Raw genomic sequence first — 222,101 nt, 5'->3', positions numbered from 1 at the left:
GTTAAACATATTTGATGGTACTACACGTTTTAAATGCCTCTTAAAATGTCTTTTAAAAGATTACACTATGATTTGGCACTTAAGGAAAAATTATTTTACTCTTTTATGTATGCACAAGAGTGATATGTGAGAAAAGTTTATGCAATAAGCAAGCACTGGTTAAATAGCAGCATTTTTTCTTAGTGATCCATAAAATAATGGTACAGCCTATAGTTGTTGACATCTTAGATTTGGTAAATAAGCATATAAAATTTAATTTAAAAATTTTTTATTGCTTTTATCATTTTATTTTATCATTTTTATTACTGGATCAGAAGATCCCTGAGAAATAATCAAAGTCCTGTGGCTTTTCAGGGGGTATCAGGTTTTCTACATATGAAGACTAAGGAGGCCTGGCAGGTCCAAGCTGCAGCAAATATCCAGACTACCCACAGCAACCTTACCCTGGCTTCCTCCAGGCCTCTGAGTCAAGCATCAAAGGCAGCACCATCACTGAGAGAATCCCCCCATGTGCCTCTTGTTGGGCCTGCATGCCCAGAACTCAGTACCAAACCTAGAAAAAGGCACTGTTCAAAGTGCACTTGTTCTCTGTCTAAATGTAGAATTTCAGAATTCACAAGGTATTTGGGGAAGGAGATGAGAAGAGAAGAAAAAAAGCAGAATGGGAAAGGACCCATTCCTTTGCCAAAGCCAACTTACAATTCATAAGTGCTTTCATAGGCTCAGAACTCTCATAGTGTGTGTGTTAAGTAACATAACCTCATCCAAAATGGAAGCGAGAGAAAAGTCCTGGTTGTGGCATCAATGCTTACCTGCTACGTAACCAGGGTTATATTGCTTCATTTACTTAGGCCTCATCTACAAAATTAAGTGACTATGTGAGAGTATTTTTTAAGGTCTTTTCTAGTCCTATCACTGTTTAAATGATCAAATATTAACAAGCATCTCATTCACCAGCTGGGTATTGCTCTGCAATTGAGCAGAGCTCTCTAATGGGGCAGTCTGAAAGGACTGCCAAAAAATTTCTGGCGCTTCACTCACCTTAAATAGAAAGAAAGTGGGATTAGAACTACTATGATTCAAGTAACAGGCTGGAAAGATATTTGCAACTTATATTACAGACAAAAGGCTAATTTTCCTGGAATACAAAGAACTACTACAAATCAATAGGAAAATTATAACTAAATAGAAAAATGGGCAGATACATAGTTCACTAAAAAGAACATCAAATGGCTCTTACAAACAAAAAAGATGTTCAACGTCAAAATGCAATTTCAAACAAACACTAAGAACATATTTTACCTAACAAGCAGGAAAAGATGTTTTAAAAAAGCTAATATGCTGCACTGGTGAGGGTATAGGGAAAAAGGTTCTATCTTGCATTGCTGGTGGGAAGGTAAATTGGTAAAACCTCTACGAAAGGCATTTTGTCAATATCAGCCAAAATTGCAAAAGCACCAATTCTGTTCCCAGAATTTATCCTACAGATACACTCACACGTGAAAAAATGATTTTTGTATTAGATTATTTATCATAGCATTAACCATAACAGCAAAAGACTGGAAACAACCTGAATGTCTATAAGCAGAGGACTGGTAAATAAATTATAACATATTCACATAAGGAATATAATGCAGCAATAAAAAGGACAAAGGCAAGGTGGTAATGGTTGTACAATAATATCAATGTACTTAATGCCACTGAACTACATACTTAAAAATTATTGAAATGGTTTTCCATTATATATATATTTTACCACAGTTAAACAAAACATGATATTGTCATAAAGACAGACATATAGGCCAAATATATATATTCACACACACACACACAGACACACACACACAGTAATAAGTCTTTCGAAGAAAAAGAACAGAGTATTATTAAATAACATAACAAAGGAACCAAATTGAGAAAGGGGAGGGGGTCAAGGAAAGCCTTGCTTATGTTAACTAGCCTGATTTAAATCATTCCACAATGATTTAAATCAGATATATTTAAATCAGATGATTTAAATCACATGTATCAAAACATCACATTGTACCCCATAAATATATACAATTATTATTTGTCAATTAAAAATTAAGTTAAATTAAAAAAAAAAAAAAAAGGAAAGCCTCACTGAGGAATTAACCTTTAGGCTGAGACCTGAAATTTAACCAGAAAGAGTCAAGCAAAAAAGTGGGGGGAAAAGTATTCCAGACCCAGAAAAATAGCACGTGCAAAGACATCAAGGAAAGAAAGTGCCTCATGTGTATAAGGTACACAAAGAACTCCAGTGTTGCTGAAGCACAGTAAGAAAGGGAGAGAGCAGGAGATAAGGCTGGAAGACAGGCACAGTTCACACTGGGCTTTGCAGGCCATGCTAGGGATTTCGAATTTAATGCTAGGTATAGCAAATGATTATGGATCCAATTAATGTTTTCAAAAGAGTGCTCTGGAGTATGAAGAATGAACTGGAGGAGGCTGAGAATGGAGATGGCATTAGTAAGAGATAATGCTGGTTTCCTGAGAGTGGTGGCACTGGAAATAAAGTGAACTGATTTGAGATATATTTCAGAGGTAGAATCAACAGGTTGATAATGAGGGGAAAGTGAAGAGGGAAGGCGAAGTCAAGAATGACGACCAAGTTTCTGGCAGCTGAGTCAAGGGAAGTAATGTTTACTGGGATGGGAATTCTGAAAAAGGAGTAAATTTGGGGATGAAGAAGATTAAGAGTTTAGAGTTAGCCACGTTAACTAAAAACATGCATTTGGTGGTGGCAGTGATTAGACACATGCATCTAGAGCTCAGAGGAGAGTTCTGAGGTGGTCAAACAAATTTAGAAGTTGTCTACCACAGATGGTATTAAAGCCATGGGAGTAGATGATATCATCTACAAAGAGGGTGTAGTGTGAGAAAATGCCCAGAACTCGGTCCTAGAGACACCAACATTTAGCAGTCAGAAGAGGAAGAAGAGGTATAACAAAGAATGACAAGGAATAGACAGAGTGGCAGAAAGAAAACCAGGAGACGGCCAGAAGCCAAGGGAAGAACACATTTGGTAAGGAAGAAGTGGTGAGAGGTCATGTAAGATGAAGGCTAAGAAACATCCCCTCAATTTAGCAACACAGAAGTCTTTGGTAATCTTGGTGATCCTATTCCATTATAAATATAATTAATTCACCCATACGCCTTGCTATGATTTGAATGTGTCCCCCAAAATTCAAAACTTCCAAAATTGTGGAAAGTTAATCCCCAATGCAACAGTGTTGGGAGATGGGGCCTAATCAAAGGTAATTGGGTCATGAAGAAAGAGTCCTCATGAATGGATTAAAGTTACCATCATGGGAGTGGGTTCATTATCACGGGAATGGCTTTGTTATAAAATCGAGCTCTCAGGGCTGGCTGGTTAGGTTCAGTTGGTTACAGCGTGGTTCTGATAACACCAAGGTCCAGGGTTCACACCCTGTACCAGCCAGCAGCAAAAAAAAAAAAAAAAAAAAAAATTGAATTTTCTTTGACATGCATGCTCTTGCCCTCTCGCCATGTGATGCCCTCTGCCAGTTACAATGCAGCAAGATAGCCTTCATCACATGCCAGAACCATGCTCTTTGACTTCCTAGCCTCCGGAACTGAGAGGTAAATATATTTATAAATTACCCAGACTGTGATATTGAGTTATAGCAACAGAAAACAGACTAAGACACTCCTTTAGTGGACATCTGGATTGTTGTTTGTTTTTTGTGGTGGGGGCTGGCGCTGGGGGGGGGGGCATTTGGACTGTTTCTGGTTTTTCACCATTGCAAATAATGCTTTGGTGAATGTCCCTGTACAGACATTTTTTCCCACTTTTATCCATCTGAGAGATTTCCCTAAAAGTGTGAATTCAGAAACACAGTGGATTATGGCTATAAAGGAATTCAGAACTAGCCTTGAACTTGGATAATCATCTGCAGTATATTACGGCAATAGCACAATAATACATGGAAGCCAGAGCCAATGAGCAGACAGGTTTATACTTAAGTCAATTATGCTCCAAGGCAAGGTATTACACTGTTAGTTCAATACATAAGCTCAGAGGTTCCCTTCCCTTTACTGTCCTAAAAGAAACATAGATTTAAAAAGATCAAACTAATTTTCATCTTAAGCCCTATCCTTTTAGCACTGAGGCATCGGTAAGACCAGGTGTATACAGCAATGACTGTCTTGAATCTTGTTTTGAAACTCCTAGTCAAATGTCCCCACCCTTTAACGGTAATGAGGTACTTGCTAAAGAGTAGATACACAGGGTGAAAGGCTCTACACCACTGCTTTCTTCCAAGTTAGGTCCTTGGTATTTTTACATTTTGTACTCAAAATACTAAGGAACTCTGAGGCTCAATACTTCTAAGTTCAGTGTTTGACCAGGAGTTAGAGCCCTTGCTTTCCTCAAAGGCACTTAGAGCAACTAGCATTATTCTAACACAAAATGTCAAGGTCACCTATGTGGGGGGGGGAGGCATTTTGAAGATACAAATTTGATTATGGCTTTTTTTTTTTTTTTTGGCAGCTGGCCAGCCCAAACGGGGATCCAAACCTGTGACCTTGGTGTTACAAGGCTGTGCTCTAACCGATTGTGCAACCGGCCAGCCCAGAAGATACAAATTTGAGGAAAAAAATATTTAAATGAAATTTCTGTAATTAAAATCTCATCCCTCTTCCCTTCCCAGATTTCCTTGTGGTCCAGTCTCCTTTTCTTCACATAACGAAATTTAATCTTGCAAATGCTCATTAATGCTCAGCTGTGAGGCAGGCAGCTGATGGAGGATGCTAAAATTATCTGGGGAGCAATAACAGACTCAAATTTTTCTAAGACCAGAAAACAGAGTTCCTGAGCCATGACTCTTGCTTACATGCCCTCAAATAGAGCAAAGGGAACACTGAGCCAAAAAAGGGAAAATGGAAACTCCCAAGGTTTAGGCAGTGTATTTTCTTCTGGTAACTATTTCACCACTAAAATGTTACAGAGAAGCAAAAGAAGAGGAAGTTAACCAGGGAGATCTGAAGGTCAATTTTTTCTTCATAAAAGAATAGTCACAGAAAACTAAATATGAACGCTTTTCTTTCCTAGGACTCCTAATAGGTAAAGTTATAACAAAAGTAGGAAGAGCTGTGATAAGGTGGAGCCATGCTGGTGGGTGGGTGGGTGTGGGGATCTGCTTGCTGTGCTCATCAATTCCACTATTTTGGTGTGTGACATTTAGTTATAATTGCTTGACCTCAAGTTCCTTATCTATCAAAGGAATGGGACAAAGATTAGCCACATCAGTGGGTTTCAGTGGGCTTCAAACTCTTATAGCTACAGAATCCTCTTTTCAGACACTGTCTTATTTACAGCCTAAGATATAAAAGGGATCAAAGCAGGACAGCTGGGGTTGAAGGTCCTGGTCTCAGCCATTTGGATCTTCCCATATTTCCAGAACTGGCCCCTGGGGTTCCTCTGAATAACTCAATGAAGTCAGTTTGAATACTACCAGGGGGCTAGATTCCCTTTAATTCCAAAAATATGTGAATCAAAGAGGAACCTTTGGCAAAGAAACCAAATTCTATCTAAAGAGTCAACTTTTATCAAGTAAAGGATCATGTTATGGTTAAGTCACTGGTAAGTGAACCAAAGCTAGCTGTTCAATTTGATCCATCAATAGGACCTTCCTTGCTGCAAATTTGATGATTTAAAAAGTATAGAGGTCTAGTCAAAGAAATAAGTCTGGAGCTACAGAAGACCTGTGAGACACAGCTCTGATGCCAGAAAAATTGCTCTTTTGTACATATAAACATAAAATGTACTGTTAACAATTAGAAAGGAAAGCCCAACTAATCTACAAACATTGACCAGATTAAGCTTCCTCCAAAAACCACTGTTATATTAGTCTCTGATCAGAAACCTCCTAAGGTTTCTACAGCCTCTCAACTAGACTTGTATGGGATTTATTAATTCAAACCCCACAACGGAGAGTATCTCAAAATAAGAGAAAACAGATCACTAGGTGTTGGAAATAGAAATTAACACAGTCATGTGTTGCTTAATAACGGGGATACGTTCTGAGAAATGCATCGTTCCATGATTTTGTTGTTGTGTGGACATCATAGAGTATACCTACACAAATCTAGATAGTATAACCTACTACACACCTATGCTATATGGTATAGCCTATTGCTCCTATGTAAGTAATGTGTTGTGCTATGTTAGATGGCTACGATGTCACTAGGCAACAGGAATTTTTCATGTCCGTTATAATCTTATGGGACCACCATCACATATGCGGTCCATGTTTGCCTGAAATGTCGTTATGCAGCACATGACTACATATACTTTGTGAAAAAGAGTCTGGTAATTTTCTTTGGGAACCTATAGTAAGTGAACCCTAAAATTTTTAAGCAATATTAATAACATGTCTCCACTGAATATGAAACCTGAAAAAGAAATACAGGCTGATTCCCTGGTGTGATGTTGGCTTTCATCCACAGTTCCTGGCTCCCCAAGGCAGTACTCTAATCTTCCCCTGCCTTTCTGTCTTGAAGCTGGTCATAAAGAAATCCTCTGAGCTACCCAGTCTGATTGTAGGTGATAAGACCCCATTTCAGGAGGAGTCCTGCCCCACACCTGGGAGAAGGAATGCTGCACAGAGAGGTCAAGAAGAATCTGAACAAACAGGCCTTGCTGGGTTTCCCTGCTCAGTCTATTAGTATTAGATCATACCCTTTTTGTCCAATCACATTTCTACATGGTTGTCCATGCTTCAATTATGTCTATGTAATGAAGCTTCCATAAAGACCCAAGATGATGGGGTATGGGAATCTTCTGGATAACTGAATGCATTTGTATTCTGGGAGGGTACCACACCCCAACTCCACAGGAATGTAAGCTCCTGCACTTGAGAACCTTCCAGACCTTGCTCTATGTATCTGTTCATTTGTATCCTTTAAAATATCCTTTATAATAAACCAGTAAATGTAAGTGGTTCCCTGAGTTCTCTGAACCACTCTAGCAAATTAATCGAACCCAAGGAGGAGGTTGTGAGAACCCTGATTTATAGCTGGTTGGTCAGAAGTTCCAGAGGCCTGAACTTACAACTGGCATTTGAAGTGGGGGCAGTCTTGGGCACTGATCCCTTCACTTGTGGATCTGATGCTATCTCTAGGTAGACATACTGAATTAAATTGGATGGCACCCAGCTTGTGTCCACTGTAGAACTGCTTGCTTGCTTGCTGGTGGGGAGAAACCCCTGCACATCTGGTGTAAGAGGTATGTTGTGAGAGTATACTGGGAGAAATTGAGTGTGTTTTTTCCACACTGGTTTTCACTTTTTTTCCCCCACTTTTATTTATTTACTTTTCATTAGTTTAAATCCTTGAGGGGTACAGCATCACACGGATTCTATGTCCAATGACCTTAGCAGAAAGGTTGCTTTGGAATTTGGTATTAACCATGCCTCTCTTTCTATGGGAACAAGTTACCTTTCCCCAAATTACTCTGGTTTTGTTTGGTTTCCCACCAGGAGTCATCTCGTGCCCAAGTAGAATTGAGTTTCATCTCGGGCATAAACACCAACAATTTTAAGAAGAGTTGTGTGCTCACTTTGGTTCTGGAGACTGCACTTACAGCCAGCAAAAATGTCCTTGGACTACAGCCTTCCAGACATACTGCCTTTTAGAAGACCTGTTCCCAGCAGGCCTCCACAGGCTCCAAGATGGCAGAGAGAGAAAGACCTCACTGTCTTAAGTATACAACATTACCTGTCTCACTTCTGTGTCTTTACCTTCTACTCCTCTGGAGGAATGTCTCCATCATTCTCCCAGCCTACGAAATAAAACTCTATCTTTTAAAACCAGTTCAACATATGTATTAGTCAGTTTTCTGTCACTTATAACAGAATACCTGAAACTGGGTAATTTATTAAGAAATGAAATTTATTTCTTACAGAAATAAATGGAGGCTAGAAAGTCCAAGGTCCAGGGGGTGCATCTGGTGAGGACCTTCTTCTGGGTGGGGACTCTACAGAGTCCTATGATGACACAGGGTATCACATAGCAAAAGCTAAGCGAGAGCACCCTAACATGCTTCTTCCTTTCCTTATAAAGCCACCAGAGCCACTTTCTGAGAGCCCATTAAACCATTAACCTATTAATCCATGAATGGATTAATCCACTCATGAGGGAATAGCCCTCACAATCCAATCACCTCCCAAAGGCCCCACCTTTCCAATACCATATTGGGAATTAAGTTCCAACATGAACGTGGGGAGGACATTCAAACCATGTTAAGACAAACTCACCAGAAGAAAAATACTACACAGAAACACACCCAAATATTAACTTGGGCAGGTTACTCTTACATCTCAGTTTTCTTAACTATAAAATGGGGATAATGCCCTTCCTTTTTTTTTTTTTTTTTTTGTTAGGATTAGAAATAGTATATATTTCTATCAATAGTCTAGCATGGTGCTGACACACTGATTGCTGATTAATGGGTTTAGGATTTATTACAGTTTTGCATAATTGCCATCTGCCCACATAACCTTCACGGAGAAAAGACAGTTAGCCCATTGAACTATGTATGAGAAGGTGACCTCTAAGGTCCCTTTGCACTTTTTCTCTGCAAGATTAAGAAGGCCCCTAAGATGAACAGCCTTTTCCAACTTCCCTAACTCTTATGAGTGCTACAAGACCCAAATCCTCCAGAGAACTGGCTGGGCTGAATCACAGAATAAAGAGGTGAGAAAGGCAGTCAGGACAAGGTGAGAGCTTCACTGAAGTGACTGACTAGGTCAGACAGGGAAGAAAGAGAAAGGGGACTGACATCCCGGGCCTGAATATCCTGGTGAGGTCAAAGTGTAGGATCAGTGGGAATGAGAGAATTGAACAAGTGGAAGAACAGGAGGCTCTAATCAGAGTAGGTTTTCCAAATGCACCATTTCAGAGAAGGATTCTGGGTGATGACAAGATTGAGATTGGAGGTAGGGGCACAGGAGACAATGTGCAGGTTGAAGTAGAGAGAATATCAAGAAGTTATGAGTCCCAAGTATCAGGCAGGACATTGATATGGACCAGTGTTTCTTTACTGGGGGCACCATAGCACTGGGAGACATTTGGAAATGTGTGAGTATCTTGTTGGGTTTTCTCCCCCACCACTTTTTATTTTTTGGTTGTCACAATGCCATGGGGTGCCACTAGCATTTGGAGGAAGGCAAGATGAATATTCTGCACAAGGAAGATCTACCTCACCCAAAATGCCAACAGCACCCCCAGTGAGAAACACTGAAAAGAAAATGACACTGAAAGCTAGTGTCCCCCGTGTTTCAGAGGCTGGCACACCAATGAAACAAAGGGGAAGATAAAAAAGAGGGAGGTATAGTTAGATGTAAGCCTCAAAGAACAAGTTCAGAACTAGGCACTAAAAACAATGGATGGGAAACAGTATTGGAGACGTAGGAAAGTAACAACCTTGACTCCTGGCTCCAGAATATTTCAGGGAAGCAAGTGCAGTAAGAGCAAGCAGCCACTGCTCAAAGACAGAATGCCTGTCAAGGGAAAGCCAAGTTTAGTTAAAGACAGGTGGGGCTAAGTAGGGTGAAAAGGGTAGGAATTTGGAGAAGTTTCTCTGCAGAACAGGGAGTTTCCAACTCCCATTAATCACATCTCAACACCATCTCATATCCTTTTCTTCTTTCCATCCCTGTTGCCCCCCACCCTCAACAGATTTTACTTGGGTTCCCAAAAGAGTCTCATAAGTCGTCTCCATGCTATGAATCTCTCACCTTTCCAATGTACCTTTCACACTGTCAGAGCATCTTTCTAAGTTACAAGTCTCATCATGTTGCTTTCCGTGAACAAAAGCCTTCAACTGCATTCACTGTTTATATAGCAAAAGTGATAGTGTATGACTTCCGAGGTTAGGTCATAAGAGGCAACACAACTTGTAACCCCCTTGGTCCTTTGTTCCCTCCCTCCTTCTGTCTCTGGATGCTTGCCCTTACAACCTAGATACCAGGCCAAATAGCCACATGGAATGGCTGTGTGTAGTGTTGCAACCATGGCCCCAGCTGAGATCCCAGATGACAGCCAGATCAACTGCCTGTCTTGTGAGTGAGTGAGCCTTTAGATGACTGTGGACCCAGCCTATCTACCCTGGCTGATACTGAATAGAGTAGAGGTAATGTAAAAGGGCTATGTAGTCTCACCCTCCAACTTCCACTCCACCTTAGCAATAACCACGGTCTATAGTTCGGAAGGGCAGTGTTTTCCACAGAGCAGGTGTTTGATGGATTTGTTATTGAAGAAAAGGTGACACTGTAGATTACAGAAACCTCTCACTGGTATTTAGCTGTGCCCTACATATAGCTCCTAGAATCACTTTCTTTAAATCTTTACCATCTTTCTTCTCATAAATGTGCAATAGCTTCCTATTAATTAACAAACTCCACCAGTGAGGTAAGCCTACCACCTGCCCTGGGCTCCTCCCTACAGTGGCATCTTTATTTGAGTGAAGTCAATGTTTTTGCCTTCTCTGGTGTATTACTTACATTTACCATTCCTTGAACATTCGTTGAGTGCCTACTGTGTTCCAGTCACTGTGTTACACACCGGGGATTTAAAATAAATAGGAAAGGGGCCCTCATATCAAAGAACTCATGGTCCAGAGTAGGGGTCAGCAACATTTTTCTTAAAGGGCCAAATAGTAACATTTTAGACTTTGAGGGTGATATGGGTTGTAGCACAAAAGCAGCCACAGACAATACACAAATGGGAGCTGGCCAGTTAGCTCACTTCGAAGAGCATGGTGCTGATAACACCAAGGTCAAGGGTATAGATCCCCTTACCCACCAGTCACCAAATAATAATAATAATGATGATGATAATAATAATAATAATAATAATAATAGTAGTAAGTCTTTATTTACTAAACAGGCAGCCAATGCGCTGTAGTTTTGTAGTTTTGTAGTTTGCACTATTCAGCAGAACTTCGTATAATGATGAAATGTTTCTGTGCTGTTCAATACAGTAACCACCAGCTACAAGTAGTTAATGGGCACTTGAAATGTAATAAGTGCAGCTGATTAATTGAATTTTAAATGTTAATTAATTATTTTGGGTGGCTGGCCAATTAAGGGATCTGAACCCTTGACCTTGGTGTTATAATACCGCATTCTAACCAACTGAACTAACTGGCCAGCCCTTAATTAATTTAAATTTAAATAGCTACATATATAGTGGCTACCATGTTGGAAAATGCTGGTCTAGAATGCACCTAACACTCTCTTCGACCAAATCAAAACTTGCCTTAAAACTCATCTCAACCAGACAGTCTTCCTGATTAGCACCTGCCCATGATAGTCACTTTCTATCTTATTCTGTATCCAGTCCTCAATCCTATTCATTTTGGACTTGCTGACATTTTGCTCTATAATTACATGTTTTATAACTATCTTTTGTATTTGAAACTTTTTCTTTCCCCAACTAAACAAAAATTCAAAGACAAAGAATGTGTCATCTGGTTATTATTACCATCCTCTTTCTTCACAGTGCCTTGTATAGTGCTCAATAAAGCCATTTTACATCACATACTTCCTTCACTGATTTCCCTCACAGGTGGTAACGTGTGCTCAAGACAGATGGTCCTTTTGGACCAGGATCAATACTTACTTGGAGAATATTTCTACAATAGCTGACGACTTGTTCTTGTTGACAAGAGAAAGTTCTTTGGCTGTTACCCTCAATGACTGTGAAGTCCATTGCTGTCTATTAAATGGAGTTGATTCCATCTTGTCTACAGATACTGAAATACCTATGCAATAAAGAAAGTCAGAATATTAGACATAGAAGTGGATTCTCCAGCATCCAAGAATTGGCAGCCATATGGTGTAAAGTGAGAGAGGAGAGAGCCCTAAACTAGCACACCACACTCCTATAACAGTTCTCCAAAAACTGTATAATCTTGGTCAAACAGTTCAATATCTTTGGGTTGTAGTTTCCTGTAAAAGGAGAGGTTACACCAGATGATCTCTAAAGTCCCTTCAGTTCCATCATTTTATGACTGACCCCACTGTGTGAACATCGATTGGCCTTTTCCTGAACTTAAGTCTGTTCCAAAGTCACATTTGGAGTAAAATGTTCCACTCTTCTGAATTACATCCCAGGTACGATCTACATCTCAGTAAAGCCAGGTTCAAGTTAGGTTCTACCTACATCCAACTTTCTTTTGGCTACCCTCTCTCCCCAAGCTCTGTGGCACTGGCCACTTGGTATTGCAGAGAGAGATGGAAACACAACATGGTATAACAGAAGGAGCAAGGGATTTATTTATTTATTTTTAAAGATGACCAGTAAGGGGATCTTAACCCTTGACTTGGTGTTGTCAGCACCACGTTCTCCCAAGTGAGCTAACCGGCCATCCCTATATAGGGATCCAAACCCGTGGCCTAGGTGTTATCAGCACCGCACTCTCCCAAGTGAGCCACAGGCCGGCCCTTTTATAGGGTTTTGATGTAGATCTAAGGACATAATATATTTAAAATACTAGGCACATTACAGTAATATTAAGAGCATTTGAAGTATATTAGCATTGGCTCTTGTTATAATTCTTATTGTTTTAAAGCCTTTTAACAATTAGGGGAAGTATAATATACTTTAAATACAGGGGATAAAACCTCTACACTGAAATTTTTTTCTGAAATCCCTTCAAGCCAAAGAATTCTTAAACTCATACCCTAGATATCACCTCGTCCCCACCCATTAACCTAGATTATTTGGTTATTGTGCTCCCGTAATTACCAAAGGAGTTCCAACCTTTGTTCACAAGAGGTGAGATTAGAAATGAGTCAATAGTTTCCTTATTTGAAGAGTGAAAAATATAGATTAAAGTACTTCTTGCAGCTCTCTTGACAACTGCAGAGCATAACTGGATCTGGTAGAGCGTATGGCTCATACTGTTCCAACAACCTTGGCAACAGTAGAACACTCAGTGTGCTTACCCAAGCAGCTGCATTTCACACTAAAAGTCCTGTGATGCAAAGTGACAGTTACAAGTCCTAGTTCTTCCAACTAAAGCCTTGTCTGAAAATAATACCAGTTTTGTTGTTTTTGTTGATTTGTTTTACTACCCATGTTGGAGACAACATAGTATCCTCCAATTAGCTCTGGCATTAGAGACGGATATATCTAAGTGTGAGCTAAGTGTGAGCACTGGCATCATCACTTAAAGCTAACTTTCTCTAAAACTTAGATTTCTCATCCACATAATAGTACTTACTTCATAGTATTCTTATGAGGAGTAAAAAAGATAAAGGAGAAAAGACCCTGATACAGAACAAGTGAGCAATAAATGTTATTTTTTTATATTATCTCTCCTTCTTGGACAAAATAAATTTAATGCTACATATGTTCTTTGAAATAAACCGGAATATACCAAATAATATATGATATCTATTTGTCTCTCTGCTTTTCAGTTTGTAACTGACAGCCTGCCAAACATTGTCAGCCCTTTCTCTAAGGAGAAAAAGACTTGAAAGCAACAAACAATTCAGCCAAGCCTAATTAGGTAAAACCACAATATGACCCTTTAAGCCAAGTTTAGAAAGTGCTGACCAGCACTTTAAGTCCTTATCTGGGGGGCTGGCCAGTTAGCTCAGTACCTTGTTGGGTACAATTATGCTTCCAATGTAGGTGTGGGTAAAAATATTGTCAGTTCTTCTACAGCAACAATTCTGGATCAAGGGGGAAAAATACAGAAGATATGTTCATAAATATGTTTGTAAAAAAGGAAAAGCCTTAATTATTTTAAGGGACTGAGTGTGATGAAGAAAAAAGAATTAATTTCCAAGTCTAAGTCCATGATTTTGATTACTCTCAGCCAGAAAGCCAAGAAAAGTCAGAACAGTTATTTTGTTTTAAGGCTAGGGTTTGCCAAATACTCATTCCTTGAGTATAAGGAATGAGGTGGCTCTCACCCTGAAGGCCCTTCTCTTCACAGAAGCATACTGTTATCTCTAAGCCATGTGATTAGCACCTATGAAACAGGTAAAGGTGGGAATTGGTACATGATTTTTGATAGACTCTGGTACCAGGTTACTAAATACTTACTCCAAAAAGATGTAGGGAGAGGCCTCTGCCTGAATGATGTGCATATTCTACTGGGCTTGCTAATGGGTACAAAAATAATTATAGCACAAGGTAGAATGTGGTTAGAGGCAGTGCATGGTCTAGGAGTACAGAACCTGATTTTCTGGCTTGGTGAGAGGGAAAGGAAAAGACACTGAATTGATTTGGGTCTTGCAAAATGGGCAGAACTTCAATAAACTGAGGTCAGGAGGAGGAAAGCACATTAGCAACTTTAGGGAGCGAGTTAGACTCTAGGTACGAGAAGTTGAAGATAAGGTAGGAAAAAAACAGAATGAGGTCAGACTGGGAAGAGCTTTGAAAACCATGCTAAGGAGTTTGGGCCATATTCCAATAGTGGAAAGAACTAGCCTGCAAGTGAGCAGAGATGAGGTCTAGTCTTAACGTGCTATTCCTCAGCACATGCATGACCTTTACAGCCAATTTATTTACTTATTTTTTCTAGCAGCTAACCAGTGCAGGGATCTGAACCTGTGACTTTCGTGTTATAAGGGTGAGCTCTAATGAACTAAGTTAACCAGACAGCCCTAAAAACTGATTATTCTTTTTTGGGCAGGGCAGGGGGGACCTGCTAGCTGGTACAGGAATCTGATGGGGGGGGGTTTCCTGAAGCTCAATATCCACATCTGTAAAATAAGAGCTCTGTAGTGGATTACCCACAGTCTCTATGGTGAAACACAGAAAGTTTCTGAAAAAGCAAGTGACATAATGAACACAAGTCTAATCCATTAGCTCAGTTGGTTAGAGTGCAGTGTTGATAACACTAAGGTCTAAGGTTCAATCCCTGTTACCGGCTAGCTACCAAAAAACAAACAGAACAAAAAAACCAAATACTAATGAACACAATGTTTTATTTTTTTTTTAATTTTTTTATTTTTTTTTGTCTTTTTCGTGACCGGCACTCAGCCAGTGAGTGCACCGGCCATTCCTATATAGGATCCGAACCCGCGGCGGGAGCGTCGCCCCGCTGTTAGCGCAGCACGCTACCGAGTGCGCCACGGGCTCGGCCCTGAACACAATGTTTTAAAAGATTATTTGCAGCAGTGTGCAACTTGCTAAGAGGAGAAAAGACTAGAGTCTAAATTACTACTCTAGAAGATTCTAAAACTAAGTGAAAGGTAATCAAGTTTTAAATTAGAGTAGGTGCGAATAGAAAGGTCGGAAGAATAAACTGACAGTTCTTAGAATAAAATGGACTTAAGTTAAGAGAAGGAATCAAAGATAGCATCATCAAACCTGAATGATTAGAAGGCAGTTAACACCATTAGTAAAGAAAGTAAGTATAGAAAGAAGAGGACAATGATGTTGTGCTTTACACATGTTGAGATATACACATCAGAAAGAAAAATCCAAGGGGTATACAACAGAAAACTACAAATTCAAAGCTAAGGTTAGAAATCAGACTCTTGGAAGGAAACAAACATTTTTAAACACCTACTTTATGCACTTAATCCTTACCACCACTCTACAAGATTGGTTTTATTATCTTATGTTACAAAGATCACCTTGATACAAAGAAGCAGGGCTGGCCGGTTAGCTCAGTTGGTTAGAGTGCAACCTTATAACACCAAGGTCATGGGTGTGGATCCCTGTACTGGCCAGCTGCAAAAAAAAATAAAGAAAGAAGCAGAGCTGAGATTCAAACCCATATTCTGCTTGATTCCAAAGACCATTTTCTTTGCACTATAAGTAATGAATAATGATTAAAACCATCACTTTTAGCCAAGGTAGAAAAGTGGGTAGAAAAATCCCTTAACCACCTACCTGCAAACCCATACAAATTATCTTTCAGTAAGAGTAGTGTGGCAAGTATTTTCCCAGAATGGTGACCATCACAGATAATCATTCAAGGAAGCTTAAAGTTACCCTGGGCATACCTGAAATACTCTCCATTGTAAATGACTATGTCAGTATTCATGGGCTTACATTAAAGGTATGGTAGCTCTCTCAGATAAAAGTCCTATTTTCAGACTTTCAGACTCCAAAACCCATCCTCTTAGCTTGTATGCATTCTACTAGCACTTCAACTTGAAGAACTGCTGGATTGGTAGATAGTGGTGTGCAAGAGTTAAAAGAAAAAAACAGAACAAAAATAACTCTAAGATTTTTAGCCTCAGAGACTGGAAGAATAGTGGTAAAACAAATAATGGGATACACACAAAGAAGAACTGTTTGCTAAGAAAGAAGATGCTTTCTTTTAGATATATACTGCAGATTTTTATATCGATAGAAAGAAGCTTAGGGGCTGGCTGGTTAGATAAGTTGGTCAGAGTGTGGTGCTGGTAACACCAAGGTCCAGGATTAGATCCCTGTACTGTCCGACCGCCAAAAAGAGAGAGAGAGAGAGGTGAGAAGCTTAGAAATCAAATAACCAACCCCCCCACCTTTTTTTTTTTAACAGTGAGAGAACTTAGCCACTTAAAGGCTTGATAATTTTCCCAAAGTCACCAGCTAGTTACTATTAGAGATGGAATTCTAACTCTCAGTTCAAAGTTATTTTATCAAACCAAGTAGCTTCAAGTGGGACAGCTAAACCGTCCTAGGGTGAGCTGTGGTCTGGAGATAAAGATCTCTTGAACAAAGGTCCTTGAAAAGTTTAAGGGTTGGGCAGTGACTCACTGGGAATTTTGGCCCCAGGCATCTGCTTCCTCAAGCTATTGCTTAGGGTGAGGCCTGTGGAAACCTACTTTAATAAATTCATTTGCAGACACACCTGACCCAGGGAACTGTCTCTCAGAAACCAGGCTGGGACAAAAGCAACTGAGCCACCACCACATCAGCCACCCTAGAAGCCACCACTAAAATCTTGTTCTTATAAATCCAATCTCAGTCTTTTTTCTTTTGCTCCTGAGATGTTTACTTGTGCAAGAAATAAAGCTACCTGAACACAGCCTCAAAAAATTAGAGAGAACATGAACCGGCTCCGTGGCTCAGTTGGGAGAGTGCGGCGCTGGGAGCGCCGAGGCCGCAGGTTCGGATCCTATACAGGGATGGCCGGTGAGCGTGGTGCTGACCACACTGGGCCGAGGGTTGTGATCCCCTTACCGGTCAAAAAAGAAAAAAGAAAAAAAAAATAGAACAAAATACAAACTGTATAAGTATTTATTAAGAGAAAATGTTATTTTTTAGAAATAGATTGTAGAGTTTTAAAGTTTTTCTACCAACTACTCTTCCTAATTTGAATGTCAAAAGGTAAAAGGGGGCTGGCCTGTTCACTCAGTTGGTTAGAGGGTGGTGCTGATGACACCAAGGTCCAAGGCTCCATCTCTGAACTGGCCAGCCACCAAAAAAAAAAAGGTAAAAGGGAGCAATTAATTAAAAGAAAAAAATATACCTAAGAAACTTTAAAGTACAAAAGGGAATTTTAACTAAAAGCAAGATTAAATATGTTCCCACATAATGTTTTTTCAGAATGTAAATTACATTGATTTCTAAGGTTATATTTTTGGACAAAAAGTAGTGACTAAGTTAGCATTCTCGAAAAAATTTTGAAAGTTAATAGTTCTTTAACCTTTTACTTTGAAATAATTTTACATTTACACAAGAATTGCAAAGAGAGAGTTCCCATATACCTTTCATCTAGCTTTATCTTACATTACCATAGTACAACTACAAAAAGTAAGAAATTAACATTGGTACAATACTATTAATTATAGACTTCATTTAAATTCCATCGGTTTTTCCACTAATGTCTTTTTTCTTTTTTTTTTTTTCTTTTTTCTTTTTTTTTAAAAGATGACCGGTAAGGGGATCTTAACCCTTGACTTGGTGTTGTCAGCACCACGCTCAGCCAGTGAGCGAACCGGCCATCCGTATATGGGATCCGAACCCGGGGCCTTGGCGCTATCAGCACCGCACTCTACCGAGTGAGCCACGGGCCGGCCCACTAATGTCTTTTTTCTGTTCCAGGATCATACACTACACTTGGTCGTCACGTCGTCTTAAGTCTCCTCCAATCTATGACATTTCTGTTTTTTTGTGTCTTTCATGAGCCTGACACTGTTGAAGAATACTGTTCAGGATGTTCTGGTATTTGGGTTTCTTGATTTGAATGTTCCTCAGTTTGGGTTTCTTGGTTTGTCCAATAAAAAGAACCAAGGCTCCATGCAGAAGTGGTTGGTTCTAGAGCTGGAAAAGGGCAAATACAACATGAGCCTGGTATATCTTGCAATGCTCAAAAAATATATATATATTTTTTTTTAAAAACATGTTTTCTCAGACTAGTTTGAGGTTAATGGATTTTTGAGAAGAATAATACAGAGCTTATGTACCTTCCTCAGTGCATCATATCAGAGGGTACTTGATGTTGATGTCTTATTACTCATGATGTTAACCTTGACCACTTGGTTAAGGTGCTATCTGACAGTTTTCTCCACTATAAAGTTACTATTTTTTTCCATTTGTAATTCACAAATATCTGGGGGGAGACACTTCGATCCTGTTTCTCCTTAAGCTTTTTCCCCACTAACTTTAGCATTCATGGGTGGATCTTGCCTACAGCAATTATTACTGTGGTGTTTTAGTAGTGATTTTCTATTGCCCTCATTTCTTCTACATTTAGTAATTAGAATTCTTCTATTAGGAAGATTTGTCCTTCCTCCTCCATTTATTCAACCATTTATTTATTTAGTATGGACTCATTGATGTTTATTTTATTCCCTGGGCTACAACCCAATACCATCATTGTTTTGTCGCTCTAATTGTTCCATCTTTGGCTATTTGGAGCTCTTTCAGCTTCGATGCAGTGTTCTTTCAACATGGCCCTCCCCCCTACCCCCCTTTTTTAAAAAACACTTTCTTACTTTCTAGTACTATGAGACATTCCAGGCTTATTTTGTATTTGCCATGCCCCGCTCTGGAATCAACCACTTCTCCAAAGAGTCCTGTTTCCTTTTATTGGAGAAACCAAGATTTGGGCACTAGGTATGCTCACTGCTACTGACATGTCACTACTTCTAGGCTCTGTTAGTGGAAAACCAGGAAATACATGTATGTATACTAACCCATGTATATATACATTTCTTTATCTCTGTATCTATCTGTATATAAGTTATAAATTAATATTGATACTTCTGACTCCAACCCAGCATCACAAGATTCATTCTAGTATTCCCTTTGTTTATTTGTAACTTCTTTCTCTGATAGTACAAATCCTAGCCCTGCAGAACTGTGATGTCTGAAAAGAGATCTAGGGTCTCTAAAATTATGTATTACTGGTTTCTCCTCCCTTGACACATCATGTATTTTTCATTCCACCTGGAATGCTGTCACCTACTCAACCTATTCACCTGTAAAGACTCAATTGAAAAACTACCTCCTCAAAGAATCCTTTTCCTGAACTGTCCCAGCCCTATTCTTACTCAGCATAGGTCACTTCCCCTGCCTCACTATAATTTTATAAATCCCACTCAATAGAAAGATTCTTGAGGTCAGGGGACAGATCTACTTGTATACTTGCAGTATATTGCTCTCTAAACAGAAAGAACTCTATAAATGTCTTGAATGACACTGCACTAAGATTTAAATTTTATCCAAAGCACAATTAGTATAGACAATGAATGCTTTTTCCAAAGTCTCTAGACTAGTTGTTGAGAAAGTACATATTTTTCAGAACTGTGAATTATTCATTAATTTTAGCTTATTCAAACTCTGGTATGCACTTAAGTAATTTGAATAAAATGGAACCACTAAATAATTTAAAATACTGGGCATAAAATGCCCATTACTCTATTATTCAGAAACATGATGATAGACAAGTCTGTAGGCAGGTTAGAATAACCATTGCTACTGCTCTTGGAACAGGTTCAGCCAGTTATCTGTAGAAACAAGTATCTAGAAAATAGGATAACTGTAACACTGACCAAATTTCCAGGGGTCAATAAGGACAGAGATGTTTACAACAGGAAAGAGTTAACTCAATAACATCTACTCTCTCTCTCTCTCTCTCTCTCTTAATCTCCTTTCTGTGCCTTAAAAAAATACTAAGATCCAGAGCAAGGGCAACAAAAAGAGGTTGTGTAACTGAAGCAATTTCATTTCTCAGTTTTTTTCACAACATCCTCCTTTTCTCCCTCCATTTGCCTGTCCCCAGGCATTACTCAGGGACCAAGGGCATTTCTCTCCTGTCTCTGAGCAAACCCACCTTCTCTCAAGTCATCAAAGATCACTTATACCAGATGATTCCCAAAGCTGAATCATAAGCCCTAACTTTCCTGACTTTCAGTCCTAGATTTTCCACTGCAGGCTGGATAGCTTCATATGTCCCATAAATACACAACATAACTCGGCCCAAATCACTTGCATTATCCTCTTAAACTCTACCCCTCAAATTCAGTTTATTTAACCACAAATAATTTTTCTCCAAAGATGAGTTGGCATATGAATTTTAGCTTATATCAAACAAAATAACATAACATGGATGATAACATGATGTAGCAAAATGTATATAAGGGTTGAAGTTAAAAAGAGGACTTATAGGTTCTCACTTTGTCTCTTTCTAATCATGGTGACCATGTGCAAATTTCTTTGTCTCTCTGAGATGTATACCCCATCACCTACCTCAACTAGTCAAAAATTCTATATAAAATGCTTAACACAGCGACACATAGTGAGAGAGAGTGGTAAGAAACTAAGAGCATAGACCATGAATTCGAAGCTACCTGTTTGAATCTCATACCACTTACTAGCTGTATGATCTTGGGCAAGTTATTAAATTCTGAGTTTTCTCATCTGTAAATTGGGGATAAAATAACCTACCTCAATGTTGTAAGAATTAGACAAGTTCTTAAATGTAAAGTATGTACATACAATACTACCTATCACCTAGTAAGTGTTCAATAAATCTTTAGTATTATTACTAGTCAATAAATATTATTTTATCCCCACCCACCTCTAACCCCTCTTTATTATTTTTCACATACAGACTTCACACAAGTATTTCCTAACATCTTTAGGCAGGCCCAACTTCTCTCTTAATCTGGACCTTCCTCTGAACATTTACTCCCTCTGAGCATACTGCTACCCTGTGTCTGAAATGCTGTAGCCCCTGCCGGGCCTTATGCTACTGGTCTCAGCTTACTTTCTTCCCAATGTCTTCCCTGACCCCCCAAGACTGGGCTAGGAGGTTCCTACAGTACTAGACCTACCCTTAACACTAATCACACATTGTCGTTTTTTGATCACACTGTATTTTAAACTCTCAAAATAATGCCTGACACATGGTGGTCCCTCAAGTATTTGTTAATAAAGAGAGGGATCCCAGGTATCTGAAATCATTTGCTAGAGTCAGCTGTTTTATAGACTAGTGCTTTTTGGGGGGGGAAATTAAACAATATAGTAGGTTATGTTTATTTACTCCAAAATAAATTTTTCCAAATTATGAGAAACCAGTGGACAGCCAACAAAAAATGGTCTCCAGTACTAAACTCAGGTAGAATAAAACTGAACCCCATCAGTACAGATTGTTTTAGTTAACTCCCTCTGTTGATATAAGTCACATGTTTTCTTACAAATGCTAATGAATAACTATTTGGCTCTACAGATAACAAAGCCAAACGGTAGAAACTGAAAGAGAGTTAAGATGAGAAATAAAATAGGGGGGAAGAAGGGGACGGAGCTTAATTCCGTACATCCCAAACTTGAGAGTACATAAGAATCACCTAGGAAACTTGTTTAAAATACTATCCCATGATTCTGATTCACTAGATCTGGAGTAGGGCTCAGGAAGACCACATTTTAACAAGATCCTTGAAGTGATTCCAAGTGTCAGAGGTTTCCCTATCATACGTTGGAAAACACTGAATTAAAGGGTTTAAGACCTATATATGTATTCCAAGAAAAATGGAAGAATAGCAACATAAAATAGTTTTATATTACTCACTTCAAATTTTATATTGCCATTCAAATTCAGCAGTGTAACAAAAATGGCTACCCTTTGAAAGTAGGCTGAAGTTTGTACAAAAATGAATTTGGGACACTGAACTGATAAATATGATCGGCTGAATTTGATGCCTGCCATCTAGGTTCACCTAGAACTTCCCTGCCCAGATGGCACAAAATCCTTATGTAGACCAATGAATCACGATGATAAAACTGAGTTCTTTCCATTTTCTAGCCTGGTTTGCTGCTGAATCTAAAATGCTGCTTGAGAAAAATACACAAAGGTTAAAAAAAAATGGTGTCTGAACAGAAACTCCATTTTATTTTTATCTATTGAATATGAGGGCATCTATAATTTATCAAGATGTCAAAGTTAAAGCAGGGAGCCAACAGGCTTGGGCTCTAATCTTGAATCTGACACTAATTAGTGGTATGATCCTGAACAAGCCACCTCTCTAGGCCTCGCTTTCCTCTTGAATAAAATGAAGGCATTAAAATAGCCTAGTGTTTTTCCAATTGCAGGTCACAAAACAGTGAGTTGTGAAATCAGTTTTAGAAGGTCAGAATCAGCATGTTTGTTTTAATGAAAAAGAACAGAATGCAATAGAGAATGTCAGAACATGACACATAGTACTTACAGGTAAATATTCTTTTATAAAGCTTTTAGTTCAGTTATTTGTGAATATGTCAACTGAGTAGGTATGTAAAATATTTCTTACCATTGGGTGTGATTAAAAGAATTACACAGAGGATGTAGAGAAACTAGAACCCTCATAGACTGCTGGTGGGAATGTAAAATGGTGCAGCAGCTCTAGAAAACAGTCTGGCAGTTCCTCAAAAGGTTAACACAAAGTTACCATCTGGCCCAGCAATTCCACTTCTACATGTGTGTTTATATGTGTGTGTGAGTGTGTGTGTGTGTGTGTGTGTGTGTGTGTGTACATACACACATGAGGGGTCTTCAAAAAGTTCATGAAAAGATTTGCAGTATCTTTTAGGGCCGGCCCATGGCTCACTCGGGAGAGTACGGTGCTGATAACACCAAGGCCACAGGTTTGGATCCTATATAGGGATGGTGGGTTAGCTCACTTGGTGAGCGTGGTGCTGACAACACCAAGTCAAGGGTTAAGATCCCCTTCCCGGTCATCTTTAAAAAAAAAAAAGATTTGCAGTATCTTTTAATTCAGTTTTTCCATGAACATTTTGAAGTGCCCTTGTATACGTATATATACTCAAGAGAAATGAAAACACACATGTCCACACAAAAACTTGTACAGGAATGTTCATGGCAGCATTATTCATATAACGAAAAAGTGAAAATAATCCAAATGTGCATCAACTGATGGATAAACAAAATGTAGTATAACTATGTGAAGGAATATTATTTGGCCATAAAAAGGAATGAAGTCCTGATACATGTTACAATATGAATGAACCTTGAAAATATTAAGCTAAGTGAATGCAGCCAGTCACAAAAGATCACATATTGTATGATTTCACTTATATGAAATGTCCAGAATAGGCAAATCTTTAGAGACATAAAGAGGATTAGTGGTTGCCTAGGACTGGGCGTGGAGGAAAGAGGACTGACTGCTAATGGGTATGGGTTTTTTCTGGGAGATGATGAAAATGTTTTAAAATTGCTTATGGTGATGGCTTCACAACTGTGTGAATATACTAAAAACCACTAACTGCACACTTTAAATAAGTGAATTGTATGGTATATGAATTATATTTCAATGAAATTATTATTTAAAAAATTATAGTTTGAAAGTCACTAGACTAGATGGTAGGTAATCACTGAGGTCCCCGAGAATTCTCAGTGTGCCTTACACACAGGACTCATATCACCCACCCCCACACCAGGATTATCTGGATGCAGGGCAGTACAATGGAAACACCAGCTGGTTCCAGTTCTGATCCCAGTGTTTATCTGATGCATGGCAACCTGTCTATACTTCACTTTCCTTCTACGTAAAATGAGGATGATAAACCTGTCCTCCAGGGTTGTTTTAAACATAAAAGGAGATAATAAATGCAAAACAGTGCCTGGCACATTGCTTGAGGTCAGAGCCAGCTCTTGTCCGTCTTTGTATGCATCAGTGTCTAAGACATTCAATAAACATTATTCTAAAGGTTTAGTTAACAGTACACATACAGAGTACTTCAAAAAGTTGGTGGAAAAATAGAATTGAAAGGTAATACACATCTTTCCATGAACTTTTTTGGAAGAACCTTTGTATTTGAGCTTAGTATTCTATCTTACGTGTCATATTGTCTCAAGAAGGCCTATATTATAAGGCTCAGACTAAAAATAACTCATAAATTTTACATTTGCTTCAGCTGTTTGACTTTTTTAGTACAAAATTTGCTCTCTTTATAATATTATATAATGAAGGTAGTAACACTAGTTGAAGAGAAGTTAGTGGTCTCTTTAAAACAACAAAACTTATATTTCATAATTATTAGAAAAAGCTACCCATTTCTTTTTAAATGTTTGTTTTGGGCACTTTGAGCAATTACTTCCTGTAGTTTTTAATCAAAAGTCAAATTAACATAAATTGCTTTTTTAGTATAAATGTAACTTAATATAAAAAGGGTAAGCCCAGATAAACACTGGCCTTCATAAGGTTCTTATACCATTTAACATTTTAAATCTTTAATAAAGTCAGTGGTAGACTATGAGTTCTGCAAGGGGTAAAAAGAAAAGAGTAAAAAAAAAAAAAAATTAGGTCAATGGGTTTTCAAAAAGAGCTTTGGCTGCCATGGTGGACTCCATGTGCATGGTTCCCATCTCCCCATACCACTGCCTTTCTATACCTTCCTCCTCCCCTTTAGGGAACTGCTCTTCTGCAGGTCTCAACCAGCCCGCCAAGCCGGAGCTGCCATTTTCTTCACTGTCTACACTCATTGGTCACAGGAACTGGTCAAGGAATGGATCTGCTTATTACAATCAATTATATGGAAATATACAATATAAAAAATAGAAGTCCCTGCCTGCTCTTACCTGCCCCTCTCCTAAACCAATTCTACTTCTCAAAGGTAACCTCTGTCAGTATGGAGTACAAACTTTCTGATACTACCTATACTATATAATGATAATAATAGCAAACACATAGCACTATATGTTGGTCACTGTTCTAAGCACTATACGTATGTTATCTCATTTTATTTTCGTAACAGTTCATGAGGTAGACACCATTTTTACAGATGAAAAAATGGAGGCACAGAGAAGTAACACACATCTCACATTAAGACACACACTTTTTAAAAGGACAATGGTTTTATGATAATGTGCTGTTCAGCAATTATTTATTTCCTCTTGGTCAATTTCCCACCTCAGACATAAAAATCTATCTTAATCTTTCAGTACCACATAATATTTCACTCTATAATACATTAATTGTATTTAACCAGGCTCGTGTCAATGAAAATTTAGATTGCTTTAGTTTCTTCATTATCATGAACAAGACCGCTACGAACATGCCTGTACTACTGCCTACTTGGAAGTATGCATCTGTGTATAAATTCCTAGAAGCAGCATTTCTAGTTCAAAAGGTCTAAGCATTACAATTTTTAATAGATATTCCAAAATTTCCTTCAAAAAGAGTTAAGGGAATTTCTATATGTAATACATATTTATAATTGTATGTATTATATATTTATTAATTCATTGATACATACAATTATAAACATATATATTATATAATTATATATATAAATTTTCATATATTTATATGTATAAATATATATGCATATTTATGCAATTTATATATATATGCATCAATTTATATGTGAACCATTCACAACCTTGTCAAAATTGATCATTATTAATTATTATTTTTTTTTAGAAAATGTAATTTTATTAATATTATTTTTTACATTGTAGTATGTTGTCACAGAGCAGTTAGGAGGGAAGGAGAGAGGGGAAAGGGGAAGGAAATGGGATGGAAGGAGGACCGAAGGAGAAGGTGTGGGATTGAGGCCTGTGGCAACCCCCTCATTCCCACATGGAAGACTGGGGGGCTTCCAGCAGTGGCTTGGTCATTGCCAGGCTGGGTGCAGATGTCAGGGGGGTGTGGCAAAAGCCCTTGCCCCTCACCATCCCAGCTCAGGAACCTGAGGCCCTTCTTGCTGCAGCTGGTGGTCGTTGCTGGTCTGGTGGGGGGGGGGGGGCATGGCCTGGGGCGCTTCCAATCTAATAGGAGACGTGTGAAAAATGGTACATTATTGTTTTCATTCCTTTGATCATGAGCAAAGTTGAACATATTTTCAAGGGAGTATTGGCCACTCAACACATTTACTTTTTGAAACTACATTTATTTTTTAAATGTCATTTATAAATTGTTTATTATCTCTACAACTTAATTACTTGTTTTAATTGCACAAGGACTTTCTGAATATCATGTGTAACTCCTTGTACAATGAAAATTGCCTCTCACAGCAGCTGTCTTTTCCTGGTGTCTGATTCTTATCCACATCTCATTAATATTCTTTCCAAATAGAAATGTTAGTTGAGTATATAGATGAGAGCCTCGTTTCTGTAGAGTTCCCTTTTGCAGGGCACACACCCCTTGACTGCTCATTAATATTCCCACCAGAGCATGGCCCGGCGAGAAGCCTGATACTACATGACAACCCAGGCATTAAGAGCAGATCACTGTTTTGGGTTGTGCTTCAGCTGCTACTCTCTACTGCAGTCCAGTGCTTCTCAGTTGAGCAGGAGGACTCTGAATATCAGAACCATCTACGGAATCTAAATCTCACGTGGAGTCCAAACATGTCTAATTTTCTAAAGAGGATCCTCTGGGACTCCAATGCAAAAAAGAGCTTTGGGAGTTCAGTGTTAGCTTGATCCTAGGGTTATTAGGCCAGAGCAAGGAGGCAGACATAGACCCTAATTGCCCACCATCCAGATAGACTATGTCAGAATCAGGTAAAAGTTTGGGCCCCTTTAGCATAAACCTGGGGACTGGTTATTGAGGGCTGGCCATATGCCAGGTGCTTTACATATGTCATCTCATTCCATTTGATCTTATTCATTTAATCCTTATAATACCATGAAGCAAATATTATTATTCTCATCTCACAGAGGAAGAAGCTGAGGCTCAGAAAATTTCAATGACCTGCTCAAGGTCACATAGCTAGTAAGTGGCAGAACTAGTCTGATAGACCCTAATGTCCATGTTCTAACGACATACTGCAAACCACGTCTATCCGATATCTAAGGGTGGTCTGGGTTAGTCTTATCCTCTAATGGTCTCGAAACTAGAAATGGTAAGCCAACTCAGCCCAAGACTCCTTTCAGCTCAGGCCTACATATTGAGTCTACTATTTACTGGGTAACGTTAGAAAAATTAAGCCTTAGTCTCATATCTCTAAAATGTTCTTTTAGCTCATTGCTAAAATAAGTGCTTAAGAAACATGATAGTGATGGTGGAAATAAAAATACCTAACATTTTTTGAACATTTACTATGTGTCACATACATTTTAATTGCTTTGCATATGGGCCGGCCCGTGGCTCACTTGGGAGAGTGTGGTGCTGATAACACCAAGGCCCCGGGTTCGGATCCCATATAGGGATGGCCGGTTAGCTCACTGGGTGAGCATGGTGCTAACAACACCAAATCAAGGGTTAAGATCCCCTTACCGGTCATCTTTAAAAAAAAAAAAAAAAAAATGCTTTGCATATAAACTTATTTAATCCTCATAATAACATACTCAGAAGTAATAATATTGTCCTTCTTTATTTGTGTCACTAAATAATAGTCAGATGAAGAAACTAAGACCCAGTGAGGTTAAATAAATGTTAGCTCTTATTCATTTTTTAGGAGGCTGGGCTGGAAACAAAACGAACTCCAGCGCAGAGAATAAACCAGAAAAGCAGTTCTAGTGTATGAGGTATTTAAGGGTCAACTTATTTCTGCTAAATAATCAATAAAAAGAGAGCATCTCTAATGTCATCTTTGAGAAGCTGGCAGTTACCACCAGGAACACAAGACCTGCTCAAAACCCTGACACACTTTCTCTCGACCAGAGAAAAGTCTAAATCTGTTAAAATACCTTGTAAAGGCCAAATTTTAGGTGTTATCAACACCTCCATATGAACTCTAAGTTGAAGATAATAAATATAACCTATCTGTATGGCTTCTATTACCCTGTTCATTCATTTGAATATCTTATCTTCTTGTACTTTTGAAACCCAAATTAGCTTTTTACATAATTGTAATCTTCACATATCTTATTTAGACAGGTAAAAGATTAACCCTGATGATAGCCTTTAAAAACTGACTGGTCTAAAATTTGTAGGTCATAAAGAACCACCTAAGAAACACATAAATTTTTTCTTTCTCTAAATTAAGAAAGAAAAAAACTTGGCTCTAAGCCAAGTTTAACTCCACCTCCCTCCCAATTAATCAAATTTGTTATTTATTCATTTGGTTCTTCCCGATGCCTTTCTTCCTTTCCCGGCCTCCAGTTGGTAATTAACTCATTTTAAGAGCAGATATAATCCAAAGGAATTTTTTTTCCAGTAGTTTTTTTTACACACAGCAAGGAAAATCTCTTTCAGTAAGTAGAAAAACAAATCATTACATCAGTAACTCCAAATTTAAGGTGAAAAGTAGAGAAAAGCATAGTTAATTAGGAAAAAAATGTGAAAATTTACAGTTGACCAAGGCCATTACACAAAGCATTGATTTTCTCTGAACAGCTTGTTTCTCCTTTAACCTCTGTACCTTTCCATACTTTAACGTCAGATGTATCAAATATCAGTGCCTGGTACAGTGTAGGGGTTCAATAAATATCTGCTATATGAATCAAAAACAGTGTTATGCTAATACTTAGTTGCCACATATTTCAACAAAGGCCCATCTACATAATTGAATATCTGCCTAGAAACTACATGCTCACAGCTCTTGCCAATTACATGCTTAATTAAGACAGAATAGCTAATTAATGCGTCCTTCTTACAATCTCAAAGCAGAGGAAATATATACAATTATTTTAGGAAGGCTGCTTCTGTTAAAGATATAACCTTCTTATACTAGTCCTTTGTCCTTAATAATTAACCAAGTTTTCTCCCAATACAGGGCTTCTTAGTTTCACTTCTGGCCATTTCCAGGAAGGGCCTGGCTTCCATTCTTCTTATCTGAAATTTTAGATGATGTGTTTTTTTCAGGACTTACTCAATCTGAAGAGCCAGTTCAGATCAATTTAACTAATCCCTTCAAGCAGGAGAATTAAAACAGGTTTACTGAAAAGTGACTCCTTTCTAGGCAAGTTTTCTAATCTTTCCTTTCTGTAAAAATCTGACAAGCTAACACAGAACAACGCTTTAATCAAGGACAAACGTAGCCAAGACCAGTCACATAAAAAATTACCAAATCACACAGACACAGAAGTAATAAAATTTTGCTACTTATCTGGACCAATGCTATGCATCTTATTTCTTAAGGATTGGTAATGTCTTAATTGAATTTTAATGTTTTTGGTTTTGTTTTTTGGTTTTGGCAACTGGCCCGCAAGGGGATCTGAACCCTTGACCTTGGTGTTATCAGGGCCATGCTCTCCCAAGTGAGGAATTTAAATGCTTACCTTCTAAAAACTACATCAAATTATGGGACTGCAAAAAAGTTACTAAGAAGCATTTACTGGGTAGTCGGCATGGGAAAGTCAATCAAGTTCTTTGGGTCTCAGGTTCTTCATCTCAAAAACAAATATTAATCCACATGGAATGGTAATGAGGATTAAATGAGAAGATAAAAGCAAAAGTACTTTGAAGATTATAAGCCACTGTAAAAAGTATTATTTTTAAATAAAATTTCAAGCCAATATTAAGAAAAAAATAAAGGAATTAAAAAATAAGGCTATTAAATGAACATAAATAGGAAGAAATTAGAACTAATTAGTTTAATGTCTGGTTCAACGAGATGTTAATAAGAAACTCCTTGTTTAAAGCTGTTGCTGAAAATCTTTCTAATCAGTACACTGTCCTATTTCATGGCACGTATTAAGTATACTGAAAATCACTGCATCTTTCCTTGAGGGATTCTAGATAGCATTCTTATTTTTCTCCTAAAGAAGGAAAGCAGAAGAAAACTTCTGAGTGTTTGAGAAGTCTGGTCAGTTGGATTCTAGTTTTGCTATACGTGCTTTTAAAAATGTAATTAGAGCTTATAGACTAGTATTGTCCAGCAGTAACAACCCTGGAAGTCAATGCCTATAGTGGTAGTAAAATAGTGGCCTGGATCCTGGGAACACCTTGGAAAACCTGCACTCAGGTGGAACTAAATCCTGGTTGTCACAGTATCCAAACCTTTGTGTTGCTACCTTCAGAAGTCCTCAGAGACTGCTACCTGATTTGAACCCAAATGGAACCACCTCGGCTATTGTCCATTAAACAACAACAATAACAACAAAAACCAATACCACCACTTTGGATTGCAAACCCAAACAAGACTTGTTAAAATGAGAAGTCTATCTTCAAGGCTTATTCATTCATTCAACAAATATTTATTGAGCTCTTAACACGTGTTGAACAGCACTCTAAGTGCTAAGGATATAACATTAACAATGACAGACAAGGTCTCTGTTTTCATGAAATTTCCATTCTACAGGGGAAGCAGGACAGTTAAAGACTGTGATTAAAGTTATAAAGGATATACAAAAAGAGTAATTGGAGTGGTGGTAGGAAAGCGGGTAGCTACTTCAGATAGTGGTCAGGGAAGGCCTCTTCAAGTGAATGACATTTGAGCTGAAACCCAGATGATGGAAGGATATAGGCATCCAGCCAGGTGAACAGAAGAGATGGGGGAGTTTTCCTGGTAGAGGAAATAGCAAATGCAAAGGCCCTGAGGCAGGAATAATACAGCTAGGGAGTAGTGAGAGAGAAGTATGAGATGACATAGGGATGAGTGTAGCCAGATTAAACAAGGACTTATTAGAAATGGTGAAGGGTTTTAATTTTATCCTAAGTGTGATGTAAAGCCAAAAATTGTTATATAATAGTGTTTGCAAGATCAGGTATGTCTCATATACTATATAAGTATTTAATAGCTTATTATACACATAATGGCTACAAAATGAAAAGGAAAAGGAAAGTTCTCACAGTTGCAAGGCTTATGATCCCACAAGTTAGCAATAATTCATAGTGACAACATTATGGTGAGAAACGAAGTAAAAATATGGGCTGACCAGTTACTAAGTTGGTTAGAGTGTGCGAGGTGACACGAATGTCAAGGGTTGGTAGCCCATTACCAGCCAGCCACCAAAAAAAAAAAGAAGTAAAAATGAAGTGGTAAGTGAAGACTGGGGAGGAAGCCACTAATTCAAATAGAAAAAAATTAGAAAAGGACTTTTTGTTTTTATTAAAAAAAAAAAAAAGTAGCATTAGATTTGGGATCTTAAGGAAAAGGATTTGAAAGGGGGTGGGGGGAGGGGAAGGAGCATGAGGCTGTGGGAACTGTATGAGCAAAGGCACAGAGGCAGGAAAGGACAGGGTGGGTCCAGGAAACAGTGAATCATTGTATGGTTACAGTGCCAGGTGGGTGTGTAGTGTTGTGGAGATAAGCATGGAAATTTAGGCTGGGGGATGCATCTTGAAGGGCATGCACAGAAATTTAGACTTAATTTACTTGGGCATTGGTTCCCCTTAAGTGTATATATGACTCTCTTGAGGTGCCTGTTAAAACTTCATATTCACAGGCTCAGCCCCCAGATATACTGATTTGCAGGTCTAGGTGGGACCTGAGAGTCTACCTTTTAAACCAGCACCCCCAGTGATTCTGATACAAGCAATTGAGAGAACCATACTTTGAAAATCAGTGCTATGTTTTTTATGACAACTCTGGACTGAGAGGGAAAAACAAAAGCCAACTCTAATGATTGCTCAAGGACTGATTAAAAAGGCATTTTCACTGTTGGGGTAGAATCAACAAAACTTGGTGTTTTACTCCATTTTGTGTTGCTCTAACAGAAATACCTGAGACTGGGTAATTTATAAAGAAAAGAGGTTTATTTGGCTTACAATTCTGGGACAGCTGCATCTGGCATGGGCCTCAAGCTGCTTATACTCATGGTGGAAAGTGGCAGGCAGCCGGTGGGCACAAGCAGATCACATGGCAAGAGGAAGCAAGAGAGAGAGAGAGAAGGTGCCAGGGTCTTTTTAAGCAACAAGCTCTTGAGGGAACTAATCAAGTGAGAACTCACTCATTAATCCCCCTTCCCCCAGGGAGAACATTAATCCATTCATGAGGTATCCGCCCCCATGACTCAATCAGTTTCCAACACTGCCACATTGGAGATCAAATTTCCACATGAGTTTTGGAGGGGACAACACATCCAAACTCCATCACTTGGTGATTGATTAAATGTGGGAGAAGAGAAGAAATGAAGTGTTAAAGACAACTTCAAGCTTTCTCCCTAGGGAAACTAGGTGGATGCAAATACATGGTGCATAGATAGGGACTATCCACATGGTCTAACAGGTATTTGGAAATTCAGATCTGGAGCTCAGGAGATATGCAAAGGCACTAAACATATTGGTTTGGTACTCCAATGTAAATTCAAGACAAATTAATTAAAGAGTTAAATATAAAAAGTAAAGCCATCACAATTAGAAGGAAATGAAAGTGAATATTTAACCTATCTCTGGATGGTAAAGCCCTTCTAAACATAAATTCAACAGAAGAAAGTCCAAATAGAAAGATCTATAGATTATTAATAATACGCCATATACAAAATTAAAAAACAAACAACTGATTAAATATTTGACCACAGGACATATAAGTAATATCCCTAAAAATGAAGAGCTTATGCAAAGCACAAAGGGAAACACTAAGAATAGTTTCTATAATGGAAGTTGTTAAATAACTTGGCTTGGCAACATAAACCTTCTTGTCATAAAATGAGACCTGCTTCACATCCACTACAGATGATGGAGTTTTGTGGCATGGATCAGCAAGATTCTTATGACTTATTTTACCAGGTTCCCAAGTGTCAGTCTATGGAGTGCCTAAAAAATACAGATCTTTTTTGCTTCTATTGTCCTAAAAGTTAAAGCGCACAAACAAGTTAAATTGCCCCCAGTCTGCAGTAAACCTTGCCACTCCAGTGGAAATGGCCTTTACTGCACTCCGTCTTTCCTCAGGCTCTATATACCTAAAATAGGTGAAGGATTAGGTATGGGACAGAAATTAATTCCAGAATGTCTAGTGAACAGTAGCAGCTCTAAAGTCATCCTTTCAGCACAGAGGTTGTCTGGACTTTGGGATCAATAGCCCAACCCTCTCATTCTACAGATGAGGCTGAGTCAACGAATGACTTGTCTAAGATCACCTAATTGGGTGTTGACAACACCAAGCAAGGAATCTGGACTCAAGCAGCACCCTTTTCACTTTACAGTGCTGTTTCACTGATCACAAGCTCTGGTCCCTCATAAGACTGGGCATTTATAACACCAGAATTTCAACTTCTCTATACTTTCCACTTTATCACTCCACTCATTCAAATTTGGTCTAATAAAAACATGTGCTTCCCTCAAAAATGCTCCAGATAAGTGAAAGAACCCCAAATGAAAAAACAACATAATTGAAGCATTAAGACCCAAATAAAAATGGAAATGGGATTAACCAATCCCCAAATGGGATTAACCAAGTCACAGAAGAACAAGAGAAATGGAAATAAATGTATGAAAAATGTTCACTCTCACTCGTAATAAAACACAAATTAAATCGATTTTGCTTATCAAATTAGTGAAGATTAAAAAATAATATTGTGTTACCAAGGATGCATTAAGATGGACACTCAAAATCACTGCAGGGGGAGAATGCTAATCAATCTAGCCTTTATGAAAAGCAATTTGGGAACAGGTTTTAATATTTTTAAATTTTCATGTCCTTTGACCCAGTAATTCAACTTCTGGGAATCTATCCTAAGGAAATAATGGGTGATTCGCACAAAGATTTACGCATAAATTTGTTCTCAAGTGTTTCACTTAATAATGTTGTAACAATCAAAACACACAAATACACAGTTAAATTATGCAACATTAATACAATAAGGTATTAAAGATTAATTAAAACTGTTTTCAAATAATTTTGATGCCATAAAAAATAATGACATAAAGTGAAAAAAGCAGATACAAAACTATAGCTACTGTCACAGTATGAGCCAAATTACCTGTGCGTTTGCCTGCATGTGTGTATGTGTGTATCAAAGAAAAAACGGACTGAAAGGAAACTCTGGAACAGATTATGGAATATGGGTTATTTCATCTTCTTATAACTTCTTTTATCCAGATTTGTTATAATGAACATATATATTTTTATTTTAAAAATGTGTATGTATGTGTTTTTATATGTGAAAATAAAACAAGAATTATATATAATATGAAAAAACTTTTTAAAAAGATAAATTTGCAAGTCACTCACATGGGGGTGACAGTTAAAGCCATGGAAATAGATCAGATTGCATAGGAATAGATCAGATTGTATAGTGAGAACAGGAGGCTGGACAGGGATATAGAAAACATCCATATTTAAAGGGCAAAAAACTGAGTTAATGAAGGAATATGGGAGTTAGTGGTCAGATTAGAAGATGGAGAACCAGGTAGTCATGTCAAGAAAACCAAATCAAAGGAAGATCCATAAAAGTTGTTCACTTGGTTAAATGTTGCCAAATGATAGGAGGAGGACAGCTATGGGCCAGTAGAGGGAAATCACTGGATATTAGGCATGGACATACGGTTTTCCTCTAATATGTAGGTGGAAGCCAAATTTGAGCAAATGTTACCTGTTTGGTAAGACTGACTATGAAGAAAAGAAGTCCTGGGGCACTAGCTCAAATTTCAGTTTATGAAAAAAAATGAAAAAGAAACAAAAAAAGAAAAAAAATTATTGTGGAAATCTAAAACCAAGTCCATATGAGGACTACAAATTTATGGATAATGAAACAAAAATTAGCAATACTTTGGCTTGCAAGACAAAACATGTTTGAAGGATTGTAAAGTTTTCCATAGCATAAGCTTTGTTTTAGTACAAGGGGAAAAAAATAGCTCCACACTTGTTATCAGAAGTACAAAAAACTTGCATCTTTTCTTCCTAAAAATCAGATTTTAGTTTTAGGGTAGCATAATTATGAAATTCTTTAAAAGGAAATCAAAGGAATGTAAATTTTCATGGTAGCAGGTTAACTTCTTATGAGTGGACATGTGAAGTCTCTAGAAATATTTTCAAGTGTCAAGAAATTGTTTAATGTGCTTTAAAAAAGTCTTTTCTTATGGAAATTATGACTCAGAAACCAAGTTACACATTTTTCTATCTGCAGGTAGGGTATAATTCCAACCTAAATGAAAGCCATCTATCTTGTAGTGTAGAGAATTAAGCATATCTGAAAAGCAGTTTTGTTATCAACTTATATAACAACAAATTCTCCCAATTGTGGCTAGGTGGCCTTTTATGGCAAAGATGTCTAATGATGTCCCATACTCTCAACATTCTTTTGTGTCTGTGAGTGTACGTCTTTGATGAAACTTTCTGGTATAGAGGCTCTAAGTTAATTATAGTTGATTGGTGAAAAATACCAGAGGAAAGCCAAGAACCTGAAACCCTAAGAGAAACAATAATTAAAATTATACTTGAAAACATTCTAAAAAAACAACATAATCATTGTAGAACCCCAAATACATGCTAATATACCTGTTGCCTTTCCAAAAATTTCTGGTGGAGACCACTTTCCTGAAGTTTAAACAGAAAGAAAGGAGATAAGCAATGTCAAAGAAATGTGCTCATCAAGTGCCATAGCTCAAATTACCAAATGAAACAACCACCATCTATATTAGTAACTGAAAACCTCTATTTAAAGAGTGAAAATCATAATCATATAGAAGGGACCATTTCATGTTCAACATCCCTATGTATACTAGAATACTGGCACAGAATAGGCACTTAATAAAAGCCTGTAGTTTTATGAAGAGCACTCAAGACTACTATAGACTTCAGATCATAAAAGCTCTGCAAAGAATCTTCAAACACTCTGACCCTTTCCTTCCCACCCACCTACCTACCCTGTCTCCCCCATCTAAGAAAAAAAGAAAGAAAAAGACATTTTGAAGGCATTTTAGCAGGAAAAAATATTTTCTGTCCCCACGTGTGCTGTTAATTTAACAGCTTTCATTTTTGAAGCTTTCTCTTCTTAGAATTATTAGGTTGAAATTTGGCCCCACCTTTAACCAGAGTCTGTAACAAAGTCTGAGAATACCAAGTTAAACAAAGTTAAACAAAGAGCTAATTTTAAAATGGCACTGGTTTGGTAATGTTGCCAATATACCGTTCTCTCCCCAGATGCTCTACAGTTCAGGGATTACTTGATAACACTTCCGGGCCCAATACAAAACAGTGCAAACAGCTCCACTATTTACTGAATTGAATTAACGACAGGATCTAATTCCATCTTCAAAAGGTCATAGAGTTGGAGGAAGGTAAGGTAAGAAATACATGAGTGATACAAATACATGGACCAAGGAGAATCACTATTACTCAGAGGTTTTTGTTATCGTTGTTGTTTATGTGTTTTTGTTTTGTTTTTAAGGAAAAGCAGGAGAGAACAATTTTTTTAAAAAACCTATATTCTGTGTGCTCCTACAGCAACCCTGGGCTGACCTTTAGTATAGAAGTGACCTCACTAATACTATAAGTTGTATCTATGGATCTACCTAACCCATTTGATTTGAAGCTCATTTCCAGTGGGGACGTTTGGAACTTCGAACCCACAGTAGGACTGATACAACAAAATGCATTCAAAAGTTTGTCCAAAGAATGAAATAAGTTCCTAAAGTAATTATCTAGTAACAAGTACGTGTTGTTCTATCAATGCAAAACAAAAAACACATATGGACACAATTTTTTTTTTTTTTTTTAAACTTCTCTATAGCCAACTCTAACTTCTAAGGTCTACCTAAAACATGGTCATCCTTCATTCAGGCTCTAACGCCACAGGAACTTAGAAAATGTTGAGGGTCATCTTCTTTTGTGGCTACATCAGACTTCAAAAGAAAGTGTCCTTTCACGGTTCCTGAAATACTTATCATTTGTGAATAGTATTTGTAACTATGTAGATAAAAAGCATTCTGTTTAACCACTTAAATCAAGAGCAAAATAAAGAATACCTAAGGCAAAAGATCTCTCACCAAGAGAAGCATTGTCTTAAAAACTGCTAAATTCCTAAGTACCTTTCACACCTTGAAAAGTCGTCAATAGAATCACTTGGATTAGGCATGCTTGCGAAAACTGGAATTAGGTGCAAGAAAATAGTGGTTCAAATATCTCTCACCAGGATCAACTAAACTCGTTGTTTTAAGCACCAACAGGGAGGCTAGGAACAATGCCAGATGGTTTGCTCCTAGCACTTACAACTTCAAGCTTTACTATGTGTAGCCAGAGGCATACAGTTACCGTATATTAATACCTACGTATGTTGGTGACAGGTGCCAGCGACATATATATGATAGCTTTTCGGGGATGACACATTGAGCTGCAAGGACTGCTATATTTCAACATACCTCAAGAGGGTGTATGTAAAGTGTCTTAAAACAGTTTAGTTGGCGAAATGGAAGGAGAGAAAAATCGAAGAGAGAGGGAATGGCTGAAAGTGAAGAAGGAAAAGGAGCAGTTGAATACTGGAATATTTCCCTGGGAGGGTATTTTGAATTTTTATGAGCTGCCACCTTCCTTCACCGCATCAAAAAAGTATGTAGTTAGAAAGGAGTGTTCCCGATGGAAGAGGAGGGGGGGTCCTATCGACTGCCGCCCTCGGGCAGCAAAGGCTCAGCCCTATATAATCATTCCCAACCCCAGCGCAGTACCCAGAAGTAAAAAAAGAGCAGAGGATCAGTGGTTCTTCGACCCCCTAACTCGAGAGGAGGGGCTCACGCTCCTTGTACTCCCCAGAAATCGCGGGAGAAAGAGGGTGTGGAGGGAAGCTGGGGTCTCCGTGCACTCTCAGGCTGTGGAGGATGTGGAGAAAAAAGGCCCTTACCTGGCTAAAAGCCGGCTTTCCTCTGCGATGCTACCAGCCCAACCACGGGTCCCGGGCTGTCTGCCTCGCGCACCTGTCGCGACCAAGCTGCTGCACCTACAGCTCCCGCGGCCCCGCCCCGGGCAGGCTCAGAGCCCCGCCCAGGACCCCGCCCACCTCGGGGCGAGCGTGCGCGCCGCCGGCTGCGTGCGCTGCACTCGCGGCGCTGGGCTCTGGCGTTGCGAGGGGCGTGGCTCCTTCCCGGGTCCTCGACGGTAACTCTACGCAGCTCTCAGAAGAATCCACACATCCTTACGACCTCTTTTTTGGCCTTATCCCTCCTGACTCAAAGTTACCGCAGTCTGACTCAGGAGCCGCTTTTAGGTTTGGCCTAACCTCAGCTGTAGGCCAGCTAGGTTCCTGGTGCTTTCGGGGTAAGTTCTGTGCGGGGAGGGTGTTTTAGAGGAGGCCCTGTGGTGTAGGGAAAGAGCTATAAATTCATCCTGGGCCCAAGCACTTGACTTCAGTACAGTCGCTTCACCTCACTGGAGCTGAGTTTCCTCATGAATGAAGAGTTGGACGAGGACCGATACCTCCAAGTTCTCCAAGAGTTCTAGGTTTTTATTACTACACTCAGAATACGAGATGTGCGAAAAGTCTAGAGATTGTCAAGAGGCCTAGCACTTAACTATCCTGCCCTCAAATTCTTGTCCCATTTCTTTGCGGCTGCATGATGCCTTTTGATAGTCTACTTCTTTTCTGTACCCCAAGTACAGCAGGGTTTCAGACCACAACTTTTCTGAAGCTTTTCACAATTCATGCATCTTGGTAAGTGTTAGAAGGGGCCGATGGTGGTAAACGCTTGTATTGACACTTCCTAAAGCAGTTAATGAAAATATTTGAGGAGAAAAGAATTTTCCAGCAGCGGATAATGAGTAGGCCAACCAGTGGTTCCCTTCTTCCCTCAAATATTCAGCTTCGACTGATTTCTGGATAGGTGTTGTTAAAAGAAAAAACTTTAGACAAAATAAATTTAACAAAGTTTATTTGAGCATTAAAAGATTCTTGAATCAGGCAGCACTCAAAACCAGAAGAGGTTCAGAGACCTCTGCTAAAGCATCTTAGGCGGCAAGCTTTAGAGGCTAACCACAGAAGTGAAGAAGTTGCTTGAATGGCTACAGCTAGACGTTTGTCCTGTTTGGGTATGGTCATGTGAGTGGTCCCTAGTTATACAAAAAGCTGATTGGCTATCTGAAATTGGCTGAAGCTCGATTCAAAATTAGTCAGTTACAAGGAATACCTCTAAGTGTCTTTCTATTTTTTTTTTTTTTTCCTTTGGCAGCTGGCGGGTAAGGGCATCTGAGCCCGTCACCTTGGGGCCATAAGGCTGCTCTCTGACTGAACTAACCAGCCAGCCTTAATGCCCCTAAGTTTCGATTTGCTTTCTGGGTACAAAAACAACCCCAGCTAATGGTCTGATGCTTATTTTGTTATAGCAGTATCAAACATCAATACTCTACCAAAACTAGCAGGCAGCATGGGAATATTAAAGAGCATGCCATATCAGTATAGGACAGTAGTCCAGAAAACATATTCCCTTGCATATGGAGTTCCTTCAATGTATGTCCCCCCCAAAAAATCTTTTTTTAAATCAAGCCAGTAAGATTCCTTATTCTCTACTAAGAAGACTAAGAAGCCTAATCTGGGTCAGAGTTTTGGACCTAGATTTGAATCTTGATTCAGCCACTTATCAAATACACAAATTACTTGCTCTCTCAAAGCTTCCTTTTGAAATAGAGCTAGTAGTACACCACAGCTGGCTTTTAACAATTTAGAAGGCTGACTGCTATATTTTCAGGGATTTTATGGGCCAGTTGTTAAGCACAACTATTCCTAAAAATCAAATTATATAAGCTTGCAATTAAATAAATTATGTTAAAAATAAAGATAATGAATACTCAAAACTCATCACTTTGTGTTTTTTTTTAAACTCCATTTTACTAATAATTCAGCTCTTGAGATTATTTGTCCATTGTATCCCTGCAAATACTGTATAATATTGTATGCATCTCTTCCCAACTCTATGTTCAGGGATGTCACATTGGTAGCTTTAAATTGTCTGTAATGGGAATATTTACACCATGGAAATTGAAGAATGCTACAGATCAGGACTTGATTTCTTGTTTAGTTGATTTTTCTAGACCAAGCATCAGCAAACATTTTGTGTAAACAGCCAAAATAGTAAATACTTTAGGCTTTACAGGACATTTGGTCTCTGTCACAACTACTCAACCCTTTCATTGTAGTGCAAGAGTAGCCATAGTAAGAGTGGGTATTTGGTTAGAGTGTGGTGTAATAACCCCATGGTGGAGGGTTCTGATCCCCATACCAGCCAGCTGCCAAAAAAAAAAAAAGAATGGGCATGACCATGATCCTGTTAGCTTAATGTACAAAAACAGGCAACAGGCTGGTGGAAAAAATATTAATAATGCAGAATCAAACTTAAAGATGTAGCCTCACTGTGGCTTTTACACAAGAAATTGTAGCACAAGAAATTAAGGAAGTATTAGAAACTTATTATCCTATTTAACAAAGAGTTGCTGAGGTCATTGATAAGTGAGTGAAGTTTCAAAATACCTCTTCATTGTTTCACCTTTGTCTTATTAGTTACCTTAAAAATATCAACCAGTATCCATTTATACTCCTTTGGCAGTGAGGTGAGCAACTTCTTTGCTGAATCAAATAGTAATCAAGAATTCATTCAGCCTGATTTTGTGAAATATTGTTGGTAAAAGAATTATCAAAACTTTCAGATTTTCAAGAAATAGCAAGTCATACTGAAGATATAGGTGTGGACTGAAAAGCAAGTGTTTAAACTTTATGGTTTTTTTATTTCAACTTACACGTTGTAATTGTACACACTTATGGGGTACAGTCTGATGTGTTGTTTTTGTTTTGGTGGCTGGTCTGTATGGGGATCTGAACATTGACCTTGGTGTTATCAGCACCATGCTTTACTGAGTGAGCTAACCAGCCAGCCCAATTTGATGTTTTGCTACATATATAGATTGTATAATAGTTGTGGCAGAGTAGTTAATATATCAGTCACCTCATACATTTGTCATTTCTTTGTGGCATAAACATTCAGAAGCCTCTCCTCTAGCTATTACATAATATACAAAACTTAGCTGTTAACCATAGTCACCCTACTGTGCAATAGGACGTCAGAACGTATTCCTCCTATCTAATTGTAATTTTGTACCTGTTGGCCAACTTCTCCCTGTTTTCTCTTCCTCCCGCCTGCCCTCCCCAGTCTCTGGTAACCACTATTCTATTGTCTCCCTTTGTAATATTAACTTTTTTTTTTTTTCTCTAAGATTCCACATGAGTGAAGTCATGTAGTATGTGTCTTTCTATGCCTGGCTTACTTTACGTAGCCTAATGTCCTTCAAGGCCATCCATGTTGCCGCAAATGACAGGATTTCATTCTTTTTTATGGCTGAATAGTATTCCATTGTGTATATATTCCACTTTTTTTATCCATTCATCTGTTGTTGGACACTTAGGTTGATCCCATATCTTGGCTACTGCAATAAACATGGGAGTGCAGATATCTCTTTGACATACTGACTTCGTTTCCTTTGGGTATATACCCAGTAGTGGGATTGATGGATCAAATGGTAGTTCTATTTTTATTTTTTGAGGGACCTCCACACTGTTTTCCAAAATGGCTTTACTAGTTTACATTCCCACTAACAGTGTGCAACTGTTCCCTTCTCTCTACATCCTTGCCAATATTTGTCTTCTTTTGTCTTTTTGATAATAGCTTTTCTAACTGGGGTGAAGTGGTATCTCATCGTTGTTTTGATTTGCATTTCCCTGATGATTAGTGATGTTGAGCATTTTTTCATATGCCTGTTGGCCATTTGTATGTCTTCTTCTGAGAATGTCTGTTAAGATCCTTAGCCTATTTTTCAATTGAGTTATTTGTTTTTTTGCTAAGTTCCTTATATATTCTTGATATTAACCCCTTGTCAGATGTATAGTTTGCAAATATTTTCTCCCATTCTGTACATTGTCTCTCCACTATGTTAACAGTTTCCTTTTATGTGCAAAAGCTTTTTAGTTTGATGTAATCCCACTTGTCTAATTTTGCTTTTATTGCTTGTGCTTTTGAAGTCTTATTATTTTTAAAAAACCCTTGCTCAGCTCCATGTCATGGATCATTTCCCCTGTTTTCTTCTAGTAGTTTCATAGTTTCAGGTTTTACATTTAAATCCTTAATTCATTTTGATTTGGTTTTTGTAAATGGCAAGAAGTAGGGGTCTAATCTCATTCTTCTGCATGTTGATATCCCGTTTTCCCAGCACCATTTATTGAAGAAATTCTCTTTTCCCCATGTGTATTCTTGGCACCTTTGTCAAAGATCAGTTGGATGTAGGCGCAAGAATTTATTTCTGAGCTCTCTATTCTGTTCCATTGGTCTATGTGTCTGTTTTTATGCCAGTACCATGCAGTATCAGTCACTACAGCTTTGTAGTATAATGTCAGGTAGTGTGATGCCTCCAGCTTTGTTGGTTTTTTTCAGGATTTCTTTGGTGATTTGGGGTCTTTTTTTTTTCGGTTCCATATAAATTTTAGGATTGTTTTTTCTGTTTCAGTGAAGAATGCCATTGGTATTTTGATAGGGATTGCATTAAATCTAGATCACTTTGAGTAGAACAGCCATTTTAACTATATTAATTGTTGCAATCTATGAACATGGAATATCTTTCCATTTATGTCTTCAATGTTTAGTTTCCATTATAGAGGTCTTTCACCTCCTTGGTTAAGTTTATTCCCAGGTATTTAATTTTTTTTGTAGTTATCATAAAAGAATTTGTTTCCTTGATTTCTTTTTCAGATAGTTTGCTATTATTGGATAGAAATGCTATTGACTTGTGTGTGTTGATTTTGTATACTGCAGCTATACTGAATTCATTTATTAGTTCTAACAGTTTTGTTTGTTTGTTTGTTGTTGTTGATGTTGTTGTTGGAGTCTTTAGGTTGCAGATCTTGTCATCTGCAAACAAGCACAGTTTGGATACCTTTTGTTTCTTTCTCTTGTCTAATTGCTCTGGCTAGGGCTTCCAGTACTATGTTGACTAGAAGTGGTGAAAGTGGGCATCCTTGTCTTGTTCTTGATCTAAGAAGAAAAGTTTTCAGTTTTTTCCCCATTCAATATGATGTTAGCTGTGGGTTTGTCATATATGGCCTTCTTTATTGTATTGAAGTACATACCTTCAATACCTAGTTTGTTAAGAGTTTTTATCATGAAGGAATGTTGAATTTTGTCAAATCCTTTTTCTGCATAAATTGAAATGATCATTTTTTTTCTTTTTTTTTCTTTTTGTTGATTGCATGGTTTTTGTTTTTATTTCTGTTAATGTGGTGTATCCCATTTATTGATTTGCATATGTTAAACCATCCTTGTATCCCTGAAATAAATCCCACTTGATCATAATTAATGATCTTATTATTGTTGTTGGATTTGGTTTGCTATTGTATCCTTGAGAATTTTCATGTCTATGTTCATCAGATATATTGACCTATAATTTTCTTTCTTTATTATGTCCTTTTCTGGCTTTGGAATCAGAGTAATTCTGGCTTCATAAAATAAGTTGGGAAGTATTCCCTCCTCCTCAGTTTCCTGAAATAATTAGAAGAGAATTGGTATTGGTTCTTCTTTAAATGTTTGGTAGAATTCAGCAGGGAAGCCATCGGATTCTGGGCTTTCCTTTAATGGAAGATTTTTACTGATTTAATATCCTCGCTTGTTATTGGTCTGTTCAGAGTTTCTATTTGTTCAGAATTTAATCTTGGTGGAATGTATTTTTTTAGGAATTTATACATTTCTTCTGTGTTATCAAATTTGTTGGTATTAGGGACCGGCCCGTGGCTCACTCGGGAGAGTACGGTGCTGATAACAACAAGGCCCCGGGTTCGGATCCCATATACGGATGGCCGGTTCGTTCACTGGCTGAGCATGGTGCTGACAAATTTGTTGGTATTTAGTAGTTCATAATAGACTCTTATGATCCTTTATTTCTGTGGCATCAGTTATAATGGCTCCTTTTTCATTTGTAATTTTATTTATTTGAATCATCTCTTTTTTTCTTGGCTACTCTGTTTAAAGGTTTGTCAGTTTTGTTTACCTTTTCAGAAAACCAACTCTTTGTTTTGTCAGTCTTTTCATTTTTGTTTTGTTTTGTTTTGTTTTTATTTCATTTATTTCTGCTCTGAGCTTTATTATTTCTTTCCTTCTGCAATTTTGGGCTTAGTTTTTTTGTTTTTGTTTTTTTCCCCTTGTTCCTTTAGGTGCAATGTTAGATTGTTTATTAGAAGTCTTTCTTCTTTTTTGATGTAGGCATTTATTGCTATAAACTTTCCTCTTAGAACTACTTTTGCCATGTCCCATAGGTTTTGTTATGAAGGGCCTTCATTCTCATTTGTGTCTCAGAAATTTTAATATTCATTTTAATTTCTTCATTAACCCATTGATTGTTTAGGAGCATATTGTTTAATTTCCATTTATTTGTATAGTTTCCAAAGTTTTTCTTGTTGTTGAGTTCTAGTTTTATACCATTGTTGTCAGAAAAGATACTTGGTATGATCTCTGTCTTTTAAAAATTGTTTTGACTTGATTTGGGACCTAATATATGATCTAGGAAATGTTTCATGTGAAGCTGAGATAAATGTGTATTCTGTAGCTGTTGGATGGAGTGTTTGGTGAATGTCTGTAAGGTTCATTTGGTCTATGGTGCAGTTTAAGTCAGAGGTTTCTTTATTTTCTATTTAGATGATTAGTCCATTGTTGAAAGTGGGGTATGAAGTCCCCTACTATTACTGAATTACAGTCAATTTCTCCCCTTAAGTCTAATAATGTTTGCTTTATTTATCTGGGTGCCCTGGTGTTGGGTGAAGAATTTATGTTATTTCTAAAATCATATTAAAATCATTAACAAAAATTTTACATTAACCCTCAAATAGTATTATGAATTTTACTAACATAACATAAAATTATTTTTCCGATTCTGATCAATTTTAGGACAGAATGATTTATTACATTTTCTAAAAATCTGAGAACATGAAAACATGCAGAAAATACTGGTAGGGATAAAAATTGTAGGGCATCAAAGCCAATGGAAACAAATTTCAGAATTGTTGAATGACCAGTCATTGAAGAAAAACTATCATATTCATCAAAGGATGAAATAGACAACCTTGTGCCTCCACATTGTTGGAATGAAAAACAAGTGTTTATGTTTTCAGAACAGTACAAATGGCTTGAAATAAAAGGATATAAATTAGGATGTAAGGTTTGCTTTATAGTTTAGCATTTAGGAGTGACACTAGAAAAGCATGTTCATGGGTCAAAAGAAGGGAGGGCATATTTAGTAACTCCAAAAGGAACTAATAAAACTAATAAGCAAATTTTTCTACCAAAAAGAAAAAAATTAGAGAATATGATGTTTCTAAAGTCAGTACTAAAATTCAATATTTGTTAAAAGAATCATTAAATGACTCAATTTTCAATTAGTATATGAACTAAATAAAAATATTGATATTATCATGGAAGTTTTAATACTCTTTATAGTTTAGTAAAACATAATAGGCCTTTTTCTGATAGTGAGGGGAGCAATAGAATTAAAAGAGAAAAATGGAGTAGATATAGGTGATTATTTACATACATGATACAGTGCAACAAAAACAGCAGAACATACTGCAAAAGAAATAATATGAAGGTATTTAAGAATATTAGAAATGAATGCCAGATATGTGCTATAATAGATGAGGCATCTACACTTTGGAAGAAAAGCACCTAGTGATTTACCCAGTACACAGGTGTATCAGCTTCTGTGCTGGTAAAGGTACTTGTTGCTATAAAATAATTGGTGTGATATGGAGACATACAAATTAGTTGATATTTTCATATGAAACACTCAATTTTAGGTTCCCATTCATTTCTCTGAATAAAATGATTTTATTATCTTTTTCTTTCTTTTTTTTAAAGAAAATGTAATTTTATTAATACTAATTTTTTTTACATTCTAGGATGTTGCTGTGGAGCAGTTGGGAGGGAGGGAGAGAGAGGAAAGGGGAAGGAAATGTGATGGAAGAAGAAGGAAGGAGGAGGGGTGGGATTGACACCTGTGGCACCCCCCACATTTCCACAGGGGAGACCAGGGGGCTTCCACCAGTAGCTTGGTCATTGCCAGGCTGGGTGCAGATGTCAGGGGTGTGTGGCAAAAGCCCTCACCCCCCACCACCCCAGCTCGGGAACCCAGAGCCCTTCTTGCTGTGGTTTGGTGGTCATTGCTGGGCTGGCTGTGGGTGTCAGGGGATGTGGCTGAGGCCCAAGGCCCCCACTGCCCTGGCTTGGGAGAGCCCAGGGCGCTTCCTGCGGTAGCTCAGTGGTCATTGCTGGGGTGGTTGCATGTATCAGAGGGATGTGGGCAAGGCCCTTGTCCCCGACCCTTGGGACTGGTTGTGGGTGTCTGGGGGCAGTACAGAGGCCCCCAGCCCTCCCCTCTTTCTGGCTTAGTAGCCCAGGGGACTTCTGGTCCTTCTAGGTGTAATAGGTGTTTTTTGGTGAAATAAGACCTTTACTAGTTAATATCAAACTTTTTCTCTGGTTGTGGGAACTTTGTTTTTTCTTTCAGTTCTGTGTTGGATTATTTGCTGTTCCTACCAGTTAAACTCTGTACTGGAACCAATTTGTTGTCCTTTGCTTACTTCTAAAAATGGGGGAACTTCCTGTGGGGACCACTACTTGAGCTGTGTGGTTGAGCTAAATTACTTCTTTGCTGTTGATTCCCTAGGGAAGCCTTTTTGTGCAGCTCAGGTTTTAGTGGTTGACTTTATAGTTATTTCTGGGTCTAGTGAAATCCGGTGCGCCAGGGGTGTGTAGAAACTGTAGTCTGAGCCTGAGTTTTTTCATCAAACTGCACCCCGTGCAATTCTATATTCCTGACCAATCTCCTCTGAGTGGTCTTACACTGATTGGGGTGCAGATCAGCTGTCCTTGCTGTGCTCCAATGTTCTCTCGGTGGGCCCCTCTCCCTCACCACCCGTGGTGCAAACACTTCACATGGTTGTGATGACTCACTGGCCTCTGAGTGGCTCCTTTTTTTCAGTTGTTGTGGCTCCTCACTCCCATGTGGGTCCACAGGAACCCTATCAGTGGTCTTGCTGACCTGCGGGCCACTAAGGCCTTCTTCTTCCCTCCTGCCTCCAAGTAACTTCATTTGAAGGGCACAGCTGTGGCTTTTGTCAGCTCCTGCTCCACGCGCTCAGCAGTTGCAGCTTGGAAGTGGCTGTGGTTTGAAACGGTCAGAGCAGTTCTTTCTTTCTCTCATCATAGCTTCTCCCACTTTCATGCTCTCCGTAGGTCTCTCCTCTTCCCCTGAGCTCTAGCGGCCCCAGCTTGGCTGTTGTTGCTCTTTTAATAGTTGTAAATTGGTTGATTTGTGGGAGAGAGTGACGCTGGGGACTGTCTATTCCACCATCTTGACTGGAAGTCCCAAATGACTTTATTTTCTTGCTAACATCAGTTCTCAAGGTACCTATTATATAATGTAGTAATTTTAGATTAAAAGCTTACTAATTTATATTCAAGCTTCTATTGACCAGATGGACAAGTTTTAATTCTAAGTTTTCATTGTATATACTCAGTTTTGCTTCTTTCATCATTAAATAATTAAAACCAGTATTTGAAAAGTCCCTTCTAGTTGCTTGGGTAATTTAAACAAAAATAAATTAATTTAAAAATGCATAAATTGTTTAAAAATCTTTTTAAAAATTAATTAAGTAAGTAAATAATCGGTGTGACCCTCACCAGCCAACTGCCAAACAAACAAACAAAAATTTGTATCAGCCCCAACAGATTGTATTTCTAATACATTATTCTCTATTATAAATGATTGTGGCTTTAACAATGAATATTTGAAATTTAATAATGAATATTTGAAAATGAACTTAATTGCATCTTCTAATGGTGCCTGTACAATAGTGGGAAGGAAGACTAGGGTGGCTCCAAATTTGTTGGAAAATTTTTCTAACGTCATCTTTTGGCACTATTTATTGATTGCAATTCAACCCCAGTTTCCTAATGGGATTTAAATGTTCATTCCTAATTAATTGACTTTTGGGGATTCAATGAAATGGTGTTTCTTATTTAGCTGACAACTCAGGAGCTTAAATGGCTATTTCTCCCTCTCCCTTTAGTATATAAAGGTTTAATCCATTAAGCATTTGGTAAAATGAAATTATTCCCATGTTCTTAGGAATAATACAAAGAAAAGTGTTCCAAAAATTATCTATAGTGAATAATCCTGTGTATTAAATTATTTATCTGGATGTAGTCTACGTACTAACCTTTTTAAATTTCAGTTTATATTTATAGCTGATCAGGTGTCTTTTGTTGTTGTTGTTATATAAACATTCACAAGTAAATATTGTTTTCCTTAGAAGACTGTAAACTTGAAAACAAGATTTGTCTAACCATACCTCCTTCTTGCCTCCCATAATTGAAGAAATTCAGACAACCAAATAGTACCAATCTACTTCCAAATCATTTCCTATTCTACACATACCAAAGTCTGAACTTCTAAACCTCTTACCAAAACACAACAGAAATACTTAGGTGTTTGGAGGAAAGGAATGGGAATGTTGTTTTATATTCTTGCCATTTCACTTTTCCAAATTGTTTTTGTTTGCTAATTTATTGTAATGAAATAGAACTCTAAATATGCTTTATATCTATCACCTGTAGGTTAAGAATTTGATTTAATCAATATGCTCTTTGTAATGAAATTCTTGATATAGAATTTATGCATAGTTTTACCAAAATGGCATCCTATTTCTGAATTTTTTGGTTTTAGGCATTATTGACTTAGTACCTCTACCACACATAAGCAAATTTGTTTTATCCCCCATACTTCCAACATAGTTATAATATAATTTGGGGGTTTTTGTTTTTTGTTTTGGTGGCTAGCCTGTATGGGAATCTAAAATTATAACTTTGGTTAGGTTAGTATTTACTGTTTTTTCTTTTTTATACTCTGCTCTGAGATCTGGCAGAGGAAAGTAGTGTTTGTATTTTTTTGAATATGTAAATGCTATTCAGCTGATCAATGCAGAACCTTAATGTAGTTTTTCTCTTCTGCACAAATTTTTTACAATTTTTTTTGTATTCCCTGGAGTTACTTTTCTCATTTGTGTTGATTTGTTAGTTTCTACCTACTTATTATTAACTGAACCCAAAATGTCTGCCAGTTGACTAAATTTTCTCTCAAAACATTCAGATACATCAGGTATTCTGTCATATTTGTTTGTAATTTGAGAGCAAAGGCTCCCAAAGCCTTTGCATGCTCCACATTTTTGTGCCCTCTATAATTGGTATATTTCTGTCATTTTAGGATCTCCTTGTACCATCACCCTTTGCTTTTCTCCTGTGTTGGGCCCTTTGTTTCTTTGCTCCAGGTTTCCCAGCACTGATATAATTTTTTATTCTTTATTGTGGGGGACTAAACTTATTTGTATATGTAGATCTAATTTTTTGTGTGTGTGTGTGACTTGTCATAGAGGAATTGAACCCTGAATCTTGGTGTTATCAGTACCACACTCGTAACTAACTGAGCCAACCAGCCAGCCGCTAATTCACTTTGAAATGCTTTGAAGTATTCCTATTTTCATTATTTTCACTGTTACACAGTGTTGAAAGGACATCTAGAGTTTCCATGCTAGAGTTTCTAGGCCTACATCTAAATGTGGATATTGACAAATTGTCTTTCAGTTTGCCCTTCCATCCACAGTGTGAGATCTCATTTCTCTACATCCTTGCCAAAAGTTGGCATCATCAGACTTAAATCTTTGCCTATTTGATGAATATGGAACAATAATTTCATTGGTTTAATTTGCATTTGTCTGATTGATAGTGAGAATAAACTTTTTTTTTGATGCTTATTGGCCATTTGGATTTCTTTGACGTGAATTGCTTGTTCAGATTCTTTGTTCACTTTCTTGCTAGTTTGTTTGCTGTGATTATTTTTCTATAGTCCCTCCTGCTTCTTGTTCATTGATATACATATTTTCCATAGCATAAATACAATTTTTTATCCCACTTCCCTTACTTCATACTTCTTCTAAGTAAAAGTCATTCGTTTTCTCATTCAATAGATATTTATTGAGTGTCTACAATATGCCAGGTACAGTGCTAAACACTGTAGGTTCATTGGAGAATAAGACAGTGATGGATAATTAAATAAATTTAGAATACTTTAGATAAGTGCTGTGATAGGGGAAATACAGGAGGCTGTGGTAGCCCTTAGAAGATGTACTTACCCCAGACTTGGGAATCATGGAAGTCTTCCTAGAAGAATTGATGTCTAAACTGAATGGAAAATAGGTATCAGCAAGACAGAGGTGTGTGTCTGTGTGTTTGTGTATTTGGTTGGCTCACACTGGAAGGGATAGGTGGAGTAGGATCAACAGGGAAGAACAAAGCTTAGTAGGGCTAAGTTTACTTCGAATCTGGGAAAAAATACAGTGTAGCTTAAGCCTAAGGTGAGGAGGTGGTAGTCACTGATGAGGCTGAAAAGCTAAGCAGGGCCAGATCTTACAAGGCATTGGAAGACATGTTAAAGAGTTTGAGCTCTATCGTAGGGGAACTCGGAGCTATTAATTCTGTGCCTTAAAATATCAAGTACCTACATCAGAATCACCTAGAGGCCTTGTTAAAAATGCCGATTCCTATATTCTACTCCAAACCTATTGAATCTAAATGACTGGGTTGAAGTCCCAAAATCTGTATTTTTAACAACACTACCAGGTAATTTCTTCTGCTTTTTGAGGTGGTAATAAAGTATATTCAAATGTTTGAGGTCAGAGAATGACATGATCAGATATGCATTCTAGAGAGATTTCTTTGGCTGCAGTGTGAATAATAGTTTCGAAGGTGGCCAGGAAACCCAGTTGGTGGCTGTTGGAATAATCTAGGTGAAGATGTTGATGGCCTGAAATAGAGTAGGATTAGGGTTGGAGAAAAGTAGATGAACCATAGAAAAGAGATTGTCAAATTATTTGGAAGGTGGATTGTCAAGACATGCTGGTTTGGTTGTATATGGACATAACTTCCCAGGTGTCTGGCTTCTGCAACTGGATGAATGAATGCTGGTGCTATTTACTGAACTGAAGAATGCAGGAAAACTAGCTGGTGGTGGAAGAATAGGAAGGGGAGATACTTAGTTCAGCTTTGGGCATGTTAGTTTTATTTATTTATTAGGTGGCTAGCTGGTACAGGGATCCAAACCTGTGACCTTGGTGTTCCAGGACTGTGCTCTAACCACCTGAACTCACCATCCAGGCTCAGGACATGTTAATTTAAAGGTGGGATTTAAGTGAAGATATCCAGTAAGCAACTGGAAGATAGTTCTGGAGTCTAAGAGGAGTATCTGGGTTTATTTATTTATTTGTGTGTGTGTAGCTGGCCAGTAAGGGGATCTGAACCCTTGACCTTGGTGTTATCAACATTGCACTCTAACCAGGTGAGCTAACTGGCGAGCCTGAAGTGTCTGGGTTTAAAATACAGCTATAGCAGTGTCAGGTTTGTTGTGAAGCTGATGAAGCTTTATCTAAACATCTCTCTTGCAAAGGCCCTTTTCAAGTCCCTGGTATGGCTCATAACAATTTTATATTTGAGGAGCTGTATTAATTTTCTGAAGAGCACTTCCCCAATTGTGTAAGCTTCAGGCCTCAGAAAACCTTGGATCTGCCTTTGAGCTATAGGTCAAAATCATCAGCATTTAGATGGTAACTAAGACCCCTGAAGTAGATAAGATTGCCTTGGGAGAATGTGTAGAGTAAAAGCAAGAGACTTTATTATGTTATACATAATTTTACAGGCAGGGCAGAACAGTTATTTTAAACTAGGATAGAGAGAAATAAGGAAAAAAAAATCTTAAAAACAAGGTAAGAAAGAGTTTATGATAATATGCTGAGATTTAGTTGAAATTATAAGCTTTATGTATGCATATAACATTGGGTTATATAAACTTGCCTTTTTAGGTGGGCCAATAGCAGTCATTTAGATAACTGTATATGGAAAAATTAAACCCTGTGTAACTCTAAATCTTAAAAGAGGGATGAAGATTTAAATTGAGAAGCTTTGTGGTTTTTATCTAAATACATTTAGAATCAGATAAATATATATTATATAACATATTTATATATGTCGTATATAATGCATAGACAAATGTTTAATTTACTCTGCCTCAAAAATCTATTCTAGTTCAATTAGTGGCCTTTTATTCATTCTTAAAAATTGTCAGTGAAAGAGAATATTTAATAATGCCACATGACCAGAAATCTCATAAAGGAAGAGGACTATTTTTAAAAAATCTGCTTTATTGAATATGCTTTACATACATTGATTCATCAATTTTTAGTATACATTTCGATGTGCTTTTGACAAATGTATATACAGCAGTGTAACCATCACCATCCAGATAGAGAATATTTTTGTCATGTCCGAACTTTCTTTATGCCTCTTTGCCATCAATCTTCCCCAATTCCTCACCCCCACCCCAATCTGCTTTCTGTTGTTACTATTTTGACTTTACTAGAATTTCATATAAATGTATATAGTCTGGCTCTGGCTTCTTTCACTTAGCATAGTGCTTTTTGAGGTTATCCTTGTCTGTATCAATAATTCATCCCTTTTTAACGCTATAGTGTATTCCATTGTACAGATATATCACAATCTATGGGTTTACCAGTTGATGGACATTTGGGTTGTTTCTAGTTTGGAGCTATTTATGAATAAAGCTGCTATGAACATTTACATACCAGCCTTCATATGGACATGTGTTTTCATTTCTCTTGGGTAAATACTTAGGAGTGGGATTGCTGAGTTGTATGGTAATGTGCATTTAACTTTTTAAAAAACTGCCAAATTTTCTGAAGTGGGTGTACTCCTTTGCATTCCTACCAGCAGTGTATGAGAGTTCTAGTTGCTCTCTGTCCTCCACTGTAGTTGGTATTGCTGGTCTTTTTAATTTTAGTCATTCTACTGAGTACCATGATATCTCATTGTGATTAATTTCCATTTCCCTAATAACTAATGATTTTGTGCATCTTTTCATGTGCTTATTTGCCTTTCATATATCTTCTTTAGTGGAGTATCTTTTCAGATTTTTTTTCCCATTTATTAATTGAATTATTTGTCTTTTATAGGGTTGCAAAAATTGTTTTTCTGTTGTTTTTTTAAAAAGATGGCCAGTAAGGGGATCTTAACCCATGACTTGGTGTTGTCAGCACCACGCTCTCCCAAGGGCCTAACCGGCCATCCCTATATAGGGATCCAAACCTGGGGCTTTGGTGTTATCAGCACCACACTCTCCCAAGTGAGCCACAGGCCAGCCCAAGGGTTTTAAAAGTTGTTATTTATTTTGCATACAAGTTGTTTACCAGATACATGCTTTGAAAGTATTTTCTCCCAGACTGTGACATGTTTCTTAATTTTTTTTAACAGTGTCTTTCAAAAAGCAGAAGCTTTAAATTTTGATGAAGTACAATTTATCACTTTTTTGGCTTGTGCTTTTTGTATCCTATCTAAGAAATCTTTGTCTAACCCAAGATAACAAAGATTTTTTTCCCTGTGTTCTACAGTTTTATCTTTTACCTGTAGGTCTGTGATCCACTTCAGGTTATTTTTTTGGTACATGGTGTGAGGTAAGGATCAAGGTTTTTCCATATGGATATCCAGTTGCTACATCACCACTTGTTGAAAAGGCTACCCTTTCCCCCATTGAGTTACACTAGCCCCTTTGTTGAAAATTAAATATATTCATATAGGTCTATTTTGGGACATTGTATTCTCTTCCATTTAGCTATATGTCTATGATAACCTTTTTAGTAATGAAAATAACTTATTTTACTTTGGTGAAAAGAACTCTGAAATTATTCTTGAATATTAAGAAAAAGGGATATTCTTAGATATTATGCAAAGGGGATGAATCCAGCACATGTGAACAATTTGTATTCTTCCCAAACATCTGTCACTCTAATTGGAAATACATGTGTGTATTAATGGTGTTTTCTCTAAGTAATTTCTAGTATAGTAAGTTATCATTGTAGTGAGTATACATTTTTTATGTAAAGGAAATCATTAGGCATTATTTGCTTATAGCTTCATTTTCTCTGAATATAGAAAAGGGAATAAAATAAACTTATGTCATGTGGAAGTCTTTAAAATAAACTAAACTATGTTCTATTAAAGAAGAATGAAAAAATACCAAAAATTTCAAAGGGTAAAGCAGAGTAAATTCTGTTCTTTGGGAACAACAGTTAGCCACATAAATACCAGAAATCAAGGAAGGGGATTTCCTGACTTCTGTTTCCAAGAAGTTCCAATAAATGAAGGAGGAAGTGATTTTCCTTTTTTAAAAACTTATTGTTAGCATGATTGGTGTACTTCCTTTCACTCTTTTAGGATTTTAAACACATGTACACTAATATTCCTGCACTTCATAAACCTCTGGGATTTTTGTCAGCTTCTGAGTATGCAGAACATTAAATTGTTTCAGTAAAAAGTCACTCTGTTGTAAGGATGTTACAGAGCCAGGGAGATGATCCATTAGTAAGAGGGTGGGAAACATCCAGGCATAAACACTTATTGGGAGGGATTCCCTGGTGGAATAAGCATCGGCTTTAGAGTCAGAATTCATTTGTGTTCCATTTTTTTGACCATGAGTCAGGGACAAGTTTCTTAGCTTCTCTAAGCTTCTGCTTCTTCCTTTGCAACAATAATACTTGGGTGATAGTGTTATGAAGATTAAATTAAATGACACCTAGTGCTGTGCTTAGTACATAGTACACATTCAGTAAATATAGATTCCTTTCTCGCTTCTTCCAGGCTGAGAAGTTTTCTGGAAGTAAATTGCATACCGTACAGCAATAGCTGATTTGTTGGTTCTTCCTCATTACAGTAGCAGAATGATAGAAGTTTGAAAAGTACTAGAGAATAGATCACCTGAGCTCAGGGCTCAGACTCTAGGATAAGAAACTAGTTCAGCAGGAAGTATGCACTGTCAGCCCCTTAAGGATCATATGCTCAAGGTGTCCAATCCCATCTCACATGTTTAATACCTCAAATGTCACTTGATGGTAGATGACTCTCTAGGGAATTCTGTGAGAACAGTACCCAGCTGTAGTGGAAGGCTGACCTGAGAGCACCTTTTAGTCTTTCTCTATCCCTCTTTGTCTTCCTGTAATTTAATTATGCCCTCTCTTGCTGCAGCTTTTAAATTCAAAGACACTTATTATTAGTTTTGTCACCTTGAGTTACCTGATTCTAGTCCACTTCACCTCCTTCTACCTTTATATTGTGAAAGAGACAGTGGCACTGCCTAATTTAAGTTGCGTCTGGTTCCTCCTGCCATCCCCCGAACACACCTGCCCTTTCACAATTAATTTTATTCCAAAAGACAGGGGAAATTTTTTCAAAATGCTTTGGCTATTTATTGGGAAGATCTCCACATCCCTATTAGCAAACAACATATTCTCAGTTATGTGTGCAAACATCTTAACGTACTTTTGGGGTCATGCAGAAAAATTGTCAATTTTTATTTTCAGAATATCAGCCAAAACATAAAATGTTTCAGTTAGACTGGTCTTAATAACTTACAGTTATATCTATATCACTATTCCCATTTTATTGATGAATAAAATGAAGATTAGACTTTTAATATATTGTTTGTATGTACCACTTATGTACTATATACTATATACTGTTTATGCCCTGAGAATATAAAAAGTACAAGATTTGGACCTTATACCTAAGTTGCAAGGAAAGCAAGCTAAGGTAAAACTCAAAGTTCCTAATTCTGTTTTTTTTTGCATGTACAAAAATTTTGTTGTATAGTGCATTGGATCTACCTCAGGCATAAAAATATACAGACCTCCTTCTCTGATTCTATATATAAATATATTCATATGTATGTATATTCAACTTAGACTATAATACCTATCAATAATATTTCATTGATTGATTTCCAAAAGCTCATTCTTTATCTGCTCCTTTTGTTCATGTAATATTGTTCATGTAAATTTGAGCCTGCTCAGATTTATAGGACAAACTTTTTTTACACTTTCTGTTATAGTATCACACAGATGCAACACCATCAATAGTAAGAAGAACATTGAGGCATTAACACTCCTTCTGGAGAGACTTCTTGTTAGGAGAGATAATTAAATGTCTTTATTGATTAAGCTATCATTAGATGAATATTCTGCTATTTGTTGCTGAAAGTACCATTAAAGAAATTTAGTCTGTGGTTACAACACCTGACCTGGATGGCTTTTATTTAGCTGTTCTTCCAGATTTTGAAAGATCAGATTATTTTTCAGAGCAAAAAAGTAGGAATATTCTACAACTTTTTTCATAAAGCCACAATAACCTTGAGACCAAAACCAGACAGGGAGAGAAAGAAAATCAAAGGCCAATCTCACTGATTATTATAGACACAAAAATTCTAAATAAATTGTTAGTAAACTGAATCTGGCAGTGTACTGAATGGATAATATGCATGATCTAGTTAGATTTATTCCAGGAATGCAAGGGTGGTTTAACATTAAAAACCAAGAAACTGTCAATATAAGTCACCTATTAACAGATTAGTGGGTGAAAAAAACTATCATCATCTCAATAGATGTAGAACAAGCATTTAAATTTAGTACCAATTCATAATGAAAGCTCTTAGCAAACTGAAAAGGAAACTTTCCTAATTTGTTAAAGGGAATCTACAAAAACTTAAGTTGAACATCATTCCCAACATTAAAACTTTAGAAAATTCTCTGTAAAACCAGGAACAGGATAAGGATGTCTACTATTACCACTTCTATTTAGCATATTACAGGAAGTCTTAGACAGGGCAGTAAGTCAAGAAAAAGAAATAAGAAATATAAGAACAGGTAAGGAAGAAACGTTGACAGATAATATTCTTGTCTTCATAGGAAACTCCAAAATATATAATCATAAATTATTAGAAATAATAATTGAGTTTTAACAAGCTGGCTGCATATAAGATCAATACACAAGGTAAAAAACATTTCTATACTTTAGCTGCAAATGGTGAGAAATCTTGATTTTAAATATCATTTACAATAACATTAAAAATAATGTAGGAATAAATCTAACAAAATATGTATATTTATGAGGAAAAATTTTAAATTTTCTCAAAAAACATTGAAGAAGATCTAAAGGAATGGAGAAATATACCATATTCATGTGTAAGACTCAGTATTAAAAAATTCATTTTCCTGAATTGATCTATAAGTTCAGTGCAATCCTCCAAGGTCCAGGGTTCAATCCCTGTACCAGCCAGCACCCCCGCCCCCCCCAAAAAACAATCCAATCAAAATCCCAATAGTTTTTTTCTAGGAACTTGACAAGCTGATTTAAAAAGTCCTAGTAATTAGCACACAATATGATATTGGCACCAGAATAGGTAAATCAATGAAACAGAACATAGGGCTTAGAAACAGATCCTCACAAACAAAGATTAATTTGATATGTGATATGTGATTAAAGATGACATTTCAGATCACTGGGTGATGAGTTGTTCTGTTGGGAAAATTCAAAATTAATTCTTTCAGTAGCTTGTTTTGCTTTAAAACAGAACCTGCTTATTGTATCAGCTTTACTGATAATCAACTGCTCTGCACTCCCACTTCTGTAAACGTGCTTGCTTATCGCAATGGCTACTGCACTGGCTACATGAATGCTGAGAAAATGAAACATATTACTGCACTAGCTACATGAATGCTGAGAAAGCAAAACTTAAAAAAATCCAGAAGAGTCTGCCTGTATAAACCCTGTAAGACCTAAACTCAGGGCTCAGATCTTGGAGCTCTAGCTCATCTTGGCCTGCCAGCATAATAAAAATACCCGATTTTCCAACCCTCTGAGTGCCTACCCCTTCTTTGTTGAGTCCATTCCATAACACTTCAATAAAGGGTGTTGGGAAAATTGGCTATTAATATGAAAAAAATAGGGAATACCATCCCTATCTCACATCAAAATAAATTCCAGATATAGTAAAATCCTAATATAAACAATACCACAAAGCAGTATATAGAAAGATTTGGAGGTGATTATTCACTGTTACATCACCACTACTTAGCATATTATTGGGTAAGTATTCAAATATTTATTAAATGAATGATTTCTCATGCAATTTCCTCATTACTTTTCTCCCTTAACTGCCTGTAATATGGCTTTGAAGTATATAAATTTTTGTTATTATATTTATTGAAAAATATTTCTAGTAATGTTTTTGTGATAGCTAAATCCCCTAGAACATGGCTTAGCAAACTATTTCTATAAAGGGCTAGTTAGTAAATATTCTGTGTAGTAGACCTCCAGACTTGTTATTCTTTCATGTCATGTGTTTTAAATTGGCCTTCAAATATTCTATCTTTTAAATAAACTGGGAAAAATAGAATAAAAGTAACTAAAAGTTTTGGTTATTTTAATTGTCAGAAACATTATTAACATTTTCCAGATCCTAACATTAAAAGAACACCCAAGAACTGGGTCCATTGGATTAGAGGATTATGTGGAACATTGGATTGTATTAAAACTTGTTGGTGTCAATATGTTTAATGCCTTCCCAAGAAGTGAGAAAAGGTCAGCAATCTCATCCAGGCCATATCCTTGTGGGAACTGACCTCATCTGGAAGGCAAACTGTTTATTCCAGTCAGAAATGAAGACCCATCACTTCTCGGCCTTTTGGCTAAGGTCAAGTGCAGAAATGAAAACCCAAAGAAACAGGGAAACTTGTGTGTTTTTATACTTAGTTTGACGAACTATGGACAGTTATGGGGAAGTATGATTGGAGGACAAATGGGTATGATTTAATGGGAATAAACTGCCTGGAACTTAGCAAGGCCCGTTTGTTCAGATTTTTTTCTGTGTTCCCATATGTCTTCAGAGATAAGGATGTCCCTTTCGTCTGGGAATATGGAGGGTGCCTCTCAAATGAGGGTTTTATGACCTACTTCAGGGGTGAAGGGTTGGGGGAACGTAAGAGTAACCTTCCCACTTTTGTTGTTTTCTTAAATGCCAAGCTGCCATATTTTGAGGTAGTGTGTCCTGAACCCCATCACAATTCTTACCTCTGATTTTATTTTAGATATACTGCTAAATGTATTCAACACTCACCACCAGTCTCTTTGCTGGTTTTCTTAGTCCTCTCTTGGTTGGGTGCAGTTTGTCCTCATGAAGGACTCGTGAGTGTAATAGTCCCTGATATTTAGCATACTGAAAACTTTTTTTTATAGCTTTGCTATTTGTAGGACAGTTTTTTGGCATTTAAAATCCTTGGTGCACATTTTTTCCCTTGGATATGTTGTAGATGTTGCTTTACTATTTTCTGGCTTTGAATGTTGTTGAGAACTCTGTTGCCAAACTGGTTTGTATCCTTAGAAAGTGACTTGGTCTTTCTGCCGGGAAGCACAGGCAATTTTTTTCTTTGTATTATAGTACTTTTCTAAGATATATCTAAGAGTTGACCAATCTGGGTTTATTTAACTTGGTACATAGTATGCCCGTTCAATAGGTAGATTCAGGGCTTATTTTTTTCCCTCCAAGAAGATTGGATTATAGTTGTAAATATTAATTCTGTTCCATTATTTTGGTGTTTTTCTTTGAGGCATTCAGAAATATGTATGTTGGATCTTGTTTGATTTCTGTATTTATCAATTTGTTTTTGATACTTTTTTTGTTTGTTTGTTTTGTTTTTCTGACCAGTAAGGGGATCGCAACCCTCGGCATGGTGTGGTCTGCGCCACATTCAGCCAGTGAGCCACCGGCCATCCCTATATAGGATCTGAGCCCTCGGTGCTACCAGCGCTGCACTCTCCCAGGTGAGCCACGGGGCTGGCCCTTGTTTTTGATCCTTTTAATGTCTTTAATTTTTCTTGGCTTTTCTTATTTCTATCCTTCATATCTTGTACTATACATTTTGTCCTAGCTGTTCTTTTTTGTTGTTTCAGGTCACATTCCCTGGGACACAAACTCAGACAGAGATTTGTATATGTGAAGTTTATTGGGGAGTACCGTTGGGATCAACACTTGTGACAAAGTGAAGAAAGGAGAATTGGACAGGAGGAGCAACTGAACTGCAGTTAGTGATGTGCTGGTGAATGTTTAACAACCAGTTCTGGGGGGGCAGGGGAAGCTTTGATTTGTAACATTTAACAATTTCCAGTGTGTAAATACTTCCATTATGGCTAATTTAAAGCTAGGAAAATGATGTCACTGAACATGGAGCTAGGAAGAAATGCATATTAACACTTGTTTAGATAAAATAGACATAACCTCTAGAGCACAGATAATAGTTTATATAGTAAAATAATCAGGAAGTAATGAGTGTTTATTACCTTGGGTTTGAATATAATTTATTTAATTTTGAGTTTATATAATTTAAATTTTAATAGTGGTTGTGTTTAAAAACTTGCTTGCAACATTCCTAAAAATATAACAATTAGCTCTCACAGGACAGTGGGAGCCAATTCTAGCACACCACTGGCCATGATGCAGTTGCAAGAAAGGTCTTAGCCAATCCTACGAGGAGCTTTGGAGTTGAGATGGATCTTCAGAGTTGTCCCACCTTGAGGCAAGGGCTTCTATATTCTGGCATGGATTAGTCTGCATGCAGGCTTACCTTGGGAAGAGGGTGTGACCTTGGGTGAGGGGGTTCTCTTTGGCTAAAGGAAATTCCCATAGAAGGACTCGGCCACCAGCATTATCAGCAACTTGGTGTATAAGTGCCTCAGTCCTGAAGTGGGTATCTGGGGAGCACACTACAGCATCCACTACACTTATGAACCTTGTAGTTTAGTTTCTGCTTTGGGTAGCATATTTTCTGGTATGCTTTTATCTGTAATAACTTGTGATTCTTGTTTCTGTGGGGGGGGGGTTCTTACAGTAACTTTGTATGGATACTGAATTTTTGTTATTGTTATTTATGTTTGATTCATGTATGCTGGATTTTTCTGGACCAGCTTTTAACTGATGGATGTTTTGGAGAGAGTGGGGAGGGTTTTGAGGGTCTCTCCTGGTTTTTTCAGCTCAAGAGCTCCCTCTTCTGTTGTTACATCAAAGAACAGTTTTCTTAGTTAAAGTGTGCTTTTCTGGCAGTCAGACATCCTCTGATTCTATTCTTTTTTCCAGTGGAGCGCTTACTATCAGGAACAATTATTTTATTTTCCAAAGTGCCTCTTTATCCCAAGAGAGGCACTTTCCCAAGACTGCCGCCACTATTCCTAGGAATTTTCCAACCTCTTATGATTCCTGTTGCCAGTGCTTATGTGCCAAGTTTCAGACCAGTTCTCAGCTGTTTCCCTGTAAATGTTGGGCACCTTCCTAATGGGAATGAACTCTTTTTGATGTTATCAGGTTCCACCAGTTCTAAAACCCTCCATATTCCCTAGTTTTTCAAGCAGCTGTAGTGATCTCCACATACTTGTGGGGTTCTGGAGGGTCTCCAGTGTATTTTTCCCAACTTGCATTGGGAAAGAATTGGAGATTATGGATTTTTTTTTCTGCATTTCATATTGGCTGTAGGAATTTTTATTTGCTTTCCCTTTTGCTGTGTATTGTTTTTAGAAGGGGGTGTGGGAAGATACATAGGAATCCAGAATGTATATTTGTTTTTAATGTGCATAAATAATATTGTGCTTTAAATATCCTTTTTTCCCACTTAACATTTGTGTTTAAAATCTATCTGTGCCCTATATGTACATCCAGTTTGTTGATTTTAGTTGCTACATTTCTTCTACAGTCTGCATCCATCCTATTTTATGTACCTGTACCCCTGGTTAAGGTACAGGGTTACTTTACTCCCTTACTATCATGGACAGAGCTGGGTGAACACTTGTGTATGTTCTCGTAGTAAGCCACATAACAGTTTTTCTGAGAAATATACCCAGGAGATGAGATCTTGGGGTCGCAGGCACACAAACACTTTACCAAATTATTTCTGAGGTGCTTTCCAGAATGGGTAATACAGTTTAAAGTTCCATCTGCTATGCACAGGATGTAAGTCTCCTCACATATTCATGCCAAGATTTTGTATTGACTACATCTTAAATTTTGCCATGCTGTTAAATAATCCATCAACTTTTGGTCTTAAGTTTTGTATTTTTGTATCTTATTTAAGAAGCCTTTTACCATCCTAAGTCACAAAGATATTCCACATTTTCTTCCACTGGCTTCATAGTTTTACTTTTTCATTTATATCTTTAATCCATTTGAAGTTCACCTTTGTATTTAGTGTAATGTAGGGATCTAACTTAATTTTTCTTCATATTATAAACCAGTTTTGTCAATATAAACTCTAAACAATCTCACCTTTCCTTGTAAAGATGCCTTTGCCACCTTTAAGGTGCTACCTTTTTCATATGTCAAGTTCTGTGTATCATGGATTCCTGAGCTTTCTATTTGTTCTACTGGTTTGTTTATTTGTTCTTGTCTCTATCTTGCTGTTTTTGGGGGTTTTTTAAAATTACTCTAGTTTGTTAGGTTAATAGTTGGCATTATCCCCTTATAAGTTTCTTTTCCAAAATTGGCTTATCTTTTAATTGACTACTATTTCATATACATCTTAGAATGAATTTGTCAACTTTCTAAAAAAAATTTAGCTAACATTTTTTAATTTAATTTTTAAAAACATTTTCTATACATTTAATTGATTTGAACCTATAGATTAATTTGGGAAGAATTGACATTGTTACTAAGATAAATTGTTTTATCTGACAACATAGTTTATCTTTCTTTTTTTTTTTTTTCTTTTTTGTCTTTTTCGTGACCGGCACTCAGCCAGTGAGCGCACCGGCCATTCCTATGTAGGATCCGAACCCGCGGCGAGAGCGTCGCCGCGCTCCCAGTGCCGCACTCTCCCGAGTGCGCCATGGGCTCGGCCCTATCTTTCTTTTTAGATCTTCTTTTATGTCCTTTTTTTTTAGATCTTTTGTGTCCTTTAACAGTTTAAAATTTTTTAGGATAAGTTATTCGGTCATATTTGTGGATTCTTTCTTTCTTTTTTGCTGGCTGGTAAAGGGATCAAAACCTGGACCTTGGTGTTATCGGCCCTATGCTCTAACTGACTCACTCGGCCAGCCACATTTGTGAATTAATTGCCAGATACTTTATAGATTTTGGTGCTGTTGTGAATGGTAGCTTGCCATTTGTTGTTCATTATTGCTAATGCAGAGAAATAATATTTCTGTTTTTCTGAAGAATTTTTAAATATAAATGTTTAACTTTATCAGGTGCTTTATTCAACAACTCTTGAGATGATCGTGCGATTTTTCTCCTTTAAATCATAGATATGGTTAATTATATTGATAATTTCCTCATGTTAAGCCATTCTTATATTCCTAGAAGACAATCCTGATTGTTTAGTTCAGTTGGATAATATTTATTTGCATCTATTTTTTAAAATCCATTTTCATCAGTAACATGGGTTTATAATTCTCTTTTCTTGTACTGTCTTTATCTGATTTTGCAATAAAGATTTAGGTAGCTTTTCCTTTTTTCCTGTTTTCTGTAACAATTTAATTGATAAAGGGATTATCTGTTTGTTGAAGGCTTGATAAAACTCATTGTAAAACCTTATAAACCTAAAGTTCTTTCTGTAGATGAGGCCTTAATTACCAACTTACTTATAGGTATTTGGTATATTCATACTTAATTTCTTCTGCCAATTTTGGCATTTTATAATTTTCTAAAAATCACCTACTTCGTTTAATATTATTAAATGTATTAGCTTATAATTAGCCATAATGTTGTTTTCTATCTCTATTGTATCTGTCGCTAGTTCCCTTGAAATATTTTGATTATTTGCATCTTCTTTCTTTCTTAATCAGCTTATTGGAGATTTGTCCATCTTACTCATCTTTATAAATAAAATGACAAAAATAAGTCTTAATAACTGAACTGAAAATAAATGTTAATTAGTTAAATACACCAGTGAGAAGGCAGAAACTCAGGTTGGATCTCACACTGTATTTAAAAATTGAGGTCTAGCCGAGCCCGTGGCGCACTCAGGAGAGTGCGGCGCTGGGAGCACAGCGACGCTCCCGCCGCGGGTTCGGATCCTATATAGGAATGGCCGGTGCACTCACTGGCTGAGTACTGGTCACGAAAAAGATAAAAATTGAGGTCTAGCAATATATCATCTATAAGAGATACACTTGAAATGAAAGAATATGGACAAGTTGAAGGTAAAGGGGTTTACATAGATATTCCAAGCTAATATGAACACACACACACACATACTAGGAACAAACCAGGTATTATTTCATGTCAGACATATTCAAGCTAGAATTCAAGGCAAAAAGTATCATTAGGGACAAAGCATAAGTAGGGTTGGTGCTGACTATCAGGAACTCAGCCAAGCAGAGATATCAAGTAGATAGTTGGATATACAGGACTAGAATTTGGGGCAAAGTTCGAAGGCAAAGTCAAAGCTGAGATATTAATTTGGAGTCATCAGCATATATATGGTACTTAAAGCCGTAAAACTGGGAGAGAACTTCAAGGGAATCTAGATAAAAAAAGAAGTCCAAGGAATAAACTGGTATTCTTCAATATTTTGAGGTCAGAGACCTGAGGAGAAATCATAAAAAAGATGTAGAAGAAGTGGGCAGAAAGACAGGAAGCAAACCAGGAGAATATGATGTTCTGGAAGCCATATGAAAAAACTGTTTCTAAGAAAGTGACCAGCAGTTTCAAAAGTTGCTGATAGGTCAAGAAAGACAAGGACTGAAAATTGACCATTGTATATAACAACGTGGAGATTGTTAGTGATCTTGCTAGGAGCAGTTTCAGTGGTGGAGCAGGGGCAAAAACCGGTTTAGAGTGGGTTCAGGAGAGAAGAGAAATAGGAGACAGTGAGTTTATACAATAAAAAAAAAAAATATATATATATATATTTTTTTTTTTTTTTTTTTTGCTGTAAAGGTAAGGAGAGAAATGGAGCTGTAGCTGGCAGAGGAAATGGGTCCTAGGGAGTTGCTTATTAATTTTTCACAGCTGAGGGAAAAAATTGATAGGACAGAGGGAGACAGGAGAATTACTGAAGCAGTGTCCTTGTAGACAAGAGATGGGATCTGGTGTACAAGTGGAGGGGCTGGCATTAGATAGGAGTCAGACAATTTATCCACAGGCAATAAGAGAGAAAGAATATATGGGTACAGGTACAGATAGGTTAGGGAGATATGGTGGAAGTGTGTGGAGTTAACCATTGCTTCTGGTGCAATCAGGAGCTAAGTTATCAGCCAAGAATGAAGATGGAAGAGAAGGTCTTAGAGGTTTGAGGAGACAGGAGAAAATACAAAACTGTTGTTTAGAAAAGCCAAAGTGAATGGATTGGGGCAATATAGTCTGTTTGCCAGGCAGCATTCTGGGGCCACTTGAGGTTAATGATTGTTTAAAATAAGGCCAGTCAGCAGGTTAGAATGTTTTCCTGAAGCCACATTCAGCTGCCAGGGTTCAAGTATGGAGTAGGCAGACAAAACTGTATTTAAGCTGGGCCGTGGTCAGCCAAGGAGTACTTCAGCACCGCACTCTACCTTTTTTTTTTTTTTCTTAAAGATGACCGGTAAGGGGATCTTAACCCTTAACTAGGTGTTGTCAGCACCACGGTCAGCCAGTGAACTAACCGGCCATCCCTATATGAGATCCGAACCCATGGCCTTGGTGTTATCAGCACCTCACTCTATCGAGTGAGCCACGGGCCAGTTCCAACCAACAAGTACTTCAAAGCAAGAGAGGAGCTACTGAATTGGAGTTGGAGTACTAGAGAGAGTGAGGTATAAAGAGGTGATATTTGGAGAATGAAATATTTGAAACAGATTATGGAAGGGTTGTAGGTTTTTTTGGGTTTTTTTGTAATGACAAGGACAAGGGTATGACCGATGGCTAGAGGACTAAATCACTGGAGAAGAACAGATCAAAAAACAAAACCAGGTGTTGGAAAGATCTACCTGGAAATTGAAATTGTTAGGAATTATGACAGAAGTACTGGATAGAGTGACAATGAGCAAGGAGGAGGTAGATGCCCACAGCAAGGAGGGTAAAGGGTGGTATATACCCCAATAAACAGGAGATTTAAAGTTGGGTATTATTAGGGAGTAGGGGAGAATGATCCGAAATAGTATTGAGTGTAAGGAAGACTTTCATGTCATTTCCAGGCCAAGTGATAAAGGGGGATGTAGAAGTTATAGGCATCATTTGAGAGAGCTGCAGGTGAGGCAGTATTATCAGTGGGGAGCCAGAGGTCAGTTATTGCTTTATATATTGTGAGGCTATATTGTTAAAAGCATCTGTATTAATGATCATTACATATTTTTGATCTACTGTCCCCCTTGCCCCTCATGATGCCTTTTGACTTGAAATCTGTTTTTGTCCGATGTTAGATGTCTGCTTGGCTTTCTTTTGGTTCATATTTGTCTTTTCCCATACCTTTATTTTAACTTGTTCTATCCTGTCTTTTAAGTGTGTCTTTTATGGACAATATATTGGTAGATCTTGTTTTTTAATTCAGTCTGAGAATTTCATCTTTTCTTTGGTGAATTTAATACATTAAATTATATTTATATTAGAGCTTTTATCCCATCTTAGTTTGTATATTCTTTCATTTTTTTCTTTGCTTCTTGCTCATTTCTTTGGATAAATCATTTTTTTCCTATGTGTTTGAAAGGCATGCATTTCATATTGTTTTTTCCAGTGGTTATCCCTGTGGACGTTGCTCCCTGTTCCCTACTTTGTTACATTTGGATTATTTTGGTATTTGTACGCTGGTATCACGCTTTTTCAGACAACAAACTTTACGAAGTTATTTTCTCATTCTTACTTCCTTATATTTTATGGCATTTTCTAAATTTTTCTCTTTGGTAGATTACTTCTCCAGGAGTGTTTTCAAAGAGTATCTTTATGATAATCTGTGAGATCTTGAAGGTCTGAGAGTATGTTTATTGTACCCTCACATTTAAATGATAGCTTATCTAAATATAACATTTTAGAGTCAAAGTTTCTTTTTTAATACTTTGAAAATACTGCTTTGTTTTCTGGCTTCTAATGTGGCTTTTAAGAAGCCTGATATTCTGATTCCTTTTCTTTGTGGGTGAACTGCTTTTCTTCTCAAAACATTTTTAGAATTTTCTCTTTGCTTTTGTTAAGACGATTAGGTATTCATCTTAAATTTCATTAAATTATCACTAAGTATTCATTTTTCCATATCAACCCTAATTATCACTTCATAAGCCACTTCAATATCAATTTTTATTTGGAAGTTTTGACTTGCTTTTAAATATATCAGCTTTCCTCTATTTTTTTCTCTCCTGTTAGGAGTCCTGTTATATTAGAAGTGTTGTCATTTCTATGTCTACCTACCATATTTCTTAACTTTTGTATTTTTCATCTCTTATTTCCTCCCAATGTCTTTTGAAAAGTTCCTTGACCAGATCTTGGGCCATGTCCATTTTCCTGTTATCTCATCTAATGAGTTTATTTCAACTATGGTTTGAATATACAATAAACCTATCTGGTTCTTTATAATTGTTTGTTTCGGCATCATTATGAATATCATCGTTTTTTCTTTGAAGACATTTATTTGGCTTGTCTTCTATTAATTCTTGTCATCTGGAATAGGTTATTCAGTTTATTGCCTTTCTAGTTGTCTAGTTATTTTTACCTGTGAGGACATTTTCCTTCATGGGGATCAGGTATCTTGATGTGTAATGGATGGAGAAAGGGGTGGGAAGAATCAAAGCCAAGGTGTTAGCTTGTTCCACTCTGGATAAGATGAGGGTCCAACTTTGAATATCCTCATTTGCGTTGTTGTCATCAGTAGGGCTTTGCCCCTTATGGGCCCTCTCTATACCTTCCCTTTCTATATCTCAGGCTTTGCTCATTTGTCTAGCCCTCTGGGCCAAAGGAAGGCCTAGAGGGGGAAGGTAGGAGGAAACCCTTAAATGCTTATTGGTTGAGCCAACGTTTGCTTTCTTTTTTTTTTTTTTGAACCCTGCATCCCAGTAGTGTTCTCCTGTGAGCTTCTTGGCATTGCTCAAGTCTCTCCTGCTCTTTGGTATGGCAGTAGGACTGATGGGGAAGGCACTATGGTAGATAGAAAAGAGCCCAACTCAAAATTTCTCCCCAAATCTACCCCCATGTTGGAAGCTTGGCCCTTTTCTGCACAGGATTACTATTTCCCTTCTTTACCAAATTATAACTACCTTCTGATTTTCTAGGGGGTTCTGCTGGTTTTTCTTTTCTTTCTTTATACCCATTAATTTCTTACTTCTGATGTATCTTTGGGTTTGGGCTGAGGGAGGTAGACTGTGCCACTTGGCCATCATGTCAGGGGCCCATAATAATGTCCTTTTACCCTAGGGTTTGTTGAATCTTTGTGTTTCCAGTAATCTAGAGTGGAAGATATTCTTTCTTGAGTGGTCATAGCAGTAGTCTGAAAATAAAGATGTTTGTCTTTTTTGTCTTTTTCGTGACCGGCACTCAGCCAGTGAGTACACCGGCCATTCCTATATAGGATCTGAACCCGTGGCGGGAGCGTCGCCGCGCTCCCAGCGCCACACTCTCCCGAGTGCACCACGGGCTCGGCCCTAAAGATGTTTGTCTTGAAGAACTACAGGCAGAATATAAAAGCAAAAGATAGACAAAGCAATGTATATACATGAAAGGAGCAAAATAGGTGTTTTACTAAAACATATTGAAATTTCATTTCAACATGCTTGTATTTAATTTTATAGTTACTTGGAAATCTTCTTACACCTGGAAATGAGACAAAAAAAAATTAATCATTTTACAGATTGCTTTAAACACATTTGTGGGCATGTGGGTGAAAATAAGAGTGTCTCCAGAACTCACAGAGATAAACTAGTAAAGTCAGTATGTAATCCATATTTCTAAAAGTCTTGTCAAGAAGGAATGTCTCCCAGGACCAAAATCAGGAAGAGCAGGGGTTGGCAATAGCTTATTATTAGACATTATTTTTACACCTAAAGTTAGAACATGGCTTAAATATTGACAGTGGTTGTTATTTCTGGGGATAGGCTTGCCTGTATATTCCAAATGTTCTACAATGAACAGAATTACTTTTGTAATTATAAAAAACTAAATATCATTATTGTAATGGAATTTTCATAGAGAAATAATCATATAAATATACAAACTTGTGCAAGGATATTTGGTACAGCATTGTTTGTAATGTTAATAAATATCCATATTTCTGTCAGCAGGAGCATTCAATAAATTGTGACACATCTATACAATGAATATCATGCAACCAATAAAATGATGACGTAGGTCTATATTTATTAATATATAAAAATTTCAAAGATATACTGTTAAGTGAAACACAAAGAAGGTTTAAAAACATGCCCAATATGAGCTCGTTTTTGCAACAAAAAAAGTGTATAAAAATTACAATGTGTATATATATATATACGTATATATATATGTGAGAATTGCCTCCATCCTATCAAGTAAAAAGCTAAAAAACTGAAAAATCAACAAATCTTCTTAGATCTGATAGATAAGTGAGGTCACAGGGCAAACTGCTACTCCCAAAATTGGAAACAGACAGATAGATACAGAGAATTACAACTTAACAGAGCAGAAACCCACGAGCAGAAACGCACAAGCGGAAGGAAACCTTAGTAGGTACTGGTGCTGGAGTAGGGAAACCTGAATTGTAATTGAAGAATTGCTGGAGGCTCAGTGTGGACAACTCTGAGAGATTAAAAACTACAGGGGGGTCGAGTCATAGGGGAGCCCCCATGCTTTTGTGAGTTTTACTTCCATGGACTCTACCAGGTCCTCACAGAGAAGATTGGAGGAAAAAATCCCTTGTGCACTGGCAGGGGAAGGGGAAAAGTAACCACTTTGAAATATGCCAGAGCATTCTGTTCTTAACAAGGCCTGCCCTCAAGAGAAACTATTTTACCAGAGTCTAACCTGCTGAGGTTTTACCAGAGCCTACTACCTGAGGAAGGGTAATTCCCAACTCTAGCTCCCTCTAGCCATCTTGTCCCACCTAAGGGGAGGGGAAAAAACTGAGAAGCACTGGTGAGTTTCACAGACCAGGCACTGAGGCTCACCAGATGACTGAGATCTAATCATGGGACTGTAGAACACTTCTCCTGCACCCTCACACCTTACCACCACACCACACCACCACACCACTAAGGGCTTATTTACTGGAGTTCCTTCCATCTGGGACATTATGTCCAGATTTTGACAAGAAAACTGCAAGCCATACTAAAAGGTAAAAACACTGAAGAGACTGAACAAGGATCAGAACCAGAGTCAGATATGGAAGGGATGTTGGAATGAGCAGACCAGTAATTTAAAACAACTATGATTAATGTGCTGAGGGTTCTAATATAAAAAAGTAGACAGTCCACAAGAACAGATAGATAATGTAAGCAGAGAGATGGAAATTTTAAGAAAAAATAAAAAATAAAAAAAAAACACTGTAATGGAAATGAAGAATGCCTTTGATGGGCTCATTAGTAGATTGAACATAGCTAAAAGAATCTCTGAGCTTGAGAATATGATAATAGAAACTTCCAAAACAGGGGGAAACATACTGAAAAAACAGAACAGAATATCCAGGAACTGTGGGACAGCTTCAAAAGATATAGCATATGCATATGGGAATTCCAGAAGAAGAAAGAAAGGAACAGAAATATTTGAAGCAATAATGACTGAGAATTTCCCCCAAATTAATGTCAGACACCAAACCACAGATCCAGGAAGCTCAGGGAACATTAAGCAGGATAAATTCCAAAAAACTACACGTAGGCATATTATATTCAAACTACAGAAAATCAAAGATAAAGAAAAAATCCTGAAAGAAGTCAGAAGAAAAAACCACTTTACTTATATAGAGAGGCAAAGATACGAATTACATCTGACTTCTCTTCAGAAACTATTCAAGCAAGAAGAGTGTAGTGAGATATCTAGTATTGAGAGAACAAAACCACCAACCTAGAATTCTGTACACTGTGAAATTATCCTTCAGAAGAGAAGGAGAGCCAATGCAATTAGGCAACAAAAAGAAATAAAAGGCAACAACAAACTATGTGAAAAAGAAATTAAGAAAACAATCCTATTTACAATGGCATTTAAAAAAATAAAATACTTAAGAATAAATTTTACCAAGAAGGTGAAATATCTGTACACTAAAAACTATAAAACATTGAAGAAAAAAACTGAAGACACATGTAAATGGAAAGATATCCTGTGTTCATGGATTGGAAGAATTAATATTGTTAAAATATCCATACTACCCAAAGTTACTATGGATTCAGTGTAATCCCTATCAAAATTCCAAAGTCATTCTTCACAGAAATAAAAAAAGCAATCCTAAAATTCATATAAAACCACAGAAGACCCTGACTAGCCAAAGCAAAATTGAGCAAAAAAGAACAAAGCTGGAGGTATCATGCTAAATGATTTCAAAATATATTACAAAGTTATAGTAATCAAAACAGCAGAGTACTGGCATAAAAATAGACGCCTTGGCCAATGGAACAGGATAGAGAGCCGAGAAATAAACCCACACCATCTTATGATCAATGGATTTTCGACAAAGGTGCCAAGAACACACAATGGGGAAAGGACAGTCTCTTCAATAAATGGTGTTGGGAAAACTGGCTACCCACATGAAGAAGAATGAAATCAGGCTCTTATCTCATCCCTTGTAAGAATCAAATAATAGTGGATTAAAGACTTAATCATAAGACCTGAAAGTGTAGAACTACTAGAAGAGAGCATAGGGAAAAAGTTCCATGACATGGTCTGGGCAGTGATATAACCCCAGAAGCACAGGCAACAAGAGCAAAAATAGATAGATGGGATTGCATCAAACTGAAAAGCTTCTGTGCAGCAAAGGAAACAATTAACAGAGTGAAGAAGCTACCCACAGATTGGAAAAAAATATCTGCAAATCATACATCAAATAAGGAGCTAATATCCAAAATATACAAGGAACTCAAACTACTCAATAACAAGAAAACAAATAACCCTATTAAAAATGGTCAAAGGACCTGAATAGACATTTGTCAAAAGAAAACATACAAATGGGCAACATATATGAAAAAATGCTGAACATTACTAATCAGGGAAATGCAAATTAAAACCGCAATGAAATATCACCTCACACCTATTAGAATGGCTCATTCATCAAAAAGACGAAGGATAACAAGTGTTGGCAAGGATGTGAGGAAAAGGGAACCTTTGTGCACTGTTGGTGGGAATGTGAATTAGTACAGCCATTTTGGAAAACAGTATGAGGATTCCTCAAAAGACTAAAGATAGAATTACTATATGATCCAACAATCCCACTTCTAGGTATATATCCATAGGAATTGAAATCAGTATGTTGAGTTGGCCAGCTAGCTCAGTTGGTTATGGCATGGTGCTGATAGCACCAAAATTCAGGATTTGATCCCCATACCAGCCAGCTGCCAAAAATAACAAAAAAAAAAAAGAAGAAGAAGAAGAAGAAGAAGAGGAAGAAGAAATCAGTATGTTGAAGGGCTGTGTGTACTTCCATTTTCATTGCAGCATTATTCACAATAGCCAAGATATGGAAACAACCTAAGTGTCCATCAACAGATGAATGAATAAAACAAAATTGGTATATGTACATAGTCATATACTAGTCTGCCTTAAAACAGAGGACATTCTGTCATTTACAACAACATGGATAAATCTACAGGACATTATGCTAAGAGAAATAAGCTTAGCGCAGAAAGACAAATACTACATGATCTCACATATATGGAATCTAAAGTCAAACATATAGAAGTAGGGGGTAGAATGGTGACCATCAGAAACTGTGGTTGGGAGGAGTGGACAAGGAAAGAGGAGATGGTGGTCCAAGGGTACAAAGTTTCAGTTAGACAAGGAGGAGTAAGTTCTGGTGCTCTATTGCACAGCATGGTGATTATAGTTAATAATAATGTATTGTACATTTCAAAATTATTAAAAAAGAGGATTTTAAATGTTCTCACCACAAAGAAATGATATGTAAGATGATGGATATATTAATTAGCTTGATTTGAACATTCCACAATGCATATGTGTATTGAAACATCACATTGTACCCCATAAATACATACAATTATTATTTGTCAATTAAAAATGAAATTAAATTTTTTAAAAAGAGGAGACAAAACAACAGTGGACACCACTGCACACCTAATATAATGGCACAAACCCAGAACACTAACAACACCAGGTGCTCGTGAGGATATAGAGCTCTCTTTCTTTGCTGGTAGGAATGCAAATGATAACAGCCACTTTGGAAGACAGTTTGGCAGTTTCTTACAAAAGTCAACATGTTCTTACTATATGGTCCTTGATGTTTTTCCAAAGGAGTTGTAAAATTATGTCCACAGAAGAACCTGCATATGTATGTTTATAGCAGCTTTATTCATAATTGCAAATTGGGAGCAACCAAGATGCCTTTCAGTACATGAATGGATAAATAAACTATGGTACACCTAGAAAATGGAATATTATTCAGCACTATCAAGAAATGAATGATCAAGTCATGAAAAGACATGGAGGAAACTTAAATGCATAGTACTAAGTGAATGAAGCCAATGTGAAAAGGCTACATAACATATGATTCCTACTATATGACATTCTGGAAAAGACAAAACTATGGAGACAGTAAAAAGATTCAGTGATTACCAGGGGTTGGGGGAAGAGAGGGATGAATAGGTGGACCACAGAGGATTTTTAGGGCAGAGAAAGTACTATGTATGATACTATGATAGTAGATACATGTCATTATATATTTGTCCAAACCCGTAGAATTTACAACACCAAGAGTGAACCTAATGTAAACTGTGGACTTTGGGTGATAATGATGTGTCAATGTAGGTTCATCAATTGTAACAAATGTTGCACTCTGGTGGGGTATGTTGATAATGGAGGAGACTGTGCATGTGTGGAGGCAGGGGGCATACAGGATATCTCTGTACCTTCCACTCAACTTTGTTGTGAACCTAAAATGGCTCTAAAAAAATAAAACATTTAAAAGAAAAAAAGTGAAGGAGAAATAAAAGGCTTTCTCAGATAAACAAAAATTGAGGAAATTTGTTGCCAACGGACCTGCCTTGCAAAAAATGTTAAAAGAAATTAGAAAGAAGGAAAATTACAAAGGTTAACAACTCAGGTCTACATAAAGAATTCAAGAGCATTGGAGAAGGAATAACAAGGTAAAATAAAACCATATTTTTCTCATTCTTAATTGATCTAACAGATAACAGTTCGTTCAAAATAATTTAATCAAAAATGTATTCAATTACATATGCTTATGTATAATATATATGTGTGTATATATTTACATATGTATTTATATGCTTAGGTATAAGTGAAATGAATGACTGCAATGACACAGAGACAGAAGGAAGGAACTAGGATTATCTTGTCATCATAAAGTATTTGCATAACTTGTGAAGTGGTATAGAATTATTTGAAAGTGGACTTGAATTAGTTATAAATGTATATTGCAAACTCTAGGGTAACCACTAAAAAGGTTAAAAAAAAAAAAGTATAACTGATATGCCAGGAAGGGAGAAAAAAATGGAATCATATATAATGCTCAATTAAAACAACAAAAGGCTAAAAAAGAAAAGAAGACAAAAACAGGAACAAAGGACAAGAGCAACAAATAGAAAATAATAACAAGTATGGTAGATATTAATCTATCAATATTGACTTTGAATATCAGTGATCTAAATCCACCAATTAAAAGGCAGAGACTGTTAGAGTGGATCAAAAAAAAAAAAAAATACCAAGTATATTTTATCTACAAGAAACCCATTTTTAAATATAAAGACACATATAGATTAAAAGATGGAGAAAGATGTAGCATGATAACACTAATCAAAAGAAAGCAGGAGTAGCTATATTTCAGACAATGCAGACTTCAAAGCAAGGGAAGTTATTAGGGATAAGGAGGGGAATTACATAATGAAAAAGGGGCCTAATTCTCCAAGAAGATATGACAATCCTTAACAAGTTTACACCTAACAGAGAGTCAAAATACAGGAGGCAAAAACTAATAAACCTGCAAGGAGAAATAGAAGAATCCAATATTACAGTTGGGTGACTTTAACACCCTCTATCAGAAGTGGACAGATCCAGCAGACAGAAAATCAGTAAGGATATCGTTGAACTCAACAGCACCATTAATCAGCTGGATGTAAATGGCATCTATAGACTACCATAGGATTATGATGTATCACATTATGTGCCAGGTTCTCTATCTTTTGAACAAAGATTTGAATGGTGAAAGGCAAAAAGGCAATAGTTATATGTGTGTGCTTGTTTGTGACACATAGGGAGTGACAGTCAGAGAGACATGGCGTGAATGACAAAGGGAAATGGCAGATGATATCATTCTGAGTCACTCTAGCCTTTGCCTGATATTTGTTAAGATTTTTCACATCAGATTAAATACTTAGGCTGGTCTGATGGTAGTGGGTTATTAGAACTTATTAACATTAGTGTCACTAAAGTTAGTATACAACCCTCCATTGCTAAATTCAACTGGCTTAAAAATAAAGATTAAATACTTAAACCATTTAGTTTAAGGTAACTTTCAGGTGTCTATAAGTGTGGCATAGAAAACTTGTTTGAAATTCTGGTTCTGCCTCAGTTTCCTATCCTCTAAAATGCTTATTCTATCTATCTTACCAGGATGGTTGTGAGGTTTAAATTTGCAAATAGAATCACTATTTGAGAAAAGCACTACACAAGCATGAAATGTTCCTGTTGTTACTACTACTTGTCAGGTAGTAGTATTTCCCTCACTTAATACACATTCCAGCATACATCCTACAACTTCCAAAGCTTCTTCTGCCCCAAGAGAGTCCTTCTGATAGTTATTATCTTTTGTAATTCCTCAGTATTTTCTTACCCCCTGCTTTGATAATTACCTCTTTGGGGACACAGAAACATAGACTTATTCTTCACTGAACTTGGAACATTTTTGAATAACTCTTATGGGCCAGGCAAAGTGCCAGACCTCTGAGGATACAAAGAGGCAGATGCATAAACAGATAATTACAATACATGTAAATACAATGATAGAGTAATAACCTTAGGATATTATGGGAGTATGGAGGGATGGCACTTAGGGCAACAGAGATGGTCAGGAAGGCCTCTCCAGAGGGAAAAAAGTATAAACCAAGTAAATCAGTAATATTTTTGGCTTCAAGTAACAGAATCACACTAAGAACTGTTCAAACTATAAGGCCATTTATTGCTCACTTAAGTGAACAACAGACCCAGAGACATGTGTACTCAGGGTTGTTCTAGCAACTCAATGATGTCATCAAAGACAGGATTTTTCTTATCTTTCCCTCCCCGCCCCCCCGAAGTTCCTGGTGTATTGTCTTATTGTTCTCATAGTTGTCACCTCAGGGTTGTCAAAGATGACAATAGCTCCAAGCATCACAAATACATCCAGGTAGGAAGAAGGGAGGCATTTTGGTTCTAGTCACCTTTGTTGGAAACAAGAAGAAAGGGAACCAGGGAGTTGGAAGTTTTGGGTTTTTTTTTTTTTTTCAATTGTACTGATTTTATTTTAGGTAAAAAAAAATTACAGTACATTTAATTAAAAATTGGTAAAATTCACCACATTACTAAAATGCAGAAAAATCATTGATTAACTCATTAGATTTAGAAAGGCACTGGATACTATACAGCACTGATTCATGCAAAAAATAACAACGACCCCTATGTTCATCTACAGTGGAAAGAAAAATACATTTGTGGTATACACACTTATGAAAAAAAAGCAACATTGCTATAAGCAAGTACATTGATGTATCTCACAGAAAGAAGCAAGACAGAAAAGATTAAATACTGAATGATACAATTTCTATGAAGTTCAAAATAGGCAAAACTATTTATGGTGATAGGATTCTGAATAGTATTTATCTTGGAACTGGGAGTATTAACTGGCAAGGGGTATGTGGGAGACTTCTGGGGTTTTTGAATGTTCTTTTTTTAAAATCTGGGAAGTGAGTACTCAAAAATATATGGATGGATGGATAGATGATGATAGACTTTTTTAAAAACAATTTTTAATGGCTTTATTAAGGTGTAATTGACATAATATACTGTGTGTATTTAAGTATACAATTTAATAAGTTTTGACACATGTATACATCCATGTAACCACCACAATAATGATAATGAATATATAGTATCCATTACCCCCAGAAGTTTCCTCATGCTCCTTTGTAATCTCTTCTACATCCCTCCCAGTCCACAGGCAGCCACTGATCTTCTTTCTGTCATTCTACATTAGTTTTCATCTCCTGGAATTTTATATAGATAAAATCATATGGCATATGCTATTTTGTCTGGTTTCTTTCACTCGGAATAATTCTTTAGAATTCATCATGTTATAACATGTATCAATAGTTCATTCTGTTTATTGCTGAATAACATTCCATTGTATGTACCACAGTTTCTTTATCTAGTCACCTGTTGATGGACATTTGAGTTATTTCCAGTTTTTTCACTGTTACAAATATAGCTGCTATGAGCTTTCATATACACATCTTTGCATAGATTTGTGCTTTCATTTCTTTCAGGTAAATAAATACCTGGAAGTATAATAGTTAGGCTGTATTGCAGGTATATTATTACCTTTTTAAGTAACTGCCAAACTGTTTTCCAAAGTGGATGTACTAATTTACATCCCCACCAGGAATGTATGAGAGTTCCTTTACACCTTTGGCAGTGTTTGGTATGTCAGTCTTTCATATTGTTCATATTCTAGTAGATGAATAATAATATCTCCTTGGAGTATTTTTATTTTTCCTAGTGATCAATAATGTTGAAAATTTTTCATGTGCTCTTTGCCATTTAACTGTCTATTGTGAATTATCTTTTCAAACTTTTTGCCCATTTTTATTGGGTTGGTTGTTTTCTTATTGAGTTTCAAGAGTTCTTTGTAAAAACAACTCCTTTACTATATGTTTTGCAAATTTTTATTCTACTCCATGGATTGTCTTTTCATTCTCTTAGCAGTGTTGTTTGAAGAACAGACATTTTTAGTTTGGGGAGAGTTTTTATTTTTTAAGAGATAAAGCAAAAGATGCAATATTCTACTGGTCCTGGATCTTGGCAAATGTTCATCCTTTTGCTTGGCATCCATGATCTCTTAGAACTTTCCCACATTTTATATCTCAGTGCCTAGTTATAATACCTGACACATAGTAAGTAAGGTAAGTAAGCAATAAATATTTGTGAAATGAAAGCAGGTGGAACAAAAGAAAAGACAGGTGAACACCGCAGGCAGCTCAGAAAGAATGATTGGTTAAGCTGAGACCAAAAGAATGATAATAATAACTAAACTTAGAGGGAAAGATATCTCTTGGTTTGCCCTTTAACTGCCACAAAGTAAAATAAATATCATCCTTTTTAGGGGGAAGAGCTTGAAGAGATTCTAGTCAGAAGAAAAGGGGGAGAATGGTAAATAGTGATTGATCATATAGTGCCCATTATTACTAATTTGTGTAAAAATTGTATTTCCAGTATTTACTGTATTCTATTTTTAATGAATATAAAACATTTTTTAGAGCTAGCAAAAATTCAAGACTTCAATTTCCCCAACTATTTCCTATAATGTCTTAAAATTTTTCATTGTTTTTGGTGTCTCTTACTCTAATGAAAGTTTTCAGGCACCTAATCTCCAAGTTAGAAACTCCTAGTACATATTTCATATATTATAGCACAGCAAAAATTGCTCTACTATGCCACTGCTTTATTTCTGATTTTAGTAATTTCTGTCTTCTCTCTTTATTTCTTGGTCAGTGTAGGTAAAGTTTTGCAAATTTTGTTGAACTTTGCAACCTTTTATTGATCAAAGAATAAAAAAAAACCAGACTATTAAGCAGTCTACAGAGCACCATTGATGTAAATATTTTAATCAATCAATCTATAAATAAAATCTACTGTGTCTGAAAAAAACAAAACAAAAAAACTAAAAAAAAGTAAACTGGAAGTAAAGGTCTCACTAAGTCTGCAGGGATTTAGCATGAGTAAGAAGTGGAAAGTTAGGTCAGGAAGATATCTAACAGCTGAACCTAGCAATGGAATTGTGGTAAGAGAAATGTTATTCAAAGAAAAATGTATATATCTTATCCCAAGCACTATAACCATCAAATTAGCAGTGTTATTCCTAAAAGTAACCTATATTAGGTTCATCACTCTAAAAAATGTAAGGGAAAATGGAAGATGACCTATAACTTATGCTTGTTCAACTTAACGGTTACATTTAGTTTGATAACTTTTTTTCATGGACACATGTGCTCATGATATATGGTTTTATATTTTATACATTATATAGTAATATTTTTGCTATTATTTTGCTGTATTATAGAATTTTAAATGTCTTATTTCATGGTGTCTGTAGCCTCAAGCAATTTGTGAGTTAACACCACTACTTACTTTAGGACTTGGATTTCACCGAAAGAGATCAGACTGCTCCTGAACATTTTCAGGTTAACAAAAGTTCAATTTTCTAAATTCTTTGTTTAAAATATTAAATAATTCCCTGCCCTGAAAAAGGTAATGCAGACTCCAAAGCTCTTTACTTCCACTATAATGACTTCCAATTATTTAAGTGAGAACCTGGTTCAACAGAATTTGGAAATGTGGAACCACATGATCACCTTACCTATTCTTTCCAAGTCTCTTCAGTGTGGGGACATAAGCACCTAATTTACCTCAAATTGGGTCTGGATTGACAACTGCATTTAAGGTTATGTTACTGAACCATTATGTGAACAAAAGTATTTTACTATGGTCTTTCTGGTACTTCCATTAACAAATCCCTAAGGGTGGAATTCAAGGTAGATCTATCTAGTGGTAGATTAGGTTCATGGTATTATAACTGGTTTTTGCTTGTTTGTTTGTTTGTTTGTTTGTTTTATACTATTCAATAGTGACATCTACAGGCCTATGAAGAGAAACTCTAACAGACTAATAATTAATTGATTTATACTATTTTGACTGGTGTGAGTCTAGCCTCACAACAGATACTTACTTTTGGTAACTCCCTGTTGCTGCAGGAGAAAATCAAATTAGAGAAGCAAAAGGTATATGACCAAACGCCCAGTTACCAGAGTGCTTCCAATCCTTAACTTACCGTGATTGCATGGATGCAAGAGATTTTCTGAAGGTAGACTGAACATCTAACTGGAGCAGCCTAGGAACGTCTGGGTACCCACCAAGCTTGGCCCAATGTGAATGTATTGATGTCTTTTCTGCTATTGGATAACTTGAAGTGGACAGATCAGCATTCCAGATTGCCTCCGTCTGGTCTTCTTGTCTACAGAATCAGAGAGCATTAATTGGAAGCAAAAAACTCTCCTGAGCTCCACAGCCAATCAAAATAAATGAGTGTGATGAGTTTGCTCCCCTCTTCTGTTCACCACCACCTTGTCCTATAATGCCCTCCCCTTGCACTGAGGAGCATTAATTATGCCCAGTTTGATGGAGAGATGCATGAAAAAAGTAGAATTTGCTGAAATTTTCATGATTCACCTAGCAATCCATTTTTAAAACTACCTTCTTAGCTTCATAGAGTTTATTGACCATATATCTTCTCCCCTTCCTTCTCGAAGCTCCTGCTTTCTTAAAAAAAAAAAAGAGAGAGACAGAGGGAGAGAAAAGAGGGGTTAATTATTCTAAGTTTCTTTATTATATATTCTTAAAACAATTTGTTTCTTAGGAAGAATCAGCTTCACTTTTGTTAAAGGAACTCAAAATCAGATGTTAAATATTTAAGTAGAATTATATATAAATAAACCTCTCACTAGATTAGCTAAGGACATTAATACTCCCTTAGACTCTTCACTGCACCATATCATAATTATGGGGAAGGGGAAGAAGATTTTGGGCAGAAAAAGAAAGCATTCGGTCTTGTATATCATCCAAACAAAGTTTAATGTCAGTCTTTATACCACATACCTAGATTTCTTGAATATGTCAGATTTTCTGTCCTCTAGGAGTGGCCATTGAACAAATTTGGTAGAGGCAGGTGTATGTTTTTTGTCGATGATCAAGGGGATAGGTTGACTAAGATTCAATTTATACATCTCTTGGAGCTAAGAAAAAAAAAAGTTAAATCTGTAAAAGGCAACCGTGGAAAGAAAGGGCCAAAATCTTTAGGAAGATCTTCTGAGCTGGCCCTAGACTAAACTGATCCCTCCTTTTCCACGGATTTGCAAATCCTCTTCCTCCTCCTGCCTCCAACAAGCACAATTTCAGAGGTGACCACTATGATATATAAAAACCTTGGTCCTACTTAAGCTCCAGTTCTAGTCCTCTTATTTCCTAGCAATGAGACTTTGGGTTAGTTGCTTAATTTATCTGAACCTCCTTCTCCTCATTTTAAAAACAGGGATAAATAACACAGAGTTGTTGTGAGAATTGTTTAAGATAATATATATGGAAGCACTTTGTAAATTGTGAAGCACTATGCAAATGTAATGACAGCTAACATTTACTGAGTACTTACTGAATGCCAGACTGAGCTAAGCACTTTCCATATGTCAGCTCATTTGGTATTTATAACAACCTCATGAAGTAGGTACTATTATTATCCTTGTCTTACATATGGGGAATCTGAGGCTCAGAAAACTTAAGTGGTTAGCCCAAGGTCACTCAGCCAGTATGTGGCAAAGTTGATTTGAACCCAGACAATTTGGTCGCAGAATCAACCCTGTTGACCACCACCCTGATTCAGTGTAAGGTATTTATTCCTATTTACCCTCTTATTCCTTTTGCTTTTTCCTCCCCCTTCCTTATGCCTTGATAGTCATAACTCATTATCTGGATTCTAGCTTCCCTGACCACAGACCCTTAATCATTTTAGACATTGTGATTCCTGTTAAACAGCACTGTCACTGCCAACTCATCTTGCTTTATTCTATCTACATTGGCCATATTTGTGGGATCAAAAGCTGGGGTATATTTATTTTTTTGACAAAAAGCTATAATATTTAAAATGTAACTGTTCTGAAAAATTCATAATATATGTTTGATTTGGGTCAGGCTATGATGAGAAGTCTCTCTGTACTTTCCAAAGTAGCCAGTAAATTAATATTATAAATTAATCAATGTTAATGAAAGAAAAGGATATATAGATATAAAATGTTCCTGGAACTACACCTTGTGCTAGGCATTCCGGAGCACATAATCCCAGAGCAAAGAACTGTAATCTCAGCTCTGTAACCTTTTGGAAGGTCAGTTATGACTCTCAAAAACATATTGATGGTAATCTCAGAGGGTGCTCTGAGACATATTGAATGGATGTCAGAGTTTAACAGGATCTTTTGTGCCTGGTGTTATGTAGGCCAGTTAGACAAACTCTCACCTCTTTCGTTTAAACTCATGATGTTAATGCTAGCTTCCTGAGAGTTTTGAGGAGAGAAATAACCACCCGGATTCAGTTAGAGAGCACTGACTTCTAGAAGTTTCACATCTGAAGGCTGGTAGATGTAAGTTGACTAGGAAGGAGTTGAGCATTTCTGGAAGTCTCTCCTATTCTTGTCTTTTTCTCATCTAGAGATCTAGCAAGTAAGTATTCCTGTTGCCAATTGAGGAGTTTCACTGAAGTCATGGTATAGTGGGTTGAATGCCTGTCAGAAGATATGTCCACCTAGATCCTCTGAGTGTGTCCTTATTTGAAAAAACTTTGCAGATATAATTAAGTCAAGGATCTCAACATGAAATCATCCTGGGTTAACCAGGTTGTTCCTAAATCCAGTGACATGTGGCCTCATAAGAGACAGAAGAGGGGACAGAAGACACAGTGGGAAGAAGGCCATGTGAAGGACAGAGGAAGAGATTAGAGTTATGCGGCTACAAGCTAAGGAATGCCAAGGATTGCCAACAGCAATTTAGGAGAGTCATGAAACACATTTCTCCCTCAGAGCCTCCAGAAGGAACCAACCCTATGAACACCATGATTTCATGAACTTCCAGCCTCTAGAACTGTAAGAGAGTAAATTTCTGTTGTATTAAGTGGTCAAGTTTGTGTTAATTTGTTACAGTAGCCCTAGGAAACAAATACACATGGTCTCTCCCGGTAAATGTTATTTTCAAAGCTTACCACTTTCTCTTTTTTTACAACACACTGGAGAAAGGGAATGGAAAACAGGTTACCTGGCTAAATAAGTGTGTTATTTTCCTCAGGCACTGGTTCCGTTTCTGCTCTAAAGACTTCTGCTTCTCAGTCCAGACCTGCATCACCTTTTTCTGGTAGTTGTCAATTCTGCTCAGCATTATGTAGAGGTTCTGGGTCTCATAACCTTTACCCGTGTTTTCAATGGCTTTTATTCGTTTGATTATGTTGTTTCTTGAAAAAATTAACAATAATTAAATTGATATGGTTACTGACCCTAACTCAGTAAACCAGTTCTCAGTTTCTTTCAATTCTCATCTCATCCCTAGTAAATAGAGAGGGATGGGATGGGGATGGGAGGCTTGTTTAACAAGACCTTTATCTAGTTCCCTATATGAATAAACTTTCAAAAATTCATATGTATATCAAATTTTTATTAACTTTTCATGGAGTTATTTAGTGTTACAATAGTGTTGCCTAGAGGCTGGCTAGTTAGCTCAGCTGGTTAGAGCATGATGCTGATAACACCAAGGTGCAACGTTCCATCCCTGTACTGGCCAGCCGGTTCCCTGCCTCCTTCAAAAAAAAAAAAGAAATCAGTTGGGGCTGGCTGGTTAGATTAGTCGATTAGAGCATGGTGTTGTGACACCAAGGGCAAGGGTTTGGATCCCTGTACCAGCCACCCATCAAAAAAAAACCCCAAAAGGTGCCTAGTGTTATTTTATTAAAAGTTTAAATATGCCTATTTGTAATAAAAATTACCTCAGGGGACAAAGTACTATTTTTTAGTACACATTGCACATTGATATATGTAAGACACACAGAAGGTACTTAATACAATTATGAAAAAGACAGTATCCTTGCCTTCAGAGAACTTACAATGCGGTATAGGAGACTAATAAATTAACTATATCAAAGATAGAATGAAATAAATGATAAAAAGAAATATAAACATGCCACATGAGCAAAAAGGGAAGCATAATTAATTCTAACAAGAATTAATAAAGAAGACTTTATAGGAAGGTGTGGAATAGAATCTTGAACAGTCGTGAAAATATTCTCCCTTCCTCTCCCTCCTTCATCCCCCACGCATAATGTATACCACATTTGGTGGTCCTAAACAGAGTTTTGCCATGCCATTCTATAGGAGAGAAAACTTAACTTACAGCAAAGTTAAGTAATTTTTCTATAGTCACATAAATAATCAATAGCAGATTTGGGAAGCAAACACAGATCTCTCTTTCCATGATACTAATATTTCTCAAAGTGTGGACCCTGATCACCTGGACTGAATCATTTGGGGTGCTTATTAAAAATGCAGATTCCGGGATGCTTCCCCAAACCTTTTGAATCAAAATCTTGATAGTGGGCTTCAGGAATCTGCATTTTTTATAAAATCTGAGACAAATCTTAGTTTACTAAAATTTGAGAACTATTGTACTTACCAGCAGAACAGGGAAAAAGGGGATGGGGAATTCCAGGATGAGGGAATACTATACGTAAATTTAAGAAAATGAAAGTTATATTTTTGGGAGTGGTGAGTACCCTGTGATTGTTTTAGACCACAGATACATGAAAATATAAGTGGGGGATGAGACTGGAATGGCTGGATTATGAAAGGCATTAAAAGGTATTTTCATCCCTGTATCAGCCAGCTGCAAAAAAAAAAAAAAAAGTATTTTAAGGAGTTTGGATTTTTTTTGCTATGTGATGGGGACTCACTGAAGATATTTTTCTGAATATAAGCATTTAAATATATGTTTTTTCACTCAGGTGAATCAGTAAGATTTATCTGAGATTTTGTTTAAAAATATCTATCTATCTATCTGTCCACCTAGAGAGGAAGAGAATAACTCTTAGCACTTAGGTCTCTTTTGTGGGTCATAATTAATACCTTAGAACTTACTGTATATATGGATCATTTAATACATAAATGCATTAACTTTCTGAGTTTTCCAATAAGCCTCTTTCCACACCAGATCTTTTCTGCCATTTTTCTGCCTATTTATGCAGCCTTTTGAGATATTCCCCATACTTTTTCATTATTGAAATCGTATTTCACTATTTGGAAAAGTTTAGTTTATTTAAAACTTAGGAATTTTATTGTTCATGCATTTTTAGAGATAACTTATCTTGATATTCTGAATCCTTCATTCAGTAGTAAACACTAAGGTATCTCAGTATTTAAACGTCTTTATCTAGAAACATGGCCATTTATCCTCCTTACCTTTTGTTTCTACTCTCTTAGCCAATCCCATTTATATTGATAAAACATTGCCCTCATACTAAGGAATATCTTTTATTTCAAAAATTTCTTTCCTGGTGGCAGCTGGTATAGGGATCAAAACCCTAGGAATATTTTTTAATGTGGAAGATGATTTCCATTTACTGAATATATTAGTTCATTTCTGTTGCTTATAACAAAATACCTGGAACTGGGTAATTTTTAAGAAAACAAAATTTATTGCTTACAGTTTTGGAAGCTGGGGAGTCCAAAGTCCAGGGAACACATCTGGTGAAGGCCTTGATGGTGGCTTTACAGCAATGTAGGAGTCTCACATGGCAAAAAATGGTGGAGCAGAAACTAACCTCTCGTGCTCATTTTTTAAAGCCTTCAGAACCATGCCCCTGACCACCATTTTTAATCCATTCATTATGTCATGATCCTACAATCTAATCACCTCTTCAAGGGCCCTTTCAATTACCATAATAGGATTTCCCACCCTCAACAGTTACAGTGGGAATTAAGTTTGGAGGGGACATTCAACCCAAGGCACTGAACATCTACTATTGGGTCTGTCATTGTGCTAGAAACATTAATATGTTATTTAACCTTCTCAGCCATCCTTTAAAGTAAATATTATATCTATTTTATAAACAATGCATTTAAGTCTCAGAGAGACTCAGAACTGGAAATTTGAGCCAAGGTCTGCCTGGCTTCAAAGTATGTTTAAGAAAAAGCAGGATTAGGATTTACTTGTAAAACTATTACTGTTTTCTACTTCAAGGCAACATAATACGGTATGTAGCATAGTATAGTATGGGCTTTGGAAATAAGTTTTTTGAATTCAGTTCTACCACTTACTAGCTGTATGATTTGGGCAAATAGGATGAGCTTTCTGAACCTGATTTCCCATCTGCAAGTTAAATTTAATAATATGTCTAAAGTTCCTGTTTGTTGTAGATGCTTTATAGCCCTCTGTATATACATAATCAAATTTAAATAATCTTATCTATGCAGTGTTTCCTCAAACAATTCTAGATTAGACAAGTTTGATTCTCCCAGAAAATTTATATTTACTTTATTAATTTTTACTATTCAAGAGTTTAGTGATTCTGCTTCCTATTGCAGACCCACCAGCTTGCCTGCCATGAATGCCCTTCTTTAATAGGAGTTGAAATATCCTGTTAAAATATCACCCTGGCATAGAATCTCTTTAGGACAACAGGAAATTTTGATTAGTAATTCCACTCTCACCCTTACATTCCTCCAAGACTTTTAGATGGATGCCATCTGGTTCTAACTTATGACTCTGCATGAAGCTTTACTCTTCTTAAATCCATCTTCCACATTATTGGCATTTCACTTCCCTTGCTAAGAATTCTTTGATTATCCTCTATCACGTACAGAGTGAAATACAAGTTTCTTAGCATACCATTTAGTATTCTCTTTTATCTGCCCTATCTTTCCAGTCTCATCTCTTGCCACATCTTGCTTATTCTTTGTGTGCTATCAGCAGCAAAGTAGTTTACACACATGTACACATGCACACGCACCCACAGATGCACACAGCTTCTTCCTCCTGTCCTCCTTTGTTCTGCTGCACTTTCTGACTTCTCCATCTTACTGACTTTTACTGATTCTTTGAGACACAGATCACAGGTCTGAATTACGAGAAGCTTTACCTAACTCTCCCTTCCCCTCAGTCCTCTTCTATACACTTTGTACATACACCATCATTGTTCTTTCCACATCATACTGTATAATCATCTCTCTGTGTGACTGTCTCTCTGAGTAGACTTTGAATGTCTTGAAGACAGGGGTAGGACTTATCCATCTTTATATCCTTCTATCCTTCCACCCCCTTGGGCCCAACAAAGTTGCTGTGAGTATTGGATATTCAAAAAATGTCGATGAATTAAATGATCCTATCTAACTACCACAGCATTTAGTACCTTTGAGGAATTTCTTCAATATGTATGAAGATAAAATGCCTCATTATCATGATCTGGTCTAATTTTACATACCATCATCCTTTCTCAGATATGCTTCACTAATTGTGGTAATACAACTCTAAAGCTATATTTTAGTATTTAAGTATGAAATCTTCATTTATAGAGGTTCTACAGAACTTTGTTTATTCAAAAATAGTTTATATTACTGTAATATTTTCTGTCACATATATTAGAATTTTCTTGACCCAGCCATCTTTGTTACAGAATCTTTATTTGTCAATATTTTATTCCTTGTTACTTGTATTATTTTATTATTATAACATTAAATATTAAAGAAGAGCTTTCTTAAAACATGAATTGATCTTTGATAGATGCTGTGAGATAAATGTGTCCCTCAAAAGTTCATGTATTGGAAACTTGATCCCTGTTGTAAGTGTTAAGAGGGTAAGAAACCCAATTATGGTCATTGAAAGGTGGGGCCTTTGAGATGTGATTAGATTGTGAGAACTATGCCCTGGTGAGTGGACTGATCCATTCATGGAGTAATGGGTGTGGCTCTGATGGCTTTAAAATGAGAGCAAGTGAGCAGGCTAGCTCTCTTTCTCAGCCCATTCTCACCATGTGATACCTTGTTCACCGTGGGGCTCTATAGAGTTGCCATCAAGAAGGGCCTCACCAGATGTGCCCCCCTGGACTGTGGACTTCCCAGCCTCCAAAACTGTAAGAAATAAGTTATATTTATTTATAAATTACCCAGTTTTGGATATTCTGTTATAAACAACAGAAACGGACTAATAGAGAAAGTTGGTACCCAAGAAGTGGGGTGTTGCTTATAACCAATACTCAACAATATGGAAGCAGCTTTGAAACTGGGTGAAGGGCAGAGGCCTGGAAGAATTTTGAGGAGGAGGCTAGAGAAAGTGTAGGTTCTGGTGAGAGCTTAGAAGACCAGAAAGCCAGGGAAAGTTTGGAACATCTTAGAGGTTGCTTAATTGGTGGTGACCAGAATGCTGATAGAAATATGGACAGTAAGGGCCATTCTGAGGTTTTAGGTAAATGAGAAGCAAGAGAATGGAAGAAAGACCCCAAAGGCATTTCAGAGATCTTTGAGGCATTCGCTTCCATCACAAGCCCCTTTCATCACAGGACCAATGCTGAGCTGAAATGTGGGGTTGGAGTTGCAACAGAGAACCCCCAAAAGGTCTATGCCTGCTGGCCTGTGGGAGTGGGACAGCCATGGAGACCCCAGAATTGTAGAGCTACCAGTGTGCAACACCACCCTGGGAGAACTGAAGCATGGGCTGAGACCAGGCAAACCACAGGAGTGGGGCTACCCAAGGACTTGGAGGCCCAACCCCCATACTAGTGTGCAGAGGATACCAGACAAGGAGTCAAGGTAGATTATTTGCCACTTTCAAGATCTGATGCCTGCCCTACTGGATTTTGGACTTGTTTAGCACCTGTTTCCCATTTCTTTTGGCTTATTTCTCTATCTTGGAATGCAAATTTCTGTCTTATGTCTGTCCCTCCATTGTATCTTGAGAATAAATAACTTGTTTGATTTCACAGATGAGACTTTGGAATTTCAAGCTGAAAGAAGATTTGTAGGATGGAATAAATGTGTTTACCAGTGAGAAGGACATGACCTTTGGGGCCAGGGGTGAATGCTGTGGGTTAAATGTGTCCTCCAAAAGTTCATGTATTGGAAACTCAATCCCCCTTGGAGCAGTGTTAAGAAGGTGGGAAATCCAATTATGGTAATTGAAAGGTAAGTTAAGAGGTGATTAGATTGTGAGGACTGTTCCCTGGTGAATGGATTAATCCATTCATGGAGTAATGGGTGTTGTTCTGGTGGCTTTAAAAGGAGAGCAAGTAAGTGAGCAGGTTAGCTCTCTTGCTCAGCCCATTTTTGCCATGTGACACCCTGCCTTGCTGTAGAAGGTGGCCTTCACCAGATGTGTTCCCTGGACTTTGGACTTCTCAGCCTCTAAAACTGTAAGGAATAAATTTTATTTCCTCATAAATTACCCAGTTTGGGGTATTCTGTCATAAGTATCAGAAGACAGACTAATACAATGGGATTAGAGTTATAACTTTATAAAGTTAAATATTGTTATGAAATGTTGATCCATTTATTTCAATTTTAAATGATTTTACTGAAACAGGCCAGAACATGTCACTTAGATCTTCAAAATCTTCAGTAAATCTAAACAAACTGATTGTTATATAAAAATCGAGAAAGTTGTTAAAGAACTTTCCCCAAATAAACCAAGCCCATATAGTATCATAGGTGAAATCTGCCAAACCTTAAGAGAACAGCTAATTTTACTATTACTTAAACTGTTCCAGAGCATAGAAAAAGATAAGTTTTTACATTTTTTAATGATGCAAGCTTAAAATGATACCAAAACTTGACAAAGATAATACAATAAGAAATAAACCACCTGCCAAACTTACTAATGAATATTAATGCAAAAAATCCTTAATACTACGAATGCCACAATACATTCAAAGAAGGATACACTAAGGTCAAATAGGATTTATGCCAGGAATGTGATGATGGTTTAATATAATTAATCATACTAATAGATCTAAGGAGAAAAATTATATTTTCTTAATCCATGTGAAAATGAACTGCTGGAATCACACTTAACAAAATGTTATTTAACAAGTTTAACAAAATTTGACATCTATTCTTGATTTTAAAAGAACATAATAAAACAGGAACAGATGGATTCTTCTTTAGCAATATAAAATGTATTTCAACCCATAAGTCAGCATTCTTCTTAATGACAAATACTGGAAAGATGTCTGCTATCACCACTAGTTTCTTAAACCAATTTCTAATTATATTGTAATAATGAGCAATGAAAGAACAAATCACATTTTGGCAATCTGAGTTACACAGGAATGGAGAAAATAACAAAAATTTGAAATTGATTAAGATTAAGAATGTTTTGCAACTTTTCAGAAATGAGAATATAAATGTAAGTCATACTTTTAAACACTCTTGAAGATGAAATTTTCCTGGGAAAAAAATAACATGGGGCCATGGAAAGACACTCCTGGCTGTTACTCAGGGCAAGTCAAATGAACAAAGACGGCCTCATAGCCATGTTACCACTATTTTTAACATTTTTCTGGAGGTCCTAACCAACTCATAGGCAAGAGACAGAAATTAGATGTTTAAAAATTGGAAAATCTAGGTGTAAAAAATTATTGTTTTGCAGGCAAGATGATTTATATACCTGAAAAATTCAAGAAAATCAACTGAGAAACTTTTATATGCTTGAATATAGTAAGATGGCTGCATACAAAGTTGATACATTTGTACAAATAACAACCACTTCTAATTGATACATTTATACAAATAATAACCAGTTCCACAATATCAGAGGAAAAGAGCACATTTACAATAACAACAACAGCAAAAATAAAAGAATACCGGGATATACACTTATGGAAGAATATGCAAGAGCTAGATGAAGACTGTAAAATGCTCCTGAAGGACACACAGACATAAACCTGAACAAAAAGGAAAGTATACCATTTTCTTGGATAGGAAGACTATATTAGTGAACAAAAGCTGGGTTTTACTGTTTTAACAAATAACTCCCAAATCTCATTGGCTTAAAAGAATAAAAGTTTACTTGTTGCTCATACTATGAATCATGGCTTGGCAGGGTATGAGCTTCGTTGTATTCTCTCAGGGACACAGACTAAAAGAACCGCCATGACCTTGAACATTGTCGGTTATCATGCCAGATGAAAAGGAAACTCTGGAGGGTCTCAAACAATGACAAGGTCAGCACAGAAATGACACACATCAATTCTGCTCACATTTTATTTACAAGTGCTGGCAAATAACACTAATAACTACCACAAAGACTCAGCATCATAAATATAAAACTACAATAAATAACACAGAATGAAAGTGTCTCATCAATAGACAGATCAATAGAAAATAATAAAAAGTCCAAATATGGACCCAAATGATACAAGAATTTATGATAAAGTGCATTCAAATCAGTAGGGGGAAAAGTGGATTATTTTGTAAATAGTGATGGGGCAACTGGGTAGCCATGTGGGAAAAAAATGTCAGGTCCATATCTCACAACAGAAAGTTGTGAGTCAAAGACTTAAGTGTAAAACAAACTAAAAAATTAATAACCAACCTTAAAATTACTAAAAGAAATCTGGAAAGAATTTTTTAATGTATCTTATTGTGGAGAGGGCCTTTATAACTAAATCACAAAACATTACTAAAAATATTGATGTCTTTAAACATAGAAAAATCAAAATTTTCTACAAAGCAAAAATCACCAAAAGCAGAGTCAAACAAGTGTGGGAAATTTGGCAATTTATATCACAGACAGAGAACTAGTTTTCCAAATATTTGAATATGTCACACAAATCAATTTTAAAAACCTTGGCAACCTAGTTGAAAAGTGGGCGAAGTATTTGAATAAGGTCTTCACAGCAAACAAAATACAGATGGCTCTTAAGTCTGTGAAAAGATGCTTAACCTCAGCCATAATAAAAGATATGAAAATTAAAGCAATGACATGCCATATTTCGTCTATCATGTTAGCAATGAACAAAAATGTTTAATAATACGCAGTACTAGTCTTGATGTGGGAAAATACTCTTTTATATTGCTGATCAATATGTGAATTATCACAACCTCTTTTGAGAATAATTTGACAAAAATCTATCAAAATGACAAAAGGACTTACCTTTTGATCCAGAAAGTCTAAATTCTACTTCTAGGGCTATACATATACACACATACATACACAATTATTCATTGAAGTCTATTTTATAATAGCAAAATATTGAAAAAAACATAAATGTCCATCAGAAGTTAAATAAATTCTGGTAAATCTAGACTTTGGAATACTATGCAGCCATAAAATGAATAAGTAAGCTCTTTAGATGCTAGTACCTAAGTTATCCAACACCTAATATCTAAGTTATGAAAAAAAATCAAGTGTCTGAACTGTTTAAAATATGTAAAAAGGGGGATAAAGGAGCATATGTACCTTCCTACATATGTAGAAACTATTTCTGGATGGACATAACTTTACTAGCTTTGTGGAAAGAGTCAGAGAGAGGGCTATTAGAGAAACTTTCACTTTTCCATTTGTATTTTTTGAATATTGTATCAGATGAATGTACTACTTTTTAAAAAAAATTTAAATATAACAAAGAGGGGCCAGCCTGTAGCTCACTTGGGAGAGTGTGGTGCTGATAACACCAAGGCCACAGGTTCGGGTCCCTATATAGGGATGGCCGGTTAGTTCACTTGGGAGAGCGTGGTGCTGACAACACCAAGTCAAGGGTTAAGATCCCCTTACCAGTCATCTTTTAAAAATATGAAAATAATAATAATAAATCAATAAATATAACAAAGGATAAAACATATGAGGGAACTGAGGAATGACCAGAAATATGTTATTGTAAATTCTCAAGTGGATGAAAGTGTTCACAAGGAAAGACAGATTTAAAAGACTAGGGCTACTCAGTCGGGAAAGAAAATACTAAAGACAGGTATAGAGTAAAACATTTTTCAACAAATCTCAAATGACTTAAGCTTTGAGATTAAAAGTCCTGATAATATCCTGAAAATGTCTTCCTTTTGTGCTTTGCTCCAATTCTTAGTTCCCAAATGAATTTGGTCCCCCAAAACGATAAGTTTCACTAGAACAGGGGACTTTGTTTTGTTCATTCCCTAGAACATAGAACAATCCTTGGTACATAATAGGCATTTAATAAATACTTATTGAATAAATTACATAAGTTATTTCTATTATTAATGGTAACTTTTTCTGTTATTATTTTTTAGTTTGGCATCCTGTAATTTTGGATTTAAAATTTTCCACTAAACCAATAGGTTGGTAACCTCAAACACAATTGTTAGGGATGGCAGGACAATTGTCACTTGCCCTGACCCATTTCTGATATTTGCAATTGTTAAAAATCAGGACCAGGACCTGCTGCCTCTAGATCACTACAGCAGCAAAGTTGCCATGGCACACCTTATACATACCTGCCCTCTTCATTTTAAAAACCATACATCTTCTGGCGAACTGAAGACAATGAAAGAAATTCACAATAACTGGCAAGCATCTCTAAACTTTTGTAGTTGATGTTTTAGAGATTGACCATAATCCACAAAATATACCTTAGCATCTCTGCTAGAGCTATAAATGGATCATGTGATATATCCTTTCTTATTTTCTAAAAAATATATCTCCTTTTGCATTCTTACACAGGCTTCTATAAATGGATCATGTGATATGTCCTTTCTTATTTTCTAAAAAATATATCTCCTTTTGCATTCTTACACAGGCTTCTATCCCACAGACCTTCTGTAAGAGAATCTTTTAGAACACATGATCTTACAAATATGAATATACTTCCAGGGCGATGAAGGAGGATATTTGAAATTAGAACTATACCAGAAAACTGGACATATAATAATTACAATCTACCTGGCATGCTGGATCAACCTAAAGGCAATGTACTTGTGGAATAGGTACCCCAGTCGAATTGTGTCCATGTGAAGTGTCTCGATTATGAGATTTCTAGCTGTTGTATGTAGCTGTGAAGGGAGTCCAAAAGTTTTTGTGGCCCAATTTAATAGTATCAGGTTATTCCTCTGAGCCTGAACATCAACAAGATACCTCTTCTCTTCAAGATCTTGGAGAGAGATAGGGGGCACCATCATCTTGGGTTTCTTGATACCTGAAACTGAAGTCAATATCCAGGGCTTCCCTATAGGGGGGAATCGGGATATCTGGTCCCATTCAGAGGGTGAGATTTGTGATGTTTGGGGTAGTTGAGTAGTAAGAGAAGGTAATGATGTTATAGGCTTCATGAGAGTGGAAAGGGCCCCTTCATCAATATAAGGGGTTTGTAATGTTGGTGTCCTGTAATCCATGAGATGGGGCTGAAGTGTTTTAAATGCTTCCATGGCAAAAGTTTCTCGTAGCAGCTTGGTTTCTTCAGAAGTGTCAGAGACCCCTGGCATTTGAAACTTCTTAGTGGTGAAAGGAGCTTGAGATACCTCAAAATCTGGAGCTCTGGGATGGGCCAATGCTGATTTAGATTTCTGGGAAATAACTGCCAATCTTTTGCTGGTGATGGAAGAGGACAAACCTTTCTGGGGCTTTCCAGAGACTGGGGAGGCCCATAGTATGGGGGAATGCATAGGGATAGGAGGGATCCATAATGAGGAAGCTTGCCTGGGAAGGGTCCGCGGTGCCAGATGCTGCTTAAAGATAGAAGGAGCCTGCAGATAGGGAGATTGCTCAGGGGTGGCAGGAGGCTGGAATGCCTGGGACTGCTCAGAGAAGGTTGAGAGTCCAGATTCTAGGAGCTCTCCAGGGATGGAAGAGGCTCCAGGAACCAAGGGCTGCCCAGGAGAGAGAGGAGCCCAGAGACTGGGAATCTGTCCGGAGATGGATGGGACTCCAGATATGAGAGGCTGCCTGGGGGCAAGAGGGACCTTTGATATCAGAGGTGGCTGGGGAGTCAGAGAGCCCCTAGTTATGAAGAACTGTCTAGACTTAAGGGCCTCCAGTTTAAGGGGCTGCACTAGCGTGGGAGTAGCCCCAGATATTGGGAGCTGCCCAGGGGTGGGAGGGACCTCTGTTGCTAGAAACTGCTCATGAGTGGATCGACCTCTATAGACCACAGTCTGTCTAGAAGAAGGAAGGGTCTGTGGTACCAGGAGCTTCCCAGAGTCAGAAGGAATCCCCAATCCCAGGGATATTTCAGGGGCAAAGGGGGCTTGGGTGAGAGAAGGCCTTGATATCTGCAAAGGAGTAGAAGAGACCCCAAATATAGAGGACTTAGCAGTAGGAGCAGATGGAGATAATCTTGATGTAATGGATTGCCCAGTGGGGAGAGAAGCCTTCACTTTCTGAAATTGTCTAAGAGTGGAAGGAACCAACGCAGTGGTCTGCTTAGGAATGTGAGGAGCACTTGATGTCATGGATTTATCAGGAACAGGAAAGATCCCAACATCTGGGGTATGCCCTGAAGGAGGACCTGCCCAAAGTCGTGAGTGCTTCTCATTAGTGAGAGGAGCTCTTGATTTCAGGTCCTGCTTAGAAATGAGAGTAATACCCCCAGAGCGAGGCTGTTCTGGGATGCGGACGCCCAAAGGTTGGACGTGCTCAAGAGTGAGGGGAGATCCCAAAGAATGGGCTTTATCTGGGGAGACAGGGACACCTAATTTCCAGAGCTGTTCTTGAGAGAAAGGAACTCCCAGTGCTTGAGCCTGTTCTAAGGTGATAGGGGACCCCAAAGCCTGGGTTTGCTCAGGTGTTATAGTGGCAGCGGACAACCAGGCATTTTTTGGGGTGATAGAGACTCCCATTGCTTGAACCCATTCCGGGATGAGAGGAGTGCCAAATGCCTGAGTCTGCTGATGAAGGGAAGTGACTTCCAGTGCTTGGAACCGCTTTAGAGTAATAGTGTTTGATGCTTCTTGAAGCTGTTCTGGAGTGATAGGAGCATCCACTTTCCAGGCCTGCTCTTCAGTGAGAGGAAACTGTAATGCCTGGGCCTGGACAGGAGTGACAGGGGCCCCCAGTACCTGTGCCTGCTCAGGTGTGAGGGTGATACCCATTGCCTGGGCTTGTTGAGGGGAAAGAGTGAATCCCACATCCTGGACCTCCTGAGGGATGAGAGTGATCCCCAGTTCCTCGGCCTGCTGAGGGGTGAGGGTAATCTCCTGAGCCTGAATCCGCTGAGGGGTGAGAGTGATCCCCAGGTCCTGGGCCTGCTGAGGGGTGAGAGTGACCCCCTGAGCCTGAATCTGCTGAGGGGTGAGAGTGATCCCCAGGTCCTGGGCCTGCTGAGGGGTAAGAGTGACCCCCTGAGCCTGAATCTGCTGGGGGGTGAAAGTGATCCCCAGTTCCTGGGCCTGCTGAGGGGTGAGGGTGATCTCCTGAGCCTGAATCTGCTTAGGAGTGAGAGTGATCCCCAGTTCCTGGGCCTGCTGAGGGGTGAGGGTGATCTCCTGAGCCTGAATCTGCAGAGGGGTGAGAGTGATCCCCAGTTCCTGGGCCTGCTGAGGGGTGAGAATGACCCCCTGAGCCTGAATCTGCTGAGGGGTGAGAGTGACCCCCTGAGCCTGAATCTGCTTAGGAGTGAGAGTGATCCCCAGGTCCTGGGCCTGCTGAGGGGTGAGAGTGACCCCCTGAGCCTGAATCTGCTGAGGGGTGAGAGTGATCCCCAGGTCCTGGGCCTGCTGAGGGGTAAGAGTGACCCCCTGAGCCTGAATCTGCTGGGGGGTGAAAGTGATCCCCAGGTCCTGGGCCTGCTGAGGGGTGAGGGTGATCTCCTGAGCCTGAATCTGCTTAGGAGTGAGAGTGATCCCCAGTTCCTGGGCCTGCTGAGGGGTGAGGGTGATCTCCTGAGCCTGAATCCGCTGAGGGGTGAGAGTGATCCCCAGGTCCTGGGCCTGCTGAGGGGTAAGAGTGACCCCCTGAGCCTGAATCTGCTGGGGTGTGAGAGTGATACCCAGGTCCTGGGCCGGCTGAGGGGTGAGAGTGACCCCCTGAGCCTGAATCTGCTGAGGGGTGAGAGTGACCCCCTGAGCCTGAATCTGCTGAGGGGTGAGAGTGATCCCCAGGTCCTGGGCCTGCTGAGGGTTGAGAGTGACCCCCTGAGCCTGAATCTGCTGAGGGGTGAGAGTGATACCCAGGTCCTGGGCCTGATGAGGGGTGAGAGTAACCCCCTGAGCCTTAATCTGCTGAGGGGTGAGAGTGATACCCAGGTCCTGGGCCTGCTGAGGGGTGAGAGTGATCCCCAGGTCCTGGGCCTGCTGAGGGTTGAGAGTGACTCCCTGAGCCTGAATCTGCTGAGGGGTGAGAGTGACACCCAGGTCCTGAGCCTGCTGAGGGGTGAGAGTGACCACCTGAGCCTGAATCTGCTTAGGAGTGAGAGTGATCCCCAGAGCCTGGGCCTGCTGAGGGGTGAGGGTGATCTCCTGAGCCTTAATCTCCTGAGGAGTGAGAGTGACCCCCTGAGCCTTAATCTGCTGAGGGGTAAGAGTGATCACCTCAGCCTGAATCTGCTGGGGGGTGAGAGTGACACCCAGGTCCTGAGCCTGCTGAGGGGTGAGAGTGACCCCCTGAGCCTTAATCTGCTGAGGGGTGAGAGTGACACCCAGGTCCTGGGCCTGTTGAGGGGTGAGAGTGACCTCCTGAGCCTTAATCTGATGAGGGGTGAGAGTAATACCCAGGTCCTGGGCCTGCTGAGGGTTGAGAGTGACCCCCTGAGCCTGAATCTGCTGAGGGGTGAGAGTGATCCCCTGAGCCTGAATCTGCTTAGGAGTGAGAGTGATCCCCAGGTCCTGGGCCTGCTGAGGGGTAAGAGTGATCACCTCAGCCTGAATCTGCTGAGGGGTGAGAGTGATCACCTCAGCCTGAATCTGCAGAGGGTTGAGAGTGACCCCCTGAGCCTGAATCTGCTGAGGGGCGACAGTGATCCCCAGGTCCTGGGCCTGCTGAGGAGTGAGAGTGACCCCCTGAGCCTGAATCTGCTGAGGGGTGAGAGTGATCCCCAGGTCCTGGGCCTGCTGAGGGGTGAGAGTGAACCCCTGAGCCTGAATCTGCTGAGGGGTGAGAGTGATCCCCAGGTCCTGGGCCTGCTGAGGGGTGAGAGTAATACCCAGGTCCTGGGCATGCTGAGGGGTGAGAGTGACACCCAGGTCCTGAGCCTGCTGAGGGGTGAGAGTGACCCCCTGAGCCTGAATCTGCTGCGGGGTGTGAGTGATACCCAGGTCCTGGGCCTGCTGAGGTGTGAGAGTGACCCCCTGAGCCTTAATCTGCTGAGGGGTGAGAGTGATACCCAGGTCCTGGACCTGCTGAGGGGTGAGAGTTACCCCCTGAGCCTTAATCTGCTGCGGGGTGTGAGTGATACCCAGGTCCTGGATCTGCTGCGGGGTGTGAGTGATACCCAGGTCCTGGACCTGCTGAGGGGTGAGAGTGATCACCTCAGCCTGAGTCTGCTGGAGGGTGAGAGTGATACCCAGGTCCTGAGCTTGCTGAGGGGTGAGACTGATCCTCTGAGCCTGAATTTGCTGAGGGGTAAGAGTGATTCCCAGTTCCTGGGCCTGCTGAGGGGTGAGACTGATCCCCTGAGCCTGTATCTGATTAGGGGTAAGAGAGATCCCCAGGTCCTGGGCCTGCTGAGGGGTAAGGGTGATCCCCTGAGCCTCAATTTGCTGAGAGGTGAGAGTTATCCCTTGTTCCTGGGCCTGCTGAGGAGAAAGAATGATCTCCTGAGCCTGTAGCTGCTCAGGGGTGAGAGTAATGCCCAGTTCCTGGGCCTGCTGAGGGGTGAGAGTGACCCCCTGAGCCTGAATCTGCTGAGAGGTGGGAGTGATCCCCAGATCCTGGGCCTGCTGAGGGGTGAGAGTGACCCCCTGAGCCTGAATCTGCTGAGAGGTGGGAGTGATCCCCAGATCCTGGGCCTGCTGAGGGGTGAGAGTGACCCCCTGAGCCTGAATTTGCTGAGAGGTGAGAGTAATACCCAGGTCCTGGGCCTGCTGAGGGGTGAGAGTGATCACCTCAGCCTGAATCTGCTGGGGGGTGAGAGTGATACCCAGGTCCTGAGCTTGCTGAGGGGTGAGACTGATCCTCTGAGCCTGAATTTGCTGAGGGGTAAGAGAGATCCCCAGGTCCTGGGCCTGCTGAGGAGAAAGAATGATCCCCTGAGCTTGAATCTGCTGAGGGGGGAGAGTGATCCCCTGAGCCTGAATCTGCTGAGTAGTGGGAGTGATCCCCAAGTCTTGGACCTGCTGAGGAGTAAGGGTGATCCCCTGAGCCTGTAGCTGCTCAGGGGTGAGAGTAATTCCCAGTTCCTGGGCCTGCTGAGGGGTGAGAGTGACTCCTTGTGCCTGAATCTGCTGAGGGATGAGAGTGATCCCCATGTCCTGGGCCTGCTCAGGAGTGTGAGTGAGGTACTTTGTGAAAGGCTGTCTAGGTATAGGAAGGGCCCCAGTTGGGGACAGTTGTGTGGACGTGGGAGGGGAAATTGGTATGGACTGCCTTCCATCCTGAAGAATCTCTAATGTCTTCAGATTCCTATGAAATTTTTCCCCTTGGTATAACTGGACTATGTCTTTTGATATTGTCTTCCACCTGGGAGTTAATGTCATTGTAGTTTGGGTGACCGGTTTTGCTAGTTCTTCAAGGTTTTTCTCTTCAATCTCTGTCTGTTTCTTTGCTTTGTCCTGTTGCTGCTTTGTGAGGTCCTCTTCCTCTCTCCTTGTCCTGGGCTTCTCCTCTTCTTTCTCCCATCTCAGGTTCTGCTCCAGATGTGTCACCTCCTCCTGAACCTGCCTCATCTTCTCTCTGTTCTCCTTCTCCAAAAGCACCCCTTGCTCTTTCATGTTTTGCTCCCATGCCTCTAGCTGCTGCTTTGGCTTCTGATGCTCTTCTTCCTCCTTCTCCATTTGCTTTTGCATCTTATCCTGCTCGATCCAGTTTGGAATCCTCTGTTTTTGCTGTTCCTTCCACACCTCTTCTTCCTGCCACTGTTTCTGCTCCTGTTGTTCTTGCTCTCCCTCCTTCATCTGGAGCCAGACTGTTTTCTTCCCCATATGCTTATTTCTCATTTTATAGGTCTTCTTCAAGAGATTTTTTTCTTTTTGCAACTGGTGTTTGATACTCATGCCAGACATTTTTTCTTCACCCTCTTTCAAATATTCCTCTTGCTGTTCTCTTTCCTTTTCCTCATCGTCTTTCTCTAGTATCGAGACTGTTGGAACATCTGTTTCATTTTCTATTTCAGCCAAGATCATTTGTGTTAAATTATTAATTATTGGATCTGTGCTCTCAGATGAGAGGAAGGTGCTAATTTCAGACTTTGAACTAATGGGTGACTTCTGAAAATGCAATCCTGGCGTAAATGGGACTACCTTTTTTGTTTTCATAGGTTTCTCTCCAACTTGTCCTTCCTTTTTTATATATTTGTATTTCTTCAATGTTTTAGTCACAGTTTCAGCCACTTTTTGGAAATATTCCTCCATTTTTGCCTTTATGGTTCTTAATTTTTCAACCTCTGCTCTTTTTAACAATTCCTCCTCCTTCAGCACAGTCTTTTTATCAAAAGGTTTTCCTACGTTATCAATTTTCTCCTTTAGGAAAGCCATTATGGCATTCTGAAATTCTTCTAAGTTACTCTGTTCACTTTTGCCATCTGGACTTTCAGGACCTCTGGTAGATTCTGAAGTCTCTTTAGCTATCCTTGACTGTGATTTAACAAGTTGATGAGACTTGACTTGTTTGGTGAAGGATAATATTTCCTTCTCTTTAATTTTTCTTTCTTTGCTTGTGGTAGTTCCTGAAGAGATTTGGTATTTCTGTCCTTTAATTTTTACTTTTTGAGGCTTAGAGGTAGAATCAAATTGGATCATTCTACTCGTTTCACTTTTTCTCTCCTTGTCCATTGACTCAGTGATGGGTTCCACTTTAGTTTCTGATGGAATTGGGCTTTTGACCAATGCATATTCAGTTTTGAGCTTCCTGAGTTGCTCCCACATACTACTTGTTCCACTTTTGCCACCTTGGCTCTTTGTTTCAGGAGAAGGGAAATGTTGGCTTTTTGATTCAGTGAATAACTTCAATTGGTCTTCAGAAGACAACTTTATTTCTTTTCTCTTCTTTTCCAGGGCTTGTAGTTCAGGGTATTGATTAAGTTTGGCCTCTGAGACTTTCCATTCACCTTTATTATCACTCAGATTTGATCCAGAACTCTCATGTACATATGGGTGCCTTCTTTTCTGTGATTGATAGTGGAAGACATCACCTTTCTTCAGTGATATGTTAGCTTCAGTGATATCTTCAGTAGTATCTTCAGAAGGCCTTTTCCGTTTTTTTTCAGGTAGTGGGTATTGCTGTTCAGTTAAATCTGGAGCCATTTCCACTTGAGTTCTATATGAAATAGCTGAGTCCCACTTTATCCCAGAGACTTTGATCCCTCTTTGGGGGACTTCATCTTCAATATTTTCAAATTCTTTGGCTAACATACTGTCCACACTGTCCTCTGTGTCACCATCTTTGGTAATGGGCATAGATGACTGTGAAGAAAGCCCAGGTAACACTTTCAAGTCTGATGATGTGGAATATGCTGTAACAACTTTTGATTGAATAAGTTTTTCACATTTTTCTTCTGCATCTTGAAGTTTCCTCTGAAGCATTTCATTTTCTTCACTGAGATCTTGTATTATCCTCAGGAAGAGCTCTTTTTCTGTTTCACGTGTATCATCTGCATCCATATTGACACTTTGAAAGTTAGTAACTTTTAATTCATCATTTAGCACACTCAAAGCTTTAGAAAGGTTTATTATTGTTGATGATATATATTTAATAGCATGGTTTTCCAATTTAGTGAACATTGCAGTACCTATGAGTTCCTGTAGCATATCTTGGATTTCTGAAACCTTTTTATCTGTTGCAAATTGATCACTAATCATCTGATCTGGTCTTAAAGCACGGGCTGTTGCAGGTCGCTTTATAACTCTTTCTTTCCAAGATTTCCATAGAGTACTTCTAGATACTGGAAGAAAAAAACATAAAACATAAAACAATGAGATTGCATTTTTTATTTTGTGTCGTTCTCTATGTATGTTTAAGCCTAAACTATTTAGCCTAAATTAACAGAAAACTATAGGATAAATATCCTAAATATGATAATTTATTAGAAAACTTTAGCTCCAAAATAAACAGTATTAGACTTCCAGTCAAGATGGCAGAATAGACGGTCCCCAGCATCACTCTCTCCCACAAATCAACCAATTTATAACTATAAAAAAGCAATGACAGCCAAGCTGGGGCCACTAGAGCTCAGGGGAAGAGGAGGAGGGACCTATGGAGTGTACGAAGGCAGGAGAAGCCACGATGAGAGAAAGAAAAAACTGCTCAGACTGTTTCGAGCCCCGGGCTGTGTCCAGGCTGGAGCTGCTGAGTGCATGGAGCAGGAGCCAGCAAAAGCTGCATCTATGCCCTCTCGATGAAGAGCTTGGAGGTGGCAGGGCCTTGGTGACCCCCAGGCCAGCAAGACCACTAATAGGGTTCCCGTGGACTCACATAGGAGTGAAGAGCCACAACAACTGAAGAAAAGTAGCCACTCAGAGGCCGGTGAGTCATCACAAGAGACCAGCACATGGCCCATCCCATGGGAAGTGTTTGTGGCATGGGTGGTGGGGTGATGGGCCCACCGAGAGAACACTGGGGCACAGCAAGGACAGCTGATCTGCACCCTGATCAGAGAAGGACCACTCAGAGGAGACTGGTCAGGAATATAGAATTGCATAGGGTGCAGTTTGATGAAAAGACTCAGGCCCAGACCAGAGTTTCGGATCTCTCAAGAGCTGGAAGTACCTATAAAGTCAACCATTTAAAACCTGAGCTGCACAAAAGCCTTCCCTAGGGAATCAGCAGCACAGCAGAAATTTAGCTCAACCACAGAGCTCAAGTACTGGTCCCCACAGGAAGTTCCCCCATTTTAGAAGTAAGCAAAGGACAAAAAATTAGTTCCAGCACAGAGTTTAAATGGTGGGAACAGCAAATAATCCAATACAGAACTGAAAGAAAAAATAAAGTACCCGCTACCAAAATTTCAAATTAACTAGTAAAGGTCTCATGTCACCAAAGAATACCTATAACACCTAGAAGGACTGGAAGTCCCCTGGGATACCAAGCCAGAAAGGGGGGAGGGCTGGGGGCCTCAGCAATGACCACCGACACCCAAAACCAGTCCCAAGGGTGGGGGATGAGGGCCTTGGCCACACCTCTCTGATGCACAGCCAGCCCAGCAGTGACCAGTGAGCTGCCATGGGAAGCACCCCAGGCTCTCCCAAGCTGGAGCAGTGGGGGCCTTGGCCATGCCCTCTGCCAACACGCACAGCCAGCTCAGTGGCAACCACTGAGCTGCCATAGGAAATGCCCCAGGCTCTCCCAAGCTGGGGCACTGGGGGGCCGAGGGACTCAGCCACACCCCTCCAACACATACACCCAGCCCAGTGATGACCACCAAGCCACTGAAGGAAGTGCTCCAGGCTCTCCCAAGCAGGGGCAGTGGGGGGCCTTGGGCCTCAGCCACGCCCTGCTGACTTGTGCAGTGAGCCCAGCAATGACCACAAAGCCAAAGCAAGAAGGGCCCTGGGTTCCTCCTGGTGGGGGGTGAGGGCTTTTCTGCACCCCCCTGACATCTGCCCCCAGCCTGGCAATGACCAAGCCACTTCTGGAAGCCCCCCGGTCTCCCCTTTGGGAATGAGGGGGGTGCCACAGGCATCAATCCTTCCCCTCCTCCTCCTTCCTTCTTCCATCCCATTTCCTTCCCCCTTCCCCTCTCTCCCTCCCTCCCAACTGCTCCACAACAACATCTTGGAATGTAAAAAATAATGTTAATAAAATTTCATTTTCTTTAAAAGAAAAAATAAAATAAAAATAAACAGCATTATTTTTAAAAGAATTACTCTTTTTCCACAATCACCTAGAACTTATGCTTCCAGAGTTTAGGATATGAACTCACCTGTGTTCTCAATTTACTTTCAGTTACAAGTTTGGGACTAGATATAGTATAATCCAAAACTCTCCTCTGGCTTTGGTTATGCTTAGTGCTTTCCATTTTCTTTCTTGGGTTCCTATCTGTCTTATTTTTTCTTTTGACAGATGGCCAGTACAGGGATAGAACCCTGGATCTTGTTGTTATCAATACCACATTCTAACCAGCTGAGCCAACTGACTAGCCCTGGGGTCCTATTTCTTTTTTCTCTCTTTTCTGAATCAAAACTAACCTTGGTTTTTTCAAAAGGGTCATAAATCAAAAGACAAAAGACAAACATTTAGAAGGATTTCCAGAATGGCTGAATGAGAAACTCAGCATTATTTTCCCACAAAAGCATGATAAAACTGGAAAAAAAAAAAAAAAAAAAAAAACCAGCCCAAACAACCATTTTAAGACTTTGGAAACTGACAAAAGGCATACAGCAAATTTAGAAGCATTTATTCAAGAAAAACTACTGAACCTCAGTAAAAAAAAGAGTGTGTAAATCTGTTAAGCTGGAGCTGCTTCCATCCCCAACCCCCAGATCCATGGTCTAGAAGTTCTACCAGAATGAGAGAGGTTGTGATAAATTGATAGCTCTATTGCCTGAGGGGGATGACTTGATTTGGAGGAAAGCGCAGAAAAACCCACGCCCTGGGGCATTGTCAAAAAACCATATTTTCTTAACCCCCACACACATCCATTAGTAAAGAATGGAAGCCTTACTGGATCAATCAATGATCCTCCAAAAGTTGACTGACCACTAAGCTATACTTACCCAAGGGTGACTCCTATGAATTCAGGCTTTAAAAATAAGAAAGAGCTGAGCAGAGCTATTAGCAGCTTCACACTGTGGGAAAGACAGACTCCATAGAATTAGTCCCGGCAAGTCACTAAGAAAACGAACAGAAAGCAGCAAAAACAAACCTTGGAGGGACAAGGGGAGTCAGAATTCGAAGTTGCTACAATATATTATCTAAAACATCCAGTTTTCAACCTAAAAGAAACAAGCAAAGAAACAGGAAAGTGTGACCTATACACAGGGGGAAAAAAGCAGCAACAGGAATGGTCTCTGAGGGGGCCCAGACACTGGCCTTATCAGAAAAACGACTTCAAAAGAAGCAGTGACAAATACGTCCAAAGAACTAAAGGAAACCGTATTTAAAAATAAAGGGGAAGTATGATGACAGTTACTCATCAAACAGAACATATTTGCAAATTAGAAAAACTAAGTTGAAAATTTCAAGTTTAAAAGTACATTAACTAAAATAAAAATTTTACCAGAAAGGTTCAACAGCAGATTACAGCTGACAGAAGAAAATAATCAGTAAACTTGATGACTAGAGATCATATTTGATTAATAGACAGAGATCATCCAATCTGAAGAAGGGGGAGGAAAAAGAATAATGAAAAATGACCAAATCCTTAGAGACTTGTTAGACACTGTCTTAGTTTGCTCAGGCTGCTACAACAAAATACGATAAACTGGGTAGCTTATAAACAACAAAAATTTATTTCTCATGGTTCTGGAGGCTGGGAAGTGCTAGATCAAGGCAGATTTGGTGTCTGGTGAGGGCCTGCTTCCTCATAGAGAGCTATATTCTCACACTAACGTCACATAGTGGAAGGAATGAAAGGTCTCTCTTGGGCCTCTTTTATCAGGGCTCTAATCCCATTCATGACCTTATGACCCTAATCACCTCTTCAAAGGACCCACCTCCTAATTCTATCACCTTGGGGGTTGAGATTTCAACATATGAATATGGGGGAGGGAGAGGGACACACACATTCAATGTAGACACCATTAAGCATGCCAATGAACAAATAATGGAAGTCCCAGAAGAAGAGGAGAGAGAGGGGACTCACAAAAAATATTTGGAGAAATAATGGCCAAAGCATTTCAAATTTGATGAAAAATGTTAATCTACATATTTAAGAATCAAAGTGAACTCGAAGTAGGATAAATACAAAAAAATACATACCTAGACACATCATAGTCAACTCTTGAAAGCCAAACAAAGAGAACATCTATAAAGTAGAAAGGGGAAAAATGACTCATCATGGTCAAGAGAGACTCATCAAGTACAAGGAAACCACAGTAAATTTAGCAGCTCACTTCTTATCAGAAACAGTGGAGATCAGAAGATAGTGAAAAGGCATATTCAAAGTGCCAAAAGAAGAAACTTTTAACCAAGAATTCTATATCTAGCAAAACTATTCCTTAAATAATGAAGGTGAGAAATGAGATATACAGAATGCAAATAAGCATACAAAGGATGCTCAACATCTGTCAGGGAACTGCAAATTACAGTAATGAGATACTATTACACACCTGTTAGAATAGCTAAGATCCAAAAATCTGACAATATCAAATGCTGGCAAGGAACTCTTGTTCATTTGATGGTAGGAATGAAAAATGGTAAAGTTACTTTGGAATACAGTTTGGCAATTTCTTAGAGTTATTTCTGAAGCAACATAGTCTTGCTGTATAATCCAGAAACTGTGCTCCTAGGTATTTATTCAATTGATTTGAAAACTTATATCCACATACATACACAAAAACATGCAAACATTGATATCAGTTGTATTCTTTATCGCTAAAACCTGGAAGCAACTAAGACGTCCTTCAATAGGTAGATGAACAAACTGTGATATACCTATACAATGGAAAATTATTCAGCAATGAAAGGAAATGAGCTATTAAGCCACAAAAAGATATGGAGGAACCTTCAAGGTATATTGCTAAGTGATAGAAACCAGTTTAAAAACACTACATACTGCATGATTCCAATTACATGACATTCTGGAAAAGTCAAAACTATAGAGACATTTAAAAAATCAGTGGTTGCCAGGCACTCAGGAAGAAAGGGTAAGGATGAATAGTTGAAATACAAAGGATTTTAAGGACAGAGAAATATTCTGTATGATACTTTGATGCGGGGTACATGACAGTATGCATTTGTCAAAACCTATGGAACCTATGGATGAATAGTTGAAACACAAAGGATTTTAAGGACAGAGAAATATTCTGTATGATACTTTGATGCGGGGTACATGACAGTATGCATTTGTCAAAACCAACAGCACAAAAAATGAACCTCAATATATGTAAATTAAAAAAATAATAATAACGATTTAGGAGATCAGGTGATCCCAGGAAGGAATGCAGACAGATAACCTAACTATATTAGAAGTGTATCACACAACCTCAATGAAGGGGTCGGATTGGAGGAAGGTGCTGATCTAAGTAATTTGGAAGTGAAAGGAGCCTGTAAAACTAAAGGCAAAAGGAACTGCACATAAGTACTGTACTCTAGTTGATACAGTTGTTTCCCACAGGGATATGGATTAACAATTCTGATACTCCTATACATTTATACAGGGATTGAGTAATTAACTAAATGGATGGCAGACAGTGGAAATCAGGCTTCTTTCTGTTTGAGTGGGAGTTTACACATTAGTAAAGAGAGGAAGCTAGAACAATCCATGTGGTGATGGATTAGAGTTGAAGACATCAGTAAAAACTCATATTTAGCTGAATACAATTACAGATTGTTACATAAAGAAATATTTCTAGATATCTGTATATTCATGGATTAGTATACACACATATATTTCTTTTCTCTGTCAGCTGAGAGGGCCTAAAATAAATGAAACTCCAATGGCAATAATCACATCTAGCACCCAGGCCTTGGTTTTTAACACCACTCTCCAATAAAAAGAATTAGAAATCCATGGAGAAATGGTTGATTCCAGGACTGGGGCAAGAAATATGCAAGATGAGTCTGAATCATCTTGCAGTGCAGAAAGTAAGGAAGTGCTAAAAAACAAAATCCTCATTGATAGGAATATGTCAGAGAAGCACAGGAACCTATTGGAAGAGCTCCCAGTGGTCAAAGTTGTAACAACTTGAGCAAGAAAATAAAATGGTATTGGATTATAACCCAAAGTATAAAATAAATATTCATGAGCCCATTTTGATATAAATAATTGAATAAATTAATAATTGGGGAGAAGAGACAAATCTCTCATGTGTAATAATTTCAAATAATTTATGTAGATACTCCACTCTAAAGGAAGGGGAGCGTAACTCCTCATTCCTTACATGTGGGCTGCACACATAGACTTTCCTCCAAAGAGTACAGTATGGAAAAGGGAAGGGAAGAAAAGAGTAATTCTGCAGTAGAGAAACCTGACAAACACTACTTTAGCCAGGCAATCAAGGTCAACATCAATCATCAATCATTTGATAGTATCTACTCTTGATATGACATGATGAAAATGGCACTTTACCTCTGTGATCTTTCTCCCAAAAACCTATAAGTCAAGGCTAACATGAGAAAAACATCAAATTCTGGTAGAGGGATAGCCTACAATATAAGTGACCAGTACTCCTCAAAACTGTTGAGGACATCAAACAAAAGGAAAAGTCTTAGAAACTGTCAGAGTCAGGAGGAGCCTAAGCAGACACTACAACTAAAATGTAATGTGGTACCCTGATGGGATCTCGAAACAGAAAAAGAGCATTAGGTAAATATAAGGAATTCTGAATACATTATGGAATTTAGTTAATAATAATGTACTAATTTGTTAATTGTTTGTTAATTGTAACAAGAGTAGGTACTAATGTAAAGTACTAATAGTACAAGAAACTGTGGGGAGATATATGGGAACTCTATTTTTTTCTCAAATTTTCTCTAAATCTAAAACCACTATGAAAATTCAAATCTTTAAAAAATGATGGTTAAATAAAGACATTACTGGATAAACAAAGACCGAAATTTTGTTGCTAACATACCTGCCTTATAAGAAATTCCAAAGTTCTGGTCAAGATGGCAGAATAGACGGTTCCCAGCATCACTCTTTCCCACAAATCAACCAATTTACAGCTATAAAAATGTAACGTCAGCCAAGCTGGGACCACTGGAACTCAGGGGAAGAGGAGGAGAGACTTACAGAGTTCATGAAGGCAGGAGAAACCATGATGAGAGAAAGAAAAAACTGCTCTGAGCGCTTTGGGCCGTGACCACTTTAAGGCTGCAACTGCTGAGTGCACGGAGCAGGAGCCAGCAGAAGCCACAGCTGTACCTTTCAGATGAAGTTACTTGGAGGTGGCAGGGGAGAAGAGGGCCTTGGCAGCCCCCAGGACAGCAAGACCACTAATAGGGTTCCCGTGGACTCACGCAGGAGCGAGGAGCCTGAACAACTGAAAAAAGGGAGCCATTCAGAGGCTGGTGAGTCATCACAAGGAACCAGCGCAGGGCCGATCCCATGGGAAGTGTTTGGAGCACGGGCGGTGGGGGAGACAGGCCCACCAGGAGAAAACTGGGACACAGCAAGGACAGCTGATCTGCCCCCCAATCAGGGCAGGACCACTCAGAGGAGACTGGTCCAGAATGCAGAATTGCATGGGGTGCAGTTTGATAAAAAACTCAGGTCCAGATCAGAGATTCTACACAACATAGATTCACTGGGTCTCTGGCAAGCCAGAAGTACCTATAAGGTCAACCATTAAACCCTGAGCTGCACAAACAGCAGCAAAGCAGCAATTTAACTCAACCACACAGCTCAAGTACTGTTTCCCACAGGAAGTTCCCCCGTTTTAGAAGTAAGCAAAGGACAAAAAATTAATTCTGGCCCAGACACACCACCAGCACCTTGGGGCCTGCCTGGGAAACAGAGGCTTGGAGCTGGGGACCGGACCCCCCTCCCACAACCAGGCACACTGCGCCAGCGCCTCGGGGACCCCTGGGGACCAGAGGCATGGAGAAGGGGACCAGACCCACCCCACAACCACGCACGTTGCTAGCTCCAAGGAGCATGCCAAAAACATCACCTCCATATGGGAGGCCCACCACAGCCACCCCAATAACCATGGCTGCCGTGAAAGTGGCTAGACACCACAACCACCATGCAGATGGTCCGCCAACCACTCGAGTGCATTGACACAAGAAGAGTCATCAGCAGAGATAAAAAAAAGAAGAGGATGTCTCTCTCCACAAAGCCCATTTCAGAGTGACAGAAGAAGCATCTGCTCTATGAAAATATTGGAGGTCCTGATCACAACTTTCAGCATTGGACAGATCATATAGGCAACAAATCAACAGAGTAACCATTATTCTTTCAGAAGGAGAGAAGAAACCTAGGGTAATTAGGGGAGGAGGAGGGAGTGGATGATGGGGAGAGATTGGACAAGGGGCATAAAGAATAATTATGATTTGTAGCAATATATATGGTAGTAATATTGATTTGATCAACATATCTCAATGTTGAACCCCAAAAATATGTATAATCAATTTTGATTCAATAAGTAAAATAAATTTTTAAAAAATTCCATATAAGAGGCCGGCCCGTGGCGCACTCGGGAGAGTGCGGCGCTGGGAGCGCGGTAGTGCTCCGGCCGCGGGTTCGGATCCTATATAGGGATGGCTGGTTCGCTCACTGGCTGAGCGAGGTGCGGCCGGTCACAAAAAGACAAAAAAATAATAATAATAATAATAATAAAATAATTTTAAAAAAATAAATAAAAAATAAAAAAAATAAAAAATTCCAAATAAGTCCAAAGTAATACCAAAGGATAATTCAAATTCACATGAAGAAATAAAGAGCACCAGTAAATGTAAGTAAATATAAAAGATAGTAAAAATATTTTTTCTTTTTCCTCTCTTAACTGATTTAAAAGACAATGTATCTTAGTCCATTTGGGCTGCTCTACACCAAAATACCATATTTATTTCTCACAGTTCTGGAGGCTGGGAAGTCCAAGATTATGGTGCCCACAGATTCAGCATCTGGTGAGGGCCTGCTTCCTAGTTCATAGATGGCCATTTTTTCACTGTTGTCCTCACGTGGCACAAGGAGTAACAAGCTCTCTGAAGTCTTTTATAAGATTGAATGGCACTAATCTCATTCATGAGGGATCCACCCTCATAACTTAATCACCTTCCAGAAGCCCATTCCTAATACTCACATTGGTGATTAGGTTCCAACATATGAATTTGGGGGGAAGAGGCATTCATTTCATAGCAACATAAAACAGTAATTATAAAATGATATTGTTGGGCTTATAAATATGTAATATATATGACAATGATAGCACAAAGTGGGGGAAAGGAATGGAGCTATTGGAGCAAAGATTCTGTATTTTACTAGAATCCAGGTAGTACTAATCTGAAGCAGATTATGATAATTTAAGATATAAACTGCAATCCCTAGAGCAACCACTAAGAAAATTACTCCAAAAATATGGAGAAAAAATGGAATTAAAATGGGATGCTAATAAATATCTGTTTCGCACAGAAGGCAGCAAAAGTAGAACAGAGGAACTAAAAAAGATATGTGACATACAGAAAACAAACAGCAAAATGGCAGGTATAAATCCAACCATATCAATAATTACATTAAAGGTTAATGATTTAAATCTTCAATCAAAAGTCAGAGATTGGACTCCATCCCCAGCCTAGCCGAGTGCGCCACAGATCAGGGAGGCATCCAGCCAGAGAAGTGGAAGACCTGCAGAGACCACGTGCCCTGTGGTGCCAGTGCACAACCCAGCAGGTAGGCCTTGCCACCACCACCTGACTCCATCCCCAGCCCGACTAAGTGTGTGTGGATCAGGGAGGCATCCAGCTGGAGAAGCAGAAGACCTGAAGAGACCATGCGCCCTGCGGTGCTAGCATGTGACCCAACAGGTAGGCCTCACCACTACCGCCCAACTCCATCCCCAGCCCAGCCAAGTGCATGCTGACCAGAGAGGCACCTCCCAGGAGAGGCCCAAGACCACACTGCTGCCGCGCGATCCAGCAACCCGGCCCAATGCATACGGAGCACAGAGATGTCCAGCAAGGGAGATAGAAGCTCCATAGAGTACACACACCCTGTGGGGGGGCCGCCGCCATGCGATCCAGCAGCAGGTAGGCTTCACCGCCACCACCTGGCTCCATCCCGAGCCCGGCCTAGAGTGCATAGAGCAGGGAGACATCCTGCAGGGGAAGGGGAAGTTCTGCAGAGACCACATGCTCTGCAGTGCCCCCACGCATACCAGCAGCCCAGGCCAGAGTGCACGGAACAGGGAGAAGTCCAGCACGGGAGGTGGAAGCTCAGCAGAGACCACACACCCTCCGGTACTGCCCCGTGATCCAGCAGCCTGGCAGAGTCCAAGCTGACCAGAGAGGTGGCCTCCCTGGAGAGGCCCAAGACCCGAGGTGACCACGCACCCAAGGCACTAGTGGCCAACCGAGCAGACACTGAGGCAACCATACCAAACTGGCAGCCCCAGCAGCATCCTAGCCAGACTATAGTGTAAAACCAGTGGACCATGAAATCCCCTGCCACAATGACTAAACATCAAAGGAAAGATACCAGAAATATGAAAAATCAGGAAAGTACACCACCAAAGGGTAATAACTCTCAAACTCTAGATCCTATAGAACAAGAAGCCCTTGAAATGTCTGACAAGGAATTTTGAGTGATAATTCTAAGGAAACTAAATTAGATACAAGAAAACTCAGCTAGACAACACAATTAAATGAGGAAAAGTATACAGGACCTGAAAGAAGTAATGTACAAGGAAATCAATGCCCTGAAAAAGAATGTAGCAGAGCTTGTCAAGCTGAAGAATTCATTCAATGAAATAAAAAACACAACAGAGAGTTTAACCAGCAGGTTTGCAGAAGCAGAAGAGAGAACTTCTGACCTTGAAGATGAGCTGTTTGAAATAACACAAGCAGACAAAAAAAAAAAAAAAAGAACTAAAAATATTGAAGAAAACTAAGAGAGATATCTGACAACCTTAAGCACTCAAATATCCAAGTCATCAGTATTCCAGAAGGGGAGGAAAAAGGAAATTGCATTGAAAACGTATTCAACAAAATAGTGGCAGAAAACTTCCCAGGTATAGGAAAAGACACAGATCTTCTGATTCAGGAAGCTCAAAGATCCCAAAACGTATTCAACCCAAAAAGGTCTTCTCCAAGACATGTTATAGTCAAATTGGCAAAACTCAAAGAAAAAGAGAGAGTCTTAAAAGCTGCAAGAGAGAAGCATCAAATCACCTATAAGGGAGTGCCAATTGGCTAACATCAGACTTTTCATCACAAAGCCTAAAAGCCAGAAAGGAGTGGGATGATATATTCAAAATACTAAAAGACAGAGATTGCCAGCCAAGAATACTCTACCCCACAAGGTTATCCTTCTGAAATGAAGAGCAAATAGTATATTTCTCAGACAAACAAAAACTGCAGGAGTTCACCACCACACGGCCACCCTTACAAGAAATTCTCAAGGGAGTACTGAGTTTGGTACTTGGAAAACAACTACCACTGCCATAAAAACCCAAGAAAAATCAAAACCCACTAGTAAAATAAAAATGGAAACAATGAAGAGAAAACAACAAAAAAAGTTTATCTACAACCCAAGGAACCAACAAATACAGAAAACAAACAGTAAATCATAAAGAAAGGAACAAAAGACACTTAAGACATCCAAACAAAAATTAATAAAACGCTAAGAGTAAATCAACACTTTTCAATAACAACTCTTAATGTGAAAGGATTAAATTCCCCAATCAAAAGACACAGACTGGCTGACTGGATTAAAAAGGAGGACCCAACTATATGCTGCCTTCAAGAGACCTACCTCACCCATAAAGACTCACATAGACTAAGAGTGAAAGGATAGAAAAGATTTACCATGCAAACAGAAATGAAAAACGAGCTGGAGTAGCTATTCTTATATATGATAAATAGACTTTAAACTAAAAACTATAAAAAGAGGTAATGAGGGCCCCTACATAATGATAAAAGGATTAATCCATCAAGAAGACATAACAATCGTAAATACATATGCACCCAGTGTCAGAGCAGCCAGATTTATAAAGCAAACTCTATTAGACCTAAAGAAGGAAATAGACACTAAATACCATAATAGCAGGGGACCTGAACACCCACTGTCAATATTGGACAGATCATCTAGGCAAAGAATCAGCAGAGAAACACAAGATCTAAACAACATTCTAGATCAATTGGACTTGGCAGGAATCTACAGGACATTCCATCCAACAACCTCGGAATATTCATTCTTCTCATCAGCACATGGATTATTCTCCAGGACAGATCACATATTAGGTCACAAATCAAGTCTCAACAAATTCAAAAAAATTGGAATTATCCCGTGTATTTTTTCAGACCACAGTGGATTAAAATTAGAAATCAATAGCCAATGAAATTCTGGAAACTATACAAACACATGGAAATGAAACAGCATTCTACTTAATGACATATGGGTCCAAGAGGAAATCAAACAGGAAATCAAAAAATTTATTGAAATTAGTGAAAATAATGATACATCATACCAAAACCTGTGGGATACTGCAAAAGCAGTACTAAGGAGGAAATTTATCGCATTAAATGCTTACTTCAGAAGAATGGAAAGGTGGCAAGCGAACAACCTAACACTTCACCTTAAAGAACTAGAAAAACAAGAACAATCCAAACCCAAAATTAGCAGATGGAAAGAAATCATTAAGATCAGAGCAGAACTTAATGAAATTGAAACCCCCCCAAAAATACAAAAGATCAACAAATCAAAAAGTTGGTTTTTTGAAAAGATAAATAAAATCGAGAATCTATTAGCATGGCTAACTAAAAAAAGAAGAGAGAAGATCCAAATAACAAAAATTAGAAATGAAAAAGGTGATATTACAACTGATACATCTGAAATACAAGGAATCAATTGAGACTATTATAAACAACTATATGCCAACAAATTTGAAAATCTGGAGGAAATGGATTAATTTCTGGACACACACAACCTACCCAAACTGAGCCAAGAAGATGTGGAAAATCTGAACAGACCAATAAGAATAAAAGAGATTGAAGCTGTTATCAGAAAGCTCCCAACAAAGAAAAACCCAGGACCAGATGGATTCACAGCAGAATTTTACCAAACATTCAAAGAGGAATTGATACCAATTCTCTACAAACTATTCCAAAACATTGAAGCAGAGGCAATTCTCCCAAACTCATGAAGCAAACATCATCCTGATACCAAAACCAGGTAAAGGTACACTAAAAAAGAAAACTACAGGCCAATATCCTTGAATATAGATGCAAAAATCCTCAATAAAATACTAGCTAACAGAATACCGCAACGCATATGCAAAATTATACACCATGATCAAGTGGGATTCATCCCAGGGATGCAAGGTTGGTTCTACATACGCAAATCAGTTAATGTGATACACCATATTAATAAAATCAAACACAAGGACAACATGATCATCTCTATAGACGCTGAAAAACCATTTGATAAAATTCAACACATTCATGACAAAGACCTCTATAAGTTAGGTATAGATGGAAAGTATCTCAACATAATTAAAGCCATATATACCAAACCCACTGCCAATATCATCCTGAATGGGGAAAAGCTGAAAGCTTTTCCTTTAAGAACAGGAACTAGACAAGGATGCCCACTCTCACCACTCCTATTCAAGTGTTGGAAGTACTAGCCAGAGCAATCAGAGAAGAGAAGGAAATAAAGGGCCTCCAGATTGGAAAAGGTGAAGTCAAACTGTCCCTGTTTGCAAATGACATGATCCTATATATCGAACAGCCTAAAGCCTCTACAAAAAAACTCTTGGAGTTGATAAATGATTTCAGCACTGTAGCAGGATACAAAATCAACACACAAAAATCAGTAGCATTTCTATTCTCCAATAGTGAACATGCAGAAAGAGAAATCAAGAAAGCCTGCCCATTTACAATAGCCACCAAAAAAATAAAATATTTAGGAATTGAGTTAACCAAGGATGTGAAAAATCTCTATAATGAGAACTACAAACCACTGCTGAGAGAAATTAGAGAGGATACAAGAAGATGGAAAGATATCCCATGCTCTTGGATTGGAAGAATCAACATAGTGAAAATGTCCACACTACCCAAAGTGATATACAAATTCAATGCAATCTCCATCAAAATTCCAATGACATTTTTCTCAGAAATGGAAAAAACTATCCAGACATTTATATGGAATAACAAAAGACCACGCATAGCCAAAGCAACACTGAGCAAAAAAAATAAAGCTGGAGGCATAGCACTACCTGACTTTAAACTATACTACAAAGCTATAATAACCAAAACAGTATGGTACTGGCATAAAAACAGACACGCTGATTAATGGAATAGGATAGAGAGTCCAGAAATCAACCCACACACCTACAGTCATCTGATCTTTGACAAAGGCACCAAGCCTATACACTGGGGAAGAGACTGCCTCTTCTGCAAATGGTGCTGGGAGAACTGGATATCAATATGCAGGAGAATGAAACTAGACCCATACCTCTCACTATGTACTAAAATACACCCTGAAACAATAAAACTTCTTAAAGAAAACATAGGAGAAACACTTCAAGAAGTAGGACTGGACACAGACTTCATGAATACAACCCCAAAAGAATGGGCAACCAAAGGAAAAATAAACAACTGGGATTATATCAAACTAAAGAGCTTCTGCACAGCAAAAGAAACAATTAACAGAGTTAAAAGACCACCAACGGAGTGGGAGAAAATATTTGCAAAATATACACCTGACAAATAATTAATATCCAGAATATACAAGGAACTGAAACAACTTTGCAAGAAAAAAACAAGTGGCCCAATTAAAGAATGGGCAAAAGAGCTAAATAGGCATTTCTCTAAGGAAGATATACGAATGGCCAACAGACATATGAAAAAATGCTCAACATCACTCAGCATTCAGGAAATGCAAATCAAAATCAGACTGAGATACCATCTCACCCCAGTTAGGATGGCTAATATCCAAAAGACTGTGAATGATGAATGCTGGCGAGGTTGTGGAGAAAAAGGAACTCTCATACATTGTTGGTGAGACTGCAAAATGGTGCAGCCTCTATGGAAAATGGTATGGAGGTTCCTCAAACAATTGCAGATAGATCTACCATATGACCCAGCTATCCCACTGCTGGGAATATACCCAGAGGAATGGAAATCATCAAGTCTAAGGTATACGTGTTCTCCAGTGTTCATCGCAGCACTCTTTTCAATAGCTAAGAGTTGGTACCAGCCCAAATGTCCATCATCATGAGTGGATATGGAAAATGTGGTATATCTACACAATGGAATACTACTCAGCTATAAAAAAGAATGAAATACTGCCATTTGCAATGACATGGATGGACCTACAGAGAATTATATTAAGTGAAACAAGTCAGGCACAGAAAGAGAAATATCACGTTCTCACTTATTTGTGGGAGCTAAAAATAAATAAATAAGTAAATACACAAACAACCGGGGTAGGGAGTGAGGGAAGAAGATACAACAATTACAATTCCTTGAAGTTGATACGACAAGCAAACAGAGAGGACATTGTTGTGGGGGGGAGCTGGAGGAGGGAGGGAGGTTTCGGTAATTGGCCACAATAATCAACCACATTGTATATTGACAAAATAAAATTAAATTAAAAAAAAATAAAACCTAATTGAGAGAATAAGCCTTAGATTATAAATAAATGCACAGATACTTTAAAGTGACATAATGATTAGAGTTTAATATTATAGTTTGCCTTAAATGTGGATCATGGTGAGTATCATTCCAGACAAACCGGACTTCTAAAATGTTTTTCTGATATTTGAAGGGATAATAAAATAAAAAATACTTCTTACCAAAACAAAAACAAAAGTCAGAGATTATCAGATTGGTATTAAAAGAAAAATCCACAAGAGCCAACTACAAGTGACACATGTTAGATTCAAAGACACAAATAGGTTAGAAGTAAAATGATAGAAAAAGATATACCTTGAGCACAGTAACCACAGGGAAACTGAATAGACTATACTGGTATCAGATGAAATAGACTTTAAGACAAAAAAAAAAAATGGTTCTAGAGACAAGGGACTCTTATCATGATAAAGGGTCAATTCTTCAGGAAACTGTAACAATTCTAAACATACATTTAGCTGACAGTCAAGCCCAAAACACATGAAGCAAAACTGACAGAATTGAAGGGAAAAATAGACAACTCAACAATAATAATTGGAGAATACAATATCCCACTCTCAATAATGGTTAGAACAACTACATAGAGAGCCAGTAAGGTATAGAAGACTTGAACACCATTATAAATCAATTTTAGAACACTCCATCCAACAATAGCATAATATATATTCTTTTCAAGCACTCATGGAATATTATCCAGGATAGACCATAGCTAGGCTAGAAAGCAAGTCTCGGTAAATTTAAAAGGATTGAAATTATACAAAGTTTATCCCCCAATTGAAAAGGAATATGCATATATAGAGATAGATTATATATAATCTCCTACTGGTTCTGCTTCTCTTGTTGAATCCTGATACAAGTTCTTGGTGTGATATTAAAACCATAATTCATAAAAGAAAAAACAGATAATTGGATTTCATCAAAATTCAGTACTTTGGGGCTTCAAAGACACCACTAAGAAAAGGAAAAGATGAGCCCCAGAATGGGATAAAATATTTGTAAATCACTTTTCTCATAAAGGACTTATATGCAGAAGATATAAAGAAATCTTAAAACTCAATAATAAAAATGGGCAAGTATTTGAATAGACATTTGACCAAAAAAGACATAGGAAAGGCTAATAATCACATGAAAAAATGCTCAACATCATTAGTCATTAGGGAAATGCAAACTAAAACTACAATGAGGTACTACTTCACAACTGGTAGAATGGCTATAATAAAAAAGACAATAACAAATGTTGTTGAGGATGTGGAGAAACTGAAACCCTCCTACACTGTTGATGAGAATGTGAAATGGTGCCATCACTGTGTAAAACAGTTGGCAGTTTTTAAAAAATTAAGTGTAAATTTGCCATTTGACCCAGCAATTGTACTCTTAGGTGTCTCCCCAGAGTATGTAAAAACACTAATGTCCACAGAAAGACTTCTACATGTGTGTTAATAGCAGCATTATTCTTAAAAGCGAAAAAGTGGAAACAATCCAAATGTCCATCTACTAGTGAATGAGTAAACGAAATGTGGTATATCCAAACAGTCATATACAATTAGCAATAGAAAGGAAGAAACTACCGATACATCTTATAACATAGCTGGGCCTCAGAAGCATTATGCTAATATGATTCTATTTATATGAAATATCCAGAAAAAGCAAATTTATTGAGCCAGAATATAGATTAGTGATTGTCTGGGGCTGTGTGTGGGAATGAGGATTGACTGCAGATGAGCCTGAAAGGTTTTCTGGGATAATGGAAATGCTCTGAAATTGGATTGTGGTGATAACTGCACAACTCTAAATTTACTGGAAAAATTATTTAATTGTACACTTAATATGTATGAATTTTATGGTTATGCAAATTATACTTCAATAAAGCTGGGTTTGTTTAGAAAATGTCAAAAAAAGAAAAGGTCCATTTCCAAAGTCATGAAATACCCTTACATATTTCTTTCTTTTGTTTTTTCTTTTCTTCGAGCAAAGATGTACTAATTCTAGTCAGTATCTTGACATTGTTCTCAATAGCTTTGAATGTGTCTGGTAACATCTCCATCTGCGCTATCCAGTGGTGGTGTTCATCAACGTCAATTACAGTCATCTCAGACAAAATGACATCTTGAAGAGAATAAAAAAAATTATTTTTGTGCAGAAAAATAAATAATTACAATCATAAAGACATAATATTGGGTAACTACTCAATATAGTAGAATTGGGGAATATAGGTATCTCACACTTAACTGCTATTCTAGGCTTTTCTCTATGAAGACATAAATTAAAAAAGAAGATACTTGGAATACAAAGCTGAACAGAAGTCTTGGACATGAAAACATGAATCAGGTTAAAAAGTGTCTATTTGGTTTAGTTCCCTGACTCTAAGGAAGTAGGTGTAAGTTTTTATTTTTTAATACTGGGAATCTAAATCCCAATTAACTCCTTTGGTGAGTTATCTAGTATTGTAGAACCCTGTTACCTGATATTTCTTGCAACAAAATGAAATTCTTTTTTATGTATTCTTAGCTTATTAATCCTTTCATTTAACTAGTGTCTACTTTGCGGTGTACTGTTCTGGATGCTATGGATATAGCATTGAATAAAACAAGTTCCTGACTTCATACTGCTTACATTCCAGTGAAAGGAGACAAGCAAAAAAAAAAAAAATTTATATAGTTTGTCAGATAATAATGCTACAGACAAAAATAGAGAAGGGTAAAGCGTAATGGAGAGTAGGAAATGGGGATGGTCAGAGAACACCTCATTTTAAAGTGAGATTTAAGCAGAAAATGAGCCAGGTGGCCATCTGGTGGGAGATGTTCCAGGCAAGGGAAGAGTGAGCATAAAGACACTGGGCAGAAGCATGCTGCATGCTTGAAGAAAAGCAAGGAGACCAGAATAGCTGGTACTGAGTGAATAAGCCTATATTTTTCTTATTTTATTCTTACTGGAACAGAGGACAACCATTCTCTGAATAACCTCCTTACTCTTTTTTTCTTTAATCTGATTTATTCTTCAAAATTTAATCTGATTTGTTCTTCAAAAATTACTCATAGATTCTCTTCTCTATTAACTTTGTGGTTTTCCTCCAAACCACTTCTGAAAACTTACTCCATTTTTCCAACCAAGCTAAAATGTAGGCAAGAGTCTTTTCTCTAATTTCAGCAGTTTTAGCATAAGTAGCCATTTTCTCCAAAAAATCAGTTCTCCATTTTTTCTTATATTCTGTACTTGAGATACTCCTTCCAGAGGGTGCGTTAAGATCGACAGCAGTAAAGCGAGTTATTATCCGATGCACATTGTTCATTATGTCAGCCAGCTGCATATGAATGTCCTATAAGAATAAGAGGGAAGTATATTAATAAAATCTTAGTTTGAAATAAGCTTTGGTCACCTTTCTTCCCAGAGTGTTAGTGACAGTTAATATGAAGCTGTCCAATTAAAGTCTTGCTAATTCTAGCTTTAGTGTGGGTCTCAGATTTTCTCTCTTAAAAAAATTTTTTTTTCTGCTTTCATCATCCTAGCAGTGCTATAATATAACGAAAAGCACATTGGGTTTGAAGCTGTGCCTAGATTCTAACTCTGCCTCTTTCAAAAGTCATTTTAAAGAATATTCCTCAATTATGGCTTTTATTTTACTATCACCTTTGCTCAAGAATCTTATCAGCAACATATTCATTGCCCAGTTTAATTATACACAGAAATTTCCAGGAATACAAATACTATGTTAAGTATGTAAATCAAAGAAAAACAAAAAGAAATTGACATATCCAAATGCTTTCAAACATATCTAAAAGTTTTCCAATAAATAAATCAATTATCAGTTTTAAAATTTTGATTCATTTTATTTAATTTAAAAATTTATCTCCTCAGTCACATTAACCACATTATGATTGCTCAATAGCCACATATGGCTAGTGGCTATCATATTGGACAACACAGCTCCAGAAACACTCTTGCATATGTGTACCAGAAGGTATATTTAAAAACTTTTGTATCATGGTTTGTAAAAACAAAAGCAAGTCAATATAGAAACATAGATGTAAATTGTACAATTTACTATATTGTTGTATATTTGTACAATAAAATACAAAACACAAGCACTGAAAATGAATGAAGTATAGTTATACACTTCAATGTGAATAAACTAAAAAACACAATGTTGAGCAACAAAAAGCAAGTCAGATTGTAGAGAGTGATTCAAACACAGGTAAAACTATGCAATCTACCGTCTAGGGATGTATGTGTGGGCGTGTGTACACACATGCATGCTATAACACATTTCCTCAGGTATAAAACAACAGAAAATTATTCTCTCATGGTTCTGAAAATCAGAATTCTGAAATCTGTGTCACAGGGTTGAAATCAAGATGTGGGCCAGCTGCATTCCCTCTGGGAGCTCTCAGACAGAATCGATATCTTGCCCCTTCCAGCTTCTGGTGGTTGCTACACTCCTTAGCTTGTGGCCACAACACTCCAGTCTTCAAGGCCAGCATCATCAAATCTCCCTCCACATTGCCTTCTCTGTACTTGTATATGTCTTTATGAAATCTTTCTTTTTTTTTTTTCTGGTGGCTGGCCGGTGACTGGATTCAAACTCTTGACCTCGGTGTTATCAGCACCACCCTCTTACCAAGTGAGGTGAATTTACTTTTTCAACTGTAAATTTTATTAAATATAAAATACAGATCAAATATTTCTGATGAATATTTAGCATGCAATTTGAAATGTACTGCAAGTGCAAAATACACTTTGGATTTCAAATACTTAGTATGAAAAAAATGTTTAAATCTCAGTAATAATTTTTACATTGATTAAATGTTTTGGATAATATTTTGAATATTTAGAGATAAATAAAGTAAACTATTAAAATTAATTTACTTGTTTCTTTTTTATATACTGCGATTTCTAGGAAATTTAAAGTTACTTATATAGCTTACATTAAATTTCTACTCAATAGTGCTATTAGAGTATATGACTAATATTTAAAAAGTTGAATTGTAATATCTGTTCATCTTCAGCTTTACTAGGTGATGCCAAAGTGTTTTCCAAACTAATTGTAACAATTTGTACTTGCATGTCAATTCAGTATTTCTGATGCTTCACATTCCTTCCAACATGTGATATTATTAGACCTTAAAAGTTTGGGGGCTGGCCACTTAGCTCAGTTGGTTTGAGAAAGGTGTTATAATACCCCGCACCAGCTAGCCGCCAAAAAAGCCCAAAAAACAAACAAAAAAAGTTTTTGCCAGTCTGGTGGGTGTGAAATGGTATCTAATTTTGGGTTTAATTTGAATTTCCATGATAATCAGTGCATTTTGATCATCTTTTAAGTATTCATGAAATGGATGTTTTCTATTCTGTGAAATAACTGTTCATTTCTTTTTATTTTTCTGTTGGGTTATTTTTCTTATTGATTCATAGAAATTATATATTCTGTACATTATTTTTAAAATTTGTTATGGTAAATATCTTCTCCCAGTTTGTGGCTTGTTTCCTCCTCTCTATATAAGTGTTTTGACAAACAGAAGCTTTCTTTCTTTTTTTTTTTTTTTGTGACCGGTAAGGGTATTGCAACCCTTGGCTTGGTGTCGCCCACACTGTGCTCAATCAGTGAGCGCACCGGCCATCCCTATATAGGATCCGAACCCACGGCGGGAGCGCCGCTGCGCTCCCAGCGCTGCACTCTCCTGAGTGAGCCACGGGGTTGGCCCCAGAAGCTTTCTTTTTTTAATGTAAAGGAATTTATCAATCTTTCTCCACTCTGAGGTCATAAAGATATTTTCCTTTACATTTTAAGGGTAAGATAAGAAATCAAATAACTTTTTAAATAAGCTTACCCAATTGTCCCAACACCATTTGATAAGTATTATCTCCTTTCCCCTGGTAGTCAGTGCCAGCTCTGTCACTTATCACCTTGCTCTCTATTTCACAGGCTTGTTTATCTATCCCTGTGCCAACACCACAGTGTTTCAATTAGAATAGCTTTATAAGCCTTAATATCTGTTAGGGATAGTATCCTACCTGGTTCTTCTTTAGCATTAACTGTCTATTCTTGAACATCAGTCCCTCTGTTAAATTTTAGAATCAGCTTGTCATGCTTTGTGAGTTATCTTGGGATTTTGATTGAATTGCTTTATTTATTTATTTTTATTTATTTATTTATTTTTTTTTGTCTTTTTCGTGACCGGCACTCAGCCAGTGAGTGCACCAGCCATTCCTATATAGGATCCGAACCTGTGGCAGGAGCGTCGCTGCGCTCCCAGCGCCGCACTCTCCCGAGTGTGCCACGGGCTCGGCCCGATTGAATTGCTTTAAATCTCTATTTTGGTTTGGGAATCATCAACATACTGAGTCTTTCTATCCATGAACATGGTTTGTCTCTCAATTTATATAGTTTCACAATTTTCTGTCTAAAGTTTTATAATTTTGACATAAATGTCTTAAACATTATTTTATTTCTAGGTATATTGCTATTGATATTATGAATGGTATATTTTCTAAAAAGTTTCTGTTTCTTGACGGTATATAGTAACACAATTTATTGTATTGATTTTTTGCAATGTTCTAGGCCTTTTGGTAATTGTAATATTTTGTAGATTCTTTAAGTTTTTGTGGTATGTTAATCATATAGTTGACAAATAGTTATTTGTCAAATACTTCCAATTCCCATTCTTTTTTTTTTTATGTCTCATTGAATTTCCAGAACCATAAGATTAAAAGTCATAATGAGGGCCAGCCCCATGGCTCACTCAGAAGAGTGAGGTGCTGGTAGTGCCAAGGCCACGGGTTTGGATCCTATATAGGGATGGCTGGTGTGCTCACTGGCTGAGTGTGGTGCAGACCATACCGTGCCGAGGGTTGCGATCCCCTTCCCGGTCAGAGAAAAAAAAAGTCATAATGATAAGAATTCTTGTGTTTTCCACATTTTTTTTGGCAGCTGGCCAGTACAGGGGTGTTATCGGCACCATTCCACATTTTAAAGTGTATAATTTTAATATTATATTATTATTACTATTATTATTTGACCGGTAAGGGGATCACAACCCTTGGCACAGTGGGGTCTGCACCATGCTCAGCCAGTGAGCGCACCAGCCATCCCTGTATAGGATCCGAACCCGCGGCCTCGGCGCCATCAGCACTGCACTCTCCCGAGTGAGCCATGGGGCCGGCCCTTAATATTATATTATTAAGTATTATGTTTCCTGCAAGTTTTTCATGGTTACAATTTACTGAGTTAAGGAAATTTCCTTCCCTTCCACATTTGCTAAAAGATATCATGCATGAATTGAATTTAGCAAACGTTTTCTCCTTTTTTAAAATTACAATTACTTAGTTGTTCTTATGGTTTTTCTCTTTTAATCTGTTAACATGGTGAATTGTACATTAATGTATTTCCTGGAACAAACCTAACTTCGGCATACCTTATCCTTTTTACACTTACCTTCACTTTGTGTATTTATTTTCTGTGATTGCTCTAACAAATTTCCACAAACTTGGTGGTGTAAAACAATAGAAATTTATTCTCTCTCAGTTCTGGATGTCAGAAGTGTAAAATCTCTGTCACTAGACTGAAATCAACATGTCCACAGGGCTGCACTTCCTCCGGATACTCTGGGGCAGAAATCATTTCTTGTCTCTTCCAGCTTCTGGTGGCTGCCACATTCCTTGATTTGTGGCCACATCACTCCAATCTTCAAAACCAGCATTATCAAATCTGTCTCTGTTTTGTCTTCACATTGCCTTCTACTCTGTGTGTGCCAAAACTATCTACTTCTCTTTTATAAGGACACTTGTGATTGCATTTAGGACCCATTTGGATGATCGAGGATAATCTCTCCACTTCAAGATCCTTAATTTAATCACACCTAGAAAGACCTCTTTTCCTTACAAGGTAGCATTACAGGTTTCCAAGAATTAGGCCCTGATATCATGTGGGTGGGTGGGTAGGGATTCTGTCTGCCACATTTTGCTGATATTTTATTTGAAATTATTTTGATCTATGTTCATGAGTGATATTAGCCTATAACTTTACTTTTTCATATTGCCTTCAACTGTTTTTTTGTTTGTTTGTTTGCTTTGTTTTGTTTTTAAAGATGACCAGTAAGGGGATCTTAACCCTTAATTTGGTGTTGTCAGCACCACGCTCTCCCAAGTGAGCTAACCGGACATCCCTATATAGGGATCTGAACCCATGGCCTTAGTGTTATCAGCACCACACTCTCCCAAGTGAGCCACAGGCCGGCCCTACCTTCAACTGGTTTTTATATCAGGATTATGCCGGCCTCATAAAATGTGTTGAAAAGAGTTTCCCATTTTACTATTTTCTAAAAAACTCTGTATAAGATTAAGATATATTTCTTTTCCTAGAAAATTTCCCATTTGACCTAAATTTTCTAATTTACTGTCACCAGGTTTTACTTAATATTCTATATTCTCTTATTGTGTTTTTAATCTCTGCTACATCTGTTGTTATATCACCCCTTTCATCCCTGTTTATTTGTGCCCTTTTTATTTCTTAATCAACTGTTGCAGAGATTGTTCAATTTTATGAGACTTCTCAAAGAATCATCTTTTGAATTTCCTAAGCCTTTTCATTGTATTTTTGTATTCTATTTCATTAATTTATGCTCTTAATTTTTATTACTTCCTTTATTCTATATTCTCTGGGTTTAATCTGCTATTTTTCCCTAACTTCTAAGTTGTCTGTTTAGCTTATTCATTTTAAACTTTCTTTTCTAATATAAGGTATAAATTGCCCTGTAAGTACAGCTTTCGTTACATTCCACACACATTTATACGTAGTGCATTTATTATTATTCTAAGTATTTTCTAATTTCTACTATAATGTCTTCTTTGACCCATGAGTTTTTTTGGAGTTTACCACCACATATTTGGGTTCTTTATTAAAGCCACCTTTTATTCACTGATTTCTAATTTGACTAACTTGTGGTCTGTCTGATGTCAATTCTTTAAAATTTTTGAGACTTGTTTTATGACCTAGAATGTGATTAACTTTGGCAAATATTCCATCAGTGCTTAAAAAGAAAATATATTTTCCAGTTGTTGGTATAGATTCCTGTATATATACATTAGATTATATACATAGATACTGTGTTATTCAAACCTTTTACATCTTTAGTGCAGTTTTGTTGATTTAATCTGTCAATCATATCATAATGGTAGTTTTTTTTTTTTTTTCCAGTTTCTTCTTTATTTTCAAGCTTTGTTATTAGGGGCACAGCAGTGCATACAAGTTCAGAATTATAATATGTGGAATTGAATCTTTTTTTATTATTCCATATGACCCTCCTTGTCTCCAGTAATACTTTTTGACTTAAAACCTATTTTTTCTGATACTAACATATCTATCAACCTTCGTTTGTTTAGTATTTATCTGACATACTGTTTTGCCATCCTTTTACTTTTTCTGTCTTTTCTGTTTAGATTACTGGATTTTTTTCACCCATTCTAACAACCTTTGTATTTAATTGTTACTATTTTTACATGGATATTGAATATATCAGTCAGGGTATAACCACAAAAACAAAAAGAATATTGGGTATGTAAAACATTTTAAAAATGTAGTGCAGAGAATTTGTTAAATAGGTCATTGACGAACCAAGAGGCCAAACAAGGAATGAGAGCAAGGAACCAAAGATTAGCAATAGCAGGAAGCCACAACCACTCTCCCAGGCTCATGGAACAAAGAGAATGGGGATGGAGTTTGAGGTGGGGTAGATTCTATCTACATGTCACCTTCCAGTCTTTTGCTTTGCCTTCCTTTATCCAAACCCAGTAAAAGCCAGCTGATATAGGATCCATATTGGATAGAGGAAGCTAGTTCATCTACTGAAGGTATTGCCTGTCAAAGTCCCACCTACATCAGAGTTCTCTATTTCGACTTCCCTCCATACTTGAGTCCTAGGCATGTCTCTTGTTCCCCCAAGCTTGTGGCTAGATAAAATTTAAGCTCTCACCCTTACCTCACACCATAAACAAAATTTAATACCAAGAGAAGATTCAAATAACAAAAATTAGAAATGAAAAAGGTGATATTACAACTGATTCATCTGAAATACAAGGAATCATTTGAGACTACTATAAACAACTATACGCCAACAAATTTGAAAATCTGGAGGAAATGGATAAATTTCTGGACACACACAAGCTCCCAAAACTGAGCCATGAAGATGTAGAAAATCTGAATAGACCAATAACAATAAAGGAGATTGAAGCTGTTATCAGAAGGCTCCCAACAAAGAAAAGCCCAGGACCAGATGGATTCACAGCAGAATTTTACCAAACATTCAAAGAGGAATTGACACGGATTCTTTACAAATTATTCCAAAAGATTGAAACAGATGCAAATCGCCCAAACTCATTCTATGAAGCAAACATCATCCTGATACCAAAACCAGGTAAAGATATAACCAAAAGAGAAAACTACAGGCCAATATCCTTGATGAATATAGATGCAAAAATCCTCACTAAAATACTAGCAAACAGAATACAGCAACATATACATAAAATTATTCACCATGATCAAGTGGGATTCATCCCAGGGATGCAAGGTTGGTTCAACATATGCAAATCAATAAATGTGATACACCATATTAATAAAATCAAACACAAGGACAACATGATCATCTCTATAGATACTGAAAAAGCATCTGATAAAAATGAACATTCATTCATGACAAAGACCCTCTATAAGTTAGGTATAGATGGAAAGTATCTCAACATAATTAAAGCCATATATGATAAACCCACTGCCAATATCATCCTGAATGGGGAAAAGCTGAAAGCTTTTCCTTTAAGAACAAGAACTAGACAAGGATGCCCACTCTCACCACTCCTATTCAACAAAGTGTTGGAAGTACTAGCCAGAGCAATCAGAGAAGAGAAGGAAATAAAGGGCATCCAGATTGGAAAAGATGAAGTCAAACTGTCCCTGTTTGCAGATGACATGATCCTATATATCGAACAGCCTAAAGCCTCTACAAAAAAACTCTTGGAGGGGCCGAGCCCGTGGCGCACTCGGGAGAGTGCGGCGCTGAGAGTGCGGTGACTTTCCCGCCGCGGGTTCGGATCCTATGTAGGAATGGCCGGTGCACTCACTGGCTGAGTGCCAGTCACGAAAACGACAAAAAATAAAAAATAATAAAAAAATAAAAGTTTGGGGAAAAAAAAAAAAAAAAAAAAAAAAAAACTCTTGGAGTTGATAAATGATTTCAGCACAGTAGCAGGATACAAAATCAACACACAAAAATCAGTAGCATTTCTATTCTCCAATAGTGAACATACAGAAAGAGAAATCAAGAAAGCCTGCCCATTTACAATAGCCACCAAAAAAATAAAATACTTAGGAATTGAGTTAACCAAGGATGTGAAAAATCTCTATAATGAGAACTACAAACCACTGTTGAGAGAAATTAGAGAGGATACAAGAAGATGGAAAGATATCCCATGCTCTTGGATTGGAAGAATCAACATAGTGAAAATGTCCATACTACCCAAAGTGATATACAAATTCAATGCAATCCCCATCAAAATTCCAAAGACATTTTTCTCAGAAATGGAAAGAACTATCCAGACATTTATATGGAATAACAAAAGACCATGCATAGCCAAAGCAATGCTGAGCAAAAAAAAATAAAGCTGGAGGCATAACACTACCTGACTTTAAACTATACTACAAAGCTATAATAACCAAAACAGTATGGTACTGGCATAAAAACAGACACACTGATCAATGGAATAGAATACAGAATACAGAAATCAACCCACACACCTACAGCCATCTGATCTTTGACAAAGGCACCAAGCCTATACACTGGGGAAGAGACTGCCTCTTTAGCAAATGGTGCTGGGAGACCTGGATATCAATAGGCAGGAGAATGAAACTAGACCCATACCTTTCATGATACACTAAAGTCAACTCAAAATGGATTAAAGAAATAAATATACACCCTGAAACAATAAAACTTCTTAAAGAAAACATAGGAGAGACACTTCAGGAAATAGTACTGGACACAGACTTCATGAATACGACCCCAAAAGCATGGGCAATCAAAGGAAAAATAAACAAATGGGATTATATCAAACTAAAGATCTTCTGCACAGCAAAAGAAACAATTCACAGAGTTAAAAGACAACCAACAGAAAAAAATATTTGCAAAATATACACCTGACAAAGGATTAATATCCAGAATATACAAGGAACTCAAACAACTTTACAAGAAAAAAACAAGCAACCCAATTAAAAAATGGGCAAAAGAGCTAAATAGACATTTCTGTAAGGAAGATATACAAATGGCCAACAGACATATGAAAAAATGCTCAACATCACTCAGCATCCGGGAAATGCAAATCAAAACTACACTGAGATACCATCTCACCCCAGTTAGGATGGCTAAAATCCAAAAGACTCTGAACGATAAATGTTGGCGAGGTTGCAGTGAAAAAGGAAATCTCATACATTGTTGGTGGGACTGCAAAATGGTGCAGCCTCTATGGAAAATGGTATGGAGGTTCCTCAAACAATTGCAGATAGATCTGCCATATGACCCAGCTATCCCACTGCTGGGAATATACCCAGAGGAATGGAAATCATCAAGTCAAAGGTATACCTGTTCCCCAATGTTCATCACAACACTCTTTACAATAGCTAAGTGTTGGAACCAGCCCAAATGCCCATCATCGGATGAGTGGATACGGAAATTGTGGTATATCTACACAATGGAATACTACTCAGCTATAAAAACGAATGAAATACTGCCATTTGCAACAACATGGATGGACCTTGAGAGAATTATATTAAGTGAAACAAGTCAGGCACAGAAAGAGAAATACCACATGTTCTCACTTATTGGTGGGAGATAAAAATAAGTAAATAAATTCACACACACACAAAAGCAAACCGGTGGGGCGGGGGAAGAAGACATAACAACTACAATTCCATGAAGTTGATACGACAAACAAACAGAAAGGACATTATTGGGTGGGAAGGGGGAGAGGGAGGAGGGAGGGAGGTTTCAGTAATGGGCTACAATAATCAACCACATTGTATATCAACAAAATAAAATTAAAAAAAAGAAAGAAAGAAAAAAAATTTAATTCCAGGTAGATTGTAAATCTAAATGTGGAAGGCAAATACAATCTAGAAAGATATTTTTTATGACCTTGGGGTAGGGGAATATTTCTTAAATAGGACACAAAAAGCACTAAGCATAAAATAAAAAAATAATAAATTGGACTACATTAACATTATGAGATTTTTTTAATTAATAGATAATAAGGACAGTGAAAAGCAATCCACAAAGTATAAGAAAGTATTTGCAGCCCATACAGCCAATGAAAGGCTTGAATCCAAAAAATATAAAGAACACTTACAAATCAATAACAACCCAACAGAAAAACATAACAGACACGAATAGTACTTCAATAAAGAGGATTCCCAAATGTCCAAGAATTACATGAAAATGTGTTCAGTTTCATTAGTAATCACTGAAATGCAAATTAAAATCATAATAAGATGCTATCATATACCCATTAGAATGACTGAAAATAGAAGACTGTAATATCAGTGATTCAGAGTAATTCATATAGACTATTGGTTGAAGTATAATTGAAGCACTCACTTAAAAAAACTATTTGGGGCCTTCTTGGCTGCTGCAAACAATAGAGGCTGTGCAGTAAACAACTTCTTAAAATCTTCTTCCCGAAGGATGTGGAATAACATCACATCTATGAAAATTCTATGCAGATTTACATATTCAGCATCACTTAAAGACAGAGAATGCTGAAAATGAAAGACAACTGCAACCAGAAAGAGAAGGAAAAAACCCCACAAATCCCTGGGACCCAGTCCCACAAAATCCCATGCCATCCCTGCCCTGCTAGAGAGCTTAATAGTGAGCAAAGGGAAATGGATAAAAAGCACAGGGAAGACAAAGGAAAGATGCTAGGAAAGGGGCCTGAGAGTGTTTTCTGATCCCTAAACATGGTGCATCTCCTGGAGCAATGACAGGAAAAATCAAATTCACCCTAAGTCTGATAATACCAAAAGAAAGTGACTGAGCAGATGAGACCATAAACTTCACATTTTATGAAAAATAAACTTCACAGATATTAAAGTTCATGAATCCTGAAAGGCCAGATGTCATAAAGAGTCAAATCTGGGCTTTAAAGAGACAAATGCTTTCTTCAGATATGAGATTTAAAAAGACAGATGTCATACAAAGGGCCTTTATTTAAATGGGCACAATTTAAAGGGGCTGTCTCCTGAAGGAGAAAAATAGCCACAAGGAATGAAGAAGTACCTTTGGCAATTGGGTATAGAAGGTGGGGAAAAAAGAAAAATCTGGGATTCTGCAAAACAAAAGAGAACTAAAATATCAGAGGATTCGTAATCCCTCCCTTCCCCATTAATGCAAATAAAAAGTCCCCATAGGACCTAGAATTTGCTAGACTAACAGAAAAAAACACCATTAAACTAGAAATCTTCTTAAATGAACAAAAGAAAACTCCACAGAGAAATATTGTAGAGGCTGGCTGGTTAGCTTAGTTGGTTAGAGCATAGTGTTAATAACACCAAGGTGCAGAGTTCAATTTCTGTATCATCCAGCTGGGGAGTGGGGTGGGGAAGAAGCAGAAAATTAGTAAAAAAAGTTTGCACAAAAATCAAGTGAGAAAAAATTTTCCCCTCAAGACAGACAAGAAACAGAAGAAAAATTTAAGTTCACATTCTAAACATAGTTAAATATGCTCAAACAAACATTTGAGGATATACAAAACAACCTTGAATCATAAGTTTAAAAACTAAAAACAAGGAGATATAAAAAAAGAGATAATTGAACGCAGAAAAGAAATAAAAAAAAAATTTTTAAGACAAAATTATTTCAGAAATAAAGAACAAATTGCAAGGTTCCCAAGGGAGAAAGGACTCAAATATAAATTTAATAATGGGCACTGAAGGCAAGGAAACAACCAATAAAATGAAAATGACATAAAGGAGAAGGAAAAAAGGGCCAAAGACAAAGGAGCTGAAATGGAACATATGAAAAGAATTAATAACATTTATATTTTCAGAATCCCTGAAAATTAAAAACATAGAAAATCAATTGTATCTTTACATATTAGCAGTGAGAAACTGGAAATTTAAATTTTAAGAACACCATTCAGCAAAGCATCAAAAAATATAAAATATTTATGGATTTATCTGACAAAAGATGTGCAAGACCTATACACCAAAAACTACAAAACATTACTGAGAAAAATTAAAGAAGACCTAAATTAATGGAGAGACACACCATGTTTAGGGATCAGAAAACACAATTTTTATTATTATTTTTTTTTTGGCAGCTGGCCAATATGGGGATCTGAACCTTTGACCTAGAAAACACAATGTTATTAAGATATCAGTTCTTCCCAAATTCATTATAGATTTAATGTAATGCCAGTCAAGGTATCAGTGGGGTTTTTGGCAGAAATTAACAAGCTATTTCTAAAATTCATTCGAAAATGAATACCCCGGAATACCACATGGTACCCCAGAGAGCCAAACAATTTGAAATAGAAATACAAGTTTGGAAAACTAAAACTACCTGATTTAGAGAATTATTATAAAGCTACAATCATCAAGACAACATGGTGTTGGTGTTGTGATAGACAAATACATCAATGGAACAGACTACAGTGTCTAGAAAAGGAACCACATATATGTGGTCAATTGATTTTTGATAGAGATGAAAATGCCATTCAGTTGATAATCTGTTCAACAAGTTGTGTTTGAATAATCAAATACTCATAAGCAAAAAGTAAAAAGAGAACTTTTATCCTATCTTTCCCAATATACAAAAAAAGTCACATGTATAATAGACCTAAATATAAAACCTAATATGAATAAAACTTCTAGAAGAAAACAAAATATTTGTGACCTTGGGTTAGGCAGATTTCTTAGATATGACAACAAAGGCACAACTAATAAGAGAACAAATTGACAAAATCACAAAAATTTAAGATTTCTGCTCTTTGAAAGATAGTGTTAAGAAAATGAAATTAAACCACAGTCTGGGAGTAAATGCAACTTTTCTGGAAGGAAATTTGTCAATACCTAACAGAACTACACATGAACTCAATCCAGCAATCTCACTTTTAGGAATTTACCTTGAAGGCACACCTTCAACCATATGAAAATGCATATGCACAAGGTTATTCATTGCAGCATTACTTGTCAGTGCAAAAGTATTAGAAACAACTTAAATGCCCATATAAATGAGAATGGTTGAATTAACTGTGATATACCTACACAATAAAATATTATGCAGCTATGAAAAATAATGAAGATCTCTATGAATATCTGATATGAATATGTATCCAGGACATACAGTTAAGTAAAAAAGTAATGTGCAAAAAAAAATATGTATTTTTTTTGTGGTACCCTTTATGTAAGAAAGAAGGAGATATAGGGTTCCATGGCTCACTTGGAAGAGTGCGGTGCTGATAACAGCAAGGCCATGGGTTCGGATCCCATATAGGGATGGCCGGTTAGCTCACTTGGGAGAGCGTGGTGCTGACAACACCAAGTCAAAGGTTAAGATCCCTTTACCGATCGTCTTTTAAAAAAAGAGAGAGAAAGAAAGAACGAAGGAGATATAAGAAATTACACATGAATCTACTCATTGTGCAAAAGAAGTAGAAGAATAACCTAGAGGCTAGAGAGATTGATTATGTATGGGGTGTTTGTGGGAATAGAGTGGAAAGAAAGGAGAAATGAGAATGGAGTAGCAGAGATAAGGGAGGAGTGACATATTTCTGAGTATACTTTTTTGTGTAGCTCTGACTTTTAATCACCATAGTAATGCTTCATATACTCTTCTCATAATAAATAAAAAACCGGTAAAATCAACCAGTATTTGGGATGACCTGAAATAGAATACAAATACTAACACTGATTGTAATTGTATATAAATAGATAACAACCACACTGAGAAGAAACAAAATAGTTAGCAACTTTGTAAAACAGTATTTTGACTGGGTAATGTGAGGTTAAATACAAAACAATGGTACATAAACGCTGCTCTAGTCGGTAAATGTGTTTCTTACAGGGTTATGAATTAGTAATTCTTAAACTACTGTATGTGTATACTACAAGTGAACAAATAAATATATTGTATATAATAAGAACTGGGTTTCACGCTGTTGGAGAAAGAAGTAACAAATAAGAAACAGGAGATGACTAAAATGAAACTTGAAGATGTAGGGTTGGAATCAGAAGTATCAGTACAAAGTTGCATTTTTAAATATATACATACAGATAGTTAGATATATAAATGTAGATGTGTATAGATACATCGTTTAATACATATACATGTATTTCCAATCTCTGTTTGCCGACAGGATCTAGAAGCAATGCCACCTCAGCAGTAATGAACACACCGAGTCACAGAGCTTGGTTTCTAGACATCATTCTTCAATAACAAGGACTAGGGCCTTTAGGGCTTTTGGGGAAGTTGTTGATTCCAAGGCTGGGGTGCAGAATGTACAAGATGAACCTGCAGCATCTGTGGTTCCAAAAAAAAAAAAAAAGGAAGAAATGTAGATAGAAAGATATATAAATAGACAGATATAGATAGATGGATAGACACTTGTTGAATTCACACAGGAGTCAACCTATAGGAACTCCTAATGGCCAAATTGGGAACAATTAGAGCCACAAAATAAATAATAATAGTATTGAATTACAACCCACAGGATACAATAAATATCTATGAATCCCTATTAATAATAAGTAAATATAAGTAAATAAATAAATGGGAAAAATATTTTCTCCTTGCAATAGAAGTCCAATTAATAGATGTAGAAGGAAGAAGGAAGTAGAAAATCACCAATAGGCAAGCATCACATTAATAATTGTTGTAAACATTATCTGCCAATGAGTGCTAGAATTAGTGGACAAAGGTTTGAGGAGGCACAGAATGTGCATAATCTCAAAGTATCACCCCTAAGATATTTATTAACTATAAAGATAAAAATAGTAACTTTATACCAAATAAATGACTTTAATCAAGTGATCAAGGTCAACATTAGTAATAAAGCAAAACCCTGTAATATGATGTACTGAGGACAAAGATAACGTCTGGTGTATTCTTGCCAAAAAATGCATAACCTCAGTTGAGTAATGAAAAAATGCTAAAGAAGCCCAAATCAAAAGACATTCAACAAAATAACTAATCAATATTTTTTGAGAATTTCAAGGCCGTTAAAGACAAGGAATGTCTTAAAGAAATGATACAGACTGCAGGAGGTAAAGGAGAAACAAGTAAAGGCAATATGAAATCCTGGATAGGATCCTGTTACAGAAAAAGGACATTTGTGGGAAAACTGGTAAAATTCAAGTGAGGTCTTTAGTTAGTAGTAGTGAATTGTATTAATGTTAAATTCCTGTTTGTTACAAGTTTACTACAGTTAGGTAAAATGTTAACACTTGAGGAAGCCAGGTTAAAAATATATGAAATTCCAGTGTTATTACACCAAGGTCAAGGGTTCAGATCCACATACCAGCAAGCCACTAAAAAACTATATATATGTATATGGAAAATATGTATATAATATATCTTTATGGAAACTCTCTGCACTGTTTGTGGGTTTTCTTTAAGTCTAAAATTAATTCAAAATAAGGAGCTTTCTAAAAACCTATTGGTCAATATCTACTAAAGTTGAGCCTATGTATACTCAGTTGCTCAGCAAATTCACTCATAGATGGAATTCATGCACATGTGCATCAAATATATATGCAAAAATATTTATAGTAATATTATTTGTAGTGGCCAAAAATAGCAGAATGGATGGAATCATAAAATGGAACAACAGGAATAAAAACTGATAAACTGGCAGTGACATCACCAAGATGGCATAGTACAAGATAACCAGCCCTCATACCCCCACAAAAAAACCAAATACAGACAGTCATCCACAAACCAGAATAGCTCAGAGAGGGCTTAAGTTCCTTTTAAGAATCTGCAACAATACAGTGGAACAAAAAAAAAAAGAGAGAGAGAACATCTGCACAAAAAGGATTGCTGGTGAAATTGCTGGTGAGATCAGCATACCAGAGGCACCAGGAGATGGCTAGAAACAAACTGAAAAACAGAGGCTATCAGTATCAGCCACATGGCAGGAACCATGGCGATCCTTATCAACCTGCTCCACAGGTTGTCTTTTGCCACTGACATAACCAACAACCATTCCTCCAGGGAACCACAGAAAGGGAGACATGGCTGCATGTCCCACACCCTCAAGAAACAGCCACTGTTGTGCTGCTCTGGGACCAGAGCTGCCACCTCTTCCAACCTCTAGTGTGCCCATGATTCCTGAACCTCAGCTGCTCCATGAGTATCCACACTCCAGACCACAGCTCTGTGGCAGCACTGCACCCACTCACACCTGACATTGGAGCCATGGCCATCGCAAGCTAGTTTATACCCTGAACTCTAGAGTTAAGGTATACATGTGCATGCCCACATTCTGGTCACCAACTCAGCTTCTGTAGAGAGCTAGGCTCCACCCAGACCCTGGAGCCACTCTAGCTCTGTGTATGCCCATTCTCCCATTCCTGGCTCCCCAGCTGCTTCACAAGCACCTGTGCCTTACATAACATTGCCAACATAGCAGTGGGGGTGCCTGTACTCTAGGCGCTGGTGCCATTAACACCCTGGATGCCAGACCTATAGTCTCTCCACATGTGCTTGTACTTTGGGTCCCATCTCTGAGGCTGCTCCACAGGTGCCACTCATAAGACACCAGTGCCACTGCCATCACAAGCAGACCCACTGGCCAGACTCAGTGCCAAAGGGGATCCCTTTGGCCACAACTCCCCCCTGGGAGAAAAAGAGATTGTGAGGATCCTAGCGCCATGGCCACCAAAGACTCCAACAACCCCTGCTGCCAATGTGGACATCCACAGTGTTGGATGCTGATAATCCCTGCAATCTTTATCAACACTGACCTCAGCTGACAGAGCTTCTTGGAGACTACACTTCTGCATGCTCACTGGTGCCAGACTGCTGCACCTCACCCCATCAGTACCCTTGCACCCTTTCCCCCAAGATAGAGCAGGCCTTTACCCACTGAAACCATTCTGTAAAGTCTGTAAGGGGTGACTGTTCCACCAAGTGTGAAGAAATCAGTGTAAGGCAACAAGAGACATGAAAAACTAAGGAGAGATATTACCAACAAAAGAACACAGTAATTTCCCAATAACTGACCCCAAACAAATGGAGATATATGAACTGCCTGTCAATGAATTCAAAATAATTATTTTAAGGAAGCACAGTGAACTTCAATATACAAAGAAACAATTCAGTGAAATCAGGAAAACAATAAATTTTAAAAATGAGAAATTTAACAGAGAGATTGAAATCATTAAAAAAAATCTGGAGCTGAAGAATACAGTGAATGAAATGAAAAATACAGTAAAGATCATCAACAGCAGAATTGTTAAAGCAGATTACAGAATCTGTGAATTCAAACACAGGTTATTTGAAAATATACAGTCAGGGCTGGCTGGTTAACTCAGTTGGTTGGAGTGTGGTGTTATAACACCAAGGTCAAGGGTTTGGATCCCCACACTGGCCAACTGCAAAAACAAAACAAAACAAAAACCCCCCAAAAAACAGGAAGAAAGAAAGGAAGGGACAACAAGAAAAGAAAATATACAGTCAGAGGGAAAGGAATGAAAAAAGCCTGTGGGACTTATGGGACAGCATCAGAGAGTTAATGTTTACCTAACAGAACTTAAATTAGGAGAAGACAAAGAAAAGGGACAGAAAGCTTATTTAAAGAAATAATATCAGGGGGTCTGGCTAGTTTGATCACTCAGTAGGCATGGTGCTGATAATCATTCAGCAGGGTCAAGCATTCAGATCCCTGTACTGACCAGCCATCAAAAAAAGAAAAAGAAAGGAAGAAAGAAAGAGAAGAAAGAAATAATAGCTAAGAGAGAGTGACATCACCAAGATGGTGGAACAGATGATTCTGGCATCACTCCCCCTCACAATAGATTAACTTAAAACTATTAAAACATAAAAATTGCCATCCTTAAATCACTAGTACTTGGGGGAAGACTAGGAGAGACCCGCTGAGTATGTGAAGATATGGAAAGCCACAGTGAGCAGACAGGATCACCCCTATAAGACCAAGAAAAGCTGCTCCCTGTGTTGGTGTGGCACAGTGCACAGAGCAGCTACCAGCACATGTAGCACCTGCCTGAAGACAGCAAAACATCTGCAGCAACATCAGTGTGAGGGTACTTGGAGTCTGCAGGGGAGAATAGTGTGATGGTTCCTGGCTATATATATATATATATATATATATATATATATATATATATATATATATATATATATATATATATATATATATATATATATCACTTCAGAGTGCACCATCCAATTTCTCAGGCCAGCAAAGGTGCTTTCAATTTTCACCTGCATCTGCATAGGAGGGAGGGGCCTCAGTTAATAGGAGAAGGAATCATCCAGAGGTCAGTGAGTCTTCACAAAGGATTCATGTAGGGCCTATCTCACACAAAACATTTGCAGTGCTTGGGGCATGGTGCGTCAGGACCAGGAGTGCATTGGGACCAGTGTAGACAGCTGAGGTGCCTTCCAATCAGCATGGGTGCCACATAGTGGAGACCAGTGAGAGAGAACTGCAGGGGACACAGTTTTCAGGAAAGACTCAGTCCTGGGCCAGAATTTCCACACAGCCCAGTTGCATTTGTGGTGATCCCACATGACCCAGAAGTGACTAAAAAGCTGATGATTAAAATCTGGTCCACACAAAAAGTTTTTCCCAGTCTCAGAAACAACAGAAAGGGAACAATTTAGCTCAGGCACAGAGTTCTAGTTCCAGTCCCAAAAGGAAGTTTCCCCTAATCTGAAAATTAACCACAGGACAGCAAATTATTTCCAGTGCAGTGTTTAAGTGGTGGTGGTTGCTATTGATCCACCACAGAACATAAAAAAGCCACAGACCAGAGACAAAGTTCTGGTATTGAGTACTAAAGCACTAACATCACCAAAGAACATGCATAAAAACTGGAAGAGGTAGCCATCTCTTCAAATGTGCAGGCATCATCCTAAAGGCTCAAAGATCAAGAAAAAACAGAAATATCACATCACCAAAGGAAAACAACAAAGCGCCAGCAATGGACCCAGAAGAGTTGCACATTTATGAAATGTCTGATAGACAATTTAGATAATCTTCTTAAAGATGTTCAGGGAGCCACAAGAAAATACAGATAGAACACTAAATGGTATTTGGAAAACAATCCAGGAGCAAAGAAATATAGTAAATTTTTTTAAAAGGCAGAAATTATAGAAATTAAGAATATGTTATCAGGGCTGGTCAATTAGCTCAGTTGGTTAGAGCATGATGCTTATAACGCTAAGGTTCAAGGTTCAATCCCTGTACCAGCCAGTTGCCAAAACCAAAAACAACAACCAAAAACAACAACAACAAAGTTTCAGATAAGCAAAATGAATAAGCTCTAGAGATCTGCTGCACAGCACTGTACCTGCAATCAACAATAATGTTTTGCATACTTAAAAATACATTGAGGGTAGATCTCTTATTAAGTGTTCTTGCCATAATAAAGAATACATTATCTGAACTGAAAGGCTTGAGAGAAAGCTCCAATGGCAGACTTGATAAAACAGAGGAAAGAATCAGTGAGCTGAGAGGACAGAACATGTAAAATTATCCAATCAGATGAGCAAAAAGAAAAAATAATGTCAAAAAGTGAAACATAATTGCAGCAATTATGGGACTCCTTTAAGTGAAATAACCTCTGCATAATTTGTGTACCAAAGGAGACAAAAAAGGAAGAGTCCTAGAAAATATATTTAAGGAAATAATGACTGAAAATTTCCCGAGTATGGAGAAAGATGACAGCATCCAGGTGCAGGAACCTCAGAAGTCACCAGTCAAATTCAATCCAAATAGAAACACCCTGAGGCACATGATAACCAAATTATCAAAAACCAAAGACAAAGAAAGAATACTGAAAACAGCAAGAGTAACACATAACATTCAACAGAATGTTGAAAACAGCTGTCAGTGTATTTCTCAGTAGAAACCATACAGGCCAGGAGAGAGTGGAATAATATAATCAAAGTACTGAAGGAGAAGGTAACTGCCATGTCCATGGAGAGAGGCTGAGGTATCTGAGCTCCGGCCTGAGGCACTGGGGTGCCAGGACCATGAAGGTGTTGGCTTCATTAGTCTGGGCTACTGTCCAGGCTGTGAGCAAGAGGAAGCTGCAGCCAACCTGGGCCACCCTCACCCTGACACTTTCAGCAGTAAACAAGATAAAACAATTTCTTAAAGATAAACCTGAGCAAGTGGGTGTAAAAATCAGTGTCTGAACCAGGGGTTGTAAAGACCTTTCTTATACTCTAGACTTTACAAGGACAAAAGAAGATTCTGATGAAATTGTTCAAGATGAAGTCAGAGTGTTCATCAAAAAGAAAGCACAGCTAACACTTTTAGGAACAGAAATGGACTATGATGCAGACAAATTATCTAGTGAGTTTGTGTTCAATAATCCAAATATCAAAGGAACTTGTGGCTGTGGAAGAAGTTTTAATATTAGAAACCTTAGGATTCCTCTGGCTGTAAGCTCCAGGAAAGCTCAGGGAAGCCTTGGGGCTTACTGAAGGAATCACATGACTGTCCCATGGTTAAGGTTTATAATGTGTGTCTACCTTGTGAGGAAAAGAAAGTGATGCATACTGAAAATGAAGCCAGTGTGTTAGATTACAGAAAAAGTGATATTGTTATTCCCTGTAGGGGACGGAAAATGAGAAGTCATTGCTCACTTCGGATCCTTTTTCTCTTCTGTAAAGTAAAAACTCCCACCCTCTACTTAATTCTCTTGCAACCTTTCCATTAGAACCAGTTTCATTAAAGTTGCCTTCCTGGGAAAAGTTCAGGAAATGGATTAATAGGTGTACACTCGTTAGATCTCTATTGAATGGCATGAATGTGTATCTTCCTTGACATTTTTCCAACCAGATTGGTGGTTCCTAAAATTCAGAGGCAGGAAGTCCTGACTACTGGTTGTAATGTGGTCGTACATTGTTTTTCCAACCAAACTTGGTATATATCCTTTTTACATTTTTATCAAAAATTTTATTGTCAGATGCCTCACTTGCATACCCTTTAAGAGTATTTGGGAAAGATTTCCTTGGAATATAGTGGAGAATAGTTCTGAGTAATGGTATCAAAAGGTGAGAAATACTTCACCCACCTGTTTTTTAATCCATTTCTTTTGCCACCCTAAATGTCTAGTCAAAGATGGGATCTCAAGCTGATTTAGATAATTTTAGTTAAAAAGTCTCTTAAAAGCCATCTAACCCACCCCCCTCAGTTCTCTAAGTGAGGAAGCAAAACGCCAGGGAAGCAGAAGGGCTTTGTCCACCCTTACTCTGCAAGCTAGGGGAGAGCTGGGATGTTACTCCCTACACCATTCCTTGTAGGTGGCAGCATGCTCTGCACTCTGAGGCAATCATCGAAGGTTAATGTTGTTCTGGCTCCTTTATCTGGTCAACATTTTGATAGAATTTCTTTGTAACTTTATGGAGATCATCATACAGTTGACCATTGAGCAATGCAGGGGTTAGGGTGTGTAGACACCCCGTACAGTCAAAAATCTGCTTATAAATTTGACTTCCCCAAAACTTAACTACTCTACTACTAATAGCCTACTGTAGGTAGGCTATCTAACTGTTTGTGAGCTCAGACAAGATCGGGTGCGTTCAGTGTGGTATGGCTGTAGACTGTTTGGCATTCATGATTTACCTAACCAAAATTTTTCCTATATATTTATCAAAAAAAATTGGCCTATAAATGGACACATGCTGCAGTTCAAACATATGTTGTTCAAGGGTCAACTGTAGTTTTATTTTATTTAACTTTGAGTGAGAGGAATCTTATTTTAAATGGTTTTCTGTGAATTACCATCTTGTTTCTTTAGAACTTTGAAACAATGGTTTATACAAGCAGAGATGACATTGTAGCAACCCGGAATTATTCATTTGGAATGCAGTACTAGTTGTGAAGCAGAACGTGGGAGTCTTTTCTTAAAACTCACTTCCAGTATGCACACATACTTTGTTTTCAAAGTCAAATTGCTAAAATTTTTAAACAATATTTTAAACTAACAATTTTTATAACCAACTTTTCTTTTAAAGTGTTTCTTTTATACTTAGTTTATTGATATTTCCTGATTTAACATATTAAGATACTTCAAAAAGTTTGTGGAAAAATAGAATTAAAAAATAAATCAGGGCCGATCCCGTGGCGCACTCGGGAGAGTGTGGCACCGGGAGCGCGGCGACGCTCCTGCCACGGGTTCGGATCCTATATAGGAATGGCCGGTGCACTCACTGGCTGAGTACCAGTCACGAAAAAGACAAAAAAAAAATAAATAAATAAAATAGATAAATAAATAAATCAAATCTTTCCACGAACTTTTTGAAGTAAACCTCATATATGCTTTTATGGAGAGCTTATTCTCATGAATTAAAGTAGCCAAGTTCCTTTATATTTGTCCTGTTTACTAAGTACTCAGCACAAAATGCACTAAGAGCTACAGCAATAGATTTATGTAAAAGCTCATGAGTTTGTATTGTTAATATAATTGCTGATCCACCTATAATTTGTGCAATATTGCATGTATGTAGAGGTTGAGTTAGAAATTTTTTAAAATGTGGCCTTTTTTGTTTGCTTGTTTTGTTTTGTTTAAAAAAAAAAGAAAAGAAAAGAAAAAAACCAGGGCTGAAGGAAAAAGAATTCTGTACCCAGCAAAATTAACCCTTCAAATAGGAAAGAGAAATAGTCTTTCCCAGCAAACAGAAGCTAAAGGAATTGATCAACACAAGACTTGCCTTAGGAGAAATACTGCTAAAGGGAGTTCTTCAGGCTGAAAGAAGGCAATGCTAAAGTGTAACAAGAAAATATTTGAAAGTATAAAACTCACAAGTAAGGTAAGTACACAGACAATCTCAGAATACTCCAATATTGTAAAGGTGGTTAATAAACCTATATCATTATTATGAAGATGAAAAGACAAACTCAATGAGACAATAGCAAACTCAACAACTGTATGAGATAGGTGATATTGAAAGATGTAACTTAAAACAACAAAATGTCAAAAACTGGGGGAGGCTGGCTAATTAACTCAGAGCACTAGTAGAGAAGGACATTAAAACAGAGTTGGCTTTTGGTCATTTCTTTTTACTTAGTGATCAAAATTAAGTTGATCTTAGTTTACAATAATCTGTTTTATAACCGTAATATGTTTTCTGTATGCCTCATGGTAACCATAACACAAAAACCTATAATAGAAATACTAAAAATCGATAATGAAAAATAAAAAAAAATCTACTGGAGAAATCACAAAGGAGGACAATAACACTGGAAAAAAGGATCTCAAAACAACCAGAGCCCCCCTCCCCCAAAATGGCATTAACAAGTCCCTAGATATCATTAAAAATTCTAAATATAAATGAATTAAATTTCCCAATTAAAAGACACAGAATGTCTTTGGATTATGAAACAGGACCAACAATATGCTGCCTATAAGAAACTCACTTCACCTGGGACACCCATTGACTGAAAGTGAAGGGATAAAAAAAGATATTTTATACAACTGGAAATCAAAAAAAGAGTAGCAGTAACTATATCTAATATTAGATAAAATAGACTTCAAGCCAAGGAAGCTAAAAAAAGATAAAGAAGGTCATTACATAATAATAAAGGGATTGATTCAGCAAGAGGATATAACAATTCTAAATATATGTGCACCTAACACTGGCGTACCCAGATATACAAAGCAAATACTTCTATACCTAATGGGAGATATAAACTCCAAAACAATAATAGTTGGGAACTGTAATACCCCACTTTAAGCAAAGGACAGATCATCCAGACATAAAATTAACCAAGAAACATCAGAGTTAATCTCCACACTAGACTGATAAGTCCAAATGGACATTTATAGAACATTTCTTCCAACAGCTGCAGAATACACATTCTTCTCAGCGGCACATGGAACATTCTCTAGAATAGACCATATGTTAGATCACAACAAAACTCAAAAATTTTTTAAAAATTGAAGTCATACCAACTATCCTGTCTGACCACAATGGAATAAAACTAGAAATCAATAACAGAAGGAACATTGGAAATTGTACAAATACATGGAAATTAAATGACATGCTCCTCCTACTCAATGAATGAGTCAAAGAAGATATTAAAAATGAAATTTAAAAATTCCTGTACACAAATGAAAATGGAAACACAACATACCAAAACCTAGGGGATATGGCAAAAGCAGTTCTAAGAATGAAGTTTACAGCAATAAATGCCTACACCAAAAAAGCAGAAAGCCTTCAAATAAACAACTTAACATTACACTTCAAGGAACTAGAAAAACAAGAACAAACCAAACCCAAAATCAGTAGAAAGAGAGAAATAAAGATTAGAGAAGAAATAAATGAATTGGAGATTGAAAAATAATACAAAAGATCAGTGAAACAAAAAGTTGGTTTTTCAAAAAAGAATAAGCATAATTGATAAACCAAAAGAGAGAAGACTCAAATATATAAAATCAGATATGAAGAGAAGACATTACAACTGATACCACAGAAATACAAAGATCATAAGAGACTATTACAAACAACTATATGCTAACAAACTGGAAAACCTAGAAGAAATAGATAAATTTCTGGACACATACAACTTACCAAGGTTGAATCATGAAGAATAAGAAAACCTAAACAGACCAGTAATGAATAATGAGATTGAAGCAGTAATAAAAAGTCTCTCAACAAAGAAAACCCCAGGATCAGACAGCTTCACTGCCAAATTCTATCTCATTTAAATAAAAGCTGATACAAATTCTTCTCAAACTCTTCCAAAGAATTGAAGAGGAGGGAATACCTCCAAGTTTATTATTATTATTATTATTATTATTATTATTATTATTATTATTATTATTATTATTATTATTATTATTGGTGGCAGGCCAATATGGCAATCTGAACCCTTGACCTTGGTGTTATAACACCACACTCTAACCAACTGAGCTAATCAGCCAGCTTCCAAACTTATTCTATGAGGCCAGCATTACCCTCATACCAAAACTGGAAAAAGACACGACAAAAAAAGAAAACTACAAATCAATATCCCCAATGAATATAGATGCAAAAATCCTCAACAAGAGACTAGTGAACCAAATTCAACAACACATTAAAAAGATCATTCACCATGATCAAGTGGGATTCATCCCAGGGATGCAAGGATGGTCCACCATATGCAAACAATAAATGTGATACATCACATCAACATAATAAAAAAACTTTTTAAAGATCATCTCAATAGATGTAGAAAAAGCATTTAATAAAATCCAAACCCCTTCATGATAAAAACACTCAACAATTTATGTATAGAAGAAATGTACCTCAACACAATAAAGGCTGTATATGACAAACCCACAGCTAATATCATACTGAACAGACAAAAATTGAAGGTTTTTCCTCAAAGATCTGGAAGAAGGCAAGGATTCCCACTTTCCCCACTCTTATTCAACGTAGTACTGGGAGTTTTACTTAGCACAGTAAAGCAAGAGGAATAAATGAAGGGCATATAAATTGGAAAGGAGGAAGTCAAAGTGATCTGTGTTTGCAGATGACATGATCGTATACATAGAAAACCCTAAAGACTTCACCGAAAAATTACTACAACTAATAAATGAATTCAGTAAAGTGGCATGATACAAAATCAACACACAAAAATCAATAGCATTTCTATAAACCAATAATGAATATCTGAAGAAGAAATGAAGAAAGTAACAACATTCACAGTAGCTACCAATGAAATGAAATACATAAAGGAGTAAATTTAACCAGGGGCAGGTGGTAGTAAGAAAGGAATTGGTACAGGGCCATGAAAAATGACTACATTATATATTGTTGAATATATTAATTATCCTAATTTGAGCATCACATATTACACACAGGTGTTGATATTCAACTCTGTACCCCACAGATATGTACAATCAACTATGTTACAATTTTTTAAAAAATAGCTGAGTAGTATTCCATTGTAGATTGTAACACAGTGTTTTTGGTTTTTTTGTTTTTATCCATTCATCTGTTGATGGGCATTTAGGTTGATTCCATCTGTTGGCTATTGTGAATAGTGCTGCAATGAACATGGGAGTGCAAGTGTCTCTTTAGTATACTGATTTTATTTCCTTTGGATAAATTCCCAGTAGTGGGATTGCTGAATCATAAGGTAGTTTTATTTTTAGTTTTTTGAAGAATTTCCATACTGTTTTCCATAATGGCTGTACTAAGTTACATTCCTACCAACCGTGTATAAGAGTTCCCTATTCTCTGAATCCTCACCAGCACTGGTTATTTTTTGTCTTTTTGATAATAGCTATTCTAACTGGAGTGAGATGATATCTCATTGTGGTTTTGATTTTCATTTCCCTGATTCTGAGTGATGTTGAGCATTTTTTCATGTGTCCATTGGCCATTTGTGTATCTTCCTTTGAGAGATGCCTATTCAGCTCCTTTGCTCATTTTTTGATCAGGTTATTTATTTTTTTTATGGTTGTTTGAGGTCCTTGTATATTCTGGATATTAATCCTTTGTTGGATGCATAGTTTGCAAATGTTTTCTCCCACTCTGTAAGTTGTCTTTTCACTCTGTTCATTATTTATTTAGCTACACAGAAGCTTTTTAGTTTGATGTAATCCCATTTGTTTGTTTTTCCTTTTATTGCCTGTGCTTTGGGGGTCATACTCATAAAATCTTTGTCCAGTCCTACTTCCTGAAGTATTTCCCCTATGTTTTCTCTTAATAGTTTTACAGTTTCAGGTCTTATATTTAAGTTCTTAATTCAATTCAATTTTGAATTGGTTTTGGTATATGGTGAGAGATACAGGTCTAGTTTCATTCTTCTACATATGGATGTTCAGTTTTCCCAGCACCATTTATTGATGAGGCAATGATTTCCCCAATGTATGTTCTTGGTGCCTTTGTTGAAATTAGTTGGCTGTAAGTATGTGGGTTGAACTCTGGGTTCTCTATTCTGTTGCATTGGTCCAAGTGTTTGTTTTTATGCCAGTACCATGTTTTGGTTACTATAGCTTTGTAGCAGAATTTGAAGTCAGGTAATGTAATGCCTCCAGCTTTAATTTTTTAGCTCAGGATTGCTTTGGCTATTCAGGGTCTGTTGTTCCACATGAATGTTAGGATTGTTTTTTCTATTTCTGTGAAGAATGTCAGTGGTATTTTGATGGGGATTGCATTGAATCTGTAGATCACATTGGATAGTATGGACATTTTCACAATGTTAATTATTCCAATCTATGAGCATGGAATGTCTTTCTTTCTTTTTGTGTGCTCTTTAATTTCTTTCAACAGTGATTTGTAGTTCTCATTGTAGAGATCTTTCACCTCCTTGGTTAAATTTATTCCTACATTGCTATTGTAAATGGACTTGATTTCTTGATTTCTTTTACTGTTAGTTTGTTGTTGGAGTATACAAACTCTACTGATTTTTGTGTGTTGATTTTGTATACTGCAACTTTACTGAAATTGTTTATCAACTCTGAGAGTTTTTTTTGTAGAGTCTTTAAGATTTTCAATATATAGGATCATGTCATCTGCAAATAGGGACAGTTAGACTTCATCTTTTCCAATCTAGATGCCCTTTATTTGTTTCTCTTGCCTGATTGACCTGGCTAGAACTTCCAATACTACATTAAGTAGGAGTGGTGAAACAATGGACATCCTTCTCTTCTTTCTGTTCTTAAGGGAAAACCTGGAAGGATGATATCAACAGTGGGTTTGTTGCATATGGCTTTTGTTATGTTGAAATGCTTTCCTTTTATACCTGATTTGCTGAGAGTCTTTATCATGAAGGGATGTTGAATTTTGTCTAATTCTTTTTTCTGTTCTTTTGAGATGGTTGTCATACCAAAACCTGTGGGATGCTTCAAAAGCAGTTCTAAGAGGGAAATTTATTGCAATATACACTTATATCAAAAGAATAGAAAGATTTCAAATAAACAACCTAATGCTACACCTCAAATAATTAGAAAAACAATAACAATCCAATCCAAAATTAGTAGATGAAAAGAAATAATTAAAATCAAAGCAGAACTAAATAAAATAGAAACCCAAAATGCAATACAAAAGATATATGAAACAAAATGTTGTTTTTTTGAGAAGGTAAATGAAATAAACTATTAACTAGTTTAACTAAAAAAAGAAGAGAGAAGAACCAAATAACAATTAGAAATGAAAAAGGAGACATTATAACCAATACCACAGAAATACAAAGAATCTTTAGAGACAATTATAAACAAATATGTGCCAACAAATCTGAAAACCTGAAGGAAACAGATAAATTTCTGGACACATACAAACTACCAAGACTAAACAAAGAAGAAATAGAAAACATGAACAGACCAATAACAAGCAATAAGATTGAAGCAGTCATCAGCAGTCTCCCAACAAAGAAAAGCCCAGGACTGGATGGCTTTACTTCTGAATTCTATTAACACCAATTCTCTTCAAATTATTCCAAAAAAAATGAAGCAAAGGCCATTCTCCAAAACTCATTCTATGAGGTCAGCATCACCCTGATACCAAAACCAGACAAAGATACAACAAAAAAAAACTATAAGCCAATATCTTTGATGAGCATAGATGCAAAAATCCTCAATGAAATATTAGCAAATGGATTGCAACAATACATCAAAAAAAATTACACACCTTGACAAAGTGGGATTCATCCCAGGGATGCAAAGATGTTTCAACATATGCAAGTCAATAAATGTGATGCACCACATCAACAAAATCAAGGATATTCAGCTATTTAAAAAAATTAAATTCTGTTATTTGCAAAAACGTGGATGGAACTGGAAATTATCGTGTTAACTGAAGTAAGCCAGGCACAGAAAGACAAATACCACATGATCTCACTCATATGTGGAATCTGAAAAAAAAAAAAAAAAAAGTGGTTCTTATAGAGGTAAAGAGTTGAATAATGGTTACCAGAGGATGGGGGGGAAGGGGAACTTGTAAATTAATGGGTGCAAAGCTATGCTATCTACCCTAAGTGAATCAAAATACAGTGTATGCATGTATTGAAACACTTTACCACATAAATATGTACAATTAAATGTTAAAATAAAAAATATAAAAAATTATTAAGTGGAAATAATTTTGTTAAAAAAGAAAATAGCTCAAAACTTCCCAAATCTGAAAAAAAAGATATAAATATTCAGCTGACAGGAAGGTCAAAGATATCCAATCCGATTCAATCCAAACAAGACTACACCAAGGCATATTACAATCAAATTGTCAAAAATCCAAGACAAAAAGGGGTAATGCAGCAAGAGAAAAGGAGCATGTCACATGTAGAGAATTTTAATAAGGCTATCAATGGATTTTTCAACAGAAACCTTACAGGCTAGGAAAGAGTGGGATGATATATACAAAGTCCTAAAGGAAAAAAACCTGCCAACAAAGAATATGTACTTAGCAAAGCTGTCGTTCAGAAATGAAGGAAAGATAAAGACTTTCCCAGATAAACAAATGCTGAGGGAATTCATCATCATTAGGCTTGCCTTAGAAGAAATGCTAAAGGGTGTTCTTCAAGCTGGAAAAAAATGCTAATTAGTAACATGAAAGTATAAAACTCACCAATAAAAGCAAATACATTGTCGAATTTAGAATACATTAATACTGTAATGGTGGTGTATAAGTCTTTTATATCTTTAGCATGAAGATTAGAAGACAAAACTATCAAAAATTATAATAGCTACAATAATTTGTTAAGGGACACAAAATATAAAAAGAGGTAAGTTATGACATCAAAAACATAAAATGTGGGAGATGTGGAGAGAAAAAGTTTAGAGTTTTTTTTATCTGATCAAAGTTAAGTTGTTATCACTTCAGTGTAGCCTGTTGTAACTATAAGATGTTTTATGTAAGCCTCATTGTAACAACAAAGCAAAATCCTATAGTAGATACACAAAGGATAAAAAGTAAGTAATCAAAGCATACCATTGCAAAAATTGTCTAATTAAAAAGGAAGTCAGCAAGAGAGAAAGAAAGAAGCAAAGGACCTACAAGACAACCAGAAATTATCTAAGAAAATAGCAATAGTAAGTTTTTCCCTATCAATAATAACCTTGAATGTAAACGGATTGAATCTCCAATCAAAAGAGAGTGGCTGAATGGATAAAAACAAAACTCAACTGTATGCTGCCTATAAGAGATTCACTTCACCTTTAAAAACATATGTAGACTGAAAGTGAAGAGATGGAAAGTGAAGAGATATTTTATACAAATGGAAACCAAAGGAGAACAGGGGTAGCTACATGCATATCACATAAAATAGACTTTAAGTCAACAACTGTAAAAAGAGACAAAGAAAGTCATTACATAATGATAAAATCATTAATTTATCAAAAAGACATAACAATTATAAATATATATGCATGCAACATCAGCATACCTAAATATATAAAGCACATATTAATATATCTGAAGGGTGAGACAGACTGCAAAACAGTAATAGTAGCGGACTTCTCTACCCCATTTTCAACAATGGACAAATCATCCAGACAGAACATGAATAAGGCAACATTGGACTTGAACTACACTTTAAACCAAATGGACCTGACAGATATATATAAGATATTTCATTCCATGGCAACAGAATTCACATTATTCTCAAGTGCACATGGAACATTCTCTAGGAAAGATCATATGTTACACCACAAACCAGGCTTAACAAATTTAAGAAGCTTGAAATCATATCAAGTATCTTTTCTGAACACAATTATATAAAACTAGAAATCAATAGGAAGAATTTCAGAAAGTTTTCAAATATGTAAAAATGAAACAACATGCTCTTGTACAACCAATGGGTCAAAGAAGAAATTAAAAGGGAAAATTTAAAATATCTTGACAAACAAAAATGTAAACACAACATTTCAAAACTAATGGGCTACAGCAAAAGCAATTATAAAAGGGAAGATTATACCAATAAATGCCTACATCAAAAAAGAAAAAAATCTCAAATAAACAACATTACACCTCAATGAACTAGAAAAAGAAAAACAAACTAAGCCACAAGTCAGTAGGAAGAAGGAAATAATAAAAATCAGAGCAGAACAAAATGAAACAAAGACTGGACAGATGATAAATATAACAAAGAAACTAAGAGATTTTTGTTGTTGTTGTTTTTTAAAGATAAACAAAATTGACAAACCTGCAGCTAGACTAAGAAAAAAAGAGAAGACTCAAATAAATAAAACCAGACATGAGAGAAGGAGACATTACAACTGATAACACCAAAATACAAAGTATCATTACAAGCTACTGTGAACGGTTATATACCAACAAACTGGATAACCTAGAAGAAATGGATAAATACCTAGAAACATACAACCTACCAAGACTGAATCTTGAAGAAATAGTAAATCTGAAGAAACTAATACCAAATAAGGAAATTGAATCAGTAATAAACAATTTTCCATCGGAGAAAAGCCCAGAACCTGATAGCTTCACTGCTGAATTATAGCAAACATTTAAAGATGAACTAATTCCAATTCTTCTCAAACTCTTCAAAAAATTGAAAAGGAGGGAATACTTCCCTTCTTATTTTATGAGGCCTCATTACCCTCATACCAAAGCCAGAAAAGGATACTACAAGAAAGAGAATTACAAGCCAATATCATTGATGAACGTAGATGCAGAAATCTTCAGCAAAATACTAGCAAACCAAATTCAATAGAACATTAAAAGGATCATTCACATGATCAAGTGGTATTTATCCCTGGGATGAAAGGGTGGTTCAGTATATGCAAATCAGTAAATGTGATGCATCTTGATATTCAATGCTGTGCCCCACAGACATGTACAATTATGTTTTAATAAATAGATTCTAAAGAAATAAAAAATAAATTTGATACATAACATTAGCAGAATGAAGGACAAAAACCAGTAATCTCAATAGTGTCAGAAAAAAACATTTGATAAAATTTAACATCCTTTCATGATAAAAACTCTCAACAAATTAGGTGTAGAAAAATATAGCTTAACCCAGTAAAGGCCATATATGAAAAACTCAAGCTAACAACATACTAAGTAGTGAAAAGTTGAAAGTTTTTCCTCTAAGAGCCAGAATAAGATAAGAATGCCCACTCTTGCCACTTCCACTTGCAACGGTACTGGAAGTCCCAGGCAGATCAATTAGGCAAGAGAAGGAAATAAAAGGCATACAAATCAGAAAGGAAGAAGATAAATTGTCTCATGTCCAGATGATATGATCTTTTATAGAAAAAAATATAACTTCACCAAAAAACTGTTAGAGCTGATAAATGAATTTGGTAAAGTTGCAAGATACAAAATCAACAGACAAAATATGTGCTTCTATATACTGACAATGAACTATCTTTAAAAAAAATTAAGAAAACAATCCCATTTACAATAGCATTAAAAAAAAATGCTTAGGAATAAATTTGACCAAGGAGGTAAAAGATCTGTAAACTATAAAATATTAATGAAAGACCCGGCCATCTCCTTGGCTGAGGCCGAGCAAGCCTCTCCTCGAAAGAATTCCCCAACCACTCCCATCTGAAGTGCTCCCCTCACTACCGGGACACATCGCTGCCATCTGAGGTTGTTTGCGAGTTTGTTTGTAGGTCTTCTCCACTGGAGTGTGAGCCCCAGGAGGGCGTGGCCATGTCTATCCTACCATTGGAGTCCTTGTGCCCAGCAGCAACAGGCACTGAGACTTGTTTAAAATCAAAGAATTCTTTTTATCCTGCCCTGACCTTGTCAATATTTTGTCCAAGTGACTGAAAATGTAGAATTAGGATTTTGGATCCTTCATGGATCAGGGAAGAGAGGTTGTTTTGCTCTGAAACAGTAAAACTCTTCACATTTTTGTAACTCTCCACAAGAAAACATGAATGATTTATTTCTTCTCTTTATATAAATAAAGAGTATCTCAGCCCTTAAAAAAAAAAAAAAACTCTGCTGAAAGAAATTGAAGAAGACACAAATAAATGGAAGTGTATCCAGTGTTCACTGATTAGAAAAATTAATATTGTTAAAATGTCCACACTACCCAAAGTGATCTACAGATTCAGTGCACTTTCTATCAAAATTCCAGTGATATTTTTCACAAAAATAGAAAAAAAAAAATCCTAAAATTCACATAAAACCACAAAAGACCCTTAGTTAGCCAAAACAATCTTGAGCAAAAAGAACAAAACCAGGGGCATCACAGTACCCGATCTTGAACTCCAATACAAAGCTATAGTAATCAACACAGCATGGTAACTGCACAAAAACAGACACATTAGACCAATGGAACAGAATAGAGAGATCAAAAATAAATCCAAACATTTATTTATTTGTTTATTTTTTAAACATAATTGATCATACATATTTGTGAGGTGCCAAGTTGAATATCAATACCTGTGTACAATATGTGATGATCAAATCAAGATAATTAGTATATTCATCATTATAAAACATAATTCTTTGTGACCCCTAACCAATTTCTCACTAACCCCCACCCCCCTATCTATTTCCCACCTCTAGCAACCACAGTTCTGCTCTTTCCTTTTGAAAGTTCAATGCATTATTGTGAATGTTCTTTCTTTTCCTTTCTTCTTTCTTTATTTATTTATTAGCTCCCACTTATGGGTGAGGACATGTGGGATCTCTCTTCCTGTTTCTGGCTTATTTCACTTAACATAATTTTCTCCAATCTCATCCATGTTGCTGCAAATGGCAGAATTTCATTCTTTTTTTGTGGCTTAATAGTATTCCATTGTGTTAATATACCACATTTTCCTTACCCAGTCATCCATTGATGGACATTTAGGTTGGTTGCATATCTTGGCTATTATAAACAGAGCTACAATAAACATGGTTGTGCAGGTATCACTTCAACATGATGGTCTCCATTCCTTTGGGTATATATCTAGCAGTGGAATTGCTGGATCATGTGGCAGTTCTATCTCTAGTTGTTTGAGAAACCTCCATACTGTTTTACATAGTGGCTGCACTATTTTACAGTCCCACCAACAGTGTGTGAGGGTTCCCCTTTCTCCATATCCTCACCAGCATGTTATTTTCTGTCTTTTTGATGATAGCCAGTTTAACTGGGGTGAGATGATATCTCAGTGTGGTTTTGATTTGCATTTCCCTGATGCTTAGTGATGTTGAGCATTTTTTCATGTATCTGTTGGCCATTTATATATTTTCCATTGAGAAATGTCTATTCAGCTCTTTTGTCCATTTTTTAATTGGGTTACTTGGGTTTTTTTTTTTTTTTTTTTTTTTTTACTATTGTTTGAGTTCCTTGTATATTCTGGATATTAATCCTTTGTTGGATGAATAATTTTCAAATATTTTCTCCCATTCTGTAGGAGAAATATCTTTTAACTCTGTTGATAGTTTCTTTTGCTGTGCAGAAGCTTAGTTTAGTTTGATATAATACCACTTGTTTATTTTTTCTTTTGTTGCCTGTGCTTTTGAGGTCTTACTCATAAAGTCTTTCCCCAGTCCTACTTCCTGACATGTTTCTCTTAGGAGTTTTCTTCTAGGAGTTTTATAGTTTCAGGTCTTAGATTTAAGTCTAATCCATTTTGAGTTGATTTTGGTATTTGGCAGGAGGTATAGGTCTAGTTTCATTCTTCTACCCATGCATATCCAGTTTTCCCAGCACCATTTATTGAAGAGGCTGTCCTTTCCCCAGTGAATGTTCTTGATGCCAGTGTCAAAGATCAGTTGGCTGTAAGTATGTGTATTGACTTCTGGGTTCTCTATTCTGTTCCATTGATCCATGTGTCTTTTATGCCAGTACCATGCTGTTTTGGTTACTATAGCTTTGCAGTGTAATTTGAAGTCAGGTAGTATAATCCCTCTGACTTTATGTTTTTCACTCAAGTTTGCTTTGGCTATTCAGGGTCTGTTGCTGTTCCATATGAATATTAGTATTGTTTTTTCTATTTCTGTAAAGAATGCCACTGGCATTTTGATGGGGATTGCTTTGAATCTGTAGATGGGTTTGGTTAGTATGGACATTTTCACAACGTTAATTATTCCAATCTATGAGCATGGGATGTCTTTCCATCTTTTTGTGTCCTCTTTAATTTCTTTCAGTAGTGATTTGTAGTTCTTGTTATAGAGATCTTTCACCCCATTGGTTAAATTTATTTGTAGGTTTTTTGTTTGTTCGTTTGTTTGTTTTTGGTAGCTATTGTAAATGGGCTTGCTTTTCTTGATTTCTTTTTCTGCTAGTTCATTGTTGGAGTATAAAAATGCTACTGATTTTTTGTATATTGATTTTGTATACTGCAACTTTACTGAATTCTTGCATCAGGTCCAAGAGTTTCTCAGTAGAGTCTTCTTTAGGATTTTCTATATATAGGATCATGTCATTTGCAAACAGGGACAGTTTGACTTCATCTTTTCCAGTTTGGATGCCCTTTATTTCTTTCTCTTACCTGATTGCTCTGACTAGTGATTCCAATACTGTGTTAAAAAGAGTGGTGATAGTGGGCATCTTTCTCTTGTTCCTGTTCTTAAAGCAAAAGCTTTCAGGTTATTCACATTCAGGATGATATTGGCAGTGGGTTTGTCATGTATGGGTTTTATTGTGTTGAGATACTTCCTTTTATACCTAATTAGTTGAGAGTCTTTATCATAAAATGATGTTGAATTTTGTCAAATACTTTGTCTGTGTCCATTGAAATAATCATATGGTTTTTGTCCTTGATTTTGTTGATGTAGTATATCACATTTGTTGATTTGCATATGTTGAACCATACTTAAATCCCACTTGATCTTGATGTATAATCTTTTTGATGTGCTGCTGTCTTCTGTTTGCTTATATTTTGTTGAAGATTTTTGCATCTATGTTTATCAAGTATATTGGCTTGTAGTTTTCTTTTTTTGTTGTATCTTTGTCTGATTTTGGTATCAGGGTGATGCTGGCCTCATAGATTGAGTTTGAGAGAATGGAGTCTATTTCAATTTTTTGGAATAGTTTAAAGAAAATTGGTATTAATTCCATTTTAAAGGTTTGGCAGAATTCAGCAGTAAAGACTAGTCCTGGGCTTTTCTTTGTTGGGAGACTGCTGATTACTGCTTCAATCTCATTGCTCATTATTGGTCTGTTCTGGGTTTCTGTTCCTTCTTGGTTTGGTCTTGCTAGCTTGTATGTGTCCAGAAATTTATCCATTTCCTGCAGGTTTTCAATTGGCATATAGTTGTTTATAATAGCTCTTGCTCATGCCATTCTCGCCATGGGACGTCCTGCTTCTCTGTAGAGTCACCACCCAGAGGAAAGCCCTCACCAGATGTGTTCCCTGCACCTTGGGTTTTCTAGCCTCCAAAACTCTCTGAACTCTACCTGTGCCCCACTAAAGAAAGATGGTGGTCAGGGCTGGTGATCGTCATTGCCGTATATTGTTCCTCCTTGGTGTTCCTGGCTGTACTTGTCATCATTTGCTACAAAACCATGAAAAGGAAACCACTGAGAAAAGATGAAAATGGCACCAGTGTTGCTGAGTACCCCATGAACTCCTTGCAAAATAATAAGGTGACATGGAATAGCAGGTGGACATGAGCTGACATTGGGCTTGTCCAGGACATTATTGTCTCCTGAAGGAGAAACCATCCTCTTCCCAGGCTTACCCCTGCATGTGGGTGGGGCTGTTCAGATGCCAGGCTGAGCCCGGTTCACACTGCATGCAGCATCTGGGGCAGTGGCTCCCCCCAAGTCTCCTGACATCCTCCTTCTTGTCTTGTGCCTGATCTGTGGACTGTCCCCAAGGCAGCACGTGCACTGGCAAAGGCAGGGAGTCATGCTCTTTTAGCCAAAAGAAAAGTGAACCAGGGGCCCTCTTCCCTGCCTGAAAATGTCTCCTCCTACCAGGAAGCCCACCTGCTCCTCTGTAGACTTTCCCAACAGAAGCCATCGGTACAACCATGAGACAGATGTCCTCTTTCAAAGGTGCTTCCCACACATCTGTCCATTGCCCCAACTGCAATTGTCTTCAGCCTTCAGGGCCTGCCTTCTCCCTCCTGTTCCCCTGATACCCTAGGCCCTTGGCTCCTGACTGCCTACCATGGAGCCTGCAAAACCCCATCTTCAGCAGACAAAGGGGCTTATTTACACTTGGAGCCAAAATGACTCACTGAATCCTAGGCCAAGGGCTGCCAGGGAAGGTTAGAGGCCACTGTGCCTGTTCTCAGACTCATTCCCACACCTGGCCCCGTAGGAATTGATGCATCCTTGTAAGTCAGGCCCTGCCATAGTCAGGCAGAGGCCACTACTTGTGCCCAACCCACTGCAGGCACTCTGTGCTAGGCCAATGCTGCCTGGCGCTGGGTCTCTCGACAGTCCTGAGACCTGCCCATGGCACTCAGACCCTCTCTGAGAGTCTGCCAGTCCCCCCCTCACCCAGAAGGACGTGGTGATCTTGCAGTGCCTCCCTATAAATGTCTCTTTCCATAGTCTTATGCTCTAAAAGTGCTTAACTCTCCAGAGTGGCTAGAGGAGGATGGCAACAAGTAGACAGGAGGAGAGGAACCCTCCAGGATTGGGAACACCCCCCAGATGGCTGCCTGTCCCAAGGTGCCTTGTGATTCTGCATCCCCCAATGAGTTAGGAGAGCATTTCCTCACGACCCCACACACCTCTAAGAATCCAACACCTTTAATGGTTCCACTCTAGCCACGGAAGGATTTAGCTGGATGGACCTGGTTTTCTCCTGATGGAGTTTGGATGTATTGTCCTCCCAGAACTCAGATGCAAATTTGATCCCCAATGTGGCAGTGTTAGAAACTGATTGAGTCATGGGAGTGGATCCTTCATGAATGGATTAATGCTCTCCCTAGGTGGGGGGATTAATGAATAAGTTCTTGCTCTGTTAGTTCCTGTGTGAGCTGGTTGTTTAAAAGACCTTGGCACTTCCTCTCTCTCTCTCTTGCTTACCCCTTGCCATGTGATCTGCTTGTACCCGCCAGCTGCCTGCTGCTTTCTGCCATGAGTAGAAGCAGCCTGAGGCCTGTGCCAGATGCAGCTGTCCCAGAATTGTGAGCCAAATAATCCTCTGTTCTTTGTAAATTACCCAGTCTCAGGTATTCTGTAATAGCAACACAAAACGGACTAATACACCTCCTAAACCACCAGGGTAGTTCTCTGGCAAGTCTTTGGGGTACAGGTGAGGCTTTCAAATCCAGGAAAGACTGACAGACATGAAAACCAGACCCCATGTGTGCTGAACCTTGAAACGTCCATTGTCCCTGAACCCTTGTGTCTACCCTCCTGCCCCGGGTCAGTGGTACAGGCTGAGGATAGGCCCAGGGCACACTCTCTCATAAAGCGTTTCTTTTTCTTTTCTTTTTACCTTCTGTTTGGGGACTTGTTTTTGGCTTGGATTTGAATTTTGCTTTCCCAGAATTGGCACAGTGTTGCCCCCAACCCCCCACCCCCAACCAGTGAGTGCTCTATAGGGCTCTTGAGATGCAGAGCCAGGTGACAAACAGGCCAGGAAATGTGGGCCAGCAGCCAGGCAGGGGTGAGAAGCCCCCCACTTCCTGAAGCTTCCTGGTACCTAATGAGCCCCCTGCCTGTGCCCTACACAGGCACCCAGGCAGGACCCCAGCCCTAACACACACTACCCTGGGCTTCTCTGGTGAGAAAATGCTGTACTTTGGGCAACTTTGGCCAGAGGGGAGGCTCCAGGCTCAAGGCTTGTGGAGTGCTGCACAGCCCAGCTCTTTACACACCCACCAGTCCCCACCATCCCTAACCTTGGCTTAAACCTAGGAGGCTGGATTTTGCAATTCACCTGATCCTCCAGCCCTGGGCAAGGCTCCCTGGGAGAACCAAAGCTGAGCCATTCTGCAAGCTTTGGGGCCTGTATGCCCTTCCCCAGCCACGGACACATCCAGGACTCCAGTCTGCCCATAAATCCCCCCTCAATTGGGCTCATAAAATCCTTTCTCATCCAGTTAGTGAAAACCATGGAAAGAGCCCAGTTTTTAGAAATGATTTACTTGAGCATGAATGTAGCACCAGCCATTCGAAGACATTTCATAGCGCAGTAAGAGTCCCACCAGATTTTTAGCTTACAAGACCACAGTGTCCATAAAACCACACTGGCCTAGTATTTGAGCCTAGAACTTGTAGTTCAAATGAATCTGCAGCCCCTAAACATAGACCAATTCTCAGACTAGTCCAAGCTCTGAGGTCAAGAATAAAATGTACATTCCTTCTTTACATTTTCTCAAATAGATATTTTTCAGCTGTTTTGTAGCTGAACCCAACATTAGGACTTAATGTCATATAGGATCTCCCAGAGTTTTCAGGTTCCTAAGAAGCTTCTAAAGGAAGTTTTGTAAAAAATACTAATAGGTGTAAAAATATAGACATATATTATGTAGTTATACCTGTTTAAAGAGATATCTATATATATAAAAAGTTACAGTACTCTCTGCATCTGTACAAAGTATGATTTAAACAGTCCAGTTAGTGTGAAATATTTAGTGCCTGAATGTAAACATCCTGAAATCTGCCTTCTTAGCAATGTGCCACGTGTGTGCATGGGGAAATATATCTTGTTCCTATGAGTTCTGTTGTCTCAATGGACAAATATAAAAGTCGATGTCGTTTTGCCCACCAATGAGCTATTAATGTTAATTTTGTGCTGAGAATTTTGTACAGGAAGCAGGACCAGCAGCATTGGGGAATGCACTGTTTCTTACATACAGGGAAGGAAGCATCATGACTTTTTTATTTTCAATAAAAATATACTTATAAAACAAACAAACCCTTAGAGATGAAAATAAAAGCACAATATACCAAACTTACAAGATGCAGCAAAGGCAGAGCTAAGAAGGAAACTTATAGGGTTAAACAAATCATAAAAGAAGAAAGATCTCAAATCAGCAACCTAATTATCAACTTAAGGAACAAGAAAAAAGAGTAAACTAAACCCAAAGATAGCTGAAAGAAGTAAATAATAAAGATTAGAGTGCACACAAATAAAATACAGCACAGTAAATCAATAGAGAAAATCACCAAAAAAGTTGCCTTTAAAAAAAAAAAATTGGCTAGCTTTTTGCCAGATTGACAAAGAAAAAAAGGAGAGAAGACTCATTACTAAAATCAAAAATGAAAGTGGGTACTTTACTGCCAATTCTACAGAAATTAAAAGGATGATAAGAAGGTATTCTGAATTGTATGCCAACAGATTGTAAAATCTAGATGAAATGGAAAAATTCCTTGAAACATAAAATGTACCAAGACTGAATTACAAAGAAATAGAAAATCTGAATAGATGAGTAACAAAGCAAAGAGAATGAATCAATCATAAAAAGCCTCCCAACAAAGAAAATCCCTGGACCAAACGGTTTCACTGCTGAATTCTACCAAACTGGAGAGTTGATATATTCTTGAGGTAGAAGAGTGAAGGTATATTGCTGGCCTTGCCAGAGAAAAGCAATCTGTTTTTGGTTGCCCTTGTTGGCAGGTTTGAAGACAAAAGCATTTTCCAGATCAATTGCTGCATACCAGGAATCAGGGGATGTGTTAATTTGCTCAAGCAATGAAACCACATCTGGTACAGCAGCTGCAATTGGAATTACCACTTGGTTAAACTTACAATAATACACTGTTATTCTTCAAATTCCAGCTGTGTTCCTCACAGACCAAACAGGCAAGTTGAATGGGGATGTGGTAGAAATCACTGCTGCTGCATCTTTCAAATTCTTTTTTTTTTTTTTTTAAATTTTATTTTGTCGATATACATTGTGGCTGATTATTGCTCCCCATCACCAAAACCTCCCTCCCTTCTCCCTCCCCCCTCCCCCCCAACAATGTCCTTTCTGTTTGCTTGTCGTATCAACTTCAAATAATTGTGGTTGTTATATCTTCTCCCCCCCCCCATCTTTCAAATTCTTGATGTTGGCACTAATTCCTCCAAGAATGTGGTGTTGCTTTTGGTTTACTATTTTCCTAGAAGGGGCAGTTTTATTGGCTTCCATTTGAGCCTTTCCTACCATAATATCTCTCATTCCACAGGTCAGGGAACCAATGTGGGGATTCTGCCAGCTGCTGAGTATGTTTATTCCAATTATTGATTCTGGAACTGAGGAAATAACCACAGGATGGGTTTGGGGGCACACTGGGCCCATTGTGAGATGGACTGGAACTAAAACTCTACTGATCACCTATAAGCTCCTACTCTGGTGAACCACAGTGATATTTTGGGTCTCCTGGAATTAATGTCAGTTCAGAGCCAGTGTTCAGTAGTCCCTGAAAGGTCTGATTATTTCCTTTTCCCCTACACACAGTTACCATGATACAAGGTTATAGGTCCCCTTGAGGAAAGCCAGGAGAAAAATTATGACATAAATTTTTGGCAATATAGCAGGGTCCTTCCTCAAGGGAACCTGAGTACCTCTTCATCCAAGAGGTTCTGAGACTGTAAACTGTCTTGAGTCTGCAAGTTGATTGATGGACTATGACTCTTAGTTTTTATAGTTCAGATTAGACTTTTGTTCATGTGACCTAAACTTGTCTGCTTATACGGATCAAGTGAGAATTGAGGCTTCCTATCTATTCACTTCTGGGAACACCATGATCAACTAGCCAATGCTATATGTCTGCACAAGTCAGACTATTTTGATTGCTGCTTTAACTCTGATGTCCCTGATGATACGCACACCCACCTTGCCTTTGGTCGTTGAGTGCCACCACTTAGCCCCTGCTACCTCAGTTAAACTTCCCAATTCAGTCACTGTATTTCTCACTGTAAGTTCTGGCCTACAGAGAAGAGTAATCACAGAGATCTTCAAGGACACCAGGGCTCCCTTCGCAGTTTTTTTCTCTCACAGTATTTGTGGAAGATATGTCTTCTGGGCCCTCCCAGGGTGGTTAAGTCTTGAATGACAAATCTACTCTAATATTTCAAATTCCCTAAGCCTTTGAATCTTTTCCTCTACATTAAACCAAGGCAAGTTTGGCATTTCAAACTCACTGTGTGCTACCTTTTGGTCCATGTTTTAGTCAACCAAACAAACCTTTAGAGCCCTAACTCCCCAAACTGCAACATTAAATGCAGAATCTTTGATTAATGAGTCCATATCAATAAATACAGCCTGATACAACTTTATGTTCCTTCTACCATTATGCCATACCTTCCATATCCATTTCTATAAATGTCCCCTGGATTTGTGTATGTAAGATTAGAAAACTTTAGGGCCGGCCCGTGGCTCACTTGGGAGAGTGTGGTGCTGATAACACCAAGGCCACGGGTTCGGATCCATATAGGGATGGCCGGTTAACTCACTGGGTGAACATGGTGCTGACAACACCAAGTTAAGGGTTAAGATCCCCTTACCAGTCATCTTTTAAAAAAGGAAAAAAAAAAAAAGATTAGAAAACTTTCAAGGGCTCAGATCCATGAACCAGCCAGCCTCCAAGAAAAGAAAACTCTAGTTATTTGGGAGTGTAGTACATCTCTTCATGGGTCTCACTTTGTACCTCACCTTTAGAGGCATGCTAGGACTTGAGACTAATTAGAGGTCTAGAAGCAAAGAGGGGTGGTGGGGGAGACTTAGCATTGTCTTACATGGCAAATGCCTCAGGGAAGTCCAATACAGTTTTCTCAGGCAATACAGGGTCCCCTCAGACAGAGGTAGAGAAGCTGCTCCCACAGAGAATGGAAAGGCCACTCACACTGGCAGATAAATCTCATCAGAATTTAGAGGCTCAATGTCACCAGCTTCATCAGGGTCTCCACACTTGTCCCAATTCCAATTTTCAGGATCCCATTCCTTCTCAATCAATGCCTTGACTTTAACAGTAGCCACCCTATAAGGCTGGGAGTTCAACTTGTGTTGTAATTCGGCCAGTTGCAAGATGAGATTCTGGGTTTGATTTTCAGCAATCTCAGCCCTGTGGCTGTAGGACATAAAAGTCTTATTCAGGGCACACATAGAAATCTTCAGATCATTTATACAGCATTTGAGCTGGGAATTTGAATCCCTGAGCTCATCCTTTTTCACGACTTTGTCCGACAACATTAGGACAACCAGCCTAGTTGTCCAAGGCTGGTTTTCTTTCTTTCTTTCTTTTTTTTTTTAAAGATGACCGGTGAGGGGATCTTAACCCTTGATTTGGTGTTTTGTTTTTAAAGATGACCGGTAAGGGGATCTTAACCCTTGATTTGGTGTTTTGTTTTTAAAGATGACCGGTAAGGGGATCTTAACCCTTAATTTGGTGTTGTCAGCACCACGCTCAGCCAGTTAGCTAACCAGCCATCCCTATATGGGATCCGAACCCGTGGCCTTGGTGTTATTAGCACCACACTCTCCCGAGTGAGCTGTAGGCCGGCCCCAAGGCTGGTTTTCTAAAAATGTTCTAAAGTATCATATACATAGTCACCCAGCACCTTGCTTCTTATAAGTGGTTGGTTAGGAGTATCCAGTGCAGATATTTGGCATATCTTTATTGCCAAATTACACCAGGGACTGTCAGTACTCCCTTTATTACTGGAAATAGAGTCATTAACATCTTTAAACCTAATCAGATTAGAGAGCCAATTCCAGACCCAATTCAGAAAACATCCTTAAAATTCTGTTGCTCTAAAACCACTCTCAGTTCCAAAAATCTGTATTAGTCAGGGTTCTCTCTAGAGAAATAAAACCAACAGTGTGTGTGTGTGTGGAGAGTGAGAGAGAGAGAGAGAGAATGAGAGAGAGAGAGATTATAAAGAATTGTCTCACATGATTATGGAGCCTGAGAAACCTTAAGATCTGTAGCCAGCAAGCTGGAAACCCAGATGAGCCAAAGGTGTAGTTCCAGTCTGAATCCAAAGGCCTATGAACCAAGAGAGATGATTACATAAGTTCCAGTTTGAAAGCCAGCAGGCTTGAGACCCAAGAAGAAGCAGTGTTTCAGTTTGAGTCCAAATGCAGGAAAAGACTAATGTTCCAGCTCAAGGCAGTCAGGCAGGAGGAGTTGCCCCTTATTCAGCCTTTTTATCCTATTCAGGTCTTACAATGATTGTATGAGGTGCACCCACATTAAGGAGGTCAATATGCTTTACTCAGACTACTGATTCAAATGTTAGTCTCATTCAGAAACACCCTCACAGACACACCCAGAATAATGGTTGACTAAATGTCTGGGCGCTCCATGGCCCAGGCAAGTTGATACATAAAATTAACCATCACAACTATCAACAGAGTAAAAATGCATTATATAGAATGGGAGAAAATATTTGCAAATCACATGACTGATAAGGAATTAATATTCAGAACGTGTAAAGAATTCTTACAACTCAACAAGAACAACAACAAACTCAATTCAAAAATGGGCAAAGGTCTTGAATAGACATTTCTTCAAAGAAGATATACACATAGCCAATAAATACATGAAAATACACTTAACATCACTAATCATTAGAGAAATACAAATCAAAACCACAATGACAAATCACTTCACACCTATTAGGAATGGCTATTATTTAAAAAAACAGCAGAAAATAACAAATGTTGGTGAGGATGTGGAAAATTGGAACACTTGTGCACAGCTAAATGCAAAATGGTGCAGCTAGTATGGAAAACAATATGACAGTTCCTCAAAAAATTAAACATAGAATTACCAAATGATCCAGCAATTCCAATCCTAGGTATGTAAAGAATTTAAAGCAGGGACTTGATAAATATTTGTACTCATATTCATATCAGCATTACTCACAATAGCTAAGAGGTGGAAGAACCCAAGTGTCCATCAATGTATGAATGAATAAATAAAATGTGGTATATACGTATGATGGAATATAATTCAGCCTTTAAAAGGGCAGAAATTCTCACACATGCTAAAACATGGATAAACTGATGACATGGTGAGTAAAATAAAGCAGTCACAAAAGGACAAATTCTTTGTAATTCCACTTATATATGAGGTACTTAGAGTAGGCAAATGTATAGAGATAGAAAGTATAATCATGGTTTTAAAGGGCTGGGGGAAAGAGGGAATGGAGGGTTACTGTTTAATGGGTACAAATTTTAGTACAAATTCTTTTCAAGTGCACACAGAACTGGTATGGGGATCCCAACCCATGACCTTGATGTTATAAAGCTGTGCTCTAACCAACTGAGCTAGTTGGCCAGTGAACCCATGAGCGGTTTAGAAGAGTGTTATTTAGTTTCCAAATATTTGGGGATTTTTCTCTTATTCATTTCTAATTAAATTTCATGTATTCAGAGAATTTATTTCAAATGACTTGAGCCCTTTTAAATTTCTTGAAATTTGTTTGTTGGCTCAGAATATGATTTATATTGATAAAGGTTCTGTGTGTACTTGAAAAGAATTTGTATTCTGTTGTTGAGTGGAGTACGATAAATAACAATTACATCAAGTTAGTTAACGCTGCTGGCCAAGTCTTCTGTGTCATTATTTTAGTTTAACTTGATCTACCCATTATCGAGAGAGGGGTGTTGAAACGTTTGACTATCATTGTGAATTTGTCTAGTTCTTCTCACAGTTCTATCAGATTTGCTTCATATACTTTAAATCTATCTTGTTAGGTACCTAAATACTTAGGATTGCAATGCCAACTCAATGAATTGTCCCCTTTACCGTTATAAAATGACCCTATTTATCCCTAGTAATAGTCTTTGCTCTGTAAATCTACTTTGTCCATTATTAGTATACCCACTCCTGCTTTTTTTTCCCTTTGTGCACCCCCACCCATTCTCGTGATCTAAGCCCAGCCACTCCTGCTTTCTTTTGATGAGTATTAACATTTTAAAAAATTTTCTATCCTTTTACTTTTAATATATTTGGGTCTTTATATTTAAAGTAGGTTTCTTATAGAAAGCATATAATTGAGTCTTTTTTATCGAATCTGACAATCCTTCTGCCTTTTAATAGGTAGGGTGTTTAGACCATTTGTATATAAGGTGATTATTGATATTGTTAGGTTTAAATTTACCATATTCCTATTTGTTTTCTATATATCCTATATGTTTCCCAACTTGGTAAAGAGCACTCTTTAAAAAATGTACAACTATTACCGTACTTAATGGTGGAAGACTAAATTCTTTCCCTTGAGATCAAGAACGAAGTAAAGATGTGTGTTCTCATCACTTCTATCTGACTTCATATTGGCTTTCCTAGCTCACGCAACAAGTCAGGAAAGAATTTTTAAATGTAAGTAGATATCAACAGGGGAAATAAAACTTCCTTTATTAGCATATAACAGCACTGTATATGTAGAAAATTCCGAAGAATCTACAAAAAAAAAAAAAAATCTATGAGGAAACTGGGTTTCAGTATACAAGATCAATGTGCAAAAATCTATTGTATTTCTATTCATTAAATGTGAACAATTGAAAATTGAAAATAAAAAACAATACAGTTCATTCTCAATGGTATCAAAAAATATGATGTACTTAATGGTAAATATGACAAAAGATGTGCAAGACGTGTACATTGAAAACTACAAAGCATTTCTGAGAAAAATTAGACCTAAATAAATGGAGAGATATGCTATGTTCGGGAATCAGAAGAGCGGATATTGTTAAGATTTCAATTCTTCCCAAATTGATCTATAAATTCATTACAATCCCAATCAAGATATCAGCAAACTTTTTTTTTTTTTTTTGTAGAATTTGACAGGCTGGTTCTAAATTTCATTTGGAAGTGCAAAAGGAGAAAGCAGTGTGGATAAAGACAGTTTTGGGTTATGTGTTTTTGAGTGTGTCACTCCAGAGAAAGAAGCCCAAGGAGAGGAAAAGTAGGGAAAAGGAAGATATGAGAGAAGAAGCTGGACATAATTGATAAAGATCATAGTTGGAGAACTAAAACTACATGATTTCAAGAATTATTATAAAGCTTTAGTAATTAAGACACTGTGGTATTAACATAAAGATAGACAAATAGATTAATAGAACAGACTAGAGAGTCCATAAACTCACACATATATGGTCAATTGATTTTCTTTTTTTTTCTTTTGGCAGCTGGCCTGGGTCAACTGATTTTCAGCAGAGGTGCCAGTGCAATTCAGTAGAGAAAGGATAGACTTTTCAACAAATGGAAATGGGATAATTGTAAATAAAAAGAACCTCGATCTTATCTGACATCATATACAAAGATGGAGATAAAATGGATCATAGACCTAAATGTAGAATCTAAACATATAAAACTCTTTGAAGAATACTTAGAAGATGTTTGTGACCTTGGGTTAGGTAAAATTTGCTTATATACCACACCGAAGCATGATCCACAAAAGAAAAAAATAAATTGGGTTTAGAACTCCTGTTCTTTGAAAGACGGTATTAGTAGAAAAAAAAAAAGATGAGCCATAGAATGCAAGAAAATATTTGCAAATCACCTATCTGATAAAAAGTTATATTTATATATAAGAATATTCAAAACTGAATAATAAGAAAACATACCACTCAATTTTTAAAATGTGGGCAAAATATTTGAACCACCAGAGAAGACATACCCAGTGCAAATAAGCCCAAGGAAAGATGCTCAAAATCATTAGTCACTATGAAAATACAAATTAAAACCACACACACACACAAATTAAAAACCACAATGAGATACTATTATATAACTTTTGGAATGGCTAAAATTTTAAAAATTGACCACATCAAATGTCAATAAAGATGCAGAGAAAGTGAAAGTCTCATATACTCTATGTTGGAATGTCAAATAGTATAACCACTTTCAAAAATAGTTTGGTAGTTTATTTTAAAAATTGAACATTTACTTACCATGTGACCTAGCCACTTCAAACCTAGATATTTATCCAAGAGATATGAAAACATATGCCCATATAATGACTTATACACGAGTGTTCATAGTAACTTTGTTTGTAATAACCCCAAACCAGAAACAGCCCAAATGCCATGCTATGGAAAGATACTCATCAATAAAAGGGAATAGACTATTCATACATGCAAGAATGTGGATGAATCTCAAAAAATCATTATGCTAAGTAAAATAAGTTGGGAAGAAGAAAGTAGATACTGTAAGATTACACTTATATAAAACTCTGAAAAATGCAAACTAACCTATAGAGAGAAAGCAAATTGGTAGTTAATGGGCGGGGGTTGGGGGTGGTGTGCAGGGAAGGAAATGTGGGAGGGATTATAAAGTAACATGAAGTAACTTTTGGGGATGATAGTTAAGTTCATTATGTTGAGTGTGGTGACAGTTCCACGGGTGTTTTTGTATATCAAAACTTGTATACTTTCAACATGTAGTTTATTGTATGCCAATTATACCTCAGTAAAGTTGTTAAAAGCAACCCCTGTCTTATTGTTGCTAGTTGTGGAGAGTTGGAACAGGGGAAAGTGTGTGGAGAGTGAGAAAGTACCAATATTTAGTGCTCCTTAAACATAGGGAAGAACGTCTTAATAAATTTCTTCTAATCTGACTGATTTTGTTGTATTTTGACTGAGAATAGAATGAAGTATAGCTTTAATTGTTTGGGTCCATTTGATTGTTACATTACTTAAGCTCTTTGCTTAGTATCCTTGTATTTCTCTTAGCCAATAAACCCCTCTCCCTTGAAGTGTTTGTTGGGGGAAATAAAAGGAGCTAACATCCAAAGAAATCTATGTTCCCTCTACTTAACAGCTGTTTGATAAAACCGCAGTAGGGAACAAATGAAAACTATTGGCTGAAATTAGATATTGGTATTAGCTATAGATTTTAATTTTTCTTCCTATCCCAATCATTCAGTAGCACATGATTTATTTCTTAAATGACTTGATTAATTCTGATATGAAGAGATTAATATCAAATTGGAGCTTATTATCCAGTCAGGTGAAATTGTCATTTGAAGTCAAAAGTTACCTCAAACACTGTCAAATATAATGAAAATAAAGCATGTTCTAAAAGAAAATATACCTCGTCATGGGAAGTTAAAAAAAATGGTTGCAATGTGTAAACTTGATTCCATACCTACCTCTCTGGCTCGATGGAGCTGTGCTTGCTCAATCTTAGAGATGATGTCCTTTACTGAGAATGGGATCTCAAGTTTAGGGACCACTGGAATATCAGAGACTATTCCGGGATATCTTCTCATGATGGTGGAATCCTTGACTTCTTTTTCTGATTCAGAGTCATTGTCTATTTCTCTTTGCATTTTGATAAATATTTTGAAAATTGGGGTGACTTTATTTCTTCTTTTTCACAGAATACAGGCAAACTCTAATAAAGGTGTCCCCTAGGAAGCTAGAAGTCTATCCTGCTACCTGAAGTTGTGGCTTACCCTGCTACTAATTGGTTGGTAAAGATGGTATTCCAATCCTGGTGATATCACAATAGATCCATTGTGACATTATCATTGACTCAAACATTTTAAAGAGAACAAGGCATTCTCTATGCTGTGACAGTAGAAGGGTGAAGGGGGGAGGATGGGTAGGAAAGAATAGACAACACAAACGCCAAAAGAAATAGAAGACATAGTCCTGCTTACATGAGCTTAAAATCTAAGTGTTAGAATTCAAGATCCAGTAGGTCAAATGTAACTCCTGGTTCTTCTATCTTCCTAGGGTTCTGCTTAAGTATTTTTAAGCTTGTAATGGAATAAGTGTGTTACGACTTCCTCAGCTGCCCATTAACTTTTCCTAGAAATGTAGTAACTAGGAAGATATTATTTGGATGAAGATCATGCTCTTTGCACTGCCTAGTTACTTGTTTTTTTTAAAGAAACCTGACTGAAGAAGGCTTTGAAGTTCCGTAGTTGGCTCAAGAAATTGAAGGGAATGCGAAAGGCTGCTTTCTAACTGAAAAGAGGAGTGCTTTGAACAGCTCCTTTGGTTGCAGAGGAGGTGAAAGAATTAAGGAGACTGCAGTAACTAAAGGACAGGTTTTGTTGGCTGTGTAACTTTATTTTTAACTTAAAAAATATAAAAGTACAGAAAATAATATAACAAATGGTCATGTGCTCGTCACCTAGGATGAACAAATATTAACATTTGTCATATTTGCTTTGGATATTTTTAAATAAAAGAAGGCATTAGAGATAAAGTTGAAATTCCCTTTGTTGTCTTCCCTGGATTCCTTCCTTCCCCTCTGTCCCATTCCAGAAGCAATGACAATCATGAATTTGACGTATTTGTGTCCATTCTATATAGTTTTAGTACAGGTGTATGTATTCATAAACTATATAGCATCATATTATAGCTTTTAAATTTTACACAAATTGTGAATGTATAATTTTTCTACAAGAACTTCCTATGTTGAGTCCTTGTTGTAAACTTATTGTAAAATTAGTCCTATGTTGTGTCCGTGTTGTAAACTTGTAAAATTAAACAATTTATGTGTTTCAGTCCTGCAGAGAAAGGGTGGCATGAGACCATAAAGTAGTTGTCCTTTAAAGATATCAATCAATATAGAGAGAGCAAACTAAATACTTTCCCTTCTCTTTAAGATCTCATTGCCTAAATTATTCCCTTCTATATGTTTTCAAATCACTTTGTAAACTTTATATTATGGTACTTATCTCATTGAAGTGTAACTATTTGTTATTTGTCTCTGTCCACTAGTTGATGAACTTCTCAAGATCGTATGCTGTACTTTTTGTTTTTCTCATATTTGGCATGCTCTTCCTATGTTCTTCCACAGAAACTGTGTAAAATTTGGGAGTCTATTACAGTTGCAGATTCCTCTCTTTATAAAAACTTTTCTAAGCCCCCAAATATTTTTTGATTGTTAGACCAACCCCTGCCCCCATCCCTGCAGTCATAAAACATTACTCTCTCCTTTCCTAGAAATCACAAGTCTATTACTCAAGGAAGTTCATGTTTTCTGAAAAGACCATAATTAAGAATTACTTATTTTTATAAATGTGAGGTCTAATTAAAATATTCATCATTATCCAGCATTTCTTGACACTATTAACCCATTTAAGTTAACCCATTTAAGTACTCTGTTGGTAATATTAGATCGTGAGATCTTTAAATAACTTTTATTTCTCTTGCACTGCTTACCCCAGCAGCCTAAATGCTTGTTAGCTAAGCTAATTCAGCATTATTGCACTCTCTCGTTCTCTTGCTTATATTTTTCATGCAGCATGGAATTCATCAGCAACTAGAAATGAAGGCTTTTTAAAGCAAAATTTTAAATTCTCCTTCCCTTTCAATTTGACAAGCGTTTGTTGAGACACTACTATGCTGCTACCATTATTCTAAACTGAGAAGAATATATGACAGGGTTCCTGTGAAGAAACTAAAAAACGATAAAAAGAAAAGTAATTTAATATAGAATATAATAATCAAGTGCTAACAAGGGACATGAAGAAGAAATCGTTGGGCAGCACAGTCTTTGGGAAAACCTTATGGAGAGAGAAAGTTGATTAACAAATGAAGGCATTCCAGATAGGGAAGACATCTTGATCCATGGCTTTAGAGGTGAGTGCTAATGAGTTTGTATCTTAGAGGAAAAGTGAGGAGATTGTTTAATCATTGAGATGAAGTAATGGGTTTACTGGAGATCAGATTAGGGAGGGTAAAAGAAGAAAAGAAAAAAAGCATAACAGATTAGAGAGGGTGTGGGATACAAATATCAGCAATTTCATGGTGTTATAAATTTGGTGCCTAAGTAAGAAAGTGAGGAGATAAGTTTGAGATAAAGCAAAGGAGATGGGGTAAGAATGGGAAGGTTTTGAAAGCAAGTAACAGCGGTTTGATGATAATAAAACCTTCACTTTAGGAAGATTTTTTAAATAATAGAATTGAAAAAATCCATTAAAGAGATCAAGACACGACTTCAAAATATGAGTGTCTGAACTAGGATATAAAAGTGGGACTGGTAAGGGAGAGATAAATCTTACTACTTATTGCTGAAGATAATAAGGAATTTGAATCATCTAACAAAATTATATAGACAATTTTAAAAATTAATTTTGTTTTTATTATGCTTCATTTTAATTAATGGCAGAACATCAATGACGAGGCTATCCAAACTGTTATTACTAGCATTATATTAACCGGAGTTGTGGGGATCTTAATTCAAACTAGCATGAGGGCAAAGTTTTTTTAAAGGTGTGTCTAGAAAACCTGCCCTCCTAGAGGACTTCTTCAGCTGTAAAATGGGGATGACAATAGTATTTATTGCATAGGATTGTTTTAAGATTAATTCACATAAAATTCTCAGTATAGTGCCAAGCACATAGTAATATACAGTAGCTGCTACTAATATATTTACTACTACAGCTTTTTTTTCTCTCTTCTCTACTTTTTTTTTACAAGCCACCAAGTTTTCGGCAGGGTTGAGCGTTTGTTTAGTATACTTCGGACAAGATCGGCTTTTTATCAGATCTAGATTTTGAACTATGAAAACCGCGGAATTATTAGGGCTGTGGTAGCTATCTGCTTGGCAAGTGATAAAAAAGCGTCAGTAAGAATTTTACACACCCCTGTAGCACAAAATGGTGCTTCCTTCTGATCGTCTCCCCCCGCGCCCGGGACACATGATAGTACATTCCCCACTGCTGCTGGAAAAGGTAGTACAAAAGTTGAACGCGCCGAGGGTTTTCTCTTCTCCCGGAAGCAATTTTCTCTAGAGCCGGAAGCAGGTGCTGTTTCAAGGGAGGAGGGACTGGGCGGGTCAGGCCGCGGCGGCTGACGGCGGGGGAGGAGCTGGGTCCACTGCCGGTTGGAGGGGCAAGTCGAGTGTCCTTATCCTAGCGATTGGGACTCGGGCCTGTGAGCCAGTTGGAGTTGCAGCGGCGGGAACGATTGGGCCGAGCGGAGGAAGACATGTTGCTCTTCGTGGAGGTGAGTGGATTTGGTAATTTGGCCCCGCTCTGAGGAGAGCAGGAGTGTGGAGGCGCCGGCCGGTCCCACCGCCATGTGACTTTCCAGGCCGTACACGCCGCAGAACCGGCAGATAGGCTGACACAGCACCTGGGCCGTGGAGGCCTGCAGCTCCACTCTGCGCATTCACAACACTTTAGGAAGCTGTGGGAGGTGAGGCCCGTGGTGGGGGAGAATTGGAGGGGGAGAATCCGGGGCTTGTCTGGTGTTGCGTGAGGATCAGAGGAAGGGGGAAATGTCCCATATGGACCTCCTAAAGGAGGCAAACGGGCGGGGTTGGGGGGGCAGGGGGCGGAGTCTGCCCGAGAAAAGAGTAATCAGGTAGGCGCGTTCTTGGGGGTGAAGCGAGGCCTCGCGGGGACCTCTGGGAGGGAGGCGAGCAACATGTGGGGCCGCGGAGGGAGGGAGGTGAAATGCGGTAGAAGTGTTTTGAAAAGAAAATTGAAAGCTGCTTTTAGCAGCTCCCACCACATTTTGTTCGACCCTCGTCCCTAGGTCTCTGGAACGTTCTGTGGGTGAAAGCGAGTTTCTGTGAACAGAGGAGAAGCCAATAGGGATTGGAAGCCTTGAAAGGCACCGCTTTGACCTTCTGTAAAAGTTACTTTGGTAGCGGCTGCGTGATGAGGGGTTGGTTCTGTGAACCGGTTAAAAGCCCTTTACAAGGAAAATTCCATGAAACTTAGTTGGAGAAATGCCGTATTTTGATTTTTTGTTTGTTTTTTAATTGTTATTTGACCAGTAGAAATACTTTGATTATTTTAAGTGGAACGTCAGCTGTTGGCCTATTTTAGTTTTCATGGCAGTGGATACCTGCCTTACACAAATACGAAGTTTAATTTCTCATTTCTGTTCTTCTCTTGTGTGCAGTGAGCATCAGCTGACTGCCTGGCTAATGCTTTGAGTAGATTCCAGATCATATTGTTCTTACATTGTGAAAACGTCAAACCAGCAAAGCTTCAACTTCGCAACTTGGCATTTGTTGACTATGCCCATAAAAAGAATCTTTTCAGTGAGGGAAGGAATTTGTTGTATATTGGATGCGGGAGCCAATGGCGGTTTTTTTTTTTCGGGGGAGAGGGGAGATTTTACTCCGTAATATTCCGGCGTAAAGTAAATAAATGATTTTACTCCCCCCCCCACCTCTTAAACCAACTGACATGGTGTGGCTGATAAATCTGAGATCTTTAAATTATATTTAAAAAAGAAACTGCTTCCTTAGAGTATATCCAACATTAATAAATATTAATTGGAACATTCCAAGCCAACCATGAAAAGGTTTTTTTTTAACTTTTAACTTTTTTTCACTTTTAATTTTTTTATTCAAAAATATTTTAACATTTATTTGTACATATTCGTGGGGTACAGTATGTTGTTTCAGTACATACATCTACTGCACAATGATTCACTTAGGGTAGAGAGCATAATTTTGTGCCCGTGTAGTCCACTTTTTCTCCTTCCCCCCCATGAAAAGATTTAAAATTACTGAACTCATTCTGTTTACTGTTTTGTATCCTCATTGTTTTTCTTCGGCAGAATGAGAAATCAGATAAGATTTTAAGCAGTGCTAGTTTGTTTTAGGAGTGTTATGCTATGCAAATACCGCAGGTTTTAAGTGTTGAAGTGTTTTGCCATACAAAAGAGATTGTGAAGTTTGTCTTATATCAACATGAATTCCAAAATAAACTTTTGAGTTACAGATTGATTCTTTTGGCTTTATTAAAATGTGAGCTTTAATAATAGCTCCATTTATTGAGTTTTTAGGCTAGGCCTTCTGTCTTTAAAGCAACGTTGCAGCGTTTTACAGATAAGAAAACTGAGGCCAAGTGGTTGAGTAACTTAAACCAACTGACATTGTATACTAGTAAAGAAGTGGAACTGAGATTTAGATCCGGGTCATTCTGATGTCAAATCATGGAAAGGCTTTAAGCAGTTCAGACCTATTTGACTCCCCAGTTTAGACAATCTCTACTTTATCTCTCACTAAACTATCATTTAAAGTTAATATCGCCATTAATCATTTTCTTTGTGAATTGGTATGTCATTCTTTATTTTTCTCATGAGTTTTATTGGAAATTAACAATGTCATTAAATATTTGGGGCTGAATTTATGGTATTAAAATCAGCCAAATTGAACACATTGGTCATTTGGCATTTTGTTAACTAATATTTGATCCTTATAAATTCATGAGATAGCAATTATTTTCAGTGAGCGAACCAAAGCTCAAGTTAGATGTCTAAGGTCATTCAAGTGTAAATAATATGAGGACTAAAGTCTGAAGTCTGGCTTCTAGAACACAAGTCTCTGGCTCCAAAATGTATTTTTGCACTTTCACCTAAGCCAACAGTTCTTAATCTGGGTTCCTGGATAGAATTGAGGAAGTACATGAGCTTGGTTGAGGAAAAAAATTGCCTGTTTGTTTTCACTAGCTTCTAACTGAAATCTAGATAGAAAAGAATTAAAAATTCTTTAAATTTCAATGGAGGCAGTAGTGTCTATGACTTTGTCACCAAGAGAAATTACATTTCTTTCATATTACAGTTTTTGCAGATATCTTGAAATATTCTTTACGCTCATTACTCCTTGTTATATGTTAAACATCTTATTATCTAATGTATTAATAAAGCACATTTATTACTATTTTAGAAAAATTTAAATATTTTGATATTTAAATATAATTTGTTTACTTTGTGATCCTATGTATTTCATATATTTAAAGGCATTCTGAGAAATCCATAGATTAATTGGATTACTAAAGAGGTCGGTTGCACAAAAGAGGTTAAGAACCGCTTTACTAAACCAAGTTGCTTGTGGATCATCTTTGGCAGGGTTAATCTGCGATCCGTGAGTACTCTGTAGTTGTCTTCAAAATCTTTTACTTATGAGCATTTTTCTGGTGAGATCCCAGCCTAACTAGTTTATAACTGGAATTAGTGGAGTAATGATAACAATAATAGTACAGCAATGGTATGCGCCTATATGGTGCTTACTGTGTGTGTCAGGCACATTACGTGTTTTTGCATGTATACATATGTATACATCTGCTCAAGCTTCACAGTATATCCAGTATATCTATGAGGTATTATTATCCCCATTTTAGAGATAAGGAAACTAAGGCACAGAGAAACTTGCCTAAGATTATATAGCTAGTGAATGTTGAAGCTGGGTTTAGAACTCAAACCACTGAGTTATATTTGCAGTAGAAATCTATAGGGAGACAGTGAATCTTATTTTAAGTACTACTTAGATGTAGCTTTTTTTAACCTGGTCTTGCAAACAAAGGGCTATGTTGACTTCAGTAGTTTATTGGGGTTTTTTGGTGACCTTTGTTCTGAAGGAGACACAGTATCTTTCTCTGGTAAGAGATAAAAATATTTGGATAATTCAGAATTGTCAAACATAACCTGACTTAAATTCCTTTAGAACAAATTTTGTAAGTTTGAAACAGCAATGTGCTCCCTTCATACAAGTGCTATCAATTTATTTAAATTTTTGAGCACTGAGACGGATTGCGTTTTTTTCACTCTTAAATTGTTTTTTTTAATTTTTAACTAAAACACATAATAATTGTACATATTTATAGGGTACAGTGATGTTTCACTACGTGTATTTTTCACATTTTTTGTGGTTCACATTTTGTTCATTTTTCAGACTTTTTTTCCCCTCTAATATTTTCAATGAGTTCTGCTAGCTCTAGTTGTTTGGCAGTGTTTTGTTTTTTTGGTGGCTGGCTAGTATGGGGAACTGAACCCTTGACCTTGGTGTTACAAGGCTGCGCTCTAACCAACTGAGCTAACTGGCCAGCCCATTTGGCAGTGTTTTAATGACTGTGGAAATTGGGTTTTTATGTCTTGAGTTTTTTGCTGAAAATGAATACTTACACCACTTATTTAGGTAGGAGTGATTTTTGTACACCCTCTGATGTTCTAATAATTCTTACGTAATTTAAAAAATTATTTCTAATTGTGGTGAAATACTCATAAAATTTATCATCTTAACTATTTTTATCATCTTTATTATTAAGTATATTCACGTTATTGTGCAACCATTACCAGCATCCATCTTCAGAATTCTTTTCATCTTGAAAAACTGAAACTCTGTCCATTAAAGAGTAACTTCTTATTTCCCCCTCCCCCTAGATTTTACATAATTAAAAAAATTTTTGTCTGTTTTATGTTCTGTTTTTGGGGGGTTATATAACCTTTTAAGTTTTAGGTTAGTCTTAGGCTGAAATAAGATGTGGGACATTTGCCTAGATAATTTTTTATTAATTTTATGTTAATCATAGGTAGTGTTATGCCTTTCACCCTAAGTACAGTACTCAGTTTTTTCCCATTAGTTTACTATTAGATACCACCTCTGACTGAGAATAAGTTTTTATTTTTATCAGTTTTTTTATGATGGACTGAAAATGAAGTAGGAAAAAGTGGAAAAGAATTCTGAGAAGTGAGCATAAAAATGTAAGGGTACCCCAGGGTGCTTCAGATTACAGTATGTAAAAAACCAGTAACTAGAAATATTGATATCCAACTATTTTGTGTTTTGATCAGCTTGGGTTTGTTTGGGCTGTCTGCCAGCTCCATATTACTTACCAGCTAATGGAAGTAATTCTTAGTACTAGAGATGAATATTTCAAATCTGAAATTTTTGTTCTTCTACTTTGGAGCTTGAAACAAGATTTTGACCCTGTAGTTAGAAATGGAGTCTGAGTCTGTACTGCAGGGAAGTAGAAAGTAGACGAAGCTGAGAAACTCAATCCAGCTATCATTGTGAAGTTACAAAAAAAGATTTCTAGCCTTTTTGAATATCCTTAAATGAAAATAGAAAGTGACCCTTTGGCTCTGATAGTTTTTGTAACATTTAGATTTATCATTCTATAATCAGTGCTTTGCCTAAACTTTGTTTTCTTTAAAGCTTAATGTTGAGGCAGATTTCTAGTCTTATTGAAAACTATAAGTCTTTGGTATTATGCACTTTGATTTTTCTTTTTTTTTTTTGGTGGTAGTCCCGTACAAGGATTGAGCCCTGGACCTTGGTTTTATCAGCACCTCGCTCTAACCAACTGAGCTAACTGGCTAGCCCTACTCTGTGATTTTCTGTAAGAGCTTTGAGATCCTGAGTTCAAATGTTAACTGTATGACCTGAGACAGGTGACATAAGTTCTCTGAGCCTCAAATTCCTATTTGTAATTTGAGAATAATAATGTCTTCTGAGAGTTAGGTTGTGCTTGTGGTGTTTATGATTAAGCCTTATAATACAGTCCAGCTGAGTGCTTGACATACACAATCATTTAATCCTCACTGCAAGTATATAGTGATATAAATTGTCAGTATATAAGTAGTTGCCTTCCAAAAATCACTGAAATTTGTGCTTTACATAGTAAATATTTCTGGAAAGTTTATTGAATTACATAATAGTTGCACTGATAATTACAAAAACTAGTGTGAGATAGCACTGATTTAAGAAATGTATAACTTTTGAGTTCCAATCCCAGCCTTGTTACTTAATTTACTCTGATTTGGGGGAAGCCAAACAAGTTAATTACCTTATTTGAAATTTTTTATAGTTGAAGAGTATACTTTTGGTTGGGCAAATAAAACTTTTAAAAATGAAAATTACAGGGGCTGGCCCGTGGCTCACTCAGGAGAGTGCGGTGCTGATAACACCAAGGCCCCGGGTTCGGATCCCATATACGGATGGCCGGTTCGCTCACTGGCTGAGCGTGGTGCTGACAACACCAAGTCAAGGGTTAAGATCCCCTTACCGGTCATCTTTTAAAAAAAAAAAAATGAAAATTACAGTATGTTAAAATACACATTCATGTGCAATATTTATTTTATTTTATTTTTTGTCGTTTTTTCGTGACCGGCACTCAGCCAGTGAGTGCACCGGTCAGTCCTATATAGGATCCGAACCCGCGGCGGGAGCGTCGCCGCGCTGCCAGCGCAGCACTCTACCAAGTGCGCCACGGGCTCGGCCCATTCATGTGCAATATTTAAAAGAATACAAATGATAAAGTGCAAATAAGCAGTTTATATTTACTCTTGAAAAAATACTTTTTCTAGTGTAAAAATGTAAGTAAATTAAAAAAATTTAAATATTACATACTCATATTTCCTCTCTTGTCTGTTCCCTTGTCTGAACACTTGAAACCAATCTTTGGTTCATAGGATATCTCTGTATTTATAAATGACTGGCTCTAAACCAAAGGACAGGAAGACTTTAGATGAGTATTACTGGGGGTCGGATATTAAATGCATGCATAAAGCCAACTTCCAGGAGTGAGGAGTTAAGCTCTGCTGGGTTTATACATCATTGAAGAAAGAGAAAAGGACTTTCTTATCAGGGCCAAAAAGTCAAGAGTAATGCAGAGTTTGTGTAGCACATAGCCAGTATTTCATACACTTACTACAAAACAGGTAAGATGACCATACTTCTCATTTTGCCCTGGATGTTCACAGTATACTCCTATTTCCTGGGCCAGAGGCGTCATCCCTGTTTCTCAGAAATGTCCTGGTTTGTATGATAACTTAATTTTTCATAGAGATCAGAGATTTGCTGTGTATTGGCAAGAGTTTGTTGTTTTTTTCTTTCATATCATTAACAAAACAACATAGTGCACATAAATTGGTACTAAAAGACTTGTTACTTAATTGGCTATGGGAAATGTAAATTTATAGGACAAAAAGTTACAGTTGAGCAAGGTAAGGGAAATGAGATTATTCTAGCCTTTTGAGTTGGAGGAAGGAAAAAAACGGAGGGCAGCGATTGAGTAGTAATAAGATACATTTATATATAATGTTTCATAAAAATGGCTAAAAACATGGACTTGAGGGCAGGTTGCCTATGTCTATCTAAATCTTTGTTAGGTCTTGGCTACTTTCTAATTGTATGACTTTGGGCAAGTTGTTTAACTTCAGTTTCCTTATCTGTAAATAGAGGATAATGCTAATTAATATATGATGATAATTTTAATATCTATCTCACAGTGTTGCTAAGAGGATTGACGGTTAAGGTAAAGGACTATATATCATTGTGAGGTGCTGCTTTCATATGTACTAAGATAAGTTCTCATCTGTTTCTGGTCATTTACATTTGAAAGTAACAGGATTTGCTGACTTTGATACACACTAGGAGTAAAAAGGCACTGTTTCCTAAAAAAGGATTGTTTTGCTATTTAATATTGATATTTGAGGTCTGAAGTATGTTTAAATTCATTTGTGTAGTTAGCCATTTATTAGCAGACCAATTGAGGAAATGGCTCAGTATTTTTGAGGACTATCTAAACTGTTTAAATGCTAAATGTTGGATATCTATTAATAGAGCTTTTAATCTTTAATAAGGGGATTCATGAGTCTCATGCAGAACTTTCTAGGGAGAAGTCTTTGATTATATTTTCAGAACATGTGCATTTTATCAAGATCTTATGCACGTTAAAGTTTGAAAAACACTAATCTAGTATATATATATATTCAACAAATTTTATTGTTGGCCTCCTATGTGCTAGTCACTATTCTGTGTACTAAAGAACAGTAAACCATAGACAAGGTCACTGCCTTTGTGGAGTTTGCAGACAAAATCATTTCAGATTAGGCTCAGTGCTTTGTGATAGAGTATTAATTTTATTGTGTAAGATGCCATGAATATCTTTTTTTTTTTTTTTCTTTAACTGAGAATTAGCTGTACTTTGGCCTTAGGACAGAAATCATTGCAGATCTAGATTGATTTCTGGGGACTGGGACCCTGGTTCTTATCTGGTAGCTACTCTGTATTCATTTCTTCTGGATCCTTAGCCACTCTAGGCAAAACTGGGGGCCAGGGGTCATTTGGCTTGGAGAAGAGATTTACAGTATTCCTTATGAAGTATAACTAGTTGTCTTAAAGTTTCCTCTAAGGCAACTGTAGTGAAGTGGCCAAAAGCATCCAGATTACCTACATTCAAATCCTGCCTCTGTTTTATTAGCTGACTAGCCTTTGGCAGGCTACGTAATGGTAAAGTAACTTTTTCCTTATCTGTAAAATGTGGATGATAATAGTATTTAACTGAGGTTGCTACGAAGATAAATTAAGTGTTCCATAAATGTTAGTTGTTATTCTTCTCTCTCAGAATGAGTGAAGATTTCCTGCTTTATTTTTACTTTCCGTAAAATACCCCTATGCATCTTGTGGTAGGACTCTGAAGTTACCATGCTGATTGAAATGACTGATGTTTGTTTTGTTTTGTTTTTTGTTTTTTAAAGTACTTGTAAGTTAAGGGCCTTATCAATATTGGAGATGTAAAAATAGTACCTGGATAATTGATCTGCCATAGGGCAAATAAATTTAATCAATTTATACATTTTATTTCTGTTTTACAGCATTTATGGGGTTAAGTGGCATGGGATTTCTGTTTTCTGATAGTAAATAGGTAAGTAAAACAAAAGGTTATGTATGTCCGAAGAGATGGTTTCACTATATTTATTGCGATTTTTTTTCCTAATTCTTGGTTCTGTTACCTTAAAACTGCTATCTCTTAGGACAGGACGATATCATTTTGACATGAATTTGATATTTCTGTTTTTTCCTCTTATTTATATCTCTCTCCAGATTGAATTTGGCATAAAATGGGCCAATAATCGGGGCTGCTTCTGGCTTATTTGCGGATTAAATATATATATATATTGCTTAGAGATAGAGGTGGTGGTTGAACTGTCAGTTTTACAGATAGTATGGATATTTTTGTTGAGTATCTGTGTACTTGCATACCATGTGTACATTAGGAGATAGTTTCAGCAAGCACTTGGACAATTTACATCCTTTAATTTTATGCTACTGTGTAGCCTCAAAGACTTACTTCTAATTCTGTGAGAGAGAGAAGGATTTTGATGGAAGTCTTTATTAAACCTTAGCCAAAAAATGAATCAAACTTGGTTACCTAGAATTTAAATGAAAAATTTAGACTTTGTTCTAGTTAAACTGACTGGTCAGATTTATTATTATGTCTTTTTTTCAGACTATTTGTTATAGGAAAATAACTCCAACTTTTTTGCTGGAGATTTTCAGTTTCCAGGGGTTTTTTTTGTTTTTTTTTTTTAATCTTAAATAATTCTACAAAGAACAACCCTGTATACAAAGCCTATAGGCTAAAATTCACTATAGTAGGTCAAAGTGTGAACATTTTAAAGATTTTAATATCAGTACTGAAAAATTGCTTTCCAAATGTTGTACCAATTTTGACTAGTGCTCAATTTATTTCATCTCTGTCAGCATCAGGCATTTGTAAAAATTCACTATATAGGTTAAAATGAGATTTATTAATTTATTTTGCATTTCTTCAGTAATTAGTGAGATTGAACATTTTTCCATCTGAGCTTTTTGGATATTCCTTGCTGTGAATTTTCTTTTTGCTTGTTTGTGCTTATCAGTTCATAGGCTTTCTATAAACTTTCTTCTTTAAAGACGTAGTCCTTTTGTGTCATTTATCAAGGATGATTTTCATACTTGAGATGTCTTTTAATTTGGATTTTATATATGTCATTACGTATTTTCTGATTGTAAAAGTAAAAATCTCACCACAAAAAAAGTATGTGAGATAATGTATATGTTATTTAGCTAACTTTAGCCATTCCACAATGTATATGTATTTTAAAACATGTTGTACACCATAAATACATACAATTTTTGTCGATTTAAGAAAACATAAAAGTAATAGATGTTAATAGTGGGAAAATTTTTTAAAAGCACAAAAATGAAAATAAAAAATGGTACTGCTCATAGGTAACGAGGGGTAACATTAATATTCTGGTTTCTCTGGTCTTTCCTATGTTTGTGTATTATATCTACAAAGTTGAATCATTTCTAAAGGTAGTGACTTGCTTTATTTTTTCCAAGTTTTGTGACCTCTTTTTTCCCCCATTTTTAAAAACCTTTTACTCAAATAATTATAGATTCACAAGATGTTGCAAAATAATATACAGGATGATCCTATGTACTCTTTGCCCAGTTAAGCTAAATAGTAGCACTTTGCATAACTGTAATGTGGTATAAAGACCAGCAGATTGACAGTGATGCAGTCCATAGAGCTTATTCATTTTTTAAAAATTGAAACATAATTGATTGTACATATTTGTGGGGTATAGCATTGAATATCAATACCTTTGTACTATATGTGATACTCAAGTCAGGATAATTAGTACATACAACATTACAAAAATGTAATAATTTTTTGGGCCCTTTACCAATTTCTCACTAACCCCCACCCACCTCTGGTGGCCTCAGTTCACAGAGCTTATTCAGATTTTACCAGTTTTACATGTAGTCTGGTTTTTAAGGCTCTGGTATATTCTATTATATGGATGAACTAAAGTTATTGAACAAATATTCTACAGTTTGTTTCTAATTTTTCCCAATTATAAAATTTGTGTGGTAAGCATTCTTGTACTTGTATATTTTTGCATATCTATTTCTTTTGAGTAAGTCTGACAAGTAGAATTTCTGGACCAAAGAATATATTTAAAGCTGTTAATAAACATCGCCTACTTTTCAAAAAAGTTATACAAATTATAGCAGTGAACTGATTGTTTCTTTATACAGTTGTCAAAATGGTATCAAGTCTGGACAGGACAGTTCAATAGGTAAAAGTGATATGTTGTAATTAAATATCCCTGCCTGTCCTTTGCACATTTTCTATTTGGCAAATATTTTAGTAATTTGTAGTACTATTGTTAACAGGTTGGTGTTGTAACCTCCCAGGCCTTTTCTATTTTTTTATATACCTCAAAAGTTTAATGGAAAGATTCATATTATCTTTTAATTCTGTTTTTCCACAAACTTTGTGAAGTACCTCTTATTTATCTAAACCGTGATTTGTGTTTGTTAACATAAATGATAAAGCAAAGGGCTTATTGTTTTGCAACTTAATTTTTTCACTGAATAAAAGGCCTTGGAATACTTTCCATATTAGTGTGCATATAGGCCTATCTTTTTTTTTTTTTTTTTTTTTTTTTTTACTATTTCTTAGCTTTTTATGTTAATAGGTATACCACATTTCCAGGGTTCAATCTCCATACCAGACAGCCAAAAAAAAAAAGAGAGAGAGAGAGAGAGAATACCACATTTAATTTGACCATTCATCTATAGATGGACTTCAAGGCTGTTTTCATTTTTTCATGCATGGGATCAGTGCTGCAGTATGCACCTTGTATACATGTTGTGTGCATAAATGGTCTTTGGAGTGTATACTCTTTTTTTTTTTTTTTAATTATTATTATTTTTTGTGTGTGTGGCTGGCCAGTGTGGGGATCCGAACCTGAGACTTTGTTATAAAGTTGTGCTGTAACCAACTGGGCTAACTGTCCAGCCCATAGAGTGCATACTCTTAACTAGGCTTGGTGAAAAATATAAATATACCCAGGAGAACTGCATGTCTGTATGCCATAGACCTTATGCTTTGATTATTGTTGGCACCATTAGCAAGGGACACATCAGATTTATGGGTAGCATGCTGATGAAAGGCATACATTTATTATTTTGATTTATTATTAAATATTTAATGGAACAGTGCATTCTATCAGTAAAGGGTGATTTTTTTAGTATAATCCTCCAATATATTTGGATAATTATTTATAAATTCATTATGTATGACATAATATATGAGGGCACTTCAAAAAGTTCATGGCAAGCTTCATATTACCTTTTAATTTCATTTTTCTGTGAACTTTTTGAGGTATCCCTTTGTATTTAGTAAGTTAAATATTAACCTTAATCTCCTATAGTGAATATTTGTTGTATTTGTGGCCTTCAAATTTTTGATCAGCTGTCTGCATTTGCAGAAATGCCCAAAATATGAGTCAGGTCTCTCCAGTGTATGTACTAGTCAGAACTCAAGTTCCCAGGTTCTCTTGTATCTAGTTGCCTCTCAATTGTTGACCCAGAAGTGACTAGTCAGACACACACACATGTGACTTCTCTTTGGAAGTGCACAATGTAAGGAAGATATTCATAACTGCTATTTTGCATTCAAGAGTGGCAGTAGGAATGATTAGTTTTAAGTGGAGGTAATAGTTGCCAGGTTAAATTCCTGATGGAGACGTGGCTTTGGTGCTGGCAGTAGTAAGGGTTATAATGGATTTGAATCTTGGCATTTAGTGCTTAATACAGAGTTCTCATTCTGAGTACTGACTGATAAAAATCTTTGATAAGATACTTTTTGATACAGCAAGCACAATTTGTGTCTGTGTCTTGCTTTCTAAAATTGCTACTTAGAAGTTTTTAAATAATATCTTGTTACCTGTCCTGGTGGGGCTATAGGAAAACTAGTTGATTTTCCTCCCTGAGCTAATGTAGTGAGGGAGTTGTGAATTAATATCTCTAAGCCAGATGTTGCTATAGTTATTCATGGTGCTACTTCTTTTTTTTTTTTAAAGATGACCGGTAAGGGGATCTTAACCCTTGACTTGGTGTTGTCAGCACCACGCTCAGCCAGTGAGCGAACCGGCCATCCATATATGGGATCCGAATCCGGGGCCTTGGTGTTATCAGCACTGCACTCTCCCGAGTGAGCCATGGGCCAGCCCACTCATGGTGCTACTTCAAAGATGCTTTTGCTCCCCTGCAAGATTTGGTATTTTGTTGTTGGTTTTGATGTTATTGTAAAAGCTTCTAGCAGCCCTGAAACCAAAAGCTAAGAAGTGCTCCATAGTAAACGACTTCCATCTCAAAACTCAGGCTACATGAAAAAAAAAGGAAGATTTCATCGACTCTGATCTTCTAGCCCATCCGAATGGTAGATACAGTTGCCAAACTTAACTCATTATTTGCACATATGCCTCTGCTATTTCATTTAAATAAATGGTTGAGGGTTTATGTTAATAGCTGAAATATAAAGAAGACAATGACCTAGTTTCTGCCTTTCTTGAGCCATCTGCCTAAATGCAAAGAATGCATTTTAGGCTATTATAATATAGTGGTAATAGAATACAGACAACAAGAGGGAAAGAGGAAACATTGACAAAAACAAATGAAATTGGGTGCCCAAGGTTTATAGCAACTGTAAGGAATTATGATAAAGTAGGCACTGTGTTTTTAAATATGAGGAAACTGAGGATGATTACATAATTATTGGATGGCAGAATAAAGTTAATTTTTTTCAGCTATACCATAGTTGGCTCTCAGTTGTTGGAATCACTTTTTAATTTAGCTTTATTAAGACAAAATATTGATACGTTTTCTAGAAATATTATGAATTAGGTATTCTGGAAACCACCTGAAAATGTTGGTTAAAATATACTTAAAAAATTTTTTTTAAGCAGAGTTTTAAGTTGTTGTTTAAAAAAGCAAATGAAATCTTCAGACCAAAAACAACCAGAAAGAAGCAGGTAATAAAACTGAGGCTGCCCTTTGCATCTGTTGATTTTTGGTGGCCTAGAGCTTTTGTTTAATTGGCAGGACACAGGTAAAGTAGGGAAAAATCCCAAGCTTTCCCAGTGGTAAGGAAACTTGTCAGTTTTAGCCTTGGCTCTGGATTGGTGCAGGAGAGGTATTCTGTGATAATTCTGACTACACATCCTCTTTGATGCCAGAGTAGTTCTAAAATTCACACTACCTGTGTTTTCCCAGAAAATCCAAGTTGAAAATTTAAAGTGATTCAAAATTGGCCAGTCCTTCTAGGCAGACATCTAGCAGAAGGAAAACAAATTCTCTCAAGTACCCATTTAAACATAATATTCAAGTTTCAAGGAAAATGGGCTTACCATATAAAATCATAAAGCATGTAAGTCATCATGAGCATGACTTAGCAGAAACGACAAGTTGCAAAATCAAGTCCTCAAAGACTACAAATATTGGAATTATCAGATAATAGGCTATAAAATTTGAATGTTTTAATATGCTTAGAGGAAGAAGGAAGACACTGAAAGGATGATCAAGAAACAGAAAATTGGTCAGATAGATTTGAAAAAAAGAACCAAAAGGGACTCTTAAGAAATGAGAAATATAAATGAGGAGCTTAGAAACTTACTGGAGAAGCTTGAACATCAGCATCTTAGAAACACCTCAAGAGAATTGATGAACCTGGAAGAAAGATCTTAAGAAATTGCTCAGAATGCAATTAGTGAAGCAGAGAAATGGAAAATGGGGAAGAGGTTGACATAGGGTAAGAAGGTGTGATACATATTTTATTGGAGTTCCAGAGGAAATAATAGAGTAGTTGGTGAAGAGGCAATATTTGAAGAGACGTTTGCTGAGAATTGTGCAGAATTGATGAAAGACATATCAGATTTCAAGGGAGCCCTCTGAATCCCAAGTACAATAATGAAAAAAAAGAATTTCACACTTAATGTTCACAGAAGTGCAAAATATCATTGACAAAGATTAAGCAATCAGAGAGAGAGATTACTAACGGCAGCTAGACTGATTGCTGATTTCTTGTTAGCAATAGTGCAACCCAGAAAGCAGTGGAATATCTTTAATGTGCTTGAAAGGGAATATGTGACTATTGTTCTTTGATTTTATGAACTAGACACTGTAACATTTATGCTCTGGTTTGAAAAATCCCTAGAAGATGCGATTAGCTTTTTTATTTTAAGTTTCATAATTTTTGTGACTCAAAGCAACATTTTAATGGAATGCTTTACAAGGAAAAAGTCTGGTCTCATTATTGCAGCAGATCATGTTCCCTTCCAGCCCATGTCCACATGCTTAGGTACATTTTGCAATTGTAATAATGTATGAGCTGTAATCATTCTTTGGCTAATACTCTTTCTGGAGTCAGGCTGCCTGAGTTTGAATCCTGACTTCATGCTTAATCTCTCTGTCTTTTATTGGGTATGTTATTTCTCTGTGCCTCTCACAATTGGGCAATCTGTAGAAGAGACATACCAGTACATGTCTTATGGACTGTTTTTAAGAAGTAGGTGAGATGATAGATGTGTAAAGCATTCGGTACAGTGCCTAGCCCACAGAATTGCTCAACACATTTGCTTTATTATAATGGTGGTTATGGGTTTTTTCCACTCCATTATGTGAAAGTATTTTTCAGTTTTGATTACTTTCCCTTATTTCACTGACCCCACTACACATATTTTTGTACATTTTAATTTCTCTGAAAATTGGGATACATCTTATAATGTTTGGCGTGTTATAGTTTAATGAACAGCAGTTTTTTTCCTTTGTGGTACATTAGTATCCCTTCAGGTTTTATAAAATGTGTCAATGTGATAATTTTGTGGATTTTTTTCTTTTTTTTAAATTTTACTTTTATTGTTATTTAGAGATCTTTATAATTTTGAATGGCTGTGTAATACTTTACCTAAGGAATAATTTCCTTTGTTCCTTGCGTGTTTGACTTTGGGTTATTTTCGTTTCTTGGCTTTTATAAGTAATTTTTTTTATATATGCAAATATGTGGCAATATGAGTTGCATGATTTTATGTGGTCTCCAGTAACGGATGTTGGCCAGTTCTATGCCAGTCTGGAAATTATTTTTAAGTGCTTTGCTAATCTAATTATTAAATGGCACTTTGTTTCCCTATTTCTAGTTTTTTGTTACAGTTTTATATATAGTCATCTATCTTGTGATTTTGTCTGTTCATTGCTAATTTGCTATGACATAATAGTTTACGTTCAACTTTTAACTTTGTAATTATTTTGATGGAATGCATTTGTTTGTGTAGTATACTTTTGAGGGTGAGACTGCAGAATTGCCTTGTATTCAAAACCAGTATGGTTTATGAAAAAGATTATGGAGTATCTACTTAATACTGAGTGTTAACTACTTTTCAAGCATTAGTGTAATTTAATTTTTAAAATAAGGAATTTTTACCCCAGTTTACATTTGAGAAAATTGAGGCTCGGGTAAGTTAAGAAATTTTCCCAGGATCAGGTTCGTGTTAGAGCTAGGTGATTAATTTAGATGGTTAGAGCATGGTGTTGTAACATCAAGGTCAAGGGTTCAGATCCTCATACTAGCCAGCCACCCCTCCCCCCACTCCAAAAAGTTCAGGTTAGAGCTGTGGTTTGAATTCAGGTATGATTTCAGAGCCTCAATCATTATGTGTTTAGACAGTGATTATAAACTACCTTGAAATAACTATTTTGCTTAACTACAGCCACATACTACTCTGCATAGCAGTCCTATGAGTTAGGGGTATTTCTAGTAGGTATATGGCCCTTTCACTGTATCTTTTTCATGTATGGATCTTATTAGTTAAATGAATGTCATACTCTTTGTGTTTATCAAGGTTCAGAAGTTTGATATCTCTTTCTGAGAGCTGTGCTTTTACTATCTGCTCTTTTCTTGGGTAGGAACATAACTGCTATTTCTTCTCAGAATTGAGGAAAGAGAGGGAGAATAAGTAAATAAACATAGATTTTCTTCTATTTAAAAATATGAGGGTACTTCCAAAAGTTCGTGGGAAAATAGAATTGAAAGATAATATTAATCTCCATGAATTTTTGGAAGTACCCTCATACTTAATTAAATCCTGTTCACATGGCAGGAGGTTTAGGCTTTGACAGGCTTCTCATTTTTCTGTTCTTCTGTCAGTCAGAAACTAATGCTGTACCTAACTACCTAAATCACATTCACCAGTGAACTCAGCTCCAAATCAGTGGCCTACCAGAGAGAGAGTAGTGGGAAAGTATCGGCAGGTCATAAGCTTGAGTTAATTAATTCCCTGCCCATTGTGTCCACCTTCTGTAGGCCCTTCCAGGGGAGGGGCCTACAGTCAACAGGACAACTTTCTGGAAAGGGGATGAACTTTTCTCAGGGTCATTAATGTGCTTGAGAAGGATCAAGCCCTGTCGTTTGGTTGGATGAGGTGAGAGAGGTACATTCATCCACTCTTCTTCCTTTCTCTGTCTCTCTACTTTTTCATCTTCTTTTCCCTGCCCACACCGCATGCTCAGTATCTGCTTTTCACCTCTGTGTGTCTGTGATTAGATAATGCATGCAAAGGATCGCTTTAAATGGCAGTATTTTAAATAGTTATGTTGTTGACATTAAGAAGATACACTTCCAGGACAGATGGAAAAGAGCATTTCAGTATAAGGCAGATCACTGTTTTTGACCTGGGATAAAATTTCCGGTGATAGATTGAATCATGCATCCTTAAAGGTCTCTGTCACAGCGTAGATGGCAAAAAAAATTATATACTCTAGAAAATTGCCGTATATAACTCAAAAATTTGCTCTATATACACAACACACTGTCTCAAAGATAACTGAATAGTTTGAATACATTTTATGACATTTGCTAGTAGGGTGGGATAAAGCAGTATTTCTGTTTTAAAATATTTTATAGAGATGTATTTTTATTATATAAGTAGCTAAATTTTATAAAAGTTTTTAAAATTCATCTACATTAAAAGTTTTATATTTTCAAGTTGATCAAAAACTTAAATATTTATTTATTATTAAATTGTTTATTTAATATTACTATTGGGTTTCCCCCCCACATTTAAGTAATGGAAAAGCCGTTTATCAATTTATAATTTTAGTGCACTGACTTTTAAGATTTACAAATACATCCTTTGATTATTTAGCAGGTAACATCTAAAGGAACTGGTTTAAATCCTAATGCCAAAGTATGGCAAGAAATTCCTCCTGGAAATACTGATACTACTCCAGTAACTCAAGGAACTGAAAGTTGGCATGAAACAGCAGCCACATCAGGATCTCATCCTGAGGGTAAGTCCTAAGTATTTCATCAGAAAAAGCATATTTTGGTTAAATATATGGCCAAACCAGTTTATAGAACTTTGAGATACATCCTTTGATTATTTGATTAAATACATTTAGAAATGTTTAATCTGTAGTTTGTATAATTCTCATTTATATCCAACATGAATGGATTGTCACTCAAGTAGTAGCTGTGTCCTTGGGTCAAGCATCTAACCCATTTATATTTACAAATTAATTTTTATAATTATTATTTTTATATCATTATATAAATATATTTTTATGATTATATTTTTAATATTACTTTATTATTATAGTATATAATTTATAATTGGTTTGGTGGCTGGCTGGTTAGTTCAGGTGGTTAATGCACAGCCTTGTAACACCAAGGTCAAAGGTTTGGTTCCCTTTCAGCCAGCTGCCCCCCAAAAAACCAAAAACCAAAAAACACACATATAACTTAGTTTTGATCTACCATCATCGGCTCTGCTGTTTATTCATTGTTTGACCTTGGGCAAGTGACTTAACTTTTCTGTGCTTGTTTCCTCCATCTGTAAAACAGAAACAATAATTATTACCTACAGCATAGGATTTTCTGAGAAGTAAGTAAAGTGCCTGGAGCAGTCTGATATATGGATAGTGCTATATAAGTTTTAGCTGTTGTTAATCATTTTAGCTTTTCCGTAATGGTCAAAACTTACCTTCCTGGGGGAGACAACTAAAAAAAACCATGTGGGCATTTTCCCAACTGGTAGATTTTCTTGCAATCTTGTTATAGGAGATATACTGCCTAAAGTTCCTAAAGATAGGATTTAAAGAACTCCTGTTTACTTTCAATGTCTTTTCTTTAATACAGGTAATACAGAGCTTTCAGAAGATATATGTAAGGAATATGAAATAATGTATTCTTCATCTTGTGAAACCACAAGAAATACTACAGGCATTGAAGAACCAACTGATGGAATGATTTTAGGACCAGAAGATCTGAGTTACCAAATATATGATGTTTCCGGTAAACTTTATGGTTTTGTTGGTAAAATGAGAATTCAGTGCACTAGCTTCTCTCCCTCCTCACACGCAGTCTCTTTATCATTATTCTGATAAATCTAAGGCATTGGTCAAATTGTTTTCTTATTTGAAAAGAACCTTATGTTAATGAAATGTTAGGTGATTGTTATAAATACTGTTTTCTAATATTCAAACATGAAATTTCTAACTTTAAAAAGTATTTACTTTATGAGTGTACTATTAAAATATGAAATTAAAAGTAATATTGACAAATCAAAATAGAAGACACCTAAATTACAATCTTTCACAGGGTTCAGGTTTCTCAGTTTATTAGTTGGGATTAATGCAGGTTCTATCAATTTTCCTGTCACCTTTATCAACATGAAATGTGTTTACAGATGTTCAGTTGAAGAGATTAAAACATGAGTTCTGCTACAATTCAACTTGTGAAATGTTTTTTTCACATTTGTTTAACCATCATGGATTAGTAGTAACTTGGATTTAAAATAGACAAAATTTGAAAGAAACTAAAAATGAACCACAGACCCTGACTACCTAACTTTACTTTTCTAATATCTTAAGGGTCTCTGAAAAATAATTGTAATGTGGAGTAGGTATTTCAGTTTCTGTTTTTAAGTAGCTCTGTGACTTCAGGCAAGGTATATAAACTTTCGTCCTGTATTACCTTATTATAGGTGTTTGGACTAGATTTCTAAGGTCTATCTGCTTGTAAGATGAGATAATTTAAGGTAGTGCATTTTTCCTACCTGTGATCATAATACAAGTATACCTAACCACTGGCTACTTTGAACATGGGTTTGGTTCAAGTGATATGGCAATCAGTTGGTGTTTTAATGAGTTTGCTATAAATAACGTTAGAAAGTTAAATGAATTGATTGCTCATTTAGCTAGCATTTCAGTGAATGAGTTTTGTATTAGAAAGATTGCATATACGTAGAAATAGAAAAAGTGCTTATATTCATTTTTAATGAAGTTAATGTCTAATATTTTGATTCTTGAGTAGTGAGACAACTTAGTGGAAAAATCATAGAATTTATTTAGCTCCGTATACATCCTATTGTCTATATATTTAAAGGAAATTTAGCCTATATTATCATTAATGCTTTTTAAGAAGAGGGCATGTTATATGCTTTCAGTCTGTAATGTTTTGTGTAAGATTCTAATAAGAGAGTGACAGTTTCACAGGCGTGATTCCTGAAAAAAGGGCTCATGTTTTGGGTTTAAACAATAGAAAGCTTGGAAGGCTGGTAGAGTTGATCTGATCCTTTGGATGTTTGCATGCTTTAAACATGTTTGGGAAGGTAGATTACTCTAACATCAAGGAATGAAGAGAAAAGAGTATTAAGAGAGAAATTTAAGGAGTGTGACTAACATCAGATTTACTTCTAGGAAAAGAGGTGTTATATAAATATATCCCACTTGATTTAGCTGGTTTCTGTCTTCAAGTTTAGATTACTATTGCTTTTATTCTTTGAGTTTTCATTAGAGGAATAAGTAGTTATCACATTTTAAAAGTGTTTAGGTCAGTGTTTTACAGCATCGTAGCCAAGTACTTTTAGTATTAATGATGCTTTGCTAATTTCTTGATAAAATAATTCTTAAACTGTTATGAAATCTGTCTGAAGAAAGAATAGACAGGTTGAAAGAAATTAGTTAGACCTTGAGCTATCCAAATAATAAAAATAATAAAAAATATAGTTTTGTGGTGAATTTTAATTTGTGGGTACTTAGTGACATCCGAGTACAACAATATGTAAGGTTTGCCACGTATGGCAACTTGGTATTAACGTTTTTTCCCTTCTTGATTTCTACCATCAGGAGAGAGCAATTCAGCAATTTCTACAGAAGACTTAAAAGAATGTCTGAAGAAGCAATTAGAATTCTGTTTCTCACGGTACGTAATTATTTTTTTATTGATAATTCTCCTTTTTTGAGTTGTTTGGTTAGTAAATGTAAAATACCTGTGAAATAGAGTAGAAGAGTGGTGTTTATCATTTTTCAATAATATATTTTGGTACTGTTTTTCAGGATATTTCTTAACTAGATTTAAAGGCATAGTCTTCAATTGGATATTCACAGTAGAAAGATAAAGAAGTTTCTATTGGATACTTTTCCTGTGAATGTATTCAGGTTTAGAGTTCTCAAAAAATTTATGTTTTTAGTAGTGGGCTCTTGTACCTTTGTTCATACAGTTATTTTTAGCAATGTAGTATGGAGATGGGCAGATAATTTATATTAACAGTGTCTTCAATTGAATAAGAAGTCCTTTCAGGCAAACGTTTCAAGATGTGTTATTTACAGGTAATAATTATATAGGTATATTTACAGCTTAGATATCATAAAACTTCGGTATGTAGAACTGCCCTTTCCAAAATAAATAGAAGTTTAGATAAACATGCAAATGTAATGCCTTCCATTTTTCCTGTCTCTGGTGAATGGTATGATCATCGAGCCAATTTTTCAAGCTAGAAACCTGGATTTTATCATAGACTTCATTTCTTTACATGTAATGCACTTTTGACTCAGGTTTAATTGATTCTTTGTCCTAAATATTTCCCATTTTTTCCCTTCCTTGTGATTCTTTGCCTTTATGTTCTAGTATATATCATAGGATGAAAAGCAAGAGCCTCCTGGCTTTCTTTTCTCTGATCAGTTTTAACTATGATACAATTTCTTTTTTTTTTTTGGCCACTGTCCAGTATGGGGATCTGTACTGTTGACCTTGGTGTTATCAGTACCACACACTAACCAACTGAGCTAATTGGCCAGCCACAATTAATTTTCTTTAACATACTGGTAATAGTTATTTTAAAATCCTTACCTACTAACTGGATTATTTGTGGGTCTGCTTATATTGTCTGAGTTGGGGTTTTTTTTTTTTTTTTTTTTTTCTTGGTCTGAGTTTTTTCTTTTGATTCTCTGTCATAATTTCTTGCCCTTTTTCATTTCTTATAAATTTTGATTATGTGCTGGACATTACATATAAAAGAAACAAACTTCAGGTGACATAATGTTTCTCTCTAGACAGGGTTTGAGCTTTCGTATGTTAGGCAGATAGAGTGAAATGTTGATTGCTTTGGTCCAGTCAGGAATTGAGCTGGGTCAGGGCTGACCAGCCATTTTATCTGTCTATCTATCTATCCGTTTATTTTGCGTGTAACCTGTGCACATCCTCTTGTATACTTTATTGTTTGTTTTGGTTTTCTCCTGTATACTTTAAATCATCTTTAGATTACTTTTAATACCTAATTCAGTGTAAATGCTATGTAAATAATTACACTGTATTGTTTAGGGAATAGTGACAAAAAAATGCTCAGTATAGACACAATTTATTTTTTCCTGAATATTTTTAATCCTCAGTTGGCAGAACCCCTGACTAGCCATTTTAATTAGAGTCACTTCACCTCTGATTTATCTCTGTTCCTTAGGCATGGCCCTCTCAGGCTTTTGATTTAGAGCTTGGCAGTTTTCTGTCACCTTAATCCTGAAACACCAAGGAGATTTTTTGATCTGTTCTTCAGAGGTTTGAGATTAGCTTTTTAGCCTCTTAACCCATACAGCTTCAAAATCTGGCAAAAGTCTTAAGGGGGAGATTTGTATATGATACAGGGTTTCTCCTTCCACTGGGACTAAATCACAAGACCACACAGATTTTACTCTGCCTATTCAGGCTGGCTCTCAGTCTCCCATCTTCCTCTGTAGAACCCAGGAAACATCTTAAGGGAAAAATGCGCTGTGTATTGGGGCTCCTGTAGTTTCCAATTCATAATGCTAGTACTGTGCTCAATACACATACCGCATTCCTCCATGCTCTGCCTAAAACTCTGCTGGTTGTCCAGTAGAGTCCTTCTGAGCCAAGATCTGCAGATGCCCTCAAGAGGGAGAAATCTTTCTTCTGGCATTTCAGTCATTTTGTCTTAGAAGCTCTCCCATATCTCCAAAATATGATTTTTGTAATTCATCCAAGCTTTTTAGTTGTTGCAGTAGGAACTCTTGACATTTGTGCCTCAGCAGTTAGTACATATCAGGTATTTCTCATGAATAGGCAAATCTTAAGATGGTATATATACATTAATTTGATTTACTTCTGACAAGGTACAGTTTCTTTAGCTAAGAGTTTTGGCACACTTTTATTAGAATAGGCCTGCTGAAAGTCAGGCTAGTATTAATATGTTTTTCATTTCATGCTGAAGTCTGAGTTTAACCTTTACTGGTATCTTCTATCCCCCACCTTGCAAAACAAGTTGCCATCACCTGTTGACATTTGTAACCTAAAAAAAGTAATTACTACTCTTATTTTAATAGAATTTGAATGTAAAGGCCTTTGAACCTACTCTGCCAGGCACTAGGCTGTTGAAACACATTATTGAACAACAAAGATCCTTCATGGAACCTATATTCTGGCTGGGGACACAAAACAATAAATGTGATAAATAAGCAACTTATGAGTATGGTAGGTGATAAATGCTATGGGAAAAAATTAAATAGGACAATATAAGTAAGGGAAGGGGGGAATCAGGAGTGCCTGGGTGGTTGCAGTTTTAAATAGAGTGGTCAGGTCAGGCTTCTTTGAGAAGGGGGTTTTTAAGCAAAGACTTCTAGCTATTTACAGCTGGGCTGCTTCAAAGAATATTTGATGTGAATAACAAGGCATGACTTTGACTTTACATCAGTTTTTTGTACAAGATTTTATGTTTAAGATAGTAGTGCTGTATCTTCTTTTTTAACTGTACCTTAAATAACATTTTAATTTTAAACACATTTGAAACTACAAAAGTCAAACATGCTTATAAAAGATGCATACATTTAGAAACTGAAAATCCTTCATGGTCGAACTCATGGTTAAACTACACTTTTTCCTGTATGTTATGTATTATGACATCAGTGATAATGTGTTCATGTGATGGAACTACACTGTGTGTAACATTTGGTAACGTCCTATTTAATATTAAAGCTTCTTTCCATATCAGTGTAATTCCATAAAATCCATTGTCCAAAACTATTTAGGCCAGATGTGTTTGAGGATTCAGAAACTTTGTGAAAGTGTTACTGTCTGATATATATTATGTTGGTATCCTTTTTTTTTTTTTCTGACCAGTAAGGGGATCACAACTCTTGGCTTGGTGTTGTCTGCACCACACTCAGCCAGTGAGTGCACCAGCCATCCCTATATAGGATCCGAACCCGCGGGCTTGGTGCTACGAGCGCTGCACTCACCTGAGTGAGCCACAGGGCCAGCCCATGTTAGTATCTTAAAGTGAACTTTTAACTGAACTTTTCAGAGTTTGCTGTGTTATTTCTGATACATAATTTTGTTTCCCTAGACTTAGTGACAAAAGTGAATAAGGTACCTCCTTTCTTTAGGTGCTTTTTAAAAATTGCTTGTTTTGTGGGATTATTACTTCTGTTTGTTTCTTTCAGAGAGAATTTGTCAAAGGATCTTTACTTGATATCTCAAATGGATAGTGATCAGTTCGTCCCAATTTGGACAGTTGCCAACATGGAAGAAGTAAAAAAGCTGACCACAGACCCTGATCTAATTCTTGAAGTGTTGAGATGTATGTAAATAATACCTTTTACCTTATTTTTTTAATTAAAAATTTTAAATATTTTGATTTCTGATCATACAAGGAATTGTTTTTAACTCACTCCCCCACCCCCATTTTCTAATAGTTTATCTTTAAATACGTTTCCATATCAATTCAACACCTTGGTTGATCATCTTGATGCCCACTTAACAAGTATAAGGAATTAAATCTCATTTTTCTGGGCTATTAGAAAGCTATGTGTTATCAAACCCTTTAAAGCAACCTATTTCAAACTTTTGAACCTAGCTAAGAAGTACATTTTATATCACAGCCCAATACACACACCACCTGTCTATACACAGTGACATCTCAGTTACACAAGTTAAAACTAAATGTTCCTAAATACCTCATTTTTTATTCTAAACTGATTTCACAATCTACTAATGAGTTGCTGTCTGTAGTTTGACAAAAACTGCCCTGAGGTTTGGTAAAGAATTTATATTTTTTGATTGAGGCTCTGAGAATGTTTAGTGGTATTTGTGTCTTGTATCGGTATTTCTTAGCAACTTCTTTTAAATGGGCTTTTTTAACTGCTTGACTGAATAAAGATCTTCACTTTTATATGAAATGTGTTGTTGAAAATGTTTAAAAATTAAATAGACCAAGTCCAATAATAGACTTACATAGGAGTAGAGATTTCTGTTCCCAGAGAGGGCTACAAACATTTGTGAAATTTCTGGTTGGTTTGTACAGACATCATTTCTTAAAATCACTCAGTCTCGTCTACATAAAAAATTGGCAAAGAGATGAGCAGAATCTCCCATCTGTTTAGGTTGGAACCTAGCACTTATAACCAGCTCTCACCCTAAACCTCTTCTTTTATTCTCTCTAGTTACCTGCTCAGGGAGATGTGACATATTACCTCTCTGAAGGGACTAGAAATAAAGGTTTTGGCTATGTGGTACTATCTTCATTCAATATTTCTTCAAAATCAGCATCTGAAAGATAGCTTCTGGATCTCTGTAGTAGTACCTAAGAGTAAATCTGTTGAAATCAAGGACAGACTATAATCATTTGTGTATAGTTCTTGGTTTAAGGGCTTCTTAGACTTTAATTTTAAGAATTTCTTCACATGTCAGATCTCATTATATTCCCCAGAATAGTGTTTGGCTAATGCAAGTACACTGATTTCTGTTAACCACCCACTTGTTATCTCCTGAATGAAGAAATTGGTTATTGCATACTGAGAATTTACCTTATTAGATATAAGTGTTATGTATTCCCTGAAGGCTTCTTTTCAGCCTCACTAAAATGCTAAGTCACAAAGTAGGTAGTTTGAATATTTGTTCAGTGAATAACATTTGACATTGTTCTTTGTGTATAAATCTGAAAAAAATTTTATCATTAACTGTAATCTTTGATTCTATGATTAATTTCTTTAGGATAGTAACCTAGCCTCTGCTAATTTATTCATTTGGAAATTGAAATGAATAGTTTTTTAATGGTATTATTATATCACTACTTGTCACTTTTTAAATTTCAGCTTCTCCCATGGTACAAGTTGATGAGAAGGGTGAGAAAGTGAGACCAAGTCATAAGCGTTGTATTGTGATTCTTAGAGAGATTCCTGAAACAACACCAATAGAGGTAAATCATTAATCATTGTTAAAGCTAACTGTTCAAATTGAGGAGGTACACAAGCAAAGTATAAGTCAATGCCCTCATATCAATTACGGTGAATAGTATAAATAATAATTTGTTTTGTTAATTGTGAAGTACCAGAATGGAGCAGAGGGAGGAAAAGATGCAGTTCTTTGTCCTTAGGAGGATAGACTGAGTATTGCGGCGATACTGACTCTGAATGTATTGGTTTGACTGAATGGCAGTTGAAATATAAATAGGCTATTTTGGGAACTTGAGGAGTCCCCTGGAAGAATGAATGAAAAATAAAATTTTTAATAAGGATTAATGAGGCAGAACCGACCAACCCTACAGGTTAGCAAAATATAGAGCAAAGCTATAGTCCTAAAGATGATATGATACAGGTATAAGAATAAAATAATATTTGAATGAAACAGTGAAATCCAGTAGACCCTTCTATATGATAAATGTATAATGACATTTATTTAATAATTAGATTCTACCAAGTATTGCGTACTTTACAGTTACAAGCCACAGGTTTTTAAAATCTGTTTTACAGATGAAGTTACTGAGCCTCAGGATGGTTAAGTAACTTGCCCAAAGAAACGTGGGCTTTAAAATAAGAGTCTGGATTTGAACTTGATCTCTGTAATTTTAAAGCCCATCATAATTCTTAACCACTGTACCACAGAGCTTCACACACACGGACACACACAGAGCTTTAAGTTGCCATGTTAAGGCGCTATAAATTAAAGAACGCAAGGATTAATCAGTAACTGATTTATTATAATTGATTATTTAGAAAATAATTTTTAGATCCTTGCTGCATAACCAATTTGACACCCTAGTAATGAATCTTTTTGCCCAAAGTCATTCAAATTAAGTCTCTAGGATGAAGATTTCCTAAACTTAGAAGCAGTGAGAAAAATTAGAAAAAAATTTGTCACTAGATCTTTGAATTTGAATTGTATATCAAAAGGAATAAATTGAAAGGAAATTTGCAAAATAGGAAGAATATTTGTAATATTAAGAAACAGTGTAGGGGCTGGCCCCTGGCTCACTCGGGAGAGTGCGGTGCTGATAACACCAAGGCCACAGGTTCGGATCCCTATATAGGGATGGCCGGTTGCTCACTGGGTGAGTGTGGTGCTGACAACACCAAGTCAAGGGTTAAGATCCCCTTACCGGTCATCTTTAAAAAAAAAAAAAAGAAAGAAAGAAACAGTGTAAAGGATATGAGCCTGAACTGTAGAGTCAGATTATCTGGGTTTGAATTCTAGTTTTTTTACTTGCTCTTTGACCTTTTGAATTCTAGCTTTTTTACTTGCTCTATGGCCTTTTCAAACTTACTTTGTCTTTTAACCTCTATTCCCTCAGTTTTCTCATCTGTTAAATGGAATGTTGTGAAAATTACGTGAGTTAATATATAAAGAGCTTTGAGCAGTACGTGGCATATAAAACAGTCTAAGACTACCCATTATTATCATTTTTATGGTTATAGTTCATACTCTGAATATATGAGGAGTTCATAGACATGAGAAATAATAAATACAGTGATCGAAGCATGCGGTTCATTAAAGTAAAGGAAATGTAGATAACTAAAATAGCCAGAGAAACTCAGCCTAGGCAGTGATCACTGAAATTCATATTAAAAATGTGGGGTTAGGGTACTGACCTTTAAGGTTCCTGTTGGGTAGAATAAGTTTTTGATTACTCTAAGTCCAGATATCTCTTCTTATTCTTGGAAGGTAAATCTGTGAACGTAACTGTTCTTGTAGAATGATGAAGGCTGAAAATTAGGGACTTTATTTAGATTTAAATAAATTAGTATTACACATTTTAAGGAAATTAGAAATATTTGGAGAATATTTATGGATTTTTGAAGATAGAGATAAGGGCCACTAGCCTAATAGTTCCACAGATAGTTCTCCAAAAAATGTAATTCTGGACTGGATGGAAATTTTCTTAACTGAATTTGGTGATATTTTACCACTTTCACAAAAGTCACAAAACTTAGCTGGTTTTACACTTATTTATTTCAAGCAATATTTGACACAAGAATGTTTCATCACAAGTTTGAACAATCCCTTTTTTAAATTCAGTATTGAAAATTTGAGGGAGTTAGAATATAGGTTACACTGTTGTCATGTTGATTATCCAATCAGCTTATTATTTTCTTTTTTTTTTTTAACTGATATTTGGTGATATTTTGATATTTTATAGGATAGTTTAACCTAATCAGATTCTTTTAATAGTTAGAAATTTTTGGTTGTTAGTAAATTTCTTCTTGAATTCAAATAGTATTAGACAAAATGGACTTTGATGGCATACAAATCTGGGTTTGAGTTCCACTTCCATGATAGTGTGGATACGTTAAATGATCTGAGCCACCATTTCCTCGCCTGTAAAATGGAGATGTTAAAAGATTCAACATGGTTGTTTTGAGGAATAAATCACTATGTCTGACCTTCGGTGGTATGTCAGTAGATGTTTCCTTTTCTTCTAAAACTTTTTAGGGATACTTAATGTTCACTTCCAGTTGTTTTCTTTCATAAGCTTCTTTCAAGCTACTAATAGATATTTTACCATTCCGAGTTTTGGTAATCATCATTTTCTGATCCATATATTGGAGTTTCTGTTTCTAGTTATAGCAGTTATAGAGAAGTATGTTTGCACAGAGTTCATATCTATGACTTTGATGTAGACAAAGCTTCTGGATTAAATGAGAATGCATGAAAATTCTTAGTGCCTAGAAAATGTTAATAAAGAACGTAACTTTTTTGATAATGGCAGGCCAGGCAGGAAAAGGACGAGGGAGGACTGTAATGAAAATTTTGCTTGCCACTAGAAATGAAATATTTCTGTTTTGCTGACCATAAAATAAGGTCAGAACATAATCTACCCTCATTAGAAAAATAGGCAAAAGGCAGGAACAGTTACCAGTGAAGAAATAGAAAGGACCAAAAGACATGAAGAGATGTTCGACCTTACTGGTAAACAAAAAAATGCCCATTATTGATGGTTTTTTTTTTTATAGTTAACTAAAGTTTTGTATTTTTTTAGGAAGTGAAAGCTTTGTTCAAAAATGAAAACTGCCCCAAAGTGATAAGCTGTGAGTTTGCACACAATAGTAACTGGTATATCACTTTCCAATCAGACACAGATGCACAGCAGGTAAGAAGAAAGCTTATCTTCTGATATAAGCCCTGGTGGTAAGACAAGTAGTGGTATATTTTAATTGAGAAAATGTGTGCTTACACTAACGTTTATATTGACTAAGTGAGCACTTTGGTTATCTTTTTGAGATGACTACAACCTTGTTTTGTTTTGTTTGTTTTGGTAGCTGGCCAGTACGGGGATCTAAACCTATGACCTTCATGTTACAACACTGTGCTCTAACCAGCTGAGCTAACTAGCCAGCCCTTGGTCACCTTTTTGCTTTTGCTTAATTGGTTTCCTTTTTGATCATCTTTCTAAAGCTTTTTCAGTTTCAATTTAAGAACAGTTTGTTTCCTATCAGTTACAATTTTAAAATTAACATGGGGATTGAGAACCATGTACTCAATAGTATTTCTATTACGTAGTAGGCCTGCAGTAAACAAAAAAGTACTTGGAATTTTGGCTTAATTGTTTGTTTGTTTTGACTTAATGGTTTTACTTGTAATTGTTATCATGTCCTACTTAAAGATAAGAGAAGTAATATTCCTTTGAAACAAGAATATATCTATGAAAGGGACATTTTAAAATTGCTCACTGATATTTTTTTTTTAATTCTATTCTTCCTCTTTGAAGATTTTCTGATTGAATCATTTTTTAATTGTTGATATTTTGGATGTTTTGAATCCTCTGTATTTTGTCTGCAGTAATCCATAGTAGCTCTTCCACAATAAATGTGAACTGTAGCTGAGAAGGTCTTAAATTTTTACTTTTTCATTTCCTGTCACCTGTACAATATAATCACCTTCAGAATGTTTTGTTTAGTTTATAAACAGTTGCTAATACCAACCTCTCTTGATAGAATAAAGATGGCTTTAATGAAATGTTTAAATGCTAATGAAAGTTCCTTTCTGCTTTGTTAACAGGCTTTTAAATACTTAAGAGAAGAAGTTAAAACATTTCAGGGCAAGCCAATCATGGTAAGAAACAATTTTATCAACAATATCATCACACTTTAAAAGTGAACAATAACTCATGAACATCATCAAATACCTAGTCAGTGTTCATATTTTCCCTTTTAATCTTTTTCTTTTTTCTTATTTAAAATCTATAGTTTCTTCCTCTACCTTTGTATTTTTTCTTTTGTATGTATGTTGGTAAAATAACCATGTCATTTGTCTAGCAGGGTTTCTTAAGTATACATTTTGCCAGCTATGTTCTTGAGTGTAGTTTAACGTGATCCTCTGTCCCCTGTATTTTATGCAAATTGGTAGCCAGATATAGAAACTTGATTGGATTTGGGTTTGATTTCAGGATGACAGAGGAAGGGAACAAAAGCTAACTGCTACTGATTATTGACTAGAGCTGTTCTTTCATTAAGGACTGCAAAATGTGCTGTCTCTGCTAATTTTTTTCCGTTTATTAGAAGTTTGCAATCATTTTCACCCTGAGGTGCAGCTCATATGTGAAATACATGCTAAATTCTTGGTTATAGATTTAATTACAGTTTTTAAAAAAAATGTGTTGATTCCATAGCAACATTCAAAAATGACCTTTCAGTTGGTTTTTTACTTTGAATATTTAAATACTTTTGGTGTATATATTGTTTAATAGTTTCCTGCTGTGTACTGTGACAGGGTGTTCCAGGCCCTTGTACATTTCATGTCGAAGGTCTGTGGTCAGCCAGTTCGTTCTTTCTATATGGGAAAATTGTATTTTGCCGACCATTGGCTAGGCACAAGGAGTACTCATGGCTTTTGGTTTTGTTACTGTTTCTAAACTTCTTCACTGGACAGAGCTAAGAAATACTGTATGTGTTTAGTTTTTATTTATTTTTTAAGACAAAATGTGTCAAGAGTTTGTACTGATGCTTTCTGTTTAAATTCGGTCTACGTGGTTTTTACTTCTTCAGTCTCACATTTGTCTTTCTCCCACATGAAAATCTCGGATCTCAGTGACCCCAGTATAATTACTGTTTTGCCCCATCCCATAATCACACACAAAAGTATTGAAATAACAGTACAAATAGCAACGTAATTCTGAAAGTAATTTTAGAATTTTTTGGCCATACTTTGTGCTTTATGGTTTATTCCTAAAGGACATACATAACAGTTGATTTTATTATGGGACAAAGTCACTCATGACTTATCTGTGTTGTTACTAATTGGGTGCGATTAGGTTCCTTTTGATTTTTTAAATCTGTGCATGTTTTAAAAGTAAAAGACACCATATATTAAATAGATACAAGTATAGCATTGTATCCGCATCTTAACTAGCTAAGCAATAGCTTACTGTACATACTTTTCTCCTCCTTGCCTTGCCTTTTTTTTTTTTAAATTTAACTGTATATTCTGTTAATATAGTAGTATTTAGATAATTTTCTCGATTCTTTTTACATTCACGTGGCACTCAGTTGTTTGGATGGACCATGGTGTCTTCAACCATTGATGAACTATTGGATATTTTTTGGAAGTGGGGGAATTCCCCCCTCCTTTTTATAATTAGTGTTAGTGAATAGCCATTTACATATATTTTTCCACAGCTTTATTAAGGTATAGTTGACAAATAAAAAGTATATATTTACAGTGTACAACATGATGTTTTAACATATGTATACATTGGGAAATAATTAAATCAGGCTAATTAACATCCATCACCTCACATGCTTATTTTTTTGTGGTGAGGACATTTAAGATCTCTTAGCAATTTTCAAGTATACAATACATTATTATAATTATAGTCACCATGCTGTACAGTAGATATCCAGAACTTTTTCATCCTGTCTGACTGAAACTTTGTACCCCATTCCCTCCCACCCTGGCCCCCGCCCCTGGCAACCAGTATTCTACTATTTCTTTGTGTTTGTTTGTTTTTTATTTTTGTTTTCTTTTTAGTTTTATTATTTCTGCTCTCTGTTTCTATGATTTCAACATACAAGTGAGATCATGCAGTATTTGTTTTTATGTGCCTAGCTTTTTTCACTTTATAAGGTCCTCCAGGTTCATCCAGTTGTCACAAATGATAGGAGGCCCCCCCCGCCCCCCTCTGCCCGCCCCCTCCCCCCCCCCCCCCCCCCCCGGGCTAAGTAGTATTCCATTGTGTGTTTGCCACATTTTCTTTATCCGTTTGTCCATTTAGATTGTTTCCATATCTTGGCTATTGTGAATAATGCTGCAGTGAACATGGGAGTGCAGATATCTCTTTGACATACTGATTTCATTTCCTTTGCATATGAACCTAGTAGTAGGATTCCTGGATCATATAATGGTTCTATTTTTAAATTTTTGAGGAATTGCCATACTGTTTTCCTTAATGGCTGTACTAATTTACATTTCCACTACAGTGTGGAAGGGTTCCCTTTTCTCCACATCCTCCCTAACACTTGTCTTTTGTCTTTTTGGTAATAGCCATTCTAACGGATATGAGGTGCTATCTAGTGGTTTTAATTTGCATCTTCTGGCGATTAGTGATTTTGAGCATTTTTACATACACCCTATTTTTAATTGCATTTCTCATATGAGCTATTTCATATATTTCAGAGACATTTGCCTTTCTTTTTTCTATGAACTTTATTTCTCTAAACCATTTTTCTATAGGATTGCTGGGCCTTTTCATGTCTAATTTTACAATTTTTAATTAGGGATATTAGCTCTTTTGTCCGTGATAAGTTGCAATTTTACTATTTTGACTTTTGTGTTTTTACCTTGTTTATTGTGGTTTTTGCTGTGCAAACATTTTTATTAATTAATTCAAGTTTTCTGTTCTTTTGCTTGCTGATTCTACAGTAGGCAGTAATAGTGTGGTCATGTAAAATATGTTAAAATGTTAATTAAATATATACTTAGTCCTTTATTATTATAATGTGTTCCTCTTGCTTCCAGGCAAGGATAAAAGCCATCAATACATTTTTTGCTAAGAATGGTTATCGATTAATGGATTCAAGTATGTATAGTCACCCCATTCAAACTCAAGCACAGTATGCCTCACCAGTCTTTATGCAGCCTGTATATAATCCTCACCAACAGTACTCGGTCTATAGTATCGTGCCTCATTCTTGGTCTCCAAATCCTGCACCGTACTTTGAAACGCCACTGGTAAGTGAGATCCTTATAGAATAATAAAATATAAAATCATAAAATTTTTAATTCAAGTTGAAATTTTAAAAAATCAGCTAGAGTAGAAGTTCATTTGTTTTGTGTTAATATTGGTTACTGTCTGGCTTTTAAGTAGCCTTATGAATATTTAATCCTTTATACCAAATATATGCATATGACTAAGGGTTGAGCTATTGGTTTCTGTACTTGTGTTCTTCAAAATTTGCTGCGTGACTTGAAAAAAGAGACTGGATAAGTCCTGCATGATTTTAAATGTTTTAGTATTGTGAAACTCTGTCAGAGAGGAATGTTCTTCATTAAGTAATGTTAGTGATTCATTGTTCGTAGATCAAGTGGTACTTGAAGTGAATAATGCAAGAGTGAATAAGTAAAATGTTTTAAATTGTTTTGGGCTTGTAAAAGAAATTGATGCTAGTTTAGCTTATTCAGATTTTTTGTGACCCTTATACCAGATTTTGCCTTTACCATTATTATTTTTAACATTAAAATTTTCTTCTAGGCTCCCTTTCCCAATGGTAGTTTTGTGAATGGCTTTAATTCACTAGGATCTTATAAAACAAATGCTGCTATGAGTATGGGTCGACCATTCCAAAAAAATCGGTAAGATTAAAATTATAGCTGAAATTTATTTTAAATAATTCCCAGTGTTTCTTAAGGAATTACTATGTTAATAATAGCGTTTGTTGGCAGACTCAGTAAAAAGATGTTTTGGTTTTTTTTACAAAAAGTATGCAAATGATTCAATCTAGAATTCATAAACACTGACATCAGAATTGATAATGGATGTAAAAGGACTTGGATCTCAGATTTTTTAAAAAAAATAATAGAAAGAATAGAAAAAATATTTATGGTAACAACTTCTGGCAAAATCTGGTGTCTAAATGCCATTTAGTGTGTTAAATGGGTAACATTTTGGAGAAAGAGTTCTTTGAGTATAGAAATGTTCACTGATTTGAGTAATAAATGTGAGGATATGTGTTATTTAGGATTTTTAAGAATTGACTTGAAATGACTTTCATAAACTACACTGCACAACAGACAATAGTAACATTTATTTAGTATTTAATGTCTCAAGCTGTGTTCCTAAGGACTTTACATGTTATGTCAGATGATTTTCATAACTCTGTAAGGTAGGTACAGTTACTGTATCTATTTTATATACGAGGAAATTGGGTCCTACAGGGTTAAATGTCATGTCCAAGAGCATGTAGTTAGTAACTGGCAGAGCCAAGATTTGAACCCAGGCAGTTTGACTCCAAAGCCTGCACTTAAAGCACAATGTTTGGAATAAATTATTAAGAATGCCAGAAACTGTTTGCTATCATACAAGAGATTGACATGTCTCTTACATATTTTTCTTTGTATAGACATCATCTGATAATCTCAATATTTGGTGTATATTATGGCTTTTGACAGAGTGTGAGTAACCAGAGAATAAATGACTAATATATAGTGGTTTAGATTTATTTAATAATTTCACAGTTACTGTTTCTTGTTTGCTTATTTTGTGAGCCTCTTGGTTTTTGAGGGGTTTTTTTTCCCTCTACTGATTTCTTTTCAGTGATTTTCAGTCTCTTGCCAGATCTCATTCCCCCAGTTGCTTCTTTTTGGCAAGGAGACCACATGGGATTGTTTTTCCAAGGTGACTTCTAGGAACTTAGTCCTTTTTTGGAAGATGTTCCTGAAACATGCTTCATTAGACAAAGGAGCCTCACAGTATAAAAAATATTCTTCACAGCGGATTCTGGAAGCATTATATACCATTTTTTAATAGTCACAATTTTAGACTCCCTTCGAATGGTACAATTGGTTAAAGCATTTGAAGATCATTTTCTAAGTGCTGGAAAAATGTTGCTACATAAACTCAGTCTTACTTGTTTCATTTTTTTTTTTTTTTTTTTTTGGCAGCTGGCCAGTACAGGGATTGAACCCTGGACCTTGGTGTTATCAATACCACACTTTAATCAACTGATCTAACTGGCCAGCCCCCAAGTTTCAAATGAGATCTCTTCATATTGTAAGAATGAAGGATACTTCAAACAAAGCATTATTTATGCCCTTGTAAAAGAGTCTTTTAGTTGGGTAATATAATAGCAATTAACTGCAAAATTGAAGTATTGCTAGGGCATAGGAGTAGAAGTACACACACTGTCCTCCAGCCTATATCCTGTTTGAAAAAGATTAATTTCCACTAGTACATAGAGACGATGATGTTTAAATGTGGAAAGATCTTTGTTATGATGTAGTTTTAACTCATTTACAGATGAAGAAAGTAAAGGGGGAAGAAGATAAGTATCTTGCTGGAGTTACTTGACTAGTTATTATCAGCAGGCCTAAGATAAGAACACCAAAACATCTTTCTCCTCTGCTATAAGCTGGCAAAGTTTTTTCTTAAAATAATTCCATTAGAGTAAACTATAGTTTATAACTCATAAAAAGATAACAGATTTCTCATGATTAGAAGTAATAGCTTTGGAAAAATTTGTATCTGTTGATTTCACATATGTTTCTTTGAAGGGGTGAATTTTGCTTTAAACGGTTAAGTAGAATAGACATCTTTGCCATAAGGTACACTAAAAGCAGTTATTAACTGTAAGTACTGATGTTTGCAGGTGCTTGACTTAAAATAAGTACATTAGATGGGTTCATGGTTATTCCTTTATTGTCACTTGTTTTTGTCCGCTGTGCCTTCTTGGTGGAAGAGGTGATTTACAGTAAGAAAGCCATGAATGACAGTCAAATCATCCTCGCTGGGCTGGCCCCATGGCTCACCTGGGAGAGTGCAGCACTGGCAGTGCCGAGGCTGCAGATTCAGATCCTGTATAGGGATGGCTGGTGCGCTTGCTGCCTGAGCATGGTGCGGACCACACTGCGCTAGGGTTGGCGATCCCCTTATCAGTCACACACACACACACACACACACACACACACACACACACACACACACACACACACACACACACACACACACACACACACACACACACACACACACACACACACACACACACACACACACACACACACACACAAAATCATCCTTTCTTATGAGGAGGTATACTATAGTTTTGAAGGTGCAAGGCAGGTTTAACATAATTTTGGATGTTATTCAAAACCACTTGTATGCAGTTCTTTTCCATATATTTGACCAATACGTGTTGTTCATTTTTAGTTACAGAAATAATACATGAATACTTTCTTTTTATAAAAATACAAACATTACAAATGAAACTAAACAGCTTTTTGACCACCCCCAAATCCTTGTTTCCTTCTTGCTTCTAAGAAGTGTGACTGCTGCCAGGCATTTTTTCTTTCTTTTTTTTTCCCCCTCAACATTTTATCAGTCAAGGAGAAAGTAACTTTTAGAGAGCTCTTTTGCGGTTTTGATATTAACCTAGTGATAGCCCAGTGATGATCACTAGTCCTACTTAGAGAGAATAGGACTAACTTTCAGAAGTCCAGGCATTTTTCTACCTTTCATACTTTATCTTTCTTTCACTCTGTTTCTCTCTTTCTGTCTTTTATCATTTACTCTCTTCATTCTTTTTTTCTTTTGCCTGGATTGAGATTGTAAGTCCCTCTCAGTGAAGGGTAAGATTATGAGATCTGAGGGCTATTTAAAGCTAATAACTTCTCTGTGAGGCATATTGAAATGCAGTGTGAAAATTTGGTGAATAATAGTTTTTGAGATGATATGTAAACAGTATATCTACCTCATGAGGCCATTTATTTTAAAACTTTCTGTTAGGTGACATACTGTCATTTTCATAGCTTTTGAGAATCTTTTTTTGTTTGTTTTGCAGTTGGCTGGTACAGGGATTGAATCCTGGACCTTGGTCTCATCAGCACTTCTAACCAACTTAGCTACCCAGCCAGCCCCTAAAAATCTGTTTTATACCATAAAATAATTATCTGGAAAAATGTCATTTTATGTGAACCTCAGCCCAACTTTGCAGCCTGATTTTAATCTTTAAGTTTAAGAGTACTAACCTTATTTTTTATGGTCTCTGAAGGATAAAATAGGACAGGGCTTGGCCGGTTACATCACTTGGTTAGAGCATGGTGCTGATAACACCAAGGTCAAGGATTTGGATCTCCTTTACTGGTCAGCCACCAAAAAAAATAATAAAATGAGACAGCTAGAGATGCCGTTGAAATTAATGTTTAATTGTTGGGCTTATAATTATTCATGAGATTTTTAAATCCCCTGTTCAGAGAGCCAGGAATTAGCAACATGTTATTAATATTATATATCTGTAACTATGAAAATAGATTGTAAATGGGGTATATAAACTGCAAGCAATAGGTCAAATATAAATCTCACATTTCCTTTTTAATCTTTAGAGCCAAGATCCTTGGTTGCTTGGGCTTACTTTAGATTTTTCAATGTTGGTTAAAGTGCATCCTCTCTCCATTACCCTACCCTAGCTTCACCTGCTTATAGATTTTTTGGAAGTTGGGTCCTTGTACACATCACCCAAGATAAAAGCTACTTTTAGAAGCAGGTTTGTTTGAGTTTTTTTGGTTTTTTTAAAACCACACTGAATACCTTAATTCATGAAGTCATGCCAGGCTGTTGGTTGCCTTGCTATATTTTCTTAGTTTTTCTGTCCTACATATGGATCTTTGAACAACTAATTTCATTTGGTGAAGGATGCTTAGTAAAAGGCTGGGATTTCAGTATATTCCAATATTTCTCATGCTTTTCGTTGTCACTCCACTAAATAGACTTTTTTCCTAATTTCCTCCTATGAAAATTTAAGACTACAGATTATTGTATATCTCTTTAGGTAATGTATGTATATTTGTGCTTTATACATAAACTGAGTATGGTTTTTTGTCTCCACTCCCCCCAACCAGTTTTTACTCCTGTTGGGGGTGTTTTTGCCCTCATTGGGAATGCATGGTATAGATTTGTTAATAAGCCAAAAGCCCAGCTGATTTAGACAGGTCAAAACTGTAGCTGGTGTTAAAAACATCAGCTCAAATCCTAATTATATTCTTGGTATTGAGGTATAAATATCTTTATCTCAAGGAACTTTGAATTTTTACTCAGATCTCTCCAAACACAACTTTTTTAAATGTAAAAATTCTTTTGCCTTTTAAAAATAATACATCTGGGACATAAAAGGGATTACATTTTTATAGGTTTACATTTTTATGTTTAACTTAATTTTTAGAAAATCAGTGCAACAAAAGCCAATTTTTAACTTGAAAGTTTTTCTGTCTTGATTTATCCTTTCATCCTTTCAAATATATCTTCTTATATTTTTTGTAGTGTGAAGCCTCATTTTAGGTCATCCAGTGGTTCAGAACACTCAACAGAGGGCTCTGTGTCATTGGGAGATGGACCATTGAACAGATCTAGTTTAAGGAACTTTCCAACTGAACGGCATAACCCTACAGTAACAGGACATCAGGAGCAAACTTATCTTCCAAAGGAGACTCCCACTTCACAAATGGAACAGAATGGGGACTATGGTAGGGGCAGGTAAGGAAATATGGGTATATGAAAATTCTTTGATCATAATGTAATCATGCTGAATATTTGAAAACCATAATCTGGTGATTTTTGTTTAACTTAGTTATCAGTATATGGTTATGCTATATACATTGTTTGCAGAACATGGGTTAATAGTTTTTTATAGTTAAAGAAATATGGAGTTACCTATGTAGAATATAGCTCTGAATCAGAGGTTTATAAAGTTATTCTGAAGTTCTTTATAGTTGAAGAAACTGTATAGCTTTCCTTTATAGCTGAGGAAAGAACAGCTTAGAAAAATAAGATATAGTTTTAATTTCTTCCAGCTTGTAAACTATTGGAGTAGAATTACATGTTGCCTACTATACCTAAATTAAACTCTAATATGCTTCTGGTGTGGAGGGAGTGCTGCTAATAAAAACGGGCCCAATTCACTTCGTGGTAGTGGTGGCGGTAGTAGGTAAAGTTTTTGGTAAAGTAGCTCAGGATCCCTTCAGAAGAATAATATATATCTTTTCATAATAATGGAGAAGTGTAGCCCCAGATATAGAAAGTATAGGTACTTAAATATAAATCTATCCATCTTTGATAGAGTATGTATATTTGTGGAATCTTATGAGTTGTCCCACTTTCTTTTTGTTGTTGTTAAAAGGAGAACTCTTTTCAGAGGTCGAAGACGACGAGAAGATGACAGGATCCCAGTAAGTATTTTTAACTTTTAATTACAGCATTCATACTTTTTTCTTTTGTGATTTACTATGTCATTGACTTGTCTTTTTTTCTTGGTTTATTGATTATAGTATTCAGCAAAGGGAAACAGAGCCTACCACTACTCACACACCATCCTCAAGCACACACAGTTAGGAGTTTGACTTGTGTTGCTCACTTTTAAAAAATATTATTTGAATATCTAAATTAAAAATATGAAACGTTTAACTATTGCTTTATTGAGGGACATTTAGGTAGTTTCAATCTTTTGCTCTTACAGACAGTGCTATTAAAACAGTGTGATGATATCCTTATACAACCATTATTTGCCATGTGTGCAATTGTATTTGAAGGAGAATCCCTAGAAATGGGACTTCTGGGTCATAATTCAATAATTATTGCCAAATAGTCTTCTATAGAAGTTTTGCCAATTTTCATTCCCACAAACAGTGAACAGAAGTTTCTGTTTATCTTTAGCCTTACAGAGTGTGTTGTTTTGGTTTTTTAGTTCTTTTGTTGGGGTTGGGGGGTGGTTTTCTTCCAGTCTTAGAGGTTATATCATTCACTCTTAAAACTCTGTTGGTTTGCCATCTCTTTAACTTGGGACAAAAAGAGTTGAGGAATAAAAATGGTGTGGGAAGGCAAGGAGGTCTCAAGAAAACCCCTCTAGAATTTACAGATAGATCATAAATGTGTAAGATAATGCTTATTTTACATGTACAGAGTTTTGTAGTGAGCAGAAATCCATCTTCAAAGAAGAAAATGGATTGCATTATAACACAAAGAATAGTCTTTAGGGCAAACTGAACCTTTTAGAACGATGTTGTTTTTCATTTTCATTTATTACTTTATTATGGGCAGTCATGAAACTAGGCAATGACTCTTTATTTTAACATGCCATTATAATGGTCTATGTGACTCCTGAAGTGGTCCTCAAAAATTGGGGAGAGGAGAGATTCAGCTTAGGGTCTGTTTGATATGTTGGAAATGTCAGGATTAAGGACTAAAAGTTGGAGTGGAGAAAAAGGAGACAGGCTATGCAGAGGGAGATCTTAGCTAGAAATAAAGTTTAGGATTTGTAAGCTTGCAAGTAGTAATTGAAGTAATAAGAATAGATGAGATTATGTACTCTCATAAAGAGTGAGTAATAAAAGAGGTCCAAGAGTGGAACCTTGAGAAACATAGTAGTAGCTTGGGGCTGAAAAAATAGATTATTAATTATATTATTTCAGGTATCTAAGTGAAATCTGAGTAGAGATGGCTAATAGGCAAATGGATATCTGGGTTTCAGGTAAAGGCCTGGACTGGAAATATTTAAGGTATACAATTAAGTGATTTTTCATAAATTTACAGAGTTGTACAGCCATCACCACCAAAAGTGAAAAAGATTCTTTTAAGAGTTGTTTGCATATAGGTAGTAGTTGAAGCTGTGGATAATGAATATCACCCTAGGAGAATATGGAAAGTGAAAAGAATAGTAACCAAATAGAAACTGGAAATCATCAAAATTTAAAAAGTGGACAGGGAGAGAAGAGCACATGATTGTCAGATCTGAGAAGAACCAAGAGAAGGAAGTATCAGAGAAGCTAAGGGAAGAATGAGCACCCAAAGGAAAGAATGATTAACATGTCAAATGCTATAGTGAAGTCAAGAAAAATAAAGCAGTTTTGCATTGTGGTAGACATTGGTGCCAAAACAATTTTAGTGGAGCAGTGAGTACAGAGGTGAGGAAGTGGAGGAGGAGATACAAGTGAGAGGCTTGTCAGAGGATATACAGAGTGGTAAATAGAAAGGAAAGATGAGATTTTCAAACATGTTATATAGAGGAAGGATATTGTCTTGAGACTGTCTGGAAGGAGAAGAGATGAGGCAAATTTAGGTGAGGTGGAGTTTTTTGTTTGTTTTTATTTTTGTAATGGAAGGGAGTGTGGCAAGTTTAGAAAGAAAAGCTTGGAAATTGGTTAGAAGGTTTAAGGAGTGTTGCAAAGTTTGTAAAAGAAACAGAATAGGATGGAGCTGACTGAAGATAAGTAGGACCAATAAAGACTAATGAGAGGTCAACTGAGATGAGAAGCCAAGAATTTATAGAAGATAATTCTGTGCATTGGGCTAGAGTTTTTGTTTGTTTCTTTCCTCGCAGCTTTTCGCTTCTATGGCACAGAATTAGAGAAAGAGATAGGCCTGTGACCTGTTTTCTGATTTGTGTCTTTCAGAGACCCCATCCTTCAACAGCTGAAACAAAGGCTCCAACACCAAAGTTTGACTTATTAGCCTCAAATTTTCCTCCTCTACCTGGAAGTTCATCAAGAATGGCAAGTGAACTTGTTTTGGAGAATAGGATGTCTGATGTTGTTAAAGGTGTCTACAAAGAAAGGGTAAACATTGATTCATTCAATATGGTTTTCTCTTATCTTATGGGATCATATTTAAGCTTTGTTTTCAGGGTTATTTAAATTATTATTTGCACTTGGTGTGTTTTTCTATCATAGTTTTTGTTCATTTTTTGTTGGTGAACCAGTATGGGGATCTAAACCCTTGACCTCATTGTTACCGACAAACACCATACCAAGTGAGCTAACCAGCCAGCCCTTCTATCATAGTTTTTATTCATGGAGTTCTCAGCTTACTTTGAGTGTTCTTAAAAGATTTATGGTAAAGCTACACAAGGTCAATAAAATATTTTTTAACTTTTGTATGTCTTTGGATCTGTCAGTTCAACTTGGTAGAATGAATAATGCAGGTTAAATGGAAGGTGTCATTTCCACTAAGTGCTTATAAATTAACCAGTGATTTAAACAAATTCTAAGCTAACTTGGTATACTTGGTCTTTTAAATACTGGAGGGTAGTTGTCAAAAGGTTGGGATACTCCATCCTACAATATTTTTTGAGCATAGACCAGTCAATATCTGAAATCCTCATATCCCACAAATTTCTTATTTTCCACCTTTTTCAATTCAGTTTTTGTTTTTATTATAACAGTACATGTACGTAGTATATGTAGGCTTGTAATGAAAAAAACAGTAGTCCCCTACAACTGCATTAAGCTCCTTAGCTTTTTCTCCTGACATTTATCCCCGTATTTCTTTTTAACATGGTTTTACTGCTCTCCCTTGATTTTTCAATTTTAAATATTGTCTATTAACTTTACATTTTAGAAGCTAAAGATTTAGCTCTCTTAAACCAACATATCTATACTTTTCCCATCCCCCAAGTATATTGTACTTCATCATACTAAGATATCAATTATAATTTTCCCATTATTTTAGTATTGCTAAGAAAGTAAAAGGCATTGCCAGTTACACTAGGACATGCCATCATTTGTAAGTCATATCTAAGCATTACATTTTTTTTTCATAGCCAAGACTCACAGTATTCTATGATTATTTCTCCTTTCCTGTACACTCTCAGTGGCCTGCTGCCTAGCTGTTTTCCTGGTGTTTCTCTGCACCATCATCCTGGGAATTTTCCTTACTCTCCTTTATTAGATTCCCTTTTCTTCTTGCTCTTGTCTCACTCTTCCATGTTATAGTGGGTCACATCTTCCAGAGCTTCCTGAATAAGTGGACGTGACATATACATTTCTTGATCTTGCATTCTGAAAATGGTTTTCTGCTCTCATACTTGATCAGTAGTTTATGTCTGTAGAATTCTCTATTAGAAATCATTTCCCTCAGAATTTTGAAGGTTTTTTTTTTTTTTTAAAGGTGACTGGTAAGGGGATCTTAACCGTTGACTTGGTGTTGTCAGCACAACATTCACCCAGTGAGCTAACCGGCCATCCCTATATAGGGATCCAAACCCATGGCCTTGGTGTTATCAGCACCACACTCTCCCGAGTGAGCCACAGGCCAGCCCTTGAAGGTATTTTTTCACTGTCTTCCCTCATTAAAAAATATTGTGAAATACAATAGTTATTTCATCAGTTCTAAGATATACATTTTTTCATGTTTTAACCACCTTCAGAAATCAGGCTGTCTTACAATTAAAAGCTATTATACTTTAAGTGGCAGTGTTTTTTTTTGTAGTACATAGAATACTGGTGTGTTTTACAATTGAAGGCTCCTTAAATTTGGTGAGCTGTGATACACACACATATACACACACATAATAGTAAAATGTACTTCCCCTTGTAATCCCAAGCCAAATTATGGGCTGTAAACATCCAGAGTATCTTAGCAGTGACACATGTATCCCCTCCCTATTTACAGTCCTTCCTCTTCTTTCCCTGTCCCTCCTACTTAGATACCTGCTTAGATATAAACATTATCCTGACTTTGTGATAATGTAGTTGTTTGTTTGTTTGTTTGTTTGTTTTTTGCTTTTCTTTATAGTTTTATCATTCTGGGTTGGTGAGCTTTTTCTGTAAACGGCCAGATAGTAATTATTTTAGGCTTCATGGGCCACGTACTGTCACATATTCTTTGTTTGTTTTTATAACCCTTTAATAACTTAAAAACCATTCTTAGCTTATGGGCCATACCAAAACAAGTTGCAGGCTAGATTTGGTTTGTAGGTCTTAGTTTGCCAACCCCCGCCCTAGACAATATATTGTTTAGTGTCCCTGTTTTTGAACACTATGTAAATGGAATTGTACAGTATGTATTTTTCTGTTACTTATTTTCTTTGTAATTTGAGATTCATCATTGTTGATACAGATGACTGTAGTTAATTTTGTGCTGTTGTGTGATATTCTGTTATAGGAATATAACCTTTATTCATTTATTCTACTGTTGACAGACATTTGAGCTGTTGCCATTATAAACAATGCTGCTATGAATGTTCAAATTGTCTGTTCAGTCTTTAGTGTCTGTGGATGAAAACAAGTTTTTAATTTTAATATGGTAGTATTTATCAGTCTTTTTTTTAATGGTTTGTTCTTTTTATATCTTGCTTAGGAAATGATCTAGCTTCCAGAGGTTCTTTTGGGAAACCCAAGTGTTCTGATTTTTGGTCTCTATCTCTGTGACCTGTTTTCTCCCTCTCTGGAGGCTTTTAAGATCTCTTATTCATTCCTGATATTCTGTGAAATTTCATGATGATGTGTCTTGGTATGGCTGTTTTTTTAATTCATTGTACTTGATGTTCAGTGTTCCCTTTCAGTTTGGAAACTCATATTCTTCCATGCATAGAAATTTTCCTGTATTATTTATCTCTCTGATAAATTTTTCACCTCTCTTCTCTCTTTCTTGAATTTCTGATTGGAGGTTGAACCTTATAGGTTGAACCTGATTTTCTTGTTTTGGCTTTCCTAATTCTTATCTTTGTTCTTGTCTGTTTTTTCAAAGTTTTCCTGAATGTTACCTTCTAATCCTATTGAAAATTTTATCAATCAGTTTTAATTTCTAGGGCTCTTTCTTGTTTTGGGGGTTATTTTTTCCCGCTTTTAAAAATTGTGGTAAAACACACATAACAGAAAATTTGCCATCTTAACCATTTTAAGTGTGTACAGTTCAATAGTGTTAACTACCTTCACATTGTTGTGCAGCCGGTCTCCAGAACTCTTCATCTTGCAAAACTGAAACTCTATACCACCCTGTTTCCCCCTTTCCTTAGTCCATGGCAACCACCATTCTACTTTGTCTCTATAAATTGACTCCTCTAGCTATCTCATGTAAGTAGAATCATATGGCATTTGTCTTTCTGTGACTGGCTTATTTTACTTAACATGATGTCCTCAAGTTTCATCCATGTTGAAGCATATGTTAGTACTTCATTCCTTTTATTGCCAAGTAATATTCCATTGTATGGATATATAACATTTTGTTTATTCATTCACTAGTTGATGGACATTTGTTTCCACCTTTTGGCTATTATGAATAATGCTGCTATGAACATTTGTATGAAAATTTTTTTGTAAACATATTCTTCTCTTGGGTATTTACTAAGAGTACCTAGGAGTTGAATTGCTAGGTCATATGATAACTCTATGTTTAACTTTTTTTTTAAAGATGACTGGTAAGGGGATCTTAACCCTTGACTTGCTGTTGTCAGCACCACGCTCTCCCAAGTGAGCCACAGGCTGGTCCCTCTATGTTTAACTTCTTAAGGAACTGCCAAATTGTTTTCTAAAGCAGCTGCATCATTTTACATTGCTATCCTCAGTGGATGAGAATTCTAATATCTCTGTATCATCACCAACATTTGTTAATGTGTGTCTTTTTTATTATAGCCATCCTAGTGGATATGAAGTAGTTTCTCATTGTGGTTTTGATTTGCATTTCCCTAATGAATATTGATGTTGAGTATCTTTTCATGTGCTTATTGGCCATTTGTATATCTTCTTTGGGAAAAATGACTAAGTGTAATTCTGAAATATCTTTTTACTTTAAGGATAATGAAGAGTTGAGAGTTAGTCGCCCAGTGCCTGCAGAGGATGAGCAGACAGACTGCCCTTCTGCCCAGCAACCCAGTATGAGTGCCAGTCCTCCATGTGCAGCTGAGCTTCCTGCATTAAGGTACAAGTTTCAGTATGGGAGATCTTCCACATTAAATTACTTTTTTCTCTGACCAGTTACCTCTTCCTATGTGCTATACTAAATCTAACGTCAAGCTATTTTTTCCGTAGCACAATTCAGCAAGAAAAGGATCTAATAGACGATGCTACTGTGCAGAAGGATGTTCTCAACCAGATGACTATACCAGTGTCTTCCTCAAGTACTGCAAAGCCATCAAGGGCAAATACTGCTTCACCATGTAATAGTAACACAAATGCATCTGTAACCGTGGCCCTACAGGTAACTTGGAGAGTTTACTTTATGTGAGAAAAAATGTAATAGATTAGATAATAAAAAGTTTTTTTCACATAACACATATCTATTAGAGCAGAGTCATTTGGAAGTAGCCCATATTGGGGCTGCCTGCATCAGAAAGAAACTAAAGGAATCTAAGGGTACTATGAAGAGACAAGAAGTTTTAGTCATATTGAAGGAGAATTTGCTATTCATTCAGGGGATTTTTGGGGTGAGGGGGCGAGGTGTTTGGCAGCTGGCCAAGGTAGGGATCTGAGCCCTTGACCTTGGTGCTACATTCTGTTTCTTTTTCCTTTTTTCTGATCATATTACGGTAAAGTGAAGCCTCTTTCTTATCCGGGTTATTTCATTTTGGGGCTAATGTAAAGAGCTCTTGAGCTTTTTGAAATTCTTTTTCTTGTATGTATGATGCATAACAAGTCTATGACACCATTGAGGGTCCCACTCCTACTTGTATTCAAGTTCCAGAATCATTTCATAATTTTGTAATTGGGAAAATACAGAAAAGCAGGAAAAAAACCCACAATATTTACCCCTAATCCTTTTATTCAGTGATATAACTAATAGTATTTTAGTACAACTCATTCTTTTGTATAGCTTAACATTTTATCTTCTCATTTAATAATGATAATAATAGAATAAGAACTACCATTTGAGTGCTTACTATGTGCTAGGATGAGCACTAAACACTTTAGGTGCTCTATTCTCACAACACTCCTATTCCACCTTTTTCAGTCAAGGTTACAAAGACTTTTAATTAGTCTTCTATTAATATATAACTGGTTTCCAACTCTTCTGCCAAGATTCTTGTGGATTCCCTTTTGGGGTTCTTTTTAGCAAGGGAAGAGAGGGCGGAACCATTTTATTTTATCATGTGGACATACCATTACTGATTTAATCTGTTCTTCCTTGTTAGGCAGTGAGGTTGTTTCCAGTTCTTCCATCTCTATAGACAATGCTAACATGAACATCCTTCAGATAAATTCTTCAAGTGAAATTATTGTATCATAGATAAATTTCTAAGGCTTTTTATTATTTTCAACATATATATTTTTTGGAAGATTACAATGTGGATGAGAGTGCCTATTGACCTTTCCTAGAAGATAACTTAGGCTTTTCTTGTGTTTAACATGATCCTTTTTGTACTTGATTATTTAGAGAATGTGTACCATAATTTTTTTGTTGTTTCTTATCATCACTCAAAAGGAACCCCGAAAGTTAAGTTATGCTGAAGTGTGCCAGAAGCCTCCTAAAGAGCCATCTCCAGTTCTTGTGCAGCCACTTCGGGAACTTCGCTCCAATGTAGTGTCTCCCACCAAAAATGAAGAGAATGGAGTTTCTGAAAAGTCTGTTGAGAAACCACATGAGAAACCAGAAGCAAGGGCTAGCAAGGATTATTCTGGCTTCCGAGGCAATACCGTTCCTAGGGGAGCAGCTGGAAAAATCAGGGAACAGAGACGTCAGTTTAGCCATAGGGCTATACCTCAGGGAGTGACTCGACGTAATGGCAAAGAGCAATATGTGCCACCCAGATCACCAAAGTAAAAAAAAAAAAAAAAAAAACTATTCAAATTCTTCTCTCTCTTCCCATTAAACTTGAGCCGTGGCTATATTGAACTGTTTTGAAGGGGAGGGGATAACTAGGAAGGAAACAGGAGAAAGTACATCCTTAAATCATTATGTATTTCGGCGTTGTGAGCGGTAGAATCCCAAAATTCATCTCTAAAGTGATTTTAAAATGCTGGAGGATTCCAATCAGTATAAATATATATATATATATATATATACACACACACACATATATAAAAATATAATTTTTCTATTTTTGTTTTTGATTTTAATTTGCAGAGATTTCTGCCTGGAATCAATTTTTGAGGGTTCAGATTTAGCTTGGAAAAAAAAATTATACATCCTTCAGTATAGGAGATGAGGGAGTGAGAGAAAATATTTTTTGAAGAAGCATTTCTGTAAAATTAGAAATTACCTTTTTTAATCTATTTAAAGTTTGGCTTGAAGAATGACATCTCTGACTATATGGCCTTGTGTTGCAAAGCAGATCAGTGGCTGGGGTGCCTGTTGTGGGTGTGAGTGTGTATAAGAGTGATTGAAGGCAAATCTGTTGTCATCTTAGTAAATGATTTGAAAATTGAATGTAATACTTGAGTAGATTTTTTTTTTCTAGTTTGAAATTTAGTCTGTCTGTTTGACCTTACTAATATTTCATTCAACAAGCTGTTAAGTTGATTGTACTTGGAGATGTGACTACCAATCAGTTTGATACTCAAGGAAAGAATGGGGGTTATTCAAAAAACTGAAAATTTCATCTTAGACCTAAGTGGATAGGTCAAATGGACTTCAGAGGTTTAAACTACCGTGTGACTTTTTTCCCCCTAAAATGGGAAACAAAAAGTTTTTTGTTATTCCATTTGTTACTGTCTGTTCTCTGACTGCCCAACCCCCTAAAGCAAAATAACCAACATC

The 222,101-nt window shown here is 36.9% G+C and overlaps 2 protein-coding genes and 2 pseudogenes across 7 annotated transcripts; 2 read left to right on the top strand and 2 right to left on the bottom strand.

Moving 5' to 3' along the window:
- Positions 1-7,365: 7,365 nt before the first annotated feature.
- On the bottom strand, positions 7,366-7,664 carry LOC134361215 (large ribosomal subunit protein eL33-like; annotated as a pseudogene).
- A 72,676-nt stretch (positions 7,665-80,340) lies between these two features.
- Positions 80,341-169,888, bottom strand: FAM186A (family with sequence similarity 186 member A; the record flags this gene model as incomplete). Its single annotated transcript, XM_063074599.1, has 13 exons — positions 80,341-80,527; positions 81,169-81,305; positions 83,368-83,560; positions 93,997-95,012; positions 95,103-95,446; positions 95,672-95,895; positions 96,292-96,458; positions 96,603-97,502; positions 98,001-98,261; positions 99,090-102,082; positions 119,527-119,697; positions 120,685-120,907; positions 169,703-169,888. Coding segments are annotated over 13 exons (7,002 nt in total), but the record flags the coding sequence as incomplete, so codon positions are not given.
- On the top strand, positions 140,841-141,296 carry LOC134360936 (iron-sulfur cluster assembly 1 homolog, mitochondrial-like; annotated as a pseudogene).
- Positions 169,889-173,359: 3,471 nt separating the features above from the next.
- On the top strand, positions 173,360-221,776 carry LARP4 (La ribonucleoprotein 4). 6 transcript variants are annotated; one of them, XM_063115562.1, is made up of 17 exons: positions 173,360-173,519; positions 181,914-181,963; positions 191,076-191,220; positions 192,068-192,223; positions 194,059-194,134; positions 197,662-197,798; positions 199,312-199,415; positions 202,473-202,583; positions 203,492-203,545; positions 206,447-206,659; positions 207,180-207,280; positions 211,959-212,171; positions 212,815-212,863; positions 215,084-215,245; positions 219,202-219,326; positions 219,437-219,605; positions 220,827-221,776. In XM_063115562.1, the coding sequence occupies exons 4-17, from the start codon at positions 192,112-192,114 to the stop codon at positions 221,163-221,165; spliced, it is 1,965 nt and encodes a 654-aa protein (XP_062971632.1). In that variant the 5' UTR covers positions 173,360-173,519; positions 181,914-181,963; positions 191,076-191,220; positions 192,068-192,111; the 3' UTR covers positions 221,166-221,776. The 6 variants fall into 6 exon arrangements, with proteins under 6 accessions (XP_062971632.1, XP_062971627.1, XP_062971628.1 ...); XM_063115557.1 differs by lacking the exon at positions 181,914-181,963 and having other exon boundaries at positions 191,079-191,220; XM_063115558.1 differs by lacking the exon at positions 181,914-181,963 and having other exon boundaries at positions 215,084-215,182.
- Positions 221,777-222,101: the final 325 nt, after the last annotated feature.

The sequence above is a fragment of the Cynocephalus volans genome, chromosome 12, assembly GCF_027409185.1.
Source record: "Cynocephalus volans isolate mCynVol1 chromosome 12, mCynVol1.pri, whole genome shotgun sequence".
In the NCBI taxonomy this organism is placed as follows: domain Eukaryota; kingdom Metazoa; phylum Chordata; class Mammalia; order Dermoptera; family Cynocephalidae; genus Cynocephalus; species Cynocephalus volans.
This window is presented reverse-complemented; position numbering and strand designations above follow the sequence as displayed.

What these genes read in the sequence shown, in the direction of transcription:
- LARP4 (XM_063115556.1), top strand. An exon ending in CTGAAACAACACCAATAGAG is followed by an intron (nt 199,416 to 202,472) that starts GTAAATCATTAA and finishes GTATTTTTTTAG; the next exon opens with GAAGTGAAAGCTTTGTTCAA. An exon ending in CGTACTTTGAAACGCCACTG is followed by an intron (nt 206,660 to 207,179) that starts GTAAGTGAGATC and finishes ATTTTCTTCTAG; the next exon opens with GCTCCCTTTCCCAATGGTAG.